Source organism: Stigmatopora argus, chromosome 3 (assembly GCF_051989625.1).
Source record: "Stigmatopora argus isolate UIUO_Sarg chromosome 3, RoL_Sarg_1.0, whole genome shotgun sequence".
In the NCBI taxonomy this organism is placed as follows: domain Eukaryota; kingdom Metazoa; phylum Chordata; class Actinopteri; order Syngnathiformes; family Syngnathidae; genus Stigmatopora; species Stigmatopora argus.
Genome location: NC_135389.1, coordinates 7,256,732 through 7,500,524, shown reverse-complemented (window position 1 = coordinate 7,500,524; position 243,793 = coordinate 7,256,732). Strand labels below are relative to the sequence as shown.

Below are 243,793 nucleotides of genomic sequence, written 5' to 3'. Positions count from 1 at the left end.
TCGCAGTTGCCAGCAAAAAAAAAAAACAGATCACTTACCTCTCACTGTCTCCTCACTTACCTTCAGGTATAGGGTTTAAGTTGGTAGTTTTTTGAGTACCGTGGAATGAATGACAGAAGTTACATAGAAAGTACTGCTCTACTTACGAAATATTCAAGTTACGAAAAAAGTTCTGGAACCAAATAATTTCTTAAGTAGAACTACGACTGTATTTGTGGCTAAATTAGCCACACAGAGTGGCCTGAAAGGTGTTTGACTGTGAAGTCGATTCACTTGACTTTGTGTGGTCACAAAAACAAATCAATGTTACTTGGTCATTCAAATCTCAGGGGAATTATGTGTTAAATTAAATCTTCCCCTTTAGCGGTTAAAATAAAACTGCATTAACGACTTAATGGATCATGGTTTATTTCTGTCTGCTGGGGAGACTTCACTCGATATGATTGTCCTACATTCTTCAAGCTACAGGAACCCAAACAGAGCCCCCTGAGGCCATGCAACATGTGCTACGTGTTTCCTATCTGAGCACAAGAAACGAGAAGCTGACGTGTAACACCTGATGTATGTTTGAAAAAGAGGAATAGCAACGACTGTGTGGGTGAAGTCAACAGCATGTGTGTGGAATGATGAGTGTGGCTTATCACTAGCACAACACATTTCTGTTGGGGACCCTGCCCACTAGCACACAAGGATGGTATGAGCAGCTGCAGCACGCACTCAGCATCTGAATACAGTGAATACTTTTGAAAGTTCCTCACGAGAAATGCAAATGAAGCACTCGCCCAAAGTTAAAAGCAGTCATTTATGAGCACAGCGTTGTAAATACTAACCACTCCTTTCTCTGAAGGCATCCACGGGGTTTCAACAAATAAAATCTAGGCCATTTTTTGAATGAACATGAACAAGAATTTGTATGATCACACAGCAGTTATTGTTAAATGTGGATAGGAATACAGTACAATGCTAGAAAAGTGTATTTTTATCTCAATCATGTGTTCTAAATTGGGCCATGAAAGGAGATTTTTCAGATAGTGGATATATAATGATAGCACATACGTACTGGATTTGAAGTAAGAAAAAAACATTGTAAAAAGCCCTAAATACGTACTGTTCGCATGGGCGTCGCTAAACCAGTTTGGGTGGTTTTGCGCAATTTCCCAAAGAAAAATGGATGCAAGGGAAAACAAACCTGAAAACACGTTTCCTACTAACCTTGTTAATTTAAAAGTTGTTCAAATCATGTGTTCGTGGCGATATTAAATGTTTATTTAATCTTCTTGTGAGAATTATGTCCAAGGAATCACATTTGGGGTTAAACCAGTTACTTTTGGTATTTTTTGCATTCATGTTCAAACCCAACAGACCACGTTTGCCCCCAGCTTTATTTTATGTGCATTAAGAAAGTGTTAATTATGACAGGGGTTGTTGTTTACAGAAACAAAATGGATCCGTTTAAATTTATTGAAAGCATTCAAGTTCTAACTTTGTTTCTTGCACAATTTTTCAAATAAAAGTGTTTTTTTGGAATGGTTTGTCTCTCCAGTTTAGCTTTGTTTTCTTCTTTTATTAGCCAAAATCAAACAAACATAATATTTTAGTGTAATTAAACACTAATGCTGTGATTGGCTGGCCGCCGATTCAGGGTGTCCCCCGCCTGGTGCCCTAAGTCAGGCTCCAGAACCCCCCGCGAACCTTGTGAAGATAAGCGGTTCAGAAAATGAACAAAAGAGTAGAAACACTTTTTTGATGAAAGATGATAATTTAGATATTTCTTTTTCTTAGTTCTGTGTTCATGTAGCCATAAAACAATATTCTGTGGCACTTGAAAGGGGATGTCTTGTGACAAGTTTGGTAGTGAATCAGTTCATTGTCCTATCAAGAAATTCTAAACCTACATTAATTTGCTACTTTCACACAAATATGTACTGAGCAACACCTTTCTAAACAACACATATAACAAAAGGGGTGATAAAGCACTTTATTTTAGATAAGCCAATGGACAAAGGACAACAAATTGTTGAATTTATTTTATAGCAAATACCAGAGTCAGAGTTCCCAATGCAAGTCCAGAGTTAAATGAAGTCTTTACAAAAGATATGCAAGAGACACATTAAAAATGGATGGACCACACAGCTCAAGGGTCCTGGGTTCAAATCCAGGTCACGTCCACCTGTGTGGAGTTTGCGTGTTCTCCCCGGGCCTGCGTGGGCTTCCTCCGGGTTCTCCGGTTTCCTCCCACATTCTAAAAACATGTATGGTAGCCTGATTGGACACTCTAAATTGTGTGATTTGTGTGAGTGTGGATGGTTGTCCGTCACCTTGTGCCCTGCGATCGGCTGGCCACCGATCCAGGGTGTCCCCTGCCTCTGGCCTGGAATCAGTTGGGATAGGCTCCAGCACCACCCGCGACCATAATGAGGTTAAAGCGGTTCAGAAAATGAACGATTGAATGAAATTCGGAGTACGGCTCTTAATAGATAACATTTAAAAATAGGAATTGTTTACGGCTCTCTATTAAAAAGAGGTTCCCGACCCCGGGTGTAGTTCACCCCTTCGCCTCTAGAGGGGGTTAAGTGGCAAAGCAAACGTGATTGGGAAATAATGAGGGAGGCTCGTCGAGGTAGAACATGGGCTGGCCTTGGGGGAGGGAGGGCAGCATGGCAATTTGGACTGGTTCGTTTCAGGGCACTAACCGATTCCGCGTAGTTGAGAACACGCTGCTCTGACTCACGCCGACCCTCATTCAGCGGCAGCCTCGTGGTTGAGTCTGACCGGCATCAGGCAGCTCACCGGCCCGCGAAGAAGAAGAAGAAGCCAGGCAAGCCAGGGGGAACACAACACAAGTCGGCGTGTGGCAGAAAAGGGAAACATGTCGGCGGCAAAAAAGAGAAACTCAAATTCCTCGTTAAGCAAAGAGGACGACCCGCAAGTAACGGAGAAGATGTTGGGGGGCGCCGAGGAGACGGTGGTCTTGAAACAAAACATCACCCTGATGAACGGCGTGGCCATCATCGTGGGCACCATCATCGGCTCGGGCATCTTCGTCACACCGGCCGGCGTGGTCAAAGAGTGCGGCTCCGTGGGCTTGTCCCTGGTGGTGTGGGCCGTATGCGGGGTCTTCTCCATGGTGGGAGCTCTGTGTTACGCCGAGCTGGGGACCACAATCAGCAAGTCCGGAGGGGACTATGCCTACATCCTGGAGGTGTACGGCTCTCTTCCGGCTTTCCTCAAACTCTGGATCGAGTTGCTCATCATCCGGCCGTCGTCGCAATACATCGTCGCCTATGTTTTCGCCACTTACCTGCTCAAGCCTCTGTTCCCGGTGTGTACGGTACCGGAGGACGGGGTCAAGTTGGTGGCCTGCCTTTGCATCCGTGAGTATCTCTGGATGATGCAACCACTCCTCAACTTGTCCGCTTCTCACTGTTCCGATTCCGCTTTTTTTTTTTTTTAATTTATTTAAAAAAAATATTTTTCACATGTTCTATCAGCTATATGAAAAATCTCGGCCGAATCGATTTTATTTTCTGATTTAATGTTCGGATTCGGGAAGGAAAATGGTACTTCGTAAACCCGCATACCATGCGAGGAAACCCCGCCTCATAAAAGTCGCACGAAGTATTACGTCATTTCATCGCCGGACACAAAATGATAACTTTTCAAAATGAAATACTACATCGTCTTTCACTTGAATTTACTTCTACTATCATTATTCCGTATTTTTTGTGCTTGAGGTCGTTAAAACATATATAATTCATAAGAACTCAAAGTGTTGAATGCTCAATTTTTGGGGCATTGTGCCAATTTAAAAAAAACACTCAAATTTAACTCTATTTTTTATAATTATTTTTTTTTAAAAAGCCTCCTTAGACCTTGCGTATACTCTCATACGTGCACATCACATTTTGGGTCATATACAGGCCACAAAAATGTGATGTCCACAATTGTGGAGAGCTAATTATACTAATTATAAATGAGTAATTTTGTCTATTTATAGTTGGATAAAATGTCAATAAAATAAAAATATGCCCTCATTGTCTCCTCTAGTGACACTCTAAAATTGATCAAAATAAATAAAACAGTATTAATAACAAGTAACATTTTTAACAGCCCTTTTTTATTTTCATATTTAAAAAAGATGAATACACATTCTATATAAAATTTATGATGAATTAAGAAATGAAAATAAATAAATGTGTAGTTAAATGTTTTCTTTTTACACACTACAAAAGAAACCAAGTTTTACAATTTACAAAATATATAAATAAGAGCGTATTTACTCTTAACTAATTGTTTGCAATTGACAATGATAAACATTCACTTCATTTAAACTGAGAGGACTGAATGTGTATATAATAATTCACTCCCATTCTCGGTGCTAGATGTCCAATCCCTTTTGACTGGGAGACATTGGCAGCAATTGATTTTCTCCCAGTCTAGTTGGATGGTGGGGGTGATGAGTTAAACGAGCGTCCTATAAGGGTTAAACAATCGCTATTTATTTTAAATGCGTTCATTCATTATTCATACCACTTATCCTCGCACGTGTTGCGGGGGTGCTGGAGCCTATGTTTTATTGGGAAAAAATAATTAGAACTAGCAGTTTTAAAAAATGGACTAATTATGTTTATATTAGAACGTATCCTAAACAATCTACTGATATTCTGCTGAATAGGGTGTTTCTTGCATGAAGATTTTTTTGCCCCCTTAGTTGTTGTCCATGTTTGATTAAAGAGTAATAGACTCAAATTCCTTCACATGGAAAATAGTGCCTCACATATGAGCAGCAGCAACTAATGTTTCAAGCACAATACTGTTTATGTACTACGTGTGTAGTCATGTTTTTCTAGTGAATTTTTGGTTGAAGAATAATGGAACCAAATATGGCTTCTTTCAATACGGGCCCGATTTTGAATATTTCCCACCATGCAACGGCTGGCAACAGCCGGTGTGTAAGTCGCACCTTATCCTAATCTTCATATGGTTTGAAGGATAATCCCGTGTAAAACCACATGACAAATAGAGGAACTGTTTTTTTCTTCACCTGACTTGCTGACTATATGTGCAAGAATGTACAGTATAATGGTCAGCCTATTTTAGACATTAAAAGTGGCATGAAAAAGTCTGGGCATAACTGCAGTGGCCACATTTTGGGACGTCACAGTATATACTTGAATCGCAGAGCAATGGGAACATACACTCTGTGTCAGAAGCATACAGTGAAGATGTGAGGTCAAGTCAGGTGCATGTACTGAACACTTGGACGAACCTTCTTTTCATTGTGCATATGTGCTCTCCACTCTACCGGAAAAAAGTAGACTGCACTACCCCTGAACACAGAGCCTCATTGTGCCCAGCCTCATCTTTGTGTTGTGGCTCCGACCTGATTTAGGAACTGTGAAGGGACCTGCTGTTTGGTTAGTTACTTTTATTGGGGGTGCTGTGGTCTAGTAGTACATGAAATATGCCAAGACTGTACAATGTGAATCAAAAGTCATGTGTTTTGCATCCAGGAATGACTTCAGGTTTTGTGATGACCGCAAAGAGTACTTGCATAAATGGTGTTTTCTGTCTCATTTGCCAACACTTGTCTTTTTTTCCCATGACAGTCTTGTTGACCTTTGTGAACTGCTACAGTGTCAAGGCAGCAACCAGAGTGCAAGACTTCTTTGCTGCAGCCAAACTGCTGGCACTCGGCCTGATCATCATCCTCGGTTTTGTCAAGATCGGCCGAGGTACCACGAGATTCTCACACAAGTTTTTGTTGTTGTATTTTAGAATCTGACTCTTAATAAGTGCTTATTAGGCCAACACCAATTTTCTAAGGGTGCGCAAAGATTCTTTCAGGTACCCAATAACATATACGATACATCTCTCAGTCACAAAAACAATTATTCCCATGGCATTGAAAATTCCTGGAGTTCTCAAATCTTTCAGTTTTTAAATTTAAACATTTTAGGAATTATGGACCAATCCGTGTTTTGCCTGTTTCCCCATTTCATATTTTACACTAAGATAGCTTTCAAATGACATGTGAAATTATATAATATCGCACTCGAATATAATTCGCAGCCAAACGATAAAAAACTGCAATTTATAGTCCAGAAAATAAGGTAAGTGTATTTTTTCTTACAATAATATTGCATATTGGGAACAATTAAGGAGACAATATAACCCCCACTAAAATATGTTGACAAACCAAAGTTAATATTTTAAGTTTAGATCATTTTAAGCCACCCGATGGGGCCGTGGTTCGTCCGCCTGACTTCGGTGCGGCCAATCTAGGTTCGATTCCCATTTGGTGGTGGTGTAATTGTGAGCGCGAGTAGTTGTCTGTCCGCTTGTGCCATGCGATTGGCTGGCAACCAATTCAGGGTGTCCACCACCTGTTGCCCATGGTTGGCTGGGATAGGCTCTGTGCAGTTTAATGCAGACACACTGTCAGTCAAAGGCACTGAGATCTGGAATGACATTTTAGCTCTAATGTAGCACTTTTAATACTAAGTCACTCTATTTTCTAACTAATCATTAAATCAATCAATCAAAAGTATATATTTGCTGCAATTATCCAAGTATGAGGCCGCTAACTTTGGTTTTGAGGAGTGGATTTACGTAGATTGGTACTGTTACTGAATTAATATTAATCGCAATTTTCTATGGGATTGAGGTATATTGTAGAACAGGGGTCAGATTCCAAACTAAACCTAGCCCTCAATCCCTCAAATGGATATTTAAGGCATCCCAAACCAGATAGCCATACAATTTCCTTTGGATTATTGGGTCACAAGTGCAGGGGTAATGTACGACATGGTCATCGGTCGTTCTCATGCGTACTCTGTAGGTATAGGGATAACCCCTTCTAATAGAAACATGCCCGGGGGACTGTTGAGTTAGTAACCGACGCTATGTCTGAGAATGTGTGTGCATGTTGCGGGGATCGACTCTGTGAGGAATGTGGTAAAGATGCCCTGAAACCAGCAAAAATTTGGAGGTCCACTCAAGGGGCCGTGACAGCAATGTTCTTCACTATAAATTTATTGGTGTTCACCTACTATGACTCAGCTTGTGCCATGCTCGATTGTAATTTATTTGTTTTGGGATGTGTGGCGTATTTGTTGATATACCAGTGCTGAATTGACTTTAACTACTACTTTACGCATTCCTTGTGTTTAAAAAAAAAAAAAACTTATAGATATAGAAATAGAGATCTCTAGATGTGAGCTAGAGTATTTTATCTTGTTTGTTTATCCTCACCAGGTGAGACAGATTCACTTCTCCCTGAAAATTCCTTCGAGGGCAGCCGATATGAGTTTGGAAACATTGGTCTGGCGCTCTACAGTGGCTTGTTTGCATATGGTGGCTGGTAAGTGTCTGTTACCGATAATCTGATAAAGATACACACACTGGATATTTAATGATTCATAAATGTAGATGATCAACACATTGTATTGTCAAATTGACTTTAGACAATGTATTTAACCAAGCGCCTTCTCTCGTTATTATATTCAGGAATTACTTGAATTTTGTTACTGAGGAGATGATTGAGCCTTACAAGTAAGTTCCTGACGGATAGTCATGCAAGACACAAAAAGTCAATGGTTTATGCTTTAATGTTATTGTTTGTCGACTTCAGAAACCTTCCTCGAGCCATTATTATCTCTATGCCAGTTGTGACAGCAGTGTATGTTCTTACCAACCTGGCATACTTCACCACCCTCTCAACCGACGAGATGATCAATTCGGGAGCTGTGGCTGTGGTAAGGGCATTTTAGCATTTGGGGAATATTTTAAGATCAAAACTGCTAAACAGACAGGTGTCACTCGCTACACAGGAGACCAAAACAACTTGGTTGTTTTGTATAAATACAGTGGTACCTCGAGATACAAGCTTAATGTGTGCGTTACGGGACTGAGCTCGTATGTCGATTTACGCGTAACTCAAATGAACATTTCCCATAGAAATGAACTAAAAACAAATGAATTCGTTCCAACCCTCTGAAATAAAAAAATCAAAAACAGGATATTGGATTGGAAAAACATTTTTATTTTTTCTAATTTGCCATCTATAAACAAAGTAATAAATTACTAGTGGTTTAACACTACTAAAGTGTGTTTAATATTATTACAATTAGACGGATTTCGCGTAGGGGAGAGAGACGGACAGAGGGGGGGGGGGGCTTTTTGCACGGCAACGTGCTCGTAACATAACATAAACAAATTTACATGGACTTGGATTATGATGCAGACACTCAAAAATAAATTTAATCTAACATTACACTAAATTTAATTCTAATTTTGTTTTACATTTTTATAACTTTCTTCTCCCGGGTTGACTCTATTTGTCCTGCCTCCACCCTGACTTTCACATGCAACCTATCGAGTGTTGTTTGCTTTTGTATTCCCTTCAAAATATTCCCAAAATGATGCCTCACAATAGGATAATGCACGACCGCTTGCCAACTTGCCCGGTAAGTAGTACTCCTCTCGTATTAGCAAACAAACTCCGCCATTCGCACTGACCAACGGGAAAAAAAACACTGAAAAAATGCAACGCTCCGCCCAGTGCTCGTAGAGACATTACACGAGGGAGTTGCAGGGAGAGAGAGACAGTGCCCATGATGTTCTTATGAGCTGCCTCTCGCTTCCGTCCGCTGTCTGCTCGTATATCAAAATTTGTCTCATATCTCAAGACAAATATTTGCTCAAAATTTTACTCATATCTCAAATTGCTTGTATGTTGGGGCACTCGTATGTCTGGGCACTCGTATGTCGAGGTACCACTGTAGTGACTTTTAATTTTTTTTTATATGTGAACAAGAGCATCCAAAGGACGTCACCTGCATTTTAACATTGCTCTCTACGTGTGCAAGTGCTAATATTTGTCTTGTTTTACAATGATATGTTCTTCCTTTTTGATTGATTTATTACAAATTATCCAGTTGTTGTGTCAAAGTCAATGTAGTAAAAATATAATAAGATGACTCTGGACTCATTTAAATTTCTGAATATTCTGCAGGATTTTGGTGATCGGCACCTAGGTGTGATGGCATGGATCATCCCAGTGTTTGTGGGGTTGTCCTGCTTTGGCTCTGTCAATGGGTCTCTCTTCACATCATCAAGGTAACAAAGCTCCTAAAATGTATGGAATTGAGAGTGACCTCATGTATGTTAATAGTGTCCGGTGGATATTTTAGGTTATTCTTTGTGGGTTCTCGGGAAGGGCACTTGCCCTGTCTGCTGTCAATGATCCATCCGACCTTGTTGACCCCACTTCCTTCTTTAATTTTCACTGTGAGTATATATATATTTTCTAGGCTGATATTTAGATTTTACCAACAAGTGCAATTCAGCTGACTGGTGACAAAATGTTAGTTCACATGCCTAATGTTGATGTCATGTTTACATTTTGGGTTACTGCTAAAAATCCCATCAAGGCCATGCAAACACTGTTGTCTTGCAGGCCGATGACCAACTTGTTAGGCAGTAAGATGTGTGATATGGTCATTTTGCGAAAAATATATTTTTTCTAATTCAGGAGTTTGATTGTTTCTAATGGACAGATTAAATTGAATTCTATTCAGTGTTTTCTTATCTGTCGTTTAAAGAGAAGTTGTGAGTCGAGAGTGAATCCTAGGTATTCAATTAAATTCTTGCTGTACATTGATTGTTTTACCTTGGACAAAAACGTTGGGATTGCTGTCAATTGTCGCTCTTTTTGAGAAGTACATACATACAGTCCTGGATATATTTCAATACAGTTGGGATTTTTCATTCAGTTATACACACTTGTCGTAGCATCTGTCAGTTCTCATGAGGACTTAAAACAATTGTTATTAAGTTTTACTGGATCGAACACAAGTCTAGAATTACAGTGTAGTTATAATTAGCTAAAGGATCGAATATACTGTAATATACTAAAGTTCATGCCAGGTTAGGTATCTCAAGCCTGTTAGAATACTGCTAAGAGCTACTTGTCTTTTACTTAGTTTTGTATTAATATTCTTATGCTGTGTATTGATAAGCCATAACCCTGAATTTGAAAAAGATCATGTATTCTCTAAATTAAAAGGCTATAATAAAATAAATGCACCAAGACTTGCTGCACATATTAGTTGACACATCATGAGCTCCTGCAAACCACAGCTAACTGCTACAGATGTTTTTCTAATTTTCCTAAGATATTTGGGATGTTTTTCTTTTCTTTTGTGGCAAAAACACTCACATCGTCTTTAATGTTTATTCTCTTCTTTCTTCCAGTGTATAATGACACTGCTTTATGCCTTCTCCAATGACATCTTCTCCGTCATCAACTTCTTCAGTTTCTTTAACTGGCTCTGCATCGCCTTGGCGATCATTGGGATGATGTACCTTCGTTATAAGAAGCCGGAGCTAGAAAGACCAATTAAGGTGAGCTAATCAGAAAAATGAATAAATGGTATTGGGAAAAAAACAAAGCAAAACTGTTTTTTAAGAACTTAATGATTTATGAAACCTCTGACCACCTAACTAAAGTTGAATTGCCCGAAACAAAAACTACCACATATCGATTGACAGTCCGATCTTCTGTAGCGTTTTTGACTGAGACAGAAAAAGCCTCACGTCCATTGGGTTCTATAATCGTTGCTCCGTTATGCATCGTTGTAGTTTTAATTATCACACCCATTTTTCAAATAGTCGTGAGCCATGATGAAAAGGTCGACTTAGAGTCAGTCACAAGAAGGGTTTTGCTACATCTGAATCATTTCATCTAAAGATAAGAACTGATGTTCACTCCTCCTAGAGCAGTTTTTTAATGGGTGTGTTCGGCCAAAATTTCTAGCACAATGTTTTATGATAAAATGCACATCCAATTGACAGGCACTGAATCGTGGTCGGTCTTAGAGCAAATGTCAAATGTTCAACACGACTTGATCCATTGGAACAGACTATTACTCAGGTGAATAAAACTTGACATAATCCTAACGGTAACTTTGTCCTTACAACAAGAACATTTTCATTGGCAGAGATGAATGAGTGAACCCTGGTCTGAGATTAAAGGACAGAAAACAAATGCTGAATGCTTGTCAGCTGCTAGTAAAGTGACTGCTTCACTTGCTGCAGGACACTCTTAACACAAAGAGGACTATTGTGCCAACGTTGCATTCTGTTTGCATGCGAGCATGCGAAAGCTCACATGCAAACAAAGATTAATATCTTGCCAAATCTTGAGCAACTTGACTAAAGATGTTAGACAGGATCCAACTCTTACCGTTCAATTAAGAGGAAAACTGAGAGTAACTTAGCTACTCTTATTTTATTTTTTTGCCTTGTCATTTTAAGTAGCTGGAAAACACATTCAATTGCATTGTTTAAATGACAGTAAAATCTATGAGGTTGGGTTGCACAGTAAAAATCACTTCAGAAACTGTGTTTAAAGTGATACTGTAGACTAAAGCCTCATTTGTGCTTTGTTTGTCTTTCACATTCATGTTGCCCAGTTTAGCACACGATATGCCTTTGTAGCATTCAATACTGTTACATCATGTCGTTAGTGTTGCCAAGCAACCTGGATAAGGAATGTAACATGAGGTGAATGTAAGCCGAAGTCAGGCACAGTTAAGACACAGTTGCCGTACTTTGATTTTTAGACAAAAAACTTTGGCCACAAAGATGAACTTTCCATTTTAAACGCTACCCTCATTTCTAACCCTTCCAGGTGAGTCTATTAGTAAGACAATTTTACATTATATTTCATAGGGATAAGACTATTTATGCATGGATAATGGCTATTTGCTCTCTTGAAATCCATGCTGATGGAGCTGGGCCATACGAGAGTACTATATAATTAGAATGAATGGAAATGAAAACTAAAAGCAAAGAACAAGAAAGAAAAAATAAACTAAATTTCATACAAAACAAACGGATAATAAAATACACGTTCTTACAGGGCCTGTTTGGTTCCTAATTGCGGCCCAGCTCAAACAATACCAACGAACCACGCCCTAGATCAGTGGTGTCAAACATACGGCTCACAGGCTGGAAGCGGCCCGCTAGGGGGTCCGATCTGGCATGTGAGGGTATTCTGCCTGACTTTGTAGCTCATTCATACTGTACATAGAGAATTAAATGCTTTTATTTTGTTCAACACTGGCGCATTAAAACTAGAATTTTGTGAGTTCTGTGATGGATTGCGCAGTCATATTTGTTCTTACGCCCTCTGCAGTCAAAACTGCGCCATCAATGGCAGCCATAAAGTCTTCATCGTAGCTTCTAAGATTCTTGACTTCAAATGATTCACATTCAAGTTGAGACACTCTTCTGTTCATTACAGCCTAATTGCATGCTACTTTTCTCCTGGCTTGCAGGTGAATTTGCTGTTACCTATATCATTTGTGCTGGCCTGCCTCTTCCTTATCATCGTATCCTTCTGGAAAACACCAAAGGAATGTGCAATCGGTTTCGGCATCATCGCCACCGGACTACCAGTTTACCTCTTTGGTGTGACATGGAAGAACAAACCGAAGTGGATCCTCAATGGAATCTGTGAGTAATATAATGCCGCAGAAACGAAGCAGTTATATTTCATTGGGCAACTTTGACAATGTGGTTTCCATGTTTTACAGTCTCAACCACAGCCTTCTGCCAGAAAGCAATGCAGGTGGTGCCTTAGGAGCCCTGAATACCTCCAACTGTTACTGCCATTGAGTTCTGACATTACAGCTGATCAATGATAAGCCAAGATCTCGCTCGCTATTTCCTCTCTCAGTCATGCACACTTTCTCACACTCCATCTGTGCAGCGTCTACTACTAAACTTTCAGCCTTCCCCATGATTGCTCGCAACAGCAAATCAACTTTTTCCCATTTCACCCTTTCCTTTGCATCATCCTCTTTCCCTACACCGGCCATCCATGTATCGATGTCAAAAAATGATGAAGACTGAATGCTGCTTTTTTGACTGCCCTAGTCAATGACTACATGCACTTAGGATTGTCTTAATATTCTCGCGTTTTTTGTAATTTTTTTTCTTACCCCCTTTCTTATTAATTTCATGAGAACATTTTGTATTTTTCAAGAGGATTTAAAAACGAAACATAAAACCCAAGAGCTTTTTTAGTTAAATAAAAGTAATTCTTGCATATTGGTTTAATAACTCGCTGCAGGTAGTAAGTAAACCTTTTGAGTGTCTGCTTTGTGTGCCTACTTAATTTGATTCAAAGAGGATTCATAGTTGGCCTTGGGGTCAACTAGAAGACTATTTTGTTGTTGTGTTGACCTGCTTTGCCCATTTACACTCATTTTAAGCAATGTGTGGATGTTTGGGCATTAAAGTAAACACTTATTTGTTCATGATCCACATCCAAAAGTGTTAAGCCCCTATTTTTTCAGTTTTTTGTTTTTGTCTACTTATTTAAAAGAATTGATGTGTGTTTATTTCCCTGATGTAAGTAGAGGACGATAGAAGAGGGATCCATAAGGTTTTTTTGTCTGCTGTAAATGGTGGTTTACAATGGTAATGGTAGTTGATACTCCACTCATTATGAACTCCTACTTTGTCTACATTTTTTTTTACATTTACTTCCATAGAGTTAGACCTTTTCTCACTTAGGATACCAACAAAATGATGCTTTACAGTGTTCCTTCTAATGGTTATTGTTGCCATAGAGACAGTGTGGGTGGATTTTAGGTGATTGTTTATTTTTTATTAGGTCAGAAGTTGATGGGGAAACTAACTAACTTGTTTAGGTGTAGATATTTATTTATTTTTTTAGCAAACATTGTTGGTTGATATTAATCTTCTTGGTTTACAGTGCATTTTATGGAAAGTGCTTTCCAAATAAATGTTGAGTCTTTTTTCCCCTCCTTTCCTGTGTTCAGTTGTGTATTTGTGTTGGCTCTGTTGTTTCTTGTTTGTTAGGGTTTCTTAATCACACATGAGCCACTTGCATAAAGAAAAAAACATTTAAAAAATATTCCTTTATCTGCTGCTTTTGAATGATAATAAGAACATTTCATTTCATTTGTCTCATAACAGTTCTAAAACAACCATTTAAAAAAAGGCAAAATAAGAAAATGGTTTAAAAATTATTTCACAAGAATAGAGTTAGACCTAGTGTAGTAGTATTTCAATGCATGTAACAGGCAAACAATCACTGAGGGTTTGCTTGCCTTATGGATAACTTTGATTCTAACGCCCAATATAATATTTACAATACAGTTGTACCTCGACATACGAGCAATTTGCAATACGAGTAATATTTCGGGCAAATATTTATCTTGAGATACGAGACAAATTTTGATATACAAGCATACAGCGGGCGCGAGTGTTATGATCGCGCTGCTGCGTCGCAGCGCGATCGGGAATGGATTCGGACCCAGGCGCGGGGAAGTAGGTGAGGACGAGGTAATTAGCTTCAAAACAATATATTTAATAACTCAAAAGGGCTTAACAAAACAACAAAGGCTTGGAACAAAACGGGAGCATGGGCAATGATACCTTGTAGCGAGTGTGTGCCGTAACACAGGGTGTCACGCAGGAATATGCAGGAGCATGCAGGAGGCATGCAGGAACGATCCGACCCTGATATTAGAACTCATTCGTGTTTAAATACCAACTCAGGAAGTCATCAACAGATTGGTTGCAGCTGCTTTGCCTTGACGGCACGCCAGGAGGGACAAAACGGGCCGCTCCTGACAGCGAGAGGCTCCTCATAAAAACATCATGGGCACTGGTCGCAACTCCCTCGTGTAATGTCTTTACGAGCACTGGGCGGAGCTTTGCAGTGTTTTTTCCCGTTAGTTAGTCCGAATGGCGGAGTATATACTACTTCTCGTTGGCAAGTACCGTAATTACTCGAATATAACGCGCACTCGAAAATAACACGCAGGTATAACTTTGGGCCAAAAAAATCTGGAAAAACGCAGTACTCGAATATAGTGCGCACCTAAAATTTCCCGCTGACGAAAATCAGAAATCTTACCTTTTTTTCTTCGTTTCACGATTGTTTTGTTCAAACAAATTTATTCATTAGAATCCTTCAAATGAAAAGTTCCTCTCTCTCTTTGTCTGTCCTCTCATACATCTCTTCGTTGAGAATCCTATCAACGTCCACGCTTCCTTCATCCACTTCCTCTTCCTCCCACAACACATCATCCGATTGGCTTTACGAGATGACGTAAAATCCGTGCGTCAAAGTGAGTTTGACAATGCTTTTTTCGATCGAAAATTTGTAATTTATTTTATTCAATTCAATTTCAATTCAATTTATTTGGCAAGAAAAAGCACCAGGCTAAGGGCCATGTAACAAGACACAAAAAAAAATAATAATAAAAAAAAAAAAAAAAAAATAATAATAATAATAATAATAAAAAACAATTAGTTTTTGATTATAACACGCACCCCCAACTATTGGAATTAATTATTTTGCAAAAACCTGCGTGTTATATTCGAGTAATTACGGTAGTCATGCGTTATCCTATTGTGAGGACATCTGTGAGCATCCTTTTCGGAATATTTTGAAGGGAATACAAAAGCAAACAACCCTCGATAGGTTGCATCTGAAAGTCAGGGTGGAGGCGGGGCAAATAGAGCCAACAAGGTAGAAGCAAGGTAGCAAATAAAAAATAAAAAAATAGAATTAAGTTTAGTGTAAGGTTAGATTAAATTTATTTTTGAGCATGTCTGCATCGTAATCCAAGTTCATTTAAATTTGTTATGTTACGAGCGCATTGCCGTGCAAAAAGTCTCTCCTCTCTCTCTGTCACTCTCTCTCCCTTCCGTGAAATCCGTCTAATTTTAGTACTATTAAACACATTTTAGTACTATTAAACCAGTAGTTATTTGTTACTTTGTTAATAGATGGCGAATTAGAACAAATAAAAATGTTTTTCCAATCCAATATCCTGTTTTTGGTGTTTTTTCAGAGGGTTGGAACGAATTCATAAATGTTTTTCCAATCCAATATCCTGTTTTTGGTGTTTTTTCAGAGGGTTGGAACAAATTCATTTGTTTTTAGTTCATTTCTACGGGAAACGTTCGTTTGAGTTACGAGAAAATCGACATGCGAGCTCAGTCCCGGAACGCATTAAGCTCACAGGTACCACTGTATATTTATTTTGGATTGGATTGGATTGGATAACTTTCTGGGAACTCTCTTATGCCCTGCGATTGGCAGGCAGTGGCACCCAATTCAGGGTCTCCCCTGCCTACTGCCCACAGTTGGCGAGAATGGCCTCCAGCACCCTCGCCACCTTTGTAAGAAAGCGGGACTGTAAATGAATGAATCAATAGTTTCACCCACTAATATACCCAATACACATTTTGTTGCCGCTTTTATGGTTTCTTTTGCACTTCTACAATCTACATGCATGAATTGGGTCATAATCTGATGATCTTTCAAAAATATCCTTTTAACTATGTTTTGCTTTCAGGTTTTACACAGTTTAAACACACTTGGATCTGTATGCCTATTTCATCTAAGATATTCAATTAGTTTCTTCTCAGAATTAAATTACATTCATGGCATACGGACAATATTTATGTCTTTAATAATACATGTAAAGAAATCCTATATCTTGTCAATTGAAAAATTGATACATTCTATGCTCTGAAAATCATATGTATCTTTGATATTTTCAAATGTTTTGTGGACCAAAACTATGTTTTTCTTCTTCTCCAGGACCAATTAATTGAAGTGATAAATGATATTTGGATTATTTCGCCTATGCACCCCCCAAGAATTGTTTAACAATAGTCTCACGTGATTGTCTATTGCACCAAACTGTCGTGAGGGGGATTACATTGGAGAGTTGGTTTGCCGATGTCAGAATGACACTCAGCCGATGAATGCTCACAGAAGCAAACAATATATAATCCTCTCGAGTAGTTTGAGCATTAAGCAAAGGCCAAGTAAGTGTGGAAGACTAATACATGATTGCCTTAACGTCCCTATGTTACAGTCATGATGCATACATAGCCCCTGAACGCACTTCCTCGCCCATACAATTAGCAACTGTAAATAAGACTTTTGTGACAACAACATCTCTGTGTGCCCTCTGAAATTTCTTGACAGTCCCCTTCCAACTTGAACTCCATTTTGAACTTCAAGCCTTTTCTATTGATTTTTTCCTCTTTGGGGACCATGCAGAAAAAAGCAAACTCCATCTTTAGAGCACAAATTGATACACATGCATTTGATTGTTTATTGTTCATTGTTCCACTTCACATATTTGCTCCCATTGTCTCACAGACAAAAAGAGGAAATTAGACTTGGCAGAGTGGCCGTAATAGATTAAAAAAGGCTTGTTACTCACAGAAGACTGCTGTGTCTTTACTCCCTAAGTAAATACACAAACACATCAAGTGACAATCACAAGACACACATACGCTGTATATGGAAGTTGGAACAGACATACAAACACACCAAGATCTAACAGCAAGTTAAAACGGATGGTGTGTATGAAATGTTTATGGTGAAACACACACATCCCTCTTAAGTTGCAACACTTCTTCCTACAAAACGTAACGCAAAAGCTAAAAAACACAAAATTACCATTAACAGCAATATAGCTGTAAATCTATTAAAGTGCTTTACTTAAGTTAACCGAGTATTTTTTGGGGTGTTATTGTAATTTAAATTTGGAAACAACAACACATTGGCTAATATATATTGATGTATTTTTAGCTTTTTCCAAGTGAGAGTTAACTTAACACACAAATATACAACAAAACTGAATGCATTTTAAATTCCTCATCTCATCTCATCTCATTTTCTGAACCGCTTTATTCTCATTAGGGTCGCGGGGGTTGCTGGAGTCAATCCCAGCTGTCTCTGGGCCAGAGGCGGGGGACACCCTGAATCGACACCCTGAATCGATGGCCAGCCAATCGCAGGGCACAAGGAAACGGACAATCATGCACACACACACCCATACCTGGGAGTAAATTAGAGTGTCCACTCAGCCTACTATGCATGTTTTTGGAATGTGGGAGGAAACTGGAGTACCCGGAGGAAACCCACGCAGGCCCTGGAAGAACATGCGAACTCCACACAGGTGGACGTAACCTGGACTTGAATCTAGGACCCCAGAGCTGTGAGGCCGACGCGCTAACCACTCGCTCCACCGGGCCGCCCATTTTAAATTCCTATTAATATTGTATAATGAGTATACCATTTAAATATGTGCAGTTATGTTGAGTATTTGCAGGATACCATTACAAAAATCTATTTTAAAGATCCTAATGCCTATATTTATTTTGTTTAGCTTACAAATAGTGTCTCGATATTAATACACTTTATCCCTTTGTATCATAAGGTAATTGCAAAAACAACATTCATAAGAGACTGTAATTTCCCTGGTTTATATCATCATCTGTGTCCTTTTTATTGTCTCCTTGTGGTCACAGTCACGAGCACGTCCTACACCAGACACCCAGCATCCGCATATTGACGCAAACATGCCGACTCGCTGAAGCATTTGACGTTAGAGTGGCGGTGCATTTATTTGTGAGGCCCCAGGTGCAAAGTGACAATCAATCTTCATTAAAGAGGAGAAAATATGAGACATTACATCGTAACTCATCTCCCATGTTGTAATGTTGTTTTTAATGGTTCAACAAATAAGGTAATAATGTACTGTGATTGCATTCGTCCATTCAGAGTAGAATAATACTAAACGGGCACCTGATGGTGCATTGGTTCTTTCACCTGAATTTAACACATGACCATTCAATGTGTGCATATATTTTTCTTTCTTTCTTTTTTTTACAGATCAATGTTGTTATAGTACGCCCCACACTTATGACTACAGAGTGGAATAAAATGTCAAGAAATTTGTTTGATTCAATGAGCAGTCTTAAAACTGGCTGAAATTTTTCATTATCTTTCATTTCAAAAGAGCACTTCCGAGTCAGCAAAATGCCATCTAAAGGTGACAATATTCATTAGTAGCTGCCTGACTATCTGTGAAATTCCTCATGCACAGCACATGATTAGGCATAAATATTCATACATAGTACATAAATCTTCTTATTGAAATTATACAGTTTTTGTCTATATATCCCCTATTATATCCCCGTTTTTTCTATTTCACAAGATGAAAAGAATCACTTTTCACTACCACCACAAAAGTAGACCGTTTCAATTTCAATTTTACTTTAAATCAGTTGAGCATTAAACATTAATACATTATATACATAAAATTAAAAAAACAGTTAATCAAGAAATGAAAATCCTTTTTTAATCAGCTAATAAGAACAGCCCGGCATACTACAATAACAATAAAAATAACAATAATTCAATGACACATTCTTTGCCCATAGATTCTTTAAATATGCTCTTAAAGCAGACAATCGATTGGGAATATTTTGTTTCTATTGATATGTTGATCTAATTGTAATGCTCATTGATAGTTAGTTCATGTTGCTATCATCCCTATTTTTTGTCTTAAATTCCCATAAAAATAGGTGAACCTGGCTTATTTTACACACTGGGCGAATAACTACCAAGCCCTGAGGGTCCGGACCTTCCTGTATGGAGTTTGCATGTTCTCCCCGAGCTTGCGTGGATTTTCTTCAGGTACACCGGTTTTCTCCCACATTCCAAAGACATGCATGACAGGCTGATTGGACACTAAATTGCCCCTAAGTATGAATGTCGTTGTGCCCTGCGATTGGCTAGCCACCGATTCGGAGGTGTCCCCCGCCTATGGTGCTCAAGTTTGCCGGGATAAGCTCCAGCACCCCGTCGATACTTGCGAGTATAAGCAGTTCTGAAAATGAATGAATGAAAATAAAATAGTTAGTATAATCTGGCCAGCCCATTGCCTAAGTGGTTAGCACGACAGCCTCACAGTTCAGGGATCAATGGTTCCATCGCCTGGTGCCCATAGTTGGCTTGGATGGGCTCCAGGACCCCCGCGACGCTGGTGAGGATAAGCTGTTCAGAAAATGAATGAGTGTCCTAATGATCTTCAGCAGAGAATAGAGCTTGCTTGTGTTGGGAAAGCTTTATATTTGCGTTCCATAGTTATTCTTACCTCAGGATATATTTTTATTGATATTTTTAAAAACAAACAAACAAACAAACAATCAACCAAAAAATAACCATTAATGGAAACACGATTTGCTGTACATAATCAGGCTAACAAATGTTAATTATAGCCTGTAGTAACCAAAGGGCAAGAAAAAAAAAACACTTGCATGTTTCATTTAACATAACTTTCTTACATTCTTTTATGTATATTTTGCTTCCTGGTGCATAACCATATGTATTGTACTCGTTTTAAACTCCATACGTTTTCCTCTCAATGCCACATTATGCTTTTTTTTTACAGTGTACGAAAAATGTACCTAGAAATAATACAAAGAGAGGTTAAACAAGAGCAAAAAAACAAAAAACAAAACAAGTGTACTAAACTACTGACATACCATTCCGACCCGCTAGACGGTGCTGTCAGATTTTTCCACTTGCAATCCCGAAAGTAAAATCACTTGATGCTGGACAGCATTGGATTTCAACACGACATGTGGGATGTTTTTATGAATGATAATTTAACATTTTAGTCACTTCATACTAAATAGATACACCAACAGTCATGGGGAAAAAAGGCAGAAACGAAAAGAAGGTGAAGGGAGCAGAAAAGACCGCTGCCAAAATGGAAAAAAAGGTCTCCAAGAGGTCCAAACGTGAAGAGGTGATGTTACTTTTCACTGCTGTAATATAACAACACTACTCATCTTTTGTAGCCATGTTGTGTCCAAAGTGAAGTTAAATACTGCAATAAAAAATAAAGTACATTTATAACCTTCCCTACTAATTCGCTGCTGTGCAACAGTATTTGACAGCATTGTTTGTATTATAAAATAAGATCTTGTGCTTGTTTTCTAGGAGGATTTGGAAGCTCTGATTGCTGAATTTCAAAGCTTGGATGCCAAGAAAACTCAGGTTGTAGAAACTGCATGTCCACCTCCATCAGCAAGGTGAGACTTTAGTGTCCTCAGCCAAAACAAACGACCACTCAAAAGTTAACATGGTTTTCCAAGCACTGCAATTAATCAGCAAATCACAAAATGTGATGCCTAATTTTTTCTTTTCATTTCCAGGCTAAGTGCCACCCTTTCTGCTCATCCTGAGAAAGATGAGCTCATCCTATTTGGTGGTGAATTCTTCAATGGGAAGAAGGTAATATAAATACTTTTTAAATGTACTTCTGGTAATAATACTTAATTGATCGTGCATAATTTGCTTTCTGTCTGTCCCCAATCTTCAATCTAAATTCTTATTTTCCTTTTTGCAGACATATTTGTACAATGATCTGTTTTTCTACAACATTAAGAAAAACAGCTGGATAAAGTCAGAGATCCCCAACCCGCCTCCTCCACGATGCTCTCACCAGGTTTGTTCTAGTCACCCACAAACTTAAAACATGGCAATGGCAATGGCTCAATGCACAGATTGACATCTTGATATCGATTGGCTATACAGTGGTACCTTGAGATACAAGCTTAATTCGTTCCGGGACTGACCATGTATGTCGATTTACTCTTAACACAAATGAACGTTTCCAATAGAAATGAACTAAAAACAAATGAATTCGTTCCAACCCTCTGAAAAAAACACCAAAAACAGGATATTGGATTGGAAAAACATTTTTATTTGTTCTAATTCGCCATCTTAATTAACAAAGTAACAAATAACTAGTGGTTTAATAGTACTAAAATGTGTTTAATAGTACTAGAATTAGACGGATTTCGCGGAGGGGATAGAGAGACGGACAGGGGGGGGGGGGGGGGACTTTTTGCACGGCAATGCGCTCGTAACAACATAAACATTTAAATTAACTTGGATTACGATGCAGACACACTCAAAAATAAATTTAATCTAACCTTACACTAAACTTAATTCAAATTTTGTTTTTAATTTTGATACCTTTCTTCTCCCTGGTTGGCTCTATTTGCCCCGCCTCCATCCTGACTTTCAGATGCAACCTATCGAGGGTTGTTTGCTTTTGTCTTTCGTTGAGAATCCTATCAACGTCCACGCTTCCTTCATCCACTTCCTCTTCCTCCCACAACACATCATCCGATTGGCTTTACGAGATGACGTAAAATTCGTGCGTCAAAGTGAGTTTGACAATGCTTTTTTCGATCGAAAATTTGTAATTTATTTTAGTTATTGATTATAACACTGAACTGAGAGAGGGTGAACTGAGACGAGTACGAGGCTAGAGGGGGGCAGTGGTGGTCTCGGCTTTCCGATTTTCGATCGGCTTTAGGAGATGACGTAAAATCCGTGCGTCGGCTTTACGAGGTGACGTAAAATCCGTGCGTCGGCTTTACGAGATGACGTAAAATCCGTGCGTCAAAGTGAGTTTGACAATGCTTTTTTCGATCGAAAATTTGTAATTTATTTTAGTTATTGATTATAACACGCACCCCCATCTATTGGAATTAATTATATAGCAAAAATCTGCGTGTTATATTCGAGTAATTACGGTACTCTCGTATTAGCGATCGCTCCGCCATTCGCACAGACTAACGGGAAAAAAAAAACACTGGGAAAAAAAATGCAACGCTTTGCCCAGTGCTCGTAAAGACATTACACGAGGCAGTTGCGGGGAGAGAGACAGTGCCCATGATGTTCTTATGAGCAGCCTCTCGCGTCCGCTGTATGCTTGTATATCAAAATTTGTCTCGTATCTCAAGATAAATATTTGCTCGAAATTTTACCCGGATCTCAAATTGCTCGTATGTCGAGGTACCACTGTATAACCAAATGACAAAATTTGATCAACATTATCACCCCCTCCATCAGGCTCTAGCAGTCTCTCAAGGTGGGGGCCAGCTGTGGATTTTTGGAGGAGAATTCGCTTCCCCAAATGGGGAACAATTCTACCATTACAAGGACCTTTGGGTGTTGCACCTTGCAACACATACCTGGGAGAATATCAAGTATGATGGACTAATTTAAAGGCAGGCTATTGCTTTTGAGACATGGCTTTTTTATTTTTAAACACTTTTTTCTTCCTAGAGCGCCTGGCGGTCCTTCGGGTCGTAGTGGCCACCGAATGGCACTCAGTAGAAGACAGCTGCTGGTGTTTGGAGGCTTTCATGAGAGCACAAGGTGGAAACTGTTGACTCATAACTCTGATGCCGTATTTTCTGTCCTATAAGATCCATCGGAATATAAGGCGTGCAAATAATAGATGGTCTATTTTAAAACGATTTCCATGTATAAGGCACTGTATTAGAAGGTGCAATAGAAGTAGTGGTTAGGGGGTTTCATTATGCATCCGCTAGATGGAGCTGCGCTAAAGGGAATCTCATTAACCAATATTTATCCATATTCTAGGATTTTTAGAAAATTGAAGTCTGAACAAGTGTTAAAACCTTTGTTAACCATTGAAATTGTGTGGCCCTAGTACTACTTTGACCACAGTGAAGAACCAAACACTACTTTTTGATGTAATCTTCATTTATTTCCAAATAAAAAAACAGACTAAACTGAGTATCCCTTCTGGATCAAAACTTGCAATTATATAATATACCTATAATTCAAAATACTCACACAATTTGGGCGATTGTACCAATTTGTCCAATGTGAATACAGACAGAATTTTTTTTACTGAGATAATTTAAGAAAGAGGAAAAAAATGAAACACTGCCGTGAACCGTTTAAGGTCCCCACATAACTTAAACTGGCCCCATTATTCCAGTTTTTTAAACTTAAAATAAAATTCAAAAAAACCTTAATGTTTTTTTTGTTTTTGTTTTTTTCTCATTGGAAAATGGTTTTGGAACTTAGTCATTTATTTCTAAATTACAAATTTGAACCAATGGAGGATTAGTAGAATCATCAACAACATTCTAAAACTTGTACTCACTGAGAAAAGCTTAGGATAATAATGAGGTGTAGTCATTTATTTTGTGTGTTTACATTCTGATTTTAACCCCAACTCTGCGAATACAAAGTTTATTTCTCCATGCCTTTCTTTCATTTCTTTCTCATTGACGTTTTTCGCCCTCACAGAGATTTTATTTACTACAATGACATCTACTCGTTCTCTCTGGACACTTTCTCTTGGTCGCGCCTCTCCGTGTCAGGAGTGGGCCCTTCGCCGAGATCCGCCTGTCAGATGACGTCTACGTCCGATAGTTCCGGTGTCATCATCTATGGAGGATACTCAAAACAGGTACGCGTGAGCTCCTCATTTTGTTTTTGTTTTACAGTAATACCTTGAGATACGAGCTTAATGCCTTCCGGGACCGAGCTCATATCTCAAATCAATTTTTCCAACAAAAATTAACTAAATTCAAATTAATTTGTTCCCACCCTCTGGACCCCCCCCCCCACCTAAAATAGAATTTTACAATGGAAAAACATGTTTTTATTTGTTCTAATTTACCACCTATGCTCAAAAAGTAACAAATACCTATGTAGTGGTTATGATCTGCAATAAACTGTGACATTATTGTCTACAGTACAGTGCAAAGTTTCTACCTTAGAGATAGACGGTAGCAGCTAACAGCAGAGGAGACAGATTTGACACGTTCGGTTCGTTACACTTTTGTGGCACTACGTAACATAACAAACTTTAAATTTAACTTAATTGAAGTTCGGTTACGATACACACACTTAAAAATGGATGTATAACCAACCATGTTGTGCTATAAGCGAGGCAAAGGTGTTAATGTATTCCGCTACGGCGTTCGAGTTAGAACTAGCTGCTTCCCCCGTGCCTCACAGCTGAGTGTAACCCCAGTTCGTTTTTTAAAGTTATCGAACCCGCCACGACTTGGACTGGCGTCGAAGTATCCTCTTTCTCAGTCGCTTACTTTACTGTCAAGTCCTCGCAGATTCCGCTAACTGTTTCTCCTTTATCCATATTAAACGAAGCCCCTCTCTCTCGTCATGAATATCACTGCGCAGCTTGAAAATGACAACCTGATGGCCGCATCGTAGACTCGTTTGTCAAATTTGTCTCGTTTCTCGGCAAAAATTTGCTTGGAATTTTCCTCGTATCTCAAATTTCTCATATATTGGGACACTCGTATGTCAAGGTATGACTGTATTTCTCTTTGTTCCAAGGTCAAACTTTGGACACAGATTGACTTTCAGATCCTCTGACACAAACGGGGCGCCATGATAATTTTAATTGCAACGCCATAATACCCTGCTGTGTTCACCTAGAAACACAAAAAGGACATTGAGAAGGGAACAATTCACTCTGACATGTTTCTCCTCAAGCAAGACGGTAAAGATGGCCAAGGTACAAAAACAGAAGAACCGTCCAATTTTTATCTATTTATTTTTTAAATCTTGTATCATTGTCAAATACACCTACAGAAAAGTGGACGTGGTCCAGGTTGAGCCCATCAGGAAACAAACCGCCTCCCCGCTCAGGCTTCTCCATGGCAGTGGGCCCAGCAGGTCGCGCCGTCTTGTTCGGTGGGGTTTGTGACGAAGAAGAGGATGAGACGCTGGAGGGTGACTTCTATAATGACCTCTACTTGTATGACACGGTGAAGAACCGCTGGTATCCTGGACAACTTAGGGTGAGCTCCTGTCATGTGATCTAATGAAATGTCCGTGACATTGATTGCCACATGACAGCCTGTTGCCGTTTGATTGGTCAAATGTTGTGAGAATTTTCATTGAATCTTGGAAACTGAGTCACAATTCTGTGATTCTCCAAACGCAATTTCCATCATCTTTTCAGGGTAACAAAATGGAGAAGAAAAAACGTCGGCGAGGGAAGAAGAACGTAGCCGAAGCAGATAAGGAGGAGGAAGCCGATGCTTCCGAAGGCCCCATCGAGGTCATCAAGGAGATTGTCACAGAGGACGGCACAGTGATGACCATCAAGGAAGTAATCCCTGGAGCTCAGGAGGCGGAGGAGGCCATTGATGATGATGAGGAGGAGGAGGATGAAGAGGAGGATGGTACAGCCCAATACACACAACAGAATTACAATCTAGTCTCCTTGAGAACCGATTAGATGATAGCGGATTTCTTTTCTATTCCTGCGCTTCCCATTTTCGTAAAAAGCAAAAACACTATTGATTTTCAGAGACAAATGAGGTTTGGATCAGTTTACCCTTGGTTCTAGTTTGACAGTAAAACTCTTGCTATACGCAAGAATCTCACTGACACCAGATGGCCAATGTAGCTGAGATCCAAATAAGGACACATTTTGGTGATGTTCTTTTAATTGCTTTCTTCCTTCATTTCCCTTCAGCATCCACTCTGGTGGAGCCCAGCCCAAGGTCTAGTGCCATGGCAACCGTGCGCCAGGGCAAACTCTTCCTTTACGGGGGCATGTTTGAAGTGGGCAGTCGTCAGTTCACCTTAAACGACCTCTACTGTCTGGATCTTCACAAGATGGACCAGTGGGAGGTCTTAGTTGGCATGGATCCAAGTGAGTCAGCCAGTTAGGAAAGTCCGGAAATTAACAGTGTTGCACTGATACCGATACTAATATTGATTTGGCACTAAGATGACATCGGTAACAGGGAGTGTGGTAATACCTCGTTTATCGCAGTTAATAGGTTTGATCCAGGACATGCCGCAATAAGTGCATTACCGTGATATAGGGACAGCGTTTATGTGTCTATTTAATATTATTTGGGATTTCAAAACCCTCTCTGTACTATTATTTAACTCCCAAAGATAGATACTGTCCTCTAGTGGCCAGTGAAATACTCTCCGATTGTGAGTACCATATTTTCTCACATATGTATTTGTAACTCAAAAAAATGATGACTGAATCAAGGGTACGGCTTATATGCGCACAAATTTGACTTGACATGCACGAAACTGCAAGGTGACAAAGACGAAGCGCTATGAACTAAATTCAAGAAAAAAAACGTATCTTGCATTAAACGTGAAAAACTCACTTACTTGTGCTTGACATTGCTGGCTCAGGGCGCCGACATCTTACTGTAGTTAAATGTGCTCTGACTGGCCAGACACGAGTAGCCTTGATACATGTGTTCATAGTGTTTACCATGTCAGCACATCCCAATAGTTGTTAACGCTGATCGAAGGTCTTGCGGTCGATCGTTAAAATATCAGCCTTGATACCTGCGTAATGTGTATCTCATGCTATTATTGCACCCAGACCAGAGACTTGGTGAAAACTAGAGCACTACGGACACACTTCCTGGTTGTACTGTTCACGTGACTTCTTTTTTAAATTTGTCTACGTGCAGGCCACACCCTTTCGGAATGTGCAATCCGGCAGCCGATCCTTTCGATTCATACAGTATCTCAGAAATACCACGTGCGATGATTTTTCTTTAGATTTTCCCTTCAAAGTAACACATCTGTACTCCCTATTAAAACCATGAATATGGTGGTGGAAATTGTGAACTAGGGGGCGTCTTATGAGAGAGCAATCGTACAATTCAACGATTTTAAGGCTATTTTAAGGGTACGGCTTATACGAGGAGGCAGTCAATATGCGAGAAAATACGGTAATTAAGAATTCCAAATAACAAAAAGTATATAATATGGTATTAGCACTTGCGCAAGACTAAAAGTTACACAAAATCATCTGAAACATGATGAGTCCACCTCAAAAGGAAGCCTGGTGGTGGCGTTTTGAGTTTTCATTGGATTGGATGATTCACTCTCTTTAGAGACCCAAGAATGGCTGGAAGAGTCTGAGTCAGAAGATGATGATGAGGAAGAGGAGGCAGCAACAGGAGCAGTGGGAGGGGAAGAGGAGGAGGAGGAGGAGAAAGAAGAAGAGGAGTCTGATCAGACAGGCAAGGGATTATTTTTCATTTATATTCTTTTAAAAGTATACTATTATCAGCGTTGTCCCTTTTCACTTAAACAACACCTGCAAAGAACATTACAAATGCAGCAATTGTCAAGAAAGTCACAGTTTGAAATGGAAATAGAACTTGTTATAAAATATCCAACGTAGACATGACAAAATCTTAACATAATTTTCATCGAACATGGCCTCTTGCCTATATAGTACATAATTACAATGGGAACAGCAGAGAAATCCTTAACAATAAACAGCCTAAAAAGTATAAACATTTAAAGTTTATCTAACGTGCTGCTTCCAAAAGATGTTAAAATCATGATGGCTCATGACTAAACTGCTGATATTTTGTAATTAACATCAGTGTTAGAAAGCCATTTTGTGGCAGCCAAATTCGTCACTACAGAAAAAAGATTATTCGCCTTCCAGCACAATTTTTTTGGAGTGATAAAAGATAGAGATGCAAGACTGGCTTTAGTAGACAGAGCAGTTTCAAGGTGATGATTCATATTGACACCTTTCATCTGTTACGTGTCTTTGTAAGCCGAGCTGGGCCATCGCAGGACACGGCAGGCTGTTCCCACTTGGTTTATGAGCTGATCTACGCAGCATTAAATAAAATCCACAAATATGGAATCTGTCTTTGCCCAGATGAAGATGAGCACCCGGCAGTAAAGGATGGGGAGACGTTGACAGATTACCAGGCCCGCACGGAGCACTACTGGGTAGGACTTGCACGCACCAACATGGGTGCTGATGCCAAGGACAAAAAAGTCGCCAAGGTTTCCTTAGCTATGGCGAAAGTGTTCTATGAAGAAAACTTGGATGGCGCTTGAGAGACTTTAACCATGCCATGTAAAATACACAATGTAAATGTTATGCCAGAAAAGCCATTAAATTTATGGTGCAAATTGTCAATATTGACATGAAAGCAGGCTGTCAATAACAAAATGATTTATTTAGGTAATGATGTATCTAACACTGAACACGTAATCTACGTAAAAATACACATTCATGACATATGAGCACGTTTCAATAACAGGGGTGAACACCATTTTCCGAGCCGTTTATTCGCAAGCGTCACGGGTTTGCTTAAGCCTAGCCCAGCCAATAACAGGAAGTAGACGGGGTACACCGTAAATTTGTTTTCACCCAATTGGAAGGCAAAAAGAAACTACCAATCATGGATGCAAAACTCCTACTTAGGTACAGTTTTTGAGTGCTCATTCAATCTGCTATGCATGCTTGTGGGATGTGGGAGGAAACCCGACTACCTGAAGAAAACATGCAATCTAAGCACTGGAAAGCACGAAACTACGAGGGATTGATTCCGCAATCTCAGAATTGCAAAGCGGGCATGTTAACCTCTCTTCTGTCCTGTTGACACCTGTCAAACCTCGTCTTCATTCAAATGATTGAACCAACCGGCATTAGATTAGATTAGATAACTTTATTCATCCCATATTTGGGAAATTTCACTGTCACAGTAGCAAGAGGGTGAGAATACAGACACAGGAAAAGACATTTTAAATATAAATAGGTAATAAATAAGTTAATAAATAAATAAGCCGGTTGCTGAAATATATACATACATATATAAATATATATATATATATATATACACATACATATATATATATGCATATATATATATATATATATATATATATATATATATATATATATGCATATACATATATATATTTCAGCAACACGCTTATTTATTTAATTAACACACATACACATACATACATTACTCAAGATCCTCAGCAGGGGGCGACTATTGACTTAAAATATTTACTGTAAAGCAAATGCATGAAAATGCAAGGACATTTTTGGTTCTTTCTAAACAAAGAAAATACGGTCCCTTTATTCACACTGGATTCAAATAAATACAGATTACTGACATAGACATTACTGATCAGAAGTAGCCATAAGATGTTTTCTACATATTGTTTTTAAATAGTGGATTAGTCTTGGAAAATGTTATGCAACTGTGGTGCACATAGAAATTCAGCTCTCCTGCGTCAATGCTTTGTAGTGCCACTTTAGGCTGCAGTTACTACCTCGCTACCAGCTTTGCATATCGAGACGAAGACACTTGGTTTTATGTTAAAAGATATACGTTTGTTTGAAAAAAAAATCACCTTTTGCAACCTTCAACAGGTTTTCTCCACTTCTAAGCATGGTTTCCAACATGTGAGGGTGGTGTCTTAAGGCCGATCCACCACACACACTGACCACCTTCTCCAATTAGGTAAAAAAACAAAAAACAAATAGCATCTACTATTGTCTGATCTGACCAAAGCACCTGTTACTATATGCCTTACATGGTTTGTTATGCTTTCCATCAGAATTATGTGCTATTTTGTGTTGAGCTGTATAAAATATTCCCGTGGAAAAAAATCAAGGTCCCCCTCTGTTAATGAAAGAAAAATCCACAAGGGTCACTAAAATCACTTGAAACTTCCAAAAGTAACATTAATTTATTCATTAATTTTTCCTACCTCTTTATCTTCACAAGGTTAGTGGGGTTCGCCCCTAACTGTAACAATAGATACAATAAAAAAATTAACCAATCAAAATCAGCCATTATATTTGTATTTCCGTTCTATTTAAAGAAAAACTAATGAAGCATGCCTGAACAAAAATGATGAATCTTATTCATATTTTTTGCTCAATGTTTTGAGGCACTCAAAACATATCTTTAAATGACAATAAACCTTAGCCGCCGCTGTTCAACCGCTACAGTGGTTTGACACACTGCTCCAGCCTCTTCCACAGATTTTCAATGGGGTTTAGATCAGGGCTAATAGAAAGCCACTTCAGTATAGTCTGGTCCTTTTCTCTTACTCATTCTTGGCTATTTTTGGCTTGTTATGGGCTGTCCTCCTTTTGGAAGACCCTTGACCTGAGACTGAGACTGAGACCATGATTTATGACATGAGGCCTCACATTTCTCAACATAATTTCTTGTTAATCTTAAAACGTAACCTTGCTCAAAATGAAGGAAACCCTGTCAGATGCAGCAAAACAGTCCCAAAACATAATCGAGACTCCTCCCCGTTTCACAGGAGAAAACCTGTTGTTTTCTTAGTTGGCTTCAGTTGCGTTGATTACATTTAAAAAATATATATAAAAATGACCGTATTTTCACGACTATACGGCGTATCGTATTTTTAGCCGCAGTGTCAATAACGGGTGCTATTTCTGTATTTTACACACACAAAGGACGCACTGTTTTTATAGACGCAGCCAGGCATGGCAAAACATACACGCTACACCCACACGCTAAAAACACGTTTTTAAAGAGGCAACGGAAGCAAAACTGAGTTCGGTTGTACTTTATTTAGCCATTTTACAATGTATACTCACGTCATCATCACCCACAAATCCATCAAAGTCCTAAATTTCTGAGTTTTATACATTCGTCCAGGCGGCCACAATCCATTCGCAAATAGTAGCTAGCTAGTAGCTAGCTAGTAGCTAGCGTAACTTTTCCAACGCTGCTTTCCATGCTTTGTCAAGCTGTGTTGATCTCGATGTATACAGGCCACCATCCATTGGATGTATTGACAAAAGAACTACATATCCCAGCAGTCACTGCGCAGTACTTTTTCTACAGGGAAAATAGTAGAGTCGGGGGCTGCTTGCCGTAGTTGTGAGAGCTGTAGAGAATGTGTACCCTATCGACTGATTTATTTTATTTTATCGTGATAACAATTTTAATATTGGTCCATATATAAAGCGAACTGGATTATAAGGCGCCCTCTCTATTTTGGAGAAAATGTAAGACTTTTATGTGCGCCTTATAGTCGTGAAAATACGGTAGGTCTTATCGAAGTTATTTTGCAACGTTCATGTATTTTAATATCACAACCTCATGCTTGAATTAACAATCCTTGCAGTGAAAATATAGTGAGGAGTTAAGAGAGACTGAGAAAAGATTAATTTGAGACAAGGTAGTGAGGGCAAAGTGCACGGTGTCTCAGTGAAGACATCAGTCTGAGCACCAGTCTATCCCACTCTGACCTATTTTATTCTCCATCAGCATGCTGAATGAGGGATGAGAAGAAGCTGATGAATAATAGAGAAGCAAAAGAGATGGATGAGAATGAGCCTGCCTTACTTCCCTCCCATCGTAGCCCCTGTTCTTGCCTCCCTGCGTTACCCCTTTTTAATTTTAACTCTGAGACAAAAAAGGTGTTATAAATAACCAAAGAGCACACCACTGACGTAGGGGAACGTAGTATTTGTCATAGATGTACAAGCCGTGTGTGTGTCCAAGTGAGAGAGAGAAGGAAAGAACTGATTTTGCACCTTCGGTATACGATAATGTTATTGTTCTCGGACTGAAAGTAATAATCTTGACCATTTAATGGGAGACGACAAATTATTTGCCTGTGCATGAAACTGTTCCATTGATTTTTACCAGTTGACAGCATGAATATTGGCTAATATTATTCATCTGTGCATGCGGTTAAATTTGAGTGTATAGTTAAAATTACTAAAACATCTTAAGTTGAGCCAAACCCGAACATCTGCCAAAAATCTGACCCAAAGCAAAAAATTATGTAAGATTTGCTCTTCAATTATTCATTATATGCCCTAATATTTCTATAGCCATTAATGAAACATGTTTTTTTGCAAATAGTTCTGGTTAAGACTAGGTTGTTAGCAGAGATTGATTCTTTGCCACACTGTAGGCTACGTAAAATAAGGCTGCTCCAGTTTTCTAATAGTACGAATTAACGTTGTCTACGGTATCACCAAAAAAAAACCTTGATCTGAATGACAAGTCATGAAAAAAAATAGAAACAAAACAAGGGTATGCCATTGGCAATGCCTTCAAACAATTGAGACAATGGGAAAGAAGAAAAAACTGATGACAGACAGACACCAAAGTTGCACCATGATGTACGGTGTACCATGACATATTATTAACTTTTCCTACATTCATTTTCCTATGTTCCTACTAACGTTGTGTAGCAACTGGGTCCATTCACCAGGGCAAAGATAGCTTGATGGATAGTCTTTACGCATGGCCATATGTTGGTCGGTAAAATGGGTGGAGAATAAAATCGTTTTTGTTTTCTTTATTAGATTAGATACATTTTTTCATCCCGTATTCTGGAAATTTCACTGTCACAGTAGCAAGAGGGGGAGAATACAGACAGGAAAAGACATTTTGATGATGCTGGTAATGCATTACCATGTGAAATATATTATTACTATATTTTCCGCACTATAAGGCACAACTAAAAGACTTTTTTCAAAAGCTGGCAGTCCGCTTTATAATCCAAGTCCACAAAGGTCCAACATGGGTGAAGGTTTTTATTGCAACGGATCCAGCATAGACAGTTTAACCAATGAGGTTTCTCTGAAACCAGCAGCATTAGCTGATGGCAATCAACTGATTACACCAGATTGGTGAAAATGTATCCTCTTTGGTTCGAATGAAAACCTGCACCCACTGCGACTGGTCTGGACACTTATGGTCTAGTGCTAGTGGCTATATAACACAATCCCCAACTACTAATACTACCACTACTACTACTACCACCACCACCAAAACCACCACAACTACGACTACTGCATTTTATAATCTTGTGCACCTCATATATGAAAGAAATGCCAAGATATGCCATTCATTGAAACTGCGTCTTATAATTCAGAAAATACGGTAGTCAGTGTGCTGATATATTGTTGAAAAAAAGCACAGTTCTTCAGTATTGTGCAAAGAAACATGATACATGGAGCCCATTTTTTTAACCTAACTATCTTCTCTAAATGACTTTTAAATTTTTTATTTATGCACCAACAGATGATTTTTTAATTTATGCACCAACTTAATGCTGGTGCAGTTCGAAACCCTTACATTTGAAAACTTGCGTAAGTAGTCATTTAATTATGGGTATGTAATACACAGATTGTACACTAGACATGCTCTATGTTCACATAATTATTGGTAACAGTAATGTGTAGTTTGTTAGCCATTTTCTCTAATTGAAATGCAGATTGGCATGATTACCCAGCATGATTCTTCATTTATCTGGCAACCTAAAGAGGAAGGGAAGTGTTTGTCAATATTTTGATTCTGGTTCAGGTCCAGTTTTTGGCCACCAGTCTTGCATATTGGTTCTTTAAGACCAAACCGTAGACGGCTCACATTTTTTGTTAAAGTGTGCAAAGATGTAAGAATATGAAAAAGTCTTATTTGATCTCCTAACAATTTATCATAGGTACAACAGGTTTAAGAGACCAAATATAAAAATATATTTAGGAAATCACATTTCATAATCTGTAACCTATTTGCATAAAGGTGTATTGTATTTGATCAATAGCTGATGTTCAGCTAAGTATTTTGGTATGTATATTGTTTGACCAGTTTTGCACACACAACAGCAGCTATTGTAGCCTACTTTTCTTGACTACAAAAGCGATTAAATTCAATGTTTTAAAAACAATTCTCATAACATTGCCTATGCAGTTATACCCTTCTCCTAAAAAGAAAGAAAGATAATGACACTGTGAACATTGTCAGTGAGCCCCTGGCTCTAATTGAATTAACATGAATGATGTCATGGTTTTCTCTATTCAGTCACATGCATTTCTAATGTTCTTCCTCATGATCCCATTGTGCCACTCTCATCCCTCTCTTCCCCTACACATCTCTCTTCTTTCCACGAGCATGTTTAGAGGCCTTAACCTTAATCCCTAACCTCAGTGTGATTTTATTACCGTAATCTGGTCCGGAATGGGTTTAGTACTCCCAAGACGCTGGTAGACAGGGACAAGGACACAGGCAGGATGACTGTTGCGAGAGGAAGGGTTGTACTTGTGTAGATAATCCTTTCTGGGAGCGATTTTTACGTTGTTTGTATTTCTGTCTGCATCAGATCCAGCCTCAGATGCTCATAACTCTGCAAATGGACTGGTAATTAATGTCATACTCATGATAATGAAACAAACAGCATGCCAAAATTATCATATATATACATATATTTATATATATATATATATATATATAATATATATATATATATATGTATATATACACGTATATATACGTATATATATATGTGTGTCTATATATATATACACACATATATGTATACACATATATACTATAATTGAACAGTTCCTATCATTAAAATGACCTGTCACCCATTGTTGAAAAATTAAACTTGTATAAAACACGGGCAGCCCCATTGTTGACTGGTTAGTGCGTCAGCCTCACAGTTCTGAATTTGAGGGTTGGATCCCAGGTCGGTCTTCACTTTGTGTTTGCATATTTTACCCAGACTTTTGTGGGTTTTCTCCCGGTACTGTTTCCCCAAACATCCCAAATATGTACATGCATGGTAACCTGGTTGGACATCCTTGTGCCCTGCGATTGGCTGACCACTAATTCAGGGTGTCCCCCACCTGGTGCTTAGTAGTTATCTGGGATAGGCTCCATCACCCACGTGACCCTTGTGAGGATAAGCGGTTCAAAAATGAACGAATGAATGAAGGCCCTCGCTTGCTATTTCCTCACCATTACTTTGATCTTATTGTTGCTCTTGTTCTTGATAAGGACACGAACAAAATTGCTACTCCTTTGTTATTTGTGAATGGCTCAGAATGAAATTCCAACAGATCAACTAGTGCTGGCTCCAGAGGTGACTGTGTAGTTCCCTTTAAAAAAGAATACATTTAGCCAAAGCACCCTCTCTGTCCTTGCCTCACCTGGAACTCAATACAGATTACCATAATGTGAACTTCCGTCTCTGAACCTCATCGCCAATCATCTTAAAGCCTGGCTGTTAGATGAACAAAGTTGTGATCACAATGCTGTTTAAAAATGCTTCTTGTGTGTGTGTGTGTATATGTGTCATTGTTTACCTTCAACCTGCTCAAGGGACTAAAGATGGAAATTAGCCCTCGGCTACAATCTTACATATTTACTTATATATGTTCATTATCATGAATATGACTATGTTCATTAATATGTGCTGTCCCTCTATTAAATAAATCAAACTCAAACTCAAGAAGCAACTGCATCGTTTCTCGTGCGCATTTTTTTTTTGCCTTTGGGCTGATTGTTGATAACATTAACTAATGGCTGACTTTTGGTTCCGAGTTAGCTAATGGAGAGCATATGGAGTCTTAAGTTGTGCTTTTTATATCTCTGATCTGATGAGGCGTTGAGGGAAATTTAACTTGTTTTCTTTCCCAGTGCTAAATTTGTCTTTTTATTGTTCTGTAGGTTGATTTCCAACCAGGCTGCTAACAAAGAGCCCCTTCAGGGATCTCTCCCAATTCCAACGTCATTGAAGTGCCTGGTTACAGTTAAACATCAGCTGTCTCTTGGGGACCCGACATCCATAACAAGTAAGAATAATTCCTGACAGTGCCTTGTCTTTGATAATGGCCATTATCAGTCATCAGTCCTTGCCCCATTGCTTTGTTTTCCCATGGACCATGTGCAGATTTTTGCCCTTTTAAAATCTGTTGTTCCCACAGAGCAGAAAAAATTGAGTAAGTACATAATTTTTTTTATCTTAATAGTTTTATAATTTATTTTAATATTCAAATATTAATTTGCCGCTACACCCTAGACTGGTCACAAGCCATTTGCAGGGGAGATCTATGTACCTCAATTTTAATGTCTAAGTCAAAAAAGCACTTTAAAGATAATTCCAACAGATAAATATTACTACTGTTTTTTGCAAGGAGCTGTTGATATTTCCCCCCTCAAAAGGTGGAATAACAATGATTAAAGAAAATTGACAAATATAAAAAATAAAATAAAAAACGAGTTAAAAATCCAAAGGCCAAAATAACATCAACCAAAAAAACCCACCTTTTTGGAAAGGGGATGAAGAAATTCCTTGGAAATAAGTGGATGCCTTTATGATGTACAACCTTATAAGCATCTTCGAAGGCTCAGTTGTTCAAAGTTGATCTCTTTTAAATGGCACTGTATCAAATTATGACAGAGAGTTTACTGTTGATATTTTAATATTAGGTATTTAGATATTAAACTCTCTCTCTCTCTCTCATGATTATAATTTTGAGAGCTGGTTTCAACAGTAACAACCCGGCGACCAAACGTCTGTTCTACCAAACGTCCGTTCTTACCAAACGTCCGTTCTACCAAACGTCCGTTCTACCAAACGTCCGTTCTTACCAAACGTCCGTTCTACCAAACGTCCATTCTACCAAACGTCCGGTCGACCAAATGTCCGGTCTACCAAACGTCCGTTCTACCAAACGTCCGTTCTACCAAACGTCCGTTCTACCAAACGTCCGTTCGACCAAACGTCCGGTCGACCAAACGTCCGGTCGACCAAACGTCCGGTCGACCAAACGTCCGGACGACCAAACGTCCGGTCGACCAAACGTCCGGTCGACCAAACGTCCGGTCAACCAAACGTCCGGTCGACCAAACGTCCGGGGACCAAACGTCTTCCGACGAAACGTCCGAGTACCTTTTGAGGTACAGTGGGTTCTCGGACATTTCGTCGAAAGACGTTTGGTCCCTGGACGTTTGGTCCCTGGACGTTTGGTCGACCGGACGTTTGGTAGAATGGACGTTTGGTAGAACGGACGTTTGGTCGCCAGGTTGTTACTGTTGAAACCAGCTCTCAAAATTACAATCATGAGAGAGAGAGTGAGTTTAATATCTACATATCTAATATTAAAATATCAACAGTAAACCCTCTGTCATAATTTGACAGCGAGCGAATCCGGCGACCAAACGTCCGTTCGACCAAACGTCCGTTCGACCAAACGTCCGGGGACCAAACGTCCGGGGACCAAACATCCGGGGACCAAACGTCTTTTGACGAAACGTCCGGTCACGGTATCTCAAAACTAGTTGAATTTTTCTAGTTAGTTAACTGAGTCCCCTTCTACATCTTCGAATGTACTGCAATGTTATAGGATACAGTGTTCATATTGAGAGATGTTTCAGTGAAATGCTTGATTAATCCGAATTTTCTTTATCAACCCAATTAACATCAGACACCGAGTTGCTCCTCCTCCATGATCTGCTCCCTAGACTTGTTAAAAACTTGTATAGCAAGCACAGGCGTGGGATTCTTAAGTGTAGGGTGTCTGTTTACAAGATGCTAAATGATGATAAATGTTAAAGACGCTTATTGGAATGTTGCATTTACATAAAAAGAGAAACTTGTTCATGTGAGCACACTCATCAAACAGAATGAGGACATGAATTTAATTAACTAGCTAATGAAATAGCTATACTTAGACATTTTAGTGATGTTATCCTATAAATATATAATGTTCGATGACAGTGACGACAACTTTATCCAGTTTTATGAATATTATTGCCTCTAAATACAAGTTAGACAAAAGAGCTCACGAGTTAGCCTCTATTCATTCATTCATTCATTTTCTGAACCGCTTATCCTCACAAGGTTCGCGGAGGGTGATGGAGCGAGCCTATTCCAGCTGACTTTTGGGTCGGAGGCGGGTTACACGCTGAATCGGTGTCTAGCCGATCTAGTGTTAGCTTACTCTTACCTTATGACACGTGTCAAAGTGGCGGCCCTGGAGCCGAATCTGGCCGGCCGCATCATTTTGTGTGGCCTGGGAAAGTAAAACATGAGTGCCGACTTTCTTTTTTAGGATCAAATTAAAATGAAGAGTATGGATGTGTATTAAATTTCCTGATTTTCCTCCTTTTAAATCAATAATTGTCATTTTTTAATATTTTTTTTTCTGTGTTTTTAGTTCAAAAATCATTTTGTAAAATCTAAAAATATATTTAAAAAAAGCTAAAATAAACATTGTTTTAGTTAGATCTGTAAAAAACTGAATATTCAGGGCTTTTAATCCAGTTCTTTTAATCCATTCATATAAAAAAAATCTAAAGATTATATCTAAAATGGTCCGTCCCACATGAAATCGAGTTGACGTTACCGCGGCCCGCGAACCAACCCGAGTCTGACACCCTTGCCTTATGAGATCACGTATGTCTGCTTGTTTATTCTGTAAATAATTAGCTGGGAGTGGTGGCCTACCTTCAGGCTTTTTAATCCATTCAGAAACCATTTTTTCGGCTTTGGGGCGGGAAAGAACTGCACTCCCCCAGATAATTCTTGGGGTACCTCGTATCCGATTTATGTACGCTATAGGCACAGCGCTTTATCATTTTGGATGTCTGTTGCTTGTTAATCTTTTACGAGGCTTCCGTAAAGTTGTATGGTAGTTGGCAGTCAGGTAAGGCATATAGTAGCCACAGTGTTATCTGAGCAGAAGTAAAAAAGCATTGCGACAATGGAGGAATGGTAAAACTTGACGGAGGTTGTGCCTAATTGCTAGCATGGATGATTGTTCAATGGTCATTGTTGGAGCTTTTTAAGCATTGTTAAAAGAATGTTGTTGTTCTTTCTATAGTCCTTTTAGAATGTTGCAAATATCAAATTCCAAACAGGTGAATATTTTCTAAAGAAAAATCTGTATTATTTATTAATGAATAAATTCAGTAGATATGGCAAATTGAACAATATTTTCTTAGTTGTGCAATGAAAAGTATATCTTCCATAATTTAGACCAGGGGTGTCAGACTCTGGTTGGTTCGCGGGCCGCATTAACGTCAACTCAATTTCATGTGGGCCGGACCATTTTACATATAATATTTAGATATTTTTTTTATAAATGGATTAAAAGAACTGGATTAAAAGAAACATTAAAAACAATGTTTATTTGAGGGTTTTTTTCTTAGTAAGGGAAAATTTCTTTTAATCATTTGTTTTTCATTTCAAAAGGAAACCAAATTTTTCTTTAATTATTTTCCATATTAAAGTGGAAAACAGAAAATAATTTTTAGATATTACAAAATGATTTTTGAACTAAAAACAGAAAAAAATGATTTAAAAAATGATATTATTGATTTAAAAGGGGAAAATCAGGAAATATAATATACATCTATACTCTTCATTTTAATTTGATCCTAAAACAGAAAGTCGGCACTCATGATTTATTTTCCTGGGCCACACAAAATGATGTGGCGGGTCAGATTTGGCCCCCGGGCCGCCACTTTGACATATGTGATTTAAACAAATAAGCATGAAAAAAAAGGTTTTGCATTAACCTAACCAAACTTAACAGGCACAGCCATGGCCCAGAAAAGCTCTTAATATAATATATTTATTCCAGTGTGGGAGTCATCATAATTGTGAGCCTCACGAAGAATATTTGAGGTGTGGTAGAAAAAGAAAGAGCATTGGAAAGCTACAAGTGAGCAGGTATTTCACTGAGAGCATGTGTCTCTTTAAAAGCTGGAGCGTGCTTCTGAGTGGGGGAGTCTGTGTGTGTGGGGGGCGCTGGCTGCATTGGAACAGTCCTCTGTAGTGAGCAGATTTTCTAGGCGAGAGAGGGAGGGAGAGAGGGAGTGAGACAGAGAGAGCGAGAGAGAGAAAAAGAGAGAGAGAGAGGATAAGAAGAAATTGTGGGATCAGGACAAGCAGGCGGACAGGCTATGCGTCAGGCGCTTCTCCACAGGGAAACATGGAAATGAGTATGAGATGCTGAAGAGTGCAGAAGAGAGCAAAACCAGATCGTATAGATGGATATTATCTCATCAAGCGGCTACGCTGAAGGCAACCCACGCAGAGGATAAACCACTTACGGACGCAATGGATTAAAGACCTGCAGACAGACTGAGGGAGAAGACGAAGGAGAAACACGGGCGGAACTATTCATCTATTCACTTATTTATCATCTTTCTGCGGGGAAAGCAAGAGACTGCATTGCTGCTTGCTTGCATTATATGGGCAGAAAAGAAGAAAAAAAATCAACACATTTATTTTTCTCCCTTATGTTTTCCTCCTTTTGTTTTTTTTATCTTGGCTCAATTCGTGTTTGCCAAGCCAAAAGTGAGCTATAGATTCACTTAGTTGTCTGATGTAATGATGCTAAGCTTCATCTCCAAAAGAGGAGTTGAAGACAAACATCACTCTCCGTGGGAGGAAGTATTTTTTGTTGTTGTTTTTTTATTGGAATAATCCAGCAGCATGTTACATACCCGTGAAGAGCAGGCCTCGGTCCTAATTGTGGAAACTTAAGCTTGCAGACTTGATGAGCTACCACCGGGGAGACTTTTGTGCTCCACGCACCATTGTGGAGGCGGAAGAGCACCCAGAGGAGGTTTAGTCAGATTGGAGGCGAGTGAGTGGTGCAGGCCTGCCCATGGCGGTCTGCCGGAGATTTCTTATTGTTTCGTCCACTGCCCATAAGGTATGATGGCATTGATAGGACCACCGTCCATCTGTCTCGGCGCTCTCAGGAGCCGGCAAGTTGGTTGAGTTGGTGCTCCGAAAAAACGACAAGGAGGATGGTGTGAACTATTCAGTAGGCGATCCCCAACTCCAAAGCGCAGGGCCACCTTGTTTCTCTTTGCTCAGTTTGCAAAGTGTACTTGATCCAAGAATAGAGGCCTACGTTGAACCGAGTGGGAGTTTTCTCCCTCCTGCTCACTCCATCCACTTTTCTCCTCCTCATCAGACCTCCACTTCAAAGCTCAGATCCATGGACTGATCCGTATAGCAGCAACCTGTCCTCCTTCCTTCTCCCTCTCTTTTCTTTTTCTTTTCTTTTTCTTTTTGTCGAGGCTTCAGGTGAATTGCCGAGACCTGTTTCATGCATGTCCACTGGAGGCAGATTCAACTTTGACGATGGGGGGTCATACTGCGGCGGGTGGGAGGAGGGAAAGGCGCACGGCCACGGGATATGCACGGGACCCAAAGGCCAGGGCGAGTACTGTGGGTCGTGGGCCCACGGCTTCGAGCTGCTGGGGGTCTACACCTGGCCCAGCGGGAACACTTATCAGGGCACGTGGGCGCAGGGCAAAAGACACGGAGTTGGTGTCGAGAATAAGGGTCGATGGGTCTACAAGGGGGAATGGACGCATGGCTTTAAGGGACGCTACGGTCTTCGGGAAAGCACCGGGATGAGTGGGAAGTACGAGGGAACGTGGAACAATGGGCTCCAAGACGGATACGGCACTGAGACTTACTCTGATGGAGGTAAGATGGACATGACTTTTGTACATGTTATTTTCAGAGTGAATGGAAAAATGTTTCTGACGTCAATACTTAGCTAATTGTTAAGTTAGCTAACTGCGTGGCCAACTGTGTTTCCATAGTTACTGGACACTTGAAGGCAAGTAAATGAGACAGACAACGGTAGATGCGATGATACGATGGCTATCAGGCAATCTTATTGGGTCATCCCAGCCTGCGCGCACACGTAAACACATTTAGAGGTTGCTGTACATGTCTTGAAATAACCATAATCATAAAAATATATCTTTATCAGATGTTCCTATTACTGAGCGATATAAAAATGTTGTTGCCGTTTAATTACCATTGAAAAGGCCTAGGTATCTCAAGCAACGTGAATGTGCACATGCAATCCTCTTTCTCCCTGGCAAATGTTTGAAAGTAGTAGCTTTACAGTATTAAGGTCAGCAAACAGAAATGAAATAGAATAGCACTTAGTCGAGTCCTAAAATCGCAGATGCCGGCACTTTGTGGTCTACAGTGCATGGTGAGTAAAATGAAAGCAAATAAGAGCACATGAATTTTAACATCCCTTTTTCACAGCTCAAATATTTGAACGTTGATCTCCAACTAAACTATTTCCCACCAAAATACACATTATTACATTTTGTAGGTAATCCCTGAGCACACACAGTATGTCACAAGCAAAACAATGGCGGACCATACAACTGCTGTTGTAGTTGTGCCTTTAAAGACTTAACCTAATGTGTGCCACCAATTTCCATTTTCATTTTTTAATAGCACTTGTCCTTTTTTAGGTCATTGGTCAGCTGGAGCGTGTCCCTCCCATGGCTGGTCAGCACTTAATCCCAGTACACATGCAGAGATACAACCACGAGCAATCTAGAATCTTGAATTAACCCATAACAAATAATATACATTTATCCAAGTAAAAGGGAAATTCACTGTTGTAATAGTCGACAGAATATAAGCAAGGGAAGGTAGGCTTGATGAATTGCTAATAATAATAATTTTAATAAAATTCATAAGCACAGCATGATCTGAAGGTCCAGAGACACATGCATATACATGGTAGAATAATTAAAAGTAAAGTTCCTATTCTTTTTTTTTTAACAAAATTAAAATATAATAATATTTTAAGATATAACGTGAGGTTGACCATTAAACAAAACAAAACCTCTACCATTCTGTCACACTAAAGCACCAAATCTCTTTCAACATGTATATTTGACGCCTTTGGTGTCACCAATCCCTTTTTGAGTAACTGTGCATTTCTGCACTGACACGTTATCACTACAAAGATACACACATAAATCTGGTGGTGGATTTGTAAGCAGGGCAAAAGCGATGACAGTAATATCCATGCAGTCGTGTTACATAAGTCTACTACGAACAGCAGGCTTTTCCAGGACAATACTGTTCTGGACCACACACCAGCTCACCCACGTATACACAATCCATCGCGGGCGGTGCGATGATCTACAGAGTAGATTATTTTCAAGGTTTTGTCAGGACAGAGATGCCAGACAGATGTGTTGGAGGAGACAACGTAAAGGATAACTGGATGGACAGCTGTACAGTTGCATGAATCAGTTAGATGAGCACATGACATAACAATGCTTGTCTGGATGATGATGATGATGATGATCATCATACTCAGAACTAGCTTTTCAATCAGGATGCGGGCGGGAGCTAGTGAATGATATAAGGAGTGACCAAAAAGTCACACACATGAAAATGTGTTAGAATCAGTTTGTTGCTTAGATCTCATAGGACTTTTTTCTCAGGACTGGTTTAAATGTGGTGTGCTGGGTGAGGTGAAAACTGAGCAGGGTCAGTTTAGTCTGTGTGGTGGCCATTGAGCAGATTGGACTACTTCAGACCAAGGCTTAAAGTGACTCATATTGTATTTTTTTTGCCTCCTTTAGCCTTATATGGCGACAGGAATCATATTTGGTACATATTTGAGCAATGTGAATTTTTTTTCTCCTGATAAAACTGATGTATAATATTAATATGAATCAAATTTATACAGATAGTTTTTCTTCGTTTTTCCGACTGTAAGTGGTGCAGAGCTGCCAACTACTCCGGAATTTCAGGAGTTTACCCGGAAATGCAACGCAAACTCTGGGACTCTGGACAACCCCCTAAACTCTGGAAATCCCCAAAAATTGTCACTTAATTTTTTTTAAAGCAACCATTTAAGAAAAGCACCAAATTTCAAATTTAAATGCCTCAAAATTCACACCATCGCTACGGTTTCCACCATCTTGATTCAACTGCACTGTAAACCGGAAGAATTTGGTGACAAGAGTGCATTGTGAATCATCCGAGTTACAAGTTCTGACGAATTATTCATCTTGTGCGACTTCAGCGCATATCGATTTTGCGTCAATCACATTCACTCCGGATAATCTCCGGAAATGGGACAAGGGTACTCCTAAAATGGGGTTGTCGGAGGTTGGCAGTTCTGGTAGTGTCTGTATTCGTAATGGTAAAGAAAAACAAAGAGTCTTAATGCTAGTTATTTGGAGGCTAAAGGCTCCAATTAGAGAGCCAGTTAGGGATGTATAACCGTCCAATTTCTGTTTCAATGAGCTGAACTACGTACTGGGCGATAAACACCATGCTTTTTCTTATCTTTCATCAATATGCTTATGCTCTTGCATCCATCTTATCCATCTTTGCTATGCGTCACTTTTAGGAACACTATGCATAGAAAATAAAAACTGTTGAATGAGCAACCACATAAGAACATTGGATATAACAAAAAAGAAAATAGAGATTTGTGCAACAAAACAGTCTGAATGTAGCTTTTAAGAAGGAGGGATTTTCTATGCTTGCGTGAACACATACTTTACAATCAAAGTGGCACTTCTCATTCTCTGTAAATGCTTACAAAAATAATTTGTTCTTGCATTCAGTGGAAATTGAAAGAAGTGAAAATCCAAGCAGACAGTAATGGGATGATAAAGTTTGCTTGGGAAGAAAAGAGATTATACAAATATGTTGTCCATGAAGTGGGGATATGTAGACTACTCAACTCGTGATAATTCATGCTAAGTTTTCTCACTAAACTACTAGTTGGACTACCTCTTGAAACTTCCAGAATGTGAAGAATCATTTTTACAGATTATATATATATATATATATATATATATATATATATATATATATATATATATATATATATATATATATATATATATATATATATATATATATATATATATATATATATATATATATATTAAAGGTTTTGTTCAGTCTATAGCAAATTTCAGTGGTACCTCGAGATACGAGCTTAATGCGTTCCGGAACTGAGCTCCTATGTCGATTTACTCGTAATGCAAATGAACGCTTCCCATAGAAATGAACTAAAAACAAATTAATTCGTTCCAACCCTCCGACAAAGCGTGTGCGGTCGATTGGTTGCCGGTCTTTTGCGACCAATCGACCGTGTACCCCGACAAAGCACCAAAAACAGGATATTGGATTGGAATGACATTTTTATTTGTTGTGATTTGCCATCTATGAACAAGGTAACAAATAACTAGTGGTTTAATAGTACCGAAATGTGTTTAATAGTATACTAAGATTAGACGGATTCCGCGGAGGGGAGAGAGAAACTTTGCACGGCAACGTGCTCGTAACATAACATAAACAAATTTAAATGAACTTGGATTACGATGCAGACACACTCGAAAATAAATTTACTAATCTAACCATACACTAAACTTAATTCTAATTTTGTTTTAAATGTTTATACCTTTCTTCTCCCGGGTTGGCTCTATTTGCCAAGCCTCCGCCCTGACTTTCAGATGCAACCTATCAAGGGTTGTTTGCTTTTGTCTTCCCTTCAAAATATTCCCAAAATGATGCAAATAAATGTCCTCACAATAAGATAACGCACGGCCACTTGCCAACTTGCCCGGGAAGTAGTACTCCTCTCGTATTAGCAAACAAGCTCCGCCATTCACACTAACTAACGGGAAAAAAAACACAGAAAAAATGCAACGCTCCGCCCAGTGCTTGCAGAGACATTACACGAGGGAGTTGCGGGGAGAGCGACAGTGCCCATGATGTTCTTATGAGCAGCCTCTCGCGTCCGCTGTATGCTCGTATATCAAAATGTATCTCGTATCTCAAGACATATATTTGCTCAAAATTTTACTCGTATCTCAAATTGCTCGTATGTCGGGGCACTCGTATGTCGAGGCATTACTGTATATCTGGAACATGCTTAAACAATGCATTGTGTTCTGATGATATATTCCTTATCTGAAGGATTCAGTTCAACAAACCTCATTTTACGTAACTCAGCGTGTAAATAAATGCATGTTTATTGTTGTGATCTCTATGAAAATTGCAACTGAAACATTCAGACAATTACACTTATGCATCTCCTATTAGCAAATCATAGGTTTTAGTTTTACTGCTCTTTTAAGGTCTTAATCTGAGGCATCACTCCTTCCTTATGTAGGGTAAACTACTGTAGTATCACGTCTCATACCTACTGCAGATCCAACTCTCCACTCTTCTCTTCACTACTGTTTATCTGACATGAAGCAGCACTACACTTTTTACTCCTCCTACATTTTTTGTCCTCCCACCTTTCCCTTTCCTCCCACAGCGCACTGCATTTCCACAGAGCTCCTCTATACAGTACAGTGGGTTTCCATAGCAACGCACACCAATGTGCAGCAGGTCAACATGTCGCAAGAGACTCTGTACCTCACTGCTATTGGCCACTCGGCAGCTTTATGTGACCATGATTGGCCCACTTGGTCTTCCGGGCTAATGGTGTTTACTGAGATGAGGAGCTAAGCTGACTGATTACAATCCATGTAGAGACATAGACAAAAACACAAGTACAATAAGGAAGAGAGCAGTTGAGAGACAGATTATTTGTCACTGTGTTACACAGATATACCAGTCAGGGATTAGAGAAGCCACTTGTTTTTTGTGTGTGATTGCTTAAAGATACACTGAAGTGATTTTATTTATTATTTTTCATAACCTTTAATGCCATTTTACTAGGAATGCATGCCAATTTAAATTGGTATTTTTCCCTGGTTTTCTGTAAAATCTCAATTCTCATTGATATACATCTGACTGGATCCAATTTGAATGTTCAATAGCTATTGAATATGATAGGCCATTGCTGGAGTGAGTTTGTTGGTGGGAAGCTCGTAGGTGTTGGCAATGCGTGTGGTAACTAAGATTCTTCAACTCAATCAAGCTTTTCACACAACTACCGTATTTTCTCGAATATACGCCGCATTTGTGGCAAAAAAATGATGACTGAATTGAAGGTATGGCTTATATGTGCACAAATTAGACTTGACATGCACGAAACTGACAGGTGACAAAGAAGAAACGCCATAACGCAAGACAAAGTGGCCGATACGGTCATTTATTTCAAAATAGAGAAAAGATAAACAGATAAAATGCAAATTTTTTTTAAATTTTGACTTCTATAAATGAATTTCAAGAAAAAAAAAACACATCTTGCATAAAACGTGAATAAACTCACTTGTGCCTTCACATCCCAATAGTTGTTAAGGCTGATTGAATGTCTTGCGGTCAAACATTAAAATATCAGCCTTGATACTTGCGTAATGTGTGTCTCATGCTATTATTGCACCCAAAGACTTGGTGAAAAGTAGACTGCTACGGACAGACTTACTGTATGTATTGCTCACGTGACTTCTTTTTTGCATTTTTCTACATGCAGGCAACACCCTTTCGGAATGTGCAATCCAGCAGACGATCCTTTAGATTCATACAGTATCTCAGAAATATCACGTGCGATGATTTTTCTTAAGATTTTCCCTTCAAAGTAACACATTTGTACTCCCAAAACAATGAAGATGGAGGTGACAATTGTGAATCAGAGGGCGTCTTATACGAGAGTAATTGTAAAAATCAACGGTTTTAAGGCAATCTTATGGGTGCGCCTTATACACGGATGCGGCTAGTATGTGTGAAAATACGGTACATCAGTTAACAGACACTCATTTGATACTCCCACTTCAGCTGGGTTACATGCACAACCTTAAACTGGAACTTCCTGGTTCTAAAAGGCTTATATATGACTATTCTAATAAAACATTCAGATTGGCTGCCTAACCAATTCAGGGCATCCCTTGCCTGCTGCTCATGGTTGGATGGGATAGGGCAGGGGTGGGCAAACCGGTCCTCGAGGCCCGCTGTGGGTGCAGGTTTTTGTTGCAACCGATCCAGCAAAGACACTTAAACCAATGAGATTTCTGCAGAAAACAAGAAGCACCTGACTGCAATCCACTGATTGCACTCATAGGACACCAGATTGGTGAAAAGGTGTCATCTTTATGGGTTGGAATGAAAACCTGCACCCACTGCGGCCCTTTGTGGAATAGTTTGCCCGTCCCTGGGATAGGGTCCACCACACCCGGCGACCCTTGTGAGGATAAGCGTTGTGGAAAATGAATGAATATCACAGTCACACTTTTGATGCCACACACTGACATGGTGGATTAAGGCTGGAGTTCATTATTATATTTGTTATATCGTAGACATCCGCTGGCGAAGAAAAAAAAGTTGATCAATAGTGAGGCGAGAGGCAGATTTTTTTTTAGAGGGGTTTCAAACAAGCCGAGTAAACTGCTTCTCGGCTTGCTATATGGCAAAAGGCTGGGAGGGGTGGGGATCAAGGAATTGATTGCGTGATAAAAGCATACTAAACCACCACAAATAATAATAATAATATATGTTTGGTGCATCTCAGTAAAGAATAATGAAGTGGGAACCTCCAAAGGTTTTCTCAGTGCTTAATATTTCCAATATTAGTGGGCGCAGATAAAAAATGGGGGGGCAGGTAATTACATAATAATGCATGACAAGTCATCAAACCATAACCAATTTACAAACTGGTCATTCGGAGGCAGAATTCACTTCTAAAAGATCGCAATGAAAAAACTACATAGTAACACTTCAAACCAGCACAATACAATTTCGACCTAAAGTACCGTAGCCATGAAATATTGGAAAATGACTTTAGTACCTCTTTAATATGGCGAAAGCCACTGTAAAGAATCATTCGCATCCATTCTGCAGATTCAAACAAGAAAAAAACACAAAACCATCTGAAACTATTACTTGGGTCATAGACGCTGAATTGAGATTTAATTTCCCCCCAGTGTTGGCGATGGATTTGTGCCAGTTAGTGACTTTTTAGGCGCATGGACAACCTGTCGCTAAATTCTGTTGAAGGCTCACTGTGACCCTCAACAGGATACAAAATTGACAGATGAATGGCGTTCCATTTGCTCCTCCTCATCAATGTCAATTATACCACTGGAAGACTAAGGAGATAATCCTTTTGTTCTTCACAAAGGTAGAAATGGGATCACATAAAACAATTCTCATATTCTGTAGGCCTCTTACGTGTCTGAGAAGATTTTAAATTAGCAATTATTACTTTCACATTATATAATATTAGTGTGAAACAACTACTGGATGATCAATGGTAAAATAGAAAATGAGTGAGAGAACGTAAAAATCTTATTTACATTTATTGGTTTCGAGCATGAGCCGCCTCGTGGTGAAGAGGTTCACTCGCCTGACATCGGGGCGGGCAGGCGTGGGCTCAATTCCCGCTAGTGGCGGTATGATTGGGGGTGCGGATGGTCGTTTGTCTCTCCGTGTGCCCTAGGGCTGACTGGCGACCAGTCTAGGATTTAGTCTGCCTTTCGCCTGAAGACAGCTGGGTTAGGCTCCAGCAACCCCCGCAAACTGATGAATGAATGAATGGTTTCAAGCATTCATAGACGCAATTAAAAAAACAATTTACATGCCAATCATGCGGAAGGGACTTTATGATGTATACATAGATATAGTGTTTTGACTGGTTCATTTATACAGTGGTACCTCGACATACGAGTGCCCCGACATACGAGCAATTTGAGATACGAGTAAAATTTCGGGCAAATATTTATCTTCAGATAGGAGACAAATTTTGATATATGAGTAATGTCTCTGCGAGCACTGGGCGGAGCGTTGCATTTTTTCAGTGTTTTTTTTCCCGTCGCTAATACGAGAGGAGTACTACTTCCTGGGCAAGTTGGCAAGTGGTGGTACGTAACGTTATCCTATTGTGAGGACATTTGTGTGCATCATTCTGGGAATATTTTGAAGGGAATACAAAAGCAAACAACCCTCGATAGGTTGCATCTGAAAGTCAGGATGGAGGCTTGGCAAATAGTGCCAACCTGAGTGAAGAAAAGTATCAAATTTAAAACAAAATTAGAATTAAGTTTAGTGTAAGGTTAGGTTAAACTTATTTTTGAGCGTGTCTGCATCGTAATCAGAGTTGATTTAAATTTGTTTATGTTTTGTTACGAGCGCGTTGCTGTGCAAAAACATATACGTCCAAACACGTACTGTGACTGTCGGTCACAGCAAGATGTTGAAGTGAGAGCATCACCATATCACTATCTTGTGGAGAACATAGTAGTCCCTTTTTTGGTGTGAGCTACTTTAAAGGTCATCCTTTATCCAATGTCTATTGAACTGCATTAATCCCCAAAGAACATGCTGTACTATCTTGTTACTGAATAGTTTCACTTTTGTAGTCTCTGACTTGTTAGAATGGTTTATAATCTGAAGTGTTGATGTCAGCGTGGATTTCTTGACACATACACTGCTATAAATATGCATAAAAAAGAGACACACAGTATAAGCAAAAGAGTGTGATGATGCACTACATCAGTGGTATCCTGCAGCGCATGGAACACCTATTGTGAACGGCTGGCAAACATTTAGGGCAAAAAACGTGACAAGAAGGCTGCATGAAGGCAAAAAGGGAGAACATTTATAAATAATTGAGGTAGATGAACATTTAGGCCAATTGTTGGTGCAGTGGTTCTTTTGCCCGACTTGGTTTGGGCAGCGTGGGATCGATTCCCACCAAGCGACTGACTGACTGACTGGCGACCAGTCTAGGGTGTGGTCCGCCTTTTGCCTGAAGTCTGCTGGGGTAGCCTACTGCCCACGACCCAGACAATGATAAGCAGTAGTGAAAAAGAATATTCTTAAAAGCGTTTTTTACGCATAAGGAAATAGATTCACCACATTTTTGGAAGCTTGAACTAATTCACTGCCATTGACTAGGGTGGATGAGTGATTAGCACATCGGCCTCACAATTATGGGGTCGAGGGTTCAATCCCAGGTGGGTCCTCACTGTGTGGAGTTTGCATGTTCTCCCTGGGCTTGTGTGGGTTTTTCTCCAAGTACTCTGCTTTCCTCCTACATCCCCAAAACATGCTTGGTAGGCTGGTTGATCACTCTAAATCAGGGGTCTCAAACTTGCGGCCCGCGGGCCAACTGCGGCCCGCGGGACGATAATTTGCAGCCCCCGTCTTAATATGAAAGATCGATTTTTTTTTTTTTAATTTTTTTTTTTTTTTTTTTTTTTTTTTTTTAACCCCTTTCCCCATGATGGCGCCGTTTAAGTGGCAGCCAGTGGCAGTAGCTCTGTCCACTCATGTTTTTCTTGTTTTACAGCATGTTTTACATGAAAAATTAGAGGGAACATTGACATGCACCTGCTTGTGGCAGGTGTGATACTGGTGTGCCGATAGCAAGCAATGATGATGTCGTGACCGGATGATTCGCCTAAAGACGTTTCGCCGACGGACGTTTGACAGACGGACAGGTCGTACTAGTGTTTGTTAGTTTAATGATTAAATACAAATACTAGTATTTGTATTTAATCATTAAACGCTGTTTTCAGCTGGATTTGACCGAATTTGAGAGCATTTTGAGCCGTTTGGCGAATGGACGTCTATAGACGTTTTTTTGCCTCCATCGCGATATCATCCAGTATTTGTATTTAATCATTAAATGCTGGTTTAGGATGGATTTGACCCGATTGCTGTCATTTTACGGCTCGGTTCTGCTACATCTGCCTGCCCGAGAGTGCTTATTCCCGGACTGCCATTGATGGTAGACGAACATTGATTTTTACTATAATTTGGACAACACCGGCGGCGGGCCGGATTAAAAATCCTAACGGGCCGTATATGGCCCGCGGGCCGAGGTTGAAAAACTTGTACACACACGATCCGGCGGGGCGAGCGTTCGAATCCCGTTTCGGCGAAACCTCCGTTCGGCCGAATGAACGTTCGGTGGAACGTCCATTCGGCGACCTGCACGTCTGTCAAACGTCCGTCGGCGAAACGTCTTTAGGCGAATCATCCGAGTACCGATGATGTCGCTCACACTGGTACTCAGTGCGCTCAGGGAGGTTGTCTTTCTGCTCAGACCAACAAAAAATTAGAGGGAACTTTGGTTCGGAGCTGAATGAACCAATCACGGTGAGGTATACGGCTCTGGAGGGCGGGACATCGGCCGGGCTGTCCAGTGCCTCGCTCACTCACTCATTCATTCCTCCAATCAGCTGGGCGGAGGAGAAGCCGTGAGGCCGATCCCTCCGCTCGGCGCGCACACTCCTCCGCTGCTCTCAGCATAGAACTGAATGAGGCGCTATGATCCGTGATCCAGCCTGTGTCAGTGTCTGTAGCCATCTCCGCGATTGAAACGGAGAGCGAAAGTGCACATGCGCCACAAACCCGCGCGACTGAATGTGAAAGATCAACCCGAGACTCATTCCAAGTGGAAAAACATATTACAGAGCCCCAGAGATGTCTCTTTCAAAGCCTGCCGTGAAGAGAAAGGTCGGTGATGAGCACAGACAGTTTCAAGAAAAGTGGGGAGTGCAATATTTCTTTGTTGAACACAGGGGCACCCCGACGTGTCTCATTTACACTGAAAAAGTTGCGGTGCACAAGGAATACAATTTGAAACGTAATTGTACTATGAGACATGCTGAGGAGTACGAAAAATACCAGGGAGATGAGAGAGCCAACCAGGTTGCCAGTCTTAAAACACGTCTTCTGAGGCAACAGGATCTCTTCAAGAAGGCTACCAAAGACAGTAATGCAGCAGTCAAAGCTAGCTACGCCGTTTGTGAGTTGATTGATCCTGTGCTAAGTGATCCCAAATGGCTCATGGACTTGGCTTTTCTTGTTGATATCACACATGAGCTTAATGTACTGAACAAGAAGTTACAAGGCCAGGGGCAACTTGTCAGTGCTGCCTATGACAACGTGAGAGCATTCTGCACTAAACTTGTGTTATGGAAAGCCCAGCTCTCTCAGACAAACCTTTGCAATTTCCCAGCATGCAAGGCTCTCGTGGATGCAGGCACACCATTCAGTGGTGAGAAGTATGTTGAGGCCATTTCGAAGCTACAGGAGGAATTTGATCACAGATTTGCAGACTTCAAGACACACAAAGCCACATTTCAAATTTTTGCGGACCCCTTCTCCTTTGATGTGCAAGATGCCCCTCCTGAGCTTCAAATGGAGCTCATTGACCTGCAGTGCAACTCTGCACTCAAAGCCAAGTTCAGGGAGGTGAGTGGAGAAGCAGACAAGCTTGGGCAATTTTTGAGAGAGTTGACCCCCAGCTTCCCTGAACTTTCCCGAAGGTTCAAGCGGACCATGTGCCTTTTTGGGAGCACATACTTGTGTGAGAAGCTCTTCTCCACCTTGAACTTCAATAAGTCCAAGTACAGGTCCAGACTTACTGATGAGCATCTTCAAGCTCTACTGAGGGTCTCCACTGCTTCCTCCCTCAAGCCAAATGTGACTATGTGAGAAGAAGCGCTGCCAGGTCTCTAGCAGCAAGGAGTAGGCAAAAGAAGCCGTGTTCAGAATATTTCATGTTCAATGTTCCATTCAAGTTCAGAAAGTTAAAGGTTAAAGAGCTGTTAATACAGACATTTGAAACGGAATAAAAATAATTCATTTTCTCTACTTAGCCAGCCAGTGTATATCTACTGTATGCTCATTAGTATTATTTGGTTTTATATTACTGATTGATTTATTTTTTATTCATCTTTAAGTTAATTTATTTAATTCATTATTTTTTGTTAAAAAATAAAGATATTTTATAACGTTGGAAAGTTTTATCAGTGCTTTTCTTGTGGAAATCCTGATGCGGCCCAGTCTCACCCAGACTCGGCCTCTAGCGGCCCCCAGGTAAATTGAGTTCGAGACCCCTGCTCTAAATTATATACATTAATTGCAAGAACACAAAATTTACCAAATAAGACGAAATTGTCAATAAAATGTACCTGCCACTCCAAATAAATCGAACAACTCATATGTATTGTTTAATCTTGCCCCTCTATATAATGATTACACTTCAGAGGCTACAAGATTAGGAAAGCAATGCAGTGTTTCTTCAATATGCCAGAATAGAGTAACGTCTTGTAGTCTTCCTTCCCTGTGGATTTCTCATTATAACAAACCAGAATATATAGCAGCAATATAAGCAATATTCATTCATTCATTTTCTGCACCACTTCTCATCGCAAGGGTCACGGGGGGTGCTGGAGCTTATCCCAGCTAACTACAAGCACCGGGTGGGGGGAAATCTGAATCGGTGGTCAGCTAATTGCACGGCACAAGGAGACGGACAACCATTCATACCTTGAGGCAAATGAGAGTTTTCAATCAGCCTACCCTGCATGTTTTGGGGTTGTGGAAGGAAACCAGAGTACCTGGAGAAAACCCACGCAAGCCTGAGAAGCACATGCATACTCCACACTGACCCATCCACCAGGCCGCCTATAGCATAATAATAATAATAATGATAATGATAATGATGATGACGATGACGATGACAATTGATGATTGATGATGATGATAATGATGATGACGACGATGACGATTGATGATGATGATTGATGATGATAATAATACAACAATAATAATAATAACAGTAATAAAAATAACAATAATAATAACAACAACTACAATAATAATACAATAATAATAATAAAATAGTAATAATAATTATTATTATATGCACATTCCTTCTTATGTAATGGTAGTTAGGGTGTTCAAAATGTGGATTAGTGAGCTGTCTGTAATACAAACATTTCCCAAATCTCTTTTGGATTTAGCCAGGGTCAGTGCTGATTCAGAAATAATTGGTCATACCTTTTAGAGAGTTTGCCCAGAAAGCACTTATAGCTCTTTTCTGGATTATCACGAATCAACATGCTCGTTATGTCATAAATTTCAATTGATCAAGGGCCATACATGCAAACATTTCAAATAAAACATTTCAGAACCATCCATCCATCAACCCCTTCAATCATTTATTCATTTATTCATTCTGTACTGTTTATGTCACAAGGCCTGCAAGGATGCTGGAGTCTATCCCACCTGACTATGAGCAGTAGCCAGGATATGCCCTGCACTGGTTGCCAGCCAATCGCAGAACATAAAAACAAATTTAAAAAGTTCATTCAGCCTACCGTTCAGGTTTTTGCTCTTGGGAGGTAACCATAGTACCTGAAGAAAACCCACACAGGTACATGGAAAACATGCAAAACCCCAGTAGGGACTGAACTCTGGGATTATGTTTCTTATGAATCATGTTTCTATCAACTGATATAAGGCAAGGTTTAATAAATTAGAGATGACTAACTTATATGATGCATTTCTGTGCTTTTTACATCTTGTAAACCAAGCATTACACACTACAATATCAACTATAACGGCCATAACCAAACTTATCCGATGAAATGAGATTGTCACTCCTTTCCCCTGGAATAAAAGAAACTAGAAGTACGTATGACTATGATTGACTTGCAACCAAATCAGGTTGCTGCTTGGGATAGGCTTCAGTATCCTGCGAGCCTTGTGAGGATAAATGACTTGAGAATGAAGGAATGAATGCAATTATGAGCTATTTGCTTTTTATTTATTGAATGAAAGTGACCTACTTATGACTACGACTACGTGCATCTTTGACCTGATGGTGGGCAGTCAAGACAATAAATCAGATTCACAGAAAGAATATTTTCATCAATGAATCAACATGCTTCCTTTTGATAACCAGAGTATGTTGTAGCATTGTATTACATCAATGATTTTATCTCCTGTTTTTTTTCTAATGAGAATTGCCCTTAGTTGAGTTTGCTTTATGTTCTAGCGCATGCGTCGGGAAACATTTTGACGAAGAGCCATACACAATTCATATTTCCAAACATTATTCCTTGACAGCCATACTCAGGATGTAAAAGTAAAAATACATGTAAATGTGTGCATGCGGCCCGGTGGCGCAAGTGGTTAGCGTGTTGGCCTCACAGCTCTGGGGTCCTGGGTTCAAATCCAGGTCACATCCACCTGTGTGGAGTTTGTATGTTCTCCCTGGGCCTGTGTGGGTTTTCTCTGGGTACTCCGTTTCCTCCCACATTCCAAAAACATGCATGGTAGGCTGATTGGACACCCTAAATTGCCCCTGATTCAGGGTGTCCCCTGCCTCTGGCCTGGAGTCAGCTGGGATAGGCTCCAGCACCCCCCACAACCCTAATGAAGATAAAGTGGATCAGAAAATGAGATGAGATGAGAGAAAATGTGTGCATTTATTAATCATTTCACCACTTTGAAAGTAAAAAAAAGTCTGAATTCTTTTGAGAACATTTCTTCACTGTTGCTAATCAATGAGTATCAATGAGAGTATGCATGCAGAAGAGTCTAATGAAGAAAAATTATGATTAAAAAGGCGTTAGAGATAATGTCGGCGCCACACATATTGCCATGTGACGCTCCCATTGGTGCATTAGCGGTTCCCATATTTTACGACAGGTTAGCGGAGAGCCATATACACCCATCAAATGAGCCACATATGGCTCTCGAGCCATAGGTTCCCTACCCCTGTTCTAGCGTGTACAAAAAAAACAAGCCATAACAACAGTTACATTTCCAATAATATATCATAGATGTGCAACCGGTTCAGTGTTTACCTCGCCTCCTGCCCATTGTCAGCTGGAATACACTCCAGCTCTCCCACCACCCTTGTGAGGACAAGCTGTACGGAAATAAATGAATGAAATCATCGCAAAGAAAGCGTTGTTTGCCTAACCTGATATGAAGTGTTCACTGCACAGACCGAATCCATTGGTTAAGGGCGCCTGGCATTTCCTTTTCTCTTGCATTCGCTTTTAGCTCTTTGTAAGGCTGTCTTTCATTTTTGCCGGCTTTCCAGATCTATGTAATTCACCTATTTTAACCATGTTCTTTTATGATATAATATTGATATGCCACACTTGTAATTTATTTGTATTAGACTGACTTGGTCTTTAAGTCAATGCATTATATCTTTGTAGTCCTTTGTGGCATAACGTTTTACATTTTTTTATGTTAATCAGATTTATTAGAAACATATTGAAATTGCCCTAGAAAACATCAAACACATTTTCTCACACAACCTTTTGAGAAAATGATTTCTGAAACTGCAAATGAAACAGATGCAAAAACAAAGACATTTAGACGCGGGCCACTTCGGGTCAGCTCAATGCTTTAACTGTCTTATTTTTGAAAGGCATTTTTTATAAGCTGCAAGTTTTATTTCCTCAATCGTCTTAGAAATATTCTTAGGTAGGTGTCTGCCCTCTGTCAACATAGAGCTGATGTGACTTGCTGAAAAGCTGTTTTTTACACATAGTATCACAGATTCTGGATATCTGGATGACCCCTTTTCTCTTTAGCCTGGTAGACACGATGTCCAATATTTTCCCCAAAAAATGAAATTAGATTTGATTAGAACTTTATTTCATCCCGTATTCGGGAAATTTCTTGGTTGCAGTAGCAAGACAGACACAAGACACACAAGACATTGTAGACCTAGGTAAAAAACTGGAGCCACACACAGGAAGTCCACAAGGTGGGGCCACAGAAAATCTTTCCACTTTCTGTCAGTGAGAGAAGCCTCAAATTTATCTGGGTGTGGTTGGTTGTGACTTTTTCTTTGCATAAGGCAGTTTTAATTGTCATTTGTTGATGTAGTTTGGTAAACCTGGTAAACAGATAAATGCTTTGTGAAGTGTTTCTGGTCCCACATGGCAATATCCTTGCCACATTGATGCTAAATTTAGCAGGAATTGAAGGTCATGAAGGCCGTTGTTGTTTTTCAGGTTTGATGATACGTTCAGATATTTCTCCAAATTTTCTGAAGCTTTTGATGGTATTGTGAATCTGATATGATGAAATTTATTGCACATTTATTTTGGGAATTCATGTTTAACTGTTGGACTTTTTGGGGTCCCGCAGTTGTTCAACAAGTGATGATCCTTTCTCCAATTTTATGTAAAAACTAGGTACTTTAATTCTCTTAAACCCAAGTTTAACAGAATTTGTATACAACTTGATCATTAGCTACTGGTGAAACTAATATTTTTTCTTTATTATTCATTTGAAAAAAGTTTGAAAAGGATTTGCAAAGCATCATATTACATTTTTGTGTTTTAAAACTAAATCAAACGGGGTTGGATGAGCCCATAAAATCGTAAAGATGTTGCAAATGAAGACAATTTGAATTTGCTTATAGGATTATAGCAAAAACAAAAAGTGCTGACCGCGTATAGTTCATTTTTGCAAGTCACACCAAGAATGATTTGGTGGGCCAGATTTGGACTTTAGACTTTTAGACTTCAACATCATTGCTGTAGGTGTGCTGGATTGATGCATATACTTTTCTTGATACGCGTAGTGTCCATGCTAGTTTAGTTGGATTAATCCATGTCCCCAAGTTTTACACAAAAACACATTATTCATACTCCAAGTATAGTTTGAAATATTCTTTGGTCTATGTGCTTTATGCTTGGGGGTTTGCTTAAAAATATGGAATATGTACGTGTTGTCTGCTAAAGTGTATTTTAAACCCTTGCCATAGTAAACATGCATGAGCAAATTGTGGAGCTTGTGTGATGTTTCTGCCACTTTGATTTCCCTCTCGTTAACACTCTTCTGCGTGGCTGACTCGTGCTACAGTAGCCACAGCCTGAATTATAGGCCCATATAATTCCAGAGTCCTTCCTGTTCCCCTCCGGGCAGACTCTGAAAAATCGTTTTGGCATGTGACTTGCGACTATATGTACAGGGAGCTTTACATACCTAGTTCTCGTTACACACGTCAGTAGAGAGGCGTGACTAAAAGCTGCTGCAGCTCTTGTATATTGGGACATTGTCAGAGGATACATTTGACAATGAAGAAACACTTTACTTTGCTCTGCTTTTGGATTCTAATTTAAAAAATCCATGTGGCCCATTACATTTCATTATCAAAATGGTCTGTTTGAATTGGATTTAGAAAAGAGCAGCTCCACCAAAAAGCCTGCTACGCAGGCTCCGTTTTTCAGCACCATGGAAAGCGACAAGCACCATCGTGTCCCTGCATATATTACAAACAGATGCTTTTAACTGAAGGTTAGTTTAGAATTTTACAGATGAGAATACGATTTTAGGCACAACGAAATCACATAGAGATTTACTTAGATACGCACAGCCCCCGCCAAGTATTCACGCTTTTCCCGTGTTCATTATGTTACAGCCTCATTGCACAGTGGGGACATTTCATTTATATCCTCAAAATCAAGAAAGAACATCCCATGAATGGCAGTGTAATTTTTCTTAAAGCTAAGAACAAAATCACCTGCAATAAGTATTTACATCATTTGCCACAGATCATAGAATTGAGCAGATCATCCTTGATCGGATGTTCCTAAATCTACATTGAAGTCCACCTGTGGTTGTTACAGTTGAATGGACATGATTTGGCTATATTATGCGTCACAGGTGGCACTAAATGTCAGAGCACAAACCAAGCACGAAGTAAAGTAAACTGCCTGTTGACCAAGGGTGTCAGACTTGGGTTGGTTCGCGGGCCGCATTGACGTCAACTCGATTTTATGTGGGCTGGACTATTTTAGATATAATATTTAGATTTTTTTTTTATAAATGGATTAAAAGAACTGGATTAAAAGCCCTGAACATTCATTTTTTTACAGATCTAAAACAATGTTTATTTTAGCTTTTAAAAAATATTTTTAGATTTTACAAAATGATTTTTGAACTAAAAACACAGAAAAAAATGATTAAAAAATTACAATTATTGATTTAAAAAGGGGAAAATCAGGAAATTTTATATACATCTGTACTCTTAATTTTAATTTGATCCTAAAACAGAAAGTCGGCACTCATGATTTTCTTTCTCGGGCCGCACAAAATGATGCGGTGGGCCAGATTTGGCCCCCGGGCCGCCACTTTGACACCTGTGCTGTAGACCTTCCGATATGGAATTCTCTCTAGACACAAATTTAGTTGGGGAGCTGATCAAAAACCTGTTGTTTACTTTGTCAGAGCTCCAGCAGTCCTATTTGGAGAGAGTAAAACCTCCCAGAAATATTTGCAGCACTCCACCAATCAAGCCTGTGTGGTAAAGTGGCCAGACATTACCCACTTAATAAAAATCACATGGCACCCTGTCTTGATTTTCCTCAAAATCACCTCAGGCTTTCTCAGCCCATGAGGAAAATAATTTTGTTATCTGAAGAAACAAAAAAGAACTATTAATTGAAAGTAGGTAAATGTCAAGTGTTATATAGGGACAGAAACAGGCACCAATCATCACCTGACCTATAGTACCCTCCTTATGATTAAGCATTAGGGTATGCTGTGAGGGTATTAAACAGAAAAAAGGAAGTTAGATAGATGCAACGATGTCCAAAGACATCATGGGTGAAAACCTTTTTAGAACAACTCTGTGAATGTCCTTGAGTGGCCAGCTACATTTTAATCCGATCGAACATCTCCTGAGAGATCTGAAAATGGCAACTACGTTCCCTATACAACCTAATGGAGCTTGAGTGGCGCTGCAAAGAGGAATGGCCTAAACTGTCTAAACTCTAAAGATAGGTGGGTCAAGCTTTTCTTATAACATTCAAACAAACGGACGCTACTAAAAAAAATAAATGAATAAATAAAAAATCATGGTCGTTGTCGAGTGCGAGTAGAATTTGGAGGGGTACAGACATGGAATGAGGCTATAGCATAACAAAATGTAAAAAAGTAAAGTGCTGAGAATACTTTTCAGATGCACAATGTCACATCATTCCTAAAAGCTAAATTCCAAAGTATCTAAGTCAAAGACCTGTAAAAAGATCTGTGCAATGTCTTGTAATTTTTTGTTGTACGAGTTAATTTAAAGCAATAGGAAACACAAATTATATTATCAATCACCTTAATGTGAAAGATGGTTGCACAAATCATTTAAGTATGCAAATCGCACATTCTTAGACCTCTGATAATGGAGAAAATAATTTTCAAGCACAAATACTACACCACTTCCAAGTGCAGGCTCTGTACAACGAACGTGACGGCAATCATGCCACAAAAGTATAGCACATAAATGTTGATATACTGGAGACATGTAAAAAGTGCTAAAAAATAGGCTCATACGTGTTCTTTATACTATTTCTTTTTGTTCAGTCTGTTGCTGCCTTTTCGTTTCTTCATGTTAGACAAAGACAAAGGCCTCTTCACTTCCTGGGTCTGTTAAAGCTTCTTTCTCAGATACACAGAAATACTGTTTTTGTTTGGGTAAAATATTACTCTCATTTAAAAATGTCTGACACCTAGCTAGCTAGTTCCACATTGGAAATATTGATTTTTTTCCCATTCATTTTCATTCTTTTCATTCATTCATATCAAGATTCTTTCCACTGGGATATCTGTGATCAAGGTGTTTTCTATCTTTTTAAAGTGAAGTTCTGTTTAGAAGTTAAACCAGTACTTTAACAATATAAATTATGTTAGCTTGAATAAAAGCCTCACGAAATAGACAAATAACAAATACTTAAAAATTAAATCACATAACCAAACCTGACAAGGGGAGACACGGGAAAGTGAGTAACGAGGCATATGGAACATGGATCTAGGTAACATGGAAACATGGCACGGACAAACAAAAGCAGACCATCCGACGAATAACTTAACAATCAGCGGGGTTTAAATAGACTGACATGGGTTGACGAGACTATTAGGAACACCTGGGAAACACATGAGGGAGCAAGGAGGGAATACACCAGGGGCGGAGAAACAACAGCTGAACACAATGGGCAATCACTCAGACCGGACACTAGGGGGAAAAAGCATAAAACCAAGCAACCCTAACATTTTTTTTCTTATCTTTGCTTTATGGTTATACAGTAATACTGTATTTCAACAGTTTTTAAGAATGTCACAAGATGTGATACTACTTGCGTAATCCAATTTGATAATGAGACCAATTGTAAACCCACTCGGTTGCATTAGTTGTGTTTTCTGTATCACAGTCTGATTTTGCAACCTCGGGCAATTACGTTGGCTCTGTCTCTGTCGTTGGATCCAAGCTATCTGCGGCTGTTTGATGAATTGTTCTCCTGTCACACTGTTTCATGGGTGTTTGTGCATACTTTGATCTGTCTGTCATATGGCCGTGCAGCTGTGTCCTGACATGATTACAAAGGCTTGAGCAGATGTGCATGCCAGATGTCTTAACGCAAGGTCTTTTCCATGTGTGACGTCTGTGTAAAGGTGATGCTGCCCACATAATATGGGCAATCCCACATTCAAACCGAACACGGTGCACGCCCACTCCACATGCTTTGAACACATTTAGCCTTTCTAAAACACAATTCTGGTGGCCCGTGGCCGAGTAGTTAGCCCGCCGGCTTCACAGTCCTGAGATCGGAGGAGTTTGCATGTTCTCCTCGGGCTTGTGTGGGTTTTCTCCGGGTACTCTAACCACCATAACCCCTTACACAACTCATGTTAATCCATTCACATATGTACTTTAATGGGGGAGCTGCTGTCATGCACAGAGCTGCCAGGCCCAATGGGAGGAGGTTGGGGCTCAGCATTTTGCCCAAGGACACTTCAAAAGCAGACAGTGGGAACCTCCATCTCTTCCATTGAATCTTAGCGATGCTGCGCAATCTAGAACAGGGGTTGGGAACCTTTTTGACAGAGAGAGCCTTAAACAATTCATATTTTCAAATGTTATTCATTGAGAGCCATACTCAGAATTGAAAAGAAAACATACATGAAAATGTGTAATTTTTTTTTAGTAATTTCACCGCTTTTAAAGTCTCTGCATTCTTTTGACAATATTGTTACGCTGTTGCTAATCAATGAGGATCAATGTGAGTATGCATGAAGAAGAGTGCAATGAAAAAAACAATGATTATAGTGGCGCTAGAGGTAGTGTCAACGCCACAGTGCCGACGTAACGCTTCCTATTGGTGCGTTCAGGACTCAGCGATTTCCACATTTTACATCACAGGTTGTCGGAGAATCTTATGCACCCATCAAAAGAACAACATGTGGTTCCTGAGCCATAGGTTCCCTACCCCTGATCTAAAACTAAACTGTCAACCTGCTCTCAAACTTACTTTTTTTTTAGGCTTGCAGTGTAGAATAAACAGAAAAGCTTATAGTTAAAAATGGTCTTCTTTGTGCTGTATTTTTTAACAGCCCTTGTAGGTGCAAGTTGTTAGTGTTTAACTTTGTTCTATTTCGTAAGCAATAATATGATTGGCTTATAAAATGGCTTCAGTCAGCACTTCCCACTTCACTGACACTCAAGCCCACCAGGGAAATGGTTGTGTGTTTACGACACAGAAAGGGAGTGTGGCTGCAGCCTTTATATGGTCATGTAGTTTGGTTCTATGCGATTGCTACAGAATGATTCACAGACCTGTTACATCAGAGCTACGACAGAGGATGGATCACTTGTACTCTATTGGAACACACTTCCGTTTGAGAGAGAGAGAGCGAGAGAGACGTGGAAAGATAGACACACACAGACACACACACACACACACACTGATGCCCTACTTTCCAGCAACACTGAGATATAGGTCTTATCGTGCAGCAGTGAGTGTGTGTTATGCAATTTCAGATGGTATGAAAAAATGGGTAGGCAATAAGCGACAGGAGGATGAACACATGTCGGGTTAAAAAAGAAAAAATTGTATTGTATTTAATATTGATAAAGGCAAAGGAACTCGTTATAAGACTGAATTGTTATTTGTTTCTCGTTTTGTTTTGATGTGTCTGTAATACAAATAATAAATGCAACTACATACCGTATTTTCACGACTATAAGGTCGTATAAAAGTCTTAAATTTTCTCCAAAATAGTATAATCCAGTGCGCTTTATATATGGACCAATACTAAAATTGTTATCACGATAAAATAAAATAAATCAGTCGATAGGGTACACCATCCTCTACAGCTCTCACAACTACGGCAAGCAGCCCCCGACTCTACTATTTTCCCGTAGAAAAAGTACTGCGCAGTGACTGCTGGGATATATAGTTCTTTTGTCAATACACCCAATGGATTGTGGCCTGGCGATCGGCATCAACACAGCTTTACGAAGCATGGACGCTAGCTACTATTTGCGAATGGATTGTGGCCTGGCGATCGGCATCAACACAGCTTTACGAAGCATGGACGCTAGCTACTAGCTAGCTACTATTTGCGAATGGATTGTGGCCGCCTGGGCGAACGTATAAAACTCAGCATTTTTGATGACTCATTTGGACAATTGTTCAATTCGGACACAGAAAATGAGGACTTTGATGGATTTGTGGGTGATGATGATGTGAGTACATTGTAAAATGGCTAAATAAAGTACAACCGAACTCAGTCTTGCTTCCGTTGCCTTTTTAAAAACGTGTTTTTAGTGGGTGGGTGTAGCGTCTATGTTTAAGATGGTGTATGTTTTGCTATGCCTGGCTGCGTCTATAAAAACGGTGTGTCCTTTGTGTGTGTAAAATACAGAAATAGCACTTGTTATTGACACTGCGGCTAAAAATACGATGCACCGTATAGTCGTGAAAATACGGTATATAGTCATTACATACTCCAAAACAGTGTATTCGTGTGTATTAGGGGTGTAACAGTACCTAAATTGTACTTTTGGTTTATTTTTCGAGGTCGTCGGTTCGGTTAATTTTCGGTCGCTCTTTCTCTCTCTCTCTTGGATCTAACATGAACAAGCAATACAAATAAAGTTGAATTGTATATTCAATAACGTACATGAACATAAGTTGTAAGAATCCTCAATATAGTTATTTTTTGAAAAATATAGGGGTAGAATATATCATTTAGACTTTGTCATTTCTTTAGTGTATCATCTATATCTATTTGTATATACTATATATATATATATATATATATATATATATATATATATATATATATATATATATATATATATATATATATATATATATGTATGTGTGTGTGTGTGTATTTATGATATTGTGATTTAATATGAAATTCAGGGCATATAGTATTATATATTTTTTACACTTTTACTGCAAATGGATATCGGCTCCAAATATTGATTAACAGCTTCCTATAACTACTGATAATCGGTATCGGTATTGGTCCTGAAAAACCCATATCAGGCGTTCACTCATTTAGAGTTTGGAAAATACTGTAAATTTAATCATATACAATTTCGTGTCAAAAGGAAGCCATAAGTGGAAATGAACAAATACAGCACAAATATTTCTGTACACATGGGACTGAATATTTTTGTCTTCCTCTAGGCACATTTCAAGGCCAGTGGGTTGGCGGGATGCGACACGGCTACGGTGTCCGGCAAAGTGTCCCATATGGCATGGCGGCCGTCATCCGCTCCCCTCTTCGTACCTCTATCAACTCCCTTCGCTCTAGTTCGGAACACAGTAATGGTACAGCTCTACTTGACCGGACCGGTGCGGTCGTTCCTGTTCCTCCGCCTGTTCCTGGTACCTTGTCCACCAGTGTCTCCATGTGCAGTACTGGAAGCAGCGGCAGTAGTCCGGCAGTGTCTCGAGGGGGCTTTGTACTGACGGCACACAGTGAAACTGAGCTTTTAAAGGGGAAGCGAAAGAGTGGGCTGTTCAGGAGGTCAATTCTCTCCGGGCTCAAACTGAGGAAGTCTGAGTCCAGGAGCTCTTTGGCTTCTCAAAGGTCGAAACAGAGCTCATTCAGGAGTGAAGCTGGGATGAGTACTGTGTCTTCAGCTGCCTCTGATATCAACTCTACCATCAGGTAAGTGGACACAATAAGCAGATATTTTTAAGTACTTAAAGTGTGACTTGGTTCCAGACAAATTTGGGTCAATCATTTTATTGTGCAGGTATACTTTGAAATGTATTCCCTGTTTATGGTCGCTGGAGCCCCTTTGATCATCCTGATTTAAAATGTTACGAGCTCTGTAATCCACCCGAATATTACTTACCAAGTACCAAAGAGCATTTTTTTAAAAAAAATATTGTTTTTATTAATCACTACGCAAACACATCACCCTACTCTAATATTGTTGCGAACGCTGATATTTCCAATTGGTTTTGAGTACAGAACCCCCTGCATGGGTTGTCAGAATACCCAATTGTAGCAGAATTCCCAGTGTTTGAAGGAGCGTGTTTTTTGGGTGCTGTAAATCAAACCACTGTGTCTGCTGAGTGGGACTATACTTCTTTTTTTAAATTAATGGTCGTGACAGAGCACTGTGTAATATTTGTAAAGAGAGCATTTTTGCGGAGTTATCAGCGGATATTACAAAAATGTATTACAAAAAATAAGATTTATCATTTAATTCTTTTTATTGGTCTAAAACAGGGGGGTCAAACCCATTTTGGTTGGCGGGCCACATTCATGGTGACCAGATCTCATGTGTGCTGGACCATTTTAGATATAATATTTAGATTTCTTTTTTATACATGGATTAAAAGAACTGGATTAAAAGCCCTGAATATTCAGTTTTTTTATAGATCTAAAACAACGTTTATTTTAGCTTTTTAAAAATATATTTTTAGATTTTACAAAAGGATTTTTGAACTAAAAACACAGAAAAAAATTATTAAAAAATTACAATTATTGATTAAAAGGGGAAAATCAGGAAATCAGGATATACATCTATACTCTTCATTTTAATTTGATTCTAAAACAGTAAGTCGGCACTCATGATTTACTTTCCCCGGCCACACAAAATGATGCGGCGGCCCAGATTTGGCCCCCGGGCCGCCACTTTGACACATGTCGTCTAAAAGTATGGGTATCGAATCAGTATCGGCAAAACATATCTTGAAAAAAAATCTGATTGGAATTATAAAATGGCCGTTAGGACATTCCTAATTTCTTTAAACGTTTTATTTAACATGATAAAATAATACAAATGTGATTTGTCATCTCAATATTTTTTGCCTTATTTTTACACCTGTAAAAATAGGCTTAATGTCGACAAAACATATCGTGAAAAAAAATCTGCATCAGGACATTCCTGATTTTCTTTAATAGTTTTATTTAAAATGATAAGGATAGAAGTATGGTGTGTGAGTAATGACACATTTGATTTCAATCAAATATACTGTGCAACACTAATGTTGCCATACTGAGAAGCAAATATTTTACATTTCACGACTCTGGTAGCAGTACGAAAGTTAATAAATTATTTTCAAGGGCAGCATTATAATAAAATCAAAGAAAAACTTGAAGGTATTTCTAAACAGTTTTTGCTATACAGTTTTGGATTTTTTACTGTAGGGTATGTTGTTTCCACTGAAATTGTATAAAATAAAAATGAGCATGATAAATTAGAGCTTGTATGAAGGAAATCGATGATGGTTTTACCACAGTGTCACAAACATTAGGCAAATAGAAGTGTACCCTTTTCAGAGTATTATGCTATGTTTACAAAACAAAAGTGCTGTGGACAGGTGGTGTGTATCCTATGTCATAGATTTCTGCAAATCCACGGTGTCGAATTCCAAGTATTAAGGATTGAGGTTTATTTTTAAAGGCACTAAGCAGACTGATAAAGTACGTTAAACATCACTGTCAGCAGCTCCTTAACTGTTTGTGGTTTTGTAGTGCCTCACAACACCTTATCAAGCCATTTTTTTAAACCTATGTGGATAAGGGCAGAAAAGGATGCACAATTGCACTGTTTCATACTTTTTTTTTAAATGAAATGATGGCCCGATAGAGTAGTGATATATATGTATTTTTATCCTCTAATACTTTTGGATTGAAACCACACTAATTATAATAATAATAATAATTCATGGGAATTCATGAGAATATAGACAATTACGTATATGGAGATCTGTGGTTATTTACACAAATTATCCTCTCACAAAAAGATTACAAGTTTGTGTTGCCATCAGCCGACACACATTAAAATTACTATAACTGCTTATTATTGCGTTTTGCCATTAGCAAATATGGGCAAACAAAAATTACACCCTGAAAAGGTGGCCAGCCAATCACAGACAACAGATGAATAAGTTGATTATGAACAGATTACTCTAATGATCCTCATCATTGTTTTCACTGGTGCCAGCATTTTGGTGTAGGTTTTGAGGAAAACAAAACCCAGACACAAAATAGCAAATGAACATGCAGATTACAGTTTTGCTGTCAATTGTCCTCTGAGTAGTCTTGCAAGATTTAGTGTAGGTGATACTATGCATAATGATATTTTTGTGCCAAATCCAAAAACTGCCAAATATTCATTTTAGGATCCACAGTACATTAATTGCAAGTCCTTTATAACTTCATTCCTCTGATTTTTTTAATTTTTGTTTTAGAATCCGATCTCTACACAACCACAATCCTTTAAATAACAACGATAATAGTTAAAACCGCTTGATGTACTTAAAACAGCATATTAAAAATTAAGGATGTACCCAAAATCACATCACCTTTAGAAGATTGTAATTAGGTAAAAAAGATCGAGTTATTACAATGTTTTATTTTTACATATTAACTCATTGGTTGCTATTGAACGTGATGGATGTCCCATCCATTTTGACTGGGAGGATTGTCACTGTCAATGCCTGCCTTCCCAGTTTAAATAAATATAATGTTGATTGCTGTCAGTGGTGGTGATTGAGCAGAAGGCTACAAGAAACAAAGTAATCCAAAGATAAAATCATTAGGGTAGATTTTCGAGGTATCAGTGCTTGGTATCGACAGATCCTCAAAATCAGGTCACTTGAACTCGGGTGCAAAAATATGTGATTGGGACAATTCTACTAAAAATGATGTTTTGTTGTTAAAGTAGGAAACAAAATACTTACTGGGGTCATTTTTTCTAGCCTTGGAGATGCAGATGTGGAACTGGCAGTAGCTGATGATGATGTGGATGCCACAGCAACAGAAACCTACTGTGGGGAGTGGAAAAATGACAAGAGGACTGGATTCGGAGTGAGTCGGAGGTCCGATGGGCTACAATATGAGGGGGAGTGGCTCAGCAACAAACGCCACGGCTATGGCTGCACCGCATTTCCTGACGGCACTAAAGAGGAGGGCAAGTACAAGCAGAACATCCTCGTGAGTGGAAAAAGGAAGAACCTGATCCCGCTCCGGGCCAGTAAAATCAGAGAGAAAGTGGACCGAGCCATGGAGGGAGCACAGAAGGCAGCAGACATCGCACGGCAAAAAGCGGAGATTGCCCTTTCAAGGTACTTATTCTTGTTTTGGCCTGTTCTACAAACTTTATCTGCTGTGTTACAACTTCAGTCATTTATTTTGATTCATGCACATCATTAATCATACACACTAACTAACATATCGATGCCTTCTTAAAATAATCTAAATAAGTTTCCTCACACATTCCAAAGACATGCATGGTAAGATGATTGGACACTCTAAATTGCCACTAGGTATGAGTGTGGGCGTGAATGGTTGTTTGTTTCCTTGTGCCCTGCGATTGGCTGACCACCAATTCAGGGTGTCCCCCCGTCTCTGGCCCGAAGTCACCTGGGATAGGCTCCAACACGTCCCGCGACGCTAGTGAGGATAAAGTGGTTCAGAAAATGAGATGAGATTTATTTTTATTATTAAATGTTTGTCCTATTTTAATGCTTTATACATAGGGTCCGGTCGATGAGTGGTTAGTGCGTCGGCCTCATAGTTCTGAGATTGAGAGTTCGTTCCCAGGTCCTGACCTTACTCTGTGGAGTTTTCATTTTCTCCCTGGGCTTGCGTGGGTTTTCTTTAGGTACTCCGGTCTCCTCCCACATCCCAAAGACATGCTTGGTAAGCGGGTTGGACACTCTAAATTGCCCCTAGGTATAAGTGTGAGCGTGACTGGTCGTCTGTCTCCTTGTGCCCTCCAATTGGCCGGGCCCTAATTCAAGGTGTCCCTCGCCTGGTTTCCGTAGTTAGCACGTGCAGTTCCTTTGTTGTTCACACCTGGGTGATGAGTTTATGACTTGGACACGCCACAGCCCTCAATCTCAATCTTGAGTGAGCCACATGCAAACATCAAATGCAACAGCATAAAGAACATTCCAAAGTGAACGTGTTTGTACAAATTTCCTAACAACAGTTTACGTGTACTAGTGACCACAGACTACAACCGTTTCATGTTATACTGTGAGTGTTTGATCTCGCCTCATCTTGTGGGCCGTGCCTCCACGTCCTACTGTCGGATCAGTGTGGCAGAATTGTTTATTATGTTATCCCTGCCTGATTAGGGACAGGATTATTGTTAAAGTGGAAGTAGGATTAGGGAGGTTATAGTACAAGTCTTACGCCAAATGATGCGAGACCATCTGGGTCTGTGTTAGCCTGTGATCACTCTCTTGAAGAGCAACGAGAGACCACCCAAACCAGGATGTATTTGTTTTGTTTCATGTGTGTTATCTCATTAGACTTCCACTGTTGCAATCCTCTTGAACCGGTAGGTTAGGGTTCAAATCCCACTCTGGGGGGGAAAAATCACTACTATCTGGTCGAGAGATGCTCATTTACTCACTGTGTATTGGTAAGGGGCGCTCTACAAAATAGCCAAGAAACTACTAACTACTTATCAAATTACAGTGGTACCTCGACATACGATCTTAATCCGTTCCAGGACTGAGATCGTATGTCGAGCTTTTCGTAACTCGAGCGAACGTTTCCCATTGAAATGAACTAAAAACAAATTAATTCGTTCCAGCTCTCTGAAAAAACTGCAAAAACAGGACATTGGATTGGAAAAAATGTTTTATTTCTTCTAATTTGCCATCTATTAACAAAGTAACACATAACTAGTGGTTTAATAGTAATAAAATGTGTTTAATATAACTAAAATTGCGCGGATTTCTCTAATGTAACTTTACACAAAACTGGATTCTAATTTTGTTTTAATTTTTTTTACCTTCGTTCTGGGCGGGTTAGCTGTTTGCCACGCCACCACCCTCGATGGGCTGTTTGCTGTTGTATTCCCTTCAAAATATTCCGAAAATGATGCACACATGTCCTCACAATAGGATAACGCACGACCACTTGCCAACGAGAAGTAGTCTTGAATGAGCGATCACGGGAGCTAACAGGCTAAGGAAGGAATAACAGCCTACCCACGTATTGATTGTGGGTAATGAAGTTTTATTCTGAGAAAGGGTTCCATTGGCTATCGGTGTTGTGTGCACGAGTATACTTCATTATCCAGAAAGCCCTCTTTTTGCCCACGCATGCGCGTTGTGTGTTTCCTGGTCGATGCATAGGAGAAACTCGTCTGAATAAATCGTTCAGTGCTCGTAGATATCTTTTATACACGAAAGAGATGCGGCAAAAAAAGACAGTGCGCTACAATGATAAACGGCCTCTCATGTCATAGCCACAATTATTCGATCGAAATTTTCATCGTATCTCAAGCATGTCATAGGTAGAGCTGATCGTAGGTCGAGGTACCACTGTACATAGTAGCCTCGTGTAAAACAAATAAAAAGTAGCCATTGTCGAATCCGGAATTTAACCGGGCTTAGTCACATTTAATTTCCCTGATTGGATTGGATAACTTTATTCATCCCGTATTCGGGAAATTTAATTGTCACTGTAGCAAGAGGGTGAGAATGCAGATCACCTCACGATGACATCCAGTTACTGCTAGTCAATCAAGAAATAATTCAAATTGAGTTTGCCTGACAAAACCAGGTTGGATAACTGGAAAAAAACTAACACAGAAAACAACAACTGATAAAATGCCACGATTTAGAAACATTCATGTACAGATGAGAATTATGGCAAGCGTCAGCAAACAATATTGAAAGGGTTACAAAGCCTTCATAAATCTTTAGGTGGCTCCACAATGAGACCAATTATCCTGAAATGTAGAAAACATGAAACTGTAGAGGAACATTGACCGCTCAATTTTCTCAATTAATCAGTTTGAATGACTTAACAATTAGTAAGACAAATAGCACAAATGGCCAATTTCCAAGGTAAAAACCATTGCTGCTTGAAAAGAACATATGCAAAAGGTCCATCTTACTTTGGTGAATGAAACAAACAAATTAAAACCTCTGAATCATTCTCCAGATGTCTGGGAGAATATTTTATGGCCTGACAAGACAAACTTTTTATACCTTTTCTCCAGCATTACAATGATTCGTCATCGTAAACACTTGAATTCGGTTGATGGTGCTGAGGGTGGCCCAACCAATTATCTGTAGTATTTTGAAAAGAACGTAAATACTTTTACATCGCATTGTTTGTGGGACTGCAAAGGAAATGCAGAGTCAGGTTATCCATTACCTTTATAAGCATACTTGTTTACGATCCTCCCGCCTCTGCATGAAAGAAAATACATGAGCTGAATTAGGAAAAGGCCAATCCTATTAGACTTGATGACAATGTTAAAGGCACTCACAACCACAGTAACCACACTTCTAACACAACAGTAAGAAGAATTAATGGAACTGTTTCAGTTTTTTCAGCCATCATGTGTTTTTCCACAGCCAGGAATTTAGTAATGAATCATTTTTCTGTTAGAATTTAACAAAAAAAATCAAACATGCATCCACCCAGACTAGATTTTTTTTAGTCTTATTTCTATGGACATCTACTAAACAACAACAACAACAACTAAACAACTTTATCTTTATCTTGTGCTTAATGAGCCTTGCTTAAAGAAAAAGGAATACTACTAACATCGTTTGTATGTGGGAGGCAACAGTGTCCTTGGATGAAGACAAATAGGTAAAACTCCACTACAGCGTACCTTTTCAAAAAAATATTCAAGGGTATTTTATACTGCGCTTTAAGTTACGCTTATTTAAATGCTACCAATGGGACACAAGGTTTGTCTGTGTTTAGCACTACTTGCAAACATAACACTTACAGTGGGGCAAATAAGTATTTAGTCAACCACCAATTGTGCAAGTTATCCTTCTTGAAAAGATTAGAGAGGCCTGTAATTGTCAACATGGGAAAACCTCATCCATGAGAGACAGAAAAAAAACAGAAAATCACATTGTTTGATTTTTAAAGAATTTATTTGCAAATCATGGTGGAAAATAAGTATTTGGTCAATACCAAAAATTTATCTCAATACTTTGTTATGTGCCCTTTGTTGGCAATAACGGAGGCCAAACGTTTTCTGTAACTTCACAAGCTTTTCACACACTGTTGCTGGTATTTTGGCCCATTCCTCCATGCAGATCTCCTCTAGAGCAGTGATGTTTTGGGGCTGTCGTTGGGCAACACGGACTTTCAACTCCCTCCACAGATTTTCTATGGGGTTGAGATCTGGAGATCGGCTAGGCCACTCTAGGACCTTGAAATGCTTCTTACAAAGCCACTCCTTTGTTGCCCTGGCTGTGTTTGGGATCATTGTCATGCTGAAAGACCCAGCCACGTCCCATCTTCAATGTCCTTGCTGATGGAAGGAGATTTTCACTCAAAATCTCTCGATACATGGCCCCATTCATTCTTTCCTTTACACAGATCAGTCGTCCTGGTCCCTTTGCAGAAAAACAGCCCCCTTATTTTCCACTCTAATTTGTAAATACATTATTTGAAAATCAAGTCTCCAGATCTCAACCCCATAGAAAATCCGTGGAGGGAGTTGAAAGTCCGTGTTGCCCAACGACAGCCCCAAAACATCACTGCTCTAGAGGAGATCTGCATGGAGGAATGGGCCAAAAGACCAGCAACAGTGTGTGAAAAGCTTGTGAAGAGTTACAGAAAACATTTAGCCTCCGTTATTGCCAACAAAGGGTACATAACAAAGTATTGAGATTAATTTTTGGTATTGACCAAATACTTATTTTCCACCATGATTTGCAAATAAATTCTTCAAAAATCAAACAATGTGATTTTCTGTTTTTTTCCCCACATTCTGTCTCTCATGGTTTACCCATGTTGACAATTAGAGGCCTCTCTAATCTTTTTAAGTAGGAGAACTTGCACAATTGGTGGTTGACTAAATACTTATTTGCCCCACTGTGCAGAGACAATATCATAGATAGAAATCCTTGTAGTGGAAACCAATTTGACTTGCTGCTGGTCGGACAGACACCGAACTAGGCTCCAGAAACCCCCCGCGATCCCCAGTGAAGATTAGTGGTACAGAAAATGTAGGAAGAATGTAAAAAACCTGTCCCAGTCAGCTGCTTTGACACGCACTTCTTTTAATGCTGGGAGAGTTTTTATGTGCCACAAGGAAGGCAACAAAATATTTCTGTTGCGGTTGTTTGCACCGTGGATTTGATATAAAAATACAGTTGGTACAGATCAAACATAGCAAATGGGGATACAATAAATTATTGAATATATATACTACCTTACCTAAGATAGGATCATAAAGCTGTGACAATTTCATTTGCCAATGTGACAACCTGTGAAAAAGGGATTCATCAACTAATCTATTTGACAGGAAGAGGGAGGACAGGTGAGAATAGGGTAGGACTGACTGCACAGGGTTGTTGCAAAGGTAATTCTACTCGTGAAATAGATAACCTATATTAAGACTAATGAGTTGTGAATCTTGGTTAATTCACATCCTAATATTCACTGTATCATTTTAGTGCAGGCACAAGTGGCTAAATGCCATGTTTCTAATGATGCTTATTTGTAAGTGACACTTACTGGGCGTACCCAGTCTTTCATCATTGTTAGTCATTCGGCAATTGGAAACGCTGGGCGGGCAACAGAGGAAGGGGCAGGCAGCTACCTTTTCATCCTAAAGTCGCAAATCCAGAGATCCAACACAGACTTGAGTCCAATATTTGCCTTATTGAGGGGTGTTACCACCCTCTTCAAAGTCTTGTTAAAAACTGTCGCCCCACATTAGTACTTTATCTTTATCCTCAACATTTTTCACAAGGATTCATTAATGCCTTAATGGCAGCCATCAGTTGTAAAGCTTCCTTCAGCGAATCAAGAAGACATTTCTACACTATCATTAGTATTTTCCTCTGCCGCTTGGAGACAGCGCCAGATTCTTTGGAAGGTGCAGTGTGTTTGCCGCCTTCTTGAAATAAAGTACTATAGTCTTTAACTCTGGAGTAATAACTACAAGTACTGCAATGATGACATGGTAAAATGTACTAATGCAAGCCAAAGCAGTATCAGATGCCCCAAAACCTCATCAAATGATGTAATGCTCATTCATTCATAGCCAAGTAAATAGTACACAGTGTACGATGACCATTACCGTATTTACTTGCATGTAAGCCGCCCACGCAGGCATGCCGTGTTTTTATACGCATATAAGCCGTACCCTCGTTTCAGTCATCATTTTTTTTGTCCGACAAAAGCGGCTTATATCAAATCAAAAGCCTTCATTGTCATCATACACAGCTGCGTATAACAAAATTGGTGCGAGTAAATACAGTACTCATAACATTCACAGCATCATGTATGATATCATTTGTTACTATGTAACCAATGTAATATTTATTCCTTTTTAAGTGGTTCAATTAAGCTGTATATTGTTATTAGGAGGAGTGACTTTTTAATGTTTTAGCTTAAGAAATACTTATTTCACCACAAACAAAATGACAGTTAAAAGTAAATATGCACAGTTTGAATATGATTTAAAAAAGAATAAGTAATGCAATCAGATGATCCGCAATATAGCGATTTACATCACATTTACAGTTCGTTTCCTATTTGTCTCATCCCAATGTTCAACCATAGGTGTGGAATAGTACGCTAATGAAAAGAGTCTGTCCAATAGTCGTAAAACAGTCATTGCACTAGCTCTCCTTCACCTCCTTTTATTTAACACAGGAGTCCTTTAAGTGTGTCTGTAATTAAACTGTTTCACAATTAATGATAATGATTCACTGATGTTGAATAAGACTTGTTTCCCTGTGTGCTTCCTCTTATCAAAGACACCTTTGAGTCTCTTCTTTATTACCTTCTTCCCTTTCTTTCTTATCACTGTTCTTTCGCTCTTCTTTCTTTCCTGTTCGTCGAAAAGGGATCGAGTGGTATAATTATGCATACATTGATCTCGCAATTTATTTCAATGCATTGAATTATTGTTGCAGTAACAGGTTATTGTGTGGGGAGTGATGTGTCATACTGCAAGTAATGAGAAAGGCCAAGAGGCATTTTTTGTCTTTTGTTGTACAGACCAGGATCAAAGGGAGGAGACTGATTATCAGTCAGGTATTTTTTGTGTTAGAAATCATACCTTTACTGCAATTGCCCAAAAAGAATTTTTTTTGTAATAAAAGTATTCATGCCAACCACCCATGCGGATGTGGTTTGAAATTGGCGTGTGCCTCACTTTGTGTGGTAGGCATAGAGTGTGGATCACGGTAAAGAGAAACAAACAGGCAGCAAGGTGAAAATCAATGTCTAACAACATGCAACACTGCATCAATACGCCTACTGCACCTTGTGAGCAAAAGGAAGCTGGAGAGAGGGTGGGGTGGTGAGGGATTGGGGGAGATGTCTGCTTGACGAGTCATCTCACCATATGCCCCCTAGCAATGGCATGAAGTGGTTTGCCATAATAAGACTGTGTCTGATACATACCAGCAATGTATGTTAACAAAAATACCAAGTCTGATATCGGTTGTGACATGGTGAATGACTGGTGCCTCACAGTAAGGAAGTGCAATTCTGGCATTTGTCCTACCAGTGTGAATTGGATGGGCTACCGACTTCTTCCTCGCTGACTCTAGATGTTTTTTTTCTTAAATCGCAATGTGCTATATCACACACACTTGTAACATCACCCCCTTAATCATTGCGCATTTCTCATATGCAGCCAAAATTTACTTTTAGTTGATGTTAATCAATCTTTTACATGTTTTATATGTACAAGCAGAGCATTTGTTTATACCGCCCTATAAGGCTCCCCTTCAATGGATGGCTTATCTGAAAATTTGTTTCATACATAAGGCGGTACAAGATTATAAGACGCTGTAATAGTAGTAGTGGTGGTAGTGGTGGTAGTGGTAGTAGTAGTAGTACTGGATTGTGCTATACATCCATTAGAGATGCTGTAGTAGTAGTAGTATTAGTAGTAGTAGTACTGGATTTTGCTATACATCCATTAGAGATGCTGTAGTAGTAGCAGGATTAGTAGTAGTAGTACTGGATTGTGCTATACATCCATTAGAGATGCTGTAGTAGTAGCATTATTAGAAGTAGTAGTACTGGATTGTGCTATACATCCATTAGAGCTGCTGTAGTAGTAGTAGTAGGATTATTAGAAGTAGTAGTACTGGATTGTGCTATACATCCAATAGAGATGCTGTAGTAGTAGTAGTAGTAGCATTATTAGAAGTAGTAGTACTGGATTGTGCTATACATCCATTAGAGATGCTGTAGTAGTAGCATTATTAGTAGTAGTATCATTGGATTGTGCTATACATCCATTATAGATACTGTAGTAGTAGTAGTGGTAGTAGCATTATTATTAGTAGTAGTACTGGATTGTGCTATACATACATTAGAGATGCTGTAGTAGTAGTAGTGTTAGTAGCATTATTAGTAGTAGTAGTACTGAATTGTGCTATAAATCCATTAGAGATACTGTAGTAGTAGTAGTAGGATTAGTAGTAGTAGTACTGGATTGTGCTATACATACATTAGAGATGCTGTAGTAGTAGTGGTAGTAGCAATATTAGTAGTAGTAGTACTGGATTGTGCTATACATCCATTAGCGATGCTGTAGTAGATGCAATAGTGAACTATTAGTGGTAGTAGCATTATTAGTAGTAGTGGTAGTAGCATTATTATTAGTAATAGTGGTAGTAGCATTATTAGTAGTAGTAGTAGTGGTAGTAGCATTATTATTATTAGTAGTAGTGGTAGTAGCATTATTATTATTAGTAGTAGTGGTAGTAGCATTATTATTATTAGTAGTAGTGGTAGTAGCATTATTATCAGTAGTAGTAGTGGTAGTAGCATTATTATCAGTAGTAGTAGTGGTAGTAGCATTATTATCAGTAGTAGTAGTGGTAGTAGCAGTATTAGTAGTAGTAGTGGTAGTAGCATTATTATTAGTAGTAGTAGTGGTAGTAGCATTATTAGTAGTAGTAGTACTGGATTGTGCTATACATCCATTAGAGATGCTGTAGTAGTAGTAGTAGTAGTAGCAGTAATACTAGTACCTAGTGATTAGGAGTTGTGTTATACATCATCTAGATGGAGCTGTGCTAAAGGGAATTGTTAGGGTTATTAGTCTTACATTATTATATATTTGCTTGCAATGAAGAACGCTTTGCTTTACTTAGCTTATTAACATTAGAAAATTTATTATAGTCTACATCTGCTTGCAACGAAGTAAATGCTTTGCTCCCTAGTTAGACTAAACAACAGGGTGGCCGAATCCTCTTGTACTGCTGGAATGCGGAGAAGATCCTTCGGCTCTACATGACCTTCATTTGTTTTGAGAGCTAAGACGTCTATTGTAACTAGGGTCCTTGACTATTTGACGTCTCACTCCTGTTTGCCACCCCTCCCTTGAGAGCTGAGACGTCCATTGTAACTAGGGTCCTTGAAGCTAATAAACAAGGAAAAGATGCGTGTGACGCCAGAACGAACCTGGGGAGAGACCTGAAAGGTTCGATTCTCCTTACAAGAAAACCCAGAAGATTGTCTTGTCTCTTTATTTGTGCATGCATTTGGGAATGCCTATTGGTGAACCTATCAGGAATTTCATACAACGATTAACCAATATTGATCCACATATTAAAGGGCATTGGAATATATGGCGCACTGCCAGCTTTTGAAAAACTGAATTTTTTTGGTTATAGTGCGGAAAATACGATACTTCTGATTTTCATTCGAGTAAAACTGCATTTTATTACCAAGTCATTGACAAATTTCAGGGTTCACACACTTTTCATCCCACTGTTATTACGGTTGCCCTATTTGTATTATCATATCCTAGGGCAATTCCATGCCTGCAATGTCTCTCGTCTTGTTCGAAAATGGATTTTGTATAATATCCTATTCTTTGCTCATTTCTTTTTCGGTTTCAGAACGGCTCATGCACAGGGTAAAGCAGAGGCCGCTATTGGAGCAGCTCAGAAAGCTCAAGAGGAGAGTCGCATGGCCAGAGTCACTGCCAAGCAGTTCTCTCCATCATTCCAGCAGCCAGGAAAGGGTGCGTTCAAACACACAGAGGATTTACTGATACTGTTTGGCCTAACACACCTATCCATGTCCGCTTTAATTAAAATCAATTAGCCAAAGCATTATTTTAGATGGGTGCTTTACAATCAAAGGTTTTGTATTTGAATCGTGCTTGGACCTTTTGTTTGCATTTTCTACCAGCATGCACTGTTCTTTGTGCTCTACTTCAGTTTTCCCATTAAAAAACTGATTGTTATCAGTATTATGTATTTTTGCAATAATGAAAACAAGAATGTTTGCTCATACGTATATAGCCTGTGATTAACTGACCAGTGCAAGGTACGTACTCGTATATCCTCTCCTTTGCCTGAACTCAATAGATTGAACAATAGAAAATATTCAATGCTGGCTAGACAATGGTTTGCTTCTAACTTTGGAGAGCGCCTGTTTCTGTCTCAGCATGGCTCTTCCCCATTTCACAGAGAAAAGTCCAAAACAGCATGCTTGTGATAAAGGTCTCTGTCAACAAGCCTGTGCTTTTCTACAAAGTAGCTTTGTCAGCCACACCTATAAAACACTGCAGGTAGCCCAGCCACCCCATAATGTGCTTAAGGCAGCGACACACGTGCGCAGACACAGACACGTTCCTTGACACTACTACTACTCACAATTAGTGAGGATTCATACTGCATGTGTACATATTGCTGGGGGAACCTGCGGTCACCCCAAAATAAAAAAAAATATACACCGTATTTTATGGACTATAAGTCGCACTCGAATATAAGTCGCACAAGCCAAAAAATGCATAATTAAGAAAGAAAAAAAAACATATAAGTCGCACTGGAGTATAAGTCGCATTTTTGGGGGACATCTATTTAATAAAATCCAACACCAAAAACATACATGTCATCTTCAAAGGAAATTTAAAATAAAAAAATATCTATACCATATTTTCTGGACTATAAGTCGCACCTGAGTATAAGTCGCACCAGCCAAAAAAATGCATAATTAAGAAGGAAAACAAACATATTTAAGTCGCACTGGAGTATAAGTCGCATTTTGGGGGGAAATCGTTTTGATAAAATCCAACACCAAAAACATACATGTTATCTTGAAAGGCAATTTAAAATTAAAATAAAATAGAGAACAACAGGCTGAATAAGGTACGGTATAATAACGTTACATGACTGACATTCCTGGTAATTTCAGTAACGACGTAACATATTTAGAGTTATTCAGATAACTCTAGCATAAAGAACATGCTAACAAGTTTACCAAACTATCAGTTTCACTCCAAATCACTAAATCCAGGTAGACACGATTTAGCTTTTTACGTTTTCTTCATTTCGGTAAGAGTAACCTCCGCTTTTCGCCAGTCCCTTACAAGTTTCTCTCTAACTCCAAACTTTCTTTCTGCTGCTCGATTGCCATTTTCGGCTGCATATTTCACTATTTGAAAATAACGTGAAATTATATAACAATGTGTTAATAATTTCACACATAAGTCGCACCCCCGGCCGAACCATGAAAAAAAACTGCGACTCATAATCGGAAAAATACGGTAAATGGAATTTGTAGTGAATGTAAAAACTAAACCCATCCTAAATTACAGGTTGTTGTGATATGTAAAGTGGGACTAATAATGCCAAATGTTTTCTATTATCAAAGTCACAAAAAACTCCAAAACAGCAGAATGTTTGTGACTTTGTATGTGGATTTTTGCAAAAAAATTGAAACCTATCATTTTTGACTGCGACTCAGTGGTTGAGTGACTAGCGCGTCGGCCTCACAGTTCTGGGGTCAAGGGTTTGATCCCAGGTCAGCCCCCCTATGCGGAGTTTGCATGATCTCCCCGGGCGTGCATGTGTTTTCTCCAGGTACTCCGGTTTACTCCCACATCCAAAAAACACGCCGGGCAGGCTGGTTGAAGTCTCTAAAATCCCTCCTAAGCTTGAGTATGAGCGTGAATGGTTGTCCGTCTCCTTATGCCCTGCGAATGGCTGGCCACTGATTCAGGGTGTCCTCTGCCTGGTGCCCATAGTTAGCTGGAATTGGTTCTAGCACCCCCACGGCCCTTGTGAGGATAAGAAGTTCAGAAAATGATTGAATGAATGTTTGACTGCTAAATAAGGAGTAAGGCAAGTTGGTCCACCTTGAGTGCCAAATGCAGGGGAGCAAAGAGGCAAGGAGAGTGGACAGGAAGGGTGACCAGATGTCCTGATTTGCATGGGACAGTTCTACGGTTAAATCTTTTTTTCCCCTCTATGTCCTGCCCCGAGATGCTGTCCTTTTATCTGTTAATATGCTCCCGTTTAGTGTCATGGCATTTAGAAACTGGATGTGTGCCGGGCAAACGTGCAAAATCAGCAAGTAGATTATTTAAAGATTAGTTAGTCAATTGCGTCCTTTGCGTCAGTTTTGGAAAAATAATATTAAAAATCTATTTCCTTAAAAAATGTCTTGCTATTACAATTGTTAGCCAAATGTCAGAGTTTGTTTAGTCTACCTGCATATTCTTTCTTTTGATCGACGTTCATGAGAGAAAATCAAATCTTGATTTTGAAGTTAAGCAACCTTACCCCTACAGAATGATATTTTCTCCCAAACAATCCCATGTTTGGGTTACTTTCAGGAACATTTCAGTGCATTTAGTGCAAGTCATAGGTGCAAAGTAATGGCCAAAACTGTTTTATATTCTATCACTGTTGTGTGTCATAAAGGTTCAGTGTGGTTAAATATAGTTTTTTTTATGGATATACCGATAGTTCAGTACTTGCTTTACTTGAGCCAATTAGGTGGTCATTTTTGTACAAACACTTGTTTCGAATTGAAAGAGCAGTTGAAACATTGTCTGCTTTTTCTGTGAAATTGTTGTGGCCTGACAATATTTTTTTTTTCAATTCCTTGGCATATTAATTAGACAATATAGTATTTAAATATAGCTATAGCAGCCCTCATTATATTATACAATACTGTAATTTTCGGACTACTATAAAGCACACCTGACCATACATTTAACAAGGAAATTATATCATATTATTATTTGCTGCCGGTGTTGACATTATTTTATCAGAAATTTACACCAAAAGACTATACTGTGCTGTTATTCCTTTGTAATAGTAAAATAAGAAACAGCAATGCTAAATTCCCTTCTCTTTGGCAGGCATGGAAGTGCAACGCCCCAAGTGTCAGGTGTCCAGTGAGGTGGAGGGCGAGGGCTTGTCCAGTAGCGCCGGAACGGCAGACAGCCCCGACCTCTACGTGAGGAGCACGGGCTCGGATGATCCCTCCAACGCCACACCAGATCTCAGTCCTCCTTCTTCCTCACCGCCTCACAGTCCTCCCGCCTTAATTCGCCCGTCACAGCGCAGCAAAAGCGCCCGCTTCCACCGACAGACTGCAGTCGACCACGGGGACAGGGGGAAAGAAGGGGTAGAGCGGGGTGAGAAAGAAGGGCCTGGGGTACACGCAGAAATCCAGGTGTTGATAGAAGGGGGTAGCAAGGAGGGCCAAGGTGGAGAAGGAAAGATGGAGTACATGCGGGCAAAAAGCTGGAGCGAAGACAAAAGCAAAGGGGTCTTACACAAAGGGGGAGAGGGGGCGAGCGGACAAGGAATGAGCAGGACCAACGGGCACAAACACAGCTCCTCCAATCACAAACCTCGGGACCATGGCTCATCTAATCACAAACAAGCAAGGGGGGACAGATGGACGGAGACATCGTCTTCTGCCTCTTGGACGTCCGGGCACAGGGGGGCGCACAGCAGGGGAGGGCGGCTTCTCGAGCAGGATGAAGAGAAAATGAGCAATTATGAAATGGAGATGAAGCCTTTACAGCCCAGAGACTCCACCACCCACAAGCCCCATGGGCACGGGGAGGAGAAGCACGGGCACGGACGTTCTTACGGAGAGGGGCGCTCGCAAACACTGCAGCGACAGAGGCATAAGAACCGAGATGGGCGGGAGGGAAAGGAGGGGAAAGATTGCAGAGAAGTAAAAGAGCAGCTGGAGAGCGGACGGCCGGGTGATAAGATGGATTCTCTGCCTATACGACGGGACCTCACCCTCTCGCCCGCTCTGAAATCCTCTCCCATCGCACCTGAGCAACAAGATCATGCTCTTATACAGCGCAAAGGCCACTCAGTAAGACCCTCGCACTGCAGTACACACCAGCAAACTCCATTCCATAACATCTTTGCGCAAATTACACGGATTATACAGAATCAGTTTTAATGACACGGGTCCAAATTCAACGTATTTATTTAGACACATACAAACCAAATTTAATCTGTTTGGATGTGAAACTGTTTCAATAAATAAATAGAGCCTTTATTAACTGGGAATGCAAAATTTGAGGCAACATTTTAATGCAGTAATAGAGCTGTATATTGAAACCTAAATATAATACATTTTCATCCACTAAAAGTTAAAGTATGGCTTGGATGTATTGTATTATTTTTCTATGAGTGAGCAATGATAGATTTTGTAAGTAAGATTAAATAACATGGGTTCATGGCGATTAATCACGGTTCATACATTGTTATACACACAATCCAAAAATTATAAATGTAATTAATATACAGCACATTTATTTTTAATGTGCTTTGTATTGAGCCATATTGTTCTTAATTCAATCTAGGAATCGAAGAGTCTAATGAAAAGAAAAAGATTAAAGCGGTGCTAGAGGTAGTGTCAACACCGCAGTGCCGACGTGATGCTCCTATTGGTCCGTTCGGGACTCGTCTCTCTCACTAACGGTTTCCATATTTTACCTCACAGATTAGAGGAAAGCCATACGCACCCATCAAAAGAGCCACATATGGTTCCCAAGCCATAGGTTCCCTAAACCTGATCTAATTTATCATGATTCCACAATTGAGTAAATGACTATAACGATAACTTTTTCGTGTCGTTAAATATCACATAAGAGCATCACTCCTCACTTGTATTCAAATAATCTTCACAGTCACAAGGATCTAGTTTTTGTGAACTAATAAAAAAAATGCATGGATTGTACAAACAAAAGATTTGTTAGGTTATTATGTCTTAGTTATGAATCTTCCAACCTTAAACATCTTCAGTCATCAGATAAATGGCATTAAACCTGTGAATCTATTCAGGTGATAAATTAGTAGCATTCAGCAAATTAAAACAGGATATGCATTGTCTGGAAAACACAGCACTATGATTAAATACCCACCCAGAACATTTTTGTGTATGCAAAGTTTCACATTCCTCCATCACACTGCTTCACTTCAATACTGTTGATGATCTTATGTAGTAGATCAGCATTTTTTTTTAAATTGTTTTTGTTGCATCAACCTGCTTAACACATGCACAGACAAACAGGCCCAGAAAAAAAGCCCCTAGTCCTCTCTGCACCTTAGTAACAGCAGATTGGCAAAGTAGGCCTTCCTCTCAGATGGCTCCCTATTGGTTAACTAGCGCTCTGTTGCTAGGCAACAGCTTATGCCTGGCTCCGGCAACGTCCAATCGGTGCCTGGGTGTCAGCAACACGGGTGGGGGTATTTGCAGCTGCAGAGAACCAAGCGGGATTTGTGCAAAGCAGGTTCACAGCCTACCCTGTTATCGTCATACTGAGCTAAATAGACGCAGGATGCTGCAACACGCTGGCCATGTACACACTCCTCCCAGAACAACTTGATTACTTGATTAATTAAACTTTCGCTGGAAGGGACTTGGCTCCTCAGCAATATATTTTAAATACTCCAATTCCAATGATGTGGGGACGTTGTGTAAATCAGTAAAAACGGAATACTACAATGATTTGAAAAACCTTCTCATCTTAGATTTATATTCAAGTAAAGAGACTACAGGGACAAGATATGTAAATTCAAATTTTAAGCCTGCAACATATTCATAAAACTAACTGTGACAGGCACATTAGCCCTTTTGGTATGCGGATAAAATCTTTCGGTTTAACATCCATGTCATGGAAACTAGCCTAAACCCACACCAATCCTGTATGCTGTTTTTTGAATTTAGGACTCATAATCTGAATGGTCTTTTTACTCTAAATATCTACATTACCAAAGACTATTCAGAATGTGGATCCATTACAGCAGTGTTTTTCAACCTTTTTTGAGCTGCGGAACACTTTTTCCATTGAAAAAATCTCAAGGGACACCATCATCTGAAAATCTTTTAATTTAAAACTATGTCGCCTGTAATAAGAATAGTCATTCTGATCAAAGTTTTATCAGCAGGAATCACATAAACCTCCAAAATGATTCAAAAATCTAATTTTTCACACTGACCTAATGTCACCAAAAGTTAATGTCTGCGGACCCTGAACAACTTCCGGTTCGAGTGATGCAAAAATAAATAATGTAATGTTTTTAATCGCATCATTTTATGACTTTTCTCCAATTATTACTTCAATCTCCTAATGTTACGCAAAAAAAATGTTGTGCTCACACAGACTTTACGTCGGCAAAAGTTGATGCCCTAGAAACCAAACAAATTCCAGATCATGAGAAAAATAAGCAAAATGACTGTTTCCCAATTTGAATCTTGTAATAGTATAATCCAAGGGTGTCAAACTCGGGTTGGTTCGTGGGCCACATTAACATCAATGCCATTTCATGTGGGGCGGACCATTTTAGATCTAATATTTAGATTTTTTATTTTTTTTTAAATTGGATTAAAAGAACTGGATCAAAAGCCCTAAATAGTCTGTTTTTATAGATCTAAAACAATGTTTATTTGAGCTTTTTTTCTTAGTAATGGATGTAAATGTCTTTTAATCATGTTTATTTATTTCAAATGGAAACAAAATATTTTTTAAAAGTGGAAAACGGAAAATATTTGTATATTAATTTTTAGATTTTACAAAATGCATTTTGAACTAAAAACACAAAAGAAAAAAATTGGATTAAAAAATTGCAACGATTGTTTTTAAAAACGGGAAAATCAGGAAATGTAATGTACATCTATAATCATTTGAATTTGATCCTAAAACAGAAAGTCGGCACTCATATGAGTTACTTTCTCTGGCCGCACAAAATGATGCAGCGGGCCAGATTTGGCCCCCAAGCCACCACTTTGACACCTGTGGTATAATCTATAATTTAACGTTCAACGTCAATTTTAGTTCAATTTTAATCTTGTTATATTCATATTAATTTTTCTCTCTGAATACTACATTGTTTGACTTCTTGCAATTTCCCGCTGCACACCTGACCATTGTTGATAGTGGTTGGGAAACACTGCATTACACCACAGCAACACTCTTAGTCTGGCTTTGCCAATTGCAATTTAAGATATATCCAAAATTCTCAATTAATTGGCTTGATTCCTTATAGTTGTATGTTTGGAAATGTTTAATTGTTGCCCCATTTGCTCATACGCTTGTTCACAAAGTATTAAACCAAACTCCATCATAACGTGTGATACATTTTGAATGCTAAATGGCCCTTTTTTACATTATGTTACAGACATTTATTCATTTTCAACATTGCACACTCTAGTCAGGGTGCTGGAGCACCTTAGCAGACTTGTGGTGAAAGGAGCATTGTTACAGACATCAACATCAAAATGAAAGAATACTTGCAAAACTAAAATCTTGTTCATCAGTTTGATATCAATAATCTTGTTTTTGTCTCGTGTTCAATTGCTTTTCCAAATCGTTACATTCTGTTTTTATTTACATTTTACACAATGGCCTAAATGAATCAGATTTGCCACTGTGTCTAAAACATCCCAATCCACTTTTCTCTAGTATTTTCAGGTCGTAGGTTGAATGATCTAAATCACAGGTGTCAAAGTGGCGGCCCGGGGGCCAAATCTGGCCCACCGCATCATTTTGTGCGGCCCGGGAAAGTGCCGACTTTCTGTTTTAGGATCAAATTAAAATGAAAATTATAGATGTATATTATATTTCCTGATTTTCCCCCTTTTAAATCAATAATTTCATTTTTTAATCCATTTTTTCTGTGTTTTTAGTTCAAAATTATAATTATAATTTTGTAATATCTAAAAAAATTCAGTTTTCCACTTTAATATGGAAAATAATTAAAGAAAAATTTGGTTTCCTTTTGAAATGAAAAACAAATGATTAAAAGACATTTTCCTTTACTAAGAAAAACCCCTCAAATAAACATTGTTTTTAATGTTGCTTTTACTCCAGTTCTTTTAATCCATTTATTTAAAAAAATCTAAATATTATGAAAGCGAGTTGACGTGAATGTGGCCCGCGAACCAACCCGAGTCTGACACCCTTGATCTAAATGGACCTTTCTTTAAATAGTTTGCGGTATTTTTGGAATGGAGATTTGTGTTTCCTCAAAATCATCCAAAAGCATATTACTAATTTGATATGAGATATTAGAGATATACAGAGATGCAGTACAAATTGTGGAATGTGTTTTCTGATACGTACATTGTTAAAGAAAAAATGAATAAATAAAACCAGCCATTCTATGACGGGACAATATTATATTCACATTCTTAAACATAATATGATTTCTTTGACCAATGCAACTTGGACACACATGAGAAAACACTTCATATTGGTCATGGATTTTCCCTTCAAACCACTGTGTGTAACACAGTCCTTTTACTGTGTAGATAGGGAGAGTTCAATCTGCCAGAAGGATTTTATCCACCTGTGGCCTGATGATATGTTACTGATCTGGGATAAGCCCATTTAGACTTCATCAGTAGAAACCTCATTATCACACATTCATTTGCAATAGCATTTCAGTGCTACTACGATGAGTTATGTTGTATTTTATATACTTTACATTACCAAGACTGCCATAAGGGTCTTTGATCGATTGAATACAATACAATGTACACATTTAACACAATCAATTCCATTTCAAGTGATAAAAACATACAAAGCAATTTTGATGTTTTTATATCAATATTTCTACATAATTATAGTACGGCAGCCCGGTGGACGATTTGTTAGCGCATCGGCCTCACAGTTCTGGGGTCGAGGGTTTGATCTCAGGTCGGTCCTCACTGTGTGGAGTTTGCATGTTCTCCCAGGGCTTGTGTGGGTTTTCTCCGGTTACTCCAATTTCCTTTCACATCCAAAAAAACATACAGGGTAGGCTGATTGAACACTCTAAATTGCCCCTAGGTATGAGTGTGAGCGCAAATGGATGTTTGTCTCCTTGTGCCCTGTGATTGGCTGGCCACCAATTCACGGTGTCCCCCGCCTGCTCCCCGTACTTAGCTGGGATAGCCCCCAGCACCCTGCGCGACCCTTGTGAGGATAAGCGGTTCGGAAAATGAATGAATAAATTAAAACTTATATTAGCCAAAACATTTTAGTAAAAAAAGATTATTTTTAATAAAACAGCATTTAAAATGATCTTTTTCATTGAGTTATTCATCTTCAATACCGCCCATCCTCGAAAGGGTTGCGGGGGTTGCTGAAGCCTAACCCAACTGTCTTCAGGTGAAAGACAGACTAATACACTAGACTGGTCGCCAGTCAGTCAAATGGCACACAGAGAGACAGACAACCACTCAAACTGAGTGGGAATCGAACCCAGACAGCTTGCATCAAAGTCAGGCGGAAGAACCACTGCACCATCGGGTGGCTTCAATGCTTTCTATTTCTATTAATCCATCCTTAAAGGGACCGTGCAGTCATTTTGATGAGTTGTTTCTGAATACATTCAATCATTTTGAAGATAAGTGCTGAAAACGTGCAGAGGCTGAGAACAACTTAATGCTCAATAGCTGAGTTACAGCAAGATTCTTTTTCATCCCCTCAACCCCAGACCCTCCAAATACATCATCTGTTGCATCTCAATGTGTTTAATCGGCTTTGCCTTGCCCACGTGTCAAAGTGGCGGCCCGGGGGCCAAATCTGGCCCGCCGCATCATTTTGTGTGGCCCGGGAAAGTAAATCATGAGTGCCGACTTTCTGCTTTAAATTAAAATGAAGAGTATAGATGCATATTAAATTTCCTGATTTCCCCCCTTTTAAATCAATAACTGTAATTTTTTAATCCATTTTTTCAGTGTTTTTAGTTCAAAAATCATTTTGTAAAATCTAAAAATATATTTAAAAAAAGCTAAAATAAACATTGTTTTAGATCTATAAAAACTGAATATTCAGGGCTTTTAATCCAGTTCTTTTAATCCATTTATTCAAAAAAATCTAAATATTATATCTTAAATGGTCCAGCCCATGTGAAATCAAGTTGACGTTAAAGCGGCCCGCGAACCAACCCGAGTCTAACACCCCTGGCCTAGCCAGTCGCCAGCAACTTGGCGGCACAACTCCATGACAAAGTAAATGGGTAAATTGTCATTTTGCCAATTTGCCTTTTTGCAATGACAGCCCCTAGCCATTTTATAACATGAAGGGTGACCTAAAAATCTGGGTTTTCGGATTTCATCTTCAACCCTATTTAGCCCAACAACAAAAAAATCCTGCAGGCTGAAGAGAGGACACATGGGATCTTCCGCATCTACAGCATTACAGTCATCATATTTTTTCTTCCATGTCTTGATGACCCCTTTAAACTTCAGAATGTCTGGAGAAAGGAAAAATCCCATGGCACAGAATCAGCTCGGGAAAGCTTTGCTGTTCAGTGCTGCAAATCTTCCCTCTTCCTAAACACTGAATGAATTAAACTTTGCTGGATGTCTTTCTTATTTTGCTAGTTAATTGTCATTTTTGGGGGAATTTGTTTCTGTTCTTAACACATGTTAAGATACATTCTGTCATTCCAGTTTCCTTTAACAAAGAAATTGTTTATTACTTTTGTCCAACCCACATCTTTATTGAACTGTGTCCGCGTTTAACTCGAGCTGCCGCAAACAATTATTTTGATCGTCGACTAATAAAATGTGCACAGTAGTATAAATAAAGGCAATTACTGTAAATTCATAGATCATTCAACTTTTATTTTCTTGTAACCTTTCTTAACCAGTATTTCTGATAAATATTAAACATTATATAAATTCAATTCAAGATGATATTGTTTTCAACATTTTAACTGTCAAATTACATCCCAACCAAAAAATAATTCTAAATAAACAATTGTTGATTATTCATTCATTCATTTATTTTCATCACCGCTTAGCCTGGTTAGGCTCATAGGTTGGTGGAGCCTATCCCACGTAACTTCATGTGAAAGGCGGACTACACCCTAAACTGGTCGCCAGTCAGTCGTAGGGCACACACTAAGACAAACAATCATTCGCACTCATAATCACACCGCCACTGATCGGGAATCGAACCCATTGCTTGCTCCGAAGTAAGGCAACGAACCACTACACCAATTGTTTAATTTTTGAAAAATATCAGATCTGGCACATCTTTAGTAATCAATGATCATTAACCCTAGCTTTGTGAATGTATTTGTCACTGACCATCTGTTGATCATGTGTCATTAAGCAAAACAAAAACTTCAGTATTGATATTTTATGTTGTTTTAAGTACACATACAAACGTATGCCTGAAAATGTGTGTTTTTGTGTGTCATTAACTTACATTTTTGTGTGTTTCTCCTGCAGGCCTACAATGCTATCCTGGTTGCGGTGGTGATTCTTCTCAACATTGGAGTGGCTGTTTTGTTTATTCACTTTTTTATTTAAGAATAACATTTTTTTGGGAATGAGCCTATGATACTACAACTATAAACATTGACTGTTATTCTGAGGGAGCTGCAGTCTCTTAGTGTTCCTGGAAAATCCACTGCACCCAACTGAGGGGGACATTTTGGCCATAATTATTTAAGACAAAGATGGCCAATTTGTTCACATCTTAGCCCAGCTACCACGAAGATACACAGCAGTTCAGAGCCCAACGACACGGACATAAGAAGGGTACACTGGCCTCGACGAATGGTCCGCCTGATACAGTCCGGAAACTGGACTAAAGTGAGCTTCAGTAGTTCACATATTGACTGAAACTGGCCTGATTCCCAGGCCACGGCATTATAGCAAGTAATGCCTGCTTCCACTGTCTGGAGACAATATATATATATATATATATATATATATATATATATATATATATATATATATATATATATATATATATATATATATATGTATGTATATATATATATATAAGATTATATATATATATATATATATATATATATATATACCTTTTCAACATTTTCAAATCATAGTTTACAACCGATTTATAATATTTCTTTGTGAACATTTTCTCTCATGTAATATGTTTATGGGTATATTATTTATTTTGTAAGCCCCTTCACTTGACTCAATATGACTCCAACTTTTTCGTTCTTCCAGGTCTTCTTACTGATGTTGTATTTCTTTAATCTTGGTGAGGGGACACAAATGCAGGGACTGGATCACAGCAGCATACTAGACACAGTTTTGGAAAACTCCCTGGACATGCACACACACTCTTGGCTTGTTTCCATCCCACTTTGTCATTTGCGTGCGAGTAAAGTGCATGACTGGTGTGCCCCCACAAAGCCATTGTATGTTTGCAATGAGCCGAGAAAGAACGTCTCATGTGGACACGCTCTCTACTCATCCACATCATGCTCTCTCCGTCTTTCCCACCTACTCTTTCCCACCTCCACACATACTAGTCATTGAGCTGTGCTTCCTCTGAGTTGGTGGTAGTTCTGGACAAACCCTTCTTGGCATAGACTAAAATCAACTGGTAGGTAGATACAACTGCCAGAGGCTTTCAGAGAAAATATTCCAGTCTGTGTACTGCTCTAAATCTAACAATACAAAATCCATCTTAGACACCTTTTGCAAATGGCGAGTTACAGCCAGAACTGGTTATAATATTTAATATATATTTGGCTGTGGGGAAAAAAATCAGAATCAGTCTAATATAAACTAAATTTTGTATTTCTGTATTTTTCAGACTATAAGTCACACCAGCCAAAAATTAAATGAAGAGGCCCAAGCACAAGTGCTGTCCCAACACACTACAGGTTAAAGACTGAAATGCATGTTATTAGTTTTGAATGCTAACTTGTAACCTACAGGCAAAACAGGCTGCATAAGTCCATGCGCTTTGCCTAAATGCCATCTAATGCTAACTTCTCATTTACAGGCAACGTGGGCATTAATAAGTGTGAATAATGAATCAGCTCTAATATAAAAAAAGAAAAACAAAACAAATTCGGGCTGTGAGGATAGATGGATACTGACCGATGCTGTATAATTACTGTCATGAATGCCTTTGGCTGCTGCAAAACATAGGAATTTTAATGAAAAAATAACCATACAAATAATCAAAACTGGGTCAAAATTAACAAAATAAAAGTAAACAGTAGAAATGCACACCGACAAACAGGCAAATATTACTTACACAAACAGGAAACAATACTCCCACAAAGACGTACCAAAACACGGGCTTTAAATTCTCAGACAGGGGTTGATGTCAATCACAAACACCTGGGACACACAAGGGAAGGAGAGCCAAAAGGGACATATTAGGCAAAACTCATAAAAACCACGCAGACAGGACACACAAGAAAACACACCCAGCCACCAACCCCAACAAAACGTGACAATTGCCAAGTTTCAAGAGTTTAGTTAGTGTCCACAAGAATAACATCAACCTGAGTGGTGACTATACAGACTACATCATGTTTATGACAATACAATGGAAAAAAAGCTCTATTGGTCTCATCTCATCTTCTGAACCGCTTTATCCTCACTAGGGTTGCGGAGGATGCTGGAGCCTATCCCAGCTGACTTCGGGCCAGAGGCGGGGGGACGCCCTAAATTGATGGCCAACCAATCGCAGGGCACAAGGAGACAAACAACCATTCACGCTCACACTCATATCTAGGGGCAATTTAGAGTGTCCAATCAGCCTACCATGTATGTCTTTCGAATGTGGGAGGAAACCAGAGTCCCCGGAGAAAACCTACGCAGGCCCGGGGAGAACATGCAAACTCCACACAGACGGACCGACCTGGAGTTGAACTCAGGTCTCCCACTGAGAGGCCAACGCGCTAACCACTCATCCACCGGGCTGCCCAGCTCTATGGGTGTCTTAGTGTAATATATTGACAGTTAAACATCTAAATCAGCTAAAATAAATCTAAGTCGAGATTTCATTCTAAATCACTACCAAATCCATTGGTCTTATATGAATATTCTCATCCCCTAACTCAGTGTGAGTAAACACAACATACAAGTTGTGCCAGGGTAGGCAAACTACAAAAAAAATTGACTTATACTCCAGATAATACAGTACTTGCTGTTTTCTGACAGGGAGCTAAATAGGTGTTTGAGATAATTATTGACCAATGCATTTCCTTGTTGGATTAGAATTGCGGTTCCCATTTTGACATCATAAAATTCTGGTTCCTGGTTCTCAAAACACTTCATAAAAAATTGGAGTACCACTGGTCGGAGGTTTTTGTCAGTATTCCGTTTGTGCAGTGCTCGATCCAAGCTTGTGTGGGCTTTGTTTTTCAAAATAACAAAAAGCAGCATCATACTATTGGCACAGTTTGGAACAATTCTAACCAATAGGAATATGAGAGGAAAGCAGGCCAAATTGCTACTTAATTGTATGGATCCTGGACCCTTTGTTGTATGCACTTCATTTGAGAATCTCAACTTCGATGCTCCAAAATGTTCCAAATGTTATAGCTAAAGGACAGATATACAAACTGTTTTTAATTTTTTTTACATTGCTTCTTTTAATTTGGTTACAAGCTTTGGTTGAGGTAATAATTATGTGCCTTTCCTGATCATAAAAAAATTGCCTAGTGGTTTGATTTACAGCAGCCTAAATGGACAATATAGTACTAAAAACACACTGGATCGGATCCAATCTTGTGACCAAATCCTGTCCGATACACCAAAAGTAGTCATATTGGACCCTGATACCGATACTGTGTATCGGATCGGGACATCGCTAGTTTCAACCATCTTCCTTTTTTATTTGTTCTGTTAAATTCAGTTTTCAAATGGCTACTTGTTAATCATGATTACATCTCTTTTTCCTGCCTAGCCGAATCCTAATGTTGAGATACCAGTTGAGGGATAAAAGGGCATACATATATGTAACAACACCATACAAAATAATTAGAGTTGAGTTTGAGGTAATAGGAAAATCTTTCACAAGAAAGTATGCATACATTTTTTTTGTTTTTGCTTTGCTTGTTAGGCAAAATGCCAATGTTGAACTTTTGTTTTTTGCCGGTTCAGCACTACGTTTTTCCCTTGTGTCGCACACTTTATGCTTTGTTGGAATCTGGGGAATATAATTTTTAAATGCACATGACTGAAATCCCCTGGTACTATGTTTACTGCCGCTGGATATTTATTGAGTTGTCCGCTAATGGTATTATGTAGTAGGATAATAGGTTGTGTCTAGAACTATAGACAGAACTGCTGATGAAAACATGGTGGGAGGGACACGGTTCTGCATTTACTTTGTGGAAAGTATCTATTAAGGATTCAAAGTCAGGACAGAAGTGAATACTTACAGACTAGAAGGGTTACAGAAAGGCATATTCAGATTAGATTGGAATTTTATTTCAATTTCCTTGCTAGCAGGGCAGTAGCAAGCACAGACACAGAAGACATTGTAGAGCTGGGTAAAAAACTGGAGCCACACACAGGAAGTCCACAAGGTGGGAACCTTCTGTAGATGTTCTTGGAAATGTATTGGTCATTGAGTAAATCTAACGCCTATTGCAGGGTTCGGGAATCTTTTTGACAGAGAGAGCCATCAACAATTCATATTTTCAAATGTTGTTCATTGAGAACCATACTTAGAATTTAAAAGTAAAAATACATGAAAACTTGTCAATTTTAAAATACAAAAACACGGAATTATTTTGACCACATTGTTACGCTGTTGCTAACCAATGAGTATCAATGAAAGCATGCATGTAGAAGAGGCTAATAAAAAAATAAACAGATTAAAGTGGCACTAGAGGTATTGTCAACGTCACATTGCCGACGTGACACTCTTATTGGTGGGTTCAAGGCTCGCCTCGCTCACCAGCTGTTTCCATATTTTATCTCACAGGTTATCAGAGAGCCATATGCAACCATCAAAAGAGCCACATATGGCTCCTGAGCCTTACGTTCCCTACCCCTGGCCTATTGTGAAATTTAATTAGCTCCTTGTTAGAGAAGAATAGACAGTTAAACACCTAACTAGTGAACTTGTGCATTCTAAACTTTAGAGGACAAAGTAAGTTAACCTGTACATCAATTTTCAACAGAAAGCACGTATTTCCCCACAATTGAACATAAAGATGACAACAACAAAATATAAGTTATTACACCAGGAAAATATCTCATATAATACATAAACACTCCTTTTTTTGCTTTTGTACTAAAGCGTATCAATGTATAATCAATTCTTTGGTCATTAAAATTTGTATCAATTGTGTAGATCCCAATGTTGATCAACAGAACAATCAAAATATGATGCAGTTCACTGCTGTCATTGTAGTTACTATTTTATAATGTTGCAGTAAAGCTCAAACACCAAATCGTGTAGTTCTCAGACATTTGCACATATGCAATGACCTGGGTCAACAGTTAGGGTTTTTAAATATTCCCGGTAATCCTAAAATGTATTGAAGGACAAGAGTACTTTGGCGTAGTCTTCATGATTGCATTTGGCAGGTTTGTCTCGAAAATCCATCTGGCAGGTTAGCCTATCTGTTTTTCTGCATGTTTGCATTAAGGAAAACTACATAGGAGTGTATCGAACGTGTACATCCTCTTTTCAAGTGCTGGATTAAGATGCCTGTTCTCCTAGCCACCTCAACTCTCTCATTTCTGTCGTTGCCCCCTGTCCTATTCATGTATTAAACCGGGAGGCATACAATCTTATATTCTTTCTTACTTTTGGGCCCAAAACCAATAATGAATCTGCTATTTGTCGTCAGCCTGAGGACGATGCGCCCTTTACACTGCAGCATGTTACAGCATGCCAAGCTCTCCCAATAGTTTGAATCTTTCTTTATTTCTTCCCTTTCTCCCCCTTTTCTTTATTTCTGGGAATTACTGTTTTGGTTTTGATTCTCGTGGAGAAATGAATTAAAGTGTTTAAAATAAAAGGACTAATTCATTGGCATTTTATTTTACCCTGGGTGTGTGTAGGTGTGTATGACGCACTTTTACTGGAGAAAGACTGGTACTACATGCCTGGTTTGGAGGGCGGTCCATGGTTACTATAACAACCCACTCTAGCAGTTTTTCCTTAAGGAGATAGCTGTTGATGCAGAGGTTAATTAATAATTCCAGATGTTTATGTGTCAACATTATATCAATAAGAATTAAAGTACGCATGTGTTTTTATTTTGAATAAGGTATAAAGTATACATAAGGCGTCATTTTTTTCCCTTGTAGTTTTAAACATAGATATATGCTGCCCTCTAGCTGCCAGAAATACACATTACAGATCAGTGACGAAAATAAGTGAACTAACATTTTTTTCAGAGCCCATATTTAGTTTTTTAGAACAAATAAATAGGGGAAGAAACGGTGGATACGTAGTAGGAAATAAGAATACTAGTATTTTTAGTGTCTGTGTGTCCATCATTTTTTATTTGAATTCAATGCCTTTATGGTCATTATAAAGGTATAATGAGATTTAAAGCTTCACCATGAACTGCACAAATAAATAATCAATAAACAATAATAATAATAATAAATACATAAATAAGTAATAAATATATAAGTAGTCAAGACTTGTAATAACTGTAATTCAGTCAATTCAATAATGCCCGGTTGGCAACCGATTTAGAGTGTTCCCTACCTATTGCCCACATACTGGGATAGGCTCCAGCACCCCCAAATATTTCTAGTAATGTAGTAATGATTTGCAATTTTTTTAACCCTTGCAGTGTACTCATTTGATTCAATGGTTTCCATTGACGGCACTAGACGTCCAGTTCCTTTTTTGATTTGGAGTAAAAATGGATTGGGCGGTTAGCCCAGTCGATGTCCCTCATCCAATGGATTGAATTGAATTGAATTGAATGATTTTATTGTCATTATACAAATATAAGGACATTTAAAGCTTCAACGCAAAATTCTCAAATAACAACAGCAAATAAACAAATTAATACTACTAATAAATCCAAATAAATAAATAAAAATTGACACGAACAAAACAATAAATAATAAGGCCAAATAATAAATAAAAATTTAAAAAGAGCGTTCAGGGTCAGACTTCCCGGTTTAAATGAATTGGACGTCTATCGCCATTATTGACACGCAATTACTTAAACATAAATAGTCACTTGCAATACAATGGATCAACTTTTGAACAGCTGACCTGATCACTGTGTCTGAAAGGAATACATTTTTTTAGTTTTACATCATATTCGTTAGTGGCACAAACATAAGATAGGAAAAACAGGCCTGTGTGACTTTAAACTTTTAAAATAAGTACATATTGTGCTGTTGTATGAGAAAATGATCTTTTCCCGTGATCAATGGACCAATCAAAAAAGCCGAATTGATTGCACAAAACTGATAACCAATCACAATGGAGATTTGGAAGAAATGGGCGTTCCTTACATCGGTCTTGGATAATATTATACCCAGCTGTTATTTTCAATTTAACCGTGCCTCGGCTGGACCACCACACAATGAAGGTAACGACAAATGCCTTATTAAATCGTTTTTTTTGTCATTGGGTACAGCATTTTCTTGAAGAGGAAGACTCGTGCGTTCTTCACTTTTCGTCACAGTTGCTAAACAAGTTAGGGGAAATGTTTTTAAATGATAATCTCGACACATTCTTGGAGCAACAGTTAATAAAATGACTCTTGATCCGAAGACGGTCCTCACCGTTTCTTAAGGTTTGGCTGGAAGTGTTGTTTCTTCGGTATTCGTGGAGCCGCGGTCCGACCGGCGGAGGGGGACCAGGCGGAGGCTGTACCGAATAGAACGGAAACCTTGAAGTGGACGAGAGCATTTTTATTTGTTCTTTTTTTGTTAGTTTTGGGACGCGACAGTGCAAGCCCTTCCGTTCAATTCCGGGAGGAGACATTCCGAGTGCGACATGGGAAAGAGCCGGTGATCTGTTGGAAAAGTTCTCGTCGACTTTGTTTTGTGTGAGCTCCAGTTTTTTCTAAGCTTCAAACTCTCTGTCAGTGGATGTGTGAGTATGGTGGAGAGTCGGACCCATGTCCAGAGGGAAGAAGTGTACTGCTGGTTTTCCTCACTCACCTCTGCCCAAAGAGCCGAGTTCCTGTGTGGCCTGCTGGACCTCTGTGTACCCATCGAGCTTCGCTTCCTGGGGTCCTGCCTGGAGGACTTGGCCCGCAAGGACTACCATTTGCTCCGGGATACAGAGATCAAAGCTAACAACCCCACAGATTTATCCGGACTCACCAACATCACGGATGAGGTGGTGAGGAGCAAACTACTGGTATCTCTCGCCCTGCTCGCCTCGGACAACCGGGAGGCAGCGGGGGTCTTTTACCAGACTTTGACCCACATCGACACAGTGATCAACAACTACGGCTTGGCCTTGAACGACGGAAGGGCCGAGGAGCAGTTTCTCTTGCTCTTCACCATGGCGTCCAATCACCCGGCTTTCAGCTTTCACCAGAAAGGGGTTCTGAGGCAGCAGCTCGTTCACATCCAGGACGTTCTACAGGTGAGGTTCAAACTGTGCATCACTGGAGGGAGCAGAATGTCTGTCTGTCCAGCAGTGGCGTTGCTAGGGTCTCTAAGCAAGAAAACCCCACACCGTGCTCACCACAATAAGGTTTTTTTTGCATACACAAACGCACAATTAAAAAGGTAAACAATGTATGTGTAGGAAGCCGCTTTAGCGCTACTGAAATGAATGCCTTTTAAAAAAAACTACTTGAGGATGTTTTATATCATACCACACACACACTTTTAATAATGTCTAGCAAATACTTTTCAGCTGAGATGCGTCGGTTTCACACACCTAACTAAATAGTAAATGGAATATGTGGGGTTGAAAACTGACTGCTATTGGACAACTGGAAAAAAAACTTTTTTTAAATAATAACACATTTGAAAAGGCGCTAAGGTTCATATTTCTTAAAGCGTGTGAAGACATACATTCGCTTAATTCAGTTTTGTTTCACAAGAAAATCAAAACTTGGCAGACAATAGTGTGTATAAAGCATTCATTCATTTTCAGTACGCTTATCCTCACAAGGCTTGTGGGGGTGCTGGAGCCCATCCCAGCCAATTATATGCACCAATTGAATTGGTGTCCAGCCAATCGCAGGGCACAAGAAGAGAGATAACCAATCACTGTCACAGTCATACATAGGGATAATTTAGAATGTTAGATCTTTTCCCTGCATGTGTTTGGTAAGAGAGAAAATGCAAACTCCACAGAGGAAGGTCAGGACCTGAGAACGAACTGTCAATCTCAGAACTGTGAGGCCGACACCTAGTCACTCATCGAACGAACCCTATAAATAAAGCATTAAAATAGGAAAAACATTTAATAATATAAATAAATATGGTCAAATTAAAAAAACAATTAAAAGTACAGACTTTAGTTTCACTTTTCACAAAATTGCCCACCACAAGACGGGTTTGCTACTGCAGTCTCATTTTAAATGGCCAATTCTTGTCATTTCTATAGAGTAGTACATATTAGCGGTCCTCGGGGGTCCCAATATTGTCTTTGGCCCCTAAACAGCTGCCTGGCTTACCTGTCTGCTCGTCCCGCCTTTGCTGTCCAGTGACAATTTTTTTATGTCTGTTGTGATGCAGCTTTTGAAATGAGATCCCTGCACAGAAACCCAGCATATTCTTTTTTTGTTGAACTAGCAAGACTAGTTTAGTACCAAAACACAACAAATCATGCAAGTCTCTGCTACATTTTGTTGTTGTTTTGTTTATTTTCTGTTTGTTTAGATTCTCATTTAGTTGTTTCAGAAACTACAATATGCTGGATTTTCTTTTGCAGCGATAATGCACTGTTAAAAAAACAAAAAACAACATCAACAAAAAACATTACATTTAAATCAAGCCCCCTTGTGATGAATTGCTTTCGTTTAGTGTTTTTTAAACTTTACTGGGTCGGCACAATTTGGTTTGGGATTAAAATCTCAGATCAGCAGTCTTGTTTGCCATGTTTTCCCCCTGCTTACATGCTTTTTGTCCATTTTGTACTCTATCCTCACACATTTAAAAAAACATGTTAGGTTCATTGAAGGATTTCAATATTTTAATCACCACATACTTTGAGACCTATGTAATAAAATGCATGCCATACCATTCATTAATACAAACTAAACCCAGTGAGGAGTTTAGCTATGGTATCTCAAAGTTCTGAAGTAGTTTCTGAAGCCTATAAAATATGATACACATGAGTATGCTTGTTTTAAATGGCAAATTACAGGTTTGTCAAAGTCAGTGATAGCACACCTGTAAGCACAGGAGACCTTCAAATTACATGTGTTTAGATGAAACCTTTTTGGGTTGTCAACAAAAGCAGAAGTGAAGTTGAAAAGATCCCTTTTGTATAATGCTCTAGATAGCAGTGGGGGAGATTTTGTCAAACATTTACTAACAGTATTAACAATTCTCAAATGGAATTTACAATTTTAAATCCTTAAAGTCTAAGTCATCATAATATTTAAAAAATGTCAAAGTCTGATTTATCAACATCATCCGATTCACCAAACAATTGATTCCATTCTTCTTGAGTTATTTTTCCTAAGTGTGAGCACCGGCCAATAGAACGGGCTCTCGCGCCCCATCTGGCGGACAAAGACAAGTTTTATGTCACCGGCGGAGGGCTGTGTTTCACCGAGATTCGTGTATAACGCGAACATTGCTTCGATGTTTGGGTACAAAATTTTGCGCATTATACTCGAATAAATACGGTAATGGTTGTTCTGAGAACATGCTATATGTTCTAACTTTGTGTTAAAGTTCAGAAGGTGAGTAATTGGGGATTTCTTTTTCTCTCTCTAAAATAGTGACACACACACTACAAATATCCATATTCACAACCAAAACAAGAGAAATCTATAGTACATGATATAAGATTTTTATAGGCATCTGTCTTGTCACGTCACCATTCAAGAAGCTCGCTTACATTAAAGACCTACTTCTACCTAATTCGTGAATCGATCATCTTGTAACTTTATTTGAGTTATCTTTTTCAGATATTTCCAGGTGTTTGATTCCCTCAATCATTAAAGTGGGAAAACTTGCATTCAAAGAAATAAGGTTTTTCATAACACCAGTATGTATTTCATTTTTCTTGTTAAATATGTTTTTGAAATGCACGTAATGGACATGTCAAAAGATCATGCTTGTGCATTAGGATTTAACAAAACAATAATTCATTCATCTTCCTGCCGCCTATTCTTAAAAGTGTCACTGGGGTGCTGGATTCTATCCCTTCTAATTATGGACAAAAGGCAGATTATGACTTGGAGTGGTTTTGATGAATGGAAGAATGGATGGATCGATCCATTCATACATACCTACTAGTACATTAAGTAGTAATGCCTTTTTACTCATTCGTTTAAAGCAGGGGTAGGGAACCTATGGCTCGGGAGCCATATGAGGCTCTTTCCATAGGTGCATATGGCTGGTCAAATCACTGGTGAGTCCCAAACGCACTAATAGGAGTGCCACTTTAATCATAATTTAGTTTTTTATGACTCTTCTGCATGCATGATATCATTGATACTGATTATTAGCAACAGCATAACAATGTTGTCTAAAGAATTCAGAGACTTTTTGTACTTTAAATGTGGTGAAATAACATAAAAATCATACATTTTCATGTATTTTGACTTTTCAATTCTGAGAATGGCTCTCAAGAAATAACATTAGAAAATATGAATTGTTTATGGCTCTCTCAGTCAAAAAGGTTCCTGACCTCTGGTTTAAAGAGTTAAAAAGGCAATACTTAGATTAGATTACTTTATTCATCCCGTATTCGGGAAATTTCACTGTCACACTATCAAGAGGGTGAGAATACAGACACAGGAAAATACAATTTTGACATAAATGAATAGGTAATAAATAAGTTAATAAATAAATAAATACATTATAATTGTTTTTTTATATTTTTTTTATATATATTTTATATATATTATATCATAATTTATGTGTCAATGTGTATCTTGATTATTTCAGGTGAGCTGTGGAGGAGCAGGCGTAGAGGATCAAGGAGCAGGCCCGTGTGGTGGTCAAGTGTCTGTCTCTTACACTCAGTTGCATCAACACTACGCCCAGGACAGTGTGTCTTTGTCTCCTTCGGGCCACTCACTTAATGATGCAACAACCACTGCCGCTTTGCCTGTGTCTGCTGCTCAGCTCTGCCATTCATCCTGTACTTGCTGGCACAAGGTAGGACAAGAGCAAGTTTCATAAAAACTCATTTGAGTTTAATGGCTGTTTGAATCTTGCTCAGTGATAATAAAAGTATCCTGATTCTGTATCTGAGCTTAATTTAGTTGGCCAAATACAGATATGCATGCCGTGACCAACTTCGATTTACTGTTATTATATGTAACAAATTACTGGTAAAAGCAATGAATAAATTGACTGATAAGTGGTACCTCTAGTTATGAAATGAAGTCGTTCTAGAAGTGATTTTCGTGACTTGAATTATTCGTAACTAGACTAACATTTTACACGTAAATGCCTTCATCTGTTCCAAGGTCCCAAATAATCCCCTAAAATAAAAAAGAATATAAAAGTATACCAATTTTGTTGGTGGTGGGCAACGGGAGCTGAGAAAACATACGTACACACGTACGTAAACACACAATTTAAAATGATGTTAGGTTTGGTGAAATAACGTTCTAACAACCACTGGCTTTGACGACTTTTTATAATTTCAAGGTATTCGTCGTCAAACTGGGCAGATGCACGACTAATGAATATTTCAATAAGAGAGCCCACATCTTTTCCCCACCGGGAATAACTTTCATAGGGTACGTGATGAAAGTTGCATTTAGTGCACACAGAAAAACGTATAAAACAGTGTGCTAGAACTCCATGATGAACAAAGGTTGAAGGCACACAAAAGGCATCATGGAAGCACAGCTCCCTCTTAGCCAATGGGAGGCCAGCGAGCTCATGAGACAGCAACTCTATCACGCCAATTTCAAAGTGAAGAGGATTTTGAATTTTTGGGATTTTGCGTTTCAGAAATTGGATTTTCTTGTATAGAGAGAAATTTTTCCCATTGAGGCATTTCGTAACTTTCAATATTTCGCATTTGGAGACATTTGTAAGTAGAGGTAACACTATTATTATTATTGTTGTTGTTGTTATTATTGTCATTGTTATTCTTATTGCTATTGTTGTTATTATTATTTTTATTATTTTATTATTATCAGTAGTAGTAGTAATAGTAGTATTCATTCATTTTCAAAATCCCTTATCCTCACAAGGGTTTCAGGGTGAGAAGGTGGGAGACACCCTGAATTGGTGGCCAGCCAATCGCAGGGCACAAGGATACGGACAACCATTCACGCTTACACTCACACCTATGGGCAATTTAGATTGTTCTACCAACCTACCATGCATGTTTTTGGGATGTGGTAGGAAACTGGAGTACCCAGACAAAACCCATGCAAGTCCGGGGAGAACATGCAAACTGCACACAGTGAGGACCCAGAACTCCGAGGCCGATGTGCTATCCACTCGGTCACCGGTCCCCGTAGTAATAGTAATAATAATCCAAAATGGATCATTCAAGGTTTGTAGATTTGTAAGAAATGTGAGTTGTATAGTGGTCAATTCACAACAAGAGAACCACATTAAAAGCAGTGTTTCAATACGATGCATTTTTTAAATTAATTTAAAAAGGCCAAGACTTTGCATGGAGTGAGTCTGTGAGTAGTTTATAATGTGATGATGAATGCAGGTTGTCCTATTTTATACAAAATGGAGGGATTACATTTCTATTTTTACATGAAGAGCACGTGTAACACAACCAATAATTGTCTGCAAGAGGGCAAAACATACAAAAATGTTTTCACTCAGGACAGGAAAGGTATAATTAGGTCTGCTAAAGCATTTTGCTTTGTTTTGTAAAATTTGTGTACTGCAGTAAAAAAGTGAAATGATGAATATAAAATGTGTACACAATTTTGCAATAATTCTAGAATCCAAGAATTAATCTGTACTTTTTTTATTTTTCTTTCATCTTTTTTGGATTGTGTTTTCCATAGATACCAAATGCAGGTGTGTTCGTGAATAGTTTTGCTTGAAATGTATGTAAAAACATTTCACACAGTTCCATTTTCTTTTTATTTTACATTTATATTTCTAGTGGCACATTAGGGTGGGATTTACATTGCTTGTAATGATTTCCAAATTAAATAACAACTGATTCCTGTTCAAATTCATAATTCAAACAGAATCTAATGTTTAGTACAATAGATTGTTTTGTTGGCCTCGGCTGACCCTCCCCCATATGGGTTATATGAGGGTAACTGTCACACTCCCATTCTAGATTTAACTTTTGAAGTAGCATGTTCATTCTTGTTGTTTGGGCTGAAGCAAGTGTGTACGTCACCGATACCTTAAAATGAGTTTTAGTTGACATTAAAGCTGTACAGTATATCTGATGTTCCTTTTACAGTGTAGCTGCTTTGGAAGGCATTTGATATGCATCAGATTTTTAGCTTTATTTGAAAAAGGTTGTTTCCGATCTGGCATTGCACTCTATAATTGAATTTCGATGAACGGGGAAGAGAAGGACTGAACTCTTGAACATCTTGTTCCCCTTGTTCGTTATCGTACCTTTTGTCTTTCTCAAACTTAAGAACAAGAGACACAATGTTTAAACATGAGTGAGCAGTAAAGGGAAAGTACCCTGCTCAGAGTACAGCGTTTGTATTTAGTGTTTTGTTTCCCTTGGCCCTTGCTTACTGCAGCTCAGCACATTTCTTATTGCTGAAATCAACCCTCTGTGGTTTGGTTGGAGCATGTGTGTGTGTCTCAAGTGAATCCCCAGGAAGTTGGAAATGCTGTCTCTCCTCCCTCTGGATATTTTTGCGTCGCCTGAGTGAATGGTTGTTACAGTGCTTTTCACTACTGTAGGAGACTTGATATTAGTGACAGTGTGGGCGGCTGGAGGGAGCTTAAAAGTTTTGACCTCAGACCAGGACACATATTAGGGTAGAGCAGATCATGAGTCAAAGTATAGAAATGCACCTCAAAGCAAAAATGTTACTTTAGTAATCTATTTTTAAGTATGCTGTCTCTGTCTGTAATAAAAAACACGTGTCTTCTGGTCTTTGTAGTGCGACATCCCAAACCATGTGATGTAGATGGGCCTGCTCTAATAGCATGTTTCATGCAGGTCTCGCTCAATATCCACCACACACAACACATGGCAGTAGTTTCATCTGGTTAGAAAATGAATCCATAGCAGACAATCTCAGGGTAAAAAGTGGAAAAAGATGCAGTTTTAGAAATAGATTTTGGTTTTGTTTTCTTCCAAGTTATTCAAGTAAAAGCAATTTCATTTATTCATTCAATTTCTGAACCGCTTATCCTCACAAGGGTTGCAGGGGGTGCTGGAGCCTATCCCAGCTGAGGGGACACCCTGAAAGATGGCCAGCCAATCGCAGGGCACGAGGAGACGGAAAACCATTCACCGTCAAACTCACACATAGGGGCAATTTAGAGTGTTCAACCAGCCTACCATACATGTTTTTGGAATGTGGGAGGAAACCAGAGCACCTGGAGAAAACCCACACAAGCTCGGGGAGAACATAGGAGGACCGACCTGGGATCGACCCCAGAACTGCCAGGCCGACGCGCTAACCACTCATCTCCCGGCCCGCCCTAATTTAAGATAACTTTATGAACTCTTGCGCTCCGGACTCTCTTTTCTGAACGGCCTGTCCCTTTGGTTCACCAGAACAAAAGCAGAGAAATTGCCACAGCCCCTGCGTTTGGATCTGAGGTGAAAACTGGGAAAGGCGCACATGTTGTCGGCCAGGAATCAAATGCTCCTCACCTGGATCTCGCATCTCCTCATCATCTTCCTCCTTCATCAGCCTTGGGGCAGGGCCAGGATGCTGCAGGACAAACTAAGAGTCCCACTAAGGGTCACCAGGGGAAAAGAGGAACAGGTGAGCATGTGCCATATCCCGTTTCCTTGATTTAACATGATCGACACACTACCACCGTTTTACATATCATATTCTATAAATAGCCTCTCACTGTCATTATCAGCTTGACCTAATGATGAATGAGTGAACCTTCACCCACCCTGTTCATATGAGTATGAAACGTGTGTCATTCCTAGTCAAACCCTGTTGGACAAGATGCAACATGCCAGGCCCACTGAACATAACTAAGCTTAAGAATGCACCCCCAGGCATTGCAGAGGGATTCATTTCACCCTCAGCTGCATTTTTAGGTGGCCTATCAGGACAGTATTTTTTACAATGCAACTTTATTGACCGACTAGTATTTTGCAGTGGCGTACTGTCTGTGGTGCATGGTTCATTTAATAGATTATATATATATATATATATATATATATATATATATATATATATATATATATAATATATATATATAATATATATATATATATATATATATATATTATATATATATATATATATATATATATATATAATATATATATATAATATATATATATATATATATATATATATATATATATATATATTATATATATATATATATATATATATAATATATATATATATATATATTATATATAGATGACCACCGTAGACTAAGAAGATAAGGTTAAGATAAGCAATTGCATGTGTTGGTCATGCATATTGTCCTCTAATAATTTGCCCATCTGAATCTGTGTGAATAGGATTAGTATGGCTCAAGGTACTGTAGTGATACACATAACTAAACTATTGAGTTTATTCATTCATTGAAATTGAGAATAATGCCTGCCAGTAATTAAAACTTAAAAATTTTAAGATTATAAATTGCTGGAATGCACAGTGACATGCCACATACCTTTTGGAAAAATTGCCTTTTAGCTAGTGAGATTAGATGGGGACTATTATGCAAAACACATGATCTCTATGTTAAGTGATGCAAAAATGAAGCACATAAAGAAAATACCGCCACACAGTTTTTACTGTGAAATATGAAAGATAGCAGGTTATGTTCTGTGAAAGGCACAATGAAATTGCAAAAAACGTTGAGATGATGGAGTTCAAACATCTGTGAAGAAGCTAAAATGACATTAAACTGATCCTTGCTAGGTGACGATGGTTAGAGCGACGGCCTCACAGTTCTGGGGTCGAGGGTTCAATCCCAGGTGGGTCCTCCCCTTGTGGAGTTTGCATGGTCTCCCCAGGCTTGTGTGGGTTTTCGCCGGGTACTCCAGTTTCCTCCCACATCCTATAAATGCAGGGTAGGCTTGTTACCTGAGTGTGAACGTGAATGGTTGTCCGTCTCCTTGTGCTCTGTGATTGGCTGGCCACCGATTCAGGCTGTCCCCTGCTTAGTGCCCATAGTTAGCTGGGATAGGCTCCAGCACACCCCGCAACCCTTGTGTGACTAAGCGATTCTGAAAATGAATGGATGAGCCTTGCTAGTTTTAGGTAGTTTTTAAGCAAGTCGTACAGTATTGCCCCCACCCCTCTAACAATCCAGAGGAAAAAACACTCTCCTGCTGTTTTAGAGGCAAAGAAGTGGCTCATAAGAGGCACAAAAAGGTCAGTCTCTTGACCTTAATCAGATTGAATATATATGGAGAAACCTGAAGCTTGGAGTTTACAAAGGTCAGTCTAAAAGTGAGTAGTAGACAGGGGAAAACAGGGGAAAATTACTTAAAAAGCTTTTGTATTTTAACACAGATACAAAATAAAACTTGCGTAAATAAATAAAACTCACCCTATGGCTGATATTTTAAATGAATTATATTCTGAGTTCATAAAATGAAAACATTATTATAGTATTATATATAAAATCTTAAAACTATAAATAAACTGTAAATGTTGAATCCTTAGGAAACAACATGAACATGACAAATGTTTAATGTTGTCAGGCCTGTAATGTCTTACTACTTATTCAGAACCCTGAGTGTCCAATACTTAAAGCATTCACGTGGAAACTGCCAGAGTACTGTGGTTCACGCTACTAATACATTTCATGAGGAAAATGCCCAAAACAAAAGCAAATGGGTACACAAGTGAACTGAACTGGACATGCAAAAGCGAAACTGTTCAATACATCTATCTGAACCATTAGACCATATGTGTCAAAGTGGCGGCCTGGGGGCCAAATCTGGTCCGCCGCATCATTTTGTGTGGCCCGGGAAAGTAAATCATAAGTGCCGACATTCTGTTTTAGGATCAAATTAAAATGAAGAGCATAGATATCCTGATTTTCCCCCTTTTAAATCAATAATTAATAAATTCGCACAGTAAAACATGTTTACTAATTATCTCGTATCATAACAACATCAGAAACGTTCACATACTGGTGATAAATTGGTTTTAGTTGGCGGCTGTGCCAAAACTCATGTCTGTCCATCCCTACTACCTGGTGAATCAGATATGATAGATAGATAGAGAGATGGAAATGCATTTGCGGGTGTGGCAACACTATAAAAATTGTAGGCATTTTGATTAGCATACCTCTCTTTACAACCTTAAAAAAATCAGCCACCCTGTGATGATCCTGTGGCTCAAGGTGGATTCACATTAAAGGGACTTTCTAGAGTCATCTGTCTGGCTCCCTGCCTCTGTTTGAAACACAACACTCCACAATCTCACATTACCTCCTGGTCACATCGCATAGCTGTCATCAGCATAAAAGTCACAACACGAACACAGACGACAACAGTCATTTTTGAGCATACAGACGCTCCCCTACTTACGAACATTCAACTTACGAACAACGGTACATACGAACATGTCTGCAAATTGCGTTTAAGTCCAAAAATGTTCGCAAATCCAATTTTGTATTTCGCCCCTTTTTCGGAGTAGTACTTCTTTCCGCCGCTAATACCGACGCCTGGCGCTGTGAGAGCTCAGCTCACCCAGCATCTACCTTCTTCTTCGTTGCAATGCGGAAGTGCGTGAATGTATCTCCAGTGTGCAAAGAACCTTTTTCATTTGTGTCATTAAATATCTCATGCATCCAATATTGAATATGGTTGGTAAAAAGCTAAAGGCTTCTATTGAGGGAGTTGCAAGGAAGAGGCAAGCCATTTCATTTGAAACGAGTGGCAATAATAACGAAGCTTGATGCGCGTGAGAGTGGTGAGCGTTGCACATTCAGTACCATTTATAAACAGAAAGATCGAGCAGCAGGACCCAAATATTGAACGTTGCACAAAGTTTGCAAATCAATTGAATGATGCCATACAGTGCTACCTCATCATTTATGATGAAAAAAAGAAGAAAACTGTGCAATCGTCATTAGGTCGCTTCTTTTGGCCAGTTTCTAATACATAAATCTCTCTCTCTACAGTACTGTACATATTCTCTCCATTTTATTAAAATTTTTTTTTTCAGTACAAACCAATGCGTGTTACTTATACAAGCCTTAAACATACAAATGCACTTGTATAAACCTTCAATATACTTATATCGGCCTTAAACATAAATTATAATACAAAATATAGCACTGAATCAACTTACAAACAAATTCAACTTATGAACAATCGCTCGGAACCAATTGCGTTCGTAAGTAGGGGAGCGTCTGTATATAGAAAATTATTACGGAGGCTCATTATAATGATAGAAATTGCTAATTATTTTTTTTTACCATCGGGGTGTGTAGGTGGTTAAAAATCAATTCAATGGCAAGCATGTTGGCTCTTATAAAGTTTGTACAATTAATTCAAACACAAAGCTAAGTGGTGAGTCATGGGCCTTTTCATTTCTCTTTAGGCACACTTTCTCCAACACTGTCTTAACCCAACCTCATTCTTCATGTTCTCTCTTCCCGAGCTGCTTGTCCCTTCATGCCTGCTATGCCTTCACATAATGTTATGCAGTCGAATATGACTCCATTCATACGTTGGAATTATTGTGCACTCACACCCATCAATGCAAAGAATCTTGCCAGTTCAAATCTCTTTTCCCTCCTACAATGTACTAACGTGAAACACATTTGAAGAAGCCTTAATATGCCTCTGTACCTCATGCGTTCGACAAGACAAAAAAGTAGAGCAGTGGAAGAGTTTGTGGAATAGTTTGTTTTCATTATTATTATTTATTATTATTATTATTATTATTATTAAGGCAAAATATTTTTTAATCAAATTTATTTTGAAAAAGTTTGTTCAGAACTATAAATTTCAAGTGTCTTTTTTTTGCAGTGGCAGTTGAGAGAGTTGTATTGCGAGGGGCGACGCACAAGTTTGAAGACAAAAATGATTATATTTTTGAGGTGGGTAAACACCTAAGGTTAGAAGTACTGCTTTATTTTTTTAAATTGCTAATAGAAACTAATTATTTTTGTTATTTCTATTCCTTTAGGTCAGCTGGTCTAATGGCCTCGTCTCATCAGTTGTCCGAAGTCAACAGGAAGTGGCTGAGCTACTTTTACAGGTGAGGACTGCCCTCTCATGATTGATCTAAATATGTTGGGGCAATTTTCAAATAGATTTGCCCTATTTTCCGCACTATAAGGCGTAACTCAAAGACTAAAAGAATTTTCTCAAAAGCCAGCACTGTGCCTTATAATCAATCTGATGCACCTTATACTGTATGGATCAATATTGGTTAATCATTGTCCGAAATTCCCTGTAGGACAGCCCCATCTAATTGATGCATTACGCCAGTGTTTCCCAACCTTTTGAGCCGCGTCACACTTTTTGGATTGAAAAAATCTCAAGGGACACCACCATCTGAAAATATTTTGGTTTAAAACTATGTCACCTATATTAACAATAGTCATTATGATCAAAGTTTTATCAGCAGGAATCACATAAACCTCCAAAATTATTCCAAATTCAAATTTTTCATACTTACCTAATGTCACCAAAAGTTGATGTCTGCGGACCCTGAACAACTTCTGGTTCGAGTAATGCAAAAATAATAATGTAATGTTTTTTAATCGTATCATTTTATGAATTTTCTCAGAAGATTACTTCACTCTTCTATTATTACAATAAAAAAATGTTGTGCTCACACAGACTTTACGTCGCTGCCCTAGACACCAGACAACTGCCGGTTCATGTTATAGAAAAATAAGCAACAAAATGACCGTTTCCCAATTTCAATCTTGTAATAGTATAATCCACGTGTCAAAGTGGCGGCCCGGGGGCCCAATCTGGCCCGCCGCATCATTTTGTGTGGCCCGGGAAAGTAAATCATGAGTGCCGACTTTCTGTTTTAGGATCAAATTAAAATGAAGAGTATAGATGTATATTACACTTCCTGATTTTCCCCCTTTTTAAATCAATAATTGTAGTTTTTTAATCATTTTTTTTCTGTTTTTAGTTCAAAAATCATTTTGTAACATCTAAAAATATATATATAAAAAGCTAAAATAAACATTGTTTTAGATCTATAAAAAACTGAATATTCATGGTTTTTAATCCATTTATAAAAAAAATATCTAAATATTATATCTAAAATGGTCCGGCCCACGTGAAATCAAGTTGATGTTAAAGTGGCCCGCGAACCAACCCGAGTCTGACACCCCTGGTATAATCTATAATTTAACGTTCATCATATTTTTATTTTAACTTTGTAATAGTTAAATTTTAATCTTGTTATATTCATATTAATTTTTCTCTCCGAATATTACATTGTATTGACTTTTTTTTCCCCGCGGCACACATGACCATTGCTCACGGCGCACCAGTGTGCCGCGGCACAGTGGTTGGGAAACACTGCATTACACAAGTCCTAACCACTACTACTATCACTACTACAGCTCCATCTAGTGGAAGTATAATACAATCCATTACTACAATCACCAGGACCACCACCACCACCACCACTACTACTATTGCATTTTATAATCTGGTGCGTCTTATAAATAAAACCAATTTTAAAATGGGCCGTTCATTTAAGATGCGCTTTATACTCCAGTGCACTTTATAGTGCTGAAAATACATTAAACGAGATAAATATTTCAATAATGTGCTTATGAATTAATATTTAACCAAATTTTTCCTCTCTCAGTTGTCTCAGGCCTTTCCTGATGAAGGAATAGAGAAGCTCTTGCCTCAGTCTAGTGAGTCTGATGCCAGGTTAGTTTTCAGAAGTCTTTGTGTCCTATGGAAGGTAATAGCTGACTTCTACATAATGGTTTAGGCAATGTATTGTCAATTTATTATTCAAAAATGTTCATCTCATCTTCTGAAAATCTCATTCTAAAATTGTTATTTTAGGTAACAAGAGGGGGAAAAATCTAAAAACTGCCTAGTACTATATAAAAATAAGTAGTAATTGCACCCTTGACTTTTTCATGGATGGTCACATTTCTCAGAAAATTTGAATTGACCACACCCAAGCCTGATTACTTTCAGACCTGTTCAAACAAGAAATTACTGAAATAGAATAATGTGGCATGGCCTCAAATACGGCGTTCATGCTTGAAACCTTGCAATGTTGCTCAATCATGAGAATTCTCCAAAGAAAACTTTGTCAAAATATCTTGACACATTTGTTTACATTAATTATTCCTGTCAATGGCAGGGAATTACTTAAAATAACACCCACATAATTTGCATCACAGACCATCTGTTTCTAGTGGAAAGCATCATACACCAAACAATAGACACTGATATCCTTTAAAATTTAGTCTTCAGATGACTTAACATATTTTTGGGAAAACAGAAGGACGTTTTTGGACCAGAAGGGAACAAACACAAAATCAAAGAGAACATAATGAAGTCAGCATAAAAAAGATGTGCCCAAATTGCAAAGCAATTATTTATTATCTGATTTATTCTATAATTGAGGTGGATGGTACGGCCTGAAAAGGTTGTTTCCCACTGCAATATAAACAGTGCATTTCCAGGACAATTGATTAGTGAAACAGCTTGAAATGGAAACAAAATGGGCAAACTAGAGTTTGCCTTCAGAAGTCCTATGTAATGAAAAACTTGAACTTTAGTGACGTGTTAAATATCATCAATAGATCATTCAGTTAATGATTGGAAGATTAGATTGGGAATTTTCATGCATCGAAAATTGAGTTTTACCCACACACACATTTAACAATTATCTTTTTGTTTTATATACCCAGGAAACAATAAAATGAATAGAGTTTTCCCTCTGAAGTGTATAATAAATAGTATGTAAAGCTGGTCTTTGTGGTTTAAAACGAACATTTAATACAATTTTCTAGTGCGTAAACGTTGGCAGAGCTTTGCACTTGTACAATTCACTTAAAAGATGCGGAATCTACAACTTGCGGAGAACAATCTGCGATTTTCATTCTCGTTTGAGGACAAAGTCGACACTGGTGATACTTTCGCTCTTCAAAATTCTTGAGAATCGGGGGAACAATGTGTAAATTTCTGCAGCGTCGTAGTGACTTTTTCATCACATCACTACTGTAATACTATTTGAGAATTCATATCAACACTAAAAATACAGTAGTACAGTAAATAATATTTGCAATAGTATATGATTTGGTTTATATTAAAGTTTATATTTGCATTTCTGTTTTGTCTATATCTTTGTCCTTCACAATCTGTCTGGCCGCTCCCTCCCCTACCCAGATGTCTGACAGTATTGCCCAGCCATGTCCTCCAGCACCAGAGCATCCAACTCTTCTTCACCTCCACCAGCCCTCTATCACCCAAATGTCTATCTCCACTCTCTTCCTTGCCCCCCAAAATGCCTTCCCCACCTCCCACAGCTCCTGTCGTCCCAACCTACCCATTCACTTCCAACAATTGTGAGTCATTCTTTCTTGAATTTACTGTTTCCCAAACTATGTCAAAATCACAGTGACACGCAAAACATGTCTATTTTAAGATGTGGCAACATTAGTTATAGAAGGAATCTTAAAAGAGCGTTATGTAAGACTTCCGGCTAAAAATAGTACGGCAACCACAATCGAAATATTGAAGCCAACGACATCCTTTCCGGTTTAGGTTACCAGGTAACATCAAGCTGTGTAATTATACCAATATTTCATTTCAATCAGGCTAACAGACTACACATTAACCTTAGCTATGATGATGTGAACATACACCATGTGTAGGCTACAACCTACATATCTTTATATCATAGCAAAAATTAAATGAGTACACTACGCTTCTGTCTATATAATGCTCCTTTAATTATTTATGCATTTTTGAAGGTGAGAGAAATTAGTGTACAATTAAATGGATTGATGTTCTACCATTGAGGAGGTGGTAGAAATACCGCAGAGAGGATTTTTGGTTTTATATTTTGAAGGTGTTTAAGGGAGAAGACACCGTCTATTTTTGTCTGGTGTGGGAATTCATTGTGGTATGTTTGCGTTGGGAAGTCGAGTGTGATGACCTCGTGTGTGTGTATGTCTGTGTGTGTGTGCTCACTTGATTCTACGAATGTGACTTCATTGCAGTGTATTTTTAACCTGAGGTATAGTGTGTGCGCGTGAGTGAGTCAAACCGCAGGGAATGAAGTGTCAGTGTTAGTAATCAGAGTGGTGTAATTGCACTGTGCATTGTCGTTCCCTAGACTGTACAACATATTAAGTCACCATTTTCAACTGATATTTCTTAGTGCGTAATCTAGCTCTTACCTATAGCCCGTTTACAACCCTCTTGGCTTTGAATGCTATAGTACAGCCCATATATTCTCAAAAGTCTTTGTAATACATCCCTGAAAAGTTGAATCATGATGTTTAAGTTGATACGTACTTGGAGAGCTGTGTATCTTTAGAGGTGGCATTTTGTCATGCATAATATGTTTAGAAGCCTTACTGTGTTTAACTACACGTTGCTCTTGGGGGTGAATTATTAGAGGGCTAGCTCACATTAAACACAACCAATTGTCCGCTATTAGTGGGCAGCAAGAAAGTGTGTCTTATCGTTTCCTGTAGGACATGGCTGTCAATTGGATACAACGTTACGATTGCCGATATTTAGGACAGTTCAGGGAAGAAGAATCCTGGGTAAACACACCTCAAAATACAGTTAATCTCCTTTGATAATATTTAAGTAGTCATGCAAGAATTGGTCCTTTTATAGACTTTGATTGAATGAATCAAAATGACCTGATTGTTAGCGTGTGTGCACCTGGTTTTACTTTGTTTTTACATGACGCAGTCTTGACGCAATAACCCAATTCAATAATAAAAAGGAAGAATAACATAAATGCTTTTTACACAATAAATATAACATTTCCATTCCCATCTGTTATTCAGCTAGCTCGTCTGGCAGTATGATGCAGTACAGAGGCACCGGCAGGTAAGATTTTGATCACCGCAATGTTTAGCATTTTCAACCCGTGACAGCGTTTCCTCTTTCAGGGCAGTATACAGAGTAGCCAGCGTCCAGCCTGTTGTCAGCACTCATAATTCTACCTTGGCGTGCTCCTCCCCTCGGCTCTCTTCTCTCCCTCCCTCGCATCCTTCTCCACAACACTCTCCTCAGCTGTCCTCTCTCCCTCCCATGGTGCCAACCTTGCCCACACAGGGCTTCCTCGCTGGCAGAGGTGACACTTCCTCCCAGCAGCACCCCCAAAGCAAACCGTGCCCTTCACTTCAACAGCACACATATTCCGACCCTCAACAGTCCTCATTTTACCCGCTGCAACTGCAGACCAGCTGTCACCTGGGTGCCCAAGCCCAGCATTTGCCTCATTCCCAGTCCCTTTCGTATTCACTATCTCAGTCCCGTTCCCAGCACCACCCACTGTCTCCATCACAGTCCCAGGTGACCACGCCGGAGCAGAACGGCATCCTGGATTGGCTGCGCAAGCTTCGCTTACATAAATATTATCCGGTCTTCAAACAGCTGACAATGGAGGAGGTAGGCGCTGTCTAAGAAACAATTGAATTTGAAAACAAGTATCGTATTTTTCGGACTATAAGTCACACCTGAGTATAAGTCATATTAGCCAAAAAAGGTACAATGTAAAGGAAAAACCAAATATAAGTCGCATTCCTGGGGGAATTTTATTTGATCAAATACAAAAAACAAGAACAGTCATGCCATTTTTAAAGTCAATTAAAATAAAAAGTATAAAAAAGTCCACCCACAGCCAATGTCGAATTTATAAACACAGGCCTAGAGCACCTTGCTGTTCAGCGTAAAAATAACATGTGAGATGATATGATAGTGTGAGTAATTTATATACATATATATATATATATATATATATATATTTAAAAAAAATGAACATTATAGTCCGGAAAATACGCTAGTAGTAATTGAGTGACTGGAAGTTTTCTACTCACATCTTCTCAATATAGTTTTTAGCACTGACAGAGGAAGACTTAAACAAGTACGACTTAACCCAGGGAGCAAAGAAGAAACTCAAGACTCAGCTGGAGTTACAGAAATCAGCAGAGTAAGTTGAAGTTTTCTTTAAAGCAGATTAATCCTGGATGTTTTTGTTTATTAAGATGAATTTGTCAATCTGGTTGGGTCTATTCTGTATACACTTAAGCAAACTTTGAACTAGTATTTAAAAATAAGTCAATCAAATTGAAACTGCATGCAGATTAAAATGAAAATATACATCAAGTGTCCTGTTAAATATAAAAAAAATGCAATGCTATTACATTTCACGTATATCAGAAAGGGAAACATATATCTCATTACACATAGTATGGAATATTTCAAGCCTTTGTTTATTGAAATTCTGATTAGAATGCCTGCAGTTAATTACAATCTTAAATTCAGTAAGAAAAAACATTGAATATCATAAAAACAGCGAAATGATGGAAATGTATGGTATACAGAAGAGGATAAGGGCCAGTGAAGAAAAAAGTTGGGTAAGATTCTGACTTCAATCCCAGAATTCTATATTACAATTATGATTTTAAAGTTAAAGAATGGTGTCATAGCCCACGTCACTGAAGTCATCGTAACACCTGCAAAGTGTTGAGATATCTCTCAAATCTTATCAGAGTAACTTCTGAATTAATTAAAGGAAAGAAATTTAGATAACAACTGCAAATGAACTGTTTCTGTGCATAAATTGTGCCTTGTTCGCACACAGTCCTAGATGTAAATAGTGGAACACAAGCGCACAGAATGAAGCATGCTCTTATCTTTTGATCATGTTTTCCACTTTCACCATGTTTCCATTGTCCTTGTGCATGTGTGTAGGAATAAATATGCATGCTTGAACATGACAAATACCATGGAAAGTTCCTGAAGTGCTTTTCCATAGTGGATTTGAAAATGTAGCACTGAGCTTTCGCTGTGCGTTAATGCTTCTCTCTGGTGGTGATTTTGGGTCAATGCAGCTGATGTTCTCCCAAAATTGGCTTGCTTTGAGTTTTTTTTAATTTTTTTTGGTCTATGATGAGTGCGGGTTAGGGTTAGAAACTAGCAATTTCTTCTTTGCTTACTGGTGAAGAAAGGGCCATGGAAGTGTTTGTTTTGGGTGCTCAGGGGATTTTACATGTGCAATCTGTTGCAATTTGTTTATTATTTGTTATTTGATTTCATGACGACACGGTGACTGAGTGGTTAGCGCGTCGGTCTCTCAGTTCTGGGGTCTAAGGTTCGATCCCAGGTGGGTCCTCACTCTGTGGAGTAAGCAAGTTCCCCCTGGGCTTGTGTGGGTTTTCTCTGGTTTTTCCTCCCAAATCCCTAAAACATGTGGTACGCTGGTTGAACACAATAAATTCCCCCTAGGTATGAGTGTGAGCGTGATTTGGTTGTTCGTCTTAGTATGCCCTAATATTGGCTGGTAACCAGTTCAGGGCCTCCTCCGCCGGGAAATGACTGAATGAATGTTTGATTTCATGATTTGTCTGATTCTCTATTTTTTCTAAATTAGCAGGGAGATGAAGATGGAGAAACGGACATGCAGTGGTATTGCTCGAGTCATGCCTTCCTGTCATATGGGACCCTCCACACACTCACCTACTGCAGGTAACAAAGCCACAAACTATTTTGTTCAAAATATGGACTGCGTAAAGACTGCAAAAAACAATAGAAGTAGTATAGAGTAGCCTAGATCGCATCTTAGTGATCCTTTTTACAGTGTAAATCAGTTTAACCAAAAAGTAGTCACAAATGTGATTATGTACTCAGTAGAGCTGCGAGTGGAGGTGGACACAGTGCTGCACCATCAGCCCGTTCACACGGACAGCAGCTCATCCTCAGGCTACTCCAGCTCTTCTTGTTCCCCAAGAACACATTTCTGCTCTGACTTCACTCTGGACAGGAGCAGAGATACTATTTACAGGCGTGAGTTTCTTTACTGGAGCCCAGAACAGTTACACAGAGGTCACCTTGATTATGTTTCGATCTCATTTTTGCATTTTCCGAATTCATTCAGGGTGGCGATTTTTATTTGTCCTCATAAACACAGTTGGGAAAAGTAGTCACACAAAAGTGGAAAAAAATACCTTATTATCTGGAATAAAATTTACACCTGGAAAAAAAATGTCGAAACTTGGTGCAAATTGGAATCCTAACCAAATTGGGGGGGGGAAAAAACTGGCTCATTGTCAAGAAATTACAGTAGAACAATACGGATAAAGTTTTACTCTCACATAAACATATATATTATGTGTATCGTTTGTTATTGGTATTATACCCAAGAATATAATATACTGTATGTATGACTGTAAAAGTGCATTTTGTTTCTTTCGTGTGAGAACTTTTCTTACCTATGGTCATGAAGATGGATACATGATTAATATTCTCCAAACTGAAGCCAACAAGTGCAGAAATTCATAACCAGTGTAAGAAAAACCTGGTACATTCACGGTAAAGCACAGAAAGCTAGGAAACTACTTGGGTAAAATATTTTAAATTCTTTTTTAGCTGCTCGTAAATTAGTATTGTGGTTATGTTTTATTCTGTAGGATATGCTTATATATAATGTTTTATGTATATTTTTTTCTGAATGATTCTGACAACCACAGTTGTAATATCTGACTATATATTCAATTGTTTCTTTTTTATCAGTGTTCAGTGTAGTTATTATGTAATGTAAACTTTATTAGCCCTAATATTTCATTTAAAAAACTGCAAAAGTACAGAAACAACCCTATTTTCACATATAGATGGGTTAGCTAAAGATTTACTCAGTGAGTAGGCATTCTGTTGACTCTAATAATGGGAAAAAGTACATTCCCTAAGAGCCTAATAGCAAAACATTGATCGCAGTTTTGTAGAAACACAGCTGTGTGTTGATGTTGTGAGGTATTATTTGTTAACTAACCTTTGAATGAATTGAATGCTAAGTGGAGCAAATGACTGGTTTGTGTTTGAAAGAGCAACAACTTGATCTCACCTTTAAGAAGCTGAACTGCATACACAAAGAGTGCCATAAAACATAGGTTTACAGATTCATTATTATTGTAAACTGTTCACCACGTCTACCCAGGAGTCACCTTACTTTCCACCAATGTCTCTATTGTTTGTGTGGCAGGTCCAGATGCGGTAGCAAGCGGTCAAGAAAAGGAGCGCCCCTGCGTTTTTATCCTGAACTCTAGTTGCCCCACCGGCCCCAGTCGCCCCACAGCACAGGTCCTTCCCGTCCAGACAGATCCTGCCACTCCTGTTGTCCCGTCCTGCACCTCCCATCCACCATTCGCTCTATCTCACTACAACCCGCCAGGCGGCTACCCTCAGAGCCCCCTCTCGAGCCAGACCCGTATTCTGTCTTCCCCACGAAAGCCAAGGCCACCCCCGCTGTCCACGGAGGACAGAACTAAAGCGCAGGCCTCGGGCCCCAGTGTAAAGTTGGAGAACCTCCTCCCCAGGCTCAAGCTTAAGTCGGACGCCTCCTCCCCCCTCCGTGACACCGAAGGCTGTTTCGGTTTTACGGGGCCTTCGGTGGGTCTGATGGTTGAGACCAGTTGCGCTCTGACCTCCACCTCAAACAGCCTCCACCACGTGTCGCAACCACCGCTCCACTTTCACCTCTCCTCTTCGTCGTCCTCATCTCCATCCATATACTACTCCTACCCCCCTACATCCTCCTTTTCTTCTTTTGTCACCTGCAGTCCTTCCACAAGGTCCCTCTCGCAAACAGCCGGCCCGGGTGGTGCCGGTGTACTGGTCTCCATGGCGACAGCAAGTAGCGCCCCCGTCGCCGCAATGCCCGGCAATCTCTATTACCCTCAGCAAACCACCCCGGGCCTCTCTGGCTCCTCCAGTACTCTGGATCAGAGTCAAAGCCACGCCCACTCCGTCTGCGTTTGCAGCTCATGTGGATGTCGGGGCAACTGCGGGGCATACGGCGCCTCACCCGCCTACGCACCCGCCTCCGGATATCTGCAGCCGTTCTCTGCCAACTCCGTCTTTACCCTGGGCCCTCTGCTCCATCTCGGCCCCCTCCTGGCCACGTCCGGCGCCGCGGCCGCTGCGACTACACCTTTCTCCTATGCCGTGATGGCACCGTCTCCGCTCTACTGCCAGAGCCCTGGGTCACATGACCGGCAAAAAGCCTTTAGCTTCTACCAGCCTCACGGCGTCGTGGGAAATGGGGTTCAAAAGCGAATACCGGGGACTATTTCTTGTTACAACTGCGGCGGTCACGGGCACAGAGCAGACGACTGCAAACATCCACCCATGGATTCATTACAGCAAGGTGAGTAGGACACAAGCATCATAATACACACCCTTCTTGATATCCATCTTCTTTTCTTATTGAAAAAAAAATACTGTTGGCTCCAGAATTCATGCCCTAAAGAGGCACTCCAATATTTGAGCTGTTTTGAAACGAGTATATGCCGTGTATTGTTTTTTATTTAGTTTGGATTTTTTTACATGCGTGCTTCAACTTTAATAAGATTGCCACCATGCAAAACTCTTATGTCACAATAACTGCATTTTAATTTCATCAATCCACAGTATGGGTTGTCCAAATGTTTGCTCGTTCTTTGTATTCTTCTCATAAACCATCATATTAAACAATTATGTTTTTTAGGTCATTTGAGAGTTGAGTTGATTCTACTTTTTAGAGAACGGCCACCTTAAATACACATTCTCATGATGAGCTTCACCAGTGTATATAGTTCAAGGGTGAATGATCATACCAACCAAAATATTTATTCATTTTCATTCATTTTTTGAAACCCTTTATCCCCAGTAGGGTCACGGGAGTGCTGGAGCCTATCCCAGCTGACTTTGGGCCAGACCACTCGAGCCACCGGGCCGCCCCTCCAACCAAAATATTCAGGGGTGTCAAACCCATTCCGCAGAGGGCCGCAGTGGAACCTGGTCTTTGTTCCAACCGATCCAGTGCTGACAGTTTAACCAATGAGGTGGCTTCAAAAATAAGTAGCACCTGACTTTGGTCAACTAATTACACTTGCAAAAGATATCCTCTTGTTCAGTTGGAATAAAAACCTGCACCCACTCCGGCCTTTTGAGGTTCCATTTGACACGCCTGGGTAGGTATTCAAATCAAGAAACAAACTTTCAGTAAGGCCTATAATCTCTTTTTGATCTCTCAAATATTACCTTGAATTTCCACAATTTTATAGAAATTATCAGGGACACAAACTTTTTCATACCTCTGTAATATCATATAATATATACACTGGAATATAAGCATGTTTGGGCTGAATTTTATTCACCAGAAATCAAGAAAAAACATCACACTACCACAACCACAAAACGATTCAATCGGATAGCTAGCTGTTCTTTCAGATGTCCGGATAGCAAGCGCCTCAGTCAATACAAAATCCAGCAGTAATCCAGAAAAAAACATTGACGGTGAAGCTGTGTACTGGTTCTCCCAGGGCGAGGATTCGGTTATCCTCGGCTTCACATTGTTTTTGTGTTTTTAATCTCTGTCAGCACTCTTATACAGTCTTCCTTTGATTATCGTGACTTCACTTATCGCGAAATCACTTTTTTTCCTGCTATTATTCAAAATGTTTTTTTAAAGTTCCTAAAAATGTGAAACTCCACGCTGAAACTCGTAAGCGTAAGCCACTGGGACTAGCACTCAGCACTAAAGAAAAAGGGGGAAAAAGTGCCGTATTTTTTGGACTATAAGTCACACTTGAGTATAAGTCGCACCGGCCAAAAAAGCATAATTAAGAAGGAAAAAACATGAGTCGCATTTTTGGGGAAATTTATTTGATAAAAGCCAACACCAAAAACATACATGTCATCTTGAAAGGCAATTTAAAATTAAAATAAAATAGAGAACAACAGGCTGAATGAGTGTACGGTATTCTAACGTTACATGACTGACATGCCTGGTAATGTCAGTAACAACGTAACATATTAAGAGTTATTCACATAACTCTAGCATAAAGAACATGCTAACACAGGGGTGTCAGACTCGGGTTGGTTTGCGGGCCGCTTTAACGTCAACTTGATTTCACGCGGGCCGGACCATTTTAGATGTAATATTTAGATTTTTTTAAATAAATGGATTAAAAGAACTGGATTAAAAGCCCTGAATATTCAGTTTTTTGTAGATCTAAAACAATGTTTATTTTAGTTTTTTTATATATTCTTAGATTTTACAAAATGATTTTTGAACTAAAAACACAGAAAAAATAGATTAAAAATTTACAATCATTGATTTAAAAGGGGAAAATCAGGAAATTTAATATATATCTACACTCTTCATTTTAATTTGATCCTAAAACAGAAAGTCGGCACTCATGATTTACTTTCCCGGGCCACACAAAATGATGCGGCGGGCCAGATTTGGCCCCCGGGCCGCCACTTTGACACCTGTGCTAACAAGTTTACCAAACTATCAGTTTCACTCCAAATCACTAAATCCAATGAAATCTTCATTACCTGCAATGTTGAAATTATCAACACAGGCCTAGACATAAGTCGCACCAGAGTATAAATTGCACCCCTGTGAAAAAAACTGCAATTTATAATCTGAAAAATACGGTTTTTATAATAGGGGTGACCCTACTTTGCGATTTTTCGATTATCGCGGCCATGTCTGGTATACATTAACTGCGATATTCGAGGGATTGCTGTACCATTGTTTTCTTTTGTTTTTAAGTCATTTTGGCACATGAGTGCAGTCGTGTATTCAAAAATTCAAAATATAAATTGGAGCATGTACTTCCATCAGTGGTGTGCCGTCAGGGCCTTCAAGGCCTTCTCTGCTGGCCTAAGAAATATCTGAATCATATATTATATTTTGTCCATCAATACTTATGAAATAATTCCAAATTGTCTGTTAGCTCCCTTTCATTGCTTTCTCGCTGGTTGCACTGCTTCCAGATGTGATTTCATATTGAAGCATTTAACCAATCACATTTCAGCCATTTTTGTTGCCAGGGTCAGAAATCTGCCTCAAGGCCTTCACAATCAGTTCTGCAGGCTCTGCTGCATTAAACAAGCATCAATAAGACTGTTGCTTTAACCAATCATAATTCGATTTTGTGACACCAAGGCCTTCTCGCAGGCGTAGGGATAGGTCATTGCCTTCTTGCAGGCGTATATATTTGTAGTCAAGACTTTCCAATAATGACAGAGTTAAGTATGTCTACTTCATGGTGTAGAGCACAGGTGTCAAAGTGGCGGCCCGGGGGCCAAATCTGGCCCGCCGCCTCATTTTGTGCGGCCCGAGAAAGTAAATCATGAGTGCCGACTTTCTGTTTTAGGATTTTAAAAAAAGCACTATGTACTGCACCGGTGTCAAAGTCGCGGCCCGGGGGGCAAATATGCCCTGCCGTATCATTTTTCTGTGTTTTTAGTTTTAAAAATCTTTTTGGAAAATCTAAAAATAAATTTAAAAAAAGCTAAAATAAACATTGTTTTAGATCTATAAAAGTCTGAATATTCAGGGCTTTTAATCCAGTACTTTTAATCCATTTATTTAAAAAAATCTAAATATTATATCTAAAATGGGCCGACCCACATGAAATCGAGTTGACGTCAACGCGGCTCACAAATTAATCTGAGTTTGACACCCGTTGTGTAGAGGTTCGCTCACCTGCCTGCAATGTGGGCAGACAGGGTTCATATCCCAGTTGGTAATCATTTTTCCCTTAAATAAAAACAACCATGTGTAGTCAAGAATTTCCAATAATGACAAAGTAAAGTGTTCCCACTTGATTGCGTAAAGGTTTGTTCAACTGACTGCACTGTGGTCAGCCTGGGTTTGAATTACCGGTTGGGAAACATCTTCCCTTCGTTGTTTCTATATATTTGTAGTCAACATCTTCCAATAATGACAAAGTGAAGCGTGGCTGATTCGTGGTGTAGAGGTTAACTCCCCTGGCTGCCATGTGGGCACCATGGGTTCAAATCCCGGTTGGGAAACATTTTCCCTTAGTTGTTTCTATATATTTGTAGTCAACATCATCCAATAATGACAAAGTGAAGTGTGGCCGATTCGTGGTGTAGAGGTTAGCTGTGTGGGCAGCCTGGGCTCAAACCCCAGTTGGGAAACATTTTCCCTAAGTTGTTTCTATATATTTGTAGTCAACACCTTCCAATAATGTTGAAGTGAAGTGTGGCCAATTTGTGTCGTAGAGGTTAACTCACCTGTCTGCCATGTGGGCGGCCTGGATTCGAATCCCAGTCGGGAAACATTTTCCCTTAGTTGTTTCTATATATTTGTAGTCAACACCTTCCAATAATGATAAAGTGAAGTGTGGCTAATTCGTGGCGTAGAGGTTCGTTCACCTGACTGCCATGTGGGCAGCTGGGGTTCGAATCCCTGTTGGGAAATTTTTCCCTTAATTATGTCTATATATGTGTAGTCAAGACTTTCCAATAATGACAAAGTAATGTGTGGCTACTTCATTGCGTAGAGGTTTGTTCACCTGACTGTCATGTGGGTGGTTGGGGTTCAAATCTCAGTTGGAAAACATTTTTCGTTAGTTGTTTCTATATATTTGTAGTCAAGACCTTCCAATAATGACAAAGTTAAGTGTAGCCAATTTGTGGCGTAGAGGTTCACTCACCTGACTGCCATGTGGGAGGCTGGAGTTTGCGTCCCAGTTGGGAAACATTTTCCGTTAGTTGTTTCTATATATTTGTACTCAAGACCTTCCAATAATGACAAAGTAAAGTGTGGACAATTTGTGGCGTAGAGGTAAACTCACCTGACTGTCATGTGGGAGGCTGGAGTTCGAATCCCAGTTGGGAAACATTTTCCCTTAGCTGTTTCTATATATTTGTAGTCAAGACTTTCCAATAATGACAAAGTAAAGTGTGGCCAATTCGTGGTGTAGAGGTTTGTTCATCTGTCTGTCATGTGGGCAGCCTGGGTTTGAATCCTGGTTGGAAAACATTTTCCCTTAGTTGTTTCTATATATTTGTAGTCAACACCTTCCAATAATGTTAAAGGCATGTGTGGCCAATTCGTGGCGTAGAGGTTCACTCACCTGTCTGCGATGTGGGCAGCCTGGGTTCAAATCCCAGTTGGGAAACCTTTTCCCTTAGTTGTTTCTATATATTTGTAGTCAAGACCTTCCAATAATGACAAATTGAATGGTGGCCAATTTGTGGCGTAGAGGTTCACTCACCTGACTGCTATGTGGTAGGCTGGGGTTCAAATCCCGGTTGGGAAACATTTTCCCTTAGTTGTTTCTATATATTTGTAGTCAAAACCTTCCAATAATGACATAGTAAAGTGTAGCCATTTCGTGGTGTAGAGGTTAACTCACCTGTCTGCCATGTGGGCATCCTGGTTTCAAATCCCGGTTGGGAAATGTTTTCCCTTAGTTGTTTCTATATATTTGTAGTCAAGACCTTCCAATAATGACAAAGTGAAGTGTGGCCATTTTATGGTGTAGAGGTTCGTTCACCAGACTGCTGTGTGGCCAGCTGGGGTTCGAATCCCGCTGTCGTTTGACTGATCACTACACTATGTAGTTCAGTAAATGGATGATCATTTTTTCATTAAAATAAAGACTTAGTCATTTTTTTCAGCAAAACAGTTATTCGGCTGACCGGAAGACAGTTGGGGAGGGGGGTTTCTGGTGTGGGGGGGGGTTCTGGTGGTGTTCGCCAGTCAGCCGAAGGCTGACTGGCGACACCATACAGTCATTGACTGGCGACACCGGGACATGAACCCTCACCTCCCACATGGCAGGCAGGTGACTGACCCACTACACCATGAGGCGGCCCACCAATACATGGTCATTTGGTGCTTTTATTTAAGGAAAGACTGAATGACTTAGTCTTTTTAATGGCAAAATGGTTCGTCGTCCACCGAGATTCGAACCCTGCCTGCCCACACAGCAGTCAGGTGAACGAACCTCCACACCATGAAGTAGCCACAATTTGTCATTTTTGGAAAGTCTTGACTACACACGGTTGTTTTTATTTAAGGGAAAAATGATTACCAACTGGGATTTGAACCCTGTCTGCCCACATGGCAGGCAGGTAACAGAACCACTACACCATGAAGTGGCCACACTTTACCTTGACATTATTGGAAAGTGTTGACTACATTTATATATATAGAAATAATTAAGGGAAAATGTTTCCCAACTGGGATCTGAACCACACCTGCCCACATGGCAGGCAGGTGAACAAACCTCTACAGCATGAAGTGGCCACACCTTACTTTGTCGTTTTTGTAAACCCTTGAGTACACACGGTTGCTTCTATTTAAGAAAATGACATGAAAAGGAGGATGGATTTTGGTGAGTAAAATATGGCTATATTCCTAAATATTTCAATTGTATGAGGTTATTATTGATGATTTTTTTTGTGTCGCAGCCGTAGCTGCAGTAGAGGTTTTATAGCCATAAAATAGTTTTTGAGGGTTGGATTGATTCCGACAGCTGAAGGCGTCGCTAGGAAATTCACAGACCGCCACTGCATTCCATATTACATATGATTTATTGGATTTATTTTTTATTGTTGCTGCAGCATGCTCTTTGACGGAGCGCGTCCATTACCCTATTGGCCCGAATTTAAGACGACCCGGATTATTAGACCAACTGAACCAAATTGTAATCGAACCGTTACAGCTTTTAAAGATATCACGACTACATCCTACCTTGAATGGATACTCAAGTCTTCATTTTCCAACGACACTTCTGTACAATTTAATAGAAGTTGTGTGCCTTTGTGGCAGAATAATCCAGATTTCCTGATCCAATGTCTGCTTTTCATTTCACAGGCACTTTTCGATTGAAGTACACTCCACATCCTGATAGTAAGGACATGGGGGACTGAGAAGGCCACAGTCAATTTGTAAACCCTAAAAAACCAATTTCCCCCAACCCCAGTTAAGCATAGCCACAATGCAAAGTGTACAGCAGCTGAAGAAAAACGCGTGGACATTCGATACTCCGGAAGGAAACCAGTAGCTCTTTTCACTACATTCTGATGAGCAGATAGGAATTTATAATGGAGAAAAATCACATCACGTTTAGAGACCACCCCTCACGAAAAGAAAACATATTTACCAACCTACTACTTGAAAGATCTTTTAAATACATGGAATTATTTTATGATTAATATCATATAAGCATGAAATACAGTGCAATATATTGGAAAATATGAATTCTAAGTGTTCTACATGGGAAAATATTGCATTATATTTTCCTATATACTGCAATATATTTTGTTAGATGTCGTACGGGACAAAACTCCAATGATTCTTTCTCTACATTTTAGTATTTGAGCTTTTTTTTCTCAAATAGATTTGTTTGGTTATCATTTTATTCTTGCTGGACGTCGTAATGTTCCATAATGGGTTTTAAAGATGATGTAGAAATATTATTGCCTGGATTGTAGTAGGAGAGGTACATTTTTCATCCATTCATTTTCTGAACCACTTATCCTCACAAGGGGCCCCGCGGGGGGTGCCAGGCAGGGGACACCCGGAATCGGTGGCCAGCCAATTACAAGAGGTACATTTTACACTTTTATATTTTAGTGTTCATCTCACATAATAATAACAAAGTTTGCAAATGGCTTTCTTGCAGAGCGCAGCTTGGAACATCACAAATGGTGGACTTTTTTTCACCTTTATTTGACATTATGACTTTTGTAATACCGTATTTTCACGACTATAAGGCGCACTGCATTATAAGGCGCACCCTCAATGAATGACACATTTTAATTTTTTTTCCATATATAAAGCACACTGGATTACAAAGCGCCCTGTCTATTTTGGAGAAAATTTAAGACTTAAGTGCGCCTTATAGTCGTGAAAATACAAGTTCAAAATGAACAATGACTGCCCGGCTACGTTTAGTAGCTAATTTAGAACCTAGAGGTAACAAAAAAATATGCAATTAATTTTAAGATTAATTTTTGGGAGACAAAAAAAACAATTACATATAGAACTCTTGAGATTGAAGCATATACATATAGAATATTCATACCAAATTTAATTGAGATCTGTCAGAGAGATATTGATTTTAATGCTGCAATTAACTATTGGACGCAATCATCTGTGAGAAAGAAAATATTAAAAAAGAGCTCAGATTCCACTTTGAAATTTAAAAAAAAAAAGTACGTATACTTTTTCTTAATGCTTTCATTCAAGATCTATGTGTTCATTTTCTATGTTTGCTTGGCTGTTAACATTGTTGTGTTGTTGTTGCTTTTGAAGGAGACACCAGTTGTGTATAATTGACATTTTTTTATGATTTATGATGAGCTCAGGATTGTTTCTTGGCATTAAATCTCTGGGCAGGACCCAGAAATTTTTAGTATTAACCTAAGGACAGCTTGTCCTGTTCACTATTCAACCCCTGGAGGGTGCAGAACCGATGTCGGCCATCTTTATTTAAAAAAAATATTTTTCCCACTGTGTAAGCAAGGCAAGTTAGAGAGAAGGGTTTTGTATATTGTAAAAATCACATACATACTCTATCTTTTTAAGTCTTTGTTTTATCATTGCCTTAAAGCCAGCAGGAAATTGAATTTTCCAAGAACACGTAACAAATGTGTAGAAATTGTGGGCATTGTTTTTGATTGTCTTTTCAACAGCATTTAACAACTACAGTAAGTTTGTCAATTGTCCAAGTTTTTTTGTGGTATCGCTAATTTTTAAGGAAACCAAATTGTTCAATAAAATCTTTTGTATTTTGCGATTTCACTGAAGGATTTTTTCCCCAGGTAAAAAATTGGTTTGGTTTTTAGCTTAAATATACCAGCTTAATATGGCAAACATGTGGATGAAATTACATTACAATACAGTAGAATCACATTTTAAACGACTATGAGGTCATTTAGATAACTTTAGATAACTAAATGCATTAAATATATTTGAAGTACTGAGAGCAATGTCGTTGCTGAAATAGAAATTTCTTGCTAGGACTTAAAAATTTAGCACTTTTTTCATGTATATTGAAGACTATGACATTTTTAAATCATATAATCTAATGAAGACTATGACACTGACATATTTTAATCATATATTCTAATGAAGACTATGACATATTTTAATCATATATTTTATTACTGCTGAATCATTACAATAAAACAAGGCTTTATTTTTATATATTACTACTTTATGATTAAACACTTGTTTTCAGGTTCATGACCACGCGAACAGAATGTTCCCTTATATTAATGCTTGCTTGCAGAATGAATAAAGGCTTTCAGTATGAGATATTCTTTTGAGGTTGATTACAGACAGCTTCACCCAAGGCCAACTGATACGGAGGCGAGAGGAGAATGGAAAATCCCAAAAGAGGATGACACCCTTCAAGACAATCGTGGCCCAGTCAACATGCGAAAAGTGTGACGCAGCTCTAAAAAGTTTGGGAAACACTGTTTTATAGCATCAAGACCACAAAAATTACGTCATCTTCAAAACATGGACATTGAGTTGGGAGGACAAACCACCTCTTGGAGCGCAGTAAGCAAGCCACCATCTTTTCCACATTCAATATGGCGGGACAATATGGGCATGGTTACGCCTATTGTCGACGCAGCTGTGTAAATTAAGCACGTGCAGTATTTCGCCCTTTCGAACAGCCTCTCTATCCTAACGGAAGATTAGCACACCAACGAGGTAAGTCGTTGAGCAATTCACCGGCATAAGTCCGTTTTTATCACGCTACTGGGAGATTTATTTTAGGAATCAATTGAGCAAAAACGCCAACAAATATGTTAGTTTAATGCCAGGTTTAACACACCGTCGATAATTTGGGCTCCTTTCCCCTCCGGCTGTGTGCTGCTTGTGACTATTTATCTTAGCATTAGCGTCCCTTGCCATTTGACCTAAAAAGGATTATGTCCGTTTTCTCTCCATCTTTTAGTCGTATGGAAAGACTTAATTTAATCAAACAAAGCCGAGACATCAACGGATAGTTTGCTGGCTAAAGAATGCTCACTCGAAAATGACACCCAGGGGCACGACTTAGTTCTTGATGTGTTGTATGTAATGATAGTTGTCACTGCGAGTGCTAAACAGCCATTTCCAATTTGTAATTGTTCTGTTTTCACACAAAAATCATTTATACAAAAATTGTTAAGACAACTTTCTCCGAGGTGTTAACGTCAGTCTGTATATTTAATCACCTTGTCTGGAAAAGGGAAAATAGCACGGAGAACTCACTAACTTATTTTCATTCATTCTTTATCTTGATCGTTTATTACATTTGTAAGATTTCTCTTTACTGTAATAATTGTTTGGCAACTCCCAAATAGCAAGGTTAAATGATAGGTGCACTGTTTATTCCTTACACCTCCACTAATGGCACTTGTGTGGGTGTTAGTTATCCATACAGGTTCTTGCTATTGAAAATCAACACCAGACCAGTTAGTTTTTCATTCAAAATTTGAATGTATCATAATAAAAACAAAGCTAATTGAGCAAAGCCTTGAATACTTAATTATTACACGGATAGAGAAAATAGAATTATTTAGAAATTGACTCGCTTTGCTGACAAACAGCTCGTTATGGCGTCGACAAGCTGCTCCTTTTTGGCCGTTTTGGCCACATTCTTGATGTTTCCCAAAAGTCTGTGTTCTTTGAGGAACTGAAACACAATAGAATGATTTATTTTTAAACATAGTTATAGGTAACGCAATGTAGCCAAATTGTTTGCAAACATTTTGATGTCTCAATCTACATGGTGCCACATTATGCGAACGAAGCACGGTCCCGTCAAAAAGCACTCTTAAAATGAGAAATGGGGCTTCGAAATCCCCAAATAAAATGTACCGAATGGGCTGCATTCTCCTGTAAGAACTTTATCAGTCTTTCTTCGGTAAATCGTCACTTCTGAGCTGCTCTGCAGTCCACACCCGTACTGGCTGCTGGCTCGTTTGAACTCTGACCTCGTTCACGCCTATTTAGGAATATAGCCATATTTTACTCACCAAAAATCATATTTATCTGTACACAAAAATCCATCCTTTTGTATCGCCACCGAAGCAACCTTATCCATTTCTTCTCTTCCTTCAGCCATTGTGTTGACAAAACCACTATTAAATCAACACAACAATATATTTCCTTGTGCAGCTCGCTACAGATAGCTTGTTAGCTCTGGCTAGCTCACTCTATCACTAGCCAATCATAGTTTGTGAAAGCAATGACGTATCCCTGCGGCTGCGTGAAGGCCATGGTGTCACCAACTCGAAATATGATTGGTTAAAGCAAGTTTTATCGACTGAAATGTGAATGCTAAAATATACACACATCTGGAAGCAGCGCAACCAGGAGAAAAGCAATGAAAGGAAGCTTACAGACAATTTGGAATTATTTCATAAGTATTCATGGACAAAATATCATTAACATCAGTCTGCTTGAGATATTTTTTAGGCCAGCAAAGAAGGCCTTGCAGGCCCTGACGGTCCACCACTGATCCCTACTTATTAGTCTAGGTTGTTTTGTCTTTAGGCTAAAGTGATGTGATTGAGCCAGATGAAATATTTTCTAGATCAAAAATTATCTATGGAATTATAGATTACAGTAAACACATACACTGGCACGTATATACAACATACCTGTCAACCTCTGTCGATAACTGCCCTTATAAATGATTATGATTCCCCTTACAAACTCCAAAAAAACCTTACAAACACTGTACAAGTCGTACGGTGTTTGTAAGGTTTTGGGGGGGTTTGTAAGGGGAATCATAATCATTTATAAGGGCAGTTATCGGCAGAGGTTGACAGGTATGAATTACATTCATTGTGAACTGTAAATAAAAACAGATTGAAAAATGATTTGCACTGAAAATGGCAGCCAATCTGGCACTTGAAATCAAATTGGAGTGGACACTTGCTTGGAAAAAACACATAAAATGACAATCTTTTTCTTTTTTCTTTTTAACCATTTATTGTTAACAAAATACCAACATAAATACACATATGGCTATTGCTCAGTGTGAATGTGTGCGAAATGGAGGGGCTGGAAGACACACAAATGCTCTCCCCTCTGCAATAAACACACAGTGGCTTTGACTTATCGAATACAGAAATAGCTGGAAAGATTGATGAACTTGTACAATGAGAGTTAACTGAAACAAATCCAAAAGATAAATAAAATACTGCGATATAAAAGCAGTCGAAGCTCAACATAAAAAGCACAAAGGACCACGTGCGCAGTGTGCGTGTGACGATTGGCAACTCTAGCAGCAGGAAATCAACCCCGTGGACCAAAGTCAACACACTGACACAACTACGCACTTAAAGGACCCTCTTCACTCTTCTTTATCTTACTAAAACACCTATTTGAGTCTAAAAAAGAAAGAAAAGAATCATCGCGTTTCACCACCGGGCTAATTTTAGTGTCCACCTTGCGCATTGCGTTAACTCATTCACTGCCATTTACTGATCGCAGTAAGCTGGTAGTTAAGAGGTGTCAATAGAATAGAATCGATATTGTTATGACACTGTCAGTTCAAAAAACATAGGATGAATTTGAAGCAGAAAGCAGCAGGCAAACTAGAAGAAGAGTATAAAAAGTGGACGTAACCTCATTACCGGCGTCAAGACGCGACCGCATTCGGGCCAGAGGGTGATTTCGACGTAATATTCAAGCGTTGCCGTTTGACGGGTTGCCTTAATTTACAAAATGAAGAGCTTAATTGCTATTTTGGTTTCCTTCCATACGGCTGGACAAGCAGTTGAGGCTACATCCACTTGGGGGCGATGCTTCAAATCCACTTTAGCTTTGTTCATTTGCTAATATAAAGATATAAAAAGCAGCGGTACTGCACTACTTTAGTGAAACAAACGTCAAGCTGAGACGTACCGAAAGATGGATAGAAGAAAAGCGGAAAACTCACCTAGCCACAACACGGGAATAAATGCTACGTTGCCATGACAGCCGACGGGATGAGATTGAGTTCGGGACCGGGGTTAGGGGGGGGCTCAGATGCTCTGCCCCAAGGACCCCCACAAAGTGGGAAAGCCTCTACTTGGCGTTTACGTTTAGCGTTTAGCTGATTCAGTTAGACTAGAGTGGCGTTACTACTGGAAACAACACGGAAAGGAGCAACTTTCAAAAAAAAAAAGAAAAAAAATCATACAATTGTCCAATGGCTGGCCAGGAGGAGTACGAGAGGTCATTCACTGGGGGGCGCCGAAGGTCTCCTGGGAGGCGTAGACCATGTAAAGGAAGCCGTCTTGGTCGCGCTCACGCTCGTACACCTCCGAGATGGCGGCGGAGACGGACACCATGCTGTGGCCGTTGACCAGCAGGAAGAAAGCCTGGTTGGAGTTAAGCTGGAGGCGGCGCCTGACCATTACGGAAAAGCATGACATCAGGCGAATCGGGGGACAAAAAGACAGAATTCAGAATTCAGGCTTGACCATCACTCCTCAGTCCTACCTGATAATCTTGATGAGTTCACTCATGTTGACGTGGTCTGGCACCAAGAACTTTGTCTTGTCCAGAATGGGCAGCTGTTTTTCTCCCTTGTACCTTTCAATGATCACCTAAACAGCACACACAAAGTGCTCAATGTACATTGAATCTGCAGCGTAAAAGGCATTTTTATTGCAAGGGATTACCAAAAATACTATACTATACTAAATATCTGTTTTGGGTCAGCTCAAACAAAATGTTTGATGGTCTCTCTGGTCCATATCTAGGAAGCTTTAGTCTTTAGTTTTGAGTATTTCTTTACTCAATTACAACAGGAGAATTAATATATCGTTAGAATGACAACTGGCAACTTTGAGATGGAAAACATTTTTCTCGGGTATAAGCAGTTACTTTTTTTCTTCCAAAACTAACACTGAACACTTGGGAAATGTAGAACAGTGCCTCAAGCGGAGTCCATTTTAGTTGAGGTAAGGTAAACTAACATTAGGGCCAGAAAGAAAATTTAATATTTTTTATACATCGGTTTATTCATTCATACTCCGTATCGCACATCCTCCTAAGGTTTGTGGGGGTTTCCGTAGCCTATTCCAGTTCATTTGGGGGTGAAAGGCAGACTAGTACACCGGAGACTGGTCGCCAGTCAGCATAGGGCACACAGAGACAAATGGCCATTTGCACTCACAATCATACCGCCACCAGCGGGAATCGAGCCCGCGCCTGTCTCCACCAAAGTCAGACGACTGAACCACTACACCACGTTTTAAAATGGCGGCCCGGGGGCCAAAGCTGGCCCGCCACATCATTTTGTGTGGCACGGGAAAGTAAATCATGAGTGCCGACTTTCTGTTTTAGGATCAAATTAAAATGAAGAGTATAGATGTATATTACATTTCCTGATTTTCCCCCTTTTAAATCAATAATTGTAATTTTTTTAATCAATTTTTTCTGTGTTTTTAGTTCAAAAATAATTTTGTAAAATCTAAAAATATATATTAAAAAAGCTAAAATAAACATTGTTTTAGATCTATAAAAAACTGATTATCCAAGGATTTTAATCCAGTTCTTTTAATCCATTTATAAAAAGTTTATCTAAAATGGTCCAGCCCACATGAAATCGAGTTGACGTTAACGCGGCCCGCGAACCAACCCGAGTCTGATACCCCTGCACTACACCATCCGGCGGTGTATACATCTGTTTACGTATATTATAAGTAACATTTTACCAAAAACATTATTGGAATAATTCAACAAGTAAACTCGCCTAAAGCAACAAAAGTTATTTTTCATAGTCATACCTCCACAGTCATACCTCTACTTACGAATACCTCTAGGTACGAAAGTTTCAGGTTACGAAATTTGTATGTGCAAATGAGTGACTCGATACGAAAAAGATCCAAGTTACAAAATCCCCCAAAAAGGAAATGCATTTCCTTATCCGTTTTTTTATTTTAAATTCCCCTAATTAAGCGATTAAAAACTACAAATGCAACGTGCCACATATTTTCACACACACACACGGCACAAAGTAAAAGTCTAAAATGTACTACAAATTGGACGGCTTTTGGTCCTGGAAGAACGGTCTCTAGCCGCCATCTGGCGGACAAACACGGGTATTACATCTATAACGACCGCAAAGGGAGATATTTCAGTGGCGCAGGGCACATTTTCATATGCTTAATTTATTTGAAGACATTTGTATGAAAGATGTGAAGAAACACAAAAATGAGAGAAAATAATAAGTAAATGATTTATTAATGTCTTAAAATAAATAAAGCATGAAAATATGCCCTGCGCCACTGAAATAGTCCGTGGGCGTTACAATGGGAGACGTATCTTATCAATATGCCTCCTCGGAATACGCGCAAAATGGATCGCAACCCGGACGAAACTTTCAAGAAATCCAGACACTCGCAGAACTTTATTGCCTCTTATTCGACGAAATATCCCATGTTGACACCGTCTCCAAAAGGACCGACATTTGCACATTGCACAACATGCATGTGCGACTTCAGCCTGAAACATGGTGGAATTACTGACAGTAAAACGCACATAGAAGGACCCCAACACAAAGATAAACTTTTTTTCATTATGCTGTACTTTTTCAATAGTTTGCAAAAACACAATATTTTAATTAATGTAAATACATGATAATAACAGTTTGATTTAAATTGTCCTAAGCTTATTTTTCATTTTATATCGATTTTGCATGAATTGTATTCACCCTGGAAATACCCTGGAAATGGGACAAGGGTACTCCTGAAATGGGGTCTACGGAAGTTGGCAGCTCTGGTTATTAGTAAACTTTACTGTATTGTTTTGTTATTTCCTTTAGATCAGGGGTGTCAGACTCGGGTTGGTTCGCGGGCCGCGATTTCATGTGGGCCGGACCATTTTAGATAAACTTAGATACTTTTTATAAATTGATTAAAAGCCCTGAATATTCAAAACAATGTTTAGTTTAGCTTTTTTATATATATATTTTTAGATTTTACAAAATGATTTTGAACTAAAAACACAAAAAAAATTGATTAAAAAATTACAATTATTGATTTCAAAGGGGGAAAATCAGGAAATTTAATATACATCTATACTCCATTTTAATTTGATCCTAAAACAGAAAGTCGGCACTCATGATTTACTTTCCCCGGGCCACACAAAATGATGCGGTGGGCCAGATTTGGCCCCCGGGCCACCACTTTGACACTTGTGCTTTAGCTTAAATGTCATAGTATTTAACACAAAGGCAACTGTGCATCAAGACATAAGTGAAGTTGGAACACTTACAGGTATCTTGTTAGGGTGCTGCTCTCGGATCAGTCGGACATCTTCTACCCTCTGATCTGCAGGTACAAAAAACAGAAACACACATCTGTCATTAGGTGGTAATAATTACACTATTTGATTTATTTGCCTTTCCTTCACCAGGTCATTCCAACAGAGACACCAGGATCTTTTTTCCCCGAGGGAAGCCTGGTAAGGACAGCAGTTAAAACCAATTTTGACAAATAAAAACAGACATCAGTCTCACACACCTAGATACTCAAGAGTAGGGGCATGAAAATGTTTTAAATGCTTTGATGAAAATTGATCACTTATCACCTTAAAATAAAGCATATGAAAATGTACCCTGCGCCGCTGAAATAGTTCCCTCTGCAGCCGTTATAATGGGAGATGCGATATACTCCAATTTGTCCGCCAGATGGTGGCAAGAGCCCGTTCTACCATAGCCCAAAGCCGTCCACTTTGTAGTACTACATTTTAGACTATTACGTGTGCCCTAAGGGTGTGCGCGTGTGTGAAAATTTCATACCTAGAGGTATTCGTAAGTAGAGGTATGACTATTACTAATCTACATCCCTAGTGTAAATAAGCCCATCAAGCTCTGAAGACCTGTAATGTTATGGTATTTATGCGTGAATGCAATGTGCAAGCTCAGTTAATCCAAACGTTACCTGAAAATTTACCGGTTCGCAACCTTGTCACAAGGCTGGAAATCTCCCAGGTGGCATTGTGTCTAAAGGCAAAATGTGGTGTTCCGTTTTAAGCCGCAGTAGTTGATGACCTATCACAACTGCAGTATTTTTTTAATTTTTCTCCACCATTAACCCAAATTACATTGGCCAATAAGCAAAGCTTGTTATAACTATGTAGATAGCAAATTAAATCCAACAACCTGGGCTAGGAAAAAAATACCATTTGAATGGCTAATCACTGAATCAGTAATTGCCCAAAGGCAGTAAGGGTGCTCAGTGCATTTTTTTTTGAAACAAACATTGTGAGTGAGAACATGTGTCAATCAGTCTGGTCTCTTACGCTACAGTAAATTAACTTGATTTCTTTAACACCATTAACGACTGCCCGAATGCCCAGGGCAGCCAAGTACCCTTTTCGGGCAGCTAACTACATTTTGACAGCAGGCCAAAAGGGCAGGTAACATTTTGATTATGTGATGTAAAATCTCATCTCATTTTCTGAACCGCTTTATCCTCACTCTAGTTGCGTGGGGTGCTGGAGCCTAACCAGCCGACTTCGGGCCAGAGGCAGGGGACACCCAGAATTGGTGGCCAGCCAATCATGGGGCACAAGGAGACAAATAACCATTTACGCTCACACTCACACCTAGGGGCAATTTAAAGTGTCCAATCAGTTTTTGGAATGTGGGAGGAAGCCGGAGTACCCGGAGAAAATCCACAAAGGACCGGGGAGAACATGCAAACTCCACACAGGTGGACCGACCTGGATTTGAACCCAAGTCCCCCACTGTGAGGTCGATGCGCTGACCACTCATCCGCCGGGCCGCTAATTTATATTCTCTTTTCTAATAAAGTAAGGTAACATAGTTACTTTTCTCGTTGAATAACGAGGAAATTACTTTATTTACTTAGTCACATAAGTTTGAAGATTCATTTGAAAGAAAAAAGATGTGATGTCAATAGAGGGCTAATTTAATTTTATCGTGATAACATTTTTTTTTTCATATCATCCAAACCTATGCCCAAAATAAATAGTGTACTGAAGTGCAGGAATGCGATATAGCAACAACAGTGCGACTGATGCGGCTGTTATGAAGTGTGAAGTACTACAGTGTGAAATGCTGATTAACACAACTAAAGTGACTTAATTATGGGATGCTGATCAGCAGGAGTTATATAACACACATTTGCAGACAATCCTGCTATCAAAATAATTACCAAGAGTACTGTCAGAAAACACTTTCTGAAATTGGCACATGGACAATTTGGAAATGGCAAATTCCTTCTTTTAAAAACTTAAATGTTATCTTCTGGAAAAATACAACAAGAATTCCAATACAAGAAACTAAATGTATTTTTCCATTAAATAACACACCCGATAATGAATAGCTTGAAGGGCCAAAGCCTGGAAGAAGTGTCATCTGCAGAGTTAATGATTTACTGGAACAAAAAAAGTCAAAATATCGAATTTACTCGCATATAAGCGACATTTGCACGTTACAGTGAACTTTAAGACTAACATTGAAAACTCAGCTGAACTCCAAAAAAGAACTCCAACGATAGGACCTCAAGCTGTCCACCAAAGTGCCTAAACAACAAAACATGAAAAAATAAGGAACCTGAGCTGCCCACTTAGGTGCTTGAACGAAAAGAAACAATATACTAACCTGCCTTTTAATGAAAACACAACGGAAAACAGGTAATGTATAATATTGTGAAATTGTATTTTCTGTCATTTAAAAAGCATCAGGTTCTCATCAAGATACTTGTTTCAAATTGAGTACTTTGATATTTTACATTTGCAAAGACAGGCATATCAACTTCCTTGACCCTAATAATGTGCTTTTGATTCATACGGTATCCTAGAAATACCACGTGTGATGATTTTTCAAGATTTTCCCCTCAAAGTAACACATTTGTACTCCCTATTAAAACCATGAATATAGAGGTGAAAATTGTGAATTAGGGGACAGCTTATACGTGATAAATTGTAAAATTCAACAGTTTTAAGGGTGAGGCATATACGCGGGGCGTCTTATATGCGAGTAAATACGGTAGTCATTCGTAGTGAAGTTTGTTAATGCCTCTGGGTTTAATTCCATATACAGGGCTTTGTGTACTTTGAACCTATTAAGGGAACAACACCATCATTTGGTGGTCTAAATTACATAACTTGTTACAGGGCTTTGTATACTTTGCACCTATTAAGGGAACAACACCATCATTTGGTGGTCTAAATTACATAACTTGTTCCCAATAATGCCGCAATCAGGTCAAAATCCAAACTCGTGTACATCAGAGTTGTGCTTCTGATTGAATAATTGTGTATTTTAAAAGCACATTAAGATTCATGCCACCAGTTGACGGACAAGTGTTCAAATCGAATTTGAACGCTCGAACTGTGTTTATTTTAGTGGGAAATATGGCACGATGTCCTCTGATAACATCTAAATTAGTTTAAGTTCACTGGCCAGAGACAAGGAAGCTCTGTGGGTGTTGTTTGTCTCTTATAACACGTCTTACTCATCGTTTTTCAGTGGACGAGACGGAAAAGAAGGAAACTAGCACGTTAGCGTGAGGAAGACGGGGGGTTAGGACAGTTGAGGCTTTCCATGACATTTCTATCTTCTTAATGATGAAAATTCAGAGTTTTTTAAACAAAGATGGCTAGACTGCAGACTTCTTATTGACCTAGTGAGAATAAACAGTATTGAATTTTAAGGGAGATTTTTTTTAAATGGCTGCTTTTGCTTTTGTCCAATCACCAAATTGTAAGGTTTATAATCCTAAAAGAAAACATAGCATCTGTAGTCAGGGATAATTGACACACCAATAAACATTTAGGTGTTGTGTACTGTACTTGTGATAGTGAAATTATGCAGGTGGTCGCCAGGTGGGCCACGTTTTACCTTGTTAGTCCAAGCTGCACTTCAGTGATGGTTTATACTGGAAATGGATACTGGGACACTAACATTGTTTTATGGTTTAACAGACATTTCTTAAAAACTTTGTTGTTCTTACTGCTATTTTGTTGGAGTGTTGCGTTCAAGGACAATAAAGATGTTTGAACTCGGATGTTGCTCACGTGCGTTCCCTGTAAAGTGACACCAATAAACGTGACTCTCAACCGGAAGTGGGCTACATTTCCGTTAAATGGGAATTGAAAGAACACATGGACAAGTACACATGACGCATACTTTTGGGAATTTATTCCGCAGAAATTTAAACAGGCACTCTCACTTCTGTTATTTTATTTTATTTATTTATTGCCAGTAAGGCACTTCTTGCTGTTCCCGAAAAGTGTCCCATCCCCCAATCCTGCAGCTCAGCCCAGTCCTGTGTTGTTTCGACACCACTTTTGTTTTCGCTTTGCCACTTCACAAACACACAAAGTCGAGACAGAATGTACCTTTGGCCATCTACTGTAGCCTATAAAAAGCTTATATAACTGCTATCAAATGACATGACGGAGAGGCCCTCCAGTCAACAAAATCCATCTGCCCCTACTTTTGTGTTTGACGCAGTTAACACTCCTAAGAGGACAAAATGAGGGAACAACTCGGGGCATTTTGCCTTCTTATTCCCCGAGTAGGCTTAGAATGAGACGGTAATAATAAAATGGATGTGAAAACACCTACCGAATGTTCTTCTTTGTTTGAAGGATTTCTCTGAAGGCATACTGCGTCAAAGTCGTCGTCCCAGTCGACAACGGAGGGAATTGGGGGTGTTAGCAAACAAAAAGGCCGCAGTTGACGACACCGTCCGTGACAAAGGTGGCGTGGAGCCGTGTGGTAATGGTAGCGAGGAGCTGTTGACGTTAGCCGATGCGCTTCGACGTGCTCGCTTCCTTCCTCTGTGTTTTTATCATGACGAGCTGGGAATAGCGAGCAAAACAAACCCGTCAGCTGACCTCTGACGTCACGCCCTCACTTGCCTCGGCCTCCTGCGCCTCAGTTTCTCCGAGATGAAGCAACACGTGCGGTACGGCGGTGTCAACAACTCTGGTCGACGTATTCTTTGAACATACAATTTGAGGGGCCTCATTTCTTTTTGGAAATTAGAGCTCTTGCGGGCCGGACCAGTTTGTTTTGGACCAAATAAATTCACTCGCTGGCGGCGCTAGATCCATTTTGACAGGCAAAATGAGGTGGACGTCTTGCACCGTCAACGGCACGATGAACATAAAAATAAACGTCTATTGTTGTCAATTGGTACATTTTGCGCCACTTCCTTGGAATTTTAGCGTTATTAGTGGTGGCGTCCTGTAAATGTTGAATCATTTTCTATGTGTTTTGGGGGCATTTCTGCACTGCTTCCTGTTCCTTGGTCACTTCCTGTTGATTTTGTTGCATTTCCAATCTACTTTCTGTAGATTTTATATCACTTCCTGTTGATTTTGGTGCATTTCCAGCCTACTTCCTGTAGATTTTGTCACTTCCTGTTGATGTTGGTGGATTATTTTATTGACTACTTATTTATTTATTACTGATTGATTATTCATATAATTTATTGATTATATAGTATATGTTTGTTGTTGTGTTGACTACTTATTTTTTATTAGTTATCTATTGAGTATTGTTATTATTTATTGATTGTTGTTATTTGTGCATTGTGTGGTGAAGCTTCAAATCTCATTATACTTGATATAATGACAATAAAAGCATTCAATTCCTATTGGTTTGTAGGACTATACACCCTTTAAGATATTTTTCTTTCATATTTAAAATCAGGATTTTAAACAGGTTCGGACTAAAGCTGGTTTGCACTTAAGCAGGTCTGTTGTACTTGAATAGTAATATTATTCTGAAGTAACTACTCTGGAGTATAATTTTTGAATACTCTTGTGAGTTATAATATTCCAAAATATTTCAATATAATATTCCAAAATTACTCTATGGTCAATATAAAACCTGTTTATTTTTGAAGCAACTCAGGTTCATCTTTCCCCTTAATGTCAGCTAATGAGTTATATTCTAATTTAACATATTATACTCAGAAGTTGCTGTCGCTCAACAAACTCATCACTTACCCAAGCAATTTTATTTATATAACCTTGACTAGGTCAGGTCGGCCTGTTTCGCGTTTGATACTTTTAAAAAGGCAACATTTAAAACAAAAATTAGACTAATAAACCAAAAAAAGCGTGATTATAACCAGGCAGACTGCTCTTGTCGAAGCAACACTTAGAGGGTATATAGGCGTATTTTTCAGTTTTTTAAAAAAGCTCACTTTATGGAATTAAAGTCAAGAAAACAAAACTGGTTCGGCAATACATGTTACAGAAATCTGTAAATTATTAACTGCTCTGCAACGACCCTTCGTCATCGCAGAAATCAAATTGCCAAAATGTCTTCGCGTGATGTAACAGGCAAACATAACACAAATTCACTATTTTATTTATGCCCTAAAAACTGTTTAGTTCAAGTTGGTATTATACCTGTCATATACAATACCCACAACAACACAATATCCCGGGGGTGTCCAAACTTTTCCACAAAGTGGGTGCAAGTTTTTGTTCCAACTGATCTACCACAGACAGTTTAACCAATGAGGTTTCCTCTCAAACCAGCAGGACAACCAACTGATTAAACTTTTAAGACATCAGATTGAGGCGGCCCGGCGGCTAAGTGGTTAGCGCGTCGGCCTCACAGTGGGGAACCTGGGTTCCAATCCAGGTCAGTCCACCTGTGTAGAGTTTGCATGTTCTCCCCAGGCCTGTGTGGTTTTCTTCGGGTACTGCGGTTTCCTCCCACATTCCAAAGACATGGATGGTAGGCTGATTGGACACTACATTGTCCCTAGGAATGAGTGTGAGCGTGAATGGTTGTTTGTCTCCTTGTGCCCTGCGATTGGGTAGCCACCTGTCCCCCGCCTCCGGCCCAAAGTCAGCTGGGATAGGCTCTAGCACCCCCGCGACCCTAGTGAGGATAAGGCGGTTCAGAAAATTAGATAAGATGAGATTGGTGAAAATGTATCCTCTTCTACAGTTGACATAAAAACCTGCACCCACTGTGGCCCTTGAGGACTGGTTTGGACACCCAATACAATTGCCCCACAAAGTATAAATATTAGTTTAATATCCTAAAAAAAAGATTACCTACCGGTGTGATTGTGAGTGTGAATGGTTGGCTGTCTCTCTGTGAGCCCTGGATTTGACTGGCGACCAGTCTGGTGTGTAGTCTGCCTTTCGCCCAAAGTCATCTGGCCCTAGGCCATAACGATAAGATGACAGTTCACGGTGGTGATGTTATTATTTATTCAAACATTTTAGAATATGGCACTGGCAGCCAAAATGGTCCTCATCACAAGCATGCGATGATATTAATAGCTGTTAAGTTTGAAAAACGAAATGCCTTTGTCACATCATCTTCCCAAACTCTCTTAGAAGGAGCACTGTGTAAAATTGTTGCCCAAAAATGGTACTGCAACTCAGATGAAACTATTGATGCACACAACATCCCATTCCCTTTTGGGTTGCCAAATAAGCACTTTGCAATGTCGAATGGAGGAAATAACGCAGGATTGACAAGTTTATGTGTGCATTTGCTTTTGTTCCGTACAATTCCTGTGTCACCCAATGTCTTTGTCACTTTTTTCCCGTGAACTTCAATTGAAAAATTAGATCCAGTTTGCTGCATATTGAAGAAAAACATCTGCAGATGAGCCGCGAGAGGACCAAATAAAGTAGCTTGAAAAAGGGCATTCTGGGCAGCTTTAAAACATTTTTTGTGCAAACCTGGTAAAATAGCATTAAGGTTAATTTAAAAAAACTTCAGTGCTATTTTAATTACGAGTTCATGACTGCTTAGGAAAAGGATCCCGGAGTTCTTTCACCTACTGTTTCTAAACTCATCCACCATCCTCAATTTTTTGTTTTCAAATGGTTCAATTTCCCACAGTGCGACTAATATTTTTGACCAATGGCCTTGCAGCTTGAGTGTGCTGTAGGGTGAGCGGTGCAAAAGAGCATTAGTCTGCATCGTGTGTCGATCCTCCTGCATACCACGGCATTCACTTCGACAGAAGCGAGGAGTTTGACTGACCGTGACCTCTGTATACATCCTCAGAATGTGGACAGTTTGGTAGCAGAACTCGTGCAAAACCATGATAATTGGATTAGTTGGGCGCTTGGGAAGGTTGGCGGTATTATTAGACTAAATAGTCACACGTAAACCATGGGCATATGTTTACTGGACAGATGCAGGTCACTTGCATACTCACCTGGAATCTGGTCAAAATAAAAGCATAAATTGAGGATTCCGGAGGCCCTCCAGAGCCAATGACACTGGGCAACGTGGTCTTTGGATAGAACCATCCCTTGACTAAAGAGGTCTAGCAAGAAACTGGCAGTGGACAGAAACCTGTTTTCCACCTATTAGCGTATTTTCCCACATAAGGCCTATAAGGCGCACATTCAATGAATGACCTATCTTAAAACAGGTTTCATGTATAAAGCACCCCAGATTATAAAATGCAGTACAGTGATACCTTGACATACGAGGAATTGGAGGTAAAAATTCCAAGCAAATATTTGCCTTGAGATATGAGACACTTTTTGAGATATGAGCATACCAGACAGCCAGTTGGTCGAGACGCGAGAGGCTGCTTATAAAAACAGCATGGCACTGTCTTTCTCGCCGCAACTCTGTCGTGTAAAGAACCTTCAAACAATGGGAGGGGGGGGTCGTTGCATTTTTTCCGTATTTTTTTCTGAATACAGTTAAATCTCGTTACTATGCCACTCTCACTATTATGCCACTTTTGCTCGGTCCCTGTCAAAATTCAATACAAAATGAATTTACTATGCCACCCCCTAAACCACGTGTAAAAGTGGCGGCCCAGGGGCCAAATCTGGCCCGCCGCATCATTCTGTGTGGCCCGGGAAAGTAAATCATGAGTGCCGACTTTGTTTTAGGATCAAATTAAAATGAAGAGTATAGATTTATATTAAATTTCCTGATTTTCCCCCTTTTAAATCAATAATTGTATTTTTTCAATTTTTTTTTTCTGTCTTTTAGTTCAAAAATCATTTTGTAAAATCTAAAAATATATATAAAAAAGCAAAAATAAACACTGTTTTAGATCTATAAAAAATTGCATAGTAATGAGATTTGACTGTAAAGGGAACAACAATAGGTCCAAAGCAAGCAGGTGGAATGAAGAGTTGTGCAAAGAAAAGCAATCGATGTTAAGCACGAAATAATCGAAAAACATGAGTGGTATACGCGTGACGGAGCTGGCTCGCTAATACGAGAGGGGCCAGCACCCGGACAAGTTGACAAGTGGTCGTGCGTTATCCAATTTTGAGGACATTTGTGTGCATCATTTTCGGAATATCTTGAAGGGAAGACAAAAGCAAACAACACTCGATAGGTTCCTTTTAAAAACTCCGGCTGAAAGTCAGGATGGGGGCGAGGCAAAAAGAGCCAACCTGTGAGAAGAAAGGTAAAAAAATAAATAAAACAGAATTGAAATTACATTGATTAAACTTATTTTTGAGTGTGTCTATACCAAAATCCAAGTTCATTTAAATTTGTTTATGTTATGTTACGAGCGTGTTGCCCTGCAAAAAGTATCTCTCTCTCGCTCCCCTCCCGCACTCCGCATTGTACTGAATAATGTCTCTTTTTAATATTCAACAACATAACCACTTGATAGTTATTAGTTACTCTGTTAGTAGATGGCCAATTAGACCAAATAAAACTGTTTTTCCATTCCAACATCCTGTTTTTTGGTGTTTTTTTCCAGAGGGTGGGAACGAATAAATTAGTATTTAGTTCATTTCTATGGGAAAAATTGATTTGAGATACGAGTAAATCGACATACCAGCTCGGTCCCGGAACGCATTAAGCTCGTATCTCAAGGTATTACTGTAGCTGGGTTATTGGTAGTTGTAGTAGTAGTAGGGGATTGTGTTATACATCCACTAGACGGAGTTGTTGTACAATAGTAGAAGTGGTTAGGAGTCGTGTTATACGTCAACTAGATGGAGCTGTGCTAAAAGGAATTTTATACAATTATTAAACAATATTGATTCATATATAAGGCGCATTGGATTATAAGGCGCTCTGCCGGCTTTTCAAAAAATTGAAGTCTTTTAGTTGCACTTTATAGTGCGGAAAATACGATTCTTATAATGAGCAGTTGCCTGTCTCCTTATGCCCTGTGATTGGCTGGCCACCAATTCAGGGGGTCCCCTGCCTGGTACCCCCCACAGCATTTGCGGTATGGAAGATGAATGAATTAATATGAGTAATGGGCCTTGTGGAAGGAGCCCACTGCACTTTAGGGATGCAAAACTGTATTTGTGATGGATACAGACTTTCCTTCTCAATTATTTAAAAAATATTAATGTTTGCAATGAATAAAGTAAAATGTATTCTTAAGAAAGCCAAATATTTGACACAACGTGAAATTTTGCAGGGACGTTTGTCGCTTATTTTCCCCAGTGTGTAAATTTGATTAATTACGGGATTTAAGATATTTGTCGGTTTGTCACAGTAATAACAATGGTTAAAACGAGTAATAAAATTTTCACTTTGATAGGCTCATACCATCATCCTCACTGAAATAAAAAAAATAATACTAAATAAATACCTCTCTGAGATCATATATCAATACTTTCAGATAGTTTTAAATGTCTATTTCTTCAATTTACACAAAAAATGATGCTGTTCAGATTTTCTCCAGCTGAGGGAGAGCTTTGATCATCTTTTGCATTTGATAGGTGACTCATTTTAGATATGCCACAAATGTAAACCTTCTTTTTCTGTACTGTGCCACATGAGATGAGAAAAGACTCCCAAAAATTATAATTTGAGTATGCTCATTAAATAGATGATTTCATTTTTGTGCAAAACTAAAAAGTTCCTTCATATTCTGATGTGTTTTACTGCTTGGAGATACATGTGTGTACAATTGAAATTTTGGCCACTTATGGGGAACAGTCCATACAGATTTCCACTTGAAACCCCAGAAATATGTTAAGTCAGGTACGGGACGTGTGTGGTCAGTCATGTTCAAAATCACATTATATTCCTTTTCAGGTTAAAATATATTGATGTGCCTGCAATCCGGTGGCCACCGATTCAGGGCGTCCCCCGCCTCTGGTCTGAAGTCAGCTGGGATAGGCTCCAGCACCCCCGGGGTAAGGATAAGCGGTTCAGAAAATGAATAAATATATCTATGTGATTCTACCACCAGGTGAGGAGAATAAGATGAGGTTCAATTAGTTAATGAGATCCAGTGTACGTCATCATTGAAGGACAAAATGACTGTTTGCTACTCTTGAGAATGTCAACTAGATGACATGATAATAGTACAATTCACCTAAAAAAAGACATTTTTCATATACATTCGAACAAATGATTCGTGTCTTACTTAGCAAGTAGCATGTCATGTGTGTATGCGTGCGTGAAGCAAGATATTTCCTATTCATGGCCTGATTTAAAGTCCCCCTGTCACCTCAGGGGGGGTTCTACTGGATTTGATAGATTGAATTTCACTGCGCCACAACCAGGATTGATGTAAGTGAAGGCAAGGCTTTTTCCTGTGGAGTGCCCTTATTCATTCAGTTTCATTGCTAAGGCGGCCAACGTTTTTGTTTTTATTTTTTCCCCGAGAAATTTAAGCATTTTTCCCGGAAAAATGGTTCATACATGTTGCGTGCAGAACAATGGTTAACATGTGCTGTGTAGAAAATTGCTCCAACATCAACATTTTTTTCTGTCCGACCAAGCGGTAAACGGAGTAAATTGAGCACATAAAAGGAAGCGAACTAGTCAGTAAGTAGCAAGTTCTGTTATTTTGATCAAACCATTTTACTGAAGACTGCTTTTACCAGATAACAAATGATGTTTAGCCAATGAGGAGTTGTTAACAATGATATAGGCCCCAAATCAACAATGCTTTAGTTGCCGTTGCATAAAAAAAAAAACACTTTTCAATATTTTCAGATATTACATTATTCATTTTCAATCATTGTGCTTTCTTTAAGAGCCAAGAGGGGTAAATAAAAGATTTTACCATTCAGTAGGCACCCAAAACCTGATATTAATGCAACCGAAGGTGCTTCCGTCTCGGGCTCTCCTCATGCGCTATGTTAGGTTTATTCTGTTTCCAGTTTGAATGCTTGCATTCAAACTGGAATGCAAGTTTGAATGCTTCATTGAATGCTTCCATTTGAATCCAGGTCGGTCCACCTATGTGGAGTTTGCACGTGACCGGACATTTCGTCGGTGGACACTTTGTCGCCGGACGCTTCGTCCCCGGACGCTTCGTCGCCGGACACTTCGTGGACCGGACACTTCGTGGACCGGACACTTCGTGGACCGGACACTTCGTCTAACCTTAACCACTATTAAAGACAGAGGAAATTCACATATTCTTTATTAAAGAAAATAAAACAACAAAAACTCGCTCAACAACACAAACACATTAACATTTAGGCGTGTGCAAGTACTAAATGGGCTCGTCTTTAAACACACTACACACGAAACGGTTCCTACATTGAGCGATCCATTTTTATAATAAAAGGCAATAAATAAAATTATTTTATTTATTGCCTTTTATTTTAAAAACAATCGTTCGCGAGTCCGGCGACGTAGGAACCGTTTCGTGCGTAGTGTGTTTAGAGACGAGCGCATTTAAAATGTTAATGTGTTTGTGTTGTCGAGCGAGTTTTTGCTGTTTTATTTTCTTTAATATAGAATGTGAATTTCCTTTGTCTTCTTTTTAATAAAATGTTTAATAAAATAATTTTATTTATTGCCTTTTATTTTAAAAATGGAGCGCTCAATGTAGGCACTGTTTAACGTAGAAACCCCGTTTCGTGCGTACTGTTTAGAGACGAGCCCATTTAGTACGCACACACCCAATGTTAATGTGTTTGTGTTGTCGAGCGAGTTTTTGCTGTTTTATTTTCTTTACTAAAGAATGTGAATTTCCTTTGTCTTCTTTTTAATAAATTTTTGAATAAAATAATATTATTTATTGCCTTTTATTTTAAAAATGGAGCGCTCGACGTAGGAACCGTTTCGTGCGTAGTGTGTTTAGAGACGAGCCCATTTAGTACTTGCACACGCCCAAATGTTAATGTGTTTGTGTTGTCGGGCGAGTTTTTGCAGTTTTATTTTCTTTAATAAAGAATATGTGAATTTCCTTTGTCTTTTTTAATAATGGTTAAGGTTAGGCAAACTTCTGGCGACAAAGTGTCCGGTGTCGAATTGTCCGTCGACGAAGTCTCCGGTCGACGAAGCGTCCGGGGACGAAGCGTCCGGGGACGAAGCGTCCGGGGACGAAGCGTCCGGGGACGAAGCGTCCGGGGACGAAGCGTCCGGGGACGATGTCTGCCGGGTACCAGTTTGCATGTTTTCCCCAGGCCTGTGTGGGTTTTCTCCAGGTACTCCGGTTTCCTCCCACATTCCAAAGACATGCAAGGTAGGCTGATTGGACACTCTAAATTGCCCCTAGGTATGAGTGTGAGCGTGAATGGTTGTTTGTCCTGCGATTGGCCTGGCCACCAATTCAGGCCCAAAGTCAGCTGGGATAGGGTCCAGCACTCCCCACAACCTTAGTGAGGATAAAGCGGTTAAGAAAATGAAAAAAAAGGAATGTGTATCATAAAATGCAGTAGGAGCTAAAACTATAACCTGTGTTTCCTACCATGCCACACAAAAAAATTATAATTGGATATAAAAGAAAAAAAAGTCATATTACATGGGGGAGTAAGCCCTATGGTTCAATAGCTGGTTGCAACAATAATTTGAAATGTTCCTGTAGATGCGGATCTGTTTTCTTTCCTTTAAATTATCGGTATTGAGGGTGTGAGTTAGACACTTGTGTGAGATAGGTGTAGTCCATGCTCAAGAGTCCTACCTATCTTCAAACATTTGCGGTCAATATTTAGGCCTTTGCTCTCTTTCCCCATGTGCTCTACCTTTACCCTGATCTCATTAGCTGGTGGTGCTGGTGGCCTCACTGGGAGACTCACCGACATATCGGTGGTCTCAATCAAAGGTGCAGAAGGCTGAAGTGTTAATCCCAGTTATATGACATGTTGGCGCATTTGGAGTGATTACATGTTCAGAGAACCACAGTGTGGGGGGGTGTATACGGACTTGTATGTGGGTGACATAAGTGACACCCAATTATTCGACAGGAAAAGGCAAGAGGTGAAATACTAGTGATAATAATCAGCAGTCTTGTTGTCCAGTTCCTTATGTCAAATGTTCTGTCCAAAAATAATTAATCCCAAGAACAAGAACTCAACTACTATTTAAAAAAATTCTTGGATTGATTTTTTTTCCATTTTTTTCATGTGAACCTAGTCAGTCAGCAGTCAAAATTTAGTCTCGCTTTAAAAAAAAAAATTAACCAAATCAGAAGCTGGTTTAGTAAGAAATCGAGGCACACTGACTTTGGAAAAAGTAGTGGCTTCATACAAACCATTTATCCAGACACACTTGGCACAGCTGACTACAGACTACAAAGTAAATTCAATTTGTTACAGACTTGTTGACATCTTGGCAAAACACTGAAGCCTTCCTGCGAGGCGGCAAATGAGAAGAAAATAAACCAACTGGCTTCTGTCAGTCATTCCCTAAATCATGTCTGAACAAACAGGCACAGGGGCTTTTGTCTCAGGTACAGAAAACCAAGTCAAGTTGGTCGCTGAGGTGATCATTTCTGTCCCCAAAATGGGATACGGACCGTGCATTTTTAACCTTTTATGGACAAATAGTTTCTCAATGAACTGAAAACAAGACGAATAAAGACACACATTCCAATAAGATGTGGCCCGTGTGCATTTTGCTTTGGAGATTTTTCAGGTGTACTGTAGTCTTCCTTTTGCTCAAAGTAAGCTGAGATAAGCTCCATTTCTAAGCAGTGAAAAATTGTGAATATTTACACTAGAAATGGCTTTGTAAGACGGAAAAATTCCACTATCATTATCACTAACTGCAACATAAGAAACATTGTTAAATTCATACTTATCTGACACATTGGCAATCAAAATTGGACTAAGACCTAGTAGCCACGTGTGGACATAGGTTAGAGCACTATATAATTTTTCCCTTCCCTAGATTAAAGTGCTGTGTCAACATTTAACTGTGCCTGAGGTCAGAAATTGCTATAATTTTTTAGAATAAAAAAATATGTTTGATAAATACTTTGGTCTCTGTGCAACCAGAACCTAATGCAGTAATACCTTGACACACGAGTGCCCCTACATACGAGCAATTTGAGATACGAGTAAAATTTCGGGCAAATATTTATCTTGAGATACAAGACAAATTTTGATATACAAAGCATACAGCGGACGCGAAAGGCTGCTCATAAGAACATCATTGGCACTGTCTCTCTCCCCGCAACTCCCTCGTGCAATGTCTCTACGAGCACTGGGCGGAGTGTTGCATTTTTTCAGTGTTTTTTCCCGTTAGTCAGTGCGAATGGCGGAGTTTGTTTGCTAATACAAGAGGAGTACTACTTCCTGGGCAAGTTGACAAGTGGTCGTGCATTATCCTATTGTGAGGACATTTGTGTGCATCATTTTGGGAATATTTTGAAGGGAAGACAAAAGCAAACAAAGTCAGCGTGGAGGCGGGGCAAATAGAGCAAACCCGGGAGAAGAAAGGTATAAAAATGTAAAAAAAAAATGAATTAAGTTTAGTGGAAGGTTAGATTACATTTATTTTTGAGTGTGGCTACACCGTAATCCAAGTTCATTTAAATTTGTTTATGTTATGTTGCGAGCACGTTGCCGTGCAAAAAGTCCCCCCTCTCTCCCCCTCTCTCTGTCGCTCTCTCTCCCCTCCGTGAAATCTGTCTAATTTTAGTTCTATTAAACACATTTTAGTACTGTTAAACCACTAGTTATTTGTTACTTTGTTGATAGATGGCGAATTAGAACAAATAAAAATGTTTTTCCAATCCAATATCCGGTTTTTGGTGTTTTTTCAGAGGGTTGGAAGAAATTAATTTGTTTCTAATTCATTTCTATGGGAAACGTTAATTTGAATCGACATACGAGCTCAGTCCCGGAACGAATTAAGCTCGTATCTCGAGGTACCACTGTAAATCAAAATCTCTCACTGCACAGTGACCATCAGTGCTGCTAATGTGTTTGTATATGCAACAGATTTAGTTTCTATTCGTTCATGTTCTAACAAACCAATCACCTTCAACAAAAAGCTAATCTGAAAGCAGATGCTATCTATAGAAACAATAAAATTTTGCATTTTCAGGAGTCAAAGGACCTGTTGGCTTCATATAAGAAAAGGGAGCAATAAGCATGGCGAGTGTTAGGAGGTAATCAAATCCAACCTGCAAAATCTGCGGTGACCTTTATTTCAGTCACTGCATTGAATCCGTATCATTAACTGCTATTTTCTTTGCAGAAATTTAAAGCAAACCTAGTATGCCTAGAGTTGAAGAGTTAGCCTTTCGGTCATTGACAAGTCAGCGATGTAAAAATAAAAAAATAATAAAAAAACACCAATAGGTAACACTTTGGCCCAGGGCCTGGCAATAAATAATTGTTAGAAAATTATTGCATTATATTGCCATAAATATATTTCCAATTGGGCCTTCCCGATGTAAATATATTTATGTTTATGCAATAAAAAAAATTGGGATCGCGAGTTCATCTCTTGTATCATATCATCCAATGCTCCTTTGTAAGGTGATACATTTCCTTGAAACTTAGCGAGTTACACGTCGATTTTCTTTTGTAAATTGGCAAAATATTAAAAACTGGAATTAGAACTATATTGCAATAATTTTCAATGATTGATTTTTACAGCGAAAATTTAAATACAGTAATACCTCGACATACGAGCCATTTGAGATGCGAGTACAATTTCGGGCAAATATTTTTCTTGAGCTACGAGACACATTTTGATGTACGAGCATACAGGAGACGCGAGAGGCTGTTCATGTGAATATCATGGGCACTGTCTTTCCCGTCCCAACTCCCTCGTGTAACGAGCACTGGGGGAAGCGTTGCATTTTTTTCTGTGTTTTCCCCCCCCCCGTTAGTCAGTGTAGAATGGCGGAGGAGCTTGCTCGATAATATGAGAGGAGTATATACTACTCTTTGGCAAGTGGTTGTGCGTTATCCTATTGTGAGGACATTTGTGTGCATCATTTGGGAATATTTTGAAGGGAAGACAAAAGCAAACAACCCTCGATAGGTTGCATCTGAAAGTCAGGGTGGAGGCGGGGCAAATAGAGCCAACCCGGGAGAAGAAAGGTATCAAAATTTAAAACAAAATTAGAATTAAGTTTAGTGTAAGGTTAGATTAATTTTATTTTTGAGTGTGTCTGCATCGTAATCCAAGTTCATTTAAATTTGTTTATGTTATGTTACAAGCGCGTTGCCGTGCAAAAAGTCTCCCCCCTCTCTCTGTCACTCTCTCTCCCTTCCGTGAAATCCGTCTAATTTTAGAACTATTAAACACATTTTAGTAATATTAAACCACTAGTTATTAGTTACTTTGTAACAGATGGTTGGAACGCATTAATTTGTTTTTAGTTCATTCCTATGGGAAACGTTCATTTGAGTTACGAGTAAATCGACGTACGAGGTCAGTCCCGGAATGAATTAAGCTCGTATCTCGAGGTATATTAATTTTCTGCGGCCAAAATTAAAATATATTTATTTTGAGACAAATATATTTCTGACACAAAAATTCATATTTTCTAGGCCCTGCTTTGGCTCCATAACAGCTAATGTCACTTGCCCAGAATCGGTTCCATATGTTAGTCAAGCATGTACAGCCTAACAAAAATGGAATATACATGAATGCGACGTGTCACGACTGAGCGTGATAATGGGGCATCATTTTCTAATGCTAATGTAAGAGTGCAATTGAAAGGCTTCAGGCTCGATGACATATTTTGTACCGCCACTGTTCAGAGTTCAGATGAAACCGTACGAGAAGTTGAATAGGTCATAATGTATTTATTTGAAGGTTGCCACTGTTTAATGAGACTCAATGTGCTTGGAGAAGGAGAGAAGGTAGGAACATTTAGGATTGTGGCCTTTTCTGGATTACATTGGTTGTGCTGTTGCCAAGACGACAGCAATTAGAAAAGACTAGGTTACCAGGCAACCATAGCAACCAAGGTGAAAGCGCAAGTGCCGGCTTTACCTGTTACTTTAGTCTAGGCCTGGTATACTATAGATTTGGAATAGGCTGCTTTGCTCGCGTGATATTTTTTCATTTAAAAGCATGGATTTGTTGGCAATTATGACAAGCGCATCCTCTATATGTGCTCCACACACTCGTTCAAAAATCAAATTTGCTTAATGGCCAATTGCGAGAAAACCACAACAAAAGATGTGGACAATCAATTTTTCTCCAGCAATCTTTATCCCTAGACTCAAGAACAGATGATGTGTCCATCTCTATGTGGGCCTGCTGTGTGTGCTTCCTGTAATTAGATGATTATCACAGCGTGTTTTCAAACATCTTACACAAACAAATATAATGACGATGACATAACATCGTTCCCATTAATCACAGTTAATATCTCATGTTTCACATCTTGACCAGATTGAGACAATGGAGCCAATCGGACCTCACGTTGCGGCCTGCGTGCAGTCTGGCCACTTTTTAGATGGTCACCATTTTCCTTTCATTTTTCTTCCGCCTGTGAATGCCTTTTTTTCATTTAACCTTAAGCATTGTTGGAAAGTCTTTTGGCTACAAACACACACACGCGCACACACATCTCTTGGGTTCATCATGGTGTGTAACCAGAGGCTAGGCTAGAGGGACACTTAATCCCTCAGCACCTGCTCCTCATACCACTGTGACCCCTTGCAGCTGCGTGGACATGTTCCTTCTTTTCTGTTTATTCCACACGCCTTTTCTATTCACAACTTTGCATTCATGTCAGAGCTGTTGTCAGAAAGTGGAGGTGTGTCAGGCCATTAGCATATCTGAATATGTGTTGAGTGCTTAACGCTGCTCCACATTCATTTTGGCATTTGTTTGTGGGCTGGGAGACCACCGCATAATCGACGGAAGTTCAATTCCAAGGCCCCAATTACATTTGTTGCTTAAACATTGCTGACCGAATAGACAGGGGGTGGGGGATGGGGTTCACTAATGTAAATTAGAGCAGTGGTACCCAACCACCGGTCCGCGAGCTACCTAGTACTGGTCCGTCAGTGTAAAAAATATTAACGTTTTCAATCTCGCCCTCCTACTGGAAGTGAGAAAAGTTCTCATCTCATCTCACTTTCTCAACCGCTTTATCCTGACTAGGTTCGTGGGGGGTGTGGAGCCTATCCCAGCTGACTTCGGGCCAGTGGCGGGGGACACCCTGAATTGGTGCCCAGCCAATCGTAGGGCACAAGGAGAAAAATAACCATTCACTCTCACACTCATACCTAGAGGCAATTTAGAGTTTTTATAATAATAATAATAAATAATTGCTATTATGCTTGGGACTTGGTTTTTTTGCTGTCGTGGGTGTCGCTCATGCACTTACTCCACCCCCACACAATTTTGTCTTAAATTGTCGCCCTCCTCATTAGCCGGTCCGTGAGACAATAGAAAAAGCTTTACTGGTCCGCAATGAGAAAAAGGTTGGGGACCGCTGAATTAGAGAATCAGTGTCAATCTCTAGGCCCCGGGGCTATACGTATCTACATATACAGTGATACCTCGACATACAGGTAAAATTTCGGGCAAAAATGTATCTTGAGATACGAGACAAATTTTGATTCACGAGCATAAAGCGGACGCGAGAGGCTGCTCATAAGAAGATCATGGGCACTCTCTTTCTGGTCGCAACTCCCTCGTGTAATGTCTCTACGAGCACTGGGCGGAGCGTTGCATTTTTTTCAGTGTGTTTTTTTTCCCGTTAGACAGTGCCAATGGCAGATCGATCGCTAATACGAGAGGAGTATATACTACTTCTCGTTGGCAAGTGATCGTGCGTTATCCTATTGTGAGGACATTTGTGTGCATCATTTTCTGGATATTTTGAAGGGAATACAAAAGCAAACAACCCTCGATAGGTTCCATCTGAAAGTCAGGGTGGAGGCGGGGCAAATAGAGCCAAGAAGAAAGGTATCAAAATTGAAAACAAAATTTGAATTAGGTTTAGTGTAAGGTTAGATTAAGCTTATTTTTGAGTGTGTCTGCATCGTAATCCAAGTTCATTTAAATTTGTTTATGTTACGACATACCTGCATAATAGGGTCTTGCAGCTTGGCATGATCCTCAACCCCCTAATGAGCACCTGGTTGTTAAAAGAATAAAGTTTGAATTGCCAACTTGTTTGTTTCTTTAAAGCTCCATCATTCGATCTCCCGATAAAGAGTCTGAAGATTAGCTGTTAAAAATTGGCAGGCAAAGACTTAGCACATTTTTCATGAGTACAAATCGTAAACTGCTCACCCACCTATCCCGCATATGCATGTTACTTACAAACATGGCAAATGTTTAAGAAATCAATATGGTTGTTCCTGATAGGAAAAATTGCAAATCTTGAAGTTAAGATTTGACAGATTTCATTTTTCTTTGTAACTATGCGCTAACCTTTTTGTGTCAACTTTTACATCAATAGCTGCAGTAGAAAATAGATTAATTTAGTTAAAATTCTGTACAACAGACTAAGGGGAACCCACAATTCTTGCACTTATCAGACCTCAGCAATCAAGGCAAAAAATAAAAAACAAAATACAAACAAATGGGGCCTGGCGACTAAGTGGTTAGCACGTCGGCCTCACAGTGGGGGACCTGGGTTCAAATCCAGGTCGGTCCACCTGTGTGCAGTTTGCATGTTCTCTGACCTGTGTGGGTTTTCTCCGGGTACTATGGTTTCCTCCCACATTCCAAAGACAAGCATGGTAGGCGAATTGGACACTCCAAATTGCCCCTAGGTATGAGTGTGAGCGTGAATGGTTGTTTGTCTCCTCATGCCCTGCAATTGGCTGGCCACCAATTCAGGGTGTCCCCCACCTCTGGCCCGAAGTCAGCTGGGATAGGCGCCAGCACCCCCAGCGGCCCTAGTCAGGATAAAGAGGTTCAGAAAATGAGATGAGACAAACAAATGGTACATGTTGACCTCAGTTTACATAATTGACAAGTATAGAAAGAGATAGAAAAGAAGGAGTGGTTTCATACCAAAAGACCTAACTTTTCACAGGAGCTTTCTCTACGCAATTGTAGCCAGAACACACACACACAAAAAATCATGCGCAAATCATTTACTACTAGCTATCTGGTTAAAATGAGCGAAAGACTGCAAAAGTGAAAAAGTGATCATTTTATTATTATAAAATATGTACAAATGTATAACGTAAAACTGATCAAGTAAAAATGACACTTTAAAATGTATTTTGCCCACATTTAAAAAGAGAACAAAAACAACCTCAGGTTTGCTCCTTTGGAAACCTGCCATCTACTGTGCCCAAGCACTCTGGGCACAACTCTATCAGCACTTGGAGTAACTTCTCCCTCTTAAAGTCTCTTTATGTGCTAGAAAGGGGATCTGAAATTTCACGGAAAAAGGCTTATTTTAAACCAGGTGATATTACACATTGTTTGTTGTCCCCATCACGTAGAGTACCCTACATGTTTTTATAACTCCAAATGAGGTTTTTGAGGCTCCTGCCACACAAAAAAAGGTGCTTCACGCATAAACATGCCGCATGTGAAAGTTGACCACATACTCTGCATTGGTGCGCTGGACAGAAATGGCAAAGGGTTCGAAAGGATGGAAAGTGAACGCCACAAGGCGCCGCACACCGTGGTTGACTGGCCGTCCTAGAAGGCCCGCCTGGATCTTAAACTTCAGTAAGCCGGAATCACGTGCATAGAACCTGAAGTGTGCCGAGAAAGACAATTGGTTGATGTAGATCATAAACATTTTTTGTACAATTGCAATATTTCACGTCTATATTACTTTGAATAGGGATTTTCCCTGTGTTTTAAAAGCCTGGTGGGCTAACAGGCTTTTCTCTCAGTGCTACAAGACAAAACATAATAGGCATACAAATTTTAACCCCGTTTAGGATCCTTTGGTTGATACGTAAATAGAACAGCTCTGTCCCAGTTCTGCTGTTGCAATGATTTTCATTGCATTTCTGTTTGATTGTTTATTAAAGCTTTATTTTAAAACTTTGTACGACTCTATGTTTAAAGTTTTGTTAATTAATGGGCTGATTAGAACACATATGTCAACATTTAAAGATTGCAGTCAACTTAACATTTTTACTTTTAATATTCTCATAGTGGCCTGGAGGTAGAATGCATCGGCCTCACAATTTTGAAATCGAGGGTTCAATCCCCGGTGAGTTCTGACCATCCTGTGTGGAGTTTGCATGTTCTCCCCAGGTTTGAGTGGGTTTTCCCTGGGTACACTGGTTTCCTTTTACATCCCAAAAACATGGTGTAGGCTGGTTGAGCACTCTTAATTGCCCCTAGTTATGAGTGTGAGCGTGAATGGTTGTCCGTCTCTGTGTTCTGTGATTGGCTGGCCACCAATTTAGGGTGTCCCCCGCAGATTCCCCATAGTTGGCTACGATAAGCTTCAGCACCCCCAGTTACCCTTATTAGGATAAGCAGTTCAGAAAAATTTTGTCTTTAGTGAAATTCAAGCATTAAAAAGAACTAAAATGAAACAATTGTTTTCAACAGACAGAAAAAAAATAATAACCAGGAATGACATGACACACTAAGGTAAACACGTAAATTTATAGCCGTATTTTATTCCCTGCTATTCAATGGATGTTTGAAGCTGAGGCAAATGAAGGTTTGTAATTTAGAATACTTAATTAGAATTAACTTGTAAGTTAGCAGTAATGCTTGATGTGAACTATACCTGATTGGGTGGTCCCCACAGATCTTGGGTCTTTCCATCACAGAAACCCACTTGTCATCATAGCTGAAAAGTGACAGGTCTAGGTAAGGGCTGCTGCTGTAGGACTGAGCACTAATGGGCAGTTGACCTAGTAGCCGGCGCACCGCCTCTGTATGGCCGCCGTATTTGGCGTTCACAATGGTGTTTTTGAATCTGAGTCACAAACACACAGATGCGGATCAACACAGACAATCCACTAGCTGAGGTCAGAACTTTTTCAAAAATAGTCAGGTTAATCCACCGTATTTTCACGACTATAAGGCGCACTGCATTATAAGGCGCACTGCATTATAAGGCGCACCCTCAATGAATGACACATTTTAATTTTTTTAATTTAAGACTTTTAAGTGCGCCTTATAGTCGTGAAAATACATTAAAGTACATTAAGTTTCCCATCCATGTCATTACCTTACTTTGTACTAGGAGTGCACCAATCCCATTTTTTTAGCCGATTACCGATTTTGGAAAAGCCTGTCCCGCCGATCTTGATGTTTCTCAATTTAATCTCATTTTCTTCAAAATCATTAAACATAACTGTGAAACAAGACTATATATTTTTTTACTTGCACACCTAGTCATTCTAAAAAAAAAGACGAAGTAAAGACATTTTGTACCAAACGAACACTAACCACAAAAAACAAAAATTAAATGGCAGCAGTATATTAACCCAAATTTTGAGATACGAGCATTTGAGACAGCCAGTTGGCCAGGCCGCTAGAGGCTGTTTTATGATTTCACTGCACTGTCTCTCTCGCCTAATCTCGCTCGTGCGGAGCGGTGCATTTTTTCCCCGTGTTTTTTTTCTTTTATTAGCCAGAGCAGAATTAAGGGAAACAATGGATCCAAAGCATGCCAGTGCAATGAAGTGTAGTGCGAAGAAAATGCGTATGATGACAATCGATATTAAGCACAAAATAATAAAAAAACATGATTAGTGTCCACGTGACTGACCTGGCTCGCCAAGCAGGAAGTTTGCCGAAAGCCGCAGTGGAATTCATTAACCTCTTTGCCTTGGTTATTGCGTTATGAGCGCATCCGTCAAGTCTCTCTCTCTCTCTCCCACCCGCGTTGTATTAAATGTCTCATTTTATTATTAAACATCATAACCACTAGTTATTTGTTACTCTGTTAGTAGATGGTGAATTACAACCATTAATTTTTTTTTTTCCTTAGTAATAGTGTTTTTATTGTTTTTCAGAGGGTGGGAACGAATTAATTTGTATTTAGTTCATTTCTGAGGGAAACGTTGATTTGAGATACGAGTAAATCGACGTACGAGCTCGCGGAACGCATTAAGCTCATATCTCAAGGTACCACTGTAGTCTCTATTAAAAAAAAGAAATCTAAATGATATCTATCCAAATTTGGGTCCAGTTTTTATTTTACCACTTTATTTCAGAGATATAGAAAAAGCAAAGTGGTTTTCCTTCAATTACCTTCTTTGGACTTGCCGAGCGTAGTTATTTGAGGAAGCGGAACAGGGAAACTGGACAGCCTGACTGTGCAGCGTGGCATTTCTGAACAAGTCACAAAAATTCTCAAACAGCTCCAGCAGCTGATCCGAGGTGTTCTCAAAGACGGCCAGCACCTCTGTCGACACCATGTTGTAGACGACAAAAAAAGATGGCTGCCACAGAAAAAGGGAGAATTTTGTCTCATTCAAAAGGGAAGGAATATGTATTTCCTGCAATATTCAAGTGTGAAAAAAACTGAGAATACCAAAGCTTTGCAAAATACTAGTCCTTAACCATGATCCTGTATGTTTGTTAAAAAATAAAAATGTACATAAACACAGTGTAATTGAATTCTTCTGTGGCTACCCTGAATCAGACAAGGGAGAGATTCAAGTCTGTAGCAGAGAGGGTCCTTGGAGATGAGGGAAAAAAAGGAATCCTTTTCATACAGCACAGACAACAAAAGACATGAGGCAATAGGAAAAACCCAACAAAGAGAACCACGTGGGGGTGTGTGTACCTGTGAGGGGTCTGTGACCCTGAGTGTAACCACGTCTTCACTTGTGTATTTAATAAAGAGATGATGCTCATCCAGCAGCTGCATCTTCCACATTCTCAGTTTCCGTAGCTGATCGAAAAACTGGAAAAATCTGATAAGGACAAGCAAAATATTTTATGATAAAAGAACAACATGTACAGTTACACGAAAATGTATCGTAACGCTGAATTTTTCTCGAGAGTACATTATCAACCAGTTTTTGATTAAATATTTAAAAACTGTATTGTAATTTCAATGACAACTGAATTATTACCCAAGTTTGATTCACCTGAAGGAAGCCATTGATCATGCTAAATGGAAGATCCTAAACTACTGCAGGTTTTTTTCTGCACGAACCAATTACTGTGTGGAAGTGATTGAAGCACATAAAGTGCTCTAATTAAAGCAATGTACACTCTACTCTGAAAGTATCCGAATAGTGACACTTCTTCCTTTATTGTTCTGGTTTGTCAATTGAAGAACTCAACATCAAAAGCAGACTCAACTTTGAAACCCCTTCAAAAAACAAACATCAGGAGTAAAAAACTGTACATATAAAAAAACAATGAGAAGAGTACCATATCTGAGCCTTCTTCTATTCCACCAGCAACCTGTGCTGGTCATAGGGTGGATCAAAGTGGACTGAGATTTACAAGAGGAGACAGAACCAAGAGCAGCATGCTCCCTTTCACATTGGCATAAAACAGGTCTAAAGTTTCACGCTAGGTTCCAAATTAGTATTAGGCAAATGTCAGGTTTCATTTTTTTTCCTTCTAAATTGCCCATGCAAATGAAAAGCAGCATAATTTTCTCGTCATTAACCATTGCAGTATAATTTGAATACTAGTGAGCAAACCTTCCAATGATAACATTTTTTTCCAGAATAAAAAACTGAAAATGTTCAAATTATTATTAGTCACAACAATTTCAAAATATTTCATAAATCGCAAAGAACTGAAAGTTGTCATTTATCCAATTTTTAGCATTTGGAGGTCATATTTATTAAAATTCCAACGCTACTTCAAACTAAAACATCTTGATACAAAAAATTACATTTTAACATAGAAAATCTTCTGCTTAGATTTCTTTGCATGTCAGAAAAGCCTCCCAAAGCTGCTATTTGGTTGGGCACTGCCTCCCAACCTCATAAATATTTTGCTTACAGATTCTCCAAATGTTCTCAACAAAGTTGAGGTTAGGAGAGTATGCTGGAAGATTTTCCTCTTTTTCCCCCCTACAGCTGCAGTAATGCAGAGATAGTTCTTACAGCATGAGATGGAGCATTGTAATGTTTAACGATAATATTGTTATATTAAGCATGGTTGTTCCAAGTAAAATCCACGTGGGAAACCATTTTCGCTGCAGAACTCATTGGTAGCACAACTGCATGGAATCAGACTGGGAGCAGCACATTGCTACACTAATTGAAAGTATGGCAAGATAAGACCAAGCCAAAATTCACAACGCTCTCTTTTTCATATATCTTTTGCTTTGACCAAAATCAATGTAGTTTACATACGACTATTTAAGTGAGGACACAAATTAACGTATTTTCTCGCATATAAGCCGCATTTGTAACAAAAAAAATGACTGAACCAAAGGTACGGTCTTATATGCGCACAAGACTTACAGTGTTGCTATACTCTTTTTCACCAGTACAAGCCAGCAAATTAACATTTACTATTTGTGGTTATTTTCTGCTTTGCAGTAAGAAAACAACCATTAATGTAATAATGTGCTTTTGATTCATACAGTATCTCAGAAATACAGAGCTGCCAACTACTCCGGAATTTCAGGAGTTTACATGGAAATGCAAAGCAAACTCCCTAAACTCCGGAAATCCCCAAAAATTGTCACTTACATTTTTTTAAGCAACCATTTCAGATAAGTACCAAATTTCCAATTTAAATGCCTCGAAATTCACACCCTCGCTTCGGCTTCTGCCATCTTGATTCAACTGCACTGTAAAGCGGAAGAATTCGGAAAACAAGAGTGCATTGTGAATCATCTGATTTACAAGTTCTGATGAATGATTCGTCTTGTGCGACTTCAGCGCATATCGATTTTGCGTGAATCGCATTCAATCCGGATAAACTCCGGAAATGAGACAAGGGTGCTCCTAAAATGGGGTCGAGGGAGGTTGGCAACTCTGGAAAAACCATGTGCGATGATTTTTCTTAAAACTTTCCTTTCAAAGTAACACATTTCTACTCCCTATTAAAACCATGAATATGTAGGGGAAAATTGAGAACAAGAGGGGGGGGGGGGTGATCTTGTATGCGAGAAATTGTAAAATTCAAACCACATTTTTGGATTGCATACCTTCTCTTGGCAGTAGCACTGCCGTCCTGTTCGGCCCTTCTCCACAGGTAGACCAGCAGCCTATGCTTAAGGGAGTTGATCGTTTCGTCTGTGTAGAGACGCGGGAAGCCCGGCTGGCTCTCGGCCTGAGCCTCTGTGTATACAGCCGAGAGAGTCAAGAGATCATCCTCATAGCAGAAACGCCCTATGGTCCTGACATCCAAAAACATTCCCTCTGGAGTCACCTGCAGAGAAGAGGCAATGATAAGCGGATGTTCCAAAATCTTTTCTATCGTCTACGTGCACCTACAACTGAGAACTTATCCACATGCCTTACATCCGAAAAATCGGATTACCTGAAAGACATGTATGGTCTGCTGTTGAACCGACAGTACAGCCAGGATATTTCTGTAGAGATAGAGGCCCTGGTTGTGAGAAAGGATGATCTTGTCAAATTTAAAGGACCTGGTGTCACACAGTCTGCCTGTATGGAGGTCGATAATGTGGAGGGAATAGTCTTCTAAAGGGGACCGAAGATTTGGAGTCACAGATTCGTTGTTGCGATATACCTGTTGAAGCGATTTGATATGAAGTGATATTTTTATTGTTATTGCAATTAATTTTCATTGTGATTTTGATGACATACCTCAAAGAAGTACGGTTGTGGGTCTTCGGGGACATACACGGCCGAGCCAACAATGACATAGCGGCAGTCGTCAGTGAAGAGGCTACACTCCCGATTTAGGTGTTCTCCATTTGATGCCACATTAGTGACGTGAAGCAGGGAGAAAAAACGTTCAAACAGGCGTCCGCGGATGTTGAGGGAACGCTGGTCACTGGCTGTTAGAAGGGTCTCACCATCCTGGCCTCTAAGGAGATCTTGGGCAGCTTGGCATCCTTGGTATTCATAAATCTGTAACATAAAAGTTTAATTATTTAAGAAAAGTGTTCTTCTATGAAACTGTCAGTTAAGTCCCCACTATCCAGAGTTTTTAAATGCCGGAATCTTGTCAAGACATATTCAAAAATAAATTATCAAGACTTACAGAATCTTTAAATAATTTATGATCTGGAGAGTTGAAACTTGCAACGCGATGGAACGTAAGGATTCGGGGAGAGAGCGTATATGACTCAACGGAAAACAGTTGTCGAGGCTCGACTTTATAGCGCGATGAGTTGGAATACAAAATTAAAAGAGGGTCAATATTCACTTGTATTGTATTTAATTGACATTTTAATTAAAAAAAGGGGAGAAACAATAAATATTTCAATCTTTTGTTATCGAATGGAAAAAGCACAAAAAGTAAAATGAAAAAAAAAAGATTTAAATAGTATTAGATTTTTCATTCTAAAAAAGGTGGTGGGGGGAATATACTTTGTATAACTATTATCTTAATTTGAATTTTAGAATGAAACAAAGTCGACATGATTTACTTTTGCGGTCCTTGGGTCACCAATTTGACACCTGTCATTTAATTGAAACGCGAAATTATGAGCAGTTTTCTCCCTTTATTTAAGCACATGGCTGACGTTCAAACAATGACATTTGCTTAAAATATTAAATAAACCCATCTGACGATAAACTGGTTCAGAAAATGAATTAATGTACTTTACAGGCCAAAATCAGGAGAGATTGTTTGCTTATGTTCTGATAAAGGGGCACGTTTGCCCGTTTAACCAAAAACAAATGACACATTACAGATAGGATATTACGCCTTTCGATGAAGATTTGGAAACATTTGGTGAGGGAGTCCCAGTGAGGTAAAATGATACAATTGTGTGATTAGTTAAAACTATAGAAGGCTATACTAGTACAGCGGTACATCTACTTACAAACGTCTCTATATACAAAATATTCAGGGTACGAAACTTCTCAATGAGAGTATTTTGTCTTAGGATACAAAAGAAATTCAAGTTACGAAATGCAAACTCAAAAAAACAACAACCTTAAAATAGAAAAAAATCAAACATTCCCTGAAACGCAAGTATGCTTCCTGATGCCAGAATAAAATTACAATTATTAATTTAAAAGGGGGAAAATCAGGAAATGTAATATACATCTATACTCTTCATTTTAATTTGATCCTAAAACAGAAAGTCGGCACTCATGATTTACTTTCCCGGGCCACACAAAATGATGCGGTGGACCAGATTTGGCCCCCAGGCCGCCACTTTGACACGTGTTTTAAAGGGTTTAGTTAGTAGTAGTCGGGACCTTAGAATGAATGAAAGCTTTTCAATGTGAAATGCGTCTCTAATTACGAAAAACTACAAAACCACATCTGGAACCAATTATGTTCGTAAGTAAGAGGGTACCAACTAGCATATACTATATACTAGGATCTTTACCGCATATTGACTGGCAAATACCTTCCAAGCCTGTAGTGTGAAAAAGAAAATTATTACATGTACTGTAATATAATTTTACCTCAAGAGATGTTTGGTCGGATGAGAATGCGATGAAGCAGCGTCCATCAGGTGAGAACTTCCTCAGAAAGCAAGGGGGCTTCTCCACATTGACCACGGTGAAGTTGGGAAACAAATTCTGGTGGAAGCAGCGTACCCTGTACCAGTGAGCTCCAGGCCGGCCTGAACAGACCCTGCGTCTCTCCAGCCGATGGACCACATTCTGATTCTGGATCCGCCTAGGCTTAAGCGTGGGTCTGTCTTCATCCATCACTTAGGCCAGTTGACTCAAAAAACTCCTCCTTGGACAGATGGTGTGGACAGCCAGAAAGGGCTGAACAACTATACAATTGCACAGCTACTTTAGTTTTTAAGAAAAAGAAGAAATGGAGAAGGGGAAAAGAGGTTATCGTATGGCTGCTTTAAAGTTTGCACAAACAAAAGGGCATTCTAATCTTACTCTTGCCCTCAAGATTTTAAACTTGGCGCCTTGGCGTATTCTCGGGTTGGGGTATTCAGAGTGAGCCATAGGATATGGACAAAATTGAGACTCTGTTTCAGCAACTTTTAAAATTCCTGCAGAAAATCCCTTAACAACAAAGGAATGTTAATTAAATTTGACCTTGACCGGACGTTTTGTCGAAAGACGTTTGGTCGACCGGACGTTTGGTCGACCGGACGTTTGGTCGACCGGACGTTTGGTCGACCGGACGTTTGGTCGACCGGACGTTTGGTCGACCGGACGTTTGGTCGACCGGACGTTTGGTCGACCGGACGTTTGGTCGACCGGACGTTTGGTCGACCGGACGTTTGGTCGACCGGACGTTTGGTCGACCGGACGTTTGGTCGACCGGACGTTTGGTCGACCGGACGTTTGGTCGACCGGACGTTTGGTCGACCGGACGTTTGGTCGACCGGACGTTTGGTCGACCGGACGTTTGGTCGACCGGACGTTTGGTCGCCGGGTTCGCCCGCTGTCAAATTATGACAGAGTTTACTGTTGATATTTTGATTTTAGATATTAAACTCTCTCTCATGATTATAATTTTGAGAGCTGGTTTCAACAGTAACAGCACGGCGACCAAACGTCCGTTCTACCAAACGTCCGGTCGACCAAACGTCCGGTCGACCAAACGTCCGGTCAACCAAACGTCCGGTCAACCAAACGTCAGGTCGACCAGACGTCCGGTCGACCAGACGTCCGGTCGACCAGACGTCCGGTCGACCAGACGTCCGGTCGACCAAACGTCCAGGGACCAAACGTCTTTCAACGAAACGCCCGAGTACCGAATTTGACCATGACCAGCATCATATTTAAGTACACCCACTAAGACGACCTATATAAGAACCCATTGTGGACCGTACAACACTGCACGCAAGACAAAAATAAGTTGCGCTGCAGATTAATGCCTCAAACATCAGAACAACATGACGATAATGCGTGGCACTTTCAATATAAAGAGATGCTGGTTGCAGTTCGATTTGGATATCGATCTTGTGTTTGTTTTGTTTCCATTGGGTGCAAACACACTCCTTGTCAGAGAATGTCCAATGCTATGATTGCCCCGCCAAAATGAAAAATTGTTCAACCAACTTCAGACAACAAATAAACACTAGAAGGGATTATGTCAGGTGGTTAAGAAAAATAAGAAAAAGCCTCTTCAAGTTACTTATTGCGTTAATAAGAGTGCTTCTGGATGTCGGCAAGCCTGCATCTGACCACTGTGGTCTTTGAGTACTGCCCTGCAACCAACCTCAAGAGTACAAAAAAACCTTTAGACACATTTGGGCAAGTTTATAAAAGCACCCAGTTTGTGACACAGGCATTTTCAGTATATGAATTTAGCCCAAATTTTATATTTCATTACTCGTAGGTACTCCACAATCATTCTTGTGCAAAGATAATTGTAGAAATTCTCGGCACAAGGATTTCTTTAAAGTGCCATTTCCCAGTAAAGAGGATTCAGAACGGCCTCATAAGAGAAAAAAAACCATACAGAACATTGAAATAAAATAACTGCTAATGGCTCCATGGCCAATTATCTCCAACCAAAGAATCGAGCTTTAATGTTTTAACCACATGCATTTAAGACTTCAATGGAGAGAAGCATGTCAAATGATCCACTTCATTTATTAAAGATGTCTTCCTTTTTCCATCTCATCGTTAAGTGGACAGATGAAGGTGCATGAATTGTGCAAAATTTCCAGAAAGAAAAAAAAATCTTGCATTAAACAGCCACCTTTTCTTATAACATTCAATCATTTTTTGAACCACTCATTCCCACAAGTATTGCCGGGGTGCTGGAGCCTATCTCAGGTCACTACGGGCACCAGGAGTGGGACCCCCTGGATCGGTGGTCAGCCAATCACAGGGCACAACGAGACGGACAAGCATTCATGCTCACACTCATAGATAGGGGCAATTTAGAGTGTTCCACTACCCTGCATGTTTTTTGGATGTGGGAGGAAATAGAACTACCGGGAAAAAACCCACGCAAGCAGAACATTAACACAATTCAAGACAGAGTAATTCAAAGTGCTTTATGTCAGGTGGAAAACGAGTAATCAATCAAATGATACATGAAAGTCACATTAAATCCTCAAAACAGTAAAAAACACAAACAATTGGAACAGGAAATAGAGACGCGCTAAGTGTTTATTATTTGACCTTCAGGTCAATGTTTCCTAACCACTATGTCGTGAGCGGTGGTCAGGTGTGCCACAGGAAATTACCCGCCAAGAAGTCATATATTGTAATATTCAGAGACAAAAATGTAATATACGAGATTAAAATTGAAATGTAACTAACAATAAATTCATATTGTAATATTTCAAGATTCAAATGGGTAAATTACAAGATTAAAGTTGTTTTGTTGGTTATTTTTAATGTAACGTGAATCGGGAGTTTGGTTTCACGAGCAACGACTTTTGGCGAAGTCTGTGTAACCATAAAACTCGTTTTCATGTAAAACTCAGATCTTGAAATAATCTTGGGAGAATAAATCATAAAATGACGAGAATAAAAATCAGTACATTATTTATTTTTACACCACCTGAACCAGAAGCTGTCAGTGTGAAAAATGACATATTGAAAGAGTTTTTTTTTCTTTTGTTTGATTCCTGTTGATAAAAATTTGATGAGAATACCTTTATATTGTAAATATAGGCGACACTTTTAAATGAGATTTACAGCTGATTGTGTGCCTTGAGATTTTTGCAGAGCAAAGAGTGTGCCACAGTATTATAAAATAATTGATGTCATTTAATCTGGTTTAAAAAGGTATCTAAAAATGGTATATTCAAAAACAATACTACTTGCACAATTAAAAATAAAAGTATACTTGGAACATTTCTCATATTTGCTGTTATTAGTCCTGGAATAAGAAATATTTATTTTTAACAAGATTTCAGAGATATGTTTTTTATAAATCTACTTTTGAGATACACAAGGCAAACACAAAACTCGAAAAAAGTGCTCTTATGGAAAATTGATGCATTTAAAATTAGAACTATTTTGAAAATGAATCTTACCTGTTGTCATAGGGCGACCCGATGGATGAGTGGTTAGCGCTTCAGCCCCACAGTGGGGTATCTGGGTTAAAATCCAAGTCGGCCCACCTGTGTGGAGTTTGCATGTTCTCTCTGGGCCTGCGTGGGTTTTCTCCAGTTTCCTCCCACATTCCATAGACATGCGTGGTAGGCTGATTGGACAATCTAAATTGCCCCTAGGTATTAGTGTGAGCGTGAATGGTTGTTTGTCTCCTTGTGCCCTGTGATTGGCTGGCCACTAATTGAGGGTGTCCCTTGCCTCTTGCCCTAAGTCAGCTGGGATAGGCTCCAGCACCCCCCGCGACCCTAGTGAGCATTAAGCGGTTCAGAAAATGAGATGAGACTTGTTGTGATTTTTTTACATGATCTTTTTTTTTTATAGATCTGCTCATTCGAGTAAAATTACATTATATGTTAATGTATTTTGCTTGTGTTGATATCTTATTTGTCATGAGGGGAACTAAGCCCTTGTGAAAATAAAACCAAACATATTCGAAAACAAAACTCCTGCACGTCCACTAAACTCTGCCGTTTTGTCAGACTGGTGACGAAGAAACAGCAAACTATCTTAAAACAATGCGTTGCACTTACCATGTTGTTGACATCTTCAGATGTGTCCCATTCCTGAAGTGTTACAGGACGGGCAGCAAAGTTTGTCTTACCGACAAAAGCGACACTTTTTACTGCAAGCCACGGAGGAAACGATGAATAAAAATGGAACACGTTCAAAAGCATAAAACAAATAACGCTTACATTAGCGTTCAATCATAAACATGGGCGCTGATGTCTAACATTGTTTGTTGTGAGTTTTGCATCCGTGATCGTCAGACGAAGAAGAGTCAAGGGAAGAAGAAGAAGAAGCCAGTAAAAAATCGGTGATTTTGTTGGCGTGCGCTACTATTGGATCTTCAGGTCAAAACAAGCACTGCAGACAGCAGCATTCTATCGCTACTATTTTGTCCTTAAGGGACGCATTTGACGGATGGACTTTAATTAATTAGTGATTGATTATATATGTTTCAAAATGGCCTAGCGGTGGAGTGGTTAGCGCATCGGCCTCACAGTTCTGGGTTTGATCCTCACGGTTTGGACTTTGCATGTTCTCCCCTGGGATTGTGCTGGTTTTCTCCGGGTAGTCCAGTTTCGTCCCACATTCCCAAAACATGCAGGGCATGAAGTATGAGTGTGAGTGCGTACAGTTGTCTTTCTCCTTGTGCCGTGTGATTGGCTGTCGGCCAATTGATGGTCTTCCCGGCCTAGTGCCCGAAGCCTCCTGGGATGGGCTCCTGCACCCCCCGCGCAACCTTTGTGAGTATAATCGGTTCAGAAAATGAATGAATGAATTTTTCATAATTACAATATATTAACTATTATAAATATATTTTAGGGCGTCAGCCTCACAATGGGGGACCGGGGTTCGAATCCGGGTCGGTCCACGTGTGTGGAGTTTGTATGTTCTCCCCGGGCCTGCGTGGGTTTTCTCCGGGTACTCCAGTTTCCTCCCACATTCCAAAGACGTGCATTGGACACTCTAAATTGCCCCTAGGTAGGAGTGTGAGCGTGGATGGTTGGTTGTTTGTCTCCTTGTGCCCTGCGATTGTGTCAAAGTGGCGGCCCGGGGGCCAAATCTGGTCCGCCGCATCATTTTGTGTGGCCCGGGAAAGTAAATCATGAGTGCTGACTTTCTGTTTTAGGATCAAATTAAAATGAAGAGTATAGATGTATATTAAATTTCCTGATTTCCCCCCTTTTAAATCAATAATTGTAATTTTTTAATATTTTTTTTCTGTGTTTTTAGTTCAAAAATCATTTTGTACAATCTAAAAATATATTTAAAAAAAACTAAAATAACATTGTTTTAGCTCTATAAAAACGGAATATTCAGGGCTTTTAATCCAGTTCTTTTAATCCATTTATAATTAAAAAAAAATGTAAATATTACAGACGCTCCCCTACTTACGAACATTCAACTTACGAACAACGGTACATACGAACATGTCTGCAAATTGCGTTTAAGTCCAAAAATGTTCGCAAGTCCAATTTTGTATTTCGCGTCTTTTTCGGAGTAGTACTTCTTTCCGCCGCTAATACCGACGCCTGGCGCTGTGAGAGCTCAGCTCACCCAGCATCTACCTTCTTCTTCGTTGCAATGCGGAAGTGCGTGAATGTATCTCCAGTGTGCAAAGAACCTTTTTCATTTGTATCATTAAATATCTCATGCATCCAATATTGAATATGGTTGGTAAAAAGCTAAAGGCTTCTATTGAGGGAGTTGCAAGGAAGAGGCAAGCCATTTCATTTGAAACGAGTGGCAATAATAACGAAGCTTGATGCGCGTGAGAGTGGTTGAGCGTTGCACATTCAGTACCATTTATAAACAAAGATCGAGCAGCAGGACCCAAATATTGAACGTTGCACAAAGTTTGCAAATCAATTGAATGATGCCATACAGTGCTACTGCATCATTTATGATGAAAAAAAGAAGAAAACTGTGCAATCGTCATTAGGTCGCTTCTTTTGGCCAGTTTCTAATACATAAATCTATCTCTCTCTCTACAGTACTGTACATATTCTCTCCATTTTATTAAATGGTTTTTTTTTTCAGTACAAACCAATGCGTGTTACTTATACAAGCCTTAAACATACAAATGCACTTATATAAACCTTCAATATACTTATATAGGCCTTAAACATAAATTATAATACAAAATATAGCACTAAATCAACTTACAAACAAATTCAACTTATGAACAATCGCTCGGAACCAATTGCGTTCGTAAGTTGAGGAGTGTCTGTATATCTAAAATGGTCCGGCCCACATGAAATCGAGTTGACGTTAACACGGCCCGCGAATCAACCCGAGTCTGACACCCTTGATCTAACCCATACACAAAAATAAAACGTTAGAAGACAAAGAAAAATGACAAATGCAAACAGTTACCAATTGATTCGATTCTTAAAGGCATTTCTTGATCTTTGATTTGAATATTCCTCACTTGCCTCACTTGAATCATCCCAATTACCAGTTATCTTACAGAGTTACTGTAATGTGTAACTATTTTTTAATATGTACTCAGCGCTCTCGTTAACGAGACATGTTCATATAGATTAAGAAAGACATTACAACATATAATGTGACCATTATATTAGTTTTGAAAGACTACTAATGGTTCTTTGAGCTATTATCCTTGACCAAAGGGTCTTTTCTAAATGCTGCAAATTGGCACGTAATTTTCATTTTACATAATACAATGCTTATAGCGTGCAGTGGAGGACACATGTGAAAAGAAAGATGAAGACATGTCGAAGAAGGGGAAATTATCCACTTAAAAGTTTTAGCTTTGCAAGTAGCCGCTTGATGTTGTAGAGGTTCAATCACCGGATTTGGATTCAGGCAGGCGTAGGCTCGATTCCCGCTGGTGGCGGTATGATTCTCAGTCCGTATGGTCGTTTGTCTCTGTGTGCTCTACGACTGGCTGGTGACCAGTCTAGGGTGTGGTCTGCCTTTCGCCCCAAATCAGCTGGGATAGGCTTCAGCAACCCTTATGAGGATGCGTGGTAAGAAAGATGAAAGAAGTTGGAAAGGTCTTTTGCAGAAATAATGTGCACAATTTTAGAGACTTGTCTCTAAAATTACAAGTGCGTGTTAAGATTGAAGTGTTTTTGTTCAGTACATTTGGAACAATTACCGGGAAAACAGAAGTACCAAAAATGTTTTGCTGCTTCACTGTTGTTTCCACGAACCACAGAATCTCTTCCCTAGTTTTTAGCATTGAAAACATGATTGATGAAGAGTCCACTTTGCTTGTTTTGTTTAGTAAGTGCCTTTTTCCACCCAAGTGTCCCTGCTTAGTTATTTTTTTCATTCATTCATTCTTTTATTCATTTTTTTTGTTGCACTCAGGGTCACGGCTGCTTGATTTATATATTAGTAATTTTCTTTTTTCAACTTTGAAGCAGCAATTGTAATATTTTGCAACATCCTAAAGGTTCTTAACTTTCCGTAACCCATTTTAACCCAAGTTAACATTTTTTTTTGATTTTTGCAACATTTTCAGAACATTTGCATAAAATAGGTAAATACGTTTATATCAATAAAAACAATTACAGGTTGTCCTCAAATGAGGACAGTGGGTTAAGGTACTAAACCTTGTATTCACCAAATCCTTTGTTAATAGACAATGAATTCATTATTTTAATTATTCAAAACAATCATATTTGTACACTTGTATAACCTTAATTTGTACAAATATCAACGTGTTCAAAAGGGGGGGGAAACAACAAAACATGAATTTCACAACAAGACAAGGTAGGAACCATAAAACCTTACTGCAAATGCTTTTGACTTTGCTTTTCCACATTTACACGAGGAAAATATACAATTCACGTATAATTTTCACCCCAAAGTCAAGAAAAATGTAATAATATTGTGCCCTTGCGTCACATTAAGTGGGCCCCATTTTAATGACGTAGAATGTGACACAAGTGTACAGTGGTACCTCTACTTAAGAATACATCTACATACTAAATATTCAGGTTACGAAAAGCTTTGTTGGGAAACCTTTTGTTCAGATAAGAAACACAATCCAACTTATGAAGTGTGTAACGAAATCAAACATTTCCTGTACACTTCCTGTATTTTATTTTGAAGTTGGCATCGGGAAGAAATTGTTATGGTTTGTAAGGGGAAGAAATTGTTATGGTCTGTAAGGGGAAGAAAGTGTTATGGTGAATACTAATATGGTTTTCATTGTGTTTTGTGTGGGTGTGTGTGTGTGTTTGTTTTGGCAGGTCACTGCGTGGTGTGGCTCTTTGACTCTCACATTTTAAAATTTTTGCTCTTTGTGTCTAACTTGTTCGCCACCCCTGATATAGTTGCTCTGTCTCCTAACACCTCACTAGATCCCATTGCTTAAAATGAAGCAGGTCTTGTTGATGCCGGAACTGAGGCTGTAAGGCGGACGCTAGAGCCAGCTCGGACCCTGTGCGGGGTAGTGGCCAATGGCAGAGTTTGAACGCGACCGTCCACCCAAGAGCCCATGTCCTGCACTTTTTAATCTTGTCTAGGTCAATGGCTGATCAGTTCTGGCCGGCGGTGAGTTCCTGATTCATGTGCCTTTGACTCTCATCCGTCACAGAGTTGTTTCTTGAGTTTTTCTGTGCGTGATATAATTTGTGAGTTAAGTTCTCAAGTTGTGTGTTTATGTATGTTTACTTTACTGCCACTCGCAATTCCACCTCTGCATTCCATTGATTTTAATGGCTGAATAAATAATCTTCTTATCTTGTTTCTCTTCATTTGGCATATATTCATACATTTTCATTCATATTTCATACAAAATTTGGATACTAATTTTATAACTTTAAAAAGGCTTAAGGCCGCGGAATGAATAATGCTAATTCAATGTCAAATTTGGTAAGTAGAGGTACAAATTAGATCCGCCTCGAGGTGTAGGGGTTCACTCGCTTGACTTCGGTGCGGGCAGGCGGGGGATCGATTCCCAATTGTAGTGGTATGATTGTGAGGGCGTATGGTCGTTTGTCTCTCTCTATGTGCCCTATGGGTGGCTGTCGACTAGTCTAGGATGTAGTCTGCCTTTCGCCTGAAGTCAGGCTCCAACAACTCCCGCAACCCTTTCGAGGAAGCGCGATATGACAGATGAACGAATGAAAAAGGTACCAATTTTATTTTGTCTCAATGCAGGCCACACTGAATATTTTGGAATTTGTTCAACCAGTCTATAGCAATACAGGCAATAGGTCTGCATGTCAACTTTCCCCTGGTCAAACCAGTTCCCCTCCCAATCAGTGTATCAATCAGAAACCATGAGTCTGAAAATTCACATGTGGGGATCCTCAGTGGTCCAATCTCTGACCACTTCTATGTATATGCTTGCATAACTGGTCTTGAAAGCGCTGGCGACGTGATCCGACAGTGGCTCCGTCCATTATTGCTCGTTTTGTGTTTTTGCTGCTTTTCTGTCTTAATGATTTGATTTGGTGATTCTTAATGATCCCATTGACTTTGATTTGCTTTGAACTTTGTGCTTTTGCTTTGTTGTTCTGCGGCCTTTGCGACTGTACTGTGTAACTTATAACTATCCCTTTTCTTGCTACTGTCACAATGAAATTTCCCGAATACGGGATGAATAAAGTTATCCAATCCAAACCTTCCCGGGCCGGGACTCGGAAGCGCACAGCAGGAGAGCATGATAACCATTTGGCTTAAAGCCAAGTCTACTAACTGTGGTTGGTGTTCTGTTTTGAAGGCATCGAGACTGAGGTTTCCTTGGCATCCTACTCACCTGCTTGCACATTTTCCACTTCCTTCAGCTCCGGTGCGCAGATGACACACGGCTCTGCATTTCAGAGTCCCCACATGGTTGTAGTTTCACTAAATAAATGCCTTGAACAAATCAGTAAAAAGATGTGCCTAAAATGTTCCCAGATGAATGTTGAAATGACAGAAGTACCGTATTTTTCAGATTATAAATCGCAGTTGTGGGTTTTTTTCCTAGTTTGGCCGAGGGTGCGACTTATACTCTGGTGCGACTTATGCGTGAAATTATTAACATGCTATTTTCACACTAAACCGCAAGAGGGCGCTCTAGGCTGGTGTTGCTAGAGTTATCTGAATAACTCTTAATATGTTACGTCGTTACTGACATTACCAGGCATGACAGTCATGTAACGTTATTATACCGTACACATATTCAGCCTGTTGTTCTCTATTTTATTTTAATTTTAAACTGCCTTTCAAGATGACATGTATGTTTTTGGTGTTGGATTTTACCAAATGAATTTCCCCCCAAAAATGCGACTTTTACTCCAGTGCGACTTATATATGTTTTTTTCCTTCTTAATTATGCATTTTTTGGCTGGTGCGACTTATAGTCCAGAAAATACGGTAATCATTTTTGGGGCAACCCCAAAAAACTTTTTAAATATTCAATTATTGACTTCTTGTGCAAAGTAAAAGAGAGTTTGAATTAGAGAAAACGTAATTGTTGTATATGCATAGAAAGAGGGTGCTAATATGAATAAAAACCACACAAATGACTTACATTACTGCCATTTTCTTTTTCTAAAAGAGCACTTACAACAGGCCACTGTATTATGAAAATTCAACAGAAAAGAAAAAACTTCACAACTGGATCTTGATAAAAATTCATCTTTGAAAAAAAAAGTGTTTTTTTTAACCATTTCCTATGTTTTTTTCCCCTACAACACCACGTGATATACTGTATTTCTGCTTGGCATTTAACAAAAGCTTTTTACTTTTTTGTAAAGACTAATTTCAGAGGACAGTGGGACATTTTAGCAAATCACCCCCCTGCCCCCTCCTGCAAGATTACAGTGATCATAAATGCATTACGGCAGGCCGATTTGCAGCCAACTTAAAGAGTGTACTGCTGGGCTGTGATGGAAGTGGAAAGACGGTTGAGAAAATGTTGCACCTTTCTGTGTGTTGGATGTGTTGTTAATTGAGCCGTTGCTAGGAAAAATACCTGAAATGTCATTCAGATTCCCAGAAGAGTTTTACGGTATATTTCTTTCCGTTGCTGACAAAAAAAGAGGTTATACTTCAGTTAACTTACTTTTTTGTACATTATGACTCAATGAAGTGGCTACATGTCGGTGGTGTACAGTAAGCTTCATATTGAAATAGCTTTGAACCATATGATTATGACTTTCTCATCTTTTTTTCCTGCTTTCTCAATATTGGTCGTACATTTATTTGTTTGGAAAGTTCACGGCATGGCTTTCAAAATATTTTTCGAAAAATTCTACCCTAATAAATTGCAAGCTTCTGGTTCGTCAGGACGAAATGAAATGGGTACTCGACGCTGTTCACATACTTTTGGGGTCAACCATCCTTTTTCATCTGTGCTGATCAAAAAGTGTATATGTCACATTCATTTGATATAATAGAATATGGAATGTCAGCATCGCTAATAGCTTCAAACAATGTGTAACAAGAAGAGTGTGTGTGAAGCCATATTTTAAGCTTTTGATTGGAGATTTAGGATTTTGTTATTTTATGTTTTGTGAATATTGTGTGCTGTTCTCTACATATCACAATGAAATATATTTAATATATTTAGAGTTATTAGAATATGTTTTATTGGCCTGTACATTTAAATAAAAGTATAAAAAAATACTAAATAAAAAAAAAATACATCTTTTTCCGTTTTTTTTTAGGCTGCAGTTAACTGAAAAACAGATGCCTATGTAGCCTGTTCTCTATTTTACTATTGTTACTAAAATTTATGTTTTTTCTTGGTTTCTGATAAGATAAAAAATTGCCCCCCAAATTGACTTATATATATATATATATATATAGTTGTGGTCAAAAGTTTACATACACTTGTGAAGAACATAATGTCATGGCTCTCTTGAGTTTCCAGTTATTTCTACAACTCTGATTTTTCTCTGATAGAGTGATTGGAACAGATACTCCCAAGAGCAACAGTGCAAACAATTGTTTGTAAGTATAAAGTGCATGGCACTGTTTTTTCACCGCCACGATCAGGAGGAAAACACAAGCTATCACCTACTGCTGAGAGAAAATTGGGTAGGAGGGTGAAGATTCAACCGGGAATCACCAAAAAGCAAATCTGCCAAGAATTAGAAGCTGCTGGAACACAGGTGTCAGTGTCCACAGTCAAGCGTGTTTTGCATCTCCATGGACTGAGAGGCTGCCGTGCAAGAAGGAAGCCCTTACTCCAAAAGCGGCACCTTAAGGCTCGACTGAAGTCTGCTGCTGATCACATGGACAAAGATAAGACCTTCTGGAGGATAGTTCTGTGGTCAGATGAAACAAAAATCGAGCTGTTTGGCCACAATGCCCAGCAATATGTTTGGAGGAGAAAAGGCTTTAACCCTAAGTATGCCTACCATCAAGCACGGTGGCGGTAGTATTATGCTGTGGGGCTGTTTTGCTGCCAATGGAACTGGTGCTTTACAGAGAGTAAATGGGATAATGAAGAAGGAGGATTACCTTCAATATATGCATGAGCCGTGGCATAAAAAAGTAGTCTATTGTATATATATATATATATATATATATATATATATATATATATATATATATATATATATATATATATAATATCACACGAGTGTTAATTTTTTGTTTATATAATTTAATTTTATACAAGTCAGGCGAGTGAACCCCTACCCCATCAGGTGGATATTTATATATTAATTCATTTTCTGAACCGCTTATCCTCACAAGGATCATAAGGGGTGCTAGAGCCAATCCCAGTTAATGACCAGCGCAAAGCAGGGGACACCCTGAATTGGTGACCTCCCAATCGCAGGACACAAGGGGACAGACAACCATTCACGGTCAAACTCATACCTCAATCACACTCATACTTCGAGTGTTCAACCACTTTACCCTTCACGTTTTTGGGATGTGAGAGGAAACCGGAGTACCCTCTTGCTACTGTGACAATGAAATTTCCCGAATACGGGATGGATAAAGTTCTCTAATCTAATCTAATCTAATATATAAAGGGGGCGTTGCCTGTGAAAGTGCTAGAATTCAGTATACTAGTTATTTTTTTGTTTAGTCTGTCAATCGTTGTGCTGTGTTGTTTTGACAACATTTGTCTTGTCTTTGTAATTTTGTAAACATGATGGTTAAGCTCGCCATTCTCTTTATAAATATCTGTCATACAATATGAAAAGAGAGGCTAGCTAGAGCTAAATGCGGTGGGATTGATCCACTGATGACTGAAGTGCGTTGACAAATTAATTAACAAGCAACCATCTGCTTCATCGTTACTAATGAGACTACTGTACTTTATAAGAAAATGTTTGAGCTTCTTGTCCCAAAGTACGTACCTATATATACTGCTTGCAGAATATAAAATGAGAGAAATATGTAAGGGGACTTTTTGTCACTGCTTCAGCCGTCCTCTCGCTCGGGTTGGAACTTAAAGACGCGAGGTCACACACAGCAGTATTTAGCCAAAGTAAGAGAGGGCAAGCTCAAAAGGAGGGCTTAAAAAGCAGGGACCTGAACTTGTTTTGCACCACTTTCATATCCCCCAATTCTGACAGAGTTAAATGGCCTTGGCGGGGGACTGAGCGGCTGTACACATTACAGCCAAGACTCAACTGTGAGAGTCAAAGAAGGCCTGTAATTTCTGCCATTTGAGAGTGTGAGCTGAAAATCAGAGTGATGGCCACTTTTCTATTATTATTTCTTTTGCAGAGTGCTGGCTGAAAAAAATAACCTGCATTCGGACCACGTCCATCAGTCGCCACAAGCATTCAGAAATTGTATTTGTTATGCTGTCATGTACAGTTTGCAACATTGAAAAGCAAGCACCACATTGGATGTAAAAGCAGACCAAATCTCGCCATGCATGTTTCTCTTCTCTTTCCACACTGATGTATCCGGCACGTTCCAGATAACCATCACTTACATCGGAAAATGGATTCCATTGTGTTGCTATTTTAATTCCAGTTGGCAGTACTTTTGGGATTGAATCTAAATGAACCACACCCTGAACCATGTTAATGATTGAAATACTCACATTTCATCAACGTGAACAATTTTTCACTACGCTAATACTGTCAGATATTCATTGTTTTGTTCTTGTTATAGTTATTTTTTACAGTTACATCTAGGCCCCTGATTTCAGCTAGTTTACATCAATCACACACTTTTTTTTATTTGTTCATTCATCTTCTGAACCACTTTTATTCTTATGCAGTTCACGGGGGTGCTGGAGCTAGCCAATCCTAGCAATTTTGTTTAGATTATCATTATGTATTATAGATTTATATAATTAAGATTTACACTTGTGTAACACTTCATTTTGAAAGATTTAAATTGCTAAATATTTGATAAATATGCAGAAAAGCAAGAAAAAATTGTCACACCACATTTGAAACATTGTCTTTTCATTTAGAAACTTTTAAATTGCTAAATATTTGATAAATGTGAAAAAAAAATTGCCACACCACATTTGAAACTATCTTTTCATTTAGAAATATTTAATTTGCTAAATATTTTATAAATGTGCAAAAAAAGCAACAAAAATTGTCACACCACATTTGAAACACTGTCTTTTCATCCAGAAATATTTAAATTGCTGAATATTTTATAAATGTGCAGAAAAAAAATCAACAAAAAATTGTTACACCACATTTGAAACACTGTGTAGCGTTAAAAGAGAGTTTGTGTTAAATACTATGACATTTAATCTAAAGCACATGTGTCAAAGTGGCGGCCCGGGGGCCAAATCTGGCCCGCCGCATCATTTTGTGTGGCCCGGGAAAGTAAATCATGAGTGCCTACTTTCCGTTTTAAAAATATTTTTAAAAAGCTAAAAGAAACATTGTTTTAGATCTATAAAAACTGAATATTCAGGGTTTTTAATCCAGTTCTTTTAATCCATTTATAAAAAGTCTATCTAAGTTTATCTAAAATGGTCCGGCCCACATGAAATTGAGTTGATGTTAACGCGGCCCGCGAACCAACCCTGACACCCCTGATCTAAAGGAAATAACAAAACAATGCAGTAAAGTTTAATAATAACCAGAGCTGCCAACCTCTATTGACCCCATTTCAGGAGTACCCTTGTCCCATTTCCAGAGTGAATGCGATTCACGCAAAATCCATATAAAATGAAAAAAAATAAGCGTAGGACAATTTAAATCAAACTTTTATTATTAGGTTTTTAAATTAATTGAAATACTGCTTTTGCAAACTATTGAAAAAGAACAGCATAATGAAAATAAGTGTATCTTTGTGTTTGCATTTTACAGTCAGTAATTCCAACATGTGTCACGCTGAAGTCGCACTTGCATGTTCTACGATGCTCAAACGTTGGTCCTTTTGGAGACGGCTTGAACATGGGATATTTACGGACCAATAAACTTCTGCCAGTGTCTGGGTTTCTTATTAGAAGTTTCATCCAATTTGCCATCCCTTTTCCGCTTATTCCGAGCAGGCGTATTTATAATGCTGGCCAGTGCTGTGTACGCCTACTTCCTTTAGAACACCCTCGGAAATGATAGAATTTGTTTCAAAACAAAATACTGGTGGTTTACAGTGCAGTTGAATCAAGATGGCAGAAGCCGCAGTGATGATGTGAATTTCGAGGGATTTAAATTGGAAATTTGGTACTTTTGCAAAATGGTTGCTTAAAAAAAAAATTAAGTGAAAATTTGGGGATTTCCGAAGTTTATGGAGGTTGCCAGGAGTCCTGGAGTTTGCGTTGCATTTCCGGAGAAACTCCTTAAATTCCGGAGTAGTTGGCAGCCCTGCAAAATGTTGCTCAAATGTTGAAAACGTAATTTTCAGCATGTCCTGCTTTACAAACGGTGAACTTGGCAAAAAGAGATCGGACGGGAAAAAAATTGCACCTATTAGACATGAAGACATTGAATACCAAGGTGTTCATTCATTTATCAACCCTTGAAACTGTTCATTTCGATGCATTCACTGCATTCCGTTGAATGCCAGCCTTATAGTTTGATGTGCTTTGTGAGTTTATATTCTCTCCCAGTGATGCTTAGCCCTTTTATTGTTTTTTTCCCGATAGTTCTCACCAGTTTTGTTGAGATTCCTGTGTTGTGTTACTCCTGATATTGATTGCTGTGTTTTCTACGCTGCAGTGATTTCTGTTTGTACTAAAAAGATCATCCCTGTTGAGTTTTCTATAATTCTAGTTGTGGCTTTAAAATTTTAACCTGTATTTTTGGATCCCTATGCGAACTTGTCACTGTTGATGAACAGAAAAACGGAGTCAATACAAAAGTGTGATTAAAACAAATACTCCCTTATACAAATATTCATGTTCTGTGCAAACATGGCATGAATTAAGAGAAACAAACACGTTCTCTATGATGACAATGAAGAGCCAATCTTTACGCGATAGATTTTCAAACGTTCTTTTGGCTGCCGTGGCTGAGTATAATTGCTCTATGAGAATAAAGCAGTAGATAATGCATTAGTTTTCAACTTGAATTGAATTTGATTTTGTGTCCGTCTTTTCATTTTAAAGCTTTCAACCCCAATTAAATCATTTATGAAATTACTGAGGCGTTGTGGCTGTCTTTAAAAACGACTATTCGCGTTGGAGACGTTTCAGCCGCGCTCATGAATACAGACTAATAATAAAAAAGTAATAACCTGTACATATTAAAACCATAATAGTTCATGTTGATGGACAAACTTGTTTACACACTGAGAATAAATAATATGAAAGAGAGACGTGATCATGCAAAAGCCTGGCCAATAAAGACTAACTTGGTGGCTGAGCTCTTGTGATAAAACTATCAATTCAGCATTAACTTTCAACTATTCGGCTCTTTTTCTTCTTGACATCGACTCAAAAGATAGATGATGAAGGAGTTCCACGTCAGTGAGCATTACCTATGAACACAGCTAGTTTTCGGTTCGGAGCAGCAAGTCCCGTGGAAGTGGAACTGCAACTAACACCGCAGCACTGCGGATGTGTACGTTTTTTTCTGAGGCCACGTCGCATAAGTATGTTTATATACGTACAAATGCGTGTGGGTGTGTGTGCGCACGGCTGTGTTGGACAGATGCTCTCTCTCAGTGAGCATAATGAATTACCTAAAAGCCGTTAAGCCAAACATGGCTGCCCTGGCCGTTGGTTTACCTAAGACTGATAGGACCATCTGCCCAGGTGACTCTAGTCTCCCCATTACTCTTTAATGCTACGAAACCAGACGCTTATCTGCTTGGGTGCGGCCACATTGCTGATTAAAAACATCAGGACTTCAACAATTGCCCGTGTGGGTTTGTGTGTGCATGCAGTAGTAGTAAATGCTGCTTTTGACAAGGACTGAGGTTGAAGGAGATTCGAACTCTTGGACTGTGCGTTTGTACCTTGGGCATCTTTTGGAAATCATCCACCTCAAAGGCAAATGCAAGGAAACCTCCATCCATATGCACCCTGGGTCATTGGTGATTTTCATCAGCAGGCAGCTGTTGCACAGACAAAAACAAAATAATTACCAATCAGCTCGAAACTAGCTGATGAACATAATGGAGCATTTAACAGCTAACAAGCCAGATTTTTACCTCCAGAGACGGTGGGTTGCAAATAGCAAAAATGGGTACAGGAGAATAAAAATGGCACTTATAACAGCTTGTTATAATTGTACCTCAGATTGACTTTTAAATAATTGTGAAAATCTTTATATTTATGATGTAGAACTATAATATATAATTTCTGTCGATTCCATATGAAGCCCACCTTAACTCTATAATGCATAGTATATATATATATATATATATATATATATATATCTATATATATATATATATATATATATGTGTATATATACATATATATACATACACATATATATACATACATACATACATACATACACGCGCGCACACACGCACACACACACACACACACACACACACACATACATACATACATACATACATACATACATACATCCTTGAGATACAAGCTTAATGCGTTCCGTTTACTCGTATCTCAAATCAATCTGAAAAAAACACCAAAAACAGCATATTACAGTGGAAAAACATCTTTTCATATATTGTAATTCACCATCTACACACAAAGTAACAAATATAACTATCTAGTGGTTATGATGTTCAATACTAAAATGTGACATTATTCGTATTATTTTTTCAAGCAATTCCGTCAATCAAGACTTATTGCTAGCCACTTTAGTCACTTTGTACTAATTACCCATGTTGACTACTACTTATACTACTTATTTATTATGTTGACGACTTATTTAACCATTACAATCTATTGATTATTTATTCATCATTACTATATATTGTTACGTCTTTGGCAAGATTTTGTGGCGAGGTAACGAGGAATTAGGACCAATCGCAGGGATCAGGCGAGGACGAGGGAGGTGGTGCTCAAACCAAAACTTTAATAACTTAAGCAGGATCTTAGAAAATAACAAAGAATTAAATCACATAATCAAACATGATCAGGGGAGACACGGGAAAGCGAGGAACGAGGCACATGGAACAGGGATTGAGGTAACGTGGAAACAGGCATGGACAAACAAAAGCAGACGATCCGACGAATGACATAACAATCAGTGGGGTTTAAACAGACTGACATGGGTTGGCGAGACAATTAGGAATACCTGGGAAACACACGAGGGATCAAGCAGGGAATACACCAGGGGCGGAGAAACGACTGCTGAACACAATGGGCAATCACTCAGACAGGACACCGGGGGGAAAAAGCATAAAACCAAGCAACCCTAACATATATTGATTATCTATGTGTTTGTTGAGTCCATATACTCAGCGAGTGCTGCACTCTCAACAATTTGGCGCTGAACGTCTCCAAAACCATGGAACTGATCCTGGATTTCCGACGGTACAAGCCCGCTTCGCTCTGCTGATCTCACTTGGACTACTAATTTATTTATTTATTGTTTATTGATGATTTATTTTTCTGTTTGTTGCTGTTATTTGTGCACTATGTGGTGAAAGCTTTAAATCTCAGTTTACTTGTTTAATGACAATAAAAGCATTCAATTCAATTTCATTTTAATTGTGAAAATGGCTAACGTGTTTTGCATTGCGATGAGCTGAGTGGATTGAAGGAAGTGGAAGAGTAAGTAGCCTTTTCTGTTGTTTGAATCAAGACATTTTTTACTGAAGACTTATTTGTTGAGGTGACAAATGACATGCTGCCAATCAAGAGTTTTGAACAATGACATAGCAACCGAAACAACAAGGCTTTGTTTGGCGTCGCCAAAAGGGCACCGACAGCCGACGACGTGATTGCCCTAGTCAAATTTTAGGAAATTGACATCATTTGGTCATCAGGGATACTCGAACTACAACCTTCTTTAAAATGCCAGCAATCTTTGCTATTATGCAATTATACAAGTCTGAAATATTCACTCGCTTTACACTTTCGGCTTCAAGCGGGTTCTGCATGCCTGTATTTTAGTCACGAGGAGAGCTTTCACTATGATTTCCTAGTTTCGAAATCCCCATTTCTACATAAATCATTCACTCACTTGATGGCAACACATTCAGATATCGGTAGGCAATGCACAGTAGATTCAGGGGAAAAATTTGATCGTGGACATGACGACGAGACAGGTTTTGCATTTTGATTTGCAGCGGGAGAGATGTGGAGAAAAAAAAGTGACAAAGACAGTAACTGGTCGTGCGACCAAAGGGTAGAAGATATTGTCAAGTATAGAAGAACTTACAGATAAACCAGGAAGACCTATACAAGGGATACCAAGCTTTCATGGACATGGACTAAGATGTATAAACAAACACGAGGTGATAGTTATTTCACAGGAGAAGAGTCATATAAAACCGACAATTTCAATAGTAAAAGACAGAAACACCACCACTCAATGTGCTGGAAGGAATGAATGAAAGCAGGTTATGTTTATTGCTCTTGGGAAACCACTGATTGAAACATCTCTGATTCCATTTCTTATTCAATTATCTTAGTTTGTGCAAAACTTATCATAAGAACAGGCTGAACAAATTGTGAAAAGCATAACCTTAATTTCCCTATGGAGAAATATTAGGCCTAACAATTTTTACAGTATATATTCAATTATTCATTCATTATATATATATATATATATATATATATATATATATATACACACGCACACATAAATACATATATACATACATACATATATTCATACATACAGCAATACATATATAAATACATACATATATTCATACATACAGCAATACATATATACATACATACATATATTCATACATACAGCAATACATATATACATACATATATATACATACATATATTCCTACATACATATATACATACATATATACATACATACACACATACATATATATATATATATACATATATATATATACACATATATACATACATATATATACATGGACATTTATATTTCTCTTTTAATGAATGGGCCATTTGCAGATGTCTTAAACAGATTTAAAGTGTCACTATCACGTCAGGGGCTGCTTTACTGATTTTAATAGACTTCACTAAGACACAACCTGTCGTCCGTTTCTTTTTAAAATAAACCAAAAGAAATTGCAAAACATTGTTAATCAAATTTCTCTGGTGGCCAAAAACATAGATTCAGTTACCGGATGTAATAAAGGCGAAAGAAGGCTTTTTGCTCGCTGTTTAATTTCACTGCTGTGTGGCAGCCAGCATCGTTTTAGTCGTGACAAATGTGTAGTCTTTCAATCGCTATGTTTGCTTGAAGAGGCGCGAGGAGTAATTGTAAGGTGTTTATTTACCATTCAGTTGTTGCCCAAGATGCAATGTTAATGAAGGCTAACATCTTCCATATATGGCTGTGCTTATTCTAATATAAAGTAGGGGTGGCCATGTCCAGTCCTCGAGAGCCCCTATCCAGTCTGTGTTCATGTCTCCCTCCACCAACACACCTGAATCAAATCATCGGGATCGGTTTCAAGGATAGCTTGCTGATGAGTTGATCATTTGATTCAGGTGTGGTAGAGGAGGGAGATATGGAAAACAGACTGGATATGGGCTCTCGAGGACTAGACTTGGCCACCCCTGATCTAAAGCAACACATTTTTTTGTATACCAATCACCAGATTATCTCATCTCACCGCTTTATCCTCATTAGAATGGCGGGGGATGCTGGAGCCAATCCCAGCTGTCTCCGGGCCAGAGGCAGGGGACACCCTGCATCGGTGGCCAGGCGATCGCAGGGCACGAGGAGACAGACAACCACACTCACATTCATACTTAGGGGCAATTTAGAGTGTGCAATCTGCCTAGCAAGCATGTTTTTAGGAACATGGGAGGAGACCGGAGTACCCAGAGAAAACCCACGCAGGCTCGAGGAGAACATGCAAACTCCATACAGGTGGAGCGACCTGGATTTGAACCCAGGACCCCAGAGCTATGAGGCCGACGCGCTAACTGCTCGTGCCACCGGGCCGCCATCACTAGATTAGTGTTTTAAAAACAAAATCTTTCTCAGAGGTCTAAAAACAATTCTTTTGACTACGTGTGTTTTTTTTTTTTTAACTCTGCATGCATGTACTATCACCCGTTAGATTAATGTGGACGGGTATGTGAATTTCCGAATCAATTCAACCTGAATTTACCACAGGTGGACTCCAATTAGGATACAGAAACCTCCCATGATCAGTGGAACGAAACACCCCTGAGCTCAATTTCGTCCTCCGTTGAAGGGACACGTGATTTCCCTTTTTTATTTACAAATTATTAAAATAATCTTTTTGTAGAAATCTGAGGCAAAAAGTGACAAATGTTTAAGAGCAAAAGGTGGAAACAACGAGCACCGACCACTTTCCAGATACAAGATGGACAAGCAGCCGCCTGGTGGTCAAGTGGTTCACTCGTCTGACTTCAATGCGGGCAGGCGCGAGCTTGATTCCCATTGGTGGTTTGATTGTGAGTGTGAATGGACGTCTATCTTTCTGTCTGCACTACGGGTGACTGGCATCCAGACTCTTCAACCCTGAGACAAGCAGACAAACGTAGAAGCACAGGCTTTTATTCATTCATTCATTTTCTAACTGCTTATCCTCACTAGGGTCGCGGGGGCTGCTGGAGCCTATGCCAGCTGACTTCGGGTCAGAGCCGGGGGACACACTGAATTGGTGGCCAGCCAATCGCAGGGCACAAGGAGACGGACAACCATTCACGCTCACACTCATACCTAGGGGCAATTTAGAGTCTTCACCCAACCTACCATGCATGTTTTTGGCATGGGGGAGGAAACTGAAGTACCAAATGAAAACCCACACAAGCCCAGGAAGAACATGCAAAATCCACAAAATGTGGACTCACTTAGGATTGAACCTTCAACCTCAAAACTGCGAGGCCAATGCAATAACCACTCGTCCACCTAGCCACAAGGTAGTTTTCTGTGTCAGTTGATTACAATTGAAGTGCACCAAAACCTGGATGGACGGATTCCTGAATGGAAAGGTCGAAAGGTCAAGTTTATAGGGAATTATAGTTGATCCTGCAATTCCTACACCTGACCTAGTTGTATCTAAAAGAAAACCCACAAAAAATACAAAATAAAATCACTCCACATGTTTAACTTTATGCAAAGCACACTTATTTCAAAATTGGAGTATGCAAAACAACAAAAACAAACAACACAATGGGATTTTCCACAATGGCTTTCTCGTTTGCCTTTCACAATGGCACACAAAGAGCTTTCAAATTGCACATTTGCGTCTCAAAATACACTACATTTTCACATCAGTCTGTCCATCACAAAGGGGACCAAGTGGCAGATTATGCTATTTGGTGAGTAGCAACCAGTTATATAAAATTCATGCTGTAGTTTACAGCTCAAACCACTGTTGTAGTTTCACCTCATGCTCAAGTTGGCCTTAATTGAGGGCACACACATTACATTTTTAGAGTCTTATTTTCCCATTACACACTTATCGTCACAATTAAAGATGGAAAACAACAGGCTAATAAAGAGGTGTCTGTTAATTTAATGAATTGACAAATTTTCAAATTAACATCCCCCAAAAACACAATCTAACGTGTTTACCAAACTTCAATGTCACTGCAAATCACGACAAAATCCATAATTGTCCTGATTCATAAGCCAGTTTGGAGGCTTGTGGAAAGTCTGGGATGCTCCACAACAGGCTTTGCTTCAAAAAGCACCCTGATGGGACTTCAGCTAAAATGTGATTTCCATAAATTGCAGCGCTGAAATCGCTTTTCAACAAAGCACAACAAGTTTAAAATATTATCTCAAAGCAAAACACGTTTTCTAGTCTGTCTAAGCACGGCTTGAAGGTCATCAACATGCAGGGGACGTCAAATAGCCAACGATAAGTTGAGGAATGTTTTTGTCAAAACTTTTTGATGCATTTTACTTGAAAAAAACCCACCCCAACCTTTTTTGAGCTGCGGTACACTTTTTGCATTGAAAAAATCTCAAGGCACACCACTAGCTGAAAATCTTCAAATTTATAACTATGTCGCCTATATTAACATTATAAATTCATCCTTTTTTTAATTAACAGAAATTAAATAATTCCACCCAAAACTACTCCCAAATAAAAAAAATCACAACGATCGAACGTCATCAAAGTTGATGTCCGCAGACCCCGAACAGCTTTCAGTTCGACTGATGTTAAAATAATTAACGCAACGTTTTTTTAACCTTATTTAAATTACTTTATTTATTTATTTTATTACTTTTTCTCCCACTATTACGCAAAAAGTAATGTGCTCACAGAGACTTTACGTCGCCAAAAGTTGATACCTTCCGGTTCACGTACCGAAAAAACAGGAAAATGACTTATAAATCTCGTAAAATTACGACTTTTTTCCTCCCAATATTACAAGAAATGCCATTTTGTGCTCACACAGACTTAACATCGACAAAACTTAAAGCCTGGAAAACCAAAGAGCTCCCGATTTACTTAACATAAAAATAAGCAACAAAATGACTTTAATCTCATAATGTTACGATTTGAATCTTCTTACAGTACGTTCTATGATTTCAAATTTCAATTTTAACCTCGTAATAGTTAGATTTTAATCTCTTACTATATTTAGATTTCTCTCTTGGATTATTACGATGTATGACTTCTTGTAATTTCCTGCGGCACACCTGAGCATCACTCACAGCAGACCAGATTGGGAAACACTGTGGTAGAGGACGCAGAAAGGAAAAACAGACTGGATAGGAGCCCCCCAGGACCATAGTTGGTGACCCCTGCCCTACAGAAATACAGCTGTTCTATTAAGGCCCATGAAATTACTCACCGAATAAAGCTTTCACTTGTTCAACCAGATATTAACTGTCTTCGTGGTGCTCGGTGAACAATCTCACACTGAACACCTCGAAAACTAAAGAAATAATCCTGGACTTTCGCAAACACGGCACAGATCTGGCCCCACTCCTCATAAATGGAGTATGTGTAGACAGGGTCCAGTCCTTTAAATTCCTGGGAGTCCACGTCACGGATAAACTCTCCTGGTCTACAAACACCACGGCAGTAGTGAAGAAGGCCCAGAAACGACTCAATTTCTTCAAGGTACTCAGGAGGAACAACTTGGACACCAAGCTTCTGGTGACCTTCTATAGAACCACTGTGGAGAGCATCCTGGCATACTGCATCACAGTGTGGTACGCTGGAAGCACGGCAGCAGACAAAAAGCCCATGCAGAAAGTGATTAACACTGCCCAGAAGATCGTCTCTGGGCATCACTGGAAGACATTGCCAGCCCTCGTTACCTCAGCAGAGCCAGGAACATCATCAGGTACCCATACCACCCTGGTCACAATCTGTTCCAGCTGCTGCCCTCTGGCAGACGCTATAGGTCCCACAAAGTACAGACAAATAGGCTTAAGGACAGTTTTTCCCCCCACATCCATCAGAACTCTAAACTTGCGGTAACACAACACACATTCCCTTTCTGTGTAATAACTTCGGGGTGAGGTAATATGAAAAGATGTTTGGGTGGTGATCTGCCTCCTACTGGCTGACTGAAGGTAAGTGAAAGACAGCTTTTGTTGTTGATGATGACGACAGGGTCTATGTCCGATTTTTATTATTATTATATAATAATGTACTCTCTTTTCATTTTTTTGCATCGTCCCCTCCCTAAATTGAAGGTAATGAGAGGGGAAAAGTCATTAAAGAGAAGAAAAATGAAGGGTGGAAGAACAGCACAGTCATCGTTGAGTGTGTAGTGCAGGTGAATATGCGGGACTCCTTAATAGAAATTAATGTGTAAATATGTATCATTCATATGCATATCCGTGTTCTTTAATCGACCTTTGACTTGTTTTTGTACAAATTGTGACTTCATTTTAATGCTCATTTTTGCTTAGAAGAGCTAAAAAGTGATTCCTTCGGCTAAGAAATTTAGCATGTGCTGTTTTTTTTTAGACCAGTACCAAAACACAAGAAATCCAGCAAAACTGGTGGATGTGTTAAGATTTTCTACAGGTTTTGCTAGCATGGAAATCAGCATATGCTGGATTCTTTTTTTAGCAGTGTCCAGAGTTTACAGAACACAGTGGGTTTTTTCGCAAGTGGATGACGATCCTTGTGTCTCTCCTCCACAGTTTAGGAGGATCTAAGCAAGGAAGATGATCTTTAAAACCTTCAGATTTCAGAGGGACTGTGTGGTAAACTCAGTCTGCAGAAGGTGCCCACCTTGTGGACTTCCTGTGTGTGGCTCCAGTTTTTTTTACCTAGGTCTACAATGTCTTGTGTGTCTTGTCTCTGTCTTGCTACTGCAACCAAGAAATTTCCCGAATACGGGATGAAATAAAGTTCTAATCTAATCTTATTTCATTGGGACATTGGCCACGTCAGATCTAGTAATCCCGAGTTCACGAAACTTTCCTTTGGACGCGGTCTTTTTCTTGCACACTTTCACTCGCGCTAATAAATGTATAAAGCAGTGAGAATTAGACTATAACATGGGTTTTGAGTGTGTCTGGCATGCAGTTATGAATTCCTGAAAAAAACGAATTATATCCCCTATGCACCTTATTTGAATGTTTATCATTTGTTTTTGTAATATTTTTTTTGCTTTGTGACTTCTCGGACATTGCACCACCGTTTGCTGCGTACGAATTGAATTTTCCTTAAATATTTTCCTTGAGGGCGACCCGGTGGAGCGAGCGGTTAGCGCGCCAGCCTCACAGCTCTGGGATCCTGGGTTCAAATCCAGGTCACGTCCACCTGTGTGGAGTTTGAATATTCTCCCTGGGCCTGCGTGGATTTCATCCGGGTACTCCGGTTTCCTCCCACATTCCAAAATCATGCATGGTAGGCTGATTGGACACTCTAAATTGCCCCTAGTGCGACCGTTAATGTTTGTCCTTTGTCTCCTTGTGCCCTGTGATTGGCTGGCCACCAATTGAGGGTGTCCCCCGCCTTTGGCCTGGAATCAGCTGGGATAGGCTCCAGCACCCCCTGCGACCGTATTGAGGATAAAGCAGTTTAGAAAATGAATGAGTGAATGAATGAATGGTTAAAGGTATCATCATGTTCACTCATCTGGGAAAGGCTCCGGCACCCCCCGCGAACCTACTGAGGATAAAGCAGTTCAGAAAATGAATGAGTGAATAAATGAATGAATGGTTAAAGGTATCATCATGTTAACTCATCTGGGAAAGGCTCCGGCATCCCCCGCGACCCTAATGAGGATAAATGGTTCAGAAAATTAATTTAAAAAACGTAAAGTATGTTAATTTCAACATTGTGGTGGATGATGTAGTGAACAAACTGCAGCTTTTAGTTTTCTAATGATATATGATTTTCAGAGTAAAGACCTTTAAAACTCGACTCCTTAAAAAAACAGTCGTATTATTTGATTCACTCTTCAACGCCTCATCGCCCTTTTCTTGGGGTAAAAATGCCAAGATAATTTCTCTGATATTTCAAACCAAGTGGGGTGCGGATCGGCGGTGTGTGTGTGTGGGGGGCTGGACGTGGCATTGGTAGTGACGTCAAGTGACAGACCTCCCATTGGATCGGCGGAGGCTTTTAAAACGCGCACGCATGAGACCCGGCGACCACTTTTGGAACTGACTGTCCATCACCAGGTGAGACACACGATAAGAAACGCAAAAAAAATAATAATCAAAACGCGCTTGTTTTAATTTAAAAAAAAATTCTGCATGAGTACATTTAAATCAGTCCTAAATGCACTGTCTTGCTTTTTTTCCCCATTTAGACGTGATGAGGACGCAAAGGAAGACCACCCATCAAGATATCAACAGGTATTTAAAGCAACTCAAAAGTAGACACTATATTGATCTGATTAACGATGGGCGACCCAATAAGCAATAATGATTAGATTAGATTAAAAGGGAAACCTGCTGCTGACCTGCAATGGATTAGCAGCAGCATCTTTGGGGTCCAATCGAAAGCCGCTTAAAATGACAATTCCTTCCACTCTCCTTGAAATGTTGACTTTTTCAAAGGTAAATTAAATTAAAAAACCTTGCCCGAATGTGCGTAATGGCGACAATTGAAGCCTGGGAAATATTAATGTCTATTTTAGCCTTGAAGACAATCAGCACTATACTTAGAAGGACAGCTCCTAACCCCTGGTCAGATGTTTGACATGAACGTGAAGAAAAAATACGATTGACCCGGGCTAGGGTGGGATGGCGGGTGGGGGGCGGGGTGGGGGGGGTCAATTACTTGCCAGCCCGTATTGCCTAACCGAATCATTCCACACGGTAGTCGATGGAGGGACTTGAAGTGATTACAGCCTAGTGATGACAGCTTGAGAGGTGTGAAGATGTACCATGCATCTTATTTATTTTGTAAAAGGCCCAAATGAGTGGGAGTGAATAGCAAATGGGGACGTGTCAGTGACCGGCTGTCACCTTCTGGAAGGGTCAGAGGCGTCAAAATGGAAAGTGGTGCTCAATCATTTCCTCCTGTTTACGCTATAATAACCCTGTGACGCTCCCCAATATGTGCAGTCCGACACTTACTGTATATATTACATACGCGGCGTGTACATGCATGCAGCACTTTCTGCGACATAGCACCTCCGGTCTTCAACTGTGGGAGGCATTCTGTGCTAACAGGTGTTCAAACAAGTACATTCTCCCAATTATTGCAATTAGATGCTGCCTGGTTACCACTCCATAATGTACAACTGCTGTGGTGAACAGAAAGAACAGGAAATAAACAGCGAGAAAGAGAGAGAGAGAAGCAGAAAAATCAATTTTTTTGGTTTAAAAAACCCCAATTTAATCTCAGTTTTTTAAATTCATACCGACTGCTTCTATGAGCTTTGACGGCTTGACTTGAAACTTTGCAGTTCGTTTTCAGCTAAAACTTTATTTATTATTTTAATTTTCAAATTCTCTCCTTGGGCACGTTTTGGCAACTGGTGCGTTTTAGTTGAATTGTTATTTTTTTGCTGGCAGACGCATGGCATACTGATTAAAGAGGGGGAAGCCTGTAAAGACAGCACACTGGAGGGAGAAAATGTGAACATTAGGATGACAAACCGATTAACGCTGCAGGTGATGGTTATTACAGATTAATCTGCCGATTATTTTTATGATTAATTGATTGCTTGGTGAGGCGTCAGGAAAGAGCACATGCATCACAATGGAGATTTGCTTTACGCTGACATGATTTTCATTTTGCTTTAATGACAATATAATGACATCCAACTCTTCCTTTCCAAAGGTAAAATTTCTTGATTTTAATTGATTAATCCAGAACAAGAGGAATTGTTCAATATGTATAATTTTGTGCTGAAACTGAAGCAACATGACAGCTACTTCGAATATTTTGGAGTTAAACGCCAAAATATTGCAATCAATTTTACATATATGGCAAGACATTCTCATTTTTTCTTTTTTTTTCTTTTACATTTGGCACGACCAGCATCTCGCCATGTCTTGCCCATTGTGCCGCAGGAACATATTTCCTATTCAATCACGATGAATGAGGGAACATGTTGATTTGAGGAAAGATTGAGCTGTCACACTTACGAGAGAGCAGAGGGCAATCACAGCGGCCGTCGGCTTATCACAGAACGAAAAGATAACAGGGTGCCATAAAGCGTGACAGCAAAGAATGACACGTTAGCACCCTCTTTTGTGTTTGCGTGCGTGCACGTGAAGACAGCATGTGAAATTTGTGCCACGCCGAGGTAGTGATGTTTGTGGCAGCTGTCGGCCTTGTTTGAACAACAATGACAATCAGCAGCGGAAGAAGCTGAATGTGTAGTTGCGAGGGTACTACGTAGTACACACACACACATGCACACACAGATAAACTCTTTTCACCTTGAGTCGCCCCTCCTCTGCCCCAATTCTTTGCCGATCCGGCCTCCATGCATCCCATTTCTCCCTCAATTTCTCCCCAGCAGGAGTTTCCTTAAGGTTGACTACTGTCAAGGCAGGAACACCATGGAAGCTTTTTTATTTTACTCTCCCGCCAACTTTAGGATGGCTTTACTCTTTTTTTCCTTCATAAAGAAACCCCAGAAAGCTGGTTTGAGTGACTGCAAAAACAAGGTGTTTTTATGTAGCTGTTTTTTATTTATTTAGAATTTTGGAATAATGTCTACCTGCCTTGAATCACTTTGACACACCAACCATAAGGAAATGATAATTTAGCAAGTCCTGGTGATGATTTTGGTTTTTAGATCACAAAAAAATAAAAGGAAAAGTATGATTAATACCAACGCAGGCACAATATTAATACTTAATTTAATGTATTTTTCTTTCCACCGTCTGTATTTAAAAAATACTTTAAATGGCTTCCACCCAGGCTACATAGAAATATACAGTTTAGATACACACAACATTGCAAGTGAAAATAAATTCATCAGATGCGACCGTTTAGAATAGAACCCCCATCTCTTTTACAATTCGAAAGAATCTTTCTTGTGTCTTTCTGTTTGTCCCTATTTATTCAGAAAGAACTCGCATGGGTATGCATTGGCCAGAGGAAGAACAGTTGACATTTTATATTTGACCGGTGGCCTCAAAATTGATTAAATTGTGATATTTAATCACGGGCTGTTCACTAATTTAAAAAAAAAATGTTTTTATTGCCGCTGTACTACTGACTTATCTGATATTATAAAATATAAAAAAATACTCTAAAGACACGTGTATTTACTGATATATTAGTACTGATATTTTAGTATTTTGCACATGGATTTGACGAGTGGGATGAAATATTTCTGAAACTGCACAAGACGACTAACGCTATTATCAAGTACGTCAAGTAGGGAGTAGCATCAACACAAACTTCAAAAAGAAGAGAAAAAGGATTACACTATATCATATAAACAGCAAGTGGTCCAAAAGCAACTGAACTGAAATTTGCCTCCCCGCCGCACCACTATCGATTGGCCCTCGCACAAATAACATTGTCACTGCAAAAGAAAACCCTGCGATTGCTATAACATTTGTACAGAATTGTTTCTGCAAACAACAAGAATTGTTAGGGGGAAAAAAACTCTAATAAAAAGAGAGGAAGAAAGCGGCAGTTAACGTAAGTGTGGTTATTTAGACACTGTTGGGTTCCAAGATTTGTGACTGAAGTCTTGCAGTTTCTCTACACAGCTGTTCTTTTTTCTAAAACATAATTGTAAAGTACAACTAACATTATAAAATTTCATGGAATATGTCTTCTACATATTATTTCTTCATTGTAAAATCTAATGAAAAAGACATGCCATTCTATTGGCCAGCACGACTGCGAAGCAAAACGTCAGTCAGCTTTGACAGAAAAATAGCTGCACTGAAGTTTGTCATCAGAAATTATTCATACAGAATAATATTACTATGGACCACCGCTGTAGACTGTATAAAAAATGAAATAGAAATTGGAACAAATTTGTTTATGCCCCAAAGAAAATTGTTCAGGTCAAACAGCCACATTTTGATGCAAAGTTATTTGGCTTTATCTGTTTGACTCTGACAAATGAATTATATGCAAAATGTTTTGGGACCCCCGTGGTCCTGGTCTCTCTGTCTCGTCCATCCTCTGTACTTCCACATTTTTTGTCTTCTTTCTTGTTCCACCTTCGGTTTGCCTCACCTGCTTGGAGAGCAAACAGAGTCAAATGTTTGATTGAAAATAAACACGAAGGGTGCAGGGGGTCGGTAGGGGCATCTAAGGGTGAAAAGGCATTCAGGAACAGCCAGCTTTCGAGTACTACAGGTCAATTTGGTGTTTTCTTAACAAGAGCCTGTACTTTTTACCTTTCCTGTTTAAACAGGTTGATGTATATTATATTTTATAATATATATTTTCACACTCAATTCAAACCGCTTATCCCGAAAAATGTTAATATTTCTGTCTCATAATGTTATATAGTGAAGAATTGCACTACTATTTTAAAATTTTGAAAAAACATGCAAAATCTTCGACAAAAAAAGTATACTTTGAATTAGTAGGAAAATATACATGATGTTTTAGTTTTCTGCTCTGATTGTCTAGACTGGAATCAACAATCGCAGGACACATAAATTTATACTTCCATGCACCAATACACAATTCACATTATAATGAATACGTGAAATGGTTGGCAGTGTTGAATTGCATTTTTTCAAGTTTATTACAGACAAAAACATGTGTGGAGCACTAAAACAATTACTTTAATGAAAATGCTTTAAAAAAACAAAAAAAACTAATCTACCATTTCCTTGAGCCAGCTTTGCGTGTATTAATGAGTAACCACCACTGTCATTTCGACACAGGTCAAGGCAGACTTTCATCGCGACTTTCTTTTCCACCTGCTCGCCGTGAGTAACTGGCAGCATGTTGGCCATCTGGCGTCTTCTTTTATGCTTCTTGCCTTCTTTTTCAAATGATACTGGGGTAAGGAAGTCTAGATGCATGGTAAATTCATTTTCTATAAATGTGAACCTTTTTTGCACTTTTGTCAATGTGTGAGAGTACGCCTGCAGGTGCGAAGCATGCCGGCTTTGTGTGCAGTGCTCGCTTCAATTTGTTTTGTGATCTCGTAGTGTGCGTGAGCGTGTGTGTTGATAATCCAAGGCCTGTCAATAGCGCCCTATGCATCCATCCAATATTGTGGTCGGCATGGTTACCGGGGTCACTTATCACAGAAGGTCGCAGCAGATCAAACAGGTGTGCATCTTCGTGATGTCTTTCCTCGACGACCGTTGCTAGGAACCCCTGTTGCAAGTATAACAGAAGGGCTCATGGCGCGCAAAAATATTATCTTCGTCCCAGTTGCAGGAGACTTCTTTAAAATATAACGTAGTCCAACATATTTTGATTTTACTGAATGTCAAATAATTTAACGCTTCATTTTGTAGTACTGTACATCGATATACAATGCAGAATTTTGATTAATATCTTGGTTTCAGATTTTTAAAACAGTATTTTTAACATTTGAACTCAAAAACTCCTGAAAATGAACAATTTTATGCCATTAGTATAAAAACGATTCAGCACCAACTTAAAAAAAAGGTTACATAAACATTTTATGATTTTATCGTTACTCATTTTACAGTGGTACCTCTATTTGGGTTCTTAACTTGTATTTTTCATAAGTAGAGACATATTTTCCGTTCAATTAGCATAATTCGTTCCACATCTTTAATTCTACCCCTTATTCCCTTCAAAAATAATTAAAGTATACAATCTTGTAAAAAATATGTATGCAAATGTATGTATGCAAAAAAAGAGAAAAGGGATATTAAAATGAATAAGAAATGCAAAGAAATTTTCCAATGGGGTGGCAGCTGAGTAAACATACTCTATGTACACACGCACGTAAACACCCAACTTAAAATTATGTTACGCCCACTCAAAAAAGCAGGTCCAAAGCACAAAAATCAGGAAATCACGGGTGGCTGAAGGTGCTCCGCTATGATCCGGATAAAGATTAAAAATAGTTTGGAAAAGGGACAGCTACCCCATTTCAGGCCGGTTCTGGTGTCCCTTTACGACTGGTTTTAACGTCTGCCTCTAGTGTGAGAACCTCGGTTCTGGTATAATAGAGACACACCTTCATTCTAGCCAAGGGGAGGCTATAGAGGTCTCTGGGGTGGGTACACGGTCGATTGGTCGCCGGTCTTTTGGTCGCCAGTCTTTTGGTCGCCGGTCTTTTGGTCGCCCGGAAGGTAAGTGATAATTACCATTTAAATCGTTGCTCAAATTCCCTAAATACAAACTGCAAATTACTATTTAGTCATACTTAATGCCCTAGTAATTATTAGGCTAAAGAAAAGCTCAAAATTTCCCGGACTTTTATTGTTTTTTGTTGGAGAACTTGCTAAGACCCTGATGGACGTAGCTTCTTAAAGGGACAACGCATGTACATACACTTTTAGTCGCCCGTTGTCGCGGTCGGGGCAACCAAAAGACCGCGACCAAAAGACCGCGACCAAAAGACCGGCAACCAAAAGACGGCGACCAAAAGACCGGCGACCAAAAGACCGGCGACCAATCGACCGCACACGCTGGGGTGATAGCAAATTGGAAAAGCAATTATACTATATATATATATATATATATATATATATATATATATATATATATATATATATATATATATATATATATATATATATATATATTTTGTTAGAATTTTCGTAACTTGTATTGTTTTCGTATCTTGGGACAAAATGCTTCCCATCAAGGCTTTTTGTAACCTGAATATTTCCCATGTAGAAGCATTCATAAGTAGAGGTACCACTGTAATATGTTAACCATCAATTTACACCTTCATGAAAACATTTGACCCGCAATTTATTAATATATTTTTGCATAGTCAAATACAGACACTCCTCAACTTACGAACGCAATTGGTTCCGAGCGATTGTTCATAAGTTGAATTTGTTTGTAAGTTGATTTAGTGCTATATTTTGTATTATAATTTATGTTTAAGGCCTATATAAGTATAATGAAGGTTTATATAAGTGCATTTGTATGTTTAAGGCTTGTATAAGTAACACGCATTGGTTTGTACTGAAAAAAAAAAATTTAATAAAATGGAGAGAATATGTACAGTACTGTAGAGAGAGAGATAGATTTATGTATTAGAAACTGGCCAAAAGAAGCGACCTAATGACGATTGCACAGTTTTCTTCTTTTTTTCATCATAAATGATGCAGTAGCACTGTATGGCATCATTCAATTGATTTGCAAACTTTGTGCAACGTTCAATATTTGGGTCCTGCTGCTCGATCTTTCAGTTTATAAATGGTACTGAATGTGCAACGCTCACCACTCTCATGCGCATCAAGCTTCGTTATTATTGCCACTCGTTTCAAATGAAATGGCTTGCCTCTTCCTTGCAACTCCCTCAATAGAAGCCTTTAGCTTTTTACCAACCATATTCAATATTGGATGCATGAGATATTTAATGATACAAATGAAAAAGGTTCTTTGCACACTGGAGATACATTCACGCACTTCCGCATTGCAACGAAGAAGGTAGATGCTGGGTGAGCTGAGCTCTCACAGCGCCAGGCGTCGGTATTAGCGGCGGAAAGAAGTACTACTCCGAAAAAGACGCGAAATACAAAATTGGACTTGCGAACATTTTTGGACTTAAACGCAATTTGCAGACATGTTCGTATGTACCGTTGTTCGTAAGTTGAATGTTCGTAAGTAGGGGAGCGTCTGTACTGAGACACCTGTTAATATGTGAAAAAGTGATTGGCATATCACTCACTGTGACAAACCATGGTGGGAGCCGTTGTGCTCAAGTGAAGGAAACACGTAACAGTAGAAAATATTCCCAGAGTTCGAGCCTACAAAACCCAAGAGCACATGGCCGAATCAAACGGGAGGTTATAAAGGACGTCTTGCTTTGATTGAAGAAACCTTATTATATTTTAATGGAATGACCAATTGGGTGGCTTTATTTTCTAATGAAAGATTTGGAGCAACATTTTATTTGGCATGACAATTATGCGTGGTAGCGTATAAGAAAGTTGAAAAATACAGTGCAGTATTTAAGACCAAATCTGGAATTAGAACGAAACTGATTTCTGCTTCTCATTTCCTCCTTTAGTATTTACAAGAAAATGAATATTGACAGAAGGTCCCTCTTCGTATTTAGTCAGCCGTCGAGAATACAAGTAGCCCCGTGAGTCCTTATTGACAAGAGCCTGTCAGTGTCTTATCAAGTGTAACCCTGAGCACATCCCCAAGGACTCTGTGAGAAAGTCCCGCTATTCTTTCCCGGTACCATTTTTTTTCTCCCACTTCCTCTCCTTCTTCCTTTCACCCTCTCCAGATGTCACTTCTCTCAGCCCTCATGTAGCACCTTTCCTTTCTCTCACCATCGCTCCCCCCGTTTCTCTCCTAAGATGCGCACTTCTCGCTAATTCCACCACCCTTGTAGGTCTTGCCTTAGAAAGAAAGAATGCCTACACGCCCTCTTCCTTCTCCCGCTTCTGGCAACTTCTCTTTTATATTATCTCCCGCTTCATGCCCTCGTTTGCAAGCTCCACTCTAGGGAGTGCTACCCACTTCCCCCATCTAACCTTTCTTCGCTTCAGGCAACACATGCCCATCCTGCACCCTGCCCGCTGTGCCCACAATGTTTGACTGCCTCATCTTACACTCCCCGACCCCATGTGGCGAGCCCTCACCTCTCACTCGATGCTCCTCTAGCGAGAGATGGAAGGACCACTTGTTTACTCCTTTCTTCCCCTCATTGTTTGGCAGAGCGCAGAGCGTTTATTTCACCTTTGAAAAGGCATTTCAACAGGTTAAAGATACAAATGCATTTTCAGCCATCATATTCCAGCACGCTACAAACGTACGGTGAACAAAACGTTAAAAGCAATTGCAGGCCCCAATTTTTAATCATTTTGGTGGAATTGTTGTCTTTGTAGTAAATCTTTGCATCTTGCAGAGTTCAGAGGGAATTAGGCACGTGCCTGTCTGTTTATTTTTCTTTATATTTAAGTAATCTATGAGAGCTAGCAGCATATAAAAATGGACTGATGAGTGAATGGTTAAATCAATTATGTTGGCCGCCAGTATTGATGAAAATCTGGTACAATATGTACGACACTTTTTTTATGCTGCCGTTGATTGGAAGTACAACCAACCCTCGACTCCAATAATAATAACCAGGGATGTAGATAAGGGCGGATTTAAAGCATTGTGACCACATGTGAAACAGTAGGTGATAACACACTTGTTCACAATCTTAATTATTGGCTTACGGCATGTTTGGCATCCCTGATAATGCAGGCTGTGACGTTTAACCAACAACTGACAGACACTAAATGAAAGATTTTCAAATGGAATTCACTATAACAAAAGGCTATGGCTAATTAATCATTGCACAGAGGGTCTACTTAATTATAAAGGTGATTTCTTCGCATGCAAACCAATTTGAAACAGTCCTTATTACTCTTGTTACTCTTCTAAATAATAAAATAATAAAATAGTAAATAATAATAAGATGTGTATATATATATATATATATATATATATATATATATATGAATGTATGTATGTATATATATGTATGTATATATATATATATATATATATATATATATATATATATATATATATATATATACATGCACACGCGTACTTATATATGAATAGAATTATTTATAGATATTTAGAACAGTAAGAATGTTTCAAATTGGTTTGCAAGCAAATAAATAAATTTCAATTAAGTAGACCCTCTGTACAATGATTTCTCTCTCTCTCTCTCTCTATATATATATATATATATATATGTATATATATATATATATATATATATATATATATATATATATATATGTATATATATATATACATATATATAGTAAAAAAAATGTTATATGATATCTTCCGCCTCGTCGTATAGAGGTTCACTCGCCTGACTTCGGTCCGGGCAGGCGTGGGCTCAATTCCCACTGGTGGCGGTATGATTGGAGTGCGGATGGTCGTTTGCCTCTCTGTGTGCCCTACGACTGACTGGCGACCAGTCAAGGATGTAGTCTGCCTTTCGCTCGAAGACAGTTGGGTTAGGTTCCAGCAACCCCCGCAACCCTTTCAATGATGGGCGGTATGGAAGATGAATGAATGAAAATACGATATCTTTGCTAAAAATGGTGGCCTGGAGCAGTAGAAAACACTTAATTGCAAAACCTGTTAATTTAACATTGAATTGCTTAATGAATCAATCCGAAATTGTCCTCAATGTAAATTAACTCTGGAATTGCAAATATAAATGTGTGGCCGGAGGAAAGAGAAATCGTGTTCAGTCGCCAATTGAATAACAAAAATGTGTCAGATTGGATGAGGAAGGCAGACCCTCTTCAGAGAATTCCATTTTCTAATTCTGTGACAGACGCAGAGGGGGAGCAGAACACATGTACCTCTCCCTCGCACACACCAATTACCACAATGAGCAAATGAAAGGCTGTTTCCCATCAGGCCGCCATAGGGGGTCGAGAGAGAGGAGAGGGAAGCTACACAAGAGGAGTTCCACATAATTTCCTGCTTTTGACATACACACACATTCATCACCAAAAAATTAGTGTCTTTGGTGGTCTCAGAGTTGTTGAGTCTTTGACCAAAGACTTCCCCTCAAAGTGCCGTTGAAACATAAGCATTCACACTCACCTCCTGGATATGAATAGATTTGACATCTATAGCCATTTTTGACATGCAATTATTTTAATACTATGCAAAAAAACAACAACTTTAGACTGCTTTTGGGGCGGCATAACCTGTTTTGATTTATTTTAATGTCATTATTTTAGTTTTTATTACTTTTGTATGAATTCATAGATGTATTAGCATTCACAAAAAAATATTGTAATAATAATGTTTTTTTAAGGCTGCTGAAAACAGAGTTTGGTGCGGATGCTGGAGGATATTATGCACAACCTCAAAAAACACCAGTAACTCTCAGAATATTGGATAATTACTCAGATACAATTTAATTCAATACAGAGCAAAAATGTGAATAATTGAAGATCTACATGATTGAATTCAATGTGTTTTTAAGTCCCATTATTCTGTTATTAAATTTAAGACTGCGGAAACCTTGAAAGGCAAAGATTATCACTAGTGGATTTTTTTTTGTTATCAGTCCTCCTTTTTTCTATGCTTTCAAAATATCATTCAATATGTTGTGCATTATGTAATATGAGGCCATCATAAATTTGGGTTTAGAGTCATGACGGTTCTTAGCAAACCGTCAGAGTCATCTTCGTCAAGCAATCACGAAATTTGAAATTCAACACGTTTTTGGTCTCAAACCAGATTTACTTTCCACTTTAGTACCATTTTCCCTTAATTTTTTTCTTCCTTAAATTGCTTTTTTAGGATATGAGAATTAAGTCATAATATTACAAGCATAAACATGTTAGTGTGGCGTGTCATCTTTACAAACACAGTAGCATTCAAAAAAGCACTTCTTTAAAACGTAAAGTACATATTCTCGCAAACATTTGTATTATAGCAGGAAAATGATTTGTACTTCCAATTATGTTTACCTGAGTGGTAGACTTGTCACTCTTCCTCATCCATCACAGTTTGAAAATGGATCAAACTCACAAGGAATAGCTAGCCTCTTTTCTCTGAAGCCATTCCCCTCTTGTAACTGTATATGCGAGCCCTCCTGACTTCATGTTCAGAGTGTATCATAGTGTGTCCGCAGGCTAATTGAAGTCAACCGCAGGGCACTGCTAATGATCAGCCTACAGCGACCCTTTACGGTCTGTCATTTTTCTGTCCTCAGCGTGGTGTGGTATTTAGAGAGCACCTGAAGCCTGAGAGAATACGAGAGAGACAAAAAGGTGTGATGAATGGAAGGGGGTTGATGAGAAGGGTAAGTAGGGGGCGTCAAGGTAAGAAAGCATGCGGGGGAGATGCTGTTACACTAATGACCAAGGGGATGGAGTGACCGCAATGGTGTGCAGGAAGTGGTTGTGTGCAACACACCTCACTTCGGCTTAGTGGTCATTATGCCACCTGTGGTTTCTAATTCACTTCTGAAGAATGCATCGGCGCATGAGGTTGCGAGGCCAGAACTGCGGGTGAGGTGAGGGCTGAAAGGAGGAGGGCAAGGCTCATGGGGAAAGTAGGGTGTGAAAATTGAAAAATATTGTATTGGAGGCCGGTCTGGTGGAGCGAGTGATTTGCGCGTCACCCTCACAGCTCTTGTTTCCTGGGTTCAAGTCCAGGTCGGTCCACCTGTGTGGAGTTTGCATGTTTTCCCCGGGCCTGCGTGGCCAAAAACATGCATGGTATGCTGATTGGACACTCTAAATTGCCCCTAGGTATGGGTGTGAGTGTGCATTGTTGTCCGTCTCCTTGTGCCCTGCGATCGGCTGGCCAGCGATTCAGGGTGTCCCCCGCCTCTGTCCCGGAGTCAGCTGGTTTAGGCTCCAGCACCCCCACAATCCTATTGAGGATAAAGCTGTTCAGAAAATGAGATGAGATGAGTTGCATTGGATGAAGACAGAAGAAAAAGGATATGCATATATGTATACGTGTATGTATATATGTATACGTGTATGTATATATGTATACGTGTATGTATATATGTATACGTGTATGTATATATGTATACGTGTATGTATATATGTATATGTATACGTGTATGTATATATGTATACGTGTATGTATATATGTATAGGTGTATGTATATATGTATATGTATATATATATATACATACATATACACATTTATACACACATACATCTTGGATACTCAATTCAATTTGCCGCCCTCTCACTTCATTTTATTGAATTTTGAAGGCCAGATGTTCTCCAAATCTGGAATGACATCTTTTACAAAAGAAACTTCATTTCCCCTCCAGTCTTGTCATACTTGCAGGAAAACAAATGCTGTTGCCATATAAACTATTGAGCGACTACAATGACACTGAGTCGATCCATTTTTGGCAGTCTTGCACAAACAGCCGAGCGAGTGCAACATGCTCTGTCCTCACTTATCCAGGCTGCCTCTACTACGTCTGACCTTCTGGCATTTCGGTTTACGAGGACCGTAAGCTGGCGGTCATCTCCTCCTGATAAACCCCTCCAGCCTCGATCAAATGATGCGCTCTTTTAATGCCAGAATCAATCTTGTGGCTGTAATAGGAAAACATATTTCGAGGGTCAGCTTCCAGGGTATGATCTTTATTAGGATAGCAAACCGATGTCTCAAAACCAAGAGGAAAAATTGAATGGATTGATTTGTAGTCAGATTAAAATTCTTTGTGAATATCCGCTTCTCCTAATTATTATATTACTATTATTATTATTCCCGCTGATGGTGGTATGTATGATTGTGAGTGCGGATGGTCGTTTGTCTCTCTGTATGCCCTACGACTGACTGGCGACCAGTCTAGGGTCTCGTCTGCCTTTCGCCCAAAGTCAGATGGGATATATATATATATATATATATATATATATATATATATATATATATATATATATATATTTACTATATTGCTTTAGAAAGCCAATTGTAATTGCTCCATGTTTATAAATTAAAGCACATTTGCAGTTTTCTATCACTAAATTACAATAAAAGTGCATGTGTGCAACATCATCTATTAAATTAGGGCACATGGTTAAAGTTAGGTTAGGTATACGTATCCCCTTTATTTATCTTTACACTTCTGTAACAATCTTTGCAGAACAAAGAGAATATTTCAAGCAGCAGTCGAAAAGTCAAGAAAATCATAACCAAAATAGCTTAATTCAACACATTGGATTATTTTTTAAATACTGAAATTCTCCACGGTTTTCTTTATCGATTTCAACATGTCAAGTTTTGACCCGTGAGCTATTGGAGAGGCACTGTTTAGTGTTGAAGCTGAGAAGTGCAGGATATCTGAATTTAAGCTTCTTCTGTAGGCCATATTCAAGGATTTTTTTTCATAATTTGCTTCGGGCCGATAAAAGCTGGGCAGTGGTCCGCAGTTGATCCAAGGGCTGTTGTTTGCACACCCCCATCTTTTGAATGGATAGAGCCAGAAACGTATCGATAGATTGCATGACGTCCGCGCAGAATGACAAGACGAACCGTGAAAGATAAGTTCCCCTCAGTCTTCCCCTTGTGCTTTCTGCGGAAGAATTACATTTCACTAACCAGCCTTGACAAGCTAATTGAACATTAGTCGAAGCATTAGTACAAGAGAAATGGAAGCCCAGTGTCCTTGAACACTCTGGCAGCTTCATTGTGAACACTAGCCTGCCGTCTCCCAGTTAAATCCATCTTCGCCTCTTCGGAGTGAAAGGCCCTTGCCCGGAAAGTGAAGAGCATAATTTAGCTCACTGTAATGACAGAACTATTCAGTCGGCAGCCGATAATTGTTCGACCCAGGCTGGAAAAATAATAGTCAGAAACTCTCGCTCGTCAAGCTTTTCTTTGTACGCCTTTCAAAGAGCACGCAGTGAGCCAATCCTGCCTCGCAAACCAATGTTGGGTAGTTACTTAAACCATGAAGTGAAAAATACCGAGCAGACTGGATCTGGAGTTGGAGTTGAACTTGAACGTGTCATTCTAAGGGAAACGTGTTCAACCTGTGGCTCATGATAATGAGTCCAGAGAAGGCCACAACTCAGCTGGCAGGAGTTGAGAGGGAACAAGAGGAGAGTTTAAGTAGCCCACACGGCGTGAAGAAAGAAGCTTGGCATTGCTGTAATGAAGTGGAGTGAGCCCCGTGCTGTCACTCTCCTCCTTGGTGCCACCGCGTGGACGATGCGAGCACATTGTCGGGCTCAGGCACCCTGCAGAGCATCAATGGCTCCAGTAACTTAAACTTGGTGCCAGCGCAAGCTGTCACTCCCAGTATTGTTGGCTTGACAGCACCTCTGATGAGGGCATTGTACAGAGACAGACTCCGAACGCGACATGGCGCAACGCGTAGGCTGCTCGTGTTTGCCACTGTGAAAAATTTAGAATATTTGACACTTTCTAACGACTGTGACTAAAATGGCTGATTCACATGCAGTCTGTTTGACTTTGATGAAATGGTGAGATTAGGAATTCGATTTCTAAGTATGTTTATTTCATTTGTTTGAATCACATTGTGTCAACAATGTGATGTCGCTCAATACTCAGTATTTATTAATAACAGCGAGAGAAATGTTTCATTCCAAACACGGTTTGTAGAATGTGGGCCATTCCAGACTTGCAGTACATCATCAAAACTATCAAGGCCTTTTTTTTTAACAAGTTTGTTTTTTAAAATGATCCTTTTGAGCTAAAAATCAAAAGCCATCACAAATTTTTCTTGGTTGTTTTTATTCATGCATTCATTTTCCGAAACGCTTATCCTCACAAGGATCAGGGGTGGTTTGTTTGGGGCCTATCCCAGCCAACTATGGGCACTAAGCCCCCCCCTTAATTGGTGGCCAATCACAGGATACAAGGCAATTTAGAGTGTTCAACCAGCCTACCCTGCATGTTTTTGGGATGTGGTAGGAAACCGGAATACTCGGAGAAAACCCACCCAAGCCTGGGGAGAACATATAAACTCCACACAGTGAGGACCTACCTGGGATCGAACCCTTGACCCCAGAAGTGTGAGGCCGACGCGCTAATCACTCTCTCTGTAATCCCTCGATTATTGCGTTTTCACTTAACGCGAATTCACTACTTCGCGTTTTTTTCCATGTCTGGTTTACATTAACCGCGATATTCAAGGGATTACTGTATATACTATTTTTTAGGCTTACCTATGATAAAAGGGAGCACAGAGCTCTTGTAATGTGTGTTTGTGAGTTTGAGTGTGTTGTTTTCACGTATTAAGAGCTCTCCTCCCTGAGCAGTAAACCGTGGAGCAAAGTACTCCTGACCTTGACAGCCATTTAATGTACCTCCGAATAAGACCGTTTCAAAGAGCTTTGCTGCAAAACGTGTGACGACAAATACAACAAATATGAAACTTGAAGATGTTTTTATTTAGTGCCTTCTCGGGGCGCATTTCTCGCATAGCATCTCCAGTGCTACTCTAAAAGCTACTCTATGTGCGTAACCGTTTTTGAAATCAGGAAAAACTTCCCTTGACAGAAAAAAAAACCTTAAACCACATGACATTAGTGTGACGTTGTAGGGATTTACAGGTACAAAGTGGTCACACACATTAAACATTAGAAAAATGACTTTAAAAGCCTGTTGCTCCCATTCATTTAGGGGAAATAATAATACGTTTTTTTCTCCCGTAATGATAAATCATTAGGTAGTTGGGCCAAAGTGCGACATTAGGTGTTTAGCCACCATTGTATTAAAAATGAGCAGAAATAGAAAAACACCGGAAAGGGCAGCCAGGTGGGCAGAACCTCGGTACTACGAATAGGAAATAAGAGTCGACATGTTCATCTAAAACTGGCCATTAGCTTTCATTTACAGGAGATTTAGAATTCACAACACAGCCTGAACTGTGAAATTGTCGTGATGTTTTTCTCGAGGAATATATAACGTGAAAGCAGTCATCTTGCTGCAGCAGTCACATGATTTGCACTTTTGTTTTGCTTTCCTCACAATTTTCTATTCTTTCCCCAGTCTTTTGTATTTTCCTTCTTTTACTTAAACTCGGTTTCTTAAACCAACTTGTCATTTCTTTATATATAATATATATATCCACACACTATGAACAATCTATACATAGCTGCCACATCCCTTCATTTTCCTTGCATCGCCCTGTTGTATCCTTTCTATTCCATCCCCTATTTTATCTTCTTAGCTTGCAGAGATCCAGCTTTATTGCACGACCTTTAGATATCACTTCCTGGAGATTAAACTTGTGTTTTAGTCTTCTCTTATTAAAAGAGATGCGCTTCCTCTTCTGTGCTTACGTATGTCTCTCCAAGCTCATCTTGTAGGATTTGCTTCTGGTTCAAGGTGAGACTCACATTTGTGCTCGAGCGTTTTTGAAAATATGCCAGTTATGCAGTCCATACGAGCCGGTTCCAAGTCCTGGTTTCAGTCAAATAAATTCAAAAAAATCCTTGAAGTGTTGTTGTTGAAAATATGCTTGTTATGAAGTACATACAAGCTCCTTTCAAGTCAAGGTTTCATTGCTTTAAAAATAAAGACTAATTAGTTTTGCCACAACAACTTTGATTGAGAAACCCGAAAGTTCTTCAATATTGCAATCAGCCACTTTTTAGCCTTCCTGGCCTCTTTTTATTGAATCTTTTCATCAGTATTGAAATCCAATTCTTGTTATCGTCACTGTTGTGCCATATTTTCACCACTTGATGATGAGTATAGGTGAGGGCGTGGCGGACGAGCAAACAGCTGAGAAACAAGAAGGACCCAAACACCCTCTCATACGGCTTTAATGTTGGATAGCTTTGTTCAAATTGGGCGGCAAAAACATTTGGATGTGCATTTTTTCCCCCGATGTATCGGTAAGTTCACCAAAACAGGTGAGTTGGAGAGTTGGACTCGACTCGCAGGCAAAAATATGCGATCAGCACATCCCCATTGATTATTGATTAATGACTGCTTCCCTTCTTGGCAGCTTCATCTTCACTGATTTATGCTTTGTGCTCAAATTATTCTGAACATTCACAGGTAAGTCCCTCCCTTCTTTACTCTTAATTGCAAAATTGCTGTTTTTTTAAATCCATCTCGTCATGTCCTCTGTTTTGAATGTCTTTTTCTTAGTATTTATTTCCTTGCTTTTTAACTTAAGGTATTGAATCCCAACATCACATTGTAAACTAAAGAGTACTAAAAGTATGTCATATTTTTCTCTGCCCATTGATTGAGTGTGGCACATTGTGGAAGACTAGTGATTTTGTTGTTGTACATTTGCGTTCTTGACAACAAGTCACAGTCTACCTCCGTGAGCCTCATGAGCCCACCTATATAAAATAAAGAAAGAGCAACCAATGACTGGGTTTGAAAGTTTTCCTAATGGCTGGAGACCTGTCTGGTGTATAGTTTGGTTCTCACCCCAATTATTTTGATTTTTTGTATGTATTCAGCGTAATGTTGTGAAAAAAAGCAATTCCCAAATTCATTCAAAATGTTGTATTCCTTAAATGTAATCAACTGATATCGTTATTTTTTTAAACATCATTTGAGATTCAAAAGAGCTAATGTTTATTAGAACTAATGTTTATTTTAAAAAAATGCTTCTATTAATTTTTCAATGTGAGAGTAAAAAACTGATCTGTATCCTTTTTGTGATTGAACCATGTATTCATTTTCAACTCTAACTGAAATAAAGTGAAAACCCAGCAGTATTTTGGTGCGTGTTGTTTAACATTCAAACATTTTGCCGAGTTAAACCCTGAGCAGACTCCAACTGCGGCGATCATTTCAATCAGACGCACGTATGAGCCCATTACAATCTTGAGATTGTGAACGCAGGCGGGGGCCGCATCATTCAACTGGCCTCACAGTACAGTAATTATTATTCAGCCAGGCCAAAAGAAGAAAGTGAGAATGCATAGTTACATGGAAAGAAGGGTGACTGAAGTTACGGGCTAATGGCTTGCAAATGAGTATGAAATTACATTTAAGTGATTGGGCAATAAGAGTGGGTGTTGCGTACTATATACGTTACGTACGACCCCCACTGCACATCCCCTTGGAGAAAGAGGTGGCTGGTTGTCATGGCGATTTTGGTGTCCCATAGCAACCAAGCTACATGTTCATCCCAATTCTGAAGGCCGGGGGTCTTTCGGTGCTCTGAGGATGTAGAGAGCCTTAAATGCTATTATACACACTGGAAAGTCTGAAGAAGCCCGCTGCGCTCGCCTTGAGAATAATTACAGGCTCAGTTCTTTGACTGCACAAGAAAAGAAGTTCGACAACACTCAAAGTGAAATTTCAAGCTAGAGTCTGAGCCACTAACCTTTTGTCAGCCATTAGAGATTTAACTGCCGCTGTGCGTGGGGAGTAAACCATCACACAGTCCTCAGGCCTGATGGTGTGTATATGTATGTATGAACCACTGTGAAAAACATACGTGTGTATATATATGTATAAGGATATGTGTATGTGTATGTGTGTATGTGTGTATGTGTGTATGTGTGTATGTGTGAATGTGTGTATGTGTTGTATGTGTACGTATATGTATGTGTATGTGTACATGTGTGTATGTATATATATATATATATATATATATATATATATATATATGTATATATATATATATATATATATATATATATGTATATATATATATATATATATATATATATATATATATATATATATATATATATATATATATATATATATATATATGGGATAATTATGGATGGATGGAGAAAGACAGGCCTACTGATATGTTAGGATTCTGTGGTGAAATGTAACGTGAAATTAATTGCAGTATAAATGACTTAAGGTACTTCATTAGGTAGGTATACTTGCTCTCATATTTGTCTGAGTGCAAGAACTGTATCAAATCATCTGCCTCTGCAATACCATGAAGCCTTTCAGGGACAGAAGCCACTACAATTGACACTTGAGACCTATAACACTTTATGTATATAGGACAACGGTCTATTCACAATTAAAAAAAAAAAATATTAGCTATTATAATTTTTAAAATGATTGATTATTATTTCTTTTTATCGTATTTTTAAATAAAAGTGTAAACAAATGGACGCTGCCTCGTGGTGTAGAGGTTCACTTGCCTGACTTCGGTGCGGGCAGGCGTGGGCTCAATTCTCGCTGGTGGCTGTATGATTGGGAGTGCAGATGGTCGTTTGTCTCTCTCTGTGTGCCCTACGACTGACTGGCGACCAGTCCAGGGTGTAGTCTGCCTTTCACCTGAAGACAGCTGGGTTAGGCTACAGCAACCTCCACAACCCTTTCGAGGATGGACGGTATGGAAGATGAATAAAGGATGAATAAACAAATGAATAGATTCACAATAAAAACTACATTGTTTCAATTGAAATGAATGCAAACACAAATACACGAGGGTTACAGCCCCCATTAAGACTCAAAATTTGATTTTTCGTGGGATTTAACTCGTTGCAAGCCATGGATGGCGATAATCCTCCAATTCATTCAAACCAGGGCCTGGCTGTGAACGCTCATCTCTCAGTACCATTGACAGCATTGGATTGAGCCTAAAATCTGACTGGTCTTCTGTGATGTTAAATCATTAACCCCATCATAATAAATACGTTACAGTGCAAAACAAAATATTGTGCATTTTAGACTAGATGCAGTGATACTTTAGTGACGCTCGGTTAGGGGGGCAAAATCCACTTCAAAACAGAGGGTCCATGCCACTAACTTGATGTGGAAATGAGGGATAATAGTCTCGACAACATGAAATTTAATCGGAAAAAGTCTTCTGAGGGCTGTTGTGCGTCCCTGAAAAGATTGCACCCTGGGCGGTTGCCCACATTGCCCATAGCGAAAATTGGCTTAAATACGTTAAGTGCAACTTCCAAATGTCTGTCGATTGCCGCTATAAAACAACTTGCCACATAAATTTATGACCTGTTCTTTTTATCTTTAGAAATGCTTATTTTGTGGAAATGATTTAAAATTTACATGCATTTCCTCATCCTTCTTGAAACCTAAAGTTTCAAGAAGGATGAGGAAACTAAACTTGACTAATCCCACCTTGCAATATTAGTGGGAACTTTTCCGAATTGAAGCCAAGACAATCCCCTCCCGGTAAATGCAACACAATGTATACAAGTTTGGGTATGCAGTGTGCTACACACAATCAGATGCTAACCAAATTCACATTCATACAAATGTTTCAGTATACATTCAACCTCATAAACATTACTACTGCGATTCCCCACTCTGGTGGCCTTGAACCATTAACCCCAAATTACTCCTGATGCCGTGACATTAATAGGAAAAGCAGGAAACAGGGTTAAAGTGCTTTAAGAACCTTGTAGGTAAAAATGTAAATTTATCATTACATTCAAATATGCAGGCAGCACGGTGGTGAATGATTTGGACGCTGGAAATGTACTGTTTTAATCAATTCAATGCTGCCCTCTTGTGTCCGACAGTGGGATTCAGCTGGCTCTATGGAAAGGAGAATAGTGTTAACAATTCATTTTTTTTAAAGAATCACATGTACTGTACTAGGTCCTACCTGCAAAAGCAAAATACAAAAAGTCAACTCCGTCATATGCTCATGGGTGTATTTTAATAAAAATAATTCTTTCAAAACAGAATACAATATTTATTTTAACACATTTCCAGTACATCTTTTTCCAATTAAACTTTTTTTTCCTTTTTAATAGATTTTCAAAGTCATGCTAAGGAGACAGTAATTCTTTAAACTTAAAGAAAAAGGGGTGGGAGAGGGGTTACTTTATTAATGTTATGCTAAAACATAAAACAAGAAATTATCACAATAGGAGTCAATTGTGCACTGTTTTTTTGACAAAGGCCCAACAAAAAAATTGCGTCCAATCAGTCATGTCTAGGCGGGGATCGAGGAAGACCTGGCATTAACCTTCAGCAACATTGTGGCCCATGCTCCCTTTTATGGATGAACCACAAGTTATATTTGTGTAACAAGCGTATATTAAAGCTCAGAAGCAGACTTAATCTTGATAATTTTATCATCAAACACGTTGGACCAAGCAAAATTAAACCTGAAATCATGTTTTTGATTACATACTCTAATTGTCCTGTTTCATGTCGAATTCACAGTCAAATCCAGAAAATCAGGAAAATGCTCCATGTTGTTGTTGAGAATGCTGATATTACTATAATAAACAAACATCAAGTTCAATTATACTTCCATTTTGAATGAAATGAAAACAGAGCACCCCCAAGATGAAGAATTTTAAGATTAAAAAACTATATGTATTCAATAGTAAATATAAAATGTATTTCTTTCAGCCACGCTTCCATCTGCACTTATTCATTTTTTTTTTGCCAAGTGTGACTTAAAGTGTAAAAATGATCACAACACTGTTGAAGGATTAATACATTGGTTATAGATGACAACTTAAATTGCCAGACTTTGTCAACTGAATCAAATAAATGCAACTGCTGCTATACAATAAGAAACTGAGTTGTCAATAAATGGATTTTGGGCAGATGGGTACTGGAAAAAGAAAGCTTTTTCAAATTAATAAGTGTCGCTTCACACCACATTTTTTGACTAAGGCTAGTATAATGGTAATATTTGAAATTTCCTCAGTGAAGCAGTTTAAGATGACTTTTTTTCTTTAATCTTTGTCATCAGTCTGGATGAGATGTGCATGAAAAAAAAAGCACAAAACTAATATAAATGTTTGAAATAACACTGTCCCTTGGTAAACTGCTGCTCTAGAATTGACATGGCTTGAATATAATATCATTCTCAGGTCAGTGTTTTCACCATCATCTGGACCTTTGAGAAACATCAAAGAGCGATCAATCAATTCACGCTTTTATTTGGCGCTACTGGCAAAGAGTGTTCAGATTTGCACTGCACTGTGAAAAGGATACTTGTCTGACATATTATTCTGGGGGTACTTGAAATAACGACCAAATATTGTGAAGGTCACCATGGTAACTGGGTTGTGGGCAGTGTGGCACAAGATATGGTATAGCTCAAAAATATGTAGAAAACCTATTGTAGTGGATTGAAATCCACCAATGAAAAGAAAAAAAAAGAAAACTTGTGTTCATAGGAGATGAGCACTAGAATGTGAAAAAAGGCTAGATAAACAGAAGTATAATTAATATTTAAATAGCATCACACATTTATTTGATAATACTAAATTAAAAAGGAAGCTTTCTTTCCTACTCTTCTCTCTGCTTTTTCTGAGCGGGCCGTCGTTTCCGCCGCTGACAGGCGGCCAAATCCACTAATCACACGCATGCTTTCTTCTCCGCAGCCAAGATAAACACCTGTTGATCGCCCCCTCTCTTTCTTTTTCCCCTCAGTGCAACTTGATGTAAACCTGTGGGAAGACAACATGGGAGCAACAATTTGCTATTATATGTATTATCGAAAAAAAAAAACCATATATACTTGTATTGATTGTCTTGTCCATACCTACCTACAGAAGGGCTAAAGCAAAAAGTTGTCCACTCTGGCAAAAGAGCAAGACCCAGACCTGACGCGGGCCATAAGCTGTACACACTCAGTAGCCTGGCCCAGTGCTAAGACCAGAGGAGGCTGCTTAGGGAGATTTTGGGACTCTAGACAAATGAGAATGAATTCAAGTCAAAAATCATCATCTGAAATGAAACCCTTTATTACAATGATAATGATTTTTTCCTTAAATGTTTTTCTTACATTATATAGGACCAGGAGTCCCAAACTACCGACCCGGGGGCCAATTGCAGCCCACGAGGCAATAATTTGTGGCCCCCTTTTGACATCCAGTTAAAGCTTTGCTGTTTCCCAGTTGTATTTTGCAATAAAAAATAAATAAATAGATAATTTTGAGGGAGAAAAAAGGTAATTTATTTTAATAATGCGATTACTTAAATAGTAACAAATATTTTTTTTAAATAAATAACCCACAAATAATAAAAAATAAGAATTGTGAGTACAATAAATTTAATTAAAAACATAAAATGTAAAACAAAATTTTAATAACTGCGGGATAATAATAACAGTGTGGCACATATGCGGTTTGCTTAGGAAATTGTAATTATATTCAGTTGATTTTTTTTAAATACATCTCTTGTAACCTCATGTATCTTGGTACACGGTCGATTGGTCGCCGGTCTTTTGGTCACCGGTCTTTTAGTTGCGGTCTTTAGGTCGCCCAGAAGTTTGGTCGTCGTCTTTTGGGTCACCGGTCTTTTTTGTCGCCGGTCTTTTGGTCGCCTGATCGGCTACTGCCATCTACTGTCAATTTATTAAATAGCAGATGGTGTTTTTATTGAAGCAGTCCAATGAACCTTCATTCTCTCTGGGAGAACTTGCAATGTTGAAATACTTTAGATTAGATGGTCATTTTTATCAAACAAATAAAATTATTAGTATACTTTTAGTTAGACAGTATTTAGATCGTTTCACCAGTATTTAGACTCTAAATACTGTTGAAACGATCTAAATATCTAATATCAAATATCAATAAGAGCACTCATTTAACACATCGGCTCCTGCCATTGACTGTCATAGGCGTCCAATGAACCTTCATTCTCTCTGGGAGAAATAAGAGCACTCATTTAACACATCAGCTGCTGCCATCGACTGTCATTTTTGCTCCAGTATTTGTATTTTATCACTCACTAAGTGCTGATTTTACCGCATTTTAGTGCATTTTTGGCACTTTTGCGAATGGTCGCATATCGTCGCATTTGGTCGCGACGACTTTTATCGCTGTCTTTCCCCTGGGAAAATCACCCCCAGAGCCCGGTAGTCATGTCTGATAAGCTCCGGTATTTGTATTTCATCAATAAGTGCGTATTTTACCCCGTTTTAGTGAAATGTAGGCCCTTTCGCAAATGGTCGTCGCATTTGGTCGCACCGAGGTTTATAGCTGTCTTTCCCCCAGGAAAATCACCCCCAATTAATGTCTGAAAAGCTCCAGTATTTGTATTTAATCATTAAATGCTGTTTTAAAAACTATTACTCCGCTTTTGGAACACTTTTCTGGGCATTCTTAACCATTTTTTCTACCTTAAGAGAGATTCTCCCAGAGAGAATGAAGGTTCATTGGACGCTTATGACAGTCGATGGCAGCAGCGGATGTGTTAAATGAGTGCTCTTATTGATATTTTGATATTAGATATTTAGATCGTTTCAACAGTATTTAGATCGTTTCAACAGTATTTAGAGTCTAAATACTGTTGAAACGATCTAAATACTGTCTAACTAAAAGTATACTAATACTTTTATTTGTTTGATAAAAATGACCATCTAATCTAAAGTATTTCAACATTGCAAGTTCTCCCAGAGAGACTGAAGGTTCATTGGACTGCTTCAATAAAAACACCATCTGCTATTTAATAAATTGACAGTAGATGGCAGCAGCCGATCAGGCGACAAAAAAGAGCTCGACAAAAAAGACCAGCGACCCAAAAGAGGACGACCAAACTTCCGGGCGATCTAAAGACCGCGACCAAAAGACCGGTGACCAAAAGACCGGCGACCAATCGACCGCACACGTGTATCTTAACTCATTGGCTGTCATTGATGGCAGCAGACGTTCAATCTAATATTCCCTAGGGGCACGCACAGAGACAGATGAAGAGAAATTAAGCATCTTTCAGTGTAAGTGTGTGTGTGTGTTCTTGTATTACCGAGTATGGCGCTGTTGAGTGCAGAGCAGAGAGACTCTCTCTGTGTGGGGTCTAACTGCTGACCAACAGGGCAGTTCCATGGATCGGAGTACGCTAAGAGGCTGAATGCATCCTAAGCACAAGGGATAACCGCAACAATACTGTTATGCAGCACAGACAATCTTATCAAAGGTAAAATATCCACTTCATTTTTTTAAAAGGGGAAAAAAACTTCCCGGCTCCATCATTTATATGTATCAAAATCTTGCGCACTTGAGGGCAGCACAAACAAAAGTGTGAAAAATAAATGATCAAATAAGCCAGAAATTAAGGTGTTTGAAATAACATTGTCCATTGGCCAACTGCTGCTGTAACCGCCCACAGGGCCGCCATATTGTAAGTAGTTACTAGTAATACAAAACTCTAATTTGGAAGAAAAACTGTGTTTTTTAACTTGCACACACAGAAAAGTTTTTTAAACTAAAATTTACAATGGGTACATTTTAAATTAGCTACTCATACTTCATCTCATCTCATTTTCTGAACCGCCTTATCCTCATTAGGGGTCGCAGGGGGTGCTGGAGCCAATCCCAGCTGTCTCAGGGCCAGAGGCAGGGGACACCCTGAATCAATCGGTGGCCAGCCGATCGCAGGGTACAAGGAGACGGACAATATTGCACACTCACACCTATACCTAGGGGCAATTTAGAGTGTCCAATCAGCCTACCATGCATGTTTTTGGAATGTGGGAGGAAACCGGAGTACCCGGAGGAAACCCACGCAGGCCCGGGGAGAACATGCAAACTCCACACAGGTGGACGTGACCTGGATTTGAACCCAGGACCCCAGAGCTGTGAGGCCGACGTGCTAACCACTCGCCCCACCGGGCCGCCCTACTCAAACTTTGAATAGATTTTTACACCTGTATCTTTACATGAGTAATTTCTCTACGTCCTAGGAATTTTATTTAAGTAGATGTTTTTGCAACTCTGTGTATCAGTTCTTTTATTTAAGTAGATGACCCAAAAACTTCACTTAATGGCCATCATTGACACCGCTAGACTTCCAATCAATGTTCCCTCTAATTTTTCGTTGGTCTGAGCAGAAAGTCAACCTCCCTGAGCGCACTGAGTACCAGTGTGAGCGACATCATCGGTACTCGGATGATTCGCCTAAAGACGTTTCGCCGACGGACGTTTGACAGACGGGCAGGTCGCCGAATGGACGTTCCGCCGAACGTTCATTCGGCCGAACGGAGGTTTCGCCGAAACGGGATTCGCGCGCTCGCCCCGCCCCCGGATCGTGTGTACAAGTTTTTCAACCTCGGCCCGCGGGCCATATACGGCCCGTTAGGATTTTTAATCCGGCCCGCCGCCGGTGTTGTCCAAATTATAGTAAAAATCAATGTTAGTCTACCATCAATGGCAGCCCGGGAATAAACACTCTTGGGAGGGCAGATGTAGCAGAACCGAGCCGTAAAATGACAGCAATCGGGTCAAATCCATCCTAAAACAGCATTTAATGATTAAATACAAATACTGGAGCTCTTTGGACATTAGAACCGAGCCCAGGGAAGTGAATTCCTCGGTAAAATGTCGCGATGATGTCGCGATGGAGGCAAAAAAATGTCCATATACGTCCATTCGCCAAACGGCTTAAAATGCTCTCAAATTCGGTCAAATCCAGCTGAAAACAGCGTTTAATGATTAAATACAAATACTAGTATTTGTATTTAATCATTAAACGCTGTTTGAACGAACGTTCATTCGGAGACCTGTCCGTCTGTCAAACGTCCGTCGGCAAAACGTCTTTAGGCGAATCATCCGGTCACGACATCATCATTGCTCGCTATGGGCACACCAGTATCACACCTGCCACAAGCAGGTGCATGTCAATGTTCCCTCTAATTTTTCATGTAAAACATGCTGTAAAACACGAAAAACATAAGTGGACAGAGCTACTGCCACTGGCTGCTGCTTAAACGGCGCCATCATGAAGAAAGGGGTAAAAAAAAAAAAAATAAAAAAAAAAAAAATAAAAAATAAAAATAAAAAAAAAAAATAAATAAAAAAAAAAATCCGTTTTTTTTTTTACTGCGCGCCATAGGATTGCTGCTGCGCAGAGGAGACGAGAGTAGTGCGCAATTGCGCACGCGCGCAGCTTAGAGGGAACAGTGCTTCCAATCCATTTTGACTGGGAACGGCTAATGAACATTCCTTCAGTCGCTCATCCCAGTCAAAATGGATTGATTGGATGTCTAACACTGTCTGTCAATGCCACTGAAAAATGCACATTCACAGGCCGTTTAAGTGATTTGGAAATGTATTGTTGTCAGTGCCTGACAATGAGTTAATTTTACTTCACTTCCTTCAATTTAGGTTACTTACAGGTCATTTGTAAATTGTGGATCATTTCCTATTGGTTTCTGGGGAATTTCTGGGCTACTTCCTGTACATTGGGTGCTTTCTGATGATTTGGGGGCATTTCCAGGTTACTTCGTGTTGTTGTTTTTTGCCAATTTAGGGATGATTGTTAACTCACTGGCTGCCATTTTGACCACAAGGGGCGAAAAAAATGAAGAAATTGAGAAAAGTGCAAGCACTCGATTACCTAACTCACAAAATTACAAAAAAATCATCCATGTGGAAAAAATAATAGCATCTCATTTTGTATGTATAAATTAAAAGATTTCATTACAGCAGCACAAAACCAGAATTTAATGTAACAAAAAGCCAAGAGGGAAAATCATTAAGGCATAGATTTAGCATAGTAATTAACGAAGGCAAGAGAAGGTCTGTAGGAAAAATGATGTGCCCATACACTTACCTGTAACATCTTCTTGTGTGTCGTGTTCTTGCCGTACTCGCGGCACAGCTTTTCATTTAGTGCTTGCAGCTCCCGTCCAAATTGAATCATCCGTTCTGTTGCTGCCTGGTTGCCTCCACAAAGTTGTCGGCCATTTCTATAACTTTCTTCTCCTGGTGACAGACAACCAAACATAATGACTGTTTACCATGAAAACTAGGAAGACGAGGAATTTGCAACAGAACATAAGAAGCTGTAATTTAAAAATCGGATTACAAAACCATTGGGACGCTATGCAAATGAAACTTGAACGCAATAGGAATGAAACATTTCAATATTTTTTTCAAAAGAGAGCATTGATCACAAAAAAACATTACATATATACACATATATATGTGTGTATATATATATACATATATATATATGTATATATATGTATGTGTGTATATATATATATATATATATATATATATATATATATATATATATATATATATATACATATGTGTGTGTGTGTGTGTATTTGTGTGCGTGCACGTGCGTGCTTACCTGTGACACCATTACCAATGCTGTTGTCATCCGGCTGAAGTATCTCTTCGTGTTTATATGTGCCATTCATGATACGAGCAGAAGAGCCCTCAACAACCCCATTAGTGTAGTGCTCTGCTTCGATCTCCATCTCACTGTCACTAGATCCAAACATAAACACAGGTGGTTTACTGCTGGGCGTCAGTATAGTCACCTATTCTCTTCTCACACTGCACAGGCTGACTATACCTACAGATCGATCTATAACATTGCATATCTTGAAAGACACTGAAGATACGGCTGGCGAGGTATGGTTTAAGAGAAGTACAAGCAAAATAACTGGGGAGTCATGCACTTTGTAGAGTGGAGTAGGAAGAATGGTCAAAATTTGAACACCTCAAAGCCCAAGGAATTGATCATTGATTTTAGCAAGAAATCCAATTGTCAACCAATTACCAGCGGTGGAGAGATGATCATAGGAGTTGAAACATACAGTGGTACCTTGACATACGAGCACCTCGACATACGAGCATTTCGAGATACGAGTAAAATTTCTAGATACAGACGCTCCCCTACTTACGAACATACGACTTACGAACAACGGTACATACGAACATGTCTGCAAATTGCGTTTATGTCGAAAAATGTTCGTAAGTTCGATTTTGTATTTTTTCCCTGTAGTACTTCTTTCCGCCGCTAATACCGACGCCTGGCGCTGTGAGAGCTCAGCTCACCCAGCATCTACCTTCTTCTGCCCACTTCGTTGCAATGCGGAAGTGCGTGAACGTGTCTCCAGTGCGCAAAGAACCTTTTTCATTTGTATCATTAAATATCTCATGCATCCATGATTGAATATGGTTGGTAAAAAGCGAAAGGCTTCTATTGAGGGAGATGCAAGGAAGAGGCAAGCCATTTTATTTGAAATGAGTGGCAATAATAACGAAGCTTGATGCGCGTTGCACGGGCATACAACTTGAATCGTTCGACAGTCAGTACCATTTATAAACATAAAGATCGAGCAGCAGGACCCAAATATTGAACGTTGCACAAAGTTTGCAAATCAATTGAATGATGCCATACAGTGCTACCGCATCATTTATGATGAAAAAAGAAAACTGTAATCGTCATTAGATAGCTTATTTCGGTCAGTTTCTAGTAAATCTCTCTCTAATGTATGTATACAGTACTGTATGTATTCTCTTCATTTTATTAAATGTTTTTTCAGTACAAACCAATGCGTGTTACTTATACAAGCCTTAAACATACAAATGCACTTATATAAACCTTCAATATACTTATATAGGCCTTAAACATAAATTATAATACAAAATATAGCACTGAATCAACTTACAAACAAATTCAACTTATGAACAATCGCTCGGAACCTAACTCGTTCGTAAGTAGGGGAGCGTCTGTACGAGAAAGCCAGGTGGCCAAGACATGAGAGGCTGTTTATCATTGTAGCGCACTGTCTTTTTTGCCGCATCTCTTTCGTGTATAACAGATATCTACGAGCACTGGGCGGAGCGTTACATTTTCCCGTGTTTTTCCCCCGTTAGTCAATTAATAATACAAAACGAACAACAATGGATACAAAGCAAACAGGTGGAATGAAGAGTAGTGCAAAGAAAAAGCGAACGTTGACAATCAATATTAAGCGCGAAATAATTGAAAAATATGAGAGTGGAGTACGTGTCACAGAGCTTGCTCGTTGTCATGGATGATATCGTGTCACTTGGAAATTCCTTGGGGCTGGAGGTTAACGAGGCAGATGTGAATGACCTAATCGCCGAGCACCACGAAGAATTGATGACACAGGATTTAATCCAGCTCCAGGAGAGTGAACATTTGGAGGTGTTGCGGGAACTCAGTAGCGAGGAGCTGGAAGAGGGGGACCGCCTGGCTACAAAGGATATCAAAGATATGCTAGCGAAGTGGCAAGAGTTTTCTGATTTTGTAGAAAAGAGGCACCCTGACAAGCTGGCAAGTGGTCGCGCCTTATCGTATTGTGAGGACATTTGTGTGCGTCATTTTCGAAATATTTTGAAGGGAAGGCAAAAACAAACAACCCTTGATGCGTTCCTTTTAACACCTCCCGCTGAAAGTCCGGGTGGTGTCAACCCGGAGAACAAATGTAAAACAAATTAAAACAAAATTAGAATTCAGTTTTGTGTAAAGTTACATTAAACGTACGTTTGAGTGTCTGTATATATCAATCCAAGTTCATTTAAATTTGTTTGTTCTGTTACGAGTGCGTTGCCGTGGAAAGTCCCCCCCCCCCTTCTCTCTGTCCCTCTCTCTACCCTCTGCAAAATCTGTCTAATTTTAGTTCTATTAAACACATTTTAGTAATATTAAACCACTAGTTATGTGTTACTTTGTTAATAGATGGCGAATTAGAAGAAATAAAACATTTTTTCCAATCCAATATCCTGTTTTTGGTGTTTTTTCAGACGGTTGGAACGAATTAATTGGTTTTTAGTTCATTTCAATGGGAAACGTTCGTGTTACGAGAATATTGACATACAAGCTCAGTCCCGGAACGAATTAAGCTCGTATCTCGAGGTACCACTGTATATGGGGTCCATGTCGACATTAATTCAGCAGAAAGTTGTCAGCCGGCTCCATTTCAGTAGGATACATCGGGCTTATGATGTGAGCAGGAACATGTACATTTTTTTGTGGTCTATTGTCGGGTACAGCGTGACCCAGAGAGTCAAGTAATGGCTGTGGAGTGGTGGAGGAGAGGCGCACGAAGATTCCTAAGCAGGCCATCCTGAACAACATCAGGCATCCCCTTCCACTTATCTCACTCAGAGGAGCAATCACAGTGACAGTTCCACTCTCTTTGCGGTGCAAAACAGAATGATTGTGGCAATCATGTGTTTTCTGCGATAAAACTTCACAACACCGTAGTCAGCATTTTTGCCCATTTTATTCATTATCTTTTATTTCTTCTGTTAACGGCTTGTTCTTGAACTTAATGTGTATTTCTGTGACTGTATGGCTGCTGGACTTTTAACTTTCCCCTCCAGGGGATTGATAAAGTATTTTTTTTACTTATAACATTTATGCATGTATGTTATGTCCGTACTTGCCTTGTCCATATGGTTAGTATTTTGTTCAGATTTGAATGGCAGTTAAAAACCAACATATTTTGTAACACTGTCCATGATTGATATTTATGAAATTTGACAATCTTCTCCTTTGTTTCAATTGAGAGCACTGGAGCCATGATTCAAGACTGTCAACTTGGTGAAACAAAACAGACCAAACTAATCACTCCTTTTTAACTGTGGACTAACGAGCTAATAAAATTTGATGCATTTGTTAGCTTTCAGAATTACATTTTATAGGCTGGTTCCATTAATTTCTTCCTCAAAATTGAGCGATTCCATCGTTTTTCCCATTGCCTGGTCTAAAGAAGTAATCACTAAAAACTACCTATTAGTGTTTCCTAAAGCTAGGACATTGCTGTTTGATTGAGTTTAATGCGTGATTTTTTTCTACAGAATTAAAAAACTTAATAAACATCCCCGCAGAATGATCGATCTGTCCCTTCATCTAGCCTTCCATCCCTTTTGACTTATTCCTTCAGAGGTCACCACGGGAAAAACGGTTGATTAGCGTGTTAGATTTGGCATAAAACGTCTCATACCCTTTTGGACTAAACCCATAAGAGGGAATTGAACCTGGGCCACTACTGTAGTATCCTCTAAGACACGGATCGGGAACATTTTTGACATAGAGAGCCATAAACAATTCATATTTTTAAACATTATTCCTTGAGAACCAAAATAAAAGTCAAAATATATGAAAATGTGTGCCTTTTTTAGTCATTTCACATCTTTTAAAGTACAAAAAGTCTCAGAATGCTTTTGACATAACATTGTTATGCTGTTACTAATCAATAAAAGTATAAATGCTGAAAGGTCTCATTTAAAAAGCACCACATGACGTTGTGTCGGTACCATGGTGCCGACGTGACGCTCTTAATGGTGCGTTAGTGACTCAGCTCTCTCACCACCGGGTTCCACAATTTAGCTTTCAGGTTAGCAGAGAGCCATATGCACACATCAAACGAGCCATAGGTTCCCTACTGCTGCTCCAAGACAAGTGATTGATTGCATTGCTTTTGCCAGGAGTTAGTTGTATGAAAACAAATGAATCCTAACACATGGGTGGAATTTTGAGTGGATTTAAGCTGCATTAAGTACTTTCAGTCTGTTTTAAATAGGACATGTCACTCAAGCCTGTTACAAGCATTGTGGCTCTCCTCTTGATTGCTTAGAGCGCTTTCATATCACACATGCTGGTCGGTCGGTCTACATTGCAAGGCCAAAATCCAAGAGAATAAGCGCTTGTAGAGATTCATGGATCAACCCCAATAATGAGTAGTCGTGAAGAGGTTTAAGTCTGAAAATGTATCCATCGGTATATCATTTTTTCTTTGTGCACTGAGGCATAGATTAAAAAAATGTCCTGAATGAGTCCTGTATAGCTAGCCGATGGTTAACTGTAAGGACTTAATAAAAGCCCTTTTATCAATTACCATTACACCATGCAAAGAGCATAATAGCTCATATCAAGTCATTCATAAAGCAGTAGGTTATGTTGCTGCCAGGCCCTTTTTTGGGCAATTTAGGGTAAAGTGTGCTTCTCCAAAGGCTATTTTCCTGCATAAGGTGACCCATTATAAAATTGATTTAGATGAAGGATTAATAAATTAATATCAAACAACCACACAGCTAGGCTGGTGGAAGCTGGTATTCCAAGTTCTGCACGATTAAGATAGTATGAACATCACAAAGTACATGGGGTATGCAGGCCGAGCTGCCTGTCAGATCCTAATACCTCAATTATGTAGATCAGTGTTTCCCAACCTTTTTTGAGCTGCGGCACACTTTTTGCATTGAAAACAATCTCAAGGGACACCACCATCTGAAAATCTTTTAATTTAAAATGATGTCGCCTGTAATAAGAATAGTCATTCTGATCAAAGTTTTATCAGCAGGAATCGCATAAACCTCCAAAATGATCCTAAAATCAAATTTTTCACACTGACCTAATGTCACCAAAAGTTGATGTTTGCGGAACCTGAACAACTTCCGGTACGAGTGATGCAAAAATAAGTCATGTAATGTTTTTAATCAGATAATTTTATGACTTTTCTCCAAATATTACTTAAATCTCCTAATATTACGCAAATAAAAATGTTTTGCTCACACAGACTTTACGTTGCCAAAAGTTGATGCCTCAGAAACCAAACAACTTCCGATTCATGTTAAGAGAAAAATAAGCAACCTAATGACTGTTACACAATTTGAATCTTGTAATAGTAATTTAACGTTCATCATATTTTGATTTTAACCTTGTAATAGTTCAATTTTAATCTCGTTATATTCATATTAATTTTTCTTTCTGAATATTACATTGTTTGAATTTTTGCAATTTCTCGCGCCACACCTGACCATTGCTCACAGCACACCAGTGTGCCGTGGTACAGTGGTTGGGAAACACTGATGTAGATTATGGTGTAAGAATAAGAGTTACTTGACACTAGATCAAACCATGCTATCCCTACCTGGTTTCTTGGTTGCTGTTATTACTGTGTGGCTGGCTCTTGGTGGAGTCAGAAGAATTAGACTCAGAGTAGTTGATAGATGAAGGAGAAGAGGAGGTGGATGAGGAGGCAGAGGAGGACGTGCTTGGGTACTTCATGTTGCTGCTAACAACATTGCTGTGGCTCTTTGATTTTTTGGAGGGAGTCACCCCATTACTGCATGTTGGGCTGTCAACACCTAGAGGAAGGAAGGGGATGCATTGACTAATCTTTGTGATGTTTAAGCCCATTCTTGATGATTTTGAAAAAAGTTTTAAAAGCAAACATGCCTCCAGTGTGCAAGTGTGAATTTCCAGCCCCCTGCCGAGGGCTAAGGTTGGGAGAAGCAGGGTAACTTCCCTGGGATTTAGGGGAACGTATGGTCAAGCAGCGTACTTCGCTGTCTGTCCCGTTCACCATTTCCACAAACTGACGACACCTATAAAAATGTGCACATTGATTTCACTGACTTAACAATAAATACCAAGATTTAAAACATAACACTTACTTCAACATAAACAGAAGGTTTGGATTGTGTTCTAAAAGACCGGGATAAAGTTGCTGCGTGGCTTCTATGGCTTCGCCCACACGTCCTTCCAGCACAAGCTTCTGTATTCCTGTTCAAAACAAAAAGGTCACTAATTCAATTTTAATAAAGCACTGTGCCAGTTAAGCAGAAACTAGTTAGCAATCCTTAAGATTTGCAGGCTGTTTCTGAAGTCAAATCGTTTTTGCTCAATTGTCTACAATAAACAATTTGGCACACCAAAGAAATGAGTGTTAACAAACCTACAAAATTGTAAGGAATAAAAACTTGCTTGGTCTCAGTAACAAGGCTTGAAAAAGAGGAACGATAGGTTGGGCCAGTCAGGTCTCCGAAATGTCTGACTATGCTCAAAACACGCGCAGCTCAAGTGCCAACCTCTGCTCTTTAGTATGTGGAAAATAGATGTTACTTTGTTTAGCCTATATTGTATGTCCCAATATTCCCCACAAATACATCTTCCATGCCAGCAAGCCTTTGTGACCAAATGCATGTCAATTTACAGCACGTCTAGTATCCACTTCCACGCCATTAGTGCTTTGCTTTAACCTTGCGTAGTTATTGTGGAAATCTCTATTTGCTAAATGTGCATGGAGTCAAAAACTATGTATAGTGGTCCCTCGAGATACGAACTTAATCCGCTCCGGGACTGAGCTCGTATGTCGATTTACTCGTAACTCAAATGAACGTTTCCCATAGGAATGAACAAAAAATAAATTAATTCGTTCCAACCATCTGAAAAAAACCACCAATAACAGGCTATTGGATTGGAAAAACATTTGTTTGTTCCAATTCGCCACCTATTGACAAAGTAACAAATAACTAGTTGTTTAATAGTACTGACATGTGTTTAATAGTACTAAAATTAGATGGATTTCACAGAGGGGAGAGGGAGAGAGGGACAGAGGGGGGATGGTTGCATGGCAACGCGCTCGTAACATAACATAAACAAATTTAAATGAACTTGGATTAGGATGCAGACACATTCAAAAATAAGTCTAATCTAACCTTACACTAAATTTAATTCTAATTTTGTTTACCTTTCTTCTCCCGGTTTGGCTCTATTTGCCCCGCCTCCACCCTGACTTTCAGATGCAACCTATCGAGAGTTATTTGCTTTTGTTTTCCCTTCAAAATATTCCCAGAATGATGCACACAAATGTCCTCACAATAGGAAAACGCACGACCACTCGCCAACGAGAAGTGGTATGTATGCCAGTCGCACTGACTAACGGGAAAAAAACACTGAAAAAATGCAAGGCTCTGCCCAGTGCTCGTAGAGACATTACACGAGGGAGTTGCGACCAGAAAGACAGTGCCCAAGATGTTCTTATGAGCAGCCTCTCGCATCCAACTGTATGCTCGTATATCAAAATTTGTCTCGTATCTCAAGATAAATATTTCCCCGAAATTTTACTCGTATCTCAAATTGCTCGTATGTCGGGGCACTTGTATGTTGAAGTATGACTGTACAGTATGCTTTATATAGAAAAAAATTAAGTAGAATTAAATGTATTCTGCATCCCCACCCTAACTTGTAATTTAAGTGATTGCTTCATTGAAACCTGATAGGCTCCGATAGTTCAATTACAACACTTTAGTTAATTGTCTGTGAAGTCCAACCAATTTGTTTATGTGCACGTTCGGTTTATCCACTTACTCTGCCTGTTCTTGATAGATGTCTGGTCTTCTTGTATCATGGTTTCTGTAGCTCTGGCAAATGCAGTGGCAGTGGCATAGTATCCATGATGAACCAAGTAGCTGGACACCATACTGGATTTAAAAAGAGAAAATACGCTATAGTTGCACGAAAAAAAAGGGAAAAAAACAGCTAAACTTTTATAATCATTGTGTGTGCTTGTGTGTGGGGGAAGGGGGGGTCACAGTACAAAACTTACTTCTGCAGGACAGCCTGCCAATCCCCTAGCCTTTCTCCTATTGGGAAGCGAGCAATCATTCCATGGATTTTAGCTCTCCATTCACTCATGTAGTCCTCAATATCGAAGACAAATGGCTGCTGTCCAAAGTTTGCATCAACAATCTCGCCTGGAGTTTGAAGCCCCACAGTCGGGTACAAGTTAGGCTAGGTCAAAAGAAGAGTGGAAGCGTTATACACCAACATAATCTATCAATTTCAATCTACTGTCACATGTACAGGAACAGTAAACCTTTCTACTAATAATCTGTCTGCTTTCAAGAGGAGTACCAAACCTGAAAATATTTACTGTTGGATTGCAGAAATTCACTGTTATATTTGTATTTTAAAGTATTTATTGGTTCACATGATAATAAATTAGTTTATTAATCATTGTACCTCTCAGGCTGCGTTTATGCGGATATGGTCTGAAGGAAAAAAAGTGTTGCTACTTTTTTTTGTCAGGGGAAATTTGCATGTATGGATGTTCAGTGTGTAGGTAGCAGGACCCAAAAAACTTGATTCGGGCGCATAAACACTGCTCCTTTTGTATTGGACACCGAGCCAGATTGAGTGGATTGAGTGGACTACATTGGGCAGGTTAATAAATGTAGGTTACTTGTTGCCCACAGAAGGTTTTAATTTGGGTTGCCTTTTATTAAAGTTGGTGGGTTATACAGTGTGATTGGGCTGGAGACTCTTTCCAGTCTTGCAACCCTAGTTTCTAGGTGTGTAACGGTTCACGATCATGTATTAAACTAATCAGTTTTTTTTGGATTAGTGCAAGTTAAAGTATGAGTGTAACCAAACTTTTGTGGTAATTTCTGCAATTGCGAATGAAAAGCCTGAGCTCGTGGACAATCTTGCTTCATTACTTCTTGTTCCATTACCCATTGCTAGCGGCTGGTGGCGCAGTGATGGGCAACGCCGGTAACTGCGCGGGAGGACACTTTTTGACTTCTACGTTAAACATACCAATGGGCAAAGGCAAGTGGACAAATCCTAAATTAGGTAGACATTGCTGCAGGGATAGTTTAACCCACTTAAATTAAAAAAATTCAACCATTTCGATGGCAACAATTTTGCATTTTCAACAATTTAAAGCACTGTCTCCTTCTAAATGACTGGTGTCAAACCAATTTTATACAACGCCACCTGGGTCCAAGTTTTCCTTCCTCCAAATGGTCGTTTCAGTAGAAACTTCATTGGTTAAACTGTGGGCGCTACATTGAATGGAACGAAATTCAGGACCTTAATGGCCCTGTTTGTAATTGATTTGGCAGCCTAAAAGGTCCTCTAAGATTTTTCGTCTCTAAGTCAAAGTAAAACTCAAATCCTTTAAGTTGAACAAATTGCAATGCTACAACAAAATACTTACAGGAAGGTCTGTGAACGCCACACCTGTAAGATAAAAATAATTAAGAAAAAAAAACATTTAAATACACGAGGATTCCAAGCAATCAATATGATGACAGTAATATTTTTATATAGTATTATTATGTGCAGTTGAAGCCAGAACATACATATAAATTATACAAATATACACATTTTTTAATTTTATTAAATACCGCAACAATAAGAGAGAAATTCCTATTTTTTTCCCTATTTTCTTTGAGGTCAAACGTTATCATACGCAAAGAGTATTATGTCTCCAAAAAACATGGGGAAGTCCAGATTTGGAAACTCCTAATAGGTGAACTGGTAACATATGAGTCAACTGACTGCACATCAGGGTATGTATTTAAGGCCATGTCTCAAACATTCTGCTACTGTGTTTGAAACAATAGGGAAAAAGATCAAACCAAATCATCTGGGAAAGCAGAGAGAATTGTGGAGCTCCAAAATTCTAGCTCATCTGTGGTGTAATTTCCAGATGGTTCAAGGTGCTGTGTTACACCCAACTATACGCAGGCATAAACATCATGGTGTAGTCATCACAACTTTCAAAAAGATGACAGGATATGTGTCCCAAAAAGAATCATGTTTTGGTCCTAATCTGCAAAACCACCCCTAAATAAAAGATCAAGACCTTGAAAATAGGCTATAAATGAAGCTGGTAGCAGTCATTATTTACAATAAAAGTTCTGCTAAATGCAGAGCATATTAGCGTGGCCTTAAAGGCCACTCACAAAGAATGAAGCCACTACTCCTAAAGAAACATAAAAAAGACAGATTACAGTTTGCAAAAAGACTGAGACAAATATCTTAACATCCGGAAACATTTCCTGTGTTTGGACAAAAGTAAAGTGGAGCTGTTTGGCCATAATGAACAATAGGTCTTATATCTGGAGCAAAAAGGAGGAAGCTTGTAGATCTGATGAACACCATATCAACTATAAAGCAAGAAGGTGGCAGCATAATGTATTGGGGTTGTTTTGTTACTGCAGGAACAAGAGCTCTTCACAGACTAGACGACGTCAAGAATAAAGAACATTATATATTATGGTAAGATTTTAAGACATAAGCCAGGAAGCTAAAATGGTTAAAAAGGGGCTTAAGGATTTTTTATTTTTAAAGTGCCATTTAGGTCTTCTAGATGAACAATGATACGAAGCAAGCAACTAACAAATCAGACACAGGTCCACCAGTTCTGTCAAAGAAAATGGGCCAGTAATGTTAGAAGCTTGTGGAAAGGTACCCAAAATGTTCCAAGTTATGTCATTCTGTGAAAAATTAATCATATTCTACTAACCCTAATCCCCTAATTTAAAACACGTGTTAACATTTGTCTTTGAAGAAAATAATACAAAATTCTCTTAACATTCTTTCTCATTATTATGGCATTTAACTAAATCGTGACTGACTTGAAAAAAGAATTTTAGTGTGAATGGACTTAGGACAGTCAGACATAAAATGAAATGTGCTTTTGAACAGTGTATATAAATATCTGGCTTCAACTGTGCATATGGAAACATTTTTACTGACCTAAACTAATGCCATTTTTAGTGTAAAAGCAAGTGTTGTTGATGAGGTTAACGCAGCAGCCAATCACGTCACCCGTTGTGAATGTTGGACCGTATGGTTGGCCTGTTCCGGAGGAGCAGAAGGAGTTACCGTCATCTCCATGGTAACCATATGAGTGCTTGTCCCATCCTGAAATGGATCAAGGATTAGGATTAGTTAATACTTTCAAGGCCTGTGAAAAATTGTTGTCAGTCTTGAGAACATTGTATAAAATATTGTAATTTTCAACGAAATCTGGAATTCGTGTAGATTTGAGACTTATTTGCTGATTTAAGCCTGAAGCTGACTATTAATAAGGCCAGCTAAATAGCACCTTCATCTACACCAGGGGTCTCAAACTTGCGGCCCGCGGGCCAACTGCGGCCCGCGGGACGATAATTTGCGGCCCCCGTCTTAATATGAAAGATCGATTTTTTTTTTTTTTTTTTTTTTTTTTTTTTTTTTTTTTTTTTTTATTTTTTTTTTTTTTTTTTTTTACCCCTTTCCCCATGATGGCGCCGTTTAAGTGGCAGCCAGTGGCAGTAGCTCTGTCCACTCATGTTTTTCTTGTTTTACAGCATGTTTTACATGAAAAATTAGAGGGAACATTGACATGCACCTGCTTGTGGCAGGTGTGATACTGGTGTGCCGATAGCGAGCAATGATGATGTCGTGACCGGATGATTCGCCTAAAGACGTTTCGCCGACGGACGTTTGACAGACGGACAGGTCGTACTAGTGTTTGTTAGTTTAATGATTAAATACAAATACTAGTATTTGTATTTAATCATTAAACGCTGTTTTCAGCTGGATTTGACCGAATTTGAGAGCATTTTGAGCCGTTTGGCGAATGGACGTCTATAGACGTTTTTTTGCCTCCATCGCGATATCATCCAGTATTTGTATTTAATCATTAAATGCTGGTTTAGGATGGATTTGACCCGATTGCTGTCATTTTACGGCTCGGTTCTGCTACATCTGCCTGCCCGAGAGTGCTTATTCCCGGACTGCCATTGATGGTAGACGAACATTGATTTTTACTATAATTTGGACAACACCGGCGGCGGGCCGGATTAAAAATCCTAACGGGCCGTATATGGCCCGCGGGCCGAGGTTGAAAAACTTGTACACACACGATCCGGCGGGGCGAGCGTTCGAATCCCGTTTCGGCGAAACCTCCGTTCGGCCGAATGAACGTTCGGAGGAACGTCCATTCGGCGACCTGCACGTCTGTCAAACGTCCGTCGGCGAAACGTCTTTAGGCGAATCATCCGAGTACCGATGATGTCGCTCACACTGGTACTCAGTGCGCTCAGGGAGGTTGTCTTTCTGCTCAGACCAACAAAAAATTAGAGGGAACTTTGGTTCGGAGCTGAATGAACCAATCACGGTGAGGTATACGGCTCTGGAGGGCGGGACATCGGCCGGGCTGTCCAGTGCCTCGCTCACTCACTCATTCATTCCTCCAATCAGCTGGGCGGAGGAGAAGCCGTGAGGCCGATCCCTCCGCTCGGCGCGCACACTCCTCCGCTGCTCTCAGCATAGAACTGAATGAGGCGCTATGATCCGTGATCCAGCCTGTGTCAGTGTCTGTAGCCATCTCCGCGATTGAAACGGAGAGCGAAAGTGCACATGCGCCACAAACCCGCGCGACTGAATGTGAAAGATCAACCCGAGACTCATTCCAAGTGGAAAAACATATTACAGAGCCCCAGAGATGTCTCTTTCAAAGCCTGCCGTGAAGAGAAAGGTCGGTGATGAGCACAGACAGTTTCAAGAAAAGTGGGGAGTGCAATATTTCTTTGTTGAACACAGGGGCACCCCGACGTGTCTCATTTACACTGAAAAAGTTGCGGTGCACAAGGAATACAATTTGAAACGTAAATTGTACTATGAGACATGCTGAGGAGTACGAAAAATACCAGGGAGATGAGAGAGCCAACCAGGTTGCCAGTCTTAAAACACGTCTTCTGAGGCAACAGGATCTCTTCAAGAAGGCTACCAAAGACAGTAATGCAGCAGTCAAAGCTAGCTACGCCGTTTGTGAGTTGATTGATCCTGTGCTAAGTGATCCCAAATGGCTCATGGACTTGGCTTTTCTTGTTGATATCACACATGAGCTTAATGTACTGAACAAGAAGTTACAAGGCCAGGGGCAACTTGTCAGTGCTGCCTATGACAACGTGAGAGCATTCTGCACTAAACTTGTGTTATGGAAAGCCCAGCTCTCTCAGACAAACCTTTGCCATTTCCCAGCATGCAAGGCTCTCGTGGATGCAGGCACACCATTCAGTGGTGAGAAGTATGTTGAGGCCATTTCGAAGCTACAGGAGGAATTTGATCACAGATTTGCAGACTTCAAGACACACAAAGCCACATTTCAAATTTTTGCGGACCCCTTCTCCTTTGATGTGCAAGATGCCCCTCCTGAGCTTCAAATGGAGCTCATTGACCTGCAGTGCAACTCTGCACTCAAAGCCAAGTTCAGGGAGGTGAGTGGAGAAGCAGACAAGCTTGGGCAATTTTTGAGAGAGTTGACCCCCAGCTTCCCTGAACTTTCCCGAAGGTTCAAGCGGACCATGTGCCTTTTTGGGAGCACATACTTGTGTGAGAAGCTCTTCTCCACCTTGAACTTCAATAAGTCCAAGTACAGGTCCAGACTTACTGATGAGCATCTTCAAGCTCTACTGAGGGTCTCCACTGCTTCCTCCCTCAAGCCAAATGTGACTATGTGAGAAGAAGCGCTGCCAGGTCTCTAGCAGCAAGGAGTAGGCAAAAGAAGCCGTGTTCAGAATATTTCATGTTCAATGTTCCATTCAAGTTCAGAAAGTTAAAGGTTAAAGAGCTGTTAATACAGACATTTGAAACGGAATAAAAATAATTCATTTTCTCTACTTAGCCAGCCAGTGTATATCTACTGTATGCTCATTAGTATTATTTGGTTTTATATTACTGATTGATTTATTTTTTATTCATCTTTAAGTTAATTTATTTAATTCATTATTTTTTGTTAAAAAATAAAGATATTTGATAACGTTGGAAAGTTTTATCAGTGCTTTTCTTGTGGAAATCCTGATGCGGCCCAGTCTCACCCAGACTCGGCCTCTAGCGGCCCCCAGGTAAATTGAGTTCGAGACCCCTGATCTACACGCTTTTAACGTGTATTTGAAGCGCTTCACATTAGCCCCAAATTTATCCATTCACGCAGATGTTTAAACACCACTGAATGTGGCTTCTGCCATGCAATGCGCTACCAACTCACTGGAAGAAATTTAGGGCTCAGCGCCTAGCCCAACGGCATGCTGAAAGTGGGGAGTCGTAGGTAGTAATGAAATCGCTGACCCTCTGGGTCCAGGACAACTCAAGCTACCAACTCCACCACGGCCTCCCTTCAATCATTGCAAATTTTCCACCAACCGCATTCATTTGGCATTGCAGTACGATAATCGTTTTCCCAAGTCATAACAATAGAATAATTACTGAACATTTTGTAATTTTGGTCAAGTCTGGATCACTTGCACAGATGTCATACATTAACACGTATACACTATAAAGACTCTTGCATTGCTAAATGGCTTTTTGTACTATGTTATGTTGTAACTGTAGCGGCTTGTTTTGTTGTAACAGAGTGGCTCTATTCAAAGGGGGGAAATCCCTTGTCTTTGTAGCTTATTTGGCCAATAAAGACTATTCTGATTGCATGGAATTCTTAGGAATGCACTGCATGTTTTTATAGTGCTGCAATATACATTGCCAACTGGGAGCTCTTGTGAAAAATAAGGTTAGTCACAGTCATTAGGAACAGCACCAAAGAAAGCAGACCCCAGAAGAGGTTAACACATAGAGGGAATAATTGGAATTATAATTGGATAACTTTATTCATCCCGTATTCGGGAAATTTCGTTGTTCCAGTGGCAAGAGGGTGAGGATGCAGGAATAGGAAAGGCATTTTAGACATAAATAGATAGGTAATAAGTAGGTCAAGAAATAAATACATGAATAAATATATAATTAAATAAGCATGTTGCTTAGCACATATATACATACATACGGTAGGTCTTAACACTCAGCCATTTTTTTGTTAAAGAGCCTGACAGCTGATGGGAGGAAGGATCTGCGGAAGCGCTCCTTCCTGCAATGAGGGTGCCGCAGTCTATTGCTAAAGGAGCTTCGGAGGGACTCCACAGACTCATACAGGGGGTGGGAGGTGCTGTCCATGATGGACATCATCCTGGTCAGCATCCTCCGCTCTCCCACTTCCTCCACAGAGTCCAAAGGACAGCCCAGAACAGAGCTGGCCCTCCTGATCAGCTTATTCAGCCTGTTCCTGTCCCTCTCCGTGCTCCCGCATCCCCAACAAAGCACTGCATAAAACACTGTAGATGCCACCACAGTGTCGTAGAAAGTCCTCAGCAGTGTCCTGCACACTCCAAAGGACCGTAGGCTCCTCAGTAGGTAGAGGCGGCTCTGGCCCCTTTTGTACAGGGCATCTATGTTTGTGGACCAGTCTAGTTTGTTGTTGAGGTGAACACCCAGGTACTTAAAATTCTCCACGATTTCAATGTCTGTACCCTGGATGTTCACCTGAGTGGTCTGTTGAGGATTCTTCCGAAAATCGATGACCATTTCCTTTGTCTTACTGGTGTTGATGTAGAGGTGGTTTTGCCTACACCAGTCAACAAAGGCTGTGATGACTCCCCTGTACTCCAGGTCGTTCCCGTCCGTCACTCGTCCAAAAATAGCGGTGTCGTCAGAGAACTTCTGGAGGTGGCAGGTGTCTGTATTATGTTTAAAGTCTGATGTGTAGAGGGAGAAGAGGAGTGGAGAGAGCACTGTGCCTTGTGGGGCCCCCGTGCTGCAAGCTACCACATCAGACGTACAGTCCTGGAGTCTCACATATTGTGGTCTGTCAGTGAGGAAGTCGATGATCCATGCGGTTAGGTGGTTCCTTACTCCAGCCTCTTCCAGTTTCCCTCTCAGTAGAACCGGCTGAATGGTGTTGAACGCACTGGAGAGGTAAAAAAACATCATTCTCAGCGTGCTTCCCGCGTTCTCCAGGTGTGAAAGAGACCTGTGCATCAGGTAGGTGGTAGCATCTTCCACACCAATGCCTGGACGATAGGCGAACTGCAGAGGGTCCAGCTCTGCATTCATCAGTGGGCTGAGGTGATTGAGGATGATTCTCTCCAATGTCTTGATCAGGTGAGAGGTTAATGCTACCGGCCGGAAGTGGTTTGGCTCCCTGGGGTACGCAGTCTTAGGAACTGGGACCACACAGGAAGTTTTCCACAAGGTGGGGACCTTCTGCAGACTGAGGCTGAGGTTGAAAATATGCAGAATCACTTTACCAAGCTGATCAGCACACTCTCAGTAGTCTGGAGCTGAGGCCGTCTGGACCGGTAGCCTTCTTTGCCTCGATCTTCTCTAGCTGTTTTATCACCTGATCGACAGTAATGCAGAGACCGGTGGAAGAGGGGGAGGAAGAGGAGGAGGAGAACGAGGGGGGAGCGTTGCTTCTGGTCTGGGGGGTCAGGGGAGTGGGGGCAGGACTGAATCTATTAAAGAACTGATTCAGTTCATTGGCCCACTCCCTGCCGCCGGACTCCGGGTCTCTCTCACTGTTGCCTCCATGGCCCGAAATGGTCCTCAAGCTCCTCGAGACCTCTTTGGTGTTGCCTCTCTGGAGTTGGTTCTCCAGCTTCCTCCTGTAGATGGTCTTTCCCTTCCTTATCTCTCTCTTCAGCTCCTTCTGGACCATTTTCAGGCTCTCTTTCTCCCCAGACCTAAAAGCCCTCTTCTTCTTGTTCAGGAGGGCCCTTAGATCCCTGGTGACCCACGGCTTATTGTTGGAGAAACAACGGACCTTCTTGGAGGGTACAATGTTCTCAACACAGAAGTTAATATAATCTGTGATGCAGTGGGTCAAGCTGTCAATGTCTTTACCATGTGAATTGCACAGCACCTCCCAGTCAGTGGTCTCAAAACAGTCCCTCAGTACCATGCTGGTCTCCTCGGTCCATCTTTGTATGATCCTCGTGGTAGATTTTATTTTCCTCACCATAGGGATGTAGGTGGGGATCAGATGGACCAGGTTGTGGTCTGAGCGGCCCAGTGGGGGGAGGGGGACTGAGCTGTATGCCTCCTTTGTGTTGGCATACAGCAGGTCCAGAGTTTTTTGTTCCCTGGTGTGGCACTTCACATACTGAGTGAAGGTGGGGAGAGTAGAAGCCAACGGAGCATGGTTAAAATCACCAGAGATAAGAAGGAGAGACTGGGGGTGTGACGTTTACAGCCGGGACACAGTGGCGTGAAGCAGCTCGCGGGCGACTGTAGCATCGGCCGAGGGACGTATATACGCAGTTATTATGATGACGTGCGAGAACTCCCGGGGGATGTAAAACGGTCTGATGCTAACAGCTACTAGCTCGATATCTCGAGTGCAGAGTCGCTCCTTCACAGTAATGTGCCCGGGGCTGCACCATCTACTATTAATAAAAACAGCTAGTCCCCCCCCCTTTCTTCCTACCGCTCTCCTCAGCATCTCTGTCCGCCCTCACCAGCTGAAAACCGTCCAAGGAGACGAGAGAGTCCGGAATTAGTTCATTCAGCCAGGTCTCCGTGAAGCACATAATGCAGATATTCCGATATTGTCGTTGTTGTTTGGTCAGCGCTGTTAGCTCTTCAATCTTATTGGGGAGAGATCTTACGTTCCCCATAATAATAGATGGAATGCTGGGTCTGAAGCGTCGCTTTCTCTCCTGACATTTTCGTCCAGCTCTGCATCCTCTTCTCTTCCTCTTTAACTCCGCGGGGAGGTCCAGGTCCAGGGGAATCCAGGTGTTGCGTAGCGCTAACAGCTGATCCTTTGTGTAAGACAGCGGAGGCATGGCTGAGTGGGTCAAAATATAATGTCCAGAATTCCCAAAAATAAACTAAACTAATAGCTCAAAGACTGCCTCTCGCACAACTTGAGTCTCGGAGTAGAGTCTTGAAAGTAAAGTTTTAAAACATTAAAGCTTGGAATATAATATATAAAGCAAAGTAACAAGTAAAATCTTAAGAGACAATAAAATGTAAAAATAAAGGATAAAAAAAGCTCTAAAAAAGCCCTAAAAACACAGAATACGAGTGAGGGTTTAGGGAGGGAATGAAAAGGATTGCAAGTTACTGGTTTTCAAATACAACAAATACAATTACAATTGAGAAAAACTTTTATAGACTGTTAGATTATAGATAAATCCAACAACATGGGCTGTATACATAAACCATGTGAGTTATATCCAAGGCTTTGATATCTGTGCGTATATACCCAAGGTGTTTAAAAAAAAATCTGCGATATTTTGCAATGTCACGTTGCACAGTTCTCGTATCGACTAACCTCTGAAACTATTTTCACACGTTATTTGTGGTGGTAATAAACAAAAGGTGGCTATACTTCCACTCCCGTCCAGTTGGCAAAATGCAGCTGCCTTGCCTTGCAATATCCTGAAATAACTGCACAAAGGATTGTGCTGAAAGCTGGACATGTTCAAAAGAATCTTGCATGGATGTTTCCTAGTTCAAGCACTTAATAAAATGTTATTACTTAAATACATTTATTCAATAAATGGACAGTGATGCCCAAACAAAAACAAGTGTTCTACCTCAGTATTCTTGCACTTAACTTGTGTAACAGTTTCTCCGGTTTCCTCCCACATCACAAAAACATGCATACTAGACTGATAGAACCCTCTAAATTGCCACTAGGTATGAGTGTAAGCATGAACAGTTGTCAGTCTCTTTGTGCCCTGCGATTGGCTGACCACCAATTCAGCGTGCCCCCTGCCTGGTCCCTGTAGTTGGCTGGGATAGTTTCCAGCACGCCCGCGACCCTTGAAAAGATAACGAGGACAGAAAATGAATGAATAGATTATATTATTTTAGTTATTTCGGTGACCAATGCAGTGTTTTCTGATACAATAATCCCTGACAATCTTCTTGACCTTAGTTTTGGCTCTTTATTACACTGCATTCACATCCATTTGATCTCAGTTGAACCCGGCAAATTTGGCACTTTGTGGTGCTACACTGAAGGTACACAAGCGCAAAATTCAAACTTGCCTGTGAACTCTGAAAGCAACTATGTTAAAAACCATTTGTTTAAATTGTGATGCTCCATTAACCTCCTATGACCTGGCGTCCACGTGAGTGGACATCACATTTTGGGTTGTCAAGACTACAATGTTAATTTTTTAGACTACAAGGGCCTGGCGTCTACTTATGATGTTGACATGATTTTTCTCAGAAACTACATAATGTAAAAAGATAATTCTTTGTTTTTACACTCATCAGGTCCCAATTAGCCTGAATATCAAAGAGAAAATAAAAATGAATCCCTTGCAATAGTTTGAGTTTTAGGAGGTTAAGGGTATATTGTTCAATTTAGGGGTGTCCTCTTAACATTTTAAAAAAATTGTAAAAGGTGCATGTGTATCTCTGTGGTCTCTGTATTGAGAGGTATTAGATTAATCTGCTGACAGGGATATTGCCTCTAAACCGAGGCTCACTGTTCCAACATGCTAATGAAATGGGCAGGTCTCCACAGCAGGATCAGACATAGAGGTCAGCAGGATAGAACGTTGTACTATTATGGGACACACATGCAAAGATATATTCCTTCGCTTGGATGGGCAACAAAACCTGAAGAAATGTAGGTCTACAAATACAGTGGTTCCACTACTCAAGAAATTAAGTAGTTTCGTAACTTGTTTCATTTTTTGAACGGCTTTATCCTCACAAGGGTCGCTGGGGATGCTGGAGCCTATCCCAGCTGACTTTCGGGCACGAGGCGGTGCACACACTGAATCGGTGGCCAGCTGATCGCAGGGCAAGAGGAGACAGACAACCATTCATGCTCACACTCATGCTTAGAGGAAATTTAGAGTGTCCAACCAGCCTACCATGCATGTCTTTGGAATGTGGGAGGAAACCAGAGTACCCAGAGGAAACCCACGCAGGCCCAGGGAAAACATGTAAACTCCAAACAAGTGGACCGACCTGGATTTGAATCCAGGACCCCAGAACTGTGAGGCTGACATGCTAACATCTCTGCCCCCGAGCCACGCTGGTCACTTTTTTTTTAAATAGAGACATATTTTACATTAAATTATTATTGTTTAAGTATGCCAATTTTGTATGAAATATGTATGCAAATGGATGTATGTATGCATAAGATAAGAACATGAATTAGTAAGCCATTAAAATAAGAATTACTAAGAAATTTTCCTAGGAAGTGGAATTGCGAGTAAACATACGCAAATGGCCGTACACACAATTTAACAATTTAAAATTATGTCAAACACTTAAGAAAATTCAAGAAACAATTCCTTTACGAAAGAGTTGAAGGCACACCAATCACCGCCAGCCGGAGGTGCTCTACCATGGGCCCAGAAAAAGATGAGTGCCCAGAATGGGGGCTTTTGGTGGACGTTACCCCCATTAGGACAGCTGTCGTGTCCGCCTAGAATGGCCCGTTTTCGGGTTCGGACTGGCGGCAGTGTCCCGTCGTACACTGCGGCCAATTCGCCACTCGGCCTGCTCTAACGTGGGCCTGCAGTGTGCTAATTTCAGTTCATGGAGACGCAGATTCCTACTATCCAATTGCAGACCAGTAACCTGTTGGTAGATACCCAGTTGGAAAGCAACTCTACATCGACAATTTTAAAAAAAAAAGTGTATTTACCCTCGGGGAATGTGTGATTTTGTAACTTGGCTTATTTTATTCGTATCGTGGAACAAGGCTTTTCGCAACCTGGATATTTTGTATGTAGAACCACTCTTTAATGACGGTCCAGAACAGTTATATTTATAAATATGAACTACCAAACAAACAGTTCATTCGGATATAAAACAATGAAAAATTAACAATGATGAGTCAAGCAGTCAAGCAGGGCTACTCCTTATCTAAATTCCAGTAACCAAAGTATTTTAATGACTAATGTTTGGGTTCACGCACTTTAATTCTACCTGTTTCCACCCTTTGATAGGTACCCGGACGAAATGGCACGAAACGTCCGGGACGAAGTGTCCGTCGACGAACACTTCGTCCCCGGACGTTTCGTCGAACGGACGCTTCGTCGCCGGACTGTTTGTCGACCGGACACTTCGTCGACGGACAATTCGTCGCCGGACACTTCGTCGCCAGACAATCCGCCTAACATTAACCACTATTAAAGAAGAAAAAGGAAATTCACATATTTTTTATTAAAGAAAATAAAACTGCAAAAACTCGCTCGACAACACAAACACTAACATTTAGGCGTGTTCGTACTAAATGGGTTCGTCTCTAAACAGTACGCACGAAACAGGGTTTCTACGTTGAGCGCTCTATTTTTAAAATAAAAGGCAATAAATAAAATTATTTTATCAAAAATTTAATTAAAAAGACAAAAAAATTCACATATTCTTCGTCGTATTCCTTCTTTTTTTGCTTGGTATTCCCATAGGTATCGTGTATACAGACTAGATTTCCGATGCGCGTTGTGAGGCAACGGAGCTAGACGTCGTCGCTTGTCGGCCATCTTAAGAACAGGCCCATTTGCTCCTATTAGTCTATAGTCAATAGAATTTGCTCTTTGAAAGGGCAATAGATTGCTTGATTTAAAATCAAACGTGTGCGTCTATATCAAAGTCAGAGATGCAGTATTTTTGGCATACTTCATAACAAATATCAGCATCCAGTCAGAATCGTAGCCACATCAATGCGTGATTAAAAACCAAACAGTTAATAGTAATTTACTGGAGTCACTCAGTGCCCCCCCGAGGAACCGAATTTCCTTTGTCTTCTTTTTAATAAAATAATTTTATTTATTGCCTTTTATTTTAAAAATGGAGCGCTCAACGTAGGAACCCCGTTTTGTGCGTAGTGTGTTTAGAGACGAGCCCATTTAGTACGCACACGCCCAAATGTTAATGCGTTTGTGTTGTCGAGCGAGTTTTTGCTGTTTTATTTTCTTTAATAAAGAATATGTGAATTTCCTTTGTCTTCTTTAATAGTGGTTAAGGTTAGGCGAACTGTCTGGCGACGAAATGTCTGGCGACAAATTGTCCGTCGACGAACTGTCCGGCGACGAAGCGTCCGTTCGACGAAACGTCCGGGGACGAAGTGTCCGTCGACGAAACGTCCGGGGACGAAGTGTCCGTCGACGAAACGTCCGGGGACGAAGTGTCCGTCGACGAAACGTCCGGGGACGAAGTGTCCGTCGACGAAACGTCCGGGGACAAAGTGTCCGTCGACGAAACGTCCGGGGACGAAGTGTCCGTCGACGAAACGTCCGGGGACGAAGTGTCCGTCGACGAAACGTCCGGGGACGAAGTGTCCGTCGACGAAACGTCCGGGGACGAAGTGTCCGTCGACGAAACGTCCGGTCACACTTTGATAAGTTGGAATCAAGAAAATGCCTCAAGTCTTTTTAAGTTCAGGTT

At 39.4% G+C, this 243,793-nt stretch overlaps 7 protein-coding genes across 15 annotated transcripts in view; 4 read left to right on the top strand and 3 right to left on the bottom strand.

The window, feature by feature from the left end:
* Window positions 1-2,627: 2,627 nt before the first annotated feature.
* Window positions 2,628-13,842, top strand: slc7a5 (solute carrier family 7 member 5). The gene is made up of 10 exons (XM_077596314.1): window positions 2,628-3,374; window positions 5,610-5,735; window positions 7,258-7,363; window positions 7,510-7,554; window positions 7,634-7,757; window positions 9,017-9,120; window positions 9,195-9,291; window positions 10,258-10,407; window positions 12,345-12,522; window positions 12,603-13,842. Exons 1-10 carry the CDS (start codon window positions 2,870-2,872, stop codon window positions 12,647-12,649), a joined length of 1,482 nt encoding a protein of 493 aa, XP_077452440.1. The 5' UTR covers window positions 2,628-2,869; the 3' UTR covers window positions 12,650-13,842.
* A 6,587-nt stretch (window positions 13,843-20,429) lies between these two features.
* On the top strand, window positions 20,430-36,543 carry klhdc4 (kelch domain containing 4). 2 transcript variants are annotated; one of them, XM_077597360.1, is made up of 15 exons: window positions 20,430-20,672; window positions 20,867-20,958; window positions 21,082-21,160; window positions 21,276-21,374; window positions 22,793-22,929; window positions 23,009-23,101; window positions 24,008-24,170; window positions 25,169-25,247; window positions 25,325-25,533; window positions 25,698-25,920; window positions 26,217-26,396; window positions 27,619-27,747; window positions 28,407-28,480; window positions 29,922-30,012; window positions 36,007-36,543. In XM_077597360.1, the coding sequence occupies exons 1-14, from the start codon at window positions 20,574-20,576 to the stop codon at window positions 29,970-29,972; spliced, it is 1,707 nt and encodes a 568-aa protein (XP_077453486.1). In that variant the 5' UTR covers window positions 20,430-20,573; the 3' UTR covers window positions 29,973-30,012; window positions 36,007-36,543. The 2 variants fall into 2 exon arrangements, with proteins under 2 accessions (XP_077453486.1, XP_077453485.1); XM_077597359.1 differs by lacking the exons at window positions 29,922-30,012; window positions 36,007-36,543 and having other exon boundaries at window positions 28,407-28,673.
* Window positions 36,544-40,142: 3,599 nt separating this feature from the next.
* Window positions 40,143-91,027, top strand: jph3b (junctophilin 3b). The gene is made up of 6 exons (XM_077596839.1): window positions 40,143-41,794; window positions 65,296-65,782; window positions 68,833-69,198; window positions 78,952-79,076; window positions 82,209-83,188; window positions 90,551-91,027. Exons 1-6 carry the CDS (start codon window positions 41,413-41,415, stop codon window positions 90,629-90,631), a joined length of 2,421 nt encoding a protein of 806 aa, XP_077452965.1. The 5' UTR covers window positions 40,143-41,412; the 3' UTR covers window positions 90,632-91,027.
* A 6,507-nt stretch (window positions 91,028-97,534) lies between these two features.
* On the top strand, window positions 97,535-129,064 carry zcchc14 (zinc finger, CCHC domain containing 14). 6 transcript variants are annotated; one of them, XR_013299687.1, is made up of 15 exons: window positions 97,578-98,638; window positions 102,133-102,340; window positions 105,876-106,089; window positions 110,292-110,362; window positions 110,452-110,523; window positions 112,108-112,175; window positions 113,655-113,833; window positions 115,295-115,337; window positions 115,400-115,901; window positions 116,345-116,442; window positions 117,886-117,980; window positions 118,143-118,298; window positions 119,491-120,654; window positions 127,138-127,873; window positions 127,949-129,064. XR_013299687.1 is itself a non-coding variant. In XM_077596906.1 (15 exons), exons 2-15 carry the CDS (start codon window positions 98,139-98,141, stop codon window positions 127,191-127,193), a joined length of 3,426 nt encoding a protein of 1,141 aa, XP_077453032.1. In that variant the 5' UTR covers window positions 97,586-97,623; window positions 97,971-98,138; the 3' UTR covers window positions 127,194-129,064. The 6 variants fall into 6 exon arrangements, 5 of the variants coding, with proteins under 5 accessions (XP_077453035.1, XP_077453034.1, XP_077453033.1 ...); XM_077596906.1 differs by having other exon boundaries at window positions 97,586-97,623; window positions 97,971-98,638; window positions 127,138-129,064; XM_077596909.1 differs by having other exon boundaries at window positions 97,535-97,623; window positions 102,128-102,340; window positions 127,138-129,064.
* Window positions 129,065-132,962: 3,898 nt separating this feature from the next.
* On the bottom strand, window positions 132,963-141,168 carry map1lc3b (microtubule-associated protein 1 light chain 3 beta). Its single transcript, XM_077596376.1, has 4 exons — window positions 140,870-141,168; window positions 136,543-136,598; window positions 133,762-133,868; window positions 132,963-133,668 (listed from the first exon to the last, which is right to left on the bottom strand). Exons 1-4 carry the CDS (start codon window positions 140,907-140,909, stop codon window positions 133,500-133,502), a joined length of 372 nt encoding a protein of 123 aa, XP_077452502.1. The 5' UTR covers window positions 140,910-141,168; the 3' UTR covers window positions 132,963-133,499.
* A 16,334-nt stretch (window positions 141,169-157,502) lies between these two features.
* On the bottom strand, window positions 157,503-170,195 carry det1 (DET1 partner of COP1 E3 ubiquitin ligase). Of its 3 annotated transcripts, none has more exons than XM_077597168.1 (10): window positions 170,115-170,195; window positions 169,953-170,044; window positions 165,835-166,173; window positions 164,053-164,319; window positions 163,763-163,975; window positions 163,428-163,651; window positions 161,088-161,217; window positions 160,550-160,740; window positions 159,075-159,266; window positions 157,503-158,073 (listed from the first exon to the last, which is right to left on the bottom strand). In XM_077597168.1, the coding sequence occupies exons 3-10, from the start codon at window positions 166,081-166,083 to the stop codon at window positions 157,884-157,886; spliced, it is 1,656 nt and encodes a 551-aa protein (XP_077453294.1). In that variant the 5' UTR covers window positions 166,084-166,173; window positions 169,953-170,044; window positions 170,115-170,195; the 3' UTR covers window positions 157,503-157,883. The 3 variants fall into 3 exon arrangements, with proteins under 3 accessions (XP_077453294.1, XP_077453295.1, XP_077453293.1); XM_077597169.1 differs by having other exon boundaries at window positions 165,835-166,170; XM_077597167.1 differs by having other exon boundaries at window positions 165,835-166,170; window positions 169,953-170,192.
* A 43,745-nt stretch (window positions 170,196-213,940) lies between these two features.
* Window positions 213,941-243,793, bottom strand: part of ranbp10 (RAN binding protein 10) — a 39,682-nt gene continuing 9,829 nt past the window's right edge. The window contains exons 4-15 of the mRNA XM_077596185.1: window positions 232,313-232,480; window positions 230,766-230,788; window positions 229,371-229,555; window positions 229,133-229,245; window positions 227,437-227,545; window positions 227,219-227,367; window positions 226,911-227,127; window positions 221,348-221,487; window positions 220,820-220,971; window positions 218,015-218,126; window positions 215,815-215,956; window positions 213,941-215,715 (exon numbers count right to left, since the gene is read on the bottom strand). Coding sequence (XP_077452311.1) covers window positions 215,826-215,956; window positions 218,015-218,126; window positions 220,820-220,971; window positions 221,348-221,487; window positions 226,911-227,127; window positions 227,219-227,367; window positions 227,437-227,545; window positions 229,133-229,245; window positions 229,371-229,555; window positions 230,766-230,788; window positions 232,313-232,480 — 1,499 coding nt within the window. The 3' untranslated portion in view covers window positions 213,941-215,715; window positions 215,815-215,825. The remainder of the gene's footprint in view (window positions 215,716-215,814; window positions 215,957-218,014; window positions 218,127-220,819; window positions 220,972-221,347; window positions 221,488-226,910; window positions 227,128-227,218; window positions 227,368-227,436; window positions 227,546-229,132; window positions 229,246-229,370; window positions 229,556-230,765; window positions 230,789-232,312; window positions 232,481-243,793) is intronic.

Coding starts and splice junctions, on each gene's coding strand:
- det1 (XM_077597168.1), bottom strand. CDS start 166,083: ATGGATGAAGACAGACCCACGCTTAAGCCTAGGCGGATCCAGAATCAG. Junction 164,320..165,834: donor CCGACCAAACATCTCTTGAG/GTAAAATTATAT, acceptor TTTATGTTACAG/ATTTATGAATACCAAGGATG. Junction 158,074..159,074: donor TGTGGGGACCACCCAATCAG/GTATAGTTCACA, acceptor GGCACACTTCAG/GTTCTATGCACGTGATTCCG.
- jph3b (XM_077596839.1), top strand. CDS start 41,413: ATGTCCACTGGAGGCAGATTCAACTTTGACGATGGGGGGTCATACTGC. Junction 41,795..65,295: donor TGAGACTTACTCTGATGGAG/GTAAGATGGACA, acceptor GTCTTCCTCTAG/GCACATTTCAAGGCCAGTGG. Junction 83,189..90,550: donor TACAGCGCAAAGGCCACTCA/GTAAGACCCTCG, acceptor TTTCTCCTGCAG/GCCTACAATGCTATCCTGGT.
- map1lc3b (XM_077596376.1), bottom strand. CDS start 140,909: ATGCCTTCAGAGAAATCCTTCAAACAAAGAAGAACATTCG. Junction 136,599..140,869: donor CAAACAAAGAAGAACATTCG/GTAGGTGTTTTC, acceptor TTGTACCTGCAG/ATCAGAGGGTAGAAGATGTC. Junction 133,869..136,542: donor AGCACCCTAACAAGATACCT/GTAAGTGTTCCA, acceptor TGTGCTGTTTAG/GTGATCATTGAAAGGTACAA.
- klhdc4 (XM_077597359.1), top strand. CDS start 20,574: ATGGGGAAAAAAGGCAGAAACGAAAAGAAGGTGAAGGGAGCAGAAAAG. Junction 21,161..21,275: donor AATTCTTCAATGGGAAGAAG/GTAATATAAATA, acceptor TCCTTTTTGCAG/ACATATTTGTACAATGATCT. Junction 22,930..23,008: donor CATACCTGGGAGAATATCAA/GTATGATGGACT, acceptor TTTTCTTCCTAG/AGCGCCTGGCGGTCCTTCGG.
- zcchc14 (XM_077596904.1), top strand. CDS start 98,139: ATGGTGGAGAGTCGGACCCATGTCCAGAGGGAAGAAGTGTACTGCTGG. Junction 102,341..105,875: donor CCTGTACTTGCTGGCACAAG/GTAGGACAAGAG, acceptor TTGGTTCACCAG/AACAAAAGCAGAGAAATTGC. Junction 115,338..115,399: donor CAGTACAGAGGCACCGGCAG/GTAAGATTTTGA, acceptor TTCCTCTTTCAG/GGCAGTATACAGAGTAGCCA.
- slc7a5 (XM_077596314.1), top strand. CDS start 2,870: ATGTCGGCGGCAAAAAAGAGAAACTCAAATTCCTCGTTAAGCAAAGAG. Junction 3,375..5,609: donor GGTGGCCTGCCTTTGCATCC/GTGAGTATCTCT, acceptor TTCCCATGACAG/TCTTGTTGACCTTTGTGAAC. Junction 9,121..9,194: donor TCTCTCTTCACATCATCAAG/GTAACAAAGCTC, acceptor TGGATATTTTAG/GTTATTCTTTGTGGGTTCTC.